General features: G+C 46.3%; 1 protein-coding gene across 1 annotated transcript; it reads right to left on the reverse strand.

Moving 5' to 3' along the window:
* Positions 1 to 23,503: 23,503 nt before the first annotated feature.
* Positions 23,504 to 210,077, reverse strand: CHRNA5 (cholinergic receptor nicotinic alpha 5 subunit). Its single transcript, XM_069222044.1, has 6 exons — positions 209,603 to 210,077; positions 119,561 to 119,712; positions 103,089 to 103,133; positions 101,589 to 101,698; positions 36,017 to 36,845; positions 23,504 to 23,674 (listed from the first exon to the last, which is right to left on the reverse strand). Exons 1-6 carry the CDS (start codon positions 209,721 to 209,723, stop codon positions 23,504 to 23,506), a joined length of 1,428 nt encoding a protein of 475 aa, XP_069078145.1. The 5' UTR covers positions 209,724 to 210,077.
* Between the last annotated feature and the right edge of the window lie 78,281 nt (positions 210,078 to 288,358).

Consider the following 288,358-nt stretch of genomic DNA (forward strand, 5'->3'; position numbering starts at 1 on the left):
GTACCCTGAAGTAAGATCAAACGTACTCAGGAACTTGGCAGCGCCTAGCCTGTCCACGAGCTCATCAGCTCGGGGAATGGGGTGAGCATCAGTCCGTGTGACTGAGTTGAGACCCCGGTAGTCCACACAGAACCGGAGTTCTGGCTTCGCACCTGGGGCAGTAGCCTTAGGGACCAACACCACTGGGCTGGCCCAGGGACTACTGGATTTCTCAATAACCCCTAGAGTCAACATCTTGGAGACCTCCTCCTTGATGCTGGCCTTCACCTTATCCGACAACCTGTACATTTTGTTTTTCACAGGGAGACTGTCACCAGTGTCAATATCATGAACACAGAGGTGGGTCAGTCCAGGAGTAAGGGAGAACAGGGGGGAGAACTGCTCCAACAGCTCATAGCAGTCTCCTTTCTGATTTAGAGTCAGGGAGTCAGACAGAATGACCCCGCTTACTGACCCATCACCTTCTTGGGCAGAGAGGAGGTCGGGGAGAGGTTCACTCTCCTCTTCCGTTCCTTCATCTGTGACCAGAAGCATGTTGATCTCCGACCTCTCAAAATGAGCTTTTAGTCGGTTCACATGGAGCACCCTTAGAGGATTCCTAGGGGTTTGGAGGTCCACTAGGTAAGTGGCCTCCCCTTTCCGCTCCTTTATTTCAAATGGGCCAGACCAGCGGTCCTGGAGAGCTCTGGGCTCTACTGGCTCCATTACCCACACTTTGTCTCCAGGTTGAAACTCTACCAGGGTGGCCTTCTGGTCATACCATTGTTTCATCACCTCTTGACTGGCCTCAAGGTTATCTTGGGCTTCTTTCCAGAAGCGGGTCATCTGGTTGCGGAGGGCCAACATATAGCTGACCACATCCTGAGGGGGTGTCTTTGGAGCTTTCTCCAATCCCTCCTGGACAATGCTTAAGGGTCCCCTGACAGGGTACCCGTAGAGAAGTTCAAAGGGACTGAACCCTACCCCCCTCTGGGGGACCTCTCTGTAAGCAAAGAGAAGGCATGGTAAGAGGACGTCCCACTTACGCCTCATGGCCTCAGGGAGGCCACCAATCATGCCTTTCAGGGTCTTGTTGAATCTCTCCACAAGACCATTAGACTGGGGCTGATAGGGTGTGGTGAACTTGTAAGTTACACCACACGCATCCCACAGCGACTTCATGTATGCAGACATGAAGTTAGTGCCTCTGTCAGACACTATTTCCTTGGGGAATCCCACACGGGTAAATATCCCCATCAGGGTTCTGGCCACCACCTGTGCAGTTACGGTCCTCAGAGGGATTGCCTCTGGGTAACGGGTGGCATGGTCCACCAAAACCAGGATGAACCTGTTGCCTAAGGCAGTTTTGGGGTCCAAGGGACCAACAATGTCGATGCCCACCCTTTCAAAGGGGGTGCCAACGACAGGAAGTGGAATCAGGGGGGTTTTAACCCTTTTTCCTGCTTTACCACTGGCCTGGCAGGTAGGACAGGATCTGCAGAACTTATCTGAGTGTGTCCTCATTTTGGGCCAATAAAAGTGGGTGACAAGCCTGTTAAAGGTCTTGCCCTGCCCCAAATGTCCTGCCAGGGGAATGTCGTGAGCCAGACCCAGTAGGAAGGTTCGGTAACATTGGGGGACCACCAGCATACGTGCTGCCCCAAAGCCCGGAACCTTGGGCTCACTGTAGAGGAGATCATTCTCCCAATATAGGTGGTGATCGCCAGAGGAGTCACCTGCTGCCTGGTTTGAGGCTTGTTTCCTCAAACCTTCCAGAGTGGGACATTCTTTCTGCGCCTTGCAGAATTCCTCCCTGGTGGGTCCACCTTCAACTTGCCAGCCAGCAAGCTCAGGTAAGTCACCTAGGGCGGCAATGTCTTCCCCAGTTGGCTCGGGAGCCTCCTCCTCAGGAGCCCCGTCAGCCACTGTGGGAACTTCTGGGGCCGGTTTCCCGCACCCCTGGTCCCTCCTCCTGGCAGCTCTCTGGGCCATCGTTCCAGGCTCCAGATGCCCTTGACTTCCCTCTCGGTCAGCCATGGACCGTGTGGTCATGCAGACCCACTCAGGTAACCCTAACATCTCCAGGTGAGACCTGAGCTCCACTTCTTTCCAAGCAGTGTGCTCAAGATCATTGCCTAACAGACAATCTACAGGCATGGCAGGACTCACAGCTACTCTCAGAGCACCAGAGACACCCCCACTCAAAGGGAACCAGAGCCACCGGTAGGTGACTCTCACGATTGTCAGCGACTCTGACCTGGTGGAATGTATTAGGTACTATCTGCTCTGTTGACACCAGCTGACTCTTGATAGTAGTCATACTGGCTCCTGTGTCACGCAGAGCCTCCACCTTCTGCCCATCAATGGTGACCCACTGCCGGTACTTGGAAGTGTTTCTGGGCATGTGGGCCTTGGGCACCATTTCTCCTTCTCCCAGGGACACTAGGGAAATCTCTACCTGCTCCCCAATGCTATTTGGGTCCATCTCCCCCCCGAGCGCTACACTAGTCAACCCAGGTGCCTGTCCGGTAGTGGACGGTGCCCTCTTGGGGCACTGTGGATCGCCTTTGTAGTGACCATACTGGTAACACTCCATGCATTTGGGGCTAGATTTCCCTGACTTGTCATATGTCCCTGGCTTTTTCCCAAATTTGGAAAAGGAAGGGTTGCCACCCCCTCCCTGGGAATTCTTTTGGGGGCCTTTAGAGAGTTCCTTATCTGCAAGTTTATCTCCCCCCTCTTTCTTCTGTTGGGAACCCTGACCACCTTTGTGGGAGTCCCCCCCAGGTACCTTCTTGGACACTCTGGTGCTAACCCAGAGGTCCGCCTCCTCAGCAAGCTTCCTGGGATCAGTCAGCTTACTATCCACTAGGTGCTGGCGCAAATCTGTATAAGTAACATTAAGTATATGCTCTCTCAGAATCAAGTCATATAAACCTTTATAATCTGCTACTTTGTTGCCCCGCACCCATCCATTCAGTGCCTTACTGGAGAAATCAAAGAAATCTACCCATGTTTGTGTGGTTTGTTTGGTGCTGTCCCTGAACCTCTGACGGTATCCCTCAGGGGTCAGCCCAAACTTGGCAAGTAAAATGGCTTTCTGAAGTGGGTATGTGTTTTGATCAGGTTGATCCAATGTGAGAAGTGTGTCCCTCCCCAATGGCGGCACATAACCCCACATAGCTACCCCCCAGTGCCCCTCAGGAACCTCATGAGCCCTTAGTGCAACTTCATAAGCAGCTAACCATTTATCTATGTCATCTCCCACCACAAAACTGGGCACCACATTTTTGGGTATACGAACCTTCTTTTCTCCAGCAGGTCCTGTCTGTATGCTGCCACCATTATTGCTGGATTCAGACTGTCTCGCCTTGATCTCCAGCTCCTTGAGACTCAGTTCATGAGCCAACAATAGTTTCTTTTCAGCCAAAGCTCTTTCAGCTTCCACTTGTTTGGCTGCTCTTTCAGCTTCCGCTTGTTTGGCTGCCCTTTCAGCTTCAATCTGTTTGGCTGCTCTTTCAGCCTCAGCTTGTTTGGCTTCTCTTTCTGCCCTCTTCTCCTCCTGTTGAGCCTCAATTTTCAGTTTTGCCATTTGCAATTGGAACTCCCTTTCCTCTCTCCTTTCCTCTGCGGTCAGGCTTTGCATAGAGACACTGCTCCCTGGTCTGGAAGGGGGCACAATTGCAGTGGTAACACCATCCATAGATAGTGAAAATTCCTCTGAGGGGCCATGTTCTGGCTCCTCTTCCTCATCATCCTCTAAATGGGCTTCTGCCCAGGCCCTCAGCGCCACTTGAAAGTCCTCCTTTCTGGAGGCCCCTTGGGTGGGTACCCTCTTAGTTGTTTGACTGTATATGCATCCAACTGGACTAGGTCAAAGTCTCCTGTCTGAGACCCAGTCAGAGACATGTTGAGTGAGGATTTAGTTTTTGAAAATTGTCAGGAAAAAAAATCAGGTTTTCAAAAAGAGATAAAAACCAAGTTGACCTTCAACTGTGGGTAGGTAGTGAAATACTTAGCTACTGTATGTCACTGCACAAATACAAGTCCTATCCCACCGCTGCCACCAATGTTAGAAATGGGGTTATTGGTTGGCAGTCAGGTTACCCTCTGTCCAAGCAAAAGCCCTCACTCTAGTCAGGGTAAGTCACACACTATCCAAGATTATCCTGTGCCCACCCTATGGTAGCTTGGCACGAGCAGTCAGGCTTAACTCAGAAGGCAATGTGTAAAGTATTTGTGCAATAAATCATACAATACCACCATATAGCACCACAAAAATACACCACACAGTGTTTAGAAAAATATATAATATTTATCGGGATAATTGTAGGTCAAAAAGAAATAAAGTTGCAATGGAAAATTGTAGAAATATCACAGGGAGGTGATATAAAGTGTCTTAAGTCTTTAGAATATAAACAAAGTCTCTTTCAAGCACAAGTACCTGGTTGGGAGTGGAAAAATCTCCTCAGAGGGCCACAAGCGAAGAGGTGCGTGGAAAAAGGGTGTGTGCGTCGATTTCTCCCCAGCACACACGGACTTGCGTCGTTATTTTTCACGCGGGGAAGTCGCGTCGTTTTCCGGCGCGCGGACAGTCTCTTTCTGTGGATCGCGGGGATTACCAGATGTCCCGGGTCTGTGTGTGGATTTTCCTGCTTGTTCTCCGGCTGCGCGTCGGTCTGCGGGGCTGCGCGTCGAAATTACGATCTCACGGCAGGCGTCGCGTCGATTTCTCCTCTAGACTTCGATCTGCGGGGCTGCGCGTTGAAATTACGATCTCACGGCAGGCGTCGCGTCGATTTCTCCTCTAGAGGTCGGGCGGCGTTGTCCTTGCGAGGCCGTGAGTCAGATCTTCGATCGTCCCAAGAGCGTCGCGTCGATCAGCGTCGGAGTGCGGCGTTTTTCTCGCCGCGAAACAAGCTGTGCGTCGAAATTTTCAGCGCACGGAGCGTCCAAGTAAAAGAGGGAAGTCTTTTTGGTCCTGAGACTTCAAGGAACAGGAGGCAAGCTCTATCCAAGCCCTTGGAGAGCACTTTCACAGCCAGACAAGAGTTCAGCAAGGCAGCAGGGCAACAGCAAGGCAGCAAACCTTTGTAGAAAGCAGGCAGGTGAGTCCTTTGAGCAGCCAGGCAGTTCTTCTTGGCAGGATGTAGGTTCTGGTTCAGGTTTCTTCTCCAGCAAGTGTCTCTTGAGGTAGGGCAGAGGCCCTGTTTTATACCCAAATGTGCCTTTGAAGTGGGGGAGACTTCAAAGAGTGGCTAAGAAGTGCACCAGGTCCCCTTTCAGTTCAATCCTGTCTGCCAGGGTCCCAGTAGGGGGTGTGGCAGTCCTTTGTGTGAGAGCAGGCCCTCCACCCTCCCAGCCCAGGAAGACCCATTCAAAATGCAGATGTATGCAAGTGAGGCTGAGTACCCTGTGTTTGGGGTGTGTCTGAGTGAATGCACAAGGAGCTGTCAACCAAGCCCAGCCAGACGTGGATTGTAAGGCACAGAAGGATTTAAGTGCAAAGAAATGCTCACTTTCTAAAAGTGGCATTTCTAGAATAGTAATATTAAATCCGACTTCACCAGTCAGTAGGACTTTGTATTACCATTCTGGCCATACTAAATATGACCTTCCTGCTCCTTTCAGATCAGCAGCTGCCACTTCAACAGTGTATGAGGGCAGCCCCAATGTTAGCCTATGAAGGGAGCAGGCCTCACAGTAGTGTGAAAACGAATTTAGGAGTTTTACACTACCAGGACATATAACTACACAGGTACATGTCCTGCCTTTTACCTACACAGCACCTTGCCCTAGGGGTTACCTAGGGCACACATTAAGGGTGTCCTATATGTAGAAAAAGGGGAGTTCTAGGCTTGGCAAGAACTTTTAAACGCCAAGTCGATGTGGCAGTGAAACTGCACACACAGGCCTTGCAATGGCAAGCCTGAGACAAGGAGAAGGGGCTAATTAAGTGGGTGGCACAACCAGTGCTGCTGGCCCACTAGTAGCATTTAATTTACCAGCCCTATGCACATAGAGTGCACCTTACTAGGGACTTATAGGTAAACTAATAGTCCAATCAGGTATGATTCCAGGTTACCATGTTTTAGGGGAGAGAGCATATGCACTTTAGCCCTGGTTAGCAGAGGTAAAGTGCGCAGAGTCTATAAACCAGCAAAAACAGTGTCCAAAAAGCGGAGGGAGGCAGGCAAAAAGTTAGGGGTGACTACCCTAAGGCTGTCAGGTCTAACATATATATATATCAATTTGAAGCAATGTCCTCAATCCAGGAAAAGAAAACCGGACACCATGACAGTGCAATCTTATTTTATTGACGCGTTTCGGCCGTAGCCTTGCTCACACTATTTATTATCCTGGATTGAGGAAATTGCTTCAAATTTAGATTTTTGGGTTCCTGGGACCCGCACCGGACCGCTTAAGAATCTGCCTCAGCACTCTACCAGGACAATGTCTGTTTGTTTGGATATATATATATGGAAAATGTCACTTACCCAGTGTACATCTGTTCGTGGCATGTTGCGCTGCAGATTCACATGCTGTGCACTGTTCCTGCCATCTAGTGTTGGGCTCGGAGTGTTACAAGTTGTTTTTCTTTGAAGAAGTCTTTTCGAGTCACGGGACTGAGTGACTCCTCCCTTTCGGCTCCATTGCGCATGGGCATTGACTCCATCTTAGATTGTTTTCCCCGCATAGGGTGAGGTAGGAGTGGTAGAATGAGGATACTAAAGATGTCCATGCAATGGAATAGATATGTATGTACATAGTTTGTGGTAAAGGAATATTTATTTACATATATACAATTTAAATGCAACTTAAACGGCTACAGGCTCCCGAGGAGGTGGGAGGGCGCATGTGAATCTGCAGCGCAACATGCCACGAACAGATGTACACTGGGTAAGTGACAGTTTCCGTTCGATGGCATGTGTAGCTGCAGATACACATGCTGTGCATAGACTACAAAGCAGTAATCCTCCCGAAAGCGGCGGTCAGCCTGTAGGAGTTGAAGTTGTTTGAAATAATGTTCTTAATACAGCCTGTCCTACTTTGGCTTGTTGTGTTGCTAACACATCTACACAGTAATGTTTAGTAAAGGTATGATTTGTAGACCAAGTGGCTGCTTTACAAATTTCTGTCATTGGTATATTACCTAGAAAAGCCATTGTTGCTCCTTTCTTTCTAGTGGAGTGTGCCCTTGGTGTAATGGGTAAGTCTCTTTTAGCTTTGAGGTAACAGGTCTGAATACATTAGACTATCCATCTGTCTATGCCCTGTTTGGATATAGGGTTACCAGCATGGGGTTTTTGGAAAGCAACGAACAATTGCTTAGTTTTACGAAATGATTTTGTTCTGTCTATGTAATACATTAGCGCTCTTTTGATGTCTAATGTATGCAGTGCTCTTTCTGCTACCGAGTCTGGTTGTGGGAAGAAGACTGGGAGCTCTACTGTTTGGTTTAGATGAAATGGTGAAATTACTTTTGGTTAAAAAAATTGATTTGTACAGAGAACTACTTTATGTTTGTGTATTTGTATAAAGGGTTCTTCAATAGTAAACGCCTGTATTTCGCTAACTCTTCGTAGTGAAGTGATGGCTATTAGAAAAGCTACCTTCCAAGTTAAGAATTGGATCTGGCAAGAATGCATGGGTTCAAAAGGTGGGCCCATGAGTTGTGTAAGTACAATATTAAGATTATACGAGGGTACTGGTGGGGTTCTTGGAGGTATGATTCTTTTTGGTCCTTCCATAAGGGCTTTAATAACTGGGATTCTAAAAAGTGACTTTGTGCGTTTAATCTGCAGGTAAGCAGAGATTGCGGTGAGATGAATTTTGATGGAAGAAAAAGAGAGATTCGCTTTTTGTAGGTATAGTAAGTAATTCACAATGTTTTGTATTGAGGCTTCTAACGGTGTGATTTGGTTTGCTTGGCAGTAGAAAACAAACTTTTTCCATTTATTAGCATAACAATGCCTTGTTGTCGGTTTTCTTGCCTGTTTAATGACTTCCATACACTCATTTGAAAGGTTTAGATAGCCAAATTCTAAGACTTCAGGAGCCAGATTGCTAGGTTGAGCGATGCTGGATTGGGGTGTCTGATCTGTTGTTTGTGTTGTGTTAACAGATCTGGTCTGTTTGGAAGTTTGATGTGAGGTACTACTGAGAAGTCCAACAGTGTGGTGTACCACGGTTGGTGAGCCCACGTTGTGCTATGAGTATTAGTTTGAGTTTGTTTTGACCCAGTTTGTTGACTAGGAAAGGAATGAGTGGGAGAGGGGGAAAAGCGTAAGCAAATATCCCTGACCAACTGATCCATAGAGCATTGCCCTTGGACTGAGGGTGTAGGTACCTGGATGCAAAGTTTGGGCATTTTGCGTTTTGTTTTGTTGCAAACAGATCTATGTCTGGTGTCCCCTAGCCTTAGAAGTAATTTTGTAGAATCTGGGGATGTATTTCCCACTCGTGAGTTTGCTGGTGATCTCGACTGAGATTGTCAGCTAACTGATTGTGAATGCCTGGTATATATTGCGCTATCAGGCGAATGTTGTTGTGAATTGCCCAATGCCAAATTTTTTGTGCTAGGAGGCACAGTTGTGACGAGTGTCCCCCCCCTGCTTGTTTAGATAGTACATCGTTGTCATATTGTTTGTTTTGACAAGAATGTGTTTGTGGACTAGAAGGGGTTGAAAAGCTTTTAGTGCTAGAGAGACTGCTAGTAGTTCTAAGTGATTTATGTGAAGTTGTTTTTGTTGATTGTCCCATTGACCTTGTATATTGTGATTGTTGAGGTGTGCTCCCCACCCAATCATGGAAGTGTCTGCTGTAATAATGGCGTGAGGCACTGGGTTTTGAAATGGCCGCCCTTTGTTTAAATTTACAGGGTTCCACCACTGAAGCGAAGAGTGTGTTTGGCGGTCTATCAATACTAGATCTTGAAGTTGACCCTGTGCCTGCGTCCATTGTTTTGCTACGCACTGTTGTAAGGGCCGCATGTGTAGCCGTGCGTTTGGGACACTAGCGATGCATGAGGACATCATGCCTAGTAGTTTAATTACAAACCTGACTGTGTACTGTTGGTTTGGTTGTATGCTTGACACTATATTTTGAAACGATTGAACAATTTGTGGACTTGGAGTGGCAATGCTTTTTGCGTGTTGAGTGTGGGTCCCAAGTATTGTTGTATTTGGGATGGTTGCAAGGGAGATTTTTGGTAACTTATAGAAAACCCTAGTTTGTGTGGAGTATCTATTACATATTGCGTGTGACTTTGACACCGGTGTTGAGTGTTGGCTTTTATTAGCCAATCGTCTAGATATGGGAATACATGCATGTGATGTCTCCTTATATGAGCTGCTACTACAGCGAGACATTTTCTAAATACTCTAGGTGCTGTTGTTATCCCGAAGGGCAATACTTTGAATTGGTAATGTTTGCCCTGTATGACAAATCTGAGGTATTTCCTGTGAGATGGATGGATGGGTATGTGGAAATATGCATCCTTTAAATCCAGTGTTGCCATGTATTCTCCCTGTTTTAGCAAGGGAACTACGTCTTGTAGTGTGACCATGTGGAAATGATCTGATTTGATGAAGAGGTTTAACGTCCTTTGTCTTTTTAGTGAATAAGGGAATATAGGGAGTAAACCCCTGTTCCTTTTTGATGGTGTGGTACTAGTTCTATGGCTTGTTTTGTTAATAGTGCTTGCACCTCATTTTATAGTAGGTCTTGATGTTGTGCTGACAGTTTGTGCGTCTTTGGGGGAACATCTGGAGGGAAATGCATGAATTCTATGCAGTAACCATGTTGGATAATTGATAGAACTCATGTGTCTGTGGTTATGTCTCACCAATGTTTGTGGTATTTTGTTAATCTTCCCCCCACTGGTGATGTGTGTTGTGGAAGTGTGACATTGAAGTCACTGCTTGTTACTAGGGGTCTGCTTGGCAGGCTGAAATTTTCCCCTTGCTCTTGGGTATTGTCCCCTGTATGAACCACGAAACCCCCCTCTCTGGTACTGAGACTGGTTAGTGGGTTTTGTTTGGGAGGTGGATGGCTCTGAGGGTTGCTGTCTAAACCCTCCTCTAAACTGTGGCTTCCTAAATGTTCCCCTATACTGGGAAGAGTAGAGTGCGCCCATGGCTTTGGCCGTGTCTGTGTCCTTCTTCATTTTTTCTATCGCAGTGTCCACCTCCGGCCCAAATAGTTGCTGCTGGTTGAACGGCATGTTTAACACTGCTTGCTGTATTTCTGGTTTAAAACCAGAACTGCGTAACCATGCATGCCTCCTGATGGTAACTGCTGTGTTGACAGTTCGTGCTGCTGTATCGGCAGAGTCCAGTGCAGAGCGGATTTGGTTATTGGAGATCTCCTGTCCCTCCTCCACCACCTGTTGAGCCTGTTTTTGATGTATTTTTTACTGAATAATATCCTGCATTTCGTCCCAATGTGCTCTGTCGTAACGGGCGAGGAGGGCCTGTGAATTGGCGATTCGCCACTGGTTGGCCGCTTGCGCCGCCACTCTTTTTCCTGCCACGTCGAATTTACGGTTTTCTTTATCAGGGGGTGGCGCATCCCCTGACGATTGAGAATGTGCCCGCTTTCTTGCGGCTCACACTACAACAGAGTCCGGAGGGTGCTGCTGTGTAATAAACACAGGGTCTGACGGGGGAGGTTTATATTTTTTCTCTACCCTCGGTGTAATGGCCCTTCCCTTGTCCAGTTCCTGAAAGACCTGTTGTGCATGCTTAAGCATGCCTGGTAACATTGGCAGGCTTTGATATGATGCATGCGTGGATGCCAGTGTATTAAAAAGAAAGTCATCCTCCAGTGGTTCTGAGTGCATAGTGACATTATGGAATGTCGCTGCCCTAGCCAGTACTTGCATGTAGGATGTGCTATCCTCTCGAGGAGAAGGCTTTGAAGGATAACACTCAGGACTGTTGTCTGAAACTGGTGGGTCGTATAGGTCCCAGGGGTCTGCATCGTCCTGCGTCTGCACAGTATTTGTAGGTGACTGTGCAGTTGGTGTGCCAACTGGTGACCTTGTCTGTTGTGGCGAGTGAGGTGGCGACATTTCTGGTGAGAAATATGGGATTGGTGACCTTTCTCTAACCACCTTTGCTCTTGGCTGCTCAGTTTCAGTCTCTGCATGAAAAGCCAATTTTCTTTTAAACTTGAGCGGAGGGATGGTTTGAATTTTTCCTGTGTCTTTTTGGATTTGTAACCTTGGTTGAGTTTGGTCAAGCTCTTCCAAATCCAGCTCCTGCTCAAACCTGTGCCTCTCTTTAAGTTGTTGGGAGTGCCCATGTTCTTCTGTATAAGAAGTCTTTTTCGGCTCCGAAGCCGTTTTTTTTGGTACCGAAACATCCATGGATACGGTCGGTCTCGGCTCCGATATGCTCTTATGAGGCTTATTCGATTCGACCAGCCGATGTCGACTCTTTTCAATGCCAGTTTCTCGACCCAAGTCGGAAGACTTTGGCACGATCTTGGCCTTTTTCGGTGCCGAAGATGTTATTTGGTCACCGCTTTTCTTGTGGGTCGAGCCATGGCCTTCCGGCAGTGGCGTCCCCGAGGCCTTCTGTTTTTTCGCCGGACTTTGGGGCTTGGTCGGGGCAGGTGTACTCACTTTTTGTCCTGCCATTGGTGGCCGGTCTCCGTCGGAGTCGTCCGATTCCGAACCCTGAATCGAGATAGACATTTCTTCCTCCTCGATGTCGAGATGTTGTGTCGACTTCGATGCCATCTGCAAATGCCTTGCTCATCGGTCTCTCAAGGTCTTCTTCGACCGAAAAGCCTTGCAGGCCTCACAGGTATCCTCTCTATGTTCTGGCGACAAACACAGATTACAGACCCGATGCTGGTCTGTATAAGGATACTTGGCGTGGCACGTCGGACAGAAACGGAAGGGGGTCCGGTCCATGTGTCTTCGAAGACGGGTGTGGTTGGGCCGACCAGGCCTCGTTGAGTGCGGAAGCCCCAAAGGGCCGCCGAAGCGGTTGTGTCGTCGGTGCCGATGTATCTATAGAAACCCGGTACCGAATGCAACAATACCGACGGATTTAGATGATTTTCTAAACTTTCCAGATTCGAATTACGGAGCGAAGAGGAACACGTCCGAACCCGATGGCGGAAAGAAAACAATCTAAGATGGAGTCGATTCCCATGCGCAATGGAGCCGAAAGGGAGGAGTCACTCAGTCCCGTGACTCGAAAAGACTTCTTCGAAGAAAAACAACTTGTAACACTCCGAGCCCAACACTAGATGGCAGGAACAGTGCACAGCATGTGTATCTGCAGCTACACATGCCATCGAACTTATATATATATATATAAATATATGTGTGTGTGTGTTGTTATATTTGGAAAATCTTTATAAAGAAGGAATCATGTAGACAAAATTGTAATTGATAAAATACTTTTAAAGACAAATATTTTCATTGTGAAATATTACATCACTTAAAAAGTATTACTATATTTAGGGAGCTACACATTTGCAGAGGGCAAATGGAATCTTATATTTATCATATAGGAGGTTGATTTTTGGTAAAGTACATTTTTTTAAAGAAACAAATATTAACTCACAATAAATATGAAGGCTGTTCTGAATGAGAAAATCAGTGACAAAGTCAACCAATTTATACATTTAAACAGTATCATGTTCCTTGAAATAGAAAATCATTGAAACTGTTGTTGTGGGCATCTTGGGAAGTGGCGTCTAGTCTTGAAAGTGTACTTTTATGTGGCTTGCAATCAGCAAGCCAATCACCAATTCACTGCAACCACAAATGTGTGTCCTTGACTGCTCCTGCAAGTTCTTGTTCGGGCTCACATATCTTTGTATTCCTTCAAGTGTGTCCAAAAGTGGCTTCACTTCAGGGACAATGCTCTCCTACGCCTGCATGCACAATTCAAAGCTGAAAGATGGATATTTGGATCCAAGATTAATAAGTGGATCTTTTTTCTTCTGGAAGATGGTGTGCAAGCTATTTTTTCATATATGGTGCCAATTTCCCACTTAGCCATCATGTGTAATTAGCGAGTTAGGATAATCCATAGAAGTGAACTAACCTTCTTAGCATTGTTACTGGAGTTTATGCATACTAGGATACTCATATAAGGTCCACCTTCAATGTCCTTGGTGGTTACATCCCGTGGCCTATGACTTGCATATTTGTTATTTCTTATTGATACACAGTAAGGCAAGCGAGTGGGTTTCATTAGGATTACCCCTACGCCGCCCTTTCACAAGATGGATTGTGAGGACTGTGATCCGTGCGGGTAGAGGAGCATTGCACTTTACTGTTATTTTGTGAGTTATGTGTTACGCACGGAGATGGGGAATTACGGTTTTGAGCACCAACATTTTTGGGATGTTAGAGTTCTGTAGAGTTAAGGTGTTACCACAACTAGTCCAGTTTGGGGCAAAAGGTGATATGTACCCAGCAGCAAATGGTAGTGTGCAGAAGAGAGCCCATAGTGGTGTGCAGCAGGGGCACTCGGAGATGTGAATGAGGTATCAAAGAATGACTTTTTAAAGTTGAGAAGAGAGTAGTGTGTACCAAGTGAGCACAACACAGGTTAATATGTAACATGGGGCATATGGTGATGTACAAAAATAGAACACAGAGTGATGGGCCTATGGTGGGCACTGCATTTCAGGTGAGCTACAAATGACATGCATCAGGGCAGAGAGTCCACTGCATCAGAGCAGCTTTGAGGGCTGTACATTGGGAAAGCAGTGGTGGGTGTGCAGTTCAGTGGCCTTGATTCTGTTCATTAAGGCAGGAACGGTAAGGTGCTGTATGAGGCATATTCCCTGTGTGATATCATAAAGGAAGGAAATCTACAGGCTGTGTCAGATCCTCCAGCAGCTAACTGCACTTGCAATTTGCAAATTGTGCTTTAAAGGAGTTCAATTTTCCACAAAAAAACACACATATGTTGAACATGCTATTCTCAAGGTCACTGTTCTTTCTTTTCTTGTTCTCATCGAAATTGCTTATTTGTTCTACTAGCATTTTCAGCAACATAGATGAAAAACACGCCTGATATGTGATACTTTTAAGGAAACATTTGAAAGTTGCCTCAAAAATTTTCCTCACTCTTTGGTCATACTTCCCTGTGGACAAAAAGGCTCCCTTGACATAAATCTTGGTGATGGGATATGCGGGAGATATGACGATAAAACAGTTAGTCAGAGTGGGAGATACAATCCTACAGATACGAACATAGGATAATAAAGCAAATTACTATGTCAAAAAATAGTTTAACTGAAGATAATATTCAATTTTATCATCACTAATAATGAACACAGAAAATACTGCATTAGCATGGTCCAGAAGCTGAAGAATGGCAATTGCATATTTCTATTGGTTAACCAACCAGTCAGATTACAATCCCTCATTGCACACCCTAATTCCTAATTCTCATATTTACTGACCATTTGTCATGACGGAACCACTTCATCAAGAGAACCCTAAAGAAGTAGGAAAGAAAACAATTCTTTTGTTTTACCTGGTCATCTGTATCACATTTACTTACACATATAAAAAACACGGCACAGAGAAGATGAAGTTTGTAATTCGTTTTTTTAATTTGAGCTACATCAAAAACATTTGTCATAGCAGACTGAAAAGGCCAAAAGTAAAAGGCACTGTTATCCAGGGAGAACAATTGAAGTGAAAAGGAGTAATGCATTAATACCTTCTTTGAAATACAGAAGGAGCAATATAAACATATCTGTGAGAGTGGATTGTTGACATGGGGGTTGAAGCAGCCATATCATGGGGACACTGTATCACACTAAGAAACTGACTGGTATTTGACGAGAATAACTGTGAACATGATGCAATTTGCTGTCATGTATTTACTTAATATGTAAGAATCATTACAGTTGTGTGCAGAATAAATATATGTATTGAAATCCTAAAGCAAAAGTAGTATATATTTTGAAAGAGACTATATAATGTATAAGAACAATTTAGTTTATCAATCAAAACGGAAAGCTTGAACTTGGATAGAAATGGATCAGAAAATTCTAAATTAGGGGAACAGCCGAAGTTATGAGGTCATTTGTTTGATGGCAGAATTTATTTCCGCTATGATGATTATTTCAAAACACATCTGGCGTCAATGTTGATACCCATTTCTGGCTAATTATCACTCCACATATCTGCTATCTCAGGCTTGAACTTATATGATGAGGACAAACTTGCTCTATTGTCTGAGCTGGAGTTTTTACATTTGTCTAACCTTATAGAAAACTCTTCCTTTTACAGCAATTTCGATTCCCAATCATGGAACAGAAAATCTGAGAGGGATGCACATATTCTTTGAAAAATTATGTGACCAGATCAAACTGGATGACAACATTGTTTGGAGAATGCTTTATAGCAACTTCATGAGAAAATGTTATTTTTCCAAATGTTTTCTTGACTGCATGTTGTTACCTCAAGGTCCATTTTATGAAGGTGCCACTACTTTGACCCCCATTAAGCATACTCTACAAATATGTTTACTTTTTAAATTAAAGTAAACTTATTGTATTTAAATTGCTATGGCTTATGTGGTTAACTTAATTATAGCAGTAATTGTAGTCTTCAACCAATTTTAAATAAAAGCCTTAATGAAACTTATGTACCAAATTTAGCTCATTGCTTAAGGTACATTATTTGAAATTAAATCATTTTGTTTAACCAAATTCTAATAGTAAGGCCCTGATTATGAGTTTGCCAGACGGGAACACCCGTCTGCAAAACTCCCGACAGGGTGGCCTCCACTGTAGTGGTGACTTCCCCGCCGGACCCGCTGGGCTGACGGGCAGAAACTGTCTGCCCACCTGGAAAGTGGCAGCAGCATTGTCGCCGGCTCGTATTCGAGCCGGCTGCAATGCTGCCGCAGCAGGGGGCACCAACTCCCTTGAAATGTGTTTTGTCTGCACAGTAGACAGTGGGCATTCCGAGGGTGCTGGTTAGGGGGACCCCTGCACTGCCCATCCAATGGGCAGATCAGGACCCCCTCGTAACCCTGTGCAACTCTTCTCCGCCGGCTTTTTCATGGCGGTGCAACCAGGATGTAATCAGCAGGGTGGAGCTGCATGCTGCGCCGCACTGGCTGATTACAACCTGCACCCACCGTCAGCCCGTTGGATCATTGATTCCAGCTGAGACACTGGAACCCTGGCGGTCAGACCACAAGAGTCCTAATGTGGCGGTTGGACCGCCACAGCAGCGGCGGTCCAGACGCCACCGCAAATCTGGCAGTCGCTCGTAATTAGGCCCTATCTCTAATTCTTAAATAACTTAAATTGAATTGCAATAAATAAATAAAACATTCCTAATCTAACACTATCACTAGCCCTTAATTGATGTAAAATAAGCTACAAATATTTGTAAACTAACTCTAATAAGAAAATTTAAATTACAATAAAGAACTTATCCTAACCTAACTCTTACTCTTTTTAATTTAAAATAAGATAAATTTAATAACCATACACTAAAATTGTTACGACTCGGTCGTCCCATTTCCAGGGGGCGCTGTAAGGGGACTGTCAGAAGCCTGGGAATCACCTTGAACACCTATCTAGAGTCCCTTGCTGACTCCTGTTTGTTTCTCTTTTCTCCATGGTACACTTGTGTAGGACTACATTTGCTTCTTGGGACTGCAAATCCCATAATGCACAGCTTGGTAGTCAGGAAAACCCGGATTCTGTTTCCCATTGTCTTCTATGGGAGAAGTCCAGTTGCTCCTTTTCACTGGATCCTCTCCTCCAGGACTTGCAAGTGTCCGAAACCACACACACCTGAAACCTCTCCTGTGCAGCCCAGCTTGGAACTGCTTATAAGCAGCCATTTCCTCAAGCTCCCCGTCGTGCATCGGACTTCAATTCCTTTGTGTTACAGACCCCTTGTCGGATGGTGTTCCAGTTTTGTTCCTGTTCTGTTCCAGCCTGATCCTGTTTCCTGTTTCTCTGCCCTGCTCCTGATTGTTCCAGCCAGAGTCTGCTCCCTACTTCTTAGCCTTGTACCTGTTTGTTTCTTCCAAAGCCTGCTCCCTGTTTCTCTGCCCTGCTCCTGCCTTGTTTCAGCCTGAACCTTCTCTCTGTTTCCCAGTCCTGTTTACTGCTCATTTCCTACTCCCTGTATTCCAGTCCTGTCCTTGCCTGTTCCAGCCAGAGCCTGTTCTCAGTTTCCCAGTCCTGTCTCTGTCTGTCCCAGCCAGAAGTTTGCGCCCTGTTTTCAAGTCCTAGTCCCGCCTTTGCTTCAGCCTGAGCCTGTTCCTAGTTCTTGCCTCTGCCTCTTTGTTTGTTCCCTTCTGTTTCTGTTTCTTCTTGGTTCTTTGTGTCTGGTAAGTGTTCTATCAGTCTTCACCAGTGTATACGTGTCCTCCTGTGTACTGGGGTTGGCTCCTGGTTTCCAGGAGGCAATTCCAGCCCCCATCCTTGTCCAGTGTTATACGTTGTATTTCGTGCCTAACAGTGACAGTGTGCTATTGCTGTTTTCTCAGGAATCGCCACTGTGTTTCCAGCTGGACCCACAAGAGCGTGTCCTGTGTATGTAAGTACTATCCTTGTTTGTGCTCTAGGGTCCAGAGACAGAATCACTTCTGCTGCCTCCTTTCTATGGGGCTGGCAGGGTGACTATCTGTAAGAGAAAACTGCACAGAGGCATTGAGATTCCCTGTCACTGTGGGAGGTTCTGCGCCTTACTCTGTGTACAACCCCAGCGTGTTTGTCCACTGGTAATCCGTTTCCTGTTTGTTCACACAAGGGTTGCTCTGCTTTTACTTTCCTGTTTCCTGTGCCTATCCATAGCTGTCCTTTCCGTGTATGCCTTTAGCTGCTCTTCTGCCCCAGTATACTACCTCTGTAGGATATTCGGTGACCTCAAGGGGTGTCCCAACCAAAGTCCTGATCAGCCCTGCCCGAAACCGTGACAGAATGCACGACCCAAACATTTCAAGCTCCCCTGGCAGTAAAGGCACACACAAACCTAAAATGCTTTCCTATCATGTTAAGACACCCCTTTCTAAACCTAGACTTTCTCAGAAGACCTCTAAAAAAGGCCTTAGTTTAAAGGATAGACTTGTTAAAGAAAATCAAAGATTGCAAATGCAGTACTACATTGCGTGGCTTGCTGATTCCTCAATGTTCAGCTATTATAATATATGTGATTATGACCCCCAATCCCTGTCTGTAGAAGAATTACAAAGTAATAATGAGTTTTTGGAGGTTCTATTACCTCAAACAGGGGAGAATGTTCCTAACAGTGAAAGTGCTTTTGCTACTTCTGCACAAGACATTTACTCTCAAGAAAACCTGGTTAATTCCTTGCCTCATGCTAGTGCATCCCAGATTCACTTCCAGCACTCTGCCAAAACAAAGAACCCTGACACTGTTCAAGAAGCCACACTACCGATTCCCTTGTTTTCTGTTGAGTGCTTCAGCCCATCTAGGCCAGTTTCTCAGAATTCAAAGTGCAGTGCTGACTCTTATAAAGACCTATCAGTCCCTCAGAGTTTTCAAGTCAGCAGGCTAGACCCTGTATCTAAGGGATCAGTAAAAACTGTGGGATTCCTTAGTTCAACTCAAAGGGCTTGTGCTCCTCCCAAATTGGATGAAAGTACATCAGTCTCAATTCCTAAGTGTTGTGCTGACTCGTGTAAAGATCTACCAGTCCCTCAGTGCTTTCAAGTGAGCAGGATAGAACCTGTATCAAAGGGATCAGTAAAGACTGTGGGATTCCTTAGTTCAATTCAAAAAGCTTGTGCTCTTCCCAAACTGGATGATAATATACCAGTCTCAATCCCTAAAAGCTCTGCTAAACCCTTTTCTATTCTGAGTGGGTTTGATAACAATATGAACATACACACACTAAAAGAGCAGTTTTGGCAGATTAAAAGGCAGATATCAGACTTCTATGATGAATATGTTGTAACATACACAAGAAATCTTGCACATGGGCTCTTTTCATCAATGCATATTTCACTGTTGGCAGAACCAGACATTCTGTTTATCTGTAAGGTAGAAGAAGTAACAGAGCAGCTGATGGAAACTACTGCAAGGCAATTTGAAAACCTGAAAAAAGAAAATGATCACCAGCTTTGGCTTAAAGAACAGTATGCTACTTTGTGTGCCTCTCCAAAGACTTCTATCGAGCAGATTGTCCCTTCTATTTATGACAGTCAAAAGACAGCTCCAGTTATAAATATATCAGCCTCTTCCTCAGACTCTCTCTCAGCCTGTAGTTCTCCAGTGAAAATTCCTGTACAGTTGACTGAATCTCTGAGAGATTTGACACCTCTTGATTCAAAGGATGGATCAGAGTCTTCAGAAGGAAGTGTCTCAGCCCCTCTATCAGAACAAATAAAGCCAAAGGAAGAAGAGAGTTCTGATACAGACTACAATAGCTGCACCTTAAGAAACCAAGATATGACTTTTCTGGAGATTAATGGCAAGTTGTGCAACAGTGTTGAAGAATCTGAATCTAGTGATGACAGTGGTTCCTGCCTTGCCGTGAACAAACCTGCAGATAGTGCTGTTCAAATGATGCACACACCAGAATTTTCAGATTGTGGGGATACTCCTGCCCTTTCAAACAATATCATAGAATTTTCAGATAATGAAGAGACAGTTTCTGTTTCAAGTGAATTAATGGATTTTTCTGACCGTGAAGAAATACCCGCAATTACTAAGAATGTAATGGACTTCTCAGAAAGTTTAAAAATCTCTTCTGTGTCAAAGCAAACCGTGGAGATTTCAGACAAGGAAGAAAGCCAGCAATCTGAAACTGAACAGCCTGCCATAAGAAATGAGAGCCTTCTCCTAGAACTGGACACAGTTGCAGCCTCAACCACTGATTCTGAGTTGCTGTTCCTTGCCACTGCGTTTCCTGTTTCCAGTTCAACGGTTAGTGAAGAACAGACCTCTGAGCTACCGGTATCTGATTTTGATGTAAAATCAGCCACACCAATGCCACCTGCTGTGTCTCTGAAATTAAAGACTCCTGAAAACCAGCAATCTGAAACCGAAGCTCAAGTACTGAAAGATATAATATGTCCCACTAAAACTAAAGACTTGAATTTGAATCTTGTATTCGAAGATCTGATGATAAGTACTGTTCTTAGTGTTTTATTGCAAGAAACCATCATCAATTCAAAGGCTAGAGCTGAAAATGTAGGTAACAGTGTAAAGGTGATTTCTGAAGAGACTCCAGTTCTATTTCTTTCCAAAGAACAACCTTTCAATGTTAACAGAGTTGAAGATCAACTACCTGTAGTAGAAACACCTTGCAAAGAAACCATTTATGATACCACAAACACACCACAGAGCACTTGCAATGAAGAAATCCCAGTCTTGTCTGAAGATCACCCTAAAGAATTAGCTTGTGGAACTTCTACATTTTCAGATGTTAATCCAGTTTCTAAAGACTTAAAAACTCTTGTTGATCCTGTGATTGATACTCCGAAGTCATCCAAAACTAAAGAAAATTCGGACTTTTACATGTTTACCTTGAGACCACCAGTTACCCATGTCTCCCCAGTCTCTATGCTTTGCAAGCCTCAGACCACAATCAATGCAAATACTGCTGCAGAAACAGACATATCCTGCTTGTCGGAAGGAGTTATAGACCTTACAGTTACTAATACGCCAATTATCTCCTCCAAAGAAGACAGTACTGAACAGGGAACTAATGTCCTAAAGAATACTGCCCATAATGCCATTCCAGATCTCCTTGCTCCTGAATCCACTTCACCAGAAACCAACTCCATGCACTCCTCCCGTATCAATCGAACAATAAAGAGGAAAGACATCAGAGCCCATATGGGTATTAATACATGCCTTGCTCATTGGAATATTCACCTATGGCAGGACTGTAAACTTATCAACCAAGGTTGGTGTTGGATTTTCTTGCTGCGGCTTTTCCTCTTCAACTTTTTTCAGCCAAAGGATCACCTTCTCTTCTTGAGCAGACTGGTGGGAGGGGGTATACTGTTACGACTCGGTCGTCCCATTTCCAGGGGGCGCTGTAAGGGGACTGTCAGAAGCCTGGGAATCACCTTGAACACCTATCTAGAGTCCCTTGCTGACTCCTGTTTGTTTCTCTTTTCTCCATGGTACACTTGTGTAGGACTACATTTGCTTCTTGGGACTGCAAATCCCATAATGCACAGCTTGGTAGTCAGGAAAACCCGGATTCTGTTTCCCATTGTCTTCTATGGGAGAAGTCCAGTTGCTCCTTTTCACTGGATCCTCTCCTCCAGGACTTGCAAGTGTCCGAAACCACACACACCTGAAACCTCTCCTGTGCAGCCCAGCTTGGAACTGCTTATAAGCAGCCATTTCCTCAAGCTCCCCGTCGTGCATCGGACTTCAATTCCTTTGTGTTACAGACCCCTTGTCGGATGGTGTTCCAGTTTTGTTCCTGTTATGTTCCAGCCTGATCCTGTTTCCTGTTTCTCTGCCCTGCTCCTGATTGTTCCAGCCAGAGTCTGCTCCCTACTTCTTAGCCTTGTACCTGTTTGTTTCTTCCAAAGCCTGCTCCCTGTTTCTCTGCCCTGCTCCTGCCTTGTTTCAGCCTGAACCTTCTCTCTGTTTCCCAGTCCTGTTTACTGCTCATTTCCTACTCCCTGTATTCCAGTCCTGTCCTTGCCTGTTCCAGCCAGAGCCTGTTCTCAGTTTCCCAGTCCTGTGTCTGTCTGTCCCAGCCAGAAGTTTGCGCCCTGTTTTCAAGTCCTAGTCCCGCCTTTGCTTCAGCCTGAGCCTGTTCCTAGTTCTTGCCTCTGCCTCTTTGTTTGTTCCCTTCTGTTTCTGTTTCTTCTTGGTTCTTTGTGTCTGGTAAGTGTTCTATCAGTCTTCACCAGTGTATACGTGTCCTCCTGTGTACTGGGGTTGGCTCCTGGTTTCCAGGAGGCAATTCCAGCCCCCATCCTTGTCCAGTGTTATACGTTGTATTTCGTGCCTAACAGTGACAGTGTGCTATTGCTGTTTTCTCAGGAATCGCCACTGTGTTTCCAGCTGGACCCACAAGAGCGTGTCCTGTGTATGTAAGTACTATCCTTGTTTGTGCTCTAGGGTCCAGAGACAGAATCACTTCTGCTGCCTCCTTTCTATGGGGCTGGCAGGGTGACTATCTGTAAGAGAAAACTGCACAGAGGCATTGAGATTCCCTGTCACTGTGGGAGGTTCTGCGCCTTACTCTGTGTACAACCCCAGCGTGTTTGTCCACTGGTAATCCGTTTCCTGTTTGTTCACACAAGGGTTGCTCTGCTTTTACTTTCCTGTTTCCTGTGCCTATCCATAGCTGTCCTTTCCGTGTATGCCTTTAGCTGCTCTTCTGCCCCAGTATACTACCTCTGTAGGATATTCGGTGACCTCAAGGGGTGTCCCAACCAAAGTCCTGATCAGCCCTGCCCGAAACCGTGACAAAAATGTACTTAACTCTTAATTTACTTAAATTACATTTAATGTATTTAGCATTGCCTTTTATAAACTAACTTTTTATTGATTAATTCACCATAACCATAATATTAACTAGTTTAAATTAGGGTAAATAATATATTTAACCAGAATCATTTTTATTTGAATAATTAACATTAATTTAATTAAATAGTATCGCAAATAAATTAAATACTATTGTACTTACCTACCATGATGTAGTGCCAGAGAGTGGTACTCTCTGCAGTGGTTACATTGAAGTGAACTATTGATATGTAGTGCACAACTTTCATAGGGGTTGGCAGGAGACTACCCGAACACTACTGTGGTCTCACTTAATATGCACCAAGCCCTGAAGTCATTTAATATTTCATGAGTAACTTTTTCAAACAGCCTGTAAAACCTATGAGATTCCAGACACTTTTTCTTAAATATTGTGCAGCAAAATAGACCATTTGGGCAAGTTTTTTTTCATAATTTTGTCAGTGGCTAACTCTCTCAAAGCACCATTCTCACTCTCTACACGAGCTTTATGTGATCTTGAAATGGATATTAACAACCCGGATGACTGAAAGTTCACTAGCCTCCACTGACTGCTTTAGATGGAAAATTACCTACGGTGTCCCAGGCATATGTTATATATGGGCTGACAAACTGATACATGAGAAAGAAAGAAATATGGCACTCATGGAAGAAAGGCTGATGGGCAGATGTGCATAGGCACAACAGCATATACAATACAAGCCAATATTCTGGATGGTGATGTCAAGGGGTGTAGCTCTGTGTGTGTGAAAAAACAGGAATCTGGAGAGAAGGTTTCAAGCTCTAACACTCTGTTGAAGGAACATTAAGAGAACACACCTATATGTATTATCAATCATTTCAACTTTGAATAGAAACGTTGACTTATTATGCATATTTTCCAACAATCATATGATCAATATTCATGTTCCTACAAGTAAAAGTATATTATATTCAAAATATTATATATGTACAGTGTTTACAACCAAACATGCTATGATTTGAAGATCCATAACAAGATATTACAATCATGGCGTACAGATAGATTTTACAAGTTGGTATGGTTCTATGGTCTTTCTCCAAAAGTGCTTCCCATGTGTAAAGGCACAATGATATTTGCCCATTTATATATCACAGGGATGAAGAGAAAGAAAGATCCAATTATTGAAACAAGTAAAAATGCCCACAGGAACATCCGGTCCAGAACTTGAGCCACAAATTTCCAATCTTCAACAACCTATAAAACAAGAGATATTTTGAAGAAGCTTCTTGTGTTAGTTCTCCAGTTACATGCCTAATATATTACATTATGACAACATTAAACATTCATTGGGTGTTTTCTTGCTAGTTTTGCAATACTGCAGCACCATATAATTTGTGGTCTCAATATTACATGTGTTTTCCAACAACATGATTGCAGAACCCAGTCTTTAGCATAGCAGAGCTAGCAGATAAACAATTGAGAAATGCCTGGAACCATCAGTTCGATAGAACACCAAGAAAACCACAGTATCATTTGGTTCTGTGATAATAAAGGTTTCAGGTTTTGGGTATCTAGAGCCTGATGCTTATTCCAACAGTATGCAGAAGTATCTGGCGTTTGCCTAATTCACAGTTTTCCAACAACAAATATGATTTTCATGGTTCAAATAGTGTACACCTGCTTATAGATTGCAACAATGGGGCCGCAACATTACCTTTATTACACTTACTAAATCATCTGCACCGGGTTTATTATGTAGTGAGTTTGAAAGTGCAAATAAGTTTGGCAAATGCATTGCAAATGTATATTTTTTGACAGAATAATACCGAAGTACCTAATTACATTAACAAATACATATTTCAACAACCAGTCTCCATATAAGAGAATTTATAGAATCAATATTTCCTTCTGCCCAGGGGCTACCTAATAAAAAAATATAGATATTTTTTTAATTTATGCATTTGTAAGTGACCCCATAAGTAACTGTGTCTTTTGATAGGCTTATCTAAGTTAATCTGTTTCCCACAATTAAAACTATTGAATCTATAATCTCGCGGGTCGCAAAAACTATCTCTAGGTGTACATTACTTTTCCAAATATGTGCACTATGTTGACATGTAATCATTATAGCTACGAAAACAAATCATATGTAGATTTAGCTATGGAGCCCTAACATGATCAAAACAGGATCACAGCTTAATGATATTCCTCCAGCAAGCAGACCGTTATTTAGTACTTGCTCCCAATACTGTCTGAAAACGGGTGAATACTGGGCATCTTGCAAACCTATGTACTCCATCTGCTTCTTGCGCTCTATACCTGGGACAGTAACTTTTTTGCCAGTATTTAGCTTTGCAAGTGTTAACACTAACACCAAAATCAAAAACATACTGATAGTGCTTCAAGCAAAATTTAGCAGTTCTGCTAGCCAAATTCCTCATACTAATACATGCTATGGTCATTTCCAGAAAAATCTCTGTTTCAAACCTTTTTGCCCATTTTTGTTCCCATAGTTTTAATGGATTTTGCCCTGCCTTCAAGAAAATATGGTTGTATTCAGACACCCTTTGTGGGTCACACTATCTATTAGGGCTACACATATTTTGGGTGGATACTCAGGTATCATTTCCTTAGGTTTGTCTGTAAATATGGTAAACAAATTGCTTTGAAGGAATGTTGAACTCTTCCCTAATCACCTGGAAAGCTTTAAATATGTCATTAATCAGTCTGACAGGCATTCTACACAATGCTGCTCAGTAGCGGAATTGGAAATGGGGGCAGTCCAATTCCCCCAGCTACAAGTAATTGTAGGAATCTCATTGTCCTTCTTGATTTCCATTTTGCCCTATAAATGCAGTGATCAGGCCTTCCCATTGTATGAAAAAGGGAGTGGAAGGATATATTGGGAGGGCACTAAATAAATACAAAATCTTGGGGAGGACTAACTACATTTTTTTTTGTCATAACTTACAAAGTCACAAATTTGTGTGTGTTAACCTCATTTGGTCCTTTAGTGTGACCACATCAGTCTATGTCACTAAGAGCCCCTAGCAATTATTGCTATCATGGGTCTTATTGTAAATAAATAATTGGAAACAACCTAGGCTACAGCACCTAGAACCATCAGGTTGTCACAGGAAAACACTGACGTGTAAAAAATGTATGAAATAACATGGATTCTGGTAGCCATCCTATTGCCTATTCTCCTAAATGTTCAATGAAAACATAGGTCTTATCTTGCTATGGAAAACTGTACTGAACATGCACAGACGTCAGCTGTAAATAGCAACTTTGTATCAAACATCCTGTGGACCCAAACTTTGTAGGACTGGATCTGGAATTTGCATGTAGCGAGGCAACATTTTCAGCATGGAAATTACACTTATTAAATTGAAATTATGAATCTGTACCTAAATCCACTGGAGGCTAATTTGCATTAATCGCCAGCTTAAGCCCTCTGAGTGCTTATGCCCTGATGAGGTGGGAAAATGCCCCAGAGCAAAGACAAATGCCTAGGCGTAAAGTGTTTTTTTTGTTCCTCTGTGCCCAGGGATCATTTTGCCTCAAAGAGGCCTCCCTTGTCACATGCTGATGTTCGATGACAACTGGACAGGCCACTTCTTTTATTTTTCAGTCAGATAGGCGCCATATTATGACCATGGTGGTCGTGCCGCTGTCGGACTACCAGCACTGCCAGGATCAGAGATCCCGGCTTTTCTGGTGGTTCCAGTGGTCCTGATCTGCCAGGGCAGTGCTGCCCTGGGGATTACGACCTCACTTTCCATCAGCGATTTCATGGCAGTAGCACCACCATGAAAAGGCTGGCAGAGAATGGGTGCAGGGGGCACCAAGGGGGCCCTTGCACTGCCCATGCACTTGACATGGGCAGTGCAGGGGTCCCCCTGGCCAGCACCCTCACAATATTCACTCATAGTGAATATTGCGAGTGTGCTGGTGCACTCTGCACCCTACAGCATTGCCACCAACCCGATTGTGAGCTGGAGACAATGCTGTAGGGTGTTTGCTACTAGGCCAGCGGGTGGAATCTCAGGTTTCCACCCCATAATCTAGCAGGAAACTCGTAATGGGCCTGGCGGGGAGATAGCCACTAACGTGGCAACCTCCCCGTCTGACGTTTGGCGGACAGTCTAAACCATCCGCCAAACTCGTTATAAAGCCTGAGTGTGAATATAAAAACCTGACCGGGTGAAGGAGTGAAAAGTATCCAGCTGGGGAGAGGTCTTCCCTGGGTGCAAAATTGGAATTTCCTCAGCTCTGAACTTTTCCCACTAAAAACAATGGCTTTCCCAGACTATTCCGACAGCTATCTTACCTTGTGGAGCCCACTGTGGCTCCAGGCATCTGCCTTGGCCTGCTAAAGATTTTGTCTTCCATTTTTTAGACTAACTGAGTTTGAGTTTGGTGGACGGAGTATTGACCATTGCCAGGGCGGAGTACATTACTCCCTCCATGGTGAGGGTGATGTGCCCGCCAAAGTTAGAAATGCCCACAGGCCTTGCGGACATCACTTGCAATTCCAGGAAACGCCGTCATGGCAGTTCCTGTAAATGCATAAAAAATTAGATGGACAGCTTTGTCAACATGATGGTAGCTTGCATCAAACTTTCAACATTTTCTTTTTCAAAAACAAAATGACAAATTAGGATTTTCTTTTTGAAAATTAAAAAAAACAACAATGATCCCCTTGCCAAGGGAGTTTTCTCCCATGGTGTTGGGATCATTTCAAGGTTTTTGTTTTCACATGCTGTCACTTTTTGTTTGGCGGTATGTTAAAGCAAAAACTGTCCATATGATTGCGCACTCTAAATAGGGTGGACAGATACATGGCCAAACCTCTGTCCACCCTTACTCTCTAACAAGTAATAACTTATTGTTTGGTCAACCTAAAATAATTACGATCAATAAGACATAAGCAATTTTAAAATTCCAAGCCAAATGGCTTTCAGAGCTTTTTCCATTTATCATTCAATCAGTACAATCAAAAATCATTCAAAGTGTTAAAATTTAAGTTAAATGGCTTTCAAGGCATTATACGTTACTCAATACTGTTGATACAGGGGGCTGCTCCAATAAATAGGAAAACAAGGTGCGAGCAGGGTGCAGTATATGAGGTAGCAGCAAAACAAGTGCTGAATTCTCCGTGCTTTTCGCCCTGGTACATTGAATCAGACAGTTCATGAACAAGCTCAGCTGTAACCAATAGTCAGATAAGGGACACTGCGATGAAAGCACGCAGGGCGCTTAGGGCCCGATGTATGACCACTACGGATTGAGACTCCCAATTTGCATTTTTTTGCGAGTCGCAAATTGCGAGTCACAATCTGTGATGTACAACAGTGTCAGAGAGAATGTTAGCGATTCCAAAATGTGCTGTAAAAGACCTGCCTCATTAACATTCATGAGCCAGGTCGCAATGTGCGACCCATTTGGGAATGGCCATATTCACAGGGATGGTGGCCTGCTGGGGTCAGCATACCACCGGTTCTGTGACTGCTTTTTCCATAAAAGAAAACAGGCTGCATTTCTAAAATAAAAATTAAAAGGTTCCTTTCATTTTTTCAGAGTAGGCAGTGGCCCATGGGACCACTGCCTGCTCTGAATAAATGTTGGTGCCCCATTCACAAAGGGGAAGGTGTCCCATGGGAACCCCTTCCTGTTTGCGGATGGGTTAGCACCAATTTAAAATTGGTGTTAACTGCGATTGTTTTGCGACTGCATTCACGGTCACAAAACAATCATACATGGGCCTGCAAGCTGCAAATAGGAAGAGGCAACCTTGGCACGCCCCTTCCCAATTCCGAGTCACAATCCCTATTCCTGGGATGGAGGAATGCAATGCTGCCTACCTGAATGCCATTGCAGTCTTCAGTTCCAGATGGAAAGCCCACATGGACCACCTGAGGCAGGTGCTTCAGGGCCTACAGCAGGCAGGTCTGACTATCAAGTCCAGTAAGTGCCAGATAGGACTGGTCTGTTGTGTTTTTGGGCCACCAAGTTGGCAGAGGACACATGCAGCCCCTCCAACCCAAAATTCAGACCATCGCAGCCTGGAAGCCCTTAAGACTCACACCTAGGTGATAGCTTTTGTGGACCTCACTGGATACTACAGGAGGTTTGTGAAAGCATATGGGACCATTGTTGCCTCCCTGACTGAACTCATGTCAAAGAAGCAACTGAAAAATGGGATCTGGACAGAGGCCTGTCAAAAGGCATTTAACACACTTAAGAGGGTGATGTGCTCAGCAGAAGTACACAAGGCACCTGCTTTCCGTAAAAAAGTCTTTATGCAGAGAGACACTTCAGAGCATGGCATTGGGGCAGTTCTTTCACAATTTAATGATGAGAACCTAGACCATAATGTAGCCTTCATCACCAGATGGCAACTACCCAGGGAGCAGAGGCATAGTACCATGGGAAGTTAAGTATTTACAGTGGGCTGGTCTCTGAAGAAACTGAAATCATACCAGTTTGGTACCTTAAAAGTTTGGACGTAACTGTGGAACACTCCCCTAGGACTGACTAGGACAATGCTCCTGGTTTGTCCAGGTTTTTCTGCCTTATTGATGAGCGCTCCAGGTTGGTGGGTAGTTCTCCCCGCCTTCTGTTGGGGATAACTTGTATAGGAAATTGTCATCTTTTGCATGATGTAACCCTTAGAGTTTTGCTCTGTTTTGCTAACTGTAAAACTCTGTGCACTTTACCCCTCCTAGCCAATAGTAAAGAACAAGTTACTTACCTTTGGTAACACCTTATCTGGTACAGACAATATCTAGCTGCAGATTCCTTACCAACGCTCCCATCCTATCCATTGTTGGGACAGATTTCGATGGACAAAGTGGACCCCTTTCAGGACCCTAGTTATTCACACCAGTGGTCAGTGCACTTCATGGCTCCGCGCTTCTGGCTGGGAAAGTCGTGAAAAGAAACTGACGTTGGAACACCCAGGTGGTGCCTATATGGGTGCAGCAACATCACTTCCGGCACAAACGATGACGCAGGCGGAGCTGATCGACACCACTTAACTGCGTGCAGGGGCAATCCTCACAGAAAATCTTCCAGCTCCAGTCTGACGCCGAGGAATTTCAAAAGTAAGGAAACTGCAGCTAGAAATCTCTATCAAATGTGAATGTGCTCCCCCTTTAAATACTGAAGAATACAAAAAAGTAATGAATGGAACTCTTCGTAGATGGAGTCACTAATTACCCTGGCTGCATTCAAGTCCATCGCTATTTTGCACACCATGCCACTTCAGTTTGGACCCAGCCAAATGCAAACCAGTTTCAACCCTGCTCCAATAGGAACAGCCCAGCCTGAACTGCCAAGCCAGGTTCTTCCTGAACCAGAACACAAGTAATCTAGCATCAGTTTCTCCTTGATTAGGGCTCTCAGCCAAGAATAGTTTGGTTCAAGTGGGACAGTGTGTGCAGGACCCACATCCAGGCTCCCCAGAAGTGACTCTAAGGGTCCGTGGGATGACTTTCTGTTTGAGCTACAGAGGCACAACAAGCTTCAACAGGCTTCCCTGCCACGGCCATCAACTTGATCTGCCTGAGACCTGCTGCTGGCCTCTGCCTGAGTGAGTCCTGATCCCCATGAGGTGCCCCACAGGTTCTGCACCCTTGACTGGCACTCCTGAAGAAAAGGTGAAAGTACAGATGTGTTGGGCTCCCCGCAAATGTGAAGTGACCTTTTGTGCCGGGGACCACCCACCACCAACGTGAGGCTCCAGAGAGACCGACCCTTGGCGCCGAAAGAAACCGTCCACGACGACAGCCAACGCGAAGCTCCAGTGAGACCAGCTCTTTGCAGCGAGAGCCCACAGTGAGAGCTAAAGGGAATCTCCAGCGACAACTGGCTCTTCACGCTACAGCAGCAACTGCCTCTTCCCTGCTCTCCCCAGTGTGAAGAGCACTTTTTCGCATAGACTTGAGAAGGTAACCCTTAGGGACAAAACTGGTTTCTGTATCTGACCCACACGCCATTGCTGTCGAAATGAACTTGTGACCTTTTCCCTGGTCCAATTAGACTAGATCACCACGAACAGCACTTTGTGTTTTTGCATACTATTTTCGCCTAAAAACGTACTCGTTCTACTGACTGGATTTTAGTTGTTTTGGTGCCATTTTATTTATTAAATGTTACTCTTTTTCTGGGATTTTGTTTTAGCTGTGTTGTCACTTTGTTACTGCTTGAGTGCTCCATGAATATATTACACGTTGCCTCTAAGTTAAGCCTGACTGCATTGGGCCAGGCTACAAAGGGGTTAAACACAGGTTAATTTGGCGACTTTTGTGGTTCACCATGAAAAGGATTATATTTATTATGTGAGTGGGGATACACTTCCATCCCTCTCAACTAATAACCAAATCTCTTTCAGAAGGGCACTGTGGGATTGTTTTTTTAAATTGGACAGACAGGAACTGCAGCAGAAGTGGGTAGGTTTGCCACCGAGGACTGTTACCCCATTGTTTAAGGAGCGGCAAGGAGTCATCTCTTTCCCTGGACCCTGTTGATGGCATCTGCTGTAGTGGGTCCTGATGCCAAGTGCTGTTCCAGAGGACCTGAGACCTTATGCTGTGTCTGGCTGAACTTCTCCTAACACCCCTGAAAACCTGGGACCTGTAAATTGCTGAAATGTACAAAAGCCAAATTGCATTTACCGAATCACAATTTGCCTTTTGTACACTTCAAAATGTTTTTTTGCAAAGGCAAATGGCCGGATAGTGCAAATAGGGCTGTTTGCAACCTCCATAAAAGATTTGTACATCTGACCCCAGGTCCCAAGGTAACATTTCTGACTTGGTTGATCCTGGTTTCTATATCTGGCCAATGCTTCATGAAGGTCTGCCACAAATCATGCTTAGGTCCTTCTCTACAGCAACTGGCGCATAAGACTTATTGAAGCAATATTTCTTTCAAACTTGAAAAATTCATATCTCCAATTCCTCTTATTGGAGTATTGTTGTTTTGGTATCATTTTATTTATTATGATTTACTCTGTTTTTCTGAATAAGTTTGGAATTTTTATTGTGTTATGTTATATACTTATTACTGTTTTGGCATGGCATAAATGGTTTACACATTACCGTAAGTTAGGGTTGTCTGCTCGATGCCATAGCTACGAGGGGGTTGAGCTCAATTAATTCAGTGATTTTGAGGGTTCATCCTAACAAGGATTGTGATAATTACTGAAGGTGGGTAACCACTCCCTTTACTAATAACTCCATTCCTCCCACATAGTACTACACAGTGCTGCTTGGTTTCAAAGCATGCTGTACAATATCACAATGCTGCCAAATATGATGTAGAATTGCCCACTGTGGATTAATGATAGGTTTCATTGCACTGTGCTGCCCATTATCTCACATTCCCATGCAGTATGACACAGTGGTGCCTAATGTCACAATATGCAGTCTATTGTGACACTTGGCAATGTAGAAAGCATGTTGGACTCACAGTGACTGGGGGTAGAAGTGTAAAGAGAGTATTGTGGGATCTTCACTGGCTGTGTGTCTGTTAATGTGCCTACTACTGTTTTTCTGTAGGGCTCTATGTTTCCTAGTGTTCCCCTGAGAGTCTGTTAGTGTTAACTCTGCAAGTCTGCAACTGCAATAACAGGGTGGGGGTATGTGTGTGTGTGTGTACACAACCACTCTGTGTGTGTGTCTTCAACCTGCATATGAGTGTGGGTATATCTGTATGTGTATGACAACTAGATAGCTTTCATTTAGTTATTTTGTGTACGCAGCCTGTAGGTGATTTCCTTTTCACCATGCATGTGGATGAGTTAACTAATGAATGTTCTTGCACTAATATGTACATTTTAATGAGAAAATGAGAGCTGGCAGAGCCATTTTGGACATCTTCAAAGAGCAAAACTTGGAGGGCACACGGGTCAAAAGTGAAATTGATGTTTTTTCGTTTTTTTTTTGCTTTTCGTACAGTATTTTTATACAGCTCTGGTGACCAGATCACCATATGGTACTTTTTTTTAGGGTGACTCTATGTCATTACAAAACAATACTCCTGTACTAACCTATTGTTTTTGTGATTTATTACATCGAGCCAAACAGGCCAACAATGTCACAAATGCGGGGAGGATAAAAGGTCAGGCCTAGAACAGTGTGCCTTAATTCCAAACTCTTAGCATGTGTGACTCTCAATGTGAACCGTTAAGATTATGACTATAGGCCTGATTACGACTTCGGCGGAGGGGATTACTCTGTCCCAAATGTGACGGATATCCCGCCCGCTGTACTACGGGTTCCATAGGATATAATGGACTCGTAATTCAGCGGGCGGGATATCTGTCACATTTGGGATGGAGTAATCCCCTCCGCCGAAGACGTAATCAGGCACTATGGGGGTCATTCTGACTCCCGCCGACCGCGGTAACCGCGGTGCCGGCGGGAGCCGCCAGAATACCGCTGCGCGGTCAGAAGACCGCCGCGGTTATTCTGTGTTTCCCGCTGGGCGGTGAAGGAAGCCGGCTCCGAATGGAGCCGGCGGAGTGGGAAGGGTGCGACGGGTGCAGTAGCACCCGTCGCGATTTTCAGTGTCTGCATGGCAGACACTGAAAATCTTTTAGGGGCCCTCTTACGGGGGCCCCTGCAGTGCCCATGCCATTGGCATGGGCACTGCAGGGGCCCCCAGGGGCCCCACGACACCCCTCACCGCCATCCTGTTCCTGGCGGTCAAAACCAATTCTTGGTCGTCAGGAGCATGGTAGCTCACCCCAGAGGTGTGGCGAACTAAGGGTTATACGCTCATGGGAAAACCGGTTCTGAAACTGTTTTTTCCCTCTCTTTCCCTGTCTCCAACCTGTCTACAGGAACAAAAGGCAGCCTGCTTGGGACTGTTATCACCATTAGCCCTTCAAAGGCGGCTTCCCGTTTGAAGCTTGCCTTGTGGGCTACTACCCAAATGGCTATCTTTGGGGAAGAGGCCACACCCCACTCTGCGACTATTGTCTGTGTTCCTGAGCCATGGGAGTCGTTCACACGTCTCTCCACGTGGCCAAAACGTTGTCTGTGTACCAAGGCCTTTGTGAGGCTCCGGAACTAGCTGAGGCACAAAGTGTCATCTTTCTAAAAGTTACTTAACTTTAAAAGTATCATAAATGTCGACTTGACCATCAAGTCGAAGTTAATGCCATTTAATTTGATACCTTACATGACTCAGTTAGGTTTTCCCATTAAGGCCTTAGCCAAGTTGGGATGCCGTATGGGTACCCTGTGTTAGCCAATGGCGCTACTAACTTGATCCACAGCAAAAAGAAAATTTGGAAGTGTTGCTGCTAAGACATATGAAAAGTATATGTCCTAATTAACAAAACACGGCTATTTGCCATAGGACTCTATAGACCTTCCTTAGGGTAGACTTATTTATATTTTTGAGGGATAAGGTGGCTTTGCAATTAATGGTAAGGGCAAAGTCAAACTTAGCAATGTGACACTGCCATTCAAGTCTACTATGGCAGACTGAGGGCCATGTTTTCACACATAGTGCTGCAGCCCTGTGGGGTCACTCTGCCTTACATACCCTGAGTACGGTGTTAACAACTGGGGACACCCATTTCAGCATAACTTTTGTAAAGAGACTGAACACTATCACTGGTTTGAATAGCAGGCCTCAGTGCACTCTCAGAGTCGAAAAACCAGCAGCTAGTAGTCCAAATGTGGGCAAAAGTAGGGGGTATCCTGCAAAAAGCATGTTTCATTACACACACACCTATGCTAGACATGAAGCAGACCCCTTTGCAATATGGTGCAAAGGTGTTTGCATGGCTACAAGCAGCCTGATTGTGCTCCAGTGCTATGGAGCAAAAAGGATAGTGCCATATCTTAGTAGATATTGCGCTTTCCTGCTCTCTCCCTCTCACACAACGTAGCGCAACACCTTTGGTTGCTAAACTGTGTTGTGTGACACCTTTGTAAATCTGGGCAAGCTGGCAGACTCTGCATGTGGGCAAGAAACTGTGTGCACAATAAATCCTGCAATTGTTAGACTCCCTAGCCACACAAAGATGAACTAGGCACAACATGGTAAGACTCCAACAACATAAAAATGTAAACACAAAAATGAAATGTCAGGTGCAGAGTTCAGGAAGGAAACAGAAGTTATCTGGCTACCTTGAGCTGGAGGGAAGCTTTTGCTCCTGTACTACATGTATGGGGAACAACGAACAGGTCACATGAACCTATGGTATGAGGCTCAGTGCTGCATCCAACAATGCCCAAGTGAAAGGTAGCACCTCTGGCAGGTTTTCCATGAAAAAGAAATAATGAAGAGAACAAGCTCTACAGAACTCTAATGAGGGTTCTTCAAAAGGTCTGATTCAAAGTGCAGTGCTATTCAGGGTTCTAGACTTTCGGATGCCAAGCATCACACCTGCTCTCTCTGAAGCTACACCGCATCAATGGTCACTAATGAGCAGTATCTGTAATGCCACAATCAATAATCTAGTGGCACAGATTTTAACTCTTCTGTCTGACCATAGACACACATTCCAAAATTAAGTTGGTGCTGAAAGGAATGTCTTGGACACAACAAGTAGCCACTAGAAAGAGAACAGCTGATTCCATCTTCTGTTGAATAGGTTGATGAACACTTCGAAGTGATTATATCCCAAATTCAGCACTGCAACTCGAAGGGACTCCCTGTTGAAGTTTCTTCAGTCATATTGTCATCTATGAAAGTGGTGTTTTTAGAAACAAAACAATTCATTGATATTTTCTGGAGAGGCAAAATAATGTGGGTGTGGGGGATGGTGGATGAAAACGTGTCCTGAAGTTCCATTTTTCTGTGCAAACTAAAGAGTGTTTTTTATTGCTGCAAATCAATCATAACAATTTCCAATGCATGCTGATAGTTTGTAGATTAAACACCTCTCAAACAATAACACTTACATCTTTAAAAAGTTGTTTTAAAATTATTCAATCCGACAAGCAAAAACAATAACAACATTGATATTTTTAGAAAATGAAGCATTTTCACCAAATTCAAGAGGGTGAATTTAAATATAGCCCTTCCAATCTAAGATGACAGACTACTATTATGTGTTACCTATTTTTGAAAATAGCAACCACACATAATTGCTGAAAAATATTTTTACAAAATGGTGCCATCATTACAATTTCAATTGAAATATCTAAATTTAGTAGTAGAAGCGTGTGCTTTCAAACAGTCTTTTATCCAATCATATTGCAGAACGTAAAGCAACTATCTCTGAGTTTGATTTACTCAATAGCTTTTTTCAAATGAAAGTGCTGGTTATTCTCTGCTGAGTGGTTCAGTTACAGTGTGTAATAACGTATTTTCCAAACGTGCATAAGATAAAAATATATTAACGCTTTAAATTACAATTTCAATATTCGACCATTAATTTCTAACTTCTATTTAGTTCTGATATTTATCTGGAAAAAGCTCATGGATCATCACTTGCTAAAACATTGTACTAACAGTGTAATAATCATTACTAAAAAAGGAAAAGCTAGAGAAAATTTTATAATATGGACGAAAAATTAGTTTTTTCATAATTTCTGAAATAAAGGTGTGGCAAAGATTGAAACGTACCTCGCGCACCTCATGCTCCTTCATAACATGCCGTGCAATGAAGCGGATTGAATCAAGAGCTATTTCCAAGGCAGACTGATCAGGTCCAAAGCCACTGCCAATTTCCTCCTTTTTGGTAAAGTATCTGTCTACATGGCTTCTCATGCATAGCAGTTTGGGAAGTTTATGCAGAAATATCTTGCGAACCCATGGAGCCATGGCATTGTGCGTTGAGGAGGAACGATGATGAACATTAATTGCAAAGACTGTGATCACAATGGACAATGTCACAAAAATCATAGTAAAGACCAAGTACTCTCCTATGAGTGGTATAACTTTAGATGATGATGGTATTATCTCTTCAATCACTAGCAGAAAGACAGTCAGTGACACAAGAACCAAGGTGCAGAGAGCAATCTTTTCACCTCCACTCGAAGGCAGGTAAAAAACAAGAATAGTTAGAAAAGACAGGCCAATGCATGGAATAATGAGAAACAGTGTATAAAAAAGGGGCAAGCGTTTTATCCTAAAGGAATATGTGATGAATGGGTACCAACAGCAGGCATCAGTTCGGTTTCCTTTGTTTCCTGTTGCAGTTATTATTTCCCATTCTCCATTGTCAAAGAATTCTCTCTTGTCTACTTCATAGTCTTCTAAAATTATATCAACCTGGGATCCATCATAGGTCCAGGATGCAAACTTCATGGAACAGTTCTGAAGATCATATGGAAAGAAGGTAACATCTATAGTGCAGGAGCTTTTGTAGTTTGCTGGCGGATTCCAGGTGACTGTCCCATCGTGCTTTACTACTGATTTTGTAATAATGGAACTTGCAAAGCGTCCATCAGCACTAAAAAAAAACAAGAGTATGTTATTTAAAGCCTGCTTCAAATTCACTAGTGAAGCACAAATTAAGTCATTTCCACAAATCATATTTAGTGCCTTTTCTACTCACTTTTGTTTCGAGTGGCGTACTGCATGTCATCAGGGGAATGTGAGGTTAAATTAGCGGTAGAATCAACTGCTCAATGGCAGTAGTGCCAAATGGTTAGATGGGAATTAGGGCCAAAAGTATGCTTGCACTTCCTGTTTGTTGTGATCTGTACTGTAACTGGCCTATAGTTTTTTCATTACCTTTATATGTTTAATAGAGGGTTGAATGCCACAAATAGCCAGATCAAACTTGAACTGCCGAAATATACATTCCCACTATATTGTGAAGGTAAATGTAAACGAGTAAGTATAGATTTACTATTGTTAAGTCCACGTTTACATACCTCTGAGATTATGTATATATTGAAGGAAGTGCTTAATTTGTAAATAAAGAGGTGCCGGTGACTAAAGCCCTCCTCTTAAACACGCGGCTGCTGCAATTAAATGTGTGAACACGGAATACTTAGGCGCCGTAATCCTGAAGCCATCTCGGGCCTCTTCAATCCATATAAAGCCACTCCCTGCCCCTTCAGCTCACTCCTGCAGCTTTCTACTTTCTTCCTTTGTGACGCTTTTTCATTTTTCCGGTCCTCCGTCTTCCCCATATGTGTCTTTCGCTCGCAGCAAATGCTTGAGGCAGAAGACTAAGCCCCGGCCCTCAAAAATAAGTGCTGGTGCTCAGCACCGGAAACAACAAGCACAAATTAAGCACTGATTGAAGGCAGATAAAAAACGAGAATAGTTAGAAAAGATGGGCTAAAAACATGGAATGATGAGGAACCGCATATAAAAAGGGAATTTATATATTCACAGAAAAAGCAAATAGTTAAAGTGAAGTGATAGTTAGGTGAACATGTAAGTAAAACGTAACATTTGAAACTCAAACAAACACTGAAATTCACCAGTTTTAGTTAACTGAAGTAACTATAACTCATTCCCCTGCCATGCACAATGGGGTAATCAATGATGTAATTTCAGATGTCACACTGACTTTATCAATCATCTCATAGCATATGCCACGAGTGATGTAATATGTGATGACATAAGCATTCCATCAAAATGGCTTCACTTATGTCATAGTCTGGTCATGAATATCGATTGTTAGTGCTCTAGTTGGAAGTAGATGTTTTACGCTTTAGTGTCTCATGCCTGAAAAAGATAGGTGATCTCAAGAAATTGTGCACTCATTTTAGCTTCCGAATTACCTCCAATAACCTCTCTGAGAAAATCATGAGATAAGACAGTTTTCTTTTAACATGTTTCATTAAATCCCAGCAGAGGGTCAGCATTTTTCAGCTGGACATTTTTGACTTTCATAAGTCTTAACCAAGAATCTTCATTGGGGGTTCAAACCAAGGCACCCTGCCTACGACGCTCCTTCCTTGGACACCACCTGCAGCCTTGCCCTGCTGAACATTACTTTCTCAGAACAGATTTTCTCAAAATGTCTTCTAAGTTCGAAAGTAAGTGTGGACCAGGCCTTATTCACTCCTTGTATCTGAACCGTGCTCCATCATAGTTAGCAATATTTTTCGACTTTGACCGGGCGCTTTGATCTTTTGGGTCTTACTTTTTACTAAAAACATACCAAATTCACAACTTCAGGTTCTACTGATTAGATTATTTTTTTGTCATTTGGTGTCAAATAATGTATTAAAATGTACTCTATTTTTCTACATTGGGGTGGGATTTTTCTTGTGTTGAGTTTTCACTTTATTACGGTTTGTGTGCTGCATAAATACTACATTGCAAAAAACACACTGCCTCTAAGTTAAGCCTGACTGTGCCAAGCTACCCAGGGTTAAGATCAGGTTAATTTAGTGACTTTTTATGGTTCACTTTGAAAGGGCCTGTGGCTGTTGCTTGACCAGAGCTCCAACTCCATTTAACCAACAACCCAATTTCTCACACCTCACTTATTACTTATCATCACTCATGACATGTACAAGCACATCATTGATGACTGAAAAAAGAACAGATGATGGATGGAATGCTGAACAATGTTAAACATTCTCCCCCAGTCAGAGATCTGGACCCAAATCCATTGTCGAGAGCAGGGACAAGACTGAATTGCATATGGCTGGGTCCAAACTGGAATGGCGTGGTGTGCAAAAAAACATTGGATTTAGGCTCAGATCTCTGACTGAGGGGTTAATGTTTTACTTTGTTCAGCACTCCATCAATCATTTGTACTTTTTGCATTTGTCTACATAAGTGAAAAGGGTATGCTCAGACGTGGGTCCTGTGTTCACCATGCCAACAGATTCAAGCTAGCCTGGCTGAGGGGTGATACCCCAAAACCAGCCCCAGGATGCTTGTATCTGGTCCAGGGAGGATCTGGCCTGGCAGTTCGGGCTGGACTGTCCCATGGGTTGCAGGGTCAAGACTGATTTACATATGGCTGGGTGAAAACTGGAATGGCCTGGTGAACAAAAAATGATGGATTTGGGTCCAGATCTCTGACTGGGGTGAATGGTTTACATTGTTCAGCATTCTGTTTATCATTTTGCATTTGTTGCTCTAAGTGGGACAGGTATGCTGAGACGTGCGTCCCGTGCTCATCATACCACCGGATTCAGGCTATCCTGGCTGATGAGGGCTGATACCCGAAGTCAGTCCCAGGATGTTGCTCCTTGTCCAGGGAGGACCTGGCCTGGCAGTTCGGGCTAGACTGTTCCCATGAGAAGGAGGGTCAAGACTGATTTGTACATGGCTGGCTCCAAACTGGAATGGTGTAGTGAGCAAAAAAACACAATGGATTTAGGCCCAGAACTGGGGGTGAATGTTTGATATTGTTCTGCATTCCGTACATAGTTTGTTCTTTCTGCAGTCATTGATGACATCACTGTTAACATCTCAAATTACATTGGCCACCCTACTACTCTTCAATTTAGCCTAGAATAGTAGTGTAAAGCTTCTACTATGCACAACCTTCAACCTGGGTGAGCGCCTTCAAGGAAAACCGACTCTCTCCAGACACCAAAGCCCCCTATGTTTTAAACAAGAACACATCCTCTAAGATAAGAAGAGGGAGTGTGGCAGCAATAGTGCAGCAACATCTTCATATTTCTCTAACTACTCTTGAACCTAGTCCCAACATTGATCTAATAGGCCCAAAGATTGATTAAAAAAAACACACCTCTTTGACATGCCTATTGCTATATCAGCCCCCCTGAATACCCAACCCCCATTCCCAGTATTTTTCTTGAATTGGGGAGCTCCCTTATAGCAAATCACTGGTAGTGATTGGGGATTTTAGAATTGGATCAATGACCCCATGATTGGCTCTAATGTCCTTGAGTTCCTAGAATTGATGCTTTCATTAAACACCCAACAACATATTTTGGTCCTCACCCAATGGGTGAATCTAGATGTTCTGTGCAATTTTAAAATGGCTACTGAACCTGAGCATAGTCAGCAAGCTGATGAAGCAGATTCTGTAGTTTAAGCCTGGTTACAAAAGGCTATTTATTAGTCTTTCATGCCCCTAAGGCTATTAATCTTCCAGCCACCTGGTTTACCCCAGAGTTGAAAGTAGCTAGACAAAAGGAGATTTTTAACTTAATGAATGAGTTATCCACCCCTCCTAGAGTTACCTTAGCTTTGGCGCCTTGCCAACCTATCAGGCGCCTTGTGACATCTTGAACTCCTGTTTTATTAACTCTCTTGCCATCTTAGCCTGTTTGGATGCATGTTGTATTCATGAATTGATGGCAAACATTAAATCAGGATCCCCCACTTATGTATGTCGTTCTCAAATGATGAGAAATATAGGAGAAGCAGTAGAAGATGTTTTTTTAAAGCTCCTGAGCACATCTAACGTACAAGGCTTTGTCCCTAAAATGTTTTAAAATGCTAGGGTGATTCCTCTTTTAAAAAAATACAATGGATTTAGGCCCAGAACTGGGGGTGAATGTTTGATATTGTTTAAAAAACACAGGGGCGACCTTAAGATTACCATATCCCTGCTTGCAAACTCAGAAAATTGTTGGTTCAGGAAATTTGTGGCAATTTACACAATTCAGAACAAATGAAGTCAATGCAAGCCGGCTTTCACCCTGGCCAAAGCACAGAGGGGGTAATTACGAAACCCGGCAGTTCAGCCAGCCATGCCAGTGGCAGCTGAAAAGCCCACCACCGCCTTGGCGGGCTGAACCGCCACATAATGAACACCGACCATCCAGGCTGCCTCCGATAGGCAGCCTGACGGTGGACGGCATCATTATCCGACAGGGCAGCGCTGCTGCCACTCGGATAATGATCCCATTTCCTCCAGCCTTTCCTTGGCGGGTTTCCCAGTCCAGGGGAGCACTTGGCATGGGCAGTGCAGGGGCCCCTGTGCAGTGCCCCATCGCGCAGGTCACTGCCCGATTTACAGTGTTAACCGCTGTGTTCATAATGAGGGCCAGAATCGGTGATTGTGACCACAATGGATGATCTTAGGCTTGATGGGTACAATGATCAGATATCTGCACTGGTACTATTGGATCTATCCACTGCCTTTGATATGGTCAAACATAACATTCTTCTTGACTGCTTGGCAGAAACAGAGCATAAAGACATTACCTTGAACTGGATAAAATCTTTCCTCCAAGATAGCACTCAGGCAGTGATGCTGTGTCCATTCATAGACACACCTCCCCCGATTATATGTTGAGATCCTCAAGGATCTTTCCTTTTTGCCCATTTGTTTCATATGTATGCTAGACCTCTAATTAAAGAACCTGTAGTCAGGGGTTGTAGAAAGTAAAATTTTGAGGATGATTCACAATTTCGTATCCGGTAGATAACAACTTGGCTTCAGAGATGGATTTTTTTTTTTAGAACATCATGAGAACATCATGAGATTGATTGCTGTTGGTTGGAAAAGAACCAGCTCAGGCTAAAAGCACACAGAGATCAAGTCCTCCAAGTTGGCAGATTGACGGGCCACAGAGCCCCATCCACTCCCATTCCTAACGACCCACAACAAGTATGCTCTGTAGTTGCAGCTGATCTGTGATCTCAGAGCAGAAATCCATTGAGATGCCCTCTAAAAAAGAAGCCTGATCATATATTTCCACCTTCCTGCCTTTAATGTGCAGGAATCCCTTTGAAAGTACTACTGGAGAGTTGGGCATTAACCCCTCCTTTGTCAACATCTTGGGAATTGAAATGTCCCATAGATATCTGTATGCATTTGTTGGTCAAGTGAGAAAATATAAGAAATAAAGTGGAGGGAAAGTCCTCCTGGCACAAATCATGCCTTGATCTGGCCTCTAACCACTGTCTGCATTTAGGTTTTCCTGGTGAAGCAGATCATGAATGTTACCCCCTGATTTTCAAACTTCTTAGTCTCTGAAAAATCCCATAGCCACGAGGGATAAAAAAAGAGATACGGAATGGGGAGCAGAGCTTCTCAGCAAAAAGAATGCATCACTCTTGTTCCTATCCTCATCTCACTTGCTTCCCTCACTTCCTGAGGGCAGATATGGGGAGCAATGGAGCAATTATTCTCTCCAGTTGATGGTAAATAGTGCAAGGAATCTTTGATTAATTCAAGCCTCTACTAGGGGAGGCCGTCCAGTGCTACATTCTGCTCACCTGGAAAGGGCATATTCATAGTAAAACCCCTAGTCTTCTCCTTAGAGAAGGCAGGCAGACTGATTGCATCCCAAGGGTGTGATCTGATGCTAAGGAGGTCTGCGCCACCCCACTGATTTTAGTGAAAAACCCTGGTGTCTGGTGGGTAATAATCCCCAATATGCCTGTCATGGGGGGGGAGAAACATAGTTTGGGGATTGGAGGTGGACGGTGAGGCCCATTGCCAGTATGAGCCATCTTTCTACGTCATTTCTTTCTATTCCTTTTTTACTTTTTTGCCCAGATGATCTACTGAGGTTCCTGCCCTGACTCCTAGGTGGAGAGCTTGAGGGTGAACCCCTCCAACCTGCCCCTTCTGGGCAGAGAACGACTGTCAAGGGCTCATGGGATGAGGACGACCTGAATCCAGTTCAGGCTATGCCCCATCCCATTCCTATTTCCATGTTTTTCTTGTTGTAGAGTGGAACTTCTGCCACCCTTTCTCTGGGGTAATTCCCCAATCTGTGTTCTGGGGGGGGGGGGGGAGGGGCAGAAAGACTGCCTTCAATCTGGATGGAGGGCAACTATCCATGTCATTGGGTCGTTCCACCCCTTTTAAATTTCCTGGTCAACTAGTGGCATTGAGTCCTGCTCAGGGATTGCCCTCCTCCAGTTAAACCACAGCAGAAATCATTAGGAAGAAGTACTATTGGAATTTACCCTTTCCAAACGTACCTCCCATCTTGAAATTGGGGACTGGTCTATAACCACAAGCATTGGCACTCAAACCTAAAGGATGAAGTTGCTTTCAGATCCACTTGCAATGACGTCAGCATGCGTGGTGTGTTGATCGTCATTGAAAAGTTTCAAAAAAATGCTCAGGCCACTAGAGAAAAATTATTTTACTGAGGAAATCCGTTGGCACTTGCCCTAGGTGCACGTACAAGGTTTTCACATCCTTCGTACTCTAGAGAAATGTGAAAAAACACAATAGTCACGTCCTCCGTTCTAAAGAGTGTAACAAAACTCAAAAATCTCTTAAAACCATGGTTAAAGTAAACTTTTGGTTACAAAATAAAACCAAACCCACCCTGAAAGTATCCATTTATAGTTACCACAAAAACCATAACTTGCACCCCACCATAAAAAGCATGACTTGCCCCCCCAAACAATCAACTCATAACATCAAATAATAATATAGAAAAAATTAATAACAGAACTTTACAAAACAATTTCAATAAATAACACATATCCAAACATACAAATGATGCCATAACCATAGCAAATCCATCAATAACAATTGGTAAGGTTATATGTAATGTCACTAGTGATGACATCGAATAGCCATGTCATTAGTGCCAACAAACTGTAAAACTACATTAGCACCCTGTATCGAATAACAGCAGGTGCCCAGCCAATAAGAATACTTCCCTTGCAAGTAACAGCTGCTGCTATAGGGCCACAAAAGGAAAATTCTCTGGCTGTCAGATCCCTGCCTCTCTGACATGCTCTTTCCTTGATTTTAAACTTTCATGACCTCAACAGTGAATTCAGCTCACCTTGGGCATGGGAATAAATGGCTCCTCTGTACCATTGCAGCGGTAAAGCTCTGGCTCTATTCTATCAGCCATTAAATTAACAAGTAGAAAAAATACAAAATTAGGGCCTCATTACAAGGTTGATGGGCCATCCGTTGGGCCACCAGCCACGTGGAGAGGATACCACCGCGGAGCTGGCGGTCTCCCCCCAGGCCGATTACGAGACTTTCACTGGGCTGAATGGCAGAAACCTCTCAAATCAGAGGTTGCTGCCCGTCAACCCAGTGCAAACTGTGCGGCGGCATTGGCCTCGGCTCCTCACAGAGGGTTCTCCCAGCACTCTCGGAATACGCCATAGCAGAAAGCGTGCATTTCGAGGGTGCCGGGCAGAGGCGCCCTTGCACTGCCCACAATATGATCGTGGGCAGGGCAGGGCCCTCCTCTGTGGACCACAGCACTTGGTTTCTGCCAGTCTTTTCATGGCGGGTCCCCACTTTAAAAAGCCTGGCAGAAACTGAACTTGTTATCAGCACGACGGCGCTGAACTCAGCACACATGTGGCTAAGCATGACTCCGGCCACGCTAACCCGTCGGGGAACCTTGTTCCTGGCTGCAGCAGCAGTCTGACCGCCAGGGTCTTAATGTGGTGGTCAAATCCCCTGGAGTGCAGCAGTCCAATCGCCACTGTGAGGCTGGGGGTCTCAAGACCACCAGTCTTGTGATGAGGCCCTTAGTTTTTAGTTTTAGTTTTCTACTGAGCAGTATACCTGACATTCCCAATAAGCCAAGGAAGGAGTGAACAAGAACAGTTTCTGATAAAAAATCCAGAACTGAGCTGCTGCATTTGCGCCTCTAGGCCATAACTGAGTGAAACGTTTTAAATACTGCTTATTGACTGTAGGTGTAGAGCAATAATGCTGAATTAGAAGAAGATTGAAATGGTGGGAGCTCTATTAAAGATACTGGAGTGCCAGCGGGTAAATGAAGCCTGGCATAGACCTTCTTCTATGCCTGCTATACCGTTTCTACCTGTTTAATTTTGAGCATTTTATTACAATTGCCAGAATGTAGTAACAGCATTATAGACATAATGGCGCCAGCTATACCAGCCATTAAAGGTCCTCTCACTCATTATAGAGCTGGGACACTGTTTGGTAACAGTTGCACTCTTAAATGGCACTCCTTGTTACTTTACATTACTGTCCCCCACTTAGGGTCATAACGTAACTCTGGTATTAGGGCCTTGCAATTGGGCTACAATGCTATCCAAATGGGGTAGCCTTTATTTCACAACCTTTCCAGAATAGTACTTTGTAATGATATGTTATTGTACAATAATATGGGTATGCAAATAAGCTAGAGGTGGGAAATGTTTTGTTTGGCCATTGGCCAGGCCCTGCACACAGCCCGTCACAGGTGGCACCCCCTGGGCAGAAGCGCTGCTCAAAAATCCCTATTGAAATTGCATGGGAAAATTGTGTTTTGGGACTCCCTTTTTCTCTGACCCCACTTGACAGATCACTCTGAAACTTTCCAGGAAGGAGATGAGGTGGATGAACTTTTCTTTTTGAACGTTTTGTAAGGATTAGCCAAATGGTGCCAATGACCTTACATATTACATCACGGGTGACATATGAAATCTATGTCATCATTTTACACTGGTGAGAGTGCCCAGTGGACTGACCATTCTGGGATGGGGTAGCTGGCAAACTGAAGGAAGTACTGGGATAGTCACTTCCCTTTTTCCCTGAGGTGCTGCTCTTTGACTTAAAACCAGATAATTTTTATGCAATGGCCAAGCAGGCGTGGCACATGATGCTGCAGTGCTTAGGAGCTGTTAAACTAATTATTCCATACAGTTAGAAGAAAAGGAATTCAAACCTGTTTCCCAATGGTTGCAGAGTATGGACTATATAAGTGACTGGACACCTCTGCACACACATTATCTACTGGCGGTAGGTAGGTTGTTATAGTTAGCACCTAGTTTCCATAGGAAAAGCGTATTTTGTTTTGCCAATAACTTTGGCGTTGCTAGACAGCCCACTTACAATGCAATATTGGGCTATTGATCTACTAGTGATGCCCATTTCCATTGGATGTGGAGAGGAACTGACTATATGAGGTGGAAGGGCGATAGGGAGAATGAACAATTAGTATGCAGTATACTGTGTCAGTGACTTATAGGTTCAAGTTGCTGGCCTGAAGTGGCCAAAGGGCCTGTGCCTGCCCTCCGAGGTCTGTGGATCATCCCTTTGACGCATGAAGGAGAAAACCGATTCCCAAATGTCTTTGGGGTGGGAGTAGACTGGCATCTGATTCAGTACATAGAGAGTTGTGTTTGGCAGTATGTGACGTCCCGTAGCCAAGAGTGGGAAGTGAGCTCCGGCCTAAGTGCATGTCAACTCTTCGTCTATGGAGCATGGATGTAAGGTGATGGTCCTGGGCAGAAGCATATTTCGTATAACATAGGAGGTCCACTAGTGGGGCGATCCGCAGCGCATAGGGACTCATTACGAGTCTGGTGGTCTACTGACTGCTAGACTTGCGGCGGCAGTCGGACGACTGCCAATGCGGCAGTCCCAGCACCACATTATGACTGCGGCACTCGTGCTGCAGTCAGACCGTCAGCACTCAGGGTTAGTTGTCCCGGTGGTCTGGTGGTTGTGGAGGTCCTAATCTGCCAGGGCAGCGCTGCAAGCAGAGCTGCTCTGGGGATTACGACTTTGTTCTCCGCCAGCAAACACCGCCATGAAAAGGCTGGCAGTGAACGGGTGCAGGAGACCCCTGCACTGCCCATGCACTTGGCATGAATAGTGCAGGGGCCCCCTGGCCAGCACTGTCGCAGTGTTCACTGTCTGCTTTGCAGACAGTGAACATTGTGAGGATGCTGGTGCACCCTGCATCCTACAGCATTGACCTCGACTCGATTACTCAGGTTTTTGCCTGACGACCTAGCGGGAAACTCGTAATGGGCCCGTGGAAAGAAGTAGCCACTATGCCGGCAACCTCGCAGTCGGAAGTTTGGCAGATGGGTAAAACCGCCCACTGAACTCATAATCAGGCCCATAGTCTGTAATAGTGCGTATATGTGTGAAGATTTTCTCCCATAACCGCCCGACACCAGGGCATTCTCAGGAGAGATGCAGAAAGCTGGCTTGTGGTGAGCTACAACGCAGACAGCGGGCTTCCTCCACGAGCCTCATCCGGTGAAGGTGCTGGGGGAAGCAATAGAGGAGTTTTAGGCATTTGAAGTGTATTAGCCTCAGTCTATAGGTAGGTGTTAGACGTTTCATCTGATTGCTGCAATAGGACCCCTGGGCATCCATAATAGTAAGGTCAAGATCTCTATCCCATGATGCGCGTGCTGTGGGGGTTGCAATTGGTGCCATGGATTGCACAGTATTGTACAGCCTGGTCATGAGCTTGCACGTGAGCGGTTTTTGAGTAAATGTTCCAGTGCCTGGAAGGTGACATGTCATACGCAGTTGGTGGTACAGTAATGATTCTAGTGCGGTGGGATGTGCCGCAGTAGTGGTGTCGAAGGGTGGGATGAAATGGGCATCTGGGTAGAGATCGGAGAAAGTCTTAAGGTTCCTCCTACTCGCCCTCACCCTGGTGCCGGGATCAAGTAGGGGGGTAGTTGAGGGTTGTGGCTGATTGGGAAGGAAGGTGCGTACATGTCAGAGAGCCCCAAATGTTTTCATAAATTATCCCAAGTCCAGTGCAAATAGTCGACTGAGTCCGCCGCAGATAGAATGCCCTATAGGGGACATTTAATGCCGTGGTTAAAGGCCAAGGATCATTACGGTCTGTTTCTATGGCCATGTGTGGTTGGAAAGGCATCAGGTGGATCCAATAGTGCAGAAATTATGCCTGGGTGCATATAGCATAAAGTGGCACATCTGGACCTGCCAAGCCACCTTGAGAGAGCAGAACAGTAAGAAGTTCCCATTTGATTCTTGGTTTGCTAGCCCAGGTTAACGCTACCAGATTGGAGCGTGGGCGTCAAAAGAAGTGTACTGTAAGAGGAAGGGGGATGTTGAGGAGTACGTACAGGCACTTCAGTAGGATGGCCATTTTTGCAATCGTGATCCGTCGAGCAATGGACAGCGGAATCCGAGACCAGAGTGGTATCCTGTCCGATAGCCAAAACATAGCACAGCCATAGATAGCTGTCTAGAGTTCTTTTGGGTAGTGGCTGAGCTAGATCCCTAGATAGTGAACCAGCTCTGTAGCCCATTGATATGGATAGTTCAATGGGAACAGCGATGTGCCGTCGGTGAGAGGGAATAGACCACTGCTGCTGCACATCCCACTGCACTAGAATCATTACTGTGAGAGGGAATAGTATGGATTTCAACCAATTGATTTGTGACCCAGAAAAGCTGCCACATTGGATAATCTGTCTTGTGAGTGGAGAAAGATTGTCTTGAGGCTTGAGGACATAGAGTATGATATCGTCCGCATACAGGGAAATTTCAACCCTCTTGTTTTAAAGCCAAGACCAAGGTGTGCGATCCATCGCAATGCAAACAAGATGGGTGACAATGGGCACCCCTGGCGAGTGCTGCGAGTAATTGGGAAGGGTTCGAAGGTCATGCCATTGAGTCTAATGTGGGTGATGGGTGAAGTGTAAAGGAGTTGGATTTGGTGGAGGAAACGATCATCCAGTCCCAGGCGCATGAGTAATGTAAAAAGGTAATACCACTCAAGGGTGTTGAATGCTTTGGTAGCATCCAACACAGCGGCAACTGCCCAGACCTGTGGATGCAGATGATGCATTGCTGCGAATATGGTGTGCTAGTTGTGTGATGTGGCACTGCCAGGTATGAACCCTGATTGGTCTGGTCGTACCGTTGTTGGGAGTAACTGGACGAAACAGCCAGAGTTTTTGCAAAGATCTTGGTGTCTACATTTATCAGGAACAGTGGGTGACACGAGTTACAGTGAGAGGCTGGTTTGTCAGGCTTAAGAAGGGCCACTATTGCCACCTCTAGAAGAGAGGGGGGAAGGGACCCCTTGTCTAGGGATTCCTCAAACATGGACAGCATATGGGGGAGAATAGGGAGGGGGGCATGGCCAAGATGGCTGCCACCTAAGATGTCTTATTGTGAGCTCTGCAACCAGCAAGTAGATCATCCTACCCATCAGTGGAACATCCAGTGCTGTCCCCGCTGGAATACGGACTAGAGCCCCCTCTGCACTGCCCAGCTATGATCCACCATGCCTTTGAGCCGCTGCCTATGATGAAAGGGACTGAGTGCAGCCACAGTCCTGGCATGCGGCCTTGATCCCGTAGCGTGTGAGCCCAATATACCTGCGACAGGGAGGATTGGGGGCCTGGTGGTGAGTGGCAGTGCCTGGGGGTGGGGAAGCAAACTGCCCCCGGACGTCACCATAACACCCAGGCCTTTAGGCCTGTTGGTCTGCATCTGCCACCTCCTGGGCCGAAGCTGGAGTGAACACGCACAGGAGCGGCCCGCCCTTCAACAGCAACCTCGGCTTCCTCAACCAGGTATGCACCACACCAGTGTGCGTCTGCCCCATATTGATCCCCTGAAGGCAGTCCGAAAACGACTGTTGTGGGCCCCATGGGTGGCGAGATTCTGTAGGGGAGTAGTGGAGGCTTGACCATCTGTCAGTGCCAGATTCCTGGCCTCCTGGGCCCGCTCGCTTTCCTGAATAAAAATAAAGGGATCAGCCCTACACCGCATATAGCAGCAGCAAAAAACTTTGCAGGGCCATCTCTCTCAACATCTACCCCCACTAATCACCTAATGCTGTTTGGAGCACCCCATCTCTGCCCTGCAATGACTTCTGGTCACCAGCACTACTGGGTACTGGGGGCCCTGGCCCTTCGCTTCCCATCAACCCGCAGTTGCCTGCAGACGATCACTCCATTTATAACACCCAGACTCCTTGGTTGAGACTGCACGGGGGAACCGCCACTAACTCCTGAACATGGTGCATGCTGCGACCTCCTGGGATGGAACTTGTATCTTCCCCACCTGGCACCCCGACGGGCTCATAGGAGCCCTAAAGAGACACAGGAGTCTGGTGGCCCCAGAAACTGTTGACACCAACCAGAGGAGACCTTTGCCACTCCATTGCACATGTTCCAGCTGTGGGGGCCTTGCAGCGTGACACGATACCTCGCCTGCTGAAACTGAGCCAGGGGGCAACAAGTAACATCTGCACAATCTCAATTAAATACGGTGCCAGGGTGTGGATACGGACCACACCATCACACGGGTGCTTCCGTGCCTGAGTGGGCTCAGCTGTGACGCTGCTCTACAGTCTGGTTAGGGGACGCACAAGGAAGCAGGTCGCGATCGACATGCTTTGGCACCATATGCTGGAGGGGGGTCTTGCAGTCCCGCACCTGGAACTGTACTTTGCTGCAGCTCAACTGCAGTGGCCTATGCGATGGCTAGCAAGGCACAATGGAGGGTGACCTGGTTCGGGTAGACTTGGGAGACATGGACACAGTAGAATGGTTGTTCATCCCGGGGGAGCCGGTTGGAAGACTAGGTAGACTCACCTGGGTGGCCAAACTAGTCTGGAGACGTTACATCCAACCCAGACAAGCATGGACTCCCTAAGCTCCGCAGTTGCCCCTGTGGTGCGTACCAACCATGACATGTCTGCTATCCGCACACAAACCTTCTCAATGGAGGGAAGCTGGGAAGCTTCCAGGGATTGCAGGAGCTCTATGGCATCAGTGCAGGTCTTTTTCTGTCATACACTGCAATTAGGGTGGTGATTGGAAAGGTGTGGGTGTCAGGACAGACCGAAGCCCCAGTGAACCTTGGCCTTCAGTATCTTTTGACACATGGGACGGGACAGGTCCACGAGCAGGTTCACTCCTCCATGTGTCTCTAGAAGGAGGGGACAGTAAACTTTTCATCCGCAGCAAATCCAAATGGGACGCCTGCTTGAACACAGCACTGACTGCCAAGCCGTGGACCATGACACTGGAAAGGGTGAAGTGGATCTCAAGAAATGCCCGACTGAAGTTTACACAATTTAATTACGTACACCAAATTTACCTTTACACCATATCGCCTACACAAGATGTTCTCGACAGCCTTATTGGCATGCCCCAGATGTGGCCACGCCAATGCCAAATTTCTTCATATGGTCTAGGAATGTCCTCTGTTAACGCAAACGTGAGCTGGGTGATGAACATATATCCGAGATCATTGATGTAAGGCTCCACCTGACCACCTCCTCTGCCTGCTGGGGATCACAAAATGAACCAACCACAACAAGTACCACATGAAACTGGCTGATTTGGCGATGGTCCTTCTTAAGAGACTCATCGCCATGGCATGGAAAGCTGCTCAGCCATCCACGCAGTGACTTACAAATAAGCACTAGCGGAAGCACATGCCATGTCACGATATTGCAGGATACGAGGGGAACTGCCAGAATCACACTATGGGACACACAATCATGCTCAAACTGTTCAATAAACTAAAGAGATGGTGGAAATTACATGACTGGCGCAGCGGAGGACTGATTAGCCTCCCTTCCCGAGCGTATAGTGCATGGACATAGGCTCCTCCCTGCCAGACACTCATCTCGATCCAGGGGACCGCCAAGACAGGACAACATGCTCCCCCCTCCTCCCTTTTCTCCCACCTTCATTGGCACCACAATGTCAGTCTGAGACCTATACATATATCAGTACATACATACATATATTCATATATATATATATATGGCTGGTATGGTGGTTAGAGGCCATACAAACACATAGACACAGGTAATTAAGGGCAGTGTTATAGTTCTGTTCTGAATTTACTTGCACAAAACAATAGAAATTCAGCAGTTATAGTTAGAGTTATTTCAAGGTAGCTATGACTCACAACCTCACCATGCACTGATAATTACCCCAGACATTACAGCACTCATGATAACTCTTTTATAAAATGATTAACATTATTAAAAATATCAATGAACCATTAGCAGTCAAATTATTAAAGAGAAAACTGTGCATGGTGGGTATGCAAGTTATAGTTACTTTAGGGCGCGAGTTATAGTTACTTGAAATAACTATAACTGCTGAATGTCTATGGCTTTGTGCAAGTAAATTCAGGATCTAACTATAACGTTCCTGTAACCTTAAGATATATATATATATGTATATATATATATATATATATATACATATATATATATATATATATATGTGCATATATTAACTGGAATTTAGTATATATTGACTGGAATTTACTGAATTTACTCGGGCGACCGCCACTAGGTAGTTTTAGTTAGGACCTATTTATTAAAACAATTTTATTTATTTTTTTACTTGCCTATATCTTTGGTGCCGGTTGATGAATCTTCAAAGGGGGGTGCCAAAAGGAGTTTTCTCCATGTTAATTTCGATAGGGATTTTGAAGAGGAATACTGGCCGAACCGCTGGACGGAATTATGCCACATTTGGCAGAAAGCTAGCTCCTGGTCCAGAAAGAGACCCTTCTCTTATTTGGTGTAAATCCGTTGAGTAGTTTTAGAAATATTTAAGAAAAAACAAATGTGTACATATAGGGACGCGAAGGCTCTACAAACCCTCCTGATTTTGTGCTGAGATATGATTGGCTGCCAACACCTCAACAAGGGAGTGTTGGCAGCCATCTTGGGACTCAGCGTCAGCCAAGTCCCAGAAAAAAAGGTAACAAAATAAGAAAAGGGGCCAGGGTAGGAACACCATGACACCTTAACTCTGGTGCTGGGGTCCTAGAGGGACCCCTCCCCCCCCAAGGAAAAGAAAAATACTTTTTTATTTAAATAAATTGCTGAGAATTTATGACGGGGTCGCGAATCCGTGGTAAAAACATATTTTTTTAAAAGAAGCACGGTCTCCCACGCTTGTTTTAAGAAAGCTCCTAGGTGGGCAGGTCACCTGGGCATGTTAAAAATAAAGGATGGGGTGCACAGGGCTTCCCTCCTGGGCTTATTTATGCTCCAGGGACCACCACCTCCCCAGGGCTTTATTTCCATAGAATGCGGGCTTCCCCTCCCGCGCCCTGGGGACCACCACCTCTCTGGAGCAAAATTAGTAAATTATGTAAGGGAGGGATCCAGCAGCCCCCCTGGGCACCGCTACCTCCCCAGGGCTAATACTTTATTATGTGTGGGAGCTGTGCGGCCTCCCAGCAGCTCTGGGGACTGCCACCTTCCCAGGGCAAAAAGGAAGAATGCATATGGAGGGGAACGTATGGCCTCCACCGCAGTCCTGGGGACAGTCACCTCCCCAGGTCAAACATTTAATGACATCGGGGGTGGGGCCCCCCTGCAGCCCCGGGGACCATCACCTCCCCGGGGCAAACAATTATTTACACGGGGTGCCATACAGCACCCCCCACCTCCCCAGGGACTGCCACCTCCCCGGGACAAACACGGATTTACATGAGGGGTGCGCGGCTCCCCACAGCCCTGGGGACCGCCATCTCCCTGGGGCAAACATCGATTTACCTGGGATGAGGCCCACGCCCCCCGCCCCACAGCACCGGGTACCGCTACCGCCCCAGGGCAAACATTAATTTACATGGAGGGGCGTGCCCTGTTCAATTACATGTGGGCCCTGTGGCCCCCCCCACAGCTCTAGGGACGCCACCTCCCCAGGGCTATTTATTTTAATCAAGGGGGACCGCGTTGCCCCCCTAAACCCTGAACCGCAGCCCAAGGGACCACCACTTCCCTGGGGCTGAAATAAAAGATTGAAGGGGGTCTGTTGTGGACCCCCAGCCCAGGGGACACCATCTACATGGGGTAAATACAAATTTGAGGGGGTCTGCGTGGCCCCCCCAAGTGGAGCCATACATGGCCCTGGTACATAGCTGTTTGCTCTGATTTGGCGGGAGCTTTAACAGCTCCCATCAAGTCAGAGCAAACACTCTGTTTCCAGCAAGTGAGAGCCTTCAAACACCTCTCACTTGCTGGAAGCAGAGGTTTCCTCTGTTTCCCTGCCTGCAGAGATGTGGGCATGGAAACAGAGGAAACAATTACTCTCACAGACAGGGAGCTGCATCTTTAGCAGCTCCCAATCTGTGGCAGCAATGCCAACCCCCGCAGAATGCGGGGAGCCAGCTGGGACAGCGGGACCCTAAGGCTTCCCCCGCAGTCCCCAATGGTGCTGACTGAGTGCCCTGGGAGGGCACCTAGATGACATGGCTGGGCCGAGGTGATGGAGTCCCCGAAGCCAAGATCAGCAAGTTTGGCCAAGGAGGGGGAGAGGTCATGTGGCGCCTTTCCTCCATTTATTGAAGGCTGGGCCCCGAGGATGGGGTCCCAAGGGCCCAGATTGGCTACGGGAGCAGGGCCCCAGGGGCCCACTCCCCCACACTGGCCATTCACCCAACAAGGTAGCACTTACTAATTAACCAGTAGAAAGTGCTCCCTCTTACACCCACTCTCACACCCACATAGAACCTTTCACACCTACTCTCACACCCAGACACTCTCACAGCCACTCTCACACCCAGAGACACCCTCTCACACCTATTCTCATACCCAGAAATACATGCCCTGCAACCAACTCCCACCACACATGGCCAAAGGCCGTGCGCAGAGTGTGGCTGGGTGGTTAGGGGGGTTGGCCTTAACCTAGCCACAGGCCCTCTGGCCAACTCCCACCGAGCACGTCCAAAGGCCGTGAACATTGTGGTTGGATTAACGTATAGTAAGAAAAATTACTTTACGTTAAAAAAAACACATCGAAATCCTCTGAAAAAAACTACAGTTACAGGGATGTTATGGTTAGGAAATAGAATTAAAAAAAACTTAGAAATTCATTTTAAAAACCAAAGGTTACAGGGAAATTATAGTTAGATTCTGAATTTACTCGCACAAAACCATTGAAATTCAACAGTTATAGTTATTTCAAGTAACTATAACTCACGCCCTAAGATATCTATAAATCGAGCCATGGCCATGCACAGTTTCTTCTTCATTAATGACTGTTATTGCTTCATTTATATTTTTAAGAACGTTATAGCAGTCATGAGGGCTGTAATATCTGGAGTGATTAGCAGTGCATGGCAATGGCCCGAGTTATAATTACTTTAGGGCGCGAGGTATAGCTACTTTAAATAACTCTAACAATAACTGCTGAATCTCTATGGTTCTGTGCGAATACATTCAGAACCTAACTATAACGTCGCTGTAAGGTTTGGTTTAATAAGTGACACACACATACACATACACACACAAACACACACACACATATATATACCCACACACACACACACACATATATATATATACATATATATATATACACACACACATACATGCATATATGGTGGTAGCTATAGTTAGAACCTAGTTTTTTTCTTAGAAAAAGAGGTTCTTCTTTTGCTAATAACTTTGGCACCCTTTGATGAATCTTCACAAGCTTTTCCAAAAAAATACGACCATCATTTCAGTTGCTGTCTGGAAAGTTTTGGGGTGATCCTCCATCAAGTGGTAACCGAGAAAAAAAAGGGGGGGCGGCGGTCGCAAAATGCTTTTTCCCCATGCATTTTTCCATAGGGATTTTGAACAGGAATAGCGACAGAACAAGTGGGTGGAATTACATCAAATTTGGCAGAAAGGTAGCTTTTGGTCCAGAAAGTGCCCTTTTATTATTTGGTGTAAATCTATGCAATAGTTTGAGAAACTGAAGAAAAACCTAATTTGTATATATAGGGAAGCGAAGGCTCCATGAACTATCTCATGCTGAGATCTGACTTGGCTGCCAATACTTCAACAAGGAAGTGTCACCTTGGGTCTCGGCTTCAGCCGAGTCCCAGAAGAAAAGATAAAAAAAAGAAAAGGGGCCAGGGTAAGTACACCATGACTCGTTGGCTCTGGTGCTGGGGACCACCCAGAGCAAAATAGCATTAAAATAAAAAAAATGTGGTGGAAGTCGTGGAAGATCCATGGATCTGGCGAATTTCTTTTTTAAATGCGGGCTCCTGCACTTGTTTTAATGGAGTCCCCTGGGTGGGCCAGGTCACGGGGGCATTGAAAAAGGAGGAGGGGCGTATGCCCCCCCCTCCTAGGGCTTAGATTAGCCTGGGCTATAATTTGGTAACATTGAGGAGGGCCACGCAGCCCCCTCACGCCCTCAGAACCGCCACCTCCCCGGGGCTAATATCTAATTAAATGTGTGGGGGGGAGTTAACCGTCCCGCCTCCGCAGCACTGGGAACCACCACCTGGGGCTATCATAGAATTAAATGTGGGGGGGTGTGCTCCCCCCCCCCCGGAGCCCCGGGAACTGCCATCTGCCAGGAGCTATCATGAAATTAAATGGGGGGGCCACCCCCATCCTGCAGCCCCAGGGACTACCACCTTCCCCAGGGCCAAAGATCGAATCAAATGCGAGGGAGCCACCCGGCCTGTCACCTCCCTGGGACTATCACTGAATATACTGTGGGGGGGAGGGTCATCCAACCCTCCCGCAGCTTTAGGGATCTCCACCTATCCAGGGGAAAACTTTAATTAAGATAGGGGGTCTGTTGCGGACCCCGTTACCGTGGGGAACATTACCTCCCCCAGGGCAAATTAAAATGTTGGAGGGGGGCCATGTGGCCCCCCTCATGGAGCCAATAATGGCTCTGGGGACCGCCACCGCCCAGGGCCGGCTCCTGCTATGTCCCGGGGTGCCCACCACTGGGACATAGCTGTTTGCTCTGACTTGGCAGGAGTTTGGCAGCTCCCGCCAAGTCAGAGCAAACACTCCACTTTCTGCAAGTGTGAGCTGTCAAACAACTCCTGCTGGCAGAATGCAAATATGCGGGCAGAGAAACAAATGAAAACATTGCTCCCACAAGCAGGGAGCTGCTATTTAAAGCAGCTCCCTGCTTGTGGGAGCAGGACGTGGGGAGCCGGCTAGGAGTTGGGGGCTTTCAGGCTCCCCCTGCGGTCCTGTCACTCTCTCTCTCTCTCTCTTCCACCCATAATGGGATGGAAGAGAGAGATTGTTATTGCATTGCAATGGTCTCTTCGTACAATGACTTCAAAGAGTCAGACTAGCAAGATGTTTGGTAAGAATGCAATAGTTACGTTTTGATGGACAGCAGACCATGGTCACTTCTGCCTAATGGTGGCGACCTAGGACTGTCATTCGGTAGGTTTAAACCATTGTATGTCAAGGCAGTCTGTCTGTTTTCCAGTGTTTTGACTGTGAAACATTCCTAGTGATGTTACATTGAAGTCTTTTTCTACTCAAAGTCTGTGGGTTCAATGTCATGGATAAGTCTGGACACTACATGCTAAGGAGTCACTTTTGGCCTAGTGGTTAAAGTCTCAGACCAGTACACTGAAGGCTGAGGGTTCAAGTGTATTTGTATCTGTGGGTCCCATGGGATGAAATTGGCCAGGGTAGGGGGGCCAAGTGGCCTCCCTCCCTAAAAAATGTTTTTTACAAGGGTGGGCCCTGGAGGATGGGGTCCCAAGGGCCGAAATCAGCCAGGTTTGGTGGGCCACATGGACAACTTCTTCTACGCATGGCTAAAGACTGCATGCAGCGTGGGATTGGGTGGTTGGGGGGTTAGCTGCAGGGTCTTGCCGCAGGTTGGGTGGTAATAGGGGTCTTGACCACCAGGCCAACCGCTGCGTGCTTGGCCCTTGGACGTGTGCAGTGGTGGTTGGATTAATGTATAGTAATGAAAATTACTTTACATTTTAAAAAAAACACAGAAATTCACTGAAAATCCCAAACGGTTACAGGGGTGATAAAGTTAGGGAATAGAATTTTAAAAAACAGAAATTCACATAAAAAACCAAGGTTACAGGGACGTTATACTGAGGCTCACATTTTAAACATACGAAACCACAGAAATTCCCCTGCTATAGTTAGAGTTATCTCAAGTAACTACAACTCGTGCCCTAAGGTAATTAGGTAATCGCTCCCTTGCCATGCATTGCTAATTACCCCACAAATTACGGCACTCATGACATCTTTGATAACATCATTGATAATATCAATCTAATATTTGCAATTAAATTTTTGATGAAAAACTAAGTCTAATCCACTGCAGGCAGCCAACGTCCACTCCACATGGCCTACGATTTGCACAATGAAGGTTAGCAGCACGGTCTGGCCTATGCCCAGAAAACTTCCATTCTTTATTTTTAAAAATGCCTTATCAGCATTACCTGTGTTCAGGAATTTATATTTTTTATTTTACATTTTGATATCGCCATTCGGCCATGGTGTGCAAACCTTGCTCCCTTATGTGGCCTCTGATTTTTTTTCTGGAATCAAGGAACAAGTCCCCGAGTCCTGCAATAGCTGCCTCAACAATGTTGTCCATTTTGTGGCCAGTCAATCAAGATCCAACCATCTACTTTAAATGGGCAAATTAGAACATACCTGGACACCAACGGTCGATATATATCTCTCATTTTTTACTACTGTTAACCGTTTTATGCCCATCCCAAGCACCTTTTCAAATACTAATTTCTCCAAAATGGCTGAATGGATTTACATCAAATAACAGAAAGGTTCTTAGAAAAGTTCAAAATATTTTGCCAAATTTAGCATAATTCTGTTCAGCTGTTTTTCCAGGTTAGGAAACCAAACTTTCATATAGGAATTAACATCGAAAATTGCACTTTTGGGGCCTTCTTTTTTATGACCCCTCTTCACAGAACAGCGCAAAACTTTCCATGAAGAGTCAAAGTGGAAGAACTTTTGTTTTGTAAATTTTCGAGCATATCTGTCAAATGGATAAAAGTTATTAAAGAAACAAACAATACCTTTCCCTATGTAATTTATAATAGCAGAAGAGTCCTGTGTCAGACTAGCAGGATGTATGAATCTCAAGATATCAACTATGTAAATAAGTTCCATTCACGCGATTTTTTGACAATGTCTTTTATCTTGAAATCCTGATGGTCCTGTACATATGTAGACCTCCTAGACCCATGTTTGCCATCCCTGCTTTAGCATATTAATGTTCAGAACTGGCAAGACTGTAAATAAAACATACTCATGTAATGACGAGTATAATTCTCTACATTAAATTGCTGCGACATGCCACTGGATTTTCCTAATGCCCCTTTTAGAAACTAGCACATTAAGGTGCAAGTAATTTTAAATGGAGGCTGTAAATATATGTTAGTAGCTTAAATTGAAATGCAATATAGAGGTTTGGGGGAAACAGAGAGAGCAGCAATCCTGTTGGAAATCTTTGTAGAGGATCATGGGGTTTCATCAGGATGAACATGAGATCTCTACCATCATGCAAAGGTATTGTTAATCGAATCCTGTCGTTCTTTCTGTTTGTATTAAATGCTGTTATGCTATTTGAGGACTCCGTAAGAAGACAAACGACTCTTGAAGACAACCAACAGTCTCTGTCGATGTCCAGACATTGTCAGGTTCAGATCTCTTCTCCAACACAACAAACAAGCAGCTTTTTTCTTGCCCCAGTGCGCAGTGCCTAATTTGTGCTTGTGGTTTCCGGTGCTGAGCACCAGCACTTATTTTTGAAGGCTGGCGCTTATTCTTCTGCCCCAAGCATTTGCTGAGAGCAAAAGACACATATGGAAAAGATGGAGGAAGAGAAAAACGAAAAAGCGTCACAATGGGAGAAAGCAGAAAGCTGAAAAAGTGAGCTGAAGGGGCAGGGAGTGGCTTTAAATGGATTGAAGAGGTCCAGGATGGCTTCGGGATTACGCTGCCTCAGTATTCCGTGTTCGCACATTTAATTGCAGCAGCGTGTTTAAGAGGAGGGCTTTGAGCACCAGTACGTTTTTATTTACAAATTAAGCACTGCAGTGCGGAAACCGGAGTCGGAACATCTGGGTCCCCACCTTGGAACCTGTCAGTGCCTCATGAATCGGGTACCCCCTATAGCATGGGGTTGTTAGGTGCCCCATGCTATAGGGCATGGCTTCCATAGCCTTTCTGCTGATACCCTACTACTCAGGTGCAACTGTATTTTATGTAGCCCCTTTGCCTTTCCGACTCTTCCTACTCGTGTCCTTTGCTCTGGAGCCTGATCCCCTAAGTAATCTTCCATGCAGATCATTCCTATTCTTCTTCTTGTTGCCCCATTTATTTACTACTCTTGCGTTGCCTGAGGTCACACGGGTTCTTCCCGCTCATCATGCTTTCGCTGCATCATTCCAGGATAAACTCCAAATGTCGCTTCAGTACCTTTCGCACCCAGCCTGCTGTTCCCCCATTATTCCAGTGCACATTCATCGAATGTGACCAAAATGTGTCATTCTCTCATCCCCAACTCGTGGCCCCATAATGCAGTTTCCTGTGATCATGCCATCCTTGTGCTCGTGCTTCTTTACAGGCCCATGCAATTCCTAATGGGTTCCCATTGTACCCTTCCCAATCATCCAGCTGGTACCCCACTACCTAGTGGGCATTCCTCTGTGTGATTCCTTTACCTGGTCAGTGTTCAACCCACCCCGTTGGCATGAAGGTCATGGGCATGAATATATGCCTGCTTTGTGATTTCATGACATGTGTACCATATTCAAGTAATATGAAATGTGAAAGGAATATTGGGCCACATGTAGCAAAGTCCGATTTTCACTCGCAATTTTCGATTCGCAAAATCGGATGCAGTATGGTGTCTCAGACACCGACTGCGAGACGCTATGGGGTCGCAAAGACCCACCTCATTAATATTAATGAGGTGGGTCGCATTTTGTGACCCCATAGCGAGTCCCTGCACTCACAGGGATGGTGGCCTGCTGAAGTCAGCAGACCTCCATGTCTGTGACTGCTTTTTAAATAAAGCAGTTTTTTTTGTTTATTTTGCAGCCCGTTTTCCGTAAAGGAAAACGAGTTGCAAAATAAAAAAAATTACAAAACCATTTGGTTTCGTTTTTTCAGAGTAGGCAGTGGTACATTGGACCACTGCCTGCTCTGAAAAAACCTTGTGGGCAACATTCACAAAGGGGAAGTGGTCCCATGGGGACCCCTTCCCTGTTGCGAATGAGTTACCACCAGTGTGACACTGGTGGTAACTGCGAATTGCGATGCGAGTCGCAAATAGGAAGGGAACACCCCTTCCTATTTGCGAGTCGCATTCACAATTTGCGAGTCGGTACCGACTCGCAAATTGTGAATGTGCATCGCAGAAGGCTGTTTGCATGGCGCAAACTGCGATTTACGCAGTTTGCACCATGCAAACGGCTTACTACATCTGGCCCATTATTTGGTATTTATTGGAAAGACGAGGCCAAGGCTTCCTGAAGGTATTTCACACCAACATGAGCACCTGTTGGCCACAGCATGTGCAAGGAAGGCACTCTAGAATACCTGTTAGACATTTTCCTCAATCCATTCGTAGTGAAAACCTAGAAATATCAAAGATGAGATTTCAGTAGCTCTATACTAATTAGGACACTGGGTACTAGATCCCCAATTCCGAGCAGTGCGGTATCCAAGTGCAATAAATCCCCACCCGAAGATAGTATTAATGAGTGGTAAATCCATATGGAGGACCTACAATTTTGCTCCATTTCTGCTGTATCAGTTATACTGCTTGGAAAATCCTCAAATGATTTTTTCCACTCACACGTTTTCCAAGTGGAAATACAAGCTGGTATAGGTGCACGGACAACTATCACAAAACATCTTTTATTAGAAAATAATATGTAAATGCAGCACAAATGTAATGTTTGGGTGCCAGCTCAGCTCCCACTGCCTCATAGAGTGCAGACTGTGTGTTTCACTGGAAGCAAACACCATTTCACAAAGTCATCCTTCTGCTGAACATTTATGGCTGTCATATTTGGATTTACAATCCAATCAATTCCTTAGAAACAAACAGCCACCCAGACAACAAACTCTATCATCATCCACTGAATCCTTTGAATGTCCCACAAAGGTTAAATTTATTGTGGCAGAGCATCATCTACTTGCAGAAGACTTTGTGAAGAAAGATCCAAAAGCAACATAACATTCAGTATACAGAGCCAGTGACCAGGTGAGACCCCGGCAAGGCACCACATAAATCTAACAAGCATTTCCAATGCAACGGGTCTCCCGTTTGCTCAAGTTACAGCTATTCGCGTTTTAAACTCCTAACCGGACTTTTCTTGCCACATGAACTGAACAGTAAAACAGTTTCACATAAGCGAGCCCACGGCCACCATGAAAAGAGACGGAGACACACAAAAAGAAACAGAAGTTTGCTCGCAGTGAAACGTACGGGCAAAAGTGCAATTTTCCGTGTAACTGGCAAGTGTGCAATTAGCCATGTAACCGGCAAAAGTGCAATTAGGTATGTAACAGGGTTGATGTGATGCAAAGCGCTTTACTACTGCCCAGCCAGATTGCACTGCCTGCGAAATAAAGAGAAAAAAGTCCAGAAACCATACGGAAAACACGGACCCTTGTATGTTTTCAGTGGTTGGCCTGTGTGCTCGAGGAAGGCTAAACACCGGAAAAGGCATGACCTATGCATGCCTTTCACTAATGAAATGACGCGAATTGTAAAAGGCAAGCCTACGAACCAACCAAACTCATGGGCCTGACATTTGCGTGGTTACAAGCCAGTAGAGAGATAACAACAGGGACAGAGCGCTTTGCGCCCAACCCTAAAAAGTGCCTTCACATCCCACAGGGTGAAGGACTGTAAATATTTGTTTCAAGACCTTCAAGGTGGAATGCGGGAATTACTTTCTAAAAACAGACATAAAACTGTGGCCACTGGAGAAAACGCACAACCGCAACTCAGCCTGAGCGCTAGAGAAGAGCACATCAGCAGTATCATCACCAGCATAAATGGAATAGCAGGTGAAGCGGAAGATGTACTTGAAGAACCGTGTAAGTGTCTTACATACACTTCCTATACCTCTACATATGTTCCAAATATACAGTGGTGTTCCACATAGACCTTAGGTAAAGAGGAAATACAGTAATACACGTCCATAACATTGGGCCTTTTCAGTAATCGTGGAGCATTACTTAGGAACCTAGCTGATTGATAATCTATAGCTGTAAAACTCTGCATTTGATCAAACACGTTAGTCAACATAGGTTATGTTCCACATAGGGGAAATAGATATTGAGTTAGAAGGTCCATCTTTTTAAGTAGCAATGAAAGGGGAATGCTAAATTAAATAGCTTTTCATGAAAACCAACAAAACAGGCGATAGTTTGCCAGAGTACACACATAATTATGGGTTTTTGGATGTATCAACTATATTAAACATATCTGTTTTTAATAACTTGAGACGTCAAGCCGGTACATATATAATGCAAATCTTACTTATACAGCTCCTGTACTTGCAGGTAACACAGCACAAGATGACAGGAAAAAACCTTAAACAAGCCATGTACCACCACCTATTAGAAGAAAGCAGAGCACAGCATCCATAAAAACCACATACACCACAACAACAATTACTTCACTTGCTGCAAGAACGTCTACTGTATCCATGGTATCAACTGGTACCACTGCCACTATAACAACCACTATCTCTGTGTCCACACAAGGAAGTCCAGATATTGGAGGATCTGCCTCTGTCACTACAGCATTTGGATTGCCAACTGCCCCATCTATAATTCCACAAGCAACCGTACGTGTACCCAGATGATGGTGAGAAGCTATGCTGATACATGGCATGTGGTCTGATGTTTCTTCCAGGAGACCCAATACATAGGAAGAGTCTCTGTTATCAACCAAAGCACCATGTATAATTGGTGGCATCAGCAGTAACACATGATACAAGCTTTAGGACTAATGTCCCAAAGAATGCCTGCAAGGTAGGTTGATCATGAGCATTTGCTGAACACCACCAGAGTGGCACTCATCTACCAAGTCTGATCTCAGTCAATATTAAAGACTTTGCAATACAGAGAGCAAACACGCATACCATATGCCTCCTGGCACATGCTATAAGAGAATTTACTAGACTGGTACCCAATGATTATGTGTCAATATTAAGAACACAGGAGTCACACACCCTTCCAACAGGGACAATCACGCCATCAGCATAGGTATTTAGATGCATCAACCAGTCACCATTAGTAGCTGCTGTTCTCCACACCCTTCTACCACTTAACCATCTTACTTTTCCCAACTAGTGTCCCCCATTAGGCTTCAAAGGAAGCCTGCCTGTGCAGATGCATGACTGTCGACCTATCCCAGCCAAAACAAAAGCACCTTAGTCTATCAGATTAAGGTTGATATTCTAGTTGTAAAGAAGATAGGATTCACAGTTGCATGGCAACGGTATGGCATAAAGGGGGTAATTCTGACTTTGACGGGCGGCGGAGGCCGCCCGCCAAAGTCCCGCCGGCAGAATACCGCTGCGCCGCCCGCCAGCCCAGCGGGAAACCCCCTTCCATGAGGATGCCGGCTCCGAATGGAGCCGGCGGAGTGGAAGGGGTGCGACGGGTGCAGTTGCACCCGTCGTGATTTTCAGTGTCTGCTTAGCAGACACTGAAAATCTTGGTGGGGCCCTGTTAGGGGGCCCCTGCAGTGCCCATGCCATTGGCATGGGCACTGCAGGGGCCCCCAGGGGCCCCACGACACCCGTTACCGCCAGCCAGGTTCTGGCGGTCAAAACCGCCAGAACCAGGCTGGCGGTAAGGGGGTCGGAATCCCCATGGCGGCGCTGCTTGCAGCGCCGCCATGGAGGATTCCCTTGGGCAGCGGGAAACCGGCGGGACACCGCCGGTTTCCCGTTTCTGACCGCGGCTGTACCGCCGCGGTCAGAATGCCCATGGGAGCACCGCCAGCCTGTTGGCGGTGCTCCAGCGGTCGTTGGCCCTGGCGGTCCATGACCGCCAGGGTCAGAATGACCCCCAAAGTGTTGTGTGGATTGAAGATGACTTGGGCACTGATTGTTGTTTTAATTGTGTTATAGAGATTTTAATAAGTGTGAGGTTTGAGGTACTTGAGGTATTGTTAGTGAATAATAGTAATAAACATCAATCTTTAAAATCAGTGGGACTTTTTGTGAAACGTTTGTTTGTATATTGTACTATGCTGTTGTGCCTGTTTTTATGAGTTTGTTGTTTATGGATGTCGACCAAAGCTCATTATACAGTGTTCGCCAAAATCTTCCACCAGAGCGCGGCCACTTTGGTGGTGCTTCTACCATGGAGCATTGTTACTCCATTCTGTGAGAAGGGAAAACTCTAGTTCTTCTAGTTACGATGAGCGAGTTGAGATTTAATCTTCACAGTGACAATAAGATAAGGGGATAACACTATAGGTAGGAGGCATACTGCATTGTAATTATGAAAAACGTTATCAATTACACAGATTTGTAGCTCCACAAGCCTAGTTCTATAAAAATGGTGCATGTGATTACTCAGAAGGTCAGATCGAACTTTATCAGAAGGCTCCCAGGGACCCTGTGATGCCAGATCTTGAATTAAAGATGTTGATTGTTAAGTGGAGTCTTCTGTTAGTGGCCAACTCCATGCAGGCAGGAGAAGGCGTGTGTCGAGATCAGTGAGTTCCTGAACGGATGTGAACAGAGCTGGCCATTGCACAACATGACAATCAGACTCTCTTTCTGAACATCAACAACTTGTTGATAATAATTTTTGCAGCAGTGGAACATAAGGCTGCCTGTGCTGTGGAGCAGAGGTGTAGGAGACACTAAATTTCTGGGGGGGACAGGGACAGCCTTGGGGACTTTTGATTGACCATATAGAAGTTGCCCGTTGTCTAAGAACAGCAGGCTTTGATAAATGTATACAGTCACTTAGTTCTGAAATGCAATAGCAAGAAAAGAGGGCATGTCATCACAGTCTGTTAATATGCTTTATTGTTAATTAGAACATTGGAACAATGGAGTGCTCTGGGCTTTTACTGGCCGGTAAAAGCCAGGAGCGTCAACATTCCAATGTTTTTTGTTCACGCCAGCAGCTGTGAACAAAAGCCTCAAAATCCCATCGGACTCCGTGAGGACTTTGTTTTATTTATTGGAACATTCTGCCCTCTAGTAGCGGAATTTTCTAATAGCCTTATAGCCCTTCGTAGCTGAGCTATACCGGCAATTAAAGTCCTGCTCCCTTGTTAAAGATCCTCGCCTTCAGCTCGGGCCTTTAACACTGGAGCGGGCCTTTAATGGCCGGTATAGCCCGCTACAGCAGTCTTTAAGGCTATATTACATTCTGGAAATTAACTAGAAAATATGTGAAAAAACATGATCTTTGCTTCTTTATGCACCAAGCAACAAGGGTGGGAGAGAATAAAAGGACAAATAAAAGAAATGTTCTTAGCAACATTCATAAAGCTCAAAATGCAACTGGATTAATCAGAAACCATTCTTTCAGCTGCAGGCAGGTATAATATTGAAATTATGTTTGAAAAAACAAATATTGTCTCATTCCATTCATTGTGGAGGGCAAATTATTTTGCTGTTGTCTGTATGTCAAATGATTTCATCATCTCTTTACACATGTTGCATATGGCATAATGCAGTCTTTTCTGTGACAGAGGGTTAAGCACAGGTTAATTTAGTGACTTCTGTGGTTCACCCTGACCAAGATTGTGGTTGTTGCTTGAGAAGGTATTTTACCCCCACGCAATCAAAAACCTAATTTCTTACAGTATACATCATTCAATAACCACTTTCTACCCCAAGCGCATAGAAGAGGCATGTCAGAGAATTAAAGCACTTAGAAACAGTGCTATTAAAATATCCTTGACCAGACCACCAGTTGGCAATTCACTAGCATTAGCAGTCAGCACCACTCCATTAAATGTGGTCCTATGAGTAAGGCTTAGCCAAAGATCTATAAGATTTCTAATCCCAGCTTCTCCCAAAGGTATTATGTAATAAGCACTGCATTAAAATCTGTATAAGACTCCCAACAGCGGCATTTGTTCACAAGGGCAATCACTGGGAATTTTCCTCCGGACCTACCTCACTATAACTGCATTGCTGTGGGAAATGTGGAACTAGGAAAATTGATTATTATTCCTAGCCTCCCCACTAAACAATAGTGTGTTCATGGTCAATCATATTTTCAACATATAACTCTGCTGCCATTTGCTTTATCATTGCACAGGAGGGTGAGTGAGGATACAACCACAGACAGCTGAAGTGTTTTGTTTGCTCTCCTGTAGCTGCACGGTGGAGACTGAGGCACTGTATGCATTCAATGCAGCAAAAAAGATACAACAAAACAAAAAAAACTTTAAACTTTTGCTGTCAAATCTGCTGGAAGATTTAGTACGTATGGATGCCATAAGTGTACAGTGGTCATGGATACAGCGATAGATGCTTTACAAATTTGAAAAACCTGATGAGAAAGAAAGAGATACATAGGTGGTCATTATGACATTGGCGGTGACTGTTAAAGTGGCGGTAGTACCACCAACAGGCTGGCAGTAATTCCTGCCAAATTATGACCATGGCGGTGATAGCTCCCATAGACAGCCAATGTACGACACCAATCACCAGGATGTTAACACTTCTGACCACGGTGGTAGCCATCAACAGCCAGGCGGAAAACAAGGTATCACCCACCATATTAATACATAGCAAACCGCCACGATTTCTGGGGCGGTACCAACGCCATCAAAAGCCTGGCAGAAACAGAACACAAAAGATGAAAGACTCACCCACAGAGACACAGAGAAGATCAACTCTGCCATGGAACTGGAACTTCAAGTCTTCTCGATGCTCTTCTATGCCATGCTCCACCTGGAACACCAATGGCGACGGTGAGCACAGCCGCCTAGGACACAAGGGAGGGCGGGAGGAAAAGGAGAGTGACACACACACACATGCACAACACACACCAATCACACACACCATACACACAACCAGCTGTAGAGGAAAACCTGTCTCACTGGACACATGTCATAATAATGCAAGGACTACATTTATCCAGAACTGATAGTGTAATTTGATGCTAACAGCCACCATATTTTCCATATGACAAGAAATACATGAGTCACTGTTCCGAAAGGGCCAATGGCCAGTCCAAAGTACAAAAGTCCCACATGGCCACAGGGCACAGTCCAAGATCCAACTAGTTCCCTGACAAAATCCGCACTACACTGTGCAGGGGCATCATGTTGGGAATGGCCAGGCACCTCAGGGGGAAGGGCGTTGGGGGACATCTCAGCTGAAGTGGGGAACTTGCCCACTGGTTCTGGTGGGGGCTCCATGCCCATTTCAATTTGCTGGGGAGTGCAAGGTCACAGTCCCTGAGTTGGAGTACTTGCCCATTGGTTCTGGAGGGTGCTCCATGCCCATTTGAATTTGCTGGGGAGTGCAAGGTCACAGTCCCTGAGTTGGGACACTTGCCCACTGGTTCTGGAGGGGGGTCCATGCCCATTTCAATTTGCTGGGGAGTGCAAGGTCACATTCTCTGAGGTAGGGACTTGCCCACTGGTTCTGGAGGGTGCTCCTTGCCCATTTCCCGTTACTGTGGAGTGCAAGGTCACAGTCTCTGAGGTAGGGAACTTGCCCACTGGTTCTGGAGGGGGCTCCTTGTACAACAGTCCCTGGAGGGTGGCCTACATACCCTCTGCTGGAGGTGAGGGCTGTTGTGTTCCAACTGGAGGTGAGGGCTGTTGTGTCCCAACTGGAGGTGAGGGCTGCTGTGTTCCAGCTGGAGGTGAGGGCTGCTGTGTCCCAGCTGGTGGTGAGGGCTGCTGTGTCCCAGCTGGTGGTGAGGGCTGCTGTGTCCCAACTGGAGGTGAGGGCTCATTGCCCACTGGTGTTGAAGAGGAAACCCTGCCAGCCTCTGCTGGAGGTGAGGGCTTCTTGCCCACTGCTGTTGGAGGGGGCCTCTTGCCTCTCTTAGTTGGTGGAGTGGTAAGCTTCCCTTTCCTGGGCGGTGGAGTGGGATCCTTCCCTCTCTTGGGTGGTGGAGTGGGATCCTTCCCTCTCTTGGGTGGAGGAGTGGGATCCTTCCCCCTCTTGGGTGGTAGAGGGGGATCCGTCCCCATCTTGGGTGGTGGAGTGGGATCCTTTCCTTTCTTGCCTCCACAACTAGGAGGTTCCTCCACTGTCCCCGTGGACTGTTTGGCTGAGGTGCTGGGCTGGGTCGTTGTGACCCTGCTCTTACGGGCAGGACGGGGGTGGAGGTGGAGAGAAGTGGTCAAGTTGGACAATGAAAAGCTTCTTACAGACGGTGTGGCGGGATGAGGGAGGAGGGATGGGAGTGGAGGTTGAGGGAGTGGTTGTTGGAGGTGTATGTCTGTTGGACTTGGGTGCAGGTGCATGGGCAGTGTGCTGATGTGAGGTGGATAGCTGTTGGGTGTCTGAGTGCATGCGTTTGTGTCTCTTAGGAAGGGGGGCAGACAGGGTGGGAGAGGACACAGGGTACGCGTGGATGGATGTTGTGGAGGTGTCTGCAAGTGACGTGTGTGTGCTGCTTGGTGTGGTGATGGTGGTGGTGGCTGCTGATGCAGTGCATGCAGGTGTGAGTGCATATGTGACAGTGAGGGAGGAGGAGGAGGAGGAGGGGGAGACAGCGGAGGCAGTGGCTGTTGTTGTGTGTGCAACTGTCTGTTGTTGTGTGGGTGCTTGTGGCCTGAAGTGTGCTGCCTGTGTTTGTCTGTGCCACTCTTGTGTGATGTTTTGTGTGCATGCTTGTCTGTATGTGTGCATGGGATGGGTTGGGGCTGAGGAGATTGGAACTGGGAAGTGTTAGTTGCAGGGGGGACGGTAGGAACAGGGACAATGACTGCCATCATAGAGGAGGCTAGAGCCTGGAACGATCTCTGTATGGCCGCCAATACACTGTGAAAGCCCTCCAGGAATGAATTGCATTGCTGAATCTGGGATGACAGCCCCTGGATGGCATTCACAATGGTTGACTGCCCTACAGAGATGGATCTCAGGAGGTCAATAGCCTCATCACTGAGGGCAGCAGGACTCACTGGGGCAGGGCCTGAGGTGCCTGGGGCGAAGGAGAGGCCCACCCTCCTGGGTGAGCGGGTACAGGCAACTCGATGAGGGGCTACCCGGAGGTCGGTGTTGGTACAGGGAGTGGTGGCTGTACTTGTAGCTGGGGTGCTCCCAAAGATGTCTGCCACCACTAGGGAGCTTCCATCGGAGGAGGTATCTGAGTCAGTGTTGTCACCTCCTGTCTCTGCAGTGGTGCTCCCTCGCTCTCCATCTCACTGGTCCCCTTGGGGTCAGTGGACTCTGCTTCCTGGGTCTTGTGGGATACAGTTCCCTCTTTCACCGGTGCCCCTGCTCCTCCGCCAGATGATGCTACTGCACACATGGACAGGATGACAGAAGAAAAAAGGTGGGGAGAGAGAAAGGGAACACTGGGTCAATTGCAGCACCAACACCACAGATGGTATACACATTACCGTCACACACAGGGATCAGGATTGAGCACCATGCATTGCACTGGCATTACATTGGCTAGGTGCCAAAGCAAGATGTGAGCCAGCCCCCCGCCAACTGCACCCCTCCTGGGAGTCACTAAGCCCTGTCTGACATGGAATGCAACCTAGCTAGGTTACCAGATTTAGCAACACAACCATTACTCTTGAGCTGAATCACGCTGCGATCTCTGAGCTGGCATTAAGGAGCACCCACTAACTGACATCCACCAACAGGTTCCCATGCCACCTACCAATCATAGTCGTAATGCACACTGTACTCAGCCCCTTGTGGCTGCTGTGATGCCCTCCAGCGCCCATCCAGCTCTGGATAGGGAACCACCAGTATGCTGGCTGTTCCATACTTGAACCTTTCTCACAATTTTGTGACTTATTTTTTAAACCTTTGGTATGGAAGTGTCCCTCCTATGTAAAAGATACGAGAGATATATTTAATCTGATCAATTATATGGATTTTGATCCTAATAAAGACTTCCTAGTAGGACTGGACATTAAATCTTTATATACGAACATTCCCCAGGCAGAAACATGGAGGGTTGTAGAGGATATTCTATACCAACAGAATTGGTGTTATAATACACCTAGGTCGTTTATGCTTAATTTAGCACACTTGGCCTAAAAAAAAACCTTTTTGAATATGAGAACACAATCTATCTCCAGATCCATGGTACGTCAATGGGCAGTACTTTTGCCCCAAGTCTATCCTGTTTGTACGTAGCAGATTTTGAACCGAAATTTCTTTTTAAGGAGGATCAATCATGGCGGAATTCAATTAGACTCTGGCGCCGGTTCATTGATGATGTCCTCTTGATTTGGAGAGGGGACAGACAATCTATTGACCAATTTATTCAATGGCTTAATGAGCGGGATCCACAACTCCTGTTCACTGCTACCATTACTAAGGAATCATTACCATTTCTTGATTTAGAAATTAGACCAGAATGGGGGATTTTGACAACTAAAGTCTATCATAAACCAACAGACAGAAAAGGTTTATTATCATTCAGGAGCTTTCACCCTAAGTCCCTGAGAGAGAATGTACCTTATGGACAATTTCTCCTTATTAAGAGGAATTGTTCAGAACTGAAAGACTTTAAAAAGGAATCTGAGGCCCTTGAACAGAAGCTGCTGGAACGAGATTATCCATTGAGAATAATTCAAAGAGCCCAGAAAAGAGTGCGACATTTGTGTAACGACATTCAATACAGCCTCTAATAAAATCAAGGGTATTATTAATAAGAATTGGAGGATTCTCAACAGTGACTGCCTAAAGATAGAGAAACCAATGTTTTCTTTTTTTTAAAAGCACTAACTTACGCAATCTTTTGGTTCACACTAGACTACAGAATCGTACTTTGATGAAGAGACCTATGAGGGGGGAACTACCACAAGTGAGGGGTCACACGAAGTGTGGCTCGTGCAGTGTATGCCAACTGACAAAGAATACCAAAACAATTGACATAGGTCTAGCGTCAACTTGGGTGCAGATGAAGTATACCAACTGCAACTCGGACAACGTGATATACCTGATATGGTCGTCCCTTGTAAGCTTCCCTATGTGGGTATGACAACTCGTAAAGTGAAAATCCGTATCATGGAACACAGGAGCAACAGTAAATGCAAAACAAATAATACCAAAATGACCGCGCACTTTGTTGAGATGGGCCACAGAGTAGATGAGATGAGTTAGACAGTACTAGCTAAACCAACTCCGCCAACTCACAACACAGACATTGATGATTTATATTCAACCGTGAACAGCGATGGATCTATTGAATCTGGAGTCATATTCAGGGGTTGAATGATGATATCCATTGGCTCCAGTTGAACCCCCCCTGTTTTGTCCACAGGAAGGGACAGAATACTTAGTAATGAGGATACCCATCAGTGGTGAATAGAGCCATATTAGAGGGGGTGACTATTATTGTTTTCTAACAAGGAGCTTTTATCCCTGGTATATGTTAAGAATTCTATCAAGAAAATAACCCCATTTGTCTGGTTTATAGACCCCCGTAGAAGAACCCCTACTATTCTATCCCCACACACACACACAGGTTAGGAAATATAATTGTGGATGTACATAGATGTATTTGTCACCATATTTATAAGTATAGAATTACCTTCCTTTAAGGGTCATGTCGCCCTCTTTTTGGGCGCTGATCCTTGATCAACAATTTGGGATGCCAGTAGTGTGGGTCGAAGATTCAATCAGAATGCATATTATGACCCTGTTTTTCAAAATTTCTTAAATTACCTGTTGGTTCCCTGTTTGTGAATACGTTTCCTTCCAAATTTTATTTTTCCTCACTCAATATGGCCCCCATTTTACCGTGGCCTGTGGTGATGGAGCCTATAACCAGTCTAGTTGACTGCACACAGTAACGGTGTCACGTGGGACGTGACACCGTCATGGAACAGTTTGAAAGATGGTGCTGCGCCGGTCCGTGTCTCATACACAGAGCCGGGCGGCGGAGAGCAAGCAACACTGGTCCCTTGATGAAGTAAGGTGCAGGGGGAGGTTATGAGGAGTGTGAGGATGCTTGTTCACGATACGGGAGGGACCGCTGGGGTCCTTGATCTTGATTTTGGTTGCAGGCATCTCATACAGAATAAACGATGTTCTGGGCTGCAATTACATAATCAGTATCCTTTGCTATTTTGGATAATTTCAAGATGTAAACCCGTGACGAGGATATAAACTATATGTTTTGCTTTTCTTATGTAGTGTGTGACTACAGGGTGGTGCTCCCACCCGGCGCTGACTGAATACAAGTGTCAATGAAAACTCGGTGAGTGACATTTGCTTGCTTTGATAGAACCCACGTGTGGGTGCCTGAGTCTTTGGTGATGGTGATAAGTCACGGAGGAACCATGAGATGTGAAGGACCCTGAGTATAAGTTATGGTTGTAGGATAAAAAGTTGCACACAAATAAAAATTAGCGAATATCTAAGGGTATGGATAAAAATGAATATACTCTTCTCCAAGGTAAATAGAAAATATTTGCCTGTGTGAATTTGTGTTTCTTTATTTCTGTATTACAAATAACCGGCAGTGTGTGTACAGACAGGGAGAACTGCTCCCTGACGTATGAACGGTATAAAACCCTGATCAAAGGACAGGTAGGGGATAACTATAACGGGGCAGTACAAAGGTCCTGATGAAGGCCGAGTGACCCAAAGGGGCAGTGAAAAACGGCCAAAACATGTTGACACATATAACAGAAGCTGGGGTTAACGGGTTATGATTTCCTGAGATCACCACAAGGGGTATTTTTTAATCCTGCCCAGGCGGCACTATAATAAAGATTTGAGAGTGACCGATCTAAGTCTGTGTTCGTCCTTGGTCCCCGTGCTTAATGTTGTGTATTTGTTGTGTGCAATTTTATGTTTCCCTACCCTTTCTGCTCCACTCCGACTTGGGATTTTGTTGGAGTGTGTTAGCAGTAGCCCGATGATGAAGCATGCCACAACTTGTGGGTGAGGGCAGTTTTTTCATAACTGGTGATTACCCCTGTTGGGGTGTATGATGCACTGGTTGTTTCCTGTCCTATAGTGTTACTGACAGGTCACAGCAGCACACAGAGTGTAGGTGTTGTCCTGTGTAAAGTCAGGAATCAAGTGAGGTTATGGACAGAAAATGACGGTCACGTCCGTGGTGATCCCCATTGGACACTGTACTCCACAGAGCCACATGTTATCCAATGAGGAATAGCAAGGCGGTGCAAGACCGCCATCCACCATGACGTGCAACGCCGGTGGAGTTACCTCACTTCCACCTGTCATTTCACAGGGATCCCCCCTCTAGTGCAGGCTCTATCAGTGCTCAATTTCCTGGCCACTGGTTCTTCCCATGTGACGGTGGGCTTGGCAGCAGGAATATCACAGTCAATGTTCTCAATCGTGATGGCAAGAGTTTTGTCTGCCCTGGTGAAACACAAGTGCAGCTGCATTGCTTTCCCCCAGGTGGAAGATTTGGCCACTGTGAAGGAAGGATTGTATGCATTGGGACATATACCCAACATTATTGGGGTGATTGACGGTACACATGTTTCGTTTGCCCCTCCTCCCCACCAGAATGAACATGTGAATCGGAAGAGTTTCCACTCATTCAATGTGCAAATGGTGTGCCTGGCTGACCAGTGTATCTCCCACATCACTGCCAAGTATCCTGGGTTGGTGCATGACACCTTTGTCCTGAGGAATAGCAGCATCCCAAATGTGATGGCACAACTACAGAAGCACAGGGTGTGGCTAATTGGTGAGCTTGACTCCCCACCCAATGTATGTCAGTGTATGCCTTCTGGTGTCAACTCCATACCGTTGTGTAAGGCTAATGTTTGTCCTCAATACTTGCAGGTGACTCTGGCTACCCTGACCCCTGTGAGGAATGCCAGGACAGGGGCTGAGAATCTTATAATGATGCACATGGGCGAACTAGGAGAATTATTGAAAGGACCTTCGGCCTCCTGAAGGGCAGGTCCAGATGCCTCCATCTATCCGGTGGATCCCTGTGCTACTCACCCGAGAAGCTCTGCCAGATAGTAGTAGCATGCTGCATGTTGCACAAACTGGCCCTCAGACGACATGTGCCTTATCTGCAGGAGGAGGAGACTGGAAATGCTACTGTGGCAGCAGTGGACCCTGAGGACCGTGAGGATGAGGAGGCAGAGGATGATGATGTGGACAACAGAACATCAGTTATAGGTCAATACTTCCGATGACACACAGGTGAGACAGTGGAACTGACCCTTCCTCAGATTATTGATGTTTTCTGTGTGGCTGTAGCAGGATGGCATTCACTTCCTTTGCATCTCTACGTACTGTCACCTGTGGCTTCTCATTTTGCAGATGTTGGTGATATGACAACTGTGTACTGATGTGATGACTACAGACAGATACAGGTCATTAAATGTATTCTATCACAGTGTTTCATTTGCATATGATGTTTCCATTTATGCATATTTTCATCACATAAAACACTTTCACTCAGGTTGTGTTCAAGGGTGTTTATTGTAGTGCAAATAATTGACGGAAAAGTGCAATAGAATGGGGTGATGGTTGAGGAAAGTCCAGGGTATTGTTCCAGTCTTTTTGTAGCACGGGTCCAGTATCCAAGGGGCGATAGGAAGGGGAGCAAGGCAGTTCAAAGTGGACAAGGTGGGACACAAAGGGGACATTCAGGAGGGCCTCATTTCCTGGCAGTGGTCTTGGTCTTGGCAAGTGTCTCTGGCTTCTGTCTGGGTTGCAGGAAACGTTTGCGGGGTGGTTCACCTTCTGTAGGAGGAGGGGTGCTGGTGGCCCTTTGGTCCTGTGGCAGGGCCTCCTGCCCACTAGCTGCAGTGGAAGTGGTGGGCTGGTCAGTAGACTGGCTAGTGGTAGGGGCCTGCTGGTGTGCTGTCCATTCCCTCATGATGTTGCCCATATCTGCCAGCACCCCTGCTATGGAGACCATGGTGGTGTTGAGGGCCTGCAAATCCTCCCTGATCTCCTGATGGTGTACCTCCTGCAGCCGCTTGTTCTCCTGCATGTTGGTAAGGATCTGGCCCATCTTGTCCTGGGATTGTTGGTAAGCTCCTAGGACATTAGTGAGTGCCTCCTGGAGAGTCGGTTCCCCAGGTCTGTCCTCCCCCTGGTGCACACAGGTCCTCCCAGTGTCCCTGTTCCCCTGTGCCTCTGTCCCCTGAAAGGTGTGCCCACTGCCACTGACCCCAGGTCCATGATTGTCTTGGTTGTGCTGTGTGGACTGGGGTCGCTGTAGAGGTGGGCACACTACTGATTGACGTGTCCTGGGGACAGAGGTGTGGGGACGTTGGGTGGGTGCTGTGGTGTTGGATACTGATGGGGGAGGCTCGGTGGTGGACTGTGAGTGGGCTGGGGTGGCCGACTGACCAGTGGTCCCTGATAGGCCACATAGTTCATCCAGATCCTGAAGCCCAGGATTACTGTCATCACTGGGGGCATCTTCTGTTGGGGGACTGGTTCGTCGTGGCACCTCCTCGCCACTGAGATTGGCTGGGGCACCTATGGGGATGTATTATACTTCATGTCTGTGACATATTGTACATCCCTTGCTTCCCCTCTATTGTTGCTGCCACCTTTGTTTGTGTATGATGATGGATTGTGTGCTTGGTAGTTCCCCATGCTGTGCATGCTTTGGAGATGGGTGTCCATGCAGGGCTTGGAGGGCTGTCCATGCATTAGTATAGCATGCAGGGCTCGGCATTGAGGTTAGTCAGATGTGTAGGTGCAGTGTGTGGGATGGAGTGGAGTGATGGGAGTGAGGGTGAGGGGGTGGGATGGCATGCTGGTATGGGGGGTGATAAGTAGTAAATATTGACTCACCAGTGTCCAGTCCTCCGGCAACTCCAGTGAGTCCCTCAGGATGCAGTATTGCCAAGACTTGCTCCTCCCATGCTGTGAGCTGTGGGGGAGGAGGTGGGGGTCCACCGCCAGTTCTCTGGATGGCGAGCTGGTGCCTTGCTGCCACGGAATGTAGCTGCCCTCATGGGTCATTCCACCTCTTCCTGATGTCATCCCTTGTTCTTGAATGCTCCCTTAGAAGACCATGAAACCAGCCACAATGAGGAAATTGAGCATCTGCAGGAGGAGGTCATTTGGCTCAGAGACCAACAGATCACTCTACAGGCACAGGCCAAGGATTTAGAAAACAGATCCAGGCACAACAACATACACACTAAAGGATTGCCGGCTAATGAAGAGGGCACAGAGTTGAGAGAATACGTCACAGATTTAATCCAGCACATCCCGGGCACAGAGCTACAACTTGATCGTGTACATAGAGTGGGCCTCCCAAGACCTGATAAGGCTAACCCTGCTGACATAGTGTGTGTACATGACTTTCAGCTCAAGGAACGCGTCCTCCACATGGCCAGAGATAGTCACCTGGTACAGTTTAAGGGGCACGCGCCTATACTATACCAGGACATGGTGGCCATCACATTGCAAAAATGCAGCAACCTCTGCCTAGTGACTGCCTACCTGTAGAGCAAGGGCATCTCTTACTCATGAGGCCACTCGTTTCGGGTCATCTTTTGCTTGGAGGGCAACCTCCACCAACTCCGATCCCTCACAGATGCTTGCCTGCTGCTAGGCATTGAGACGTCCCCTGCTAGTGATCACCAGACTAGCACACATGATTGGTCAGCACGTAAATGTTCCAGTTGGCAGCGGAACAAATCATCATCCAAGGGGTTGCGGCCAGATCAAGAGACTATCGCAGTGGAGAGGCACGCGGTGCTGGAGACGCTGTCTGTAATACTATTGGGACAGATGTTATGTGAGAGCAGTGGCACCACCTCTGAGAGATCCATACTGGGATGTTGGTGGCGGGGTGGTGGATGTCTTGAGCCACCACACATACTACCTGTGGGACTTTTTGACACTTCTTGAGATCACTAGTTAGAAGATTTTGTTGCTTTTGTTAATGTTTACATTCGTTCTTGCTTGTTGTGAGATTTACACGCAAACCATGAGGTTACCCACCCTAGCTGGAATTAGCATCCTCTGGATCTCCGGTAAGAGCAATTAGAATCTGTTTTCCCGGAGCAAGCTGAAGACATTCCTGTTCCCAGCATAGATCTTGTTTGAAGTTTAATCTTCCTCTTAGCACTGGGAAGCCTTCGAGTAGCCATGTGCTCTATAAATCCATTAAACTAAACTATTCATCACCATTGGTTTGGCTACATTCTGATTCAGATGCATCAGAATGAAGACGAGAAATCAACAACAGGGGACTTCCATTGATTTTTTCTTATACCCATGATTTGCACACTGCGCTAAAGATCCTCACCCTCAGTATGAAAGGCCTCAACAACCCTGTTAAACGCTTTGCCATACTGTCCTATTTGAAACATTCAGCTGTGGATATTTGCCTTTTACGTGAGACTCACTTAGTGGCTAATGAATACCACAGATTGCACTCTTGCTATTTCCCCAATCAATGTTTCTTGTCCGCCCTTTCCAAATCTGCAGGAATGGCTATACTAGTGTCTCGCTCCTTCCGAGGTAAAGTGTGGCCCAAATTGGTTGACATCTAAGGCAAGTTCCTAGCGCACTCGGTGAGCTTAGGCCAGTGCACGTTCACACTTGGGACCTTCTATGCTCTAAATGAGGGATAGGAATGTTTCCTGCATCGGACAGTGGCAGAGCTTATGTCTACCCAGGAAAGATTGGTACTTTTCAGAGGAGACCTCAACTTGGTATTCAATAAGAATCTCAAAAGGTCGGCCCAACGCTATGACCAGGCTGGAGCTTTATCTAGGGAGGGTGCACTGTGGCTTCAACCGATGGGCATGAGGGATATACGGCGTGACCTACAACCCCACACTCACAATTACACGTTTTATTCCTCTACTTATAACACATATGACCACCTCGACTACTTCTTAGGCACACAGGAGCTCCAAGCACTAGTCACATCTTCAAAGAGCGAGCCCCGTTCCCTATTAGATCATGCCACAGTATCCCTTACTTTGACCTTCCCTCCTGGGAGATGCCCCTCCCAGACCTGCAGGTTGCGGTAAACTTTGTTGCACAGGCCTGAGGTGGTAAAGAGGGTGAATCAAGCCATTGTAGCCTTCCTCTCTGCGAATGCTACTGATGACACCTCCATTACCACTCTCTGGAAAGCACTAAAAGTAGTCATTTGCGGGAAATTTATCCTGATTTCAGTGGGGGGCAACCAACTCCGCAGTGAAAAGAGGGAGCGCCTCCATCAACAGGTACAGATAAAGAAACTTGAACACATACATAAACGAACTGGCAGGTTTGGCAGCAGTTGGAAGCGGCCTGTACTCAACTGGCAGGTCTGGACTTGGATGGGGCTGAGTATGTCACAGTGAGGCTCCGACACTCCTTTTAAATGAGGGGCACATATGCGGTTGCCTCCTAGCCAATAGATTAAGGCCGCAACGTCAAGTCACTGGCGTCCACTCTCTTCGGGCCGCTGATGGCTCCGAAATTAGCGGAGATGGCCAAATAACCTCTGCCTTCCAAGACTTCTATAGTGAATTTTATGAGGGACAGACCCTACTCTTGGAAAGCCCAGCCCAGTATCGGCAGGAACCCCATACATAAAGGCTGACACTAGATCAGGCAGCTGCCCTAGATGTCCGATCCAGATTAAGGAGGTAATCTCTGCTATTGCCCAACAGAAGCCTCTTAAATCCCCAGGACCTGATGGCTTCCAGGCATTATTTTATAAATTCTTTTGCACTACGTTTGCTATCATATTGATCCGACTCTTCAATTTGCTCACAGGACAGGACAGAGGTCCCCTGACCATGCTGGAGGCCTCTATTGTGGTCATCCCAAAACCGGGTAAGGACAAGCAACATTGCGGCTAATATCACCTGATATCTCTACTTAATGTGGACATCGAGCTATTCACTAGTATCCAGGCCACCCAAATGAGCCCGCTTTTACCAGGACTGATCAACCCAGACCAGGCTGGTTTCATACCCAGTAGACTGTGCAGTGACAACACTAAACACATTATGCTTCTGATAGACAAAGCTCAACATTCCGACTGGGAGAGAACACCCTTGGCCATAGACGCTGAGAAGGCAGGGTATGTGCCTCTACGAATGGGGAACAGAGACAAGGTCTTTCCATTAATATGAACCATCATCCTGGGTTGGCCATAGTTGCTAAGAACCCAAATGCAGAAACGCTCATTGAAGCCAGAGTGTTCTAGAGTGGTCTTGAGATAGGGCTAGTGGACTCAGTCTAATGCTTTCTAAGGGCTGTCCGATTTCACCCCTGTTAATTGCTTTATATGTGGAGCCTATGGTTCAAGGAGTTCGTGACAACCCCAATATCAAGGGCATCCCCTTTGGGGGAGATGAACATACTATCAGTCTCTATGTTGATGACGTCATTGTGGACTTAGAGGACCCAGCTACATCCAGTCTTCTTAGCTCAATTAGAGACCTTGGGAAAAGCAGCAGGGTTCTGCGTCAAAGTCCATAAATAGCAGGCCCTTAACTTCTTGCTGTTGCCGGAAGCGCAGTTAGCCCATCAGTACCCCATCCAATGGGCGGCCATATCCAGCCCTTACCTCGACATGCAATTGGCACCGTTGGCCAAAACAAATGGCACACTAAATTATAGTACCCTACACAAGCAAATCAAGGGGATTTGACTAGGTGGAAGCAATCCCGCCTCCCCTGGCATAGTTGCGTTGCAGCCCAGAAAATGACTGTGCTCCCAAAAATCGAATTCCTGTTTCAGGCGCTCTCGGTGGAACCCCCGCGGAACCAATCCACGTTTTGCAACAAAAAATGATTTTTTTTCTGGGAGGAGGGACGCTCCTGACTGGCTGGAACAGTGTTATTGGCCCCCGGGGGAGGGAGGCTTGAGGGTTCAGAATCTTCTCGTGTGCTTCCATGCGACGCAGCTCCGATACATGGTAGAATGTAACAGAGAAGAATCAGAGAAGCATTGGCTGTTTATGGATCGGGTGGTTGCTGGACAACATTTATGGAAAGTCCTCTTCTGAGACAAGTCGGCTAGAACGAGGAGCTTGTGCTCCTCTCCCATCACTAAAGTTATGATGGGACAGAGTGGGAGCCCCATCCAGCCAACGATTCATCCTCAACCATTGTTAGCCATGCTGGATTTTCTCAACCTTCTACAGGATGACAACGTTACTCTTACCAACTTCTCACCTATTTTGCCGGAGGACATTGTTAAGATACTTCCCACCAATAAATCAGGTTCTCCTTGAGATCCATTCCCTCTGCGTATTTTTATCTCCAGTCTCTATTGCCTTCGTCCCATTTTTACTACTCTTTCCAACACATCTTTATGCTCTTCATCGGTTTATAAACTCTTTCCTTGGGAAGATGTCATGGCTTTAAAGTAGCCATGCATGCTGATGACACAAATAATTCTGACAATTTCAGACAACTCCACCATCACTAAAATTAACCCGCAATCGTCTTGCATGTCTAAAATAGTATCTTGGATTAAATCCAACTGCCTTAAATTGGGGAATCGGGACAAAGCATTGGTCCTCCTGTTTAGTGACCAACCTGGTGGCCACCAAACCAAATCACCCCTAAATGGGAATTACAAATAGTTTAATAATAGAACAACATAGCAAAAGAGAAAATAAAAGATAAAAAGCTCAATATACAATGTATAAATTGAACACTGCATTTCACACTATATAACAGTAGTTAATACACTGGAATGAAATCATGTAAAACTATAGTAACAAATAATGCAAATAGATGGAGACCTTACAAGGAAATAGGCAGCGTCTGTGCGTTTAACATTATAATGTAGAAGGCGTTTTCCAAAGAGTATAGATCTGGGAACTAGCAGATTAAGATATGCAACCAAAATATGATTTAAATCTTTTGTGGCCAACAAAGATAATTTACATGTACGATCTTTAGTAGGTAAGCCTTACCCAGGCCCCAAGGAGAGATCTTGTTGGTAACCCATCTATCCTCATTAAGAAAAAAGTCTGCTTACCGTGTGTTCGTGCATCACACTAATGTAGATCTGTGGTTTTACTTAACATGTTGTCTATTAGTGCTAAATGTGCCTTTAATCCAATACAGTGCTCAATATCTAAATCAAAAGATTGTTTGAATAAACATCTAACACATACTTCTTTTGGTTTACTAGTTAACTGTTCAACCAAACAGTCCATACTTTCTTGCGAGAATGAAATAACCTTTAGCGATGCTTGCAGATTTGAGTGCAGAATCCTTTTTTACCCTAATAGGTATACAATTGTGTTCTTTACTAGTTCTGTCAAATTACCAGGGACAGTCACAGAACCTGGTAGTCTCAATTAATGGCAGCCACCGACCCTAGTCAAACATATGCACTCCACAAGTAAAATTCAAGTATACGTGTCAGTATTGGTATAGATTGCAAAACCTACAAAAGGAACGGGAAAATAATCCCTCCATCCTGTCCAGAAACACTAAAGATTAAACTGAATAAAGAAAGGTGGGAGGGCTTGGGGGATGGCTTTGGCCTTACACACACATTCAGCAGGAGTAAAGGTTGTCTGTGGCCCAGAATTTCCTCCATGTGATATAGCTTTACATCTAAGTGGAGTAGTAATAAAAACAAGCATTTGCAATGCAACGGGTCTCGCGTTTGCTCATGTTAGAGCTGATCGCGTTGTAAACTCCTAACCCGACTTTCCATCTATGGGCAAAAGTGCTTTTATGTACGTAACCCGAAAAAGTGAAATTAACTGTGTAAAGCGCTCGACTTCTGCCAAGCGAAATCGCGCTAGGAAAATAGAGAAAAAGTAGCCAACGATCCGACAGAAAACAGAGAGCATCGCATGTTTTCTGTACTTGGTCGCTGGGCTAACTACCGGAAAAGCCAAGACGTGGACATGCCTTTGACTAATGAAAACAAGCAGATTTTACTAGGCAAGCCCACGAACCAATCAAACACACTGACGTGACGTCGACAGGGCTCGAGCCCTTTTCTAATAACTAAAGCGTCTGGCTGCGATACGCATGCGCGAGCGCATGCAACGCAGCTGAACCCTAAAAATCCTAACATTTTGAGATCTACTCAGACGTTTTGCATTTCTATAGACCTATTGTATGAGATACAAATTTATTACAATGTGTAACATAGCCACTAGATGGCAATTACAGATGATGGTGCATTTTACTCGTAAAAAAAACACACGTTTCACAAATCTTCAAGGGATGTTATTCGATTCACAAACCCGTTTTAGACTGATGACTAGAACAAAAAGTCAGGACACTGAGTGAGACCAAGATGAAGACGAAAAAGAATGGCATTTATGAGTATGAATATGCATTTACATAGCGCTACCACAAAAATATATTGGCGCTATGTTAAACCATTTTAACCACAAATAGACTGCTAAAAACGAGATCAAAAGAAAAAAAGTGTTAAGGTCTATTTTTACATTTAAATGGGTTAGACTGTGAACGAAAATAAAGAGGAAGACTGTACCATAACTTAGAAGCCGTCACTCAGAAGACTCTGTCACTCAACTTAGTTGTCTTAGTACTGGAAATCTGGATCAGGTATTGCCGACTTGAACGCAGGTTGCAGGGTACAGCATGTCATTGAAATCTGAAAGCCAGGAACTCTGGGCAGGTCAAATATTGGGCCTGATGGACTAGAAGCACAGCTTTTAAAGATGTTCTGTCTATTGAGTGGTAGCCAGTCTAGCCTGCATATGTCTGGCGATCTACGGGTACCTCTCTTGGTTCTTTTGAAATCAGACTTGCAGCCGCATTTGAACAACTTGCACTCGGGTCAAGGCTTTCAATGGTGCAAAATAGATAGTATTCCTATAGTCCAGGGATTGTATACTTGCAGATATAACTGGAGAATGGAATTTCTCTTTAAAAAAAAGAAGCAAGATATTTTTATTGCCAATTCCAAAACTGTTTTTGGCTATTTTTGCTTTGTGATTGGTTAAGAGAAAGATTTTAGTCGGTAATAATCCCTAGATTGCACACTGAATTTGCATGCATGGGACAAACTCCAATCTCAGAGGGCCTATTTGAAATTTTTTGATTTGTTGGGGGCTAGCTTGAGTTTGGTATTAGTTGGATTAAGTTTTAAAACAATATCGGCATCCAATATCTTGTGTACTGTAAAATATTTACAATTTCCTGAAACGATTAATCTATATTTCTTGCAATGAAATAGAGCACCAATCAGTGGAGAGCCCTACACCTCAAGCCTTTAGAACCTGCTAAAGTTCCGGTCACATAAGGTGACAATGGCAATTTCATTACAACACAAAACAGCAATATCTTCCTACAAACAGAAACACAAAAAGAGTAAAACAAACAGAAATAGGGCCTGGAAAAGTTACCCAGTGCTGATTTGCAACAGAATGAGTGCCGGTGGGCCGGAGGTCTTAAATGTTAGCGCGTCGTATACAAGGCTGCTACTCTTGAATTCACCCAGTGGTGTAATAGAAAATGATGCCCCACCCCCGTCAGACTGATGAGGGGCCCCTGAGTTTACCATGTCTCATAGACAATCCTTGGTAGTAGACTGAATGAGGGTTTCCCATTACGCTGCAGGGGCCTGTTTTACGCCCCTGAATTCACCCAAGGCCTCTTTAATCCACTACCAAACACTGCTGCCCTTTCATCTCACTGTTGTGGGTTCCTATTTTCTCCCCCTGAGAAAGTTGTTCTGCTTTTTCTCTTCCTTTTAGTGTTGTGCTTTTTTTACCTTTGTTATTCCCAGAAAATGTCTAAAGAGGAGAAATAAGAGCCGGTCCCAAAAAATAAGTTCTGGTGGCTGCCGCCAACAGCCACCGGCTCAAACTAAGCATTATTGAATAGCAAGCTTGCATCACACCATGCCCCAAAATTTGCGCATTTCAGTTAGATTGCCCCTCTCAAATCACCCACCTTTTGCAGGTGATACCATCCAATTTATTTTCCTCATCTGGAAGCCTACCCGCTGTGACAAGACACCACCGGCACGTGGCACTCAATACCAGACCCAATTTGTCGAGTGTGTTACATGCACATCCTCCAGTTCCAAACCGCAGCCAGCCTGCAGGATGAAGCCTGGCGAAGGGCAGCGCTGTCCTGTCGCCACCGCTCCACACAGGACTTGTAGTTCTGGTTTAATAGAGGGGTAAAGAAGACAATAAGTCACACAATACATAAACAAGACTTGCACAGGAACCATTCACAGTCACGCATGGACTTATGAAACTCAGCAGGGTTGAAACACAAATAGGTGGAGGAATAAATTCCCACTATTTTCAGTTGTACATTTCCCTCATCGGCGTCGACGAAGGTTGGTATGTACATACCAATGCAATACTTTTCCATTCGGGGTTTCCCATACTGTACACAGTTATCAGGTGTGTTAAATCCAATGGATGTTAAATATGGACTCTCTTCCTTCAGAACTGTAAGGTCCACAATGGTACTATTACTTACCAGTGATCTCCAATACCCTGAGTCCTAGTCTTCCCTGTCACACCATGGATCGTCATAGTATCCGAGGTGGCCCCAACCCCAGACAGAGACCCTTGTAAAGCACAGGAAAAACCAGGAAAACAGTCTTTATATTCATATTTCTTACGTTTTTCATACCTTAAGCCCTGTCCTTTCCCTATATCCTCTCACATTTCATCCTTGGCCAATCTGCTTCATTCTGTCTAATCGGGAAATGCATCTTCAGCAGTCCTGCTGCTTCATGAGTAATAGCCTTTAGCAGAAGTTACACACAGAGGGGCAGTGATCTTCCTAGAAGAAGTGATAGTAGGTGGAGATGTGTTCTAGGATTGGTTCAGTTCCACAAAGACCGATCTATATTTGTGTGCCACACACAGGGTAATCAGCTAGCAGTGAGGCGATGTTCTAGCTGATCTTCATCTGGGCACCACAGCCATGCATCAACCACTCTTCCTTAGAGCAACATAGGTACGTGAGGCAATGCTTCTTCCTGGCAATATGGCTCTATCGAGTCATCCTGGTTTCCACCAGCAACCGCTTTTGAACAGACTGACAACCTGCTCCACTTGCGTACACATAATGATCTCTGCAGTCGTCCTCCGGAAGTCTCACCTACACCAGTCACATGCTGCACCTCACTCCTCAGGTATAGTCATTCCTCCTGCATGGTTCGTAAGCTTCTTCCTTCTCTCAGCAGACAGGCTTGATTGTTGGAGCTTCCTATCAGGTATACTGCTCTTACAGAAAGGGGTCAGACTCATGACAACTGCTCACTTCTGGAAAGCTGGTTGTCAAGCAGGCACCAGCTGTGGTTGCACAGCAGTACTCTTGACTACGCTGATGAGCACTCCATACCTTGCCCACTGAGGACCTGCAACAAGAAGAGCCCTGGGGTCCCACTTTTATACAGTAAAAGAGGGTAGATGTATAACCATTGTTTGCAAGTTTAGAAACAGTTTGGGGTGGGTCTCCTTCCAAGTATCCTTTCCAAACTACTCTTCAAACACACACTTTGTATAGAGTGATGCTTCTTGGAGAGCATTTTTAAATTGTCGGGAAAAGAATAAGAAAAGACAAATATATTGCAAAGCCAATAATGCTTACAAGGTGAATAAGCACAATAATTGTAGCAGACAATATATATATATTTACACGTGTTAGTCCTGAAATGTTTTAGCACTGGCATGTTATAGTTAACAAAACATAAGGTATAGTGGAGAAGGCACAAGGCCTGATCATGACCTTTTCAAAGACATATTTTTCATAATGAATATTTGTTGTGCAAAAATATTTTCTTTTCGTTTATACAGATAGTTTGACTTCTAAAAAAAACACTGTCAGCTAATGAATAGACTTCTTATTTAGAAGATTAGATATGAAGTTCACACACTGGAATGTAGTCTTGTATGGGAGGATGAATCATAGGAACCAGAGTGAGTTAGTTACACGATAAGACATAATTGAAGTATTAGAAGTTGCTTTCTGAATAATATCGTGTTCCTATGAGAAGGCGGTACTGAATGCGATACATCGACTGACGAAAGAAGAAACCACCTAAATTTGCAACACAGATTCTGTTTTTAATAGTGCGTGTTCCTAGAGTAGGTTGCCTCATTCTTTTGCCACCTTTCTTTGCCTATGCCATACATTGCTTAGAGACTCTACTGAGTTTCTTGAACCTCTCTTCATGAGAAGTTGTACTTTGATTGATTATTGAATTGTTTAGCTGATTTTGATGTTGAAACTCTATGCTTTATGATTTCTCTCACTCAGAACTCTTTATGGGTTTCTGAAACATACATTTACTTACCTCTCATTCCTACAATAGGGATTCTTTCCTTTATGGAAAGCGCCTAATACATTTATTATGATTTATTGATTGTTTTTTTGATTACTGACAAAACTAATGACTCTTATTGATGAATTTACATGATGATGCGAATAAAGATGAAATACTAAATTATTAGATTAATAAAACCGCTTACCTCATACCAAACTTTAACTATTGACTAAAAATAGACTACAGATCGTAATGATAATTTATTGTGATGTACAACTCCTGATTAATCTCAGCCAGAGTCAAAGATCCATCGACCTGAGGAAGCGGGGGTTAGCCTTGATGAACAGTAAAACGAAAACTTAATTTAAACAGTCCCTGCTCCGGCAGAAAAGTTGGTAACAGGAGGACGCTTTCCCTTATGAGAAAGAGGAGCTGTTTTTTTTTTTTATTTTTTTTTTTTTATTAATTAATTGCCCTAGATAGAGAAATGCCATAACCCACAGTCCAAAGCCCGAATTTTGAAGACTGATGAAGTGCAGTTTTGAAGGCGGCTGCAGCTTTGGAATTGTGAGTAATAATAAAATTATGCGGCACAATTATTTCTGTTGTTGTTAAGTTTCTTTATGCCTTAGTGTACATCTGTTGAATTAATTGGTGATTCTTAAGTGATTTATGTTGGAAAAGGTTATAGAACTCCAAACTAGTCTAAGATCTTGAGATAGATAGATTGTTAGATAGATAAGAGTTGATTTATGTTTATTGTCTACTAAAGGCTTGTGGTGCAGATTGTGAGGTAACATGGACTGCACAACTGAAACAGTGACTTTCTCTGAAGAAAAGGAAAGACAAAAGGCTTGGCCTGACCTAAAGGGTGCAGTTGAACTTACAAAAGAGTCTGTTGTGCTACCCCATGCCTCTATCATCCACCAAATAGCAGTGCTACAGGAGGCCTAATCAGCCTCAGCTCCTTGCTGAGCAAAAGGCCTAACTGAATTGCTAAAGGAGCTCTGTTCCTTCTTCCCTCACTTCAGTGTTTATGTCTCCTCCCTCCAGCTTCAGGAATGTCAGCAATACACTTCCACTGTCTTGGAAAAGAACCTCACTTCCATCTTGTGCAAAAAGCCAGGCCGGGTGTATCTAAAATTGGCCACACAGGCATCAATTATTCCGGTTAACTCATGCATGCCATTCATGTACCACACAGGACACACAGAACAAAAAAAACAGAACAAGTAACTGTGATGTTAACATAAGGATCTGGATAAGTGCAGAGAAGAGGAACTTTACATGAATGTAACTGAAGACCTCCACTCGAGTAACACAGATTAATAGGTCTGGTTACTGTAGGAGGCTGGCTCTCTATATAGTGTACCAAAATGATGTGCACTGTGTGGAGAATCCAAGCAACCCCACTTTGGTATGTAGAGGAAAAGAGTAGACCACCTAATGCTCTGTTTTTGTGGTAGTGTGGGCGAGCAGTTAGGCTTATCTTGGAGATGTGCTAAACATTTGTTGTACACACAGTATCAATAAATGTGGACACACACTCTGAAGAATAACTCAAGACCACTTTACAAAAATACTTCAGATTTTAAAAAAATGTTTAAGACTATCAATTTATAACAAGTCTTTCTTTAGTTATGATTCTTAAAAGTTTAGAAAATGTTCTGTTTTCGTGTGTAATTACGCACCATAGGAATCAACGGGAAAAACTTTAAAAATGCATGTAAAATCAGGCAATGCTCTCACAAGTGTTATCTTCTATTTTTAGGTCGAGGTCGTCAAGATGTCCTGTGGGCCAGAGAAGTTCGGGTGGTTCCTGTTTCAAGCAGGAGCAGCGGCTGAAGTCTTGGAGCTGGTGCACAACGGTGAAGGGGACCACTTAGAAAAACACTGTACAGATAGACTTAAAGGTAAGTCCGGTGGGTCCCCTTGGAGGGTAGAGGACGCAAGGGGTAGGGACCCCTAGTACACAGCTAGTTTGTCGATGCAGGGGCCAGGAAGGCCAGGTGCAGCACAAACAGGTCAGCCAAGAGTTGTGCGTCTTAGGGTCCTTGGAGCCACAGCAGGTCACTTTGAGGGTGGTTTACAGGACAGCAGGGCCACTCTGGTGGGTGGTTCTTCGTTGTCCTGAAGTCCCTCAACTGGTGCTTGCTTCTGGCCTTTTTGGATTCCAGAGTGGACTTTGCTTTCGGGTGTCTGGCACTGGGGGTCCAGTACCCGGGTATTGGTACAACTCAGGCCCTGAAAGTCCCAGTGCCACCAAACTTGGCATACTGGTAGGGTTTGTCTGTCGGGTCCGTCGTGTTTATTTTGGTTAGGCTGTTTGGTCCGGTTCATTGGTCAGCAGCTGGTCAGAGATCTGGACTTCACTAGTTCCTTGTCTGCAGGGTGCAGGAGAGAGATACCTTCAGGCTGGAGGTCCTCTGGTGGTTTATAGAGTCCTTCAGGTTTCCAGGCGACAACTCAGCGGCAACGGTTGAGTCCATGGAGCAGCAGGTAGGGTTTGGTGCCTTTTTCTTGGTGGAGCAGGATTTCTGTTCTGTTCTTCGGTCTTCTTTGTTCCTGGTCTCCTTGTGTCTGTCAAATCTGATCCGTTGGTCTAGCGATGCCCACTAAATACTGCATTTAGGGGGCTTTAGGGGGAGTACCTGGTAGTGGACACTGGGCTCCCTAATCCTAATTGGCTATTTTCCTGAAAACCAAGATGGAGGAAAATGGAATGGAGTGGTCACCTTGCCTGCCACACCTGTAGATCTGTGAGGCCCTATTCAGTACCCATACCCTAGGTACCAGAAGTACCATTTACTAGGGACAGCACTTACAGTTTGAAATCAAATCTTTTTCCAGGCAAAAAGTGGCACTTTCTCACAGTCATAGCTATGGATTCACAAAACACGGTATGATGCCACCACTGATCTACATGCTGTAGCCATGCATTAGTCCACTTTCTGACAATGAGGGCATGCTTGGCACACCTCTCAAGGTCACAGTTCTGGTCCGGGACTGTACCCATGTCAAGGGACAGGCCTAGGCCTCTGCACACACACTACATCAATGCAAGGCTAGGGACAAAAACCCGGATACCAGATACTCGCAGACAGCACTCAGGGAAGGGGAACATGACTGTACGCCATGTAGAGGAAATTCTTGTTTCAACAGAATAAATGTTTTGTAAGCAGAGCATGTGTGGGAGTGTGCGTGTGTTGGCATGGGGTCTTGCCATTCACCTAAAGCTGTAGTGAGACCTACACCAATAAAGTCACAAAGCTCAAAAGAGTTTTTCATTGACAAATACAGCAAATGTTCGATTGAACAGAGAACAGTTTACTGATCCTGTGGAGTTCTGACTATGGTATAAAATCTACCAGCTGTATGTACAAATACAATCCTCACTCCTGAGAGAAACAAATGCAGGATTCTCACCACTGACAGTGGACCACCAAGTTATGCAGGGCCTGCAATTGCCAGAAGTACAAAAACGTTGAAAGGCATAACTTTGGACAACCTGGGCACAGGAAATCTTACTCTCATCCCACTCTATTAAACAAGAAGTCTTTGAAGCAGGAAAAAAAGTGTCTCAGAGGATCATCTACATATCTTGCTTACATTCTCTCTCCAATTTATATATTTTCATCTTAGCCACTGGTAAGTAAAATATTATCCTCTCTTAACTTCATACATGAGTGATATAATAAAAAATCTGTTTTCAGATTTGGCAGTTCTCTCTTGAATGCCAAAATACATTGAAATATTAGGGGCAAAGCTTTAGTTTTCTACTAGTGACCCTCAAGCATTCCTCAGAAAAGTCTTTGAAAAATATGCAAACTTTATGAAATTCTCTGTGACTGGGCCTCCACATGAACTTATGGATTTTATTCATGCTTTTAATACAGCCTAGACCTTCTTTCCCATTTGAGATTTGGAGTACTTTTCCCTCTCAATCACTGGTGTTATTGTCAATCAGCAACACTGCACTAAGTTACTAAAGTAAAGTAAGGGACAACAAAACACAAAATGGACAAGAAACAAGAATGGTAGATACAACAAAAAGTTTCACTAGGAAAACCTCTCAAATGTCAGTGGATCAAAAGGAGAAGACAACCAATCAACAGTCTGATAAACTTTTCCATGAACTTTCTTCCCTACAACCGTATTTCAAAGAACAATATGTCCTCTTTGGAACTGAATTCATTAGTTCTGGATTATGATAAGTGCAGATGCAAAATATATATGTGCAAAGTCCTAAATTTTTATGCAAGGGTAGAGGTGAAACTCTTTACAAACTTTGTAAGTTTTCCAGACCATTGGCTAACATCGCTTACACAGAAAAGGCGTGCAAAACTTAGCAAACTTGCCACCAATATCTATCTATCTATCTATCTATCTATCTATCTATCTATCTATCTATCTATCTATCTATCTATCTATCTATCTATCTATTTACAAAATAAAATCAAAGGTTACAAGGATGCTATAGTTAGGTTATGAATTCACTCTCGCAAAACCATAGAAATTCAGCAGTTATAGTCAGAGTTATTTCAAGTAAGTATAACTTGTGCCCTAAGGTAACTATAAACATGCAGTTTTTTCTTCAATAATTTGACTGCTAATGTTTCACTGATATTTTTATTGATGTTATAAAAGTTGTCATGAGTGCTGTAATACCTGGGGTACTTAGCAGTTCATAGTGAGGGCAAAAGTTATACGTTACCTTAGGGCACGAGTTACTTGAAATAACTCTAACTATAACTGCTGAATTTCTACGGTTTTGTGCGAGTAAATTCAGAACCTAACTATAATGTAACTGTAACCTTTGTTTTTTTACGTGAATTTCTATGTTTTTTTAAATCTATTCCCGAACTATAAAGTCCCTATAAGCTTTGTTTCTTTTTCAGTGAATTTCTATGTTTTTTTTATTAACGTAAAATAATTGTAATTACTACAAGTTAATTCAACCACCGCTGCACACGGCTGCCAACGGGCCTGGCCACCTGCAGCCAGGCCCTGCGGCCAACCCCCTGTAACCACCCAACAATGGCACAGGGAGGTGGTGGTCCATGGGGCTTCATAGAAGCCCAGGAGGGGGGTCTACGCGGCCCCCTCCTTCTCTGAGCATGGGTCGGCCCCATGGAGGTGGTGATCCCTGGGGCTGTGTATGGCCCGGGCTGGAGGCCATTTGGTCCTCTCTCCATGATTATACACACAGCCCCATAAGGTGGTGATGAATAGGGCTTCTTAAAAGCCCAGGAGGGGGGTACGCACGACCCCCTTCGATTATTAAAAACTAAGCCCCGGGGAGGTGGTGGTCCTCAGGACTTAGCGGGCTCTGCCAGGGCAATAAAGCAATTTTTTAAACCGCAGAAAATCACAGCAGATCCAGAACTCTGGCAAAAATGAAAAAAACAAGCGCTGGCTCCCGCACTTGTTTTGAAAAAGGCACTGTACAAAAAAAGAGGGGGGTGCACAGGGACCCACTCTTGAGCCCCAGGGACCATCACCTCCCTGGTACTTTATTTATAAAAAAGGAGAGGGGTGCACGGGCCTCCCTCCTGAAGCTCTATAAGCCCCAGGAATCACCATCTCTCCAAGGCTAATGAAACAGTAACGGGGGCGCGCTGACCCCCCTCCCCCCTGAGCCCTGGGGACCACCTCCTCCCCAAGGCTAAATAACGGATAATGGGGGGGGTGTGGACCCCCCTGGAGCCCGGCAGAGACCACCACTTCCCGGTGCCGACCCTGAAAAGTAAAGGAAGAGGGCCAGATGGCCCCCCTCCTGGAGCCAATAATGGCCCTTGGGACCGTCACCCCCCTAAGGCTGGCTAATGCTATGGTCCAGGGTACCCATCCCTGGGACAGAGCTGTCTGCTTTTGCTTGGAGACCAAGCAAAAGCAATCACTCCGGTTCCAGCGGGGGGAGCTGTCAAAGCGCTCCTGCATGCTGGAAGGAGAGGTTTCATCTCTTTCCCTGCTCACAGACATGCATGGGAAAGAGATGAAATAATTGCTCTTGCACACAAGGAGCTGAATGTTTAGCAGCTCCCTGTGTGCAATAGCAATGCCGGCTCCCACAGGTGGCAGGAAGTTAGCTGGGACCGCAGGGGCTTTGAGGCTCCCTAAACAGTTCCCAACGTTCAAACTGAGTGCCCAGGGCACCCAGGTGACATGGCCAGGCCCCAGGGATGCAGCCCCTGGGGCCAAATTCATCCGGGGTGGGGGGGCCGTACAGCCCCATGCCACTATTCAATAAAAGACGGGACCCGGGGGCCTCGGAGCTGAGATTGTGCAGGGGAGGGGGGCAGCAAGGCTCCCCTTTCCTATTAAGTGTGTTTTAACAGCAATTCCATACTGAAAAGCGATCTGAAATTCTTCATGGAGGTGAATGCATTGTTGATCTACTGAAGCGCAAACTGTATGTGACTGTGACAAGTGGGTTCTTTCTTGTCCTCTCCTGGGGAGAGCAGGGTACATGGTTCTCCTTTTAAATTGCTATGAGTATGCAAATGTGCAAATCACCGGGAAGCTCTGCCCTCTTGGTCCCGCACCATCCACCTCAGTAGTATTCAAAGGTCTTCCCACTTTTTGCGAGTATAATGGACAGCTTACCAAAGGGCACCCCAGTGCATTTCCTGCCGATTTTAGTGGCCCGCTTGACGAATATGAGGAAATCTCCACAAAACAAATAAGCACTTACGTCATATAGATAACAGGAAGGACCCTGGTTTGGTAGAGAGTTAAGCCTTTGTAGTCTTGTTGGCTTCTCTGTAGGAGGATTCATGTTATCACAAATTTTCTGGATAAAGACACCAAAGAAACAATCATATTTCCAAAATGCACAGAAGGTCACTGGTGACATTTCCTTCTGCTCCGTTATGTAGTAGCAGTATCGAATAGGTACTGGACATTTATCCAAGGAGGCAGAAAGAACTCCACTATGGTAAATATTTTGCGCAGAACTGTGGACTCTTGTTGGATAAAAGAGCAGGTGAGGTTCCTATGTGGCCGAGTCACTCACACAGCTAGTGACACCCCCACACATCCACTCACATAAGAACTCAGACACTCATGCACCCATTCACAGACCCACTCAGATAACCACTTACCTACTCACAGACCCACTGACATTCATGCTGGCCAGGCTCTGCAGCCAAACCCCACCGTGCACAGCCAAAGGCTGTGCGTGGCACGGAGTTGGGGTTTGGGTGGTTATAGGGGGTTGGCTACATGGACCTGGGCACAAGCCATGCATGGCGCGGGATTGGGTAGATAAAACGGGTTGGCTGCAATTAAAATTACTTTACGTTAACCCTAAAAACCATAGAAATTCACTGAAAAAAACAAAGATTACAGGGACGTTATAGTTAGGCTCTGAATTCACTCGCACAAAACCATAGAACTTCAGCAGTTAGAGTTATTTCAAGAAACTATAACTCGCACCCTAGCGTACCTTTAGCTCGCGTCCTCACCATACACTGCTAATTACCCCAGATATTAAAAACTTTTATGACATCAATAAGAATATCAATGAAACAGCAGTCAAATTATTTAAGAAACAACTGTGTATGGCGGGGCACACGTTATAGCTACCTCAGTACACAAGTTATAGTTACTTGAAATAACTAACTATAACTGCTGAATTTCTATGGTTTTGTGTGACTAAATTCAGAACCTAATTATAATATCCCTGTAAGCTTTGTTTTTTCAAGTATATATACATATATGTATTTTACCTACTGGCAGTTGCCAGTAAGTAGTTTTATTTAGGTCTACTTTTCCACAGACGGAGTGTTTTTTGGATTGTTAATAACATTGGATCAGTTTGACGAATCTTCACAAAACTTTTCAAAAGTACAGTTCATCCACCTCAGCTCCCTCCTGGAAATTTTCGGGGTGATCAGTCAAGAGGAGGCTGAGAAAAAAAGCTGGGTCCCAAAACGTAAAATCCCCATGCATTTTCCATAGACTTCTTTAGACACGTCTACAGCAAAAACATATGAATGGAATTACATCAAATTCCGCAGGAAACTAGATCTTGGTCCGTTGATTATATTTTTTGTGATTTGGTGTAAATCTGTTCAGTAGTTTTTGAAAGATTAAGGGTAAAATATAATTGTATGAATCCCACGAGCCTCCTGCCAGAGACCAAATACAAAAATGGAAGCCAGCGATTAGTAGAAAGGCCTGTTTTAGCCATAAGCCCTCACGCTCTTGTGAGAGTGAGAGCCCTGAGTGGCTGACTATTTGAATGTTAGAAATGAAATGGCTGCCATTATTGTTTGCTGTGAAAAATTCGAGATGCTGCGGAAATGAAGTGAAAAAGTCACATAACAGTGCAGCAGAAAGGCATGCTGTCCCCTGAGATTTAGAGAGGGGGTGTCTAAGGGATAACTACTGTGATAAAAATACATTAATATTGTTTTTAACTGATTTCTATGATCTCACGGGACTCTAGCAGGATCGTAAATAGTAAGAATTGGTAGATGACTTCTGAATACACTCCATCAGCACTTCATTATTAAGGCTTAAGATTGTAAGACTAGTACACATCTGAACAGACTTGGGTGACACTATGTACTTCAAGAAGCATACTGTGTACTGGTTGTTAATATTTAACATGTCCAAATGTTGACCTATAGATCTGGCACAATGTTATGAAAGTCCCACAGAGGGGGCAAAACACTATTTCAGCAGACTATGTAGTGGTGGAGGCTTCTCTGCAGGCTTCAAACTACACCTAGACCAAAAAATGTGGGTGAGATACCCACAGGCAGATGGAACTTGTTACTGTTCCTTACAAGGGCTTTAAAGTGACAGTAGTGAGTCTGAGGACCAAACCTTCTATTCACTGGCACAGCTCAATTGATAAAACGCAGTGACACTCTGCGTGCAGGTTCCACCACAACTAGTCAACTGTGCCAAATCCTTAAGATTCCATGTCAACACACACTAAGCTTCAGAAAATGCATTCTCCCGAAGGACGCAAAACTCATCTCATCAATCTCCACAAGTTGAAAGTTTTTCTCCTCAAAGAGTTCTTCAGGGCAACCGTACAAGCTGTGATCAAAGTCTCTAGAGGGCTGTGTAACAAATGCAACAGCAAACACACAAGACTTGAGACTAGAAACTACAGTAAGGAGAAGACAAGACACCAAACATAGTTTTCTATGCTTCTAGGATCTGGAATTCTCTCCACACCCACCTGCAGCACACTTCCTCTCCAGAAGGACGTGAAGAGCTTCCTCTTCAAGCAACACTGCACCCAGGCATAACCCTCCATGTGATCAACATTATCTGATAATATCCCTTGTTCTACCTGCATCTCCTTCACATTCTCCTCCTCTGCATCCTCCTTTGAACCTATAGGAAGGTACAGCACTCCACTGCTTGGTTAATGCTACATAAATCTACACATGCATATATAAGGTAATTTCCTGCAGTTTTACCTCTGATTTATTAATGAATACCTCATGCAAATTATTGGGTGCTGAATTAGGGTTAATTTATGAAGGACGCCCCTGTTGCCCAGCATCTCACTCTGCTATATGGACTCTGTGGCTTCACACTCCTGTTCTATCCATTTTGGTATAACAGTAAAAAGTCTGAATTTCTGTTCCCAAGTGCTCATTTCTGGTGTGACTCAGGTAACTCTGTTTTCCGCGTAACATTGTCTGTATGCCTTGCTCTTCTTGGTACTCCTATGAGAGGTTAAGTCAAATCTTAAGAGCTGTCTGCTCAGAAAGACATATCCTTGCTTGGATGATTTCAGACTCAGATGTGATGAATGAATGAGATATTTTCATGAATCCTTTTATGATATATAGGGCCTTATTATGACCCTGGCTGTCCTAAGACCCCCAGGGTCGCGGTGGTGGTCAGGCTGCCGGCAATGCGGTGGTCTGACCACAATATTACTTCTGCGGCAGTAGCACCGCGGTCGGACCGCCAGCACTGCCACTTTTCATTTACACAACAGTTTGGCGGTGCTGGCGGTCCTAATCCGCCAGGGCAGTGCTGGAAGCAGCTGCACTCTGAGGATTACGAGTGCATGGGCCCGTCTGGCCAGCCCCGTCGCAATGTTCACTGCCTACTTTGCAGGCAGTGAACATTGCGACAGGTGCTGGTGCACTCTACGTACTACATCCTTGCCGCCGACTCTGTTATGAGCTGGAGACAATGCTGTAGGCACCGTTTCCACCCACTGCCCCAGGGGAAACTTGAAATGGGGCCGCGGGGAAGAGGCCGCACTGGCAGCAACCTGCCCGTCAGGACTTTGGCGAACGGCCTTTTCTGTCCGCCAAAGTCGTAATGACACCCATAGTCTTTGCCTTTTACGTTTTTTCTTTTTTGGTAGACTTGCTGTCTAGCAAGCATATGTGGTGTTCAAGTGTCAAGCAATATCACTGACCTGGTCAGTGAACTGCTCTGCCTCCCGTAGCTCCATCGGTAAGTAGAGTCCTTGTTCCTCTGAACTCCTGACGTCTGTCAGAGTTCGAGGCCATCCTCCACCTGCAGGCCTCTCCCTGCGCCTCATCCATGGTGTCTAGTGGGAGAGCCCTACTGTCCTACTAGGGTGCCCTCTGCCTCTCTCCTCCTTTTTCCTGCTTTGCTCTCTGTGTGCTTTCTCTTCCGTGTCTATCCCTTTTGTGCTCCTTTTGGCTTTCACTTCTGCGTTACACTCTTTCCTCGTTTTTCTCTCCACTAACTCCGTGCTCTCTCTCTCTCTTACTCCTGCTCTCTCCCCTCTCAATCTCCCTCACCGCTGCTGCCCCTGCGGCCCCACCCCCTCCTCTCTCTCTCGCTGTATTCCCACCACTGCTGCCCCCCAGCCCCACCCCCTTTTTTCATGCCATTTTACGCCCCGCTCCCGCCTCCCATCTGTCCTCTTCCCCCCCCTTACTTAATGGAGGCCGCTGCGCGGTAGGACGAGCAATACCACTGACCTGGTCAGTGAACTGCTCTGCCTCCTGTAGCTCCACCGGTAAGTAGAGCCCTCATTCCTCTGAACTCCTGACCTCTGTCAGGAGTTCTAGGCCCTCCTCCATTTTCCCCTTCTGCACCTGGACCGCGCCCAGCGTCGGAACCCCAGGTTCTCCCCTCCCCGACCGCCGGGACACTTGACTCCGCTACAAAGCCACCACCCTCCACGCACTCAACACTGGCCGCTCATCCACCTGCCAGCAAACCACCCCACAGCTCACCGCGGACCCTTCTCCTGCTGGAACATCACATTCACCAGCCTCCACGCCAGCGACCCACCCGCCAAGGCAGGACGCAACCATCTCAGATGCATCCTACTCAACACCCGCTCCGTCCACAAACACGCCATCGAACTCTGGAACATACTCGACTCAGCCTCCCCAGACGTCGCCTTCCTGACTGAGACCTGGATGAACCCCTCTTCAGCACCAGACATCGCCATAGCCATCCCGGACGGCTACAAAATCACCCGTAGGGACCGCACCAACAGACCAGGAGGAGGCATCGCCATCATCCACAGGAATACCCTCAGTATCACGACCAGCACCGAAGACACACTCAGTGCCGCCGAACAACTGCACTACCAGATCCCCACTGATCCAAACACCATCATCAGAGGGACCCTTGTTTACAGACCCCCCGGACCCCGACAGCAGTTCAGCAACTCCATCTCCGACGTCATCAGCACGCACACCCTCGCATCCACAGACTACATACTCCTCGGGGACCTGAACTTCCACCTCGAGAAACACCAAAGACAACAACTCCACCACCCTGCTCGACAACCTTGCCAACCTCGGCCTTAAGCAGCACGTCACAACACCCACCCACTCCGCTGGTCGGATGCTCGGACCCATTTCCACCAGCAAACACATCTCCTTCAGCCACACCACCGAACTCCACTGGACCGATCACCACTTCATCCACTTATCCTTTGAGAAACCCACAACACACCATCACCCGCAGCGGATTCCCCACCGCAGATGTAACAAGGTCACCGAAGACCAGCTGATCACCACTCCCTCCCGGAACCCACCTATCGACACCCCTGATATCGACACAGCAGCCCGCAACCTCAGGCAATGGATCAACGTCTGTGCAAACATTCTCGCCCTGAACAAGAAACCTTCTAACAAACGCACTGAAAGAAAGGCCTTCTGGTTCACCGCTGACCTCCAAGAATCCAAGCAAACATGCCGAAGACTTGAGAAAAAGTGGTGCCAAGAACAGACACTGGACAACCACATAGCCTTCAAGAACGCCATCCGCAGACACCACCAACTCATCCGAACCGCCAAAAGAACTGCCTTCAAAGAACGCATCAACAACAACGCACTCACCTACAACATCGTGAAGGAACTCTCCAACCTCTTTGCCAACATCAATGACATCCTGCCATCACAAGACCTCTGGGACTCCCTAGCCACCTTCTTCTACAGCAAGATCGCAGACATACATGACAGCTTCAATACCCAGACCCCCCGTCAACCACCAACACCACAGACTCACGGCCCCCCAGCCACACCAGCCTCCTGCTCTCCTGGACCCACATCAACGACGACGACACCATCAAAACCATGAACACCATCCACTCCGGCTCACCATCCAACCCCTGCCCTCCCCACATCTTCAACAAAGCGAACTCCATCATTGCATTCCAACCCCGGAAGATCATCAACAGTTTCTTCAAGACCGCTACCTTCCCGGAGAGCTGGAAACACGCCGAGATCAACACCCTCCTCAAGAAACCCAAGGCGGACCCAAAGGACCTCAAGAACTTCCTGCTCCCCTTTCCGGCAAAAGTCACCGAGAAAATTGTCAACAAACAACTGACCCGCTTCCTCGAGGAGAACAACATTCTGGACTCGTCCCAATCCGGATTCTGCAGCAACCACAGCACCGAAACCGCCCTCATTGCCGAAACCAACGATATCAGGACCTTACTTGACAACGGCAAAACCGCGGCCCTCATCCTCCTGGACCTCTCAGCCGCATTAAACACTGTCTGCCACCACACCCTACGCATACGCCTCAACGACGCAGGGATCCTCAACAGAGCCCTGGACTGGATCACCTCTTTCCTCATCGGCAGAATCCAGAGAGTCCGCCTCCCTCCATTCCACTCCGAAGCCACCAAAATCATCTGCGGCGTGCCTGAGGGATCATCCCTCAGCCCGACCCTCTTTAACGTCTACATGGCTCGCAAACATCGTCCGATCTCACAACCTCAACATCGTCTCATATGCCGATGACACCCAGCTGATCCTCTCCCTCACCAAGGACCCCACCACCGCCAAAACCAACCTCCATGAAGGAAGAAAGGCCATCACCGAATGGATGAAGAACAGCTGCCTGAAACTGAATTCTAACAAAACTGAGGTCCTCATCCTTGGCTCCACCCCCTCCACCTTGGATGACTCCTGGTGGCCTACCACACTGGGAACCGCACCAACACCCACCGACCACGCACGCAACCTGGGATTCATCCTGGACTCATCGCTATCAATGACCCAGCAAGTCAACTCTGTCTCCTCCTCCTGCTTCAACACCCTCCGCATGCTTCGGAAGATCTACAAATGGATCCCAACTGGAACCAGAAGGACAGTCACCCAAGCCCACGTAAGCAGCAGACTGGACTACGGCAACACCCTCTACGCAGGAACCAAGTCCAAGCTCCAGAAAAGTCTGCAACGCATACAGAACGCCACCACACGTCTCATCCTGGACATCCCCCGCCACAGCCACATAACAGCCCACCTGAGAGACCTGCACTGGCTCCGTCAACAAGAGAATCACGTTCAAACTCCTCACCCACGCTCACAAGACACTGCACAACACCGGACCAGAATACCTCAACAGACTGCTCTCCTTCTACACCCCGACCAGACAGCTTTGCTCTGCTGACCTTGCCCTCACAACCATCCCACTCATCCCCAGAACGACTGCCAGTGGCAGATCGTTCTCCCACCTCGCCGCCAAGACGTAGAACACTCTTCCCATCCACCTGCGACAGACACAGGATCTAATTACCTTCAGGAGACACCTCAAGACTTGGCTTTCGAGCAGTAGCAGCCTCACCCCCCTTTTTCCCCCCCTCAGCACCTTGAGACCCTCACGGGTGAGTAGTGCGCTTTCCAAATGCTTTGACTGATTGACTGAGTTTGTTGTTGATCATATTAGATAAATAATACTTACCACCAAACTGCACTAAAATCCGCATGATAAGGTAAGTACTTCATACTCCCCCCTGTTAAAATTTGGCAGGTTTGGCCTGCTGAAATGTAATCTCACCCAGTGATTACTGGGTGCGTTAAATAGTACTCAACTCATAATTCTGACCGATGCGCAAACATGAGTTTGCTTTGGTGTAGGAAAATACCGACCCACTCATAAGCTGGGCTTTACACTTCATAGTGACGTTTAAGTATTATGTTATGTACTGAAGTGTTGCATTAATTCATTCACACCCTATTTGTCATTCTTCAGCGGGTTATTATTCAAAATAAATCTTACTTGTCATATAGTACAATATCTGGAATCCAAACTGAACTTGATGGCACACGAATAGAAGATATTCCAGCGTAGTCTTTGGGGTCCCATCTTAAATTTACATCATTCCATTCCTTAAAAAAGTCAATAGACAATTATTGTTAACCTAGATGCCTGGCGATTTTAAGAAGCTATGCATTTCAATGCACAAGGCAGTCACAATTAATGCTTATTTTTCAAAATACAAATCACTTTCAGTCCTTAGCTTACCATGTGTGAAATATGTGAATACTCATAAATCTTTCCAAATCAATATTTCTCTTGTAAAAGATCTGCATGCAATGAAAACTGTTACAGTCCTGGGAAGATAATCAGCATTGTGCTGTAGTTAATAAAATGGTGTGAAAAACTAAGCAGGATTCCGAGAGCTTTTTGGTAATTGGGCAGTGTATGAAGATAACATACCTTGTATCACAGTCCTTTCACACTGTTTATCCTCTATCCCTGACTCCCCCTTACATAGTGATGTAATTTATGAAATTTGTAATCTTCTGATGTCAACAATTTTGCATCCTATCCCCAGCCCCTAAACACACTGGTGAGGGCTTAATGCAGGCCGCTATAGGCTGCACCCCTGCAGTACCATGGGTCCCCATTCAGTTTATACTTTAGGGAAAATCTGTGATAGAAGTGAGTCTTGGGGGGCTTCACCACATTCTTCAGGGGGGCGCCATAATTTTGCATTACACCACCTCAGACTGTCTGGTGAAAATTTACAAAGGCATTTATGAGCAATACAAGAGTGCCACTTCACATAATCATAATGTACTTTGTGGATCAGCCATAAAATGTCCAGCCCCCATGACTAAAAGATCAAACAGTATACAGACCTTACTATTTGTGCTAATTGATTATGAATTTTCCGAGGACAGTCACATTTTATGCCCATCTTTTGGAGAGTTCACAGCATAATTGAAGAGTACATGAATTAGTACTACAGGAGTCCTGCTGCTCATAAACGCCTTTGTGAATCAGCCCGACTGCGTGTAATGTTCTGCTTACAGAAACGTCAGAGAGAGAAATCAAAAATCGCAGGTGAAGCAAATACAATTAAATGTTATGATGCTGTTGCTAAGGGAGGGATCCTGCGCCGCTGACAAAGAAAGAGCAGATCACAGTGAAATCGAATTGCCTGCCCCTTCCCATTACTGTTAACTTTTACACTGTCCGTGGGTTTGTAAGATAATCGATTCAGAACAGGCAACGATGCTGTACAGATGCCACATCTTCTGAAGGTCTGTAACCTGTCAAAGCCTCGTTCTTTGTACGAAGGGATGTTTCAGTCCACGCATGGTGTATTTATGCTCATATGCCATCACCTATGGTACAATAAACTATTTACAATCGTTTGTTTTTGCGATAAATACATTGGCATTTAAAAATATATATCATTTGTTACCCAGTGCTTAAAATATAGATAATTCCAGAGACTCTATCAGTAGATACAACAATTTTCGAGCATACCTGTTTCAACCACACGTTGGTAGTCATTAACTGGTTTTTCTCATCCTATAAAACAAAAATAATTATGGTTGAATAAGATAGGCAATGTTTTCCGACATAACATTGTAGAATAGTGTAACCTATCTAAATTTGTTTAGCATAATTTAAGTCATCTACATTTAACACTCTTTTATTTGACATTTTCATCTGCTTTGCCAGAGTAAAATGTCACAAGTTGTAATTAATTCATCCAGATGTATCATACAATTTCTAAGAAAGGTGACATTTCGGTCATTCAGCTCTTCCATCTGACAGAAGACCACAACATCTTAAACTCATTCTCAGGCGAATAGGACCACATAGTTCAACATGGTAAAGTGGTAGGCGGGACTGTAGCATCGCAGGATTGTGGGGCACTGAGGTTTGCAGACTCTTAAAGGGACCATGCCCTGGATCCAGTCTTGCCTCTGTAACAATAACCATCTAGAACGCTGCTGTTGATGATGCCTGCTTGGACTTTGAAGCTTATTGTGACAACATTTAGCGGATTGTTAACATTTGCAGCAGTTGCTCCTGTTCTGCCACATAGATGGTGCAATGGTGCACTGGCCGAGAGCTTCTTTTCCATGAAACTGCACCCCTTTTAGTCCCCACTGGCTTAAAAGACAATGCCCTATTCTAGAGGTCTGGTGCTACGTAGTAATATCTCACCCACTCCTAAGGCTGGATTATGGAATGGGTGGCTTGTTAACAATGCTGAGCGGGGACTCCTGACAAAAGGAAAGCATCACCTGTGAGAGTTTGCACCAAACGCCACTGTCAGAGGTGAGCGTTAGTATGACAGCATTCGCCTTAGTTGTATCAGTCTGCACACATTTTGAACATGACCAGTGTTCTTTAGAAACCTTTATCGAAGCATAGGACCTGGGACATCCAAGACACTCTGCCAGCCAAACTCCAACATCCCCCAACGTGCTACATAGAAGCTAACACACTCCAACTACCGAACTAGAATCTTAAGAATAAGATTCCATATTGCCAAAAAACGATACACATTCCCCTTCATACAATAATGAAAAAAACAATACCAAAAACAAAATGCAGTTGATATAATGTTACTAAAGTAAATTCAATGATGCACAATTATTAGTAGAATATATAGGACTAATAAACATATGGTAATTTCCTGCATGAGTTTTACACCCAGAAATAACCTTACATTTGTTCTGTGTCTCAAATATATAATAATAACTAAGCAATATAGTTGGCTTACAAAACATTTAAACCCATTTAAAAAAAAAAACAAATCTTATTGCATTTTGTCAAATAAACCTCTGTGCATTGCTCATAACATGTCGTATATGCTTGGTACAACAAGTGAATGAATACTATTCCAATGGTCAGTTCAACACAATATATTCTGTTGTACATCTATATACATTGTGAGTATAACACTACAACTCAACATCAAACTCCTGGTGGTTCCGGTTTGTCGGTTCACTCATAGGGGAGGGCCATTATAAACAGCCCCCCATCGAAGTGGACAGGTGCCCATAAAGGGGGTCTGAGACAGATACGGCTCCAAGGGATGATTCTGGGGACTCCCTCCCCACATTGTAGGCCTGCTCATCGTCATGTCAGTTTTAATGTTCCCACCTCATTGTTAGAAATTGTGACTGTTATACATAAGAGTGTTTATTGGGATGTGGGGTAACGGACCCCAAATCCCTCCAAAAGGGTGCCCCATTCTAAGGTAATGGGTTTTTTGCGAAGTCTGCGATATTCCTTATGCCGAATAGGAGCACTTTTGGCTAATCCCCAGTGTGCCACCTCCTCCCACCACCTGGCGAGCCTAGTTGCCGCCAAAGCCTTCCACTGTCTAGTAATGAGTCTTTTGGCTAATAGTAATGTCAAATCCGCAAATCGCCATCTCTCTCCGTCACCTTGTGTCCTCTGCGTGTATCCGCTGTGTATACTCTTTATAGTCAAAAAGACGGAGCCGCTCCAGCAGCTCAGCATACCTCATGTGGGCTTCATACAACTCTTTAGAGCTTTCAGGTTCATTGGGGGAACGCATGTTCCAGGGCGCCCAGTCTGTCCTCCAACAGTGTAATGCTCCTCACTATCTCCCTTCTGGTGCTCTCTGTCACCAATCGAGGTCCCTCGCACCATCACCTTAAAGGTTTCCCACTCTAACAGTGGGGAGGATGACATGCCTGCGTTTTCAGCAAAATAGGTGTTGATAATTGTTGCGATTTTCTCCCTCTACACCACATCCTCTAGCAAAGATGGCCACATACGCTTCGTAGGTATTAAACATTTTACACCGAATAACTCCTCTTTCATTCGATCGATTCCTTTACCTGAGCCCTCACACAAACATATTGCCCAACACACAATTAATCACTACTAGTACAACTTCTTCCATCATAATAATTTTTCTGTTTTACATGAGTTTCTTTAATCCTACTTTTGATTTATTTTGCCTGATAATGTATGACACAAGATTCAAACAACCAACCAGGATTGAATTTTGCTCAAGGGCATGTACCTCTCATCACCTCAAGCCAATACCATCACTCGTGGTCACTCTGTACATCCAAACCTTCTTGGCAATTTGTGGTTCCCAATCCAGATGACTCCTAACAGCTATTTGAATAATGCCCTTCAAAACACGGTTAACCTGTTCAATAATACTATTTCCACTAGGATTATACAGAGAAGTGGTAAAATAAGTTATGCCCAATTTGCTAAATAATATCTTGCCTTATTGGAAGTAAATTGAACACCATTATCACTGAGCCTTCATGTAAAAATACTTCATCTAAGAAACTCAAGACACTATTAGTGTCCACTGTATCGACAATGCGAACAACAGGAGAGCATAAAAGAGTATCAATTTAGCCAAAACATACATCTAAAATGGACCAATCGGCCCCAAGATATCAATTGAAATACTTTCCTATAAATACTTGGAATAACTCTCTCACACATAAGAACTCTAAGTATCCTCAAAGAGTTGTCAGCCTTGAAACAGTTACTATGTTCTCCTTTACATTTTCCACAATCAATTCCAGGCCACCAGTTCAGTCTCCTTACAGCCTGTTTGGACTTAATCAGTCCTTCATGACTCAGTTCAATGATAGTTGTTCTCAATGTTTACGTTTTCATCTTGCAAAAAAATGTAATTGCTCACAGATAATTCATTGCTAATCTCACAAAACATTTCTCAATTGGTAATTCTGCTGGGGTCAACCCCTTTTTTTATAAACTCCATCACTTTCTATAGGATCTCATCCTTTCTTTACTCTTGTACCGATTCCAGTTGCTTCAGAGCAGTTAACCCACCATCATGCACAATTGCAGTTTTATATTTCTTTCACTCTACCAATTGGGTTGGCATCCTAAATGAGATTTCTGAAACATTTACGGTACCTTCAGCAGATAATATTTTCACAAATGGTTTATAATCATAATGCATAAGGAATGATTTTCTCCAGACAAACTGTCTAAAATGTTATATCGCCCATACTCAAAAGTAACATTTCTCATTCAATAATCGAGTATCGTTCTTCGGTTGGGGATATGAAGTGAGTTGCATATGTAATGATGACTTCACTGCCATCTTCCGCTATTTGAGATAACATGTCACTCATACCAACATTATAATATCACTTAGTAGTGATGACACTATTAAGTTCAGGATCAAATCCCACCAGAGCTGATGCATTAATGGTAGACTCAGAATCCATCTGACAGCATCTGTCTATTCCAACAACATACAGATATTATACGTTGTTCATCAAATTATGGTACACATTTTGTGTCAAATTCAGCAAGCTCAAGAAATGATCGAACATCATCTTTATTCACTAATGCAAGGGCATTTAAAACAGCATCACCAATTATGGTTTAGATTTTATGGTGGTCATTACAACCTCAGCGGTCTTTTAACAAGACCGCCGAGGGACCGCCGTGCGGAAGACCACCAGTAGTGGCGGTTTGCCGCTCGGCGTATTATGACCGTTAGCTGCCCTCCGTCGTTTTTCCAACGGAGAACCGCCAACAGCCATACTTGCGGGCGGCGGGGAAGTGGAGGTTGCTCCACCTCCACCGCCACGCCAACAGAACACCGCCCAGCTAATCACGTCTTGTGATTCTGCGCGGCGGTGTTCTGTTGGCGGTGTGGTGTCGGCGGAGCTGCCCCCATGGCTCCCGTCCCCTCCCGGCGGATCGACGGAACAGGTAAGTCGATGCGGGGGTGTTGTGTGGGTGCATGGGGGTGTGCGTCTGTGTATGTAGAGGGGGGTGTGAGTGCGTGGATGTTTGCGGGTGTGTTGCGTGTGTTGGGAATGAGTGCGTGTATGTCTGTCTGTATGGATGTGTGCGTGTATGTCTGTATATGGGTGTGCATGTCTGACTGAGTGTGTGGATGTAGACATGTATGTTGGTGTGTGTGCGTGTATGTGTGTTGGTGGTGCCTGCGTGCGTGTTGTGTGTGTGTGAGTTATGTGATGTTGGGGGTCGGGGTGGGGAGGGGGGCCCTGCCACCTTTGGGGGGTGGCAGGGGTGGTGGGGGGTGTAGGGGAGGGAGTCGGGGTGGGGGTGGGGGGTGGGGGAGACCCCTATCAGTGCCAGGGAAGGAATTCCCTGGCACTGATAGGGCTTACCGCCATGAATTTCATGGCAGTTCCTACCGCTGGAAATCCACAGCGGTAAGCCAGGTTGAAATACCGGCGGCGGTATTGTGACGGCCGCCGGGCTGGAGACCCAGGTCTCCAGCCCAGCGGGCGGAACGGTGAAGCGGCGGATGTCCATGGTGGTAACCGCCATGGTCATAATACAAAAAAAAAGACCGCCAGCCTGTTGGCGGTCTTACCGCCGCTTTAACACCATCCGCCAGGGTTGTAATGACCCCCTATGTCTTTTGCACTACCCAATACCCTAAGTAGGTCACACTCCTTTCTGAAAAAATACATTTGGAATCCCTCACAGTAAGTCCACATTTTTTTAACATGCTCAAACCTTTGACCAATCTTACAACATGCTCACACTTATTAAAAGGAAGAATTTAATTCACTTCTCTTTACCAACAATTGAAAATGCCAATCCAAATGTAATCCACTTGAACTGAAGGCAGCCAAAAGGCGTAATTAGTACTGTATACCTCTTACTATCGTAATGTATTGAGATTCAGTGGTACTCTCACGATAAGCCCACAGTTAAAAAACAATTAGCCCCTTTAAACAACACTAACAATTCTTCAACCTTAATCAACGGAAATCTCTCCAATAATGTTGTTATTTAGATGGCAAACATCAGCATAAAACCTGATCTTGCCATTGCTGTGATATGCTATCACTAAGGTAGAAATTAATTCTGATGCTTCAATGGGCTTGATATGGCAGCATCTACTAATTTATTTCATTCTTTTGAATCCTCACTGTTGAAAATTGGGTTATTAGTTGTACAAGATGTGAGGCCTGCGCAAATAATAGGTGCTAAATCCCCCTTGATTGGGAAACAAGCACCCTTCTGTAGCTCTTGACTCTCTCAGGGTAACGAAGCACACCAGCGCAAGGCTTACCCTGGGAGGTGTTGTGGGCTACTAATCACCATTCTACGGCACGCAATGTTATCAGTCAATACATGATTGTTCAGCCAGTGTTTTTCTTTAGAAACAGGAAAAACACATTTATCACACCCATCCTAGTAAATAGTATGCGTTAATTTACAAATATATACATATGGCACATCAAAATTATCTTGGATTACGTTATGAAATCATGTTTGACCTCAAAGGATCATGACAGTCAAAGGCACAGCCCTCCTCATACCAAACAATACATCAAAATATAGGGGGTATCACCTTAGATAAAACAGGCCTGTTGGATTTAACAAGTGTTAACCATATTACAAGAACAACAAACCACATATTAATATCATCATCATTTTATGCATAAATGCAATAATAACCATGTGTACATGAAATTAATGTCAAAAAAGCATATCAACCTTGATCACTAACCACAGTCAAAATTATCATATCTTAATTTGAATATGAACAAAACATATATGTGTTCTTATATATTTTCAGGCCACATAAAATGCAGCAATAGAAATAGCCCCTAAAGGGCACTGCACTCCATGTGTCTTCAAACACTTTCAGGCCACATAAAATGCATCCATAGAACCATCCCTCAGAATGTGCTACATTTCCAGCTGTAGAGCAACATCTCAAGTCCTACAATTGCTAAAAAAACAATGAAAATCTTGGAGGGGTCATAATTTCCTTGACCTTACAAACATGGTGTCAGTACCTTAAATTTCCATTTGGGGGTGCTGCTGCACTCCTGTAGCCTCCCTACCCTTTCTCTTTAATGGTGGTGGTGTCCCTGCTGCCCTGGGGCCACCACAAGGTGAGATACATATGGTAATAAAACTCTCCAGAGGCATTATAGGGCGCTACAGCTGGAGGAGCAGTGAATATTTTATTAGCAGCTCTCCTGCTGTGCTGGGGTAGACCAGGGTAGCTTTTCCACTGCTTTCTTTTTCTGGGGTGTGGGTCCCACTGGGACAACCAACCTTCCTTTCTTGTTTGGGAAGCTTGAGGCGTATGCCCCTGGCAGCGCTAACTGGCTCCCAGCCAGCACTCCTCGATGCCAGTGCAGGATCCGGCAGCGTGTTTCTCCTCTGCCTGCTCCATTTGGGCAGGAATTTTGTTATATGGTGACTGGCCCATTCCCCCCCAGATACAGGGAGCAAAGCAGCTACCAGTGGGAACCCATAGATGGGGTCCCAGGCCCCTTTTCTCTTTGTTTGACGGCTGTGACAACACTCCCCCAGTTTCCATCTGCATTAGATCCGGGGGTGATGGGGTTTCCCGGGCCAGAAATGAGCTCAATACACCTTTCCCTTTCTTGGTGAAATAGACCAAAATACTCCTTATGACAAACCCACAGCCCTGGCCCACCCTGGGGGTAATTCTTCCCATGGACGTCGGAGTCCCACGTGCTCTATCCTCGCTGGGGGGTCAAAACTCACCAACTTTAAAACAGTCAGAACTCGGGCCCTATAGGACAGATTCAGACACTCCTTGTCTCATTTTACTCCTGGTCTTTGTCTCTGGGCGCAAAAGTCCAGATCTTTCCTCCAACAGATCCTCAGGGAGTGTAACGGGCCAGTCTTCCTGACCTTTGGAGAGGCCCACTGGTCCCAGGGTCAACCTAGGCAGAGTCCTCCGTCCTTTTAGGACATCAGAGGGTTTCTCCTTCCAATTGAACATGTCAGTCCCAGTCCCAGGATCCAGCAGCAAAAAGCACCAAAACCACATGCAGACCTTTCTCTCCTCTGTGAAAGACAGCGTAAAAGAGGGTGTAAAGTTCTAGAAGCCAGGCATTCCTGGCCAATCTTGGGGTACATCACATCATCTCTCCAACCCCGTAACAACCATATTGCACAGCATGCTGGGCAGTTCAAGATGGCATCATCTATGAGTCACTGTTCACATCTACTCTGGGGCCCCAGCTGTGCCCTTCGCTGACATTACTGCCATGATCTTTCTCACCAAAACTTCAAAGAGAAGCTCCCTTCTGTGTAGGCTCCAGTTACCTGGGCTTCACAGTTTGTTCAGTGGGCCCATGCTTTCCCCAGCTGTGGTACACTGTGGCAGGTAATGAACACATGCAGATTTTCATCCACACCCCTTCCTCCTCAGGAGCTGAGGGAAGCATGGTTGATTACTCCTTTTGTGTGGGTAGCCTGTGTTCCCTCTGCTGGGGGGGGATCTAAATAACTTGGCTCACAAGAGTGCCAACAAGCCTGGGCTCTGCTCCTGAGCTTAGTCAGGGAAATCATAAATTTTTGGATGACACATAAGATGTACAAATGAATGTTTGGCCCATAAGATGCACATTTATGTGTTGGGAACTTGTGTAATCCCTCTTGGTGCACAGGTTTCACCCCATTTTGATATCTTGATGGATGCTGCAAGCCAAAGAGAAGCAAAACTGCAGTCAAAGGCAGATTTCCTTCTCTGTATATAGTAAAATGTCACCGCAGACAAAACAGTAAACCCTACTGACTTTCCCTATGAATGCCTACCCCAGGTCAATATCTAACCTTGCAAAGTCCCCCCTGCACCAGTCTACCTGTGAACAGTTACTGGGCTACTCATGGCTGTTGTCTCATACGCACAGCCCGCACATGTGTGCACATGCAAGTGCCCATGTAACAACATACAGCCAGCTAGGTTCCCCCTACCCTCTGGCATCACAGTAGGCTTATCTTAAAAGGTGGACAGTGGTGGTAAACATGTGGATTCCATTTACCACATGCTTACAGTGGATGAGACATATAGAGAGGCTTACCCACAGTAAAAAGTCTAAAACAGGGTGATCCAAAAAGCAAAAAGACTGTACTTATTAAATGGGCAGAACCCATTTTGCAACACACATCCCTTAGAAGTATGGTTACATTTCTAGCTAATTGGTCTTTCAGGCAAACATTGCTATTCAACAGGATTTCATATTCAAATCAAATAGGGTTTACAATCGTCCCACTAAAAACTGTAGGAAATATCTTAAGCATGCTCTTAAAACTAGTCACCATCATCGACAAAAAACACTTTCTCTTTGCTGCTGAATTTAACACAAAGTGTTGATTCTTTTGACCATACCAACCCAAAACAGGTGCCCCACTTCCTCACCACATATAACTTCCCTACCATTTGTCTCATTTTGACATGAAAAATGAAACAAGGACAAACTAACTTATCCATGCCTTCTCCTCTGTAGTCCTCAGCATAAATGTCAGAAAGTTACACTTTTGACAATCTTCTCTGCAATTTGTTTTCTCCACACTAGCTCATTAGCAATGGCGAGAGTCTGATTCAGCATATAGTTGACGTGAAACATCATTAAGCAGGCTGCATACTGAATTGTTATTATTTTTTATCACAATTCCTGATGTTCAAAACTAAAATGTATTTTATATTTATCACACTCTCCACTTCATCATCTTCTTCACTGCAAGTTAGATCTCTCTGACCTTCTATGCACTTAACTCTATCTTTCCTTTTCTTACACCCGTACAAAATGGCCATGTTCTCCAGAAGAACTGCACTTTTGGTTTAATGGCTGGACATGATCTGCTATATGCTTAATGCTCCTTGCTACTGCATCAATAGCATTTAGGAACATCATTATTAGAAAACGTTTTCACTTACCTTCCAAGAGATATGCCACATATTTCCCTAACCAATTCACACTCCACACCGTAAAACTCCCACTTCACAGCTTTAGCACACCTTCAAGACATTTAAGCTTTATTGACAAAGGCCTATACATCCTTTAACTCTGGGTCACTACTGATCCACAACCTCTCCTGAGTAAAAGGATTACAAGCATGCTTTACTACTTGGTCCCTAAGCAGTTCTTCTTGGAGCTTTCAACTCTGCAATGGATTGCTAGTTTCCTGAGAACAGTTGCAAGATCATCTATAGATTCTCTCTTCTCTAGCAATTTGTATACATACTTTTGGGGAGAAATATTTATCAAAATGAAAGAAAGCTTACTCAAAGTAATCACCCTCTTCTGCAGCACTCTCTTTAGGCATATGGTTATACACTCTGATACGTCAAGTTCCTAGAAAGTGTAATAATATTGTTTTGGGGGAGGGGGGCCTTTCTGCAGACTTCAATAGTTCTGAGCTAACTGATAAATTATTCCTATTCTATCCAGCTCATCCATTGTTCAGCAGCTGCCAGCCAAAGTGTTTGAGACAGACTGACTGTAAAACGGTGTGCTAATGTTTGCATTCAATAATTGAATAGTTCAATTAGACTCGAACAGAACTGGACTAGTCCACTGTCCAAGCATCACCACGATCACAGTAACCATACATCAATCAAAAATGCATTGGATCAAAGATTGAAAAGAACTTACAAAAGTAAGCAATAAAGAAGAAAATAGCCCACTAAATGCAAGGATATAATTAATAATGGTCCCCGCTCCGGGCCCTTAAAGGTGGTGACACCATCCAGGCGATTAACTGCTTGAATAGAGGGTAGATTAAATAAACTAAAATTTTCAGCCATGTAATTTAGGATATTCCTTTGAGTGGAACGTTTAACATGAACCTGTTTCACAGGGAGACCCTCTGTGTGAATCATTTAAAAAACAGCCCCTACATGGGTGTGAATTGAAGCCCCAGGCACAATCATCTCAATCTGGTGAGTGGGAAGAGAGAGGAGGAAAGCTTCTAAAAACTTTCCCACTTTCTCGAGTCTCTGAATTCTCTTTCCCATGAATAGGAGTGTGGATGTCAATGCAATGAATAGTCATCTTGGACTTACAGAACAGACCAAATTTCACAAGTGTGACTAGGGCCCCTGTAGTTCGTCCACCCAGGGATGGAGTTCCTAAAGGACACATATCCATCTAAGTAAAATCCCCATTAGAGTTCCATGTCTCCTGTAGATTAATAATGTCATGGGAATCGAAAAAACATATTATTTCAGGATCCCCTGATTTATCCTGGACCCCCGATTTATTGCAGCTCAAGACCTTAAGCAATCTAAGGGTCCTGCCAACATTTGCACTCGCCACGGTTGTGTCAATCCATTCAGGTCCCAGTCCATCTTGCTATTCAGCTCACTCAATGATTCATATCGATTGCACAGGAGGATGGTTTCACTCTGCGGTTGAGCCAACATGGGACTTGCCACCATCCTGGAGGGCAGAAAATGTTTCCTTCTGGCTATCCCCTCCCTTACCCCTTAAGGGTTTGTAGAAGAAGCCAAGGGTGGGGGAGCACAGAGATTAGGCCAGGGGACGAAGGGAGGGATGAAGATTCTCTCAGAATAGACCCCACTCTCAGAGGACACCATCCATAGCCTTAGGACTATACCCAATCCACCCTGTTCTCCTTATGATTATTTCCTCAAATGGCCACTTTATATGAAGATTGGGAAATCTCCCTACTAGCCAGTGGACCACCGCTTTTAACTTGACTATAGGATTCTGTTTCGCCCTGATTTAATGGAGGTACATTGGTCAAAACGAGTACATAGGGTATGCATGCTGGAGGGAGTTGAATGACCATCTCATTGGGGTTAGGAGCCAGGGAAGTTGTGGCTGAAGTTTCAACATCACTTCTCCGCCTACTGGATTCTTGATGTCTTACACGCGTGTATGAAGAAAAATTACCCCCTGCCCCCAAGAGGATACCTTGGACAGACATTCTGATGGGGAGGGAGAGGGAGCTCTGGGTGACTGGGGGCAATATTACTGACAGCCCCTAAACTGCACCTCTACCCCTGAGATAGGGTATACAATGGATTGGCTGCTGCCTGGCTAGTTACGCTAGAAAGGGAAGTTGGGACAGAAGAAGAGGGTGCTAAAGGTAACACATTTGGTTTAAAGGGTACCAGCTGGGCACGCAGCAACCCAACCTCTTTGCTGAGGCTAACCACCATTCCATCCAAGTTACAAACTCTTTGTGCAAGGGCGTTTAAAAGCTCCATAACATTACTTTCAATTTTTAAGGAAGATTCTTGAAAAATACATTTTTCACATGCTGCTGGCGGGTTACTACTTTTCCAGTTACTACTTTTTCCTCCCTTTCCCCCTAGTTTAGATGGACTATGGACTAATGGACATATACCTCTAGTTTCTTGTTCCCCCACCCCGCCCCCTTTCCTTGTGACCACCATCGAATTACGAAGACCACGACTGGCTGATGAAAAATTGGCCTGAGTTGACGAGTTGGGATAAGGGTAACATAAAACTGGAAACTGTGGCTGGGCCAGCATAGCCACCTCTGCACCGTTAGGAGTGCAGTCTGCTGTAAATGAGGCGGCACTCAATGCCCATTGTCTTTGAACAAGTTGTTCTACATTGGAAATTTCCTCTGTGAGTGCGCCCACTTCATTAGTCAGAAAGGATAAAATAGTGTTATTTGTCCTGGGTCGCTTATCTCAAACATTAGTTGATTTAACTTTCCTTTCACCCATATTTCTTGTCTTGTGTATCTTGAGGGAAAAGGCATGAGAAAGCACTGGTACAAAGGCAATGCGCTCAGAGAGATTCCACTTAAACTGTACAGGAAAAACAATAAGCATCCCCCCCGGACACACACTTTTAAAATCTGCTAAAAACCCCAAAAAGAGAGCTCATCCAAGGCTATCATATAGGGAAAATGTTGTTAGAAACAAGAGCTCAAAAGTCTCTCCAGAATCACAAAAAAGCCAACGCAGCCAGGTAAAAGCAGATAGAGTGTTCAACAAATGTAGATGAACCAGCATCTTAGTGTTTACTGTCCAATCTTCAAGATAGATATGCACCTCTTTTCCACCCAAAGGACAGCCAAGAAGCAGCCATACTTAAATTGCCAATACAAACTTACTTCAGTTGTCCTGTGAAGAGCCAAAGGGGGGAGAGGCCCTGCCTCTTCCTGTCTCTGACGGGCCTGGGACAGACCCGCCCTTCTCCGGGGCTTTGCCCGAGCGCGTCCCTTGTACATCCTGCACTGCAGGATAGCAGGGTGTGCTTTGTAGCATGATGTCAGAGGTCATGCCCCCTCCAAACACGGCTCTTCAGCTGCACCTCATGGTGGAGAGGGTGATGGGACACAAAGTCTCCTGGAGTCTCCTTGGTCTCTGGGAGCCTGTGAGCCCCCTTGCACTGTGTAGCAAAAGGTCATGCTGCCCCTCCAAACATGACTCTGCAGCTGTACCTCCTAGCGCAGGGGGAGACAGGACATGAAGTCCCCTGGGGTGTTCTTGTCTCTGGGAGCCTGGAAGCCCCCTTGTAGCAAATGTCAGTCCCCAGGCAGTGGGACAGCTGGGTGTGCTTTGTAGTGCGATGTCAGAGGCCACTCCCCCTCCAAACACGCTCTACAGCTGTGCCTTCTGGCAGAGGGAGAGATGGGGCTCAAAGTCTTCTGGAGTCTCCTTCGTCTCTGGGTGCCTTTGAGCCCCACTGCAGCAAATGTTAGCCAGTGTCATTTGTTCAAAGGTGGCATGTTAAATTTGCATGTTATTACATCTCTATTAATAAAATAGCATAAACTAATGTTTTTGCTTGCCTGCAAAATTTGTTAAAGGTGCCCTCTAATTTAGCTTAGACTTCCCACTTCGAAGTGATGGAGTTGTGCCCTCTCTGAAAGAAGAGCTTTCTTTGCAGCAAAGGGGCCTACACGTTATGCTCCTGATAAAATGTCTTATAACAAAAGTGTTATTGTTAATACAGTGTTTTGTTTGTACTATATATATGTTCTCAATTTAGTTTGTATTGTTTGATTTTAAACAAATCTAAGAACAGAACTCATAAATTGCAATTCCGTCAGAATTACCTTTTGTGACTGCAAATATTTCCAAGAGGCTTCAGCTTAAACTACACCACCAATTAATCCAGGTACTTCCTGTCAGATGTGTCTAAAGATTTCCTCCCTTGAAGACATCACTTGTTTAACTCCAGCCACCAACAGTTTACAGTTGTAGATGATCCAACGGTATCTAAAACACAATTCTGCTAGAACGGATTTTCGCTGTTTGCACTGGATCATAGCAAAACACCTGTCAAATATTGCCTGGAATCTACACATATCCTTCATTACAAACCTTATTTATAGAGTGTGCTAGAGCTTTAGGTTCTATATGCTTGACGACAACAGGCTGAATATTCAAAGACAGATTCATAATTTAGCTCAAAAACCTCAAATGCAGCCGAGGCTTCTCAGGGTGATCATAATCTTCATGCTAGAATCAGATTTCAGTAATATAGTTCAATCCCTGATATTTGCTAAACTAATATATGGTAGTTCTCTTCTAACAGAAGAGTTGCAGGAAGTAACTAATTCGATTGAATTGCTTTCATGTTCATCATGTTACAATGTTTGTCTCTCAAAGCCAGGTGAATCTTCAAATGTCATGTTTAATCTACCAAGGTCTAACAGTGGAGTTCACTCAGCTATCTCATCCAGAAATTGACATTGTCTGGAGGCTCCTGCTTCCTAGGCAGTATATGATCCATTCTTCTTGAGATACCGTCCGTCATTTAACAGCACACTCTAGCACATTGCTTTCTAAGAGGTTCATCTATGACTTAGAATTCCCTCCCATGCTCTCTAAGCACTACCCCCATCCCACTCAGCTCTCAAAAGATAACTGAAACCCCTAATTACAGAGTGCAATCTTCTGTCCTGAAAATGGACAGTACACATGGACTTTTTTCCACATCCGTTCTCAAGGTAGTACTTTATGATGATGTAAATGCAGGTGAAAGAAATGTTTCTCTTTTGGATTAGCTTTATCTCTATTTATGCTGCTTTTTTTGTTTTTTTTATACTCCTGGAATTCTGATTAGTCTTATACAACCTAAGATTTTAACGTAGGGCCTTATCTAGGGTTAAATGGACATGTTACTCTGCCACAAACATGAAGGATATCCTGTCCGCTTTATTACAAGTGCAGTATATTCTATGGCACTTATCGCAAGGCGGATAGGACTTTGTAACTGAATCCCAGTTAACCAAACTCTAAATTAGGCCCTTAGTCTTGTAGCAGGTATGATATCTATTACTATCTGGTTTCCATGTTATTAATTCTTGCTAATCAAGTTGTTTTGATTTTATACTACAGTTAAATAGTTCCTCATTTTAGCTTGATTCATATTTTTCCATATTGATATACGCTTTTATATGTTTTACCTCACTCTGGTATTTTCTTCTATAAATTACCACCCCAAGGCTTGTTTTGTTTATGTATCGGCTCCACCCCCTCCGCATGGGATGACTCCTAGTGGCCTGCCACTCTCGGAACCACTCTGACTCCCACCGACCACGCACACAACCTAGGATTCATCTTGGACCCCTCACTATCCATGACCCATCAAGTCAATGCCATATCCTCCTCCTGCTTCAACACCCTCTGCATGCTCTGAAAGATCTAGAAATGGATATCCACAAAACCAGAAGAACAGTCACCCAAGCCCTCGTAAGCAGCAAGCTGGACTACGGCAATGCCCTCCATGCAGGAACACGGCCAAACTCCAGAAGAGGCTGCCACGCATCCAGAACGCCTCTGCATGCCTCATCCTGGACATCCCCCACCACTGCCACATCACAGACCACCTGAAAAACCTGCACTTGCTCCCAGTCAACAAGTGAATCACCTTCAAACTCCTCACCCACACTCACAAAGCACTGCACAACACCGGACCAGAATACCTCAACAGACGACTCTCCTTCTACACCCCGACCCAGCACCTCCGCTCCGCTGACCTCGCCCTCGCAACCGTCCCACGCATCCGCAGAACTACAACTGGCGGTAGATCATTCTCGTACCTCGCCGGCAAAACGTGGAACACTCTTCCCACCCACTTCAGGAAACTTCTCAAGTCCTGGCTGTTCGAGCAGTAGCAGCACCCCGCACTCCCTTTCCCCCCTCCCCTCCTCAGCGCCTTGAAAGCCTCACGGGTGAATAGTGCGCTTTACAAATTCCTGATTGATTAATTGATTGAATGATTACTCGCTATGTTATTTCACGTTTAAGTAAAATGTCCTGACGCCGAGTTGGCCTGCTTCACCCTACATAAAATTCCCAAAATAAACACACCCAGCTACTTACTTTCTTCCTCAATGTGGCCCTCATTACGAGTGGCTGGATAATCCTGACCCATTTCTGACGCAAAGGCAATCGGAGTTGCCAGTCCCATAATAAATTTCAGATTCTGCAGGAACTGCAGCCTAGCAGGTAGAGGTGCCCATTTTGTAATCTGGGGACCCAGTGCGAATCCTGACCTCAGAGCTTGACACCATATCGTGTGATTCTGGGAAAATCCCTACCTCTCTCAAAAAAATGTGAAACAAAATGCGTCAATTGTATTTGTGTGTCCCCCCGCTTGATGTACACAATCTTGAAGCTCGGGTCCCATTCCTTTAAGTAATGTACAGCACTTCCTACTTAGCTATAAATGGCAATATATTACATACATTCAGGTACCACAGATCCGTGGTGGTTCACCTGGAGATTTCATCTTACACCAAGATGGGATCTCTGGGTGGAATAAGAGTAGGTTATATGTTGAAATCATCACTGTAAATCCAATTTCCAGCTGTTATTTTGCAAAAATGTTTAATTCCTATGCTGGCGGGAATTCCGGTATGTAGAAATTATTTTCGGCTACTCATACTGTGGGCTACCCCCCCCAGCCCCCCTCCTCGAACAATTTACAGAAAATAGGGCCATATGTACTAAAGCATTTTTCCATAGACAAAGAATGGGTAAAACCTCTTGCTACATCTGGCCCATAGTATCTTAACCCGTCTGCTTTCCTTGTGCTTAAAAGTTTATACTCAGCAGTCTCAGACAAAAGAAATATATCGTTTAAAAACACAAAAGCATGGATGCGATCTCTACACAGCATAGCAGTGTGATTCCAGAAGCATTTAAATCCTAAAACGGAATATGAAAATGAATGTGTTATACATACCACGTCCACCAGCTGCGTGATTGCGAGGCCAAATTTAACTTTCACTGTGTCATTCAGGCTTTCTACCGGCCGAACCCACTTTTGGTAGTCATGAAATAAATACTTGAGTAGACGATCTTCATTTTTTGCAATAAAAGATGGTTCTGACATACCTACATAAGAAACAGAAAATGCTGTTAAATAGTTTCTGTCAACTCCTCAACAATATCGCATATTGCGTGCACCATTCCAAAACGTTTCTTAGTCATTGTAAATAAATACATTTGTTTTTTATAATTAACATTTTTAAGCATATAGTCTATGCGGGTGTACTGCGTGACATACTATACAGATGTCATTCTTCTAGGTGAGTGCACTTCAATGGTGAGTTCAGGGACAAGTCTGGCTCGTGCTGTGCGACATCAACCAATCCCATGGGCCCCATCAGTTCGATAGGCAATCAGTCCTAATGTGTGAATTTTGGGGCATAGCAGAGAGGCAAATAGCAAATCTGAGTAAACATGTCCAGGCTCAGCGGTATGTTGCGGGGGAGCATCCCGGTCGCACACTGGTGAGACTTCTCCGCCCTAATCGCCTTAGTGGATACATAACAACGTTGTATTCCGCTACAGGGCACTACTTTCCGATAACAAGGATGTAATGGCTGAACTTCTGCATTAATATGAAATCGTGATGGTGTCGCTCACTGACGGTCAACAACACTTTTTAAGCTAACCCATCACCAAAGAGGAAATAACGCAGGCCTTCGATGCCCTCTAAGGGTCTAAGGCCCCTGGTCTTGACGGCCTCACTGAAGCTTTCTTTAAAGCATACAAGCACTTTCTAGCACCCCACTTCCTCAAGGTATATGCAGAATCTATTGTAGCGGGTACTCTACCACCCACAATGCGTGAGGCCGTCCTCACACTCCTTCTGAAACCTGGCAAAGACCCCCAGCTTTGTACTTATTATTGCCCACTCTCGCTTCTCATCATATACAATAAAATATTAGGCTAAGTTCTTGCCACATGTTTATCTCTACTAATGGAGCAGATAATCTCCTCCATTCAGACAGGCTTTGTTCCACACCAGTCCACTTCCCTAAATCTGCAGACGATATTTGCTGTCTTGAACTGAATTTCTCCTGAGATCCCTGCAACGGTGGCGTTAATGGGTGATGAAAAAGCATTTGATTCTCTGGAATGGTCCTTTTTGAAAGCAATGCTGGACAAACTGGTCCTTCCTCAGGGGTTTACCTCGCTAGTCATGCTACTCTATTCCAGCACTGTGGCTCGCCTTCGGGGGAATGGCTCCCTGATGGATCCCTTCCCTGTAACCAGGGGGACTAGGCAAGGCTCCCCACTGTCCCGCTTCATTTTATTATTGCAATTAACCCTTTGGCCCACCATCTTAAACAGAAGCATATACATGGAGGTCTCCAATTCATATATGGCCCCCTCCTACTTTCCATGCATGCAGATGATATCTTGCTAAATGTTCGTCACCCATCCGACAGTCTCCCACCCCGATCCGCAAAATAGTGTGATTCAGGGTCCTTTCTGGTCCCCACATAAACTGGGCTAAATATGAGTTCTTCCCTCTCACCGACTGTATGCATCCTGTGACTATAGAGCATCCCCTGATCTGAAGCGCAGAGTCCACTAAATATCTTGGCATTCATCTACACAGGCAACAAAAACAGATCCTTTGCCTCAACTATGGCCCAGCCATCGATAAACTGACCACACAGGTGGAGCGATGGATCATGTTTCCTCTCCCTATGCCAGGACACGTGATTATCATTAAGGTGGTCATCATTCCCTGTTTCCTATACCTCTTCCTTAGCATCTCAATACCCTTGACTGAGCATTTTTTCACCATGCTATGTGGCTTCCTGCTACAGCTTGTTTGGGCTAAGAACAGACCACACATCCATAGGAATACACTGATTCTACCTTATGATCGGGGGTGGGACAGGTTGGGCAGGAGTTCCTGACCCCCAGCTCTACCACCTGGCTGTGCAATGCTAATGTACGCACCATTGCTACACATCCTGATGCCCAGCTCCCTTATCCGAAGCCGGAGCGTGAACAGGCCGGAGACCTTTCGCTGTCCTCCATCTCGCGGAAAGGCATTCCCATGGACCTATTGGACATACAAACCCTCTCGGCCACCAGCTGGGCATGAGGAAAGCTTCACCAGGTGCTTGGGGGAGGCATCCTTTCCTCCCCCATCGCACCCCTGTTCAATAACTCTTGGCTCCACCTTACGCTTGAGAAGCTAGTCCAGCACACCTTGCAACGTCATGATCTACAAACCGTGGGGGATCTCCTCTCTGATGGACATGCCCTAGCACACACTGATAATGTCTACTTCCACAACGCTTCCTACATGGACTATTTTGTGCTTCAACGCCTTCACAGTACATTACTCTCTCTCCTACTACCTACATACACCCTTGTTCTGGATGTCTTCCCCCCCACTGTCACTTATCATTACTGACCCTGGCGGGTGATCTCCAAATTATATCAAGCTTCCATAGCCATGAAGCCAGAGCCCACCCGGCGAGTGCAGGAGGCCTAGGAGCATAAACTGGGCCATCCAGTATCTGACAAGATTTGGTACTACTGCTGCACCCAGACTAAACTCATTTCTATCAACCACAAACACAAGATCCTCCATTGCAAATGTCTACATTGGGCTTATACCACACCGAGGGACTTAGTACGCTTGGACCTCACACGTGCGTCCCACTGCCCTAAATGCCACACTATTGAGGCAGATTTCACCCACCCTGGATCTGTCCACGTATAGGGCAATACTGGGCCAAAACTTTCTCCTTACTCGAGGCCATGATAGGGATCACAATTGTACCCACCCCCCTGCTGGCCCTAATAGGCTATGTTCATGATCCTTCCTAAGAATGCCTGTAGATTCACCGCCATTGTATTACTACTCGCAAAGCCCGGACTGGTGCTTTACCAGGGTAGTAGAATATGCCCCACAGACACTGCTTGGCTGCAAGCATGATTCATTGTGATAAAACAAGTGAGACCTACGCAGGGCTGCAACCCATCGCCTCCAGGGCCAAAGATGTTTGACAACCACTAGGAGACTATTTACTCACCTTGGAACTGAATGAGTCTGACTGATGTGTTGCACCATTGTCCCTACCTCCTGGGTGATCCCCATGAAATCCTACCCACCTCATGTACCTCTTACACTGTCACCACGCCTAGATTCTCACATCATTGTACCACACCAAAACCTTATATGCTCCTTTCTTTTTTCAATCTCCTGCTGCTGTTTTATATGCAACAATGGTTGTCCTCATACCTTTGGGCTTCATGTTAATGTCTATTTTGCTATTTGAAAAACCAATAAAGTGCAGTTTGCAAATACCGAAAAGTAGTAAACATACTCAAAAGGGTAAACGTGCTCAAAACTGTAAGTTACCTTTGTGAATCAGGCCCACTGTATTCATCTTTTTTTGCCAGAGTCCAGCTTGTCCCAGTCAGAATGCTAAGTCTGCTCTGACAGTGTGCTCCCACAGTTTCCCAGAGCATAGGACTAACACAATATCCAAAACATTTACAACAATAATGGGTTGACCACTAACTTTGGGTTATTGCCTGCTAAACAGGTCCCCAGTGCCAGATCTCTTCCCCAAAACTGCAGAGTTGATTTTACAAATTGGCAAACTTTTAGCTACCACTGTAAGTCCCTAGTAAATGGTACCCCTGGTACCTAGGGCCTGGAGTGCTAAAGGAAAGCCCCAGGGGGCTGCAGCATGAATTGTGCCACCCTCAGGGACTCTCTCACTAAGTGCACACAGCTGCTTTTGCAGGCTGCATGTCTTTGTGAAGAACTAAGATGAAAACACAACATGGCACACAGCCTGTGTGGCCTGTCTCCTTTACACTGTATGCAATTTATGTAAGTCACCCCTCTAGCAGGTCTTCCAGCCCTAAAGGCAGGGCGCTTTATATTACATGTGAGGGCTTACCTAAATAGCAGATATGTCCCTGCTATATCCCTGTCAATTGTCAAACATAGTAAGTGAACAGTGAAGCCATTTTAAGTACATGTGCTGGACACTGGTCATAATTGCTTCACTAGCAATAGGAATGCTTGGTATCAAACATCTCATATTAATAAACCCTCACTGTGATGGCTTTATTAATACATGCACTCAGGCACTCCTAGAATGGGCATTGACTGGTCAAAACCAGTACAGGCACCTTAGACAGAGTTCTGGCCTATGAGATGAGAGCCAATTCTCTTGAGGGCTCAGAACAAAGGCCTGCTCTGGGCAGAGGTGTGACCTCCTCTCCCAGGTGTAATGGATATTCCAGGGCAGGGAGCTTCAAAGGCCTTGCCGCCTTTGAAATGCAACTCAGGCCTCCCCAAATGGTAGAGAAGGCCGACCCCCAGTTTCTGACCCCACTTTTGGCGGCAGGACTGGCAGAAAAAATAGTTAAATTAGGAGGAATTCCCACTTCATGCCTGTCCCACCCCTAGGGTGGATGAGCTGAAGTGGACGCTTCTTTTTTAAATTCCTCCATCTTGTTTGAAAGGAATTACACCAAAAGGGCTAGGGCTATGCCCACTTCCCAAAGGAAGTGGTCATTAGAAGGGTGTAGTCACCGTGGGTGAGTAGCCCATGGGCTACCATCTGGCACTCCCTGTAACACCCCTGAATCCAGTATTTAAGGGGCACCATGAACCCTGTAACTCGGATTCCTGTTGACCTATGAAGGGCTGGACACCACTGAAGTCGCACCAGCAGAGAAGATTGAAGACACCAACTGACCTGGTCCCAGCCCTACCAGCCTGTCTGCAGCCCTAGAAGAACCTGCACCCAAAAGATGACTTGTCCTTCAGCCCAGCGACCTCCAAAGTCTGCCTGCCTTCAATAAAGACCAAGAGCTCCGGTGGACAGCAGACCTGTTCAAAAGAAACCAACTCTAAAGAAGAAGTCTGCCTGAGGAACTGCAAAACCGCCTAAGGATCCACCTCTGCACACAACGCCTACAGCCTGATTCCATGTGGCCCATCGGTCCTGTGAAGGTTTCCCAGCACTTCTAAACAGGAGTCCACCATGGGTTGACCCCTGCCGGACTCTACAGCGATGCCTGCAGCTTCAATCCGAGGACTCCGCCTAACCGCAACCTGCCCGGAAAGCAGTTTCCGACACCAAAAGACACCCCTGCACCTGGAGCCCATGGGCCCTGGGGAGTTGGACCGTCAGTGTCCCTATGACCCCTGGCATCTCTACTTACCTGGGCAGGTGTGGGTTGTCCTCACCCGGACTCCTGGCCAGAGCCTGCAGCCTGTTTCTGAAACTGATCTCTTCCATTGGATTACATTAGGTACCCAATGCTGTGTTGGCACTGTGCACCTGGCCGCCTTATGCCACCCCTGTACCACGGAGGGTGTAAGTTTGGTGCTGACTTATGGCCCCTCGTGTGCGTACCTCAGCTCTAGGAGATAGACTCCTGGCTCCACTTTACTCACCTCTGAGCACTTCATCTGTTACCCCTTCTCCATTGGTTAACATTGGGCACTCGACGCTGTGTTGGCACTCTGCATCCGGCTGTCCCTGTGCCGCTGAGGGTGTAAGTTTGATGCTGCCTTGTGGCCCTGCTAGTGCTTACCTCACCCCAGGGTATCAACCTCTGACATCGCTTTTACTTACCTGTGAGCAACACATTTTCATTCACCCTCAGTCTCCATTGGTTAACATTGGGCACCTGACTCTGAATTTGACCTCTGCACCTGGCCGCCCCTGTGCCGCTGTGGGTGCACTCCTGGTACCGATCTGAACCTTACCTGGTTTTGACCTACAACCCCGAAGACTGGATTTGTAAGTCGTGTGCTTACCTGCAAAACTGCATTCTTGTTTTCCTCCCATAGGTCAACATTAAAGACTCTGAAAATTGCACTGTGTCGATTTTTGAAACTGAAAAGTAATTTTAATTTAAAAACTGCTTACGTTGTAATAAAGTTCTTTGGTTCAAAGCATATATAAAAGCAACTGTTATTTTTCTAAATTGCTCTCGGATTTATTCTTTGAGTGTGTGTCACATTTATTGCCTTTGTGAGTACGACAAATGCTTAACACGACTCCTTGATAAGCATACCTGCTCGCGCACACTACCACAGATAGAGCATTAGACCTATCTATTTCTGCCTCTGCAAGCCTTTAGGGATACAGTGTACTTCATTTTAGTGCACTTTATAGAGAGCCAGCTTTCTACATCCACTACAAAATGGGAGGTAGCTAGAGAAAAGTAAAGACGGGCTTAGGGAGGGGCAGGCTACCACAAACAACCACCCACAAAAATTACACTTCTAAAGTTACTACAGACCTAAAGGTATGAAAACAGTAGTGAATGTACTCTAGCCTAGCCTTGGAGTAAGCCAAGCACCAGACTTGGCCACTCATGGTAATGCAGCACACTCACATATAAAATAATGGCGACAGGGATTTAAAACAACACCCACAGGAAATAATATGAATTCGACTTAAAAAATAAATAAATACATGGTTGTATATATATATATATATATATATATATATATACATATATATATATATATATATATATATACATACTAAAAAAACAAAGGTGACAGGGTTAGCGAGGCTCTGAATTTACTCGTACAAAACCATAGAAGTTCAGCAGTTATAGTAAGTTATTTCAAGTAAATAAAACTCACGCCCTAAGGTAACTATAATTTGTGCCCTCGCCATGCGCAGTTTTCTTTTCAATACTTTTGTAGCAAATGTTGCAGTGATAATACCAAAGATGCCATAGAAGGTGACATCATTGATATAATATGTGGAGTAATTAGCTGTGCATGGCAAAGGCGCAAGTTATCGTTACATTAGGGAGTGAGTTATAGTTGCTGGAAATAACTCTAACTATAACTGCTGAGTTTCTATGCTTTTGTATGAGTAAATTGAGAACCTTACTATAATGTCCCTGTAACCTTTGTTTTTTTCAGTGAACATCTTTGTTTTTTTTTAATGTAACGTAATTTGAATTACTATACGTTAATCCAACCACCGCCATGCACAGCCTTTGGCCCAGCAACCAAGCCATTATCACCACCCAAACCTGTGCCTTTGGCTGTGCACAGCGGGGGTTTGCGACACGGCCTGCCTCTATCAGTGGATATGTGAGTGGGTGCGTGAGTGTATGAGTGGGTCTGAAAGTGGGTGTGTGAGTCTGTGAGTGGGTGCATGGATTTCTGAGTGGGTGTGTGAGTGGGCGCATGAGTCTCTGAGTGCATGTAAGAGAGTATGAATTAGTTTATGATTGTGCCTGTGAATGTTTTAAAAATTTTTTTTTTGCTTATTCTCGATTATTCTAGAATATTCGCAACTATTAGTGAATATCGCCCATGGTGAAGAAAAATCATTTTAAACCCATAACTTGACCCTCAAACACCCCTATATCACACGCCTGGAGTCAGGGCACCTCCATCCTGATCCCTTATGCTACTTTTAATTTTGTTTTTCAGCCCTGGGGACTTTGTCCCGGGACCTTAAAATGGCGGCTGCAACTTTCTGTTCAGGTTGTGGATAGCCAATTACAGTGCTTCTATTCTTGCGCGCATTCGCAAACATTCAAGATTATTCGCAAATTATTCACCACCCCAGATATACAAATTTGGATTTTCTTAAATTTCTTGTAAACTAATGAACAGATTTACGCCAAATAACCAAAAGCACAATCTGTGGAACAACATCTAGCTTTCTGCCAAATTTGGTGTAATTCCATACAGCGGTCCGGGCTGTATTCATGTTCAAAACTCCTGTGGGAATTAACAGGGTAAACTTGTTTTTTTGAACCCCCCTCCCCTTTTTCTCAGCCCCCACTTGACGGATCACCCTGAAACTTTCTATGCGCAACAAGAATCACGGGCACACTTTTTTGGGAAAATTTTATGAAGATCCGTCAAACGACACTAAAGATATAGGCAAGTCAAAAAATGCTTTTTCTATGGAAACATGGTCCTAACTATAAATATATATATATATATATATATATATATATATATATATATATATATATATATATATATATATAAAACACCAACGTTGCCAGACATCCGAGGCTGCTAATTCAGTAGCGGTCCAGGCGTGGACCTAGCCATCCACAAATTATTTCCAACAATCCTCCTGTTACATGCAGAGAGTTCCCGGACACCAAATGGAGGTCCAAAAAACTTTTATTCACCAATGCTTCCTCCCAGAACAACGTGTTTCAGCCGTAGGCTTGATCACGTAATCATATACATATATATAGTTTGTTAGAAAATTATATAGCCATATTAAAATACTGTACATTAATTCAACACATAACTTTTAACAAACATGTAACAAGCTTTAATACACATTAAATGAAAAGTAGCAATGTTAATGTGTGTGGGACCTTTAAATTATTCTTTAAGAAACATTATTAATAAATGAAATATATTTAAATTAAATAATTATTTAATACATATTTAATGTAATGTAATAATGGTATGTAGCATTTATTTTATTAGTTCTCTGTTCATAATACATATTTTAAATTATTTTATATATTAAAATATTTTTAATAATTTTCAGGTAGATCCCTGAGAGCCCAAGGCCCTAGACTGTGGAATGTCTTTGAGACCCCTTGAGAGCTAAACTCAGCCACCTTTGTTTAAGGGAAATCCTGAAGCCCGAACTCATCAGACTTATTGACCTACGTATTGCCATATGATTAGGGGTCGCTCTGAAGAACTTCAGATATGGGCTCTGCACTTGAAATCTGATACTTATTGTTGTCACACATCTACAGGGAGTGCAGAATTATTAGGCAAATGAGTATTTTGACCACATCATCCTCTTTATGCATGTTGTCTTACTCCAAGCTGTATAGGCTCGAAAGCCTACTACCAATTAAGCATATTAGGTGATGTGCATCTCTGTAATGAGAAGGGGTGTGGTCTAATGACATCAACACCCTATATCAGGTGTGCATAATTATTAGGCAACTTCCTTTCCTTCGGCAAAATGGGTCAAAAGAAGGACTTGACAGGCTCAGAAAAGTCAAAAATAGTGAGATATCTTGCAGAGGGATGCAGCACTCTTAAAATTGCAAAGCTTCTGAAGCGTGATCATCGAACAATCAAGCGTTGCATTCAAAATAGTCAACAGGGTCGCAAGAAGCGTGTGGAAAAACCAAGGCGCAAAATAACTGCCCATTAACTGAGAAAAGTCAAGCGTGCAGCTGCCACGATGCCACTTGCCACCAGTTTGGCCATATTTCAGAGCTGCAACATCACTGGAGTGCCCAAAAGCACAAGGTGTGCAATACTCAGAGACATGGCCAAGGTAAGAAAGGCTGAAAGACGACCACCACTGAACAAGACACACAAGCTGAAACGTCAAGACTGGGCCAAGAAATATCTCAAGACTGATTTTTCTAAGGTTTTATGGACTGATGAAATGAGAGTGAGGCTTGATGGGCCAGATGGATGGGCCCGTGGCTGGATTGGTAAAGGGCAGAGAGCTCCAGTCCGACTCAGACGCCAGCAAGGTGGAGGTGGAGTACTGGTTTGGGCTGGTATCATCAAAGATGAGCTTGTGGGGCCTTTTCGGGTTGAGGATGGAGTCAAGCTCAACTCCCAGTCCTACTGCCAGTTCCTGGAAGACACCTTCTTCAAGCAGTGGTACAGGAAGAAGTCTGCATCCTTCAAGAAAAACATGATTTTCATGCAGTACAATGCTCCATCACACGCGTCCAAGTACTCCACAGCGTGGCTGGCAAGAAAGGGTATAAAAGAAGGAAATCTAATGACATGGCCTCCTTGTTCACCTGATCTGAACCCCATTGAGAACCTGTGGTCCATCATCAAATGTGAGATTTACAAGGAGGGAAAACAGTACACCTCTCTGAACAGTGTCTGGGAGGCTGTGGTTGCTGCTGCACGCAATGTTGATGGTGAACAGATCAAAACACTGACAGAATCCATGGATGGCAGGCTTTTGAGTGTCCTTGCAAAGAAAGGTGGCTATATTGGTCACTGATTTCTTTTTGTTTTGTTTTTGAATGTCAGAAATGTATATTTGTGAATGTTGAGATGTTATATTGGTTTCACTGGTAATAATAAATAATTGAAATGGGTATATATTTGTTTTTTGTTAAGTTGCCTAATAATTATGCACAGTAATAGTCACCTGCACACACAGATATCCCCCTAACATAGCTAAAACTAAAAACAAACTAAAAACTACTTCCAAAAATGTTCAGCTTTGATATTAATGAGTTTTTTGGGTTCATTGAGAACATGGTTGTTGTTCAATAATAAAATTAATCCTCAAAAATACAACTTGCCTAATAATTCTGCACTCCCTGTATACATATCTAACCCCTCCAGCTATATTGAAGTAACCAAAAGACATTTTGCAGCATTTTATAAAACACCCTGATGGGTAAATACATAAATTCATTTAAACTATAAACCAATCAAAAGCATTACTCTTCAAGCATACCTACGTAAACATATAAGGGCAAACAAGATGCACATAAAATGTACATGCCGCTTGCCTAGAAGCATTACATAATTATACTTGTTTGTATTTCACCTTGACTATCACTACATGCAAGCCACTCCATTGAACTACCTTTACATTGTCTAGGTGTGTATATAATCTAATCACTACATCCTCCCAAGCTAAAAAAAAAAACATCATTACCCCACCCCTGAAATCTGATCCTAACACTTACCCTAGCCTTAACAATTACACTCAACCTCATGATACCCTCAACCTTACCCTAACCCTAAATGTGACCCTAAATCTATACCTTTTCCTAAGCCTAAATGTATTACTAAGGCGAACAATATTCCTAATCTAAATCCTTAACCTAAACTTTACCACACCCTCTCAACCTAAATCTAAATGTATTCTATTCACTAATCCCCATTTTGACTAAAACCCTGACCATAAACATAATCCTACCCTTAACTGTAATTGGAAACCTACTACCACCTCTTACTCTGTCCGTTACCTTCGCCTTAACATTTACTCTAACTCCCTCAGCCTATCAGTGTCATTCTAGTGGTTCTGATGCAATATTATTATACACATGTAGTCATCCTCAATGGCCCAAATATAAGCTTATGCACTTATATTGCACCTGTTAGTTCCAATTCCACATGTTTAATCAGTTATGAAACCCTTAAGTATGTGCATTTTCCATTTTGCTTTACTGCACCCAAAATGTTTTTACAAAGAATCTGCGAGCAGTAACTCTGGAGTTCCACACATGCGCAGTGATTCTGCATCACCTGACAATTATACAAAAAGACAAGAAATATGCAATTTTTGGATGCCAGCTTCTCTGCCAGGGTTAAGGAAAGCCATATGACAACATTCCTAACCCTACAGCTTGTTGCTAGATACGTTCCTCTTTTTCTGAAACCCACTCTCAAGCAGTATAGCTACTGGTAGCCTTCTAAATATTTTGAATATACATAAAGAATTTATAAAGTGAGCTTGTTTCCAAGGTCAGAGAGTGAATAACTCAATGGTTAATATTTTATTCGTTTGGCCTGCATCCTGAGCAATTAACATGTAATGAAAGGTCTTGATGCCCTCTCTGTACCATTTCAGTTTGAAAATGTACTGATGGTGGGGGTTCTCTTGGACTGTAGATAAAAGTGTCACATTTATATTTATAAATTAGTAATAGTTACATTAACACATGATTCCAGCCCTGAAGACCCGAAGGAAGAAGAACCACGTGTTGGCTGAAATTTGTGGACATTTTGAGATCCAACACATCATTCTTTTGGGATTTTTGTTTCAAAACAAAGAATGTATTTCTCTGAAGAAACTAGATGTACACATTTCACTTGGAAAAGAAATTTGATATACACATCTGATCCGAAGGAATATTCTAGTTATAAAATTCATAATACAGATGAGTACCGAATCTGTTGACGGAAAAGCCATTTATCTAAGGGGAGTACATTTCATTATATTTTCTGCTATATTTATTATTGGCAGCAGATGCAAGGACTTAATCCCAGTTGTGTAATTTTGTGTAATGTTAGTGAGACCTATTAGAAGAGTGTGGCTCTTTGCTCCACGGTGGCTATGAATTTAGAATTAAGTACAGGGCCCCTACCAAATGCCACCACCAGATCCTTAGAATCCACTTACCCATCACCTCCACTGCTGGAAGTGTGACTACTGCTATACCCAGCCAAGTCCGACCATCACAGTATCGGCCAAGCCGGCAGCAGCCACCAAACAACACTCAGACTGCCTGTTGCAAGGACCTTTTCACTGCAGTATCATATGTAAGGACCCAGTAGTGGAGATAACCTATGCATTGGTCCAAACCACCTGTTCATTATCCCAACCTGTATCTAATCGCCTTGATCTCCTGATGGAATAGGTAATATCCCCAGCACAATCGTGATTCATCCCCCAGAAGTCTACTGCTGTAAATTTATGAAACTTCTTCTCTATTCTCAACAGGATGTCTACTGATACCACAGCAGTGGTAGCCCTACTAAATGCAGAGGAGATGTTTGATTCTTTAGAATGGCCTTTTCTCCACGCTACCCTCCCTAAGCTATGTATCCCCGTTTCTCTTGTTGAGTAATCTTTACACACTAGCCTTATAGCGCGTATCAGGGACAACGGCTCACTGACCCCTCCCTTCCCCATGGAACTAGTGAAGGCTTCACCCTGTCCAATTGCTTTTTATAATAGCTATGGACCCTCTGGTCCGGCACCTCCAAACGGCTCACATGCATTGCAGCCTGCAGTTTAAAACAGGTCTCCTCATTTCACTTGACGCCAACGATGAGCTGCTGTTTGTATGACATCCAGAGGACAACCTAGCCCCTATCGTGGTCCGCTTTGGATGCCACTCCGGCCTCCAGATCAACTGGTCTAAATCTGAAAATTTTCCTTCACGGCTGCCACTGCACCTTTTCAATGTAAATTCCCACTGCACCTGCACTGGTGGTACGGCCTGGTAAATATTAGGAGTCTTTCTGTATCGGCATAAGGAACAAGCAGTACAATGGAACTATGGCCCTGCTATTGAAACGCAAACTACTCATGTGGATCGGTGAATTCAATTACCACTGTCAATGGTCGGCCGAATTGCAAATATAAAAATGGTGATTCTCACCCGTTTTCTTTATCGTTTTCTGAATATCCCCATACCACTGACAATACATTCTTCACTACACTGCATAGTCTTCTCCTAAAGCTCATTTGGGCCGGCAAGCGCCCTCACATCAGCTGGGACATGTTGGTGCTTCCATACGAGAGACGTGGATTTGGTGTGGCACATCTTCATATGTACCACAACTACGCATGTACTGCCTGGCAGCACAGAGCCAGTATGTGCACCACTGGTTCCGTACAGACGAGAGACTCCCCTACGTCAAACCTGAAATAGATCTAGCTGCACCGACACCCCTGGCTTCCATCCTCCTCGGGGGGATACCCCTAGATCGCAGAGACATACAAACCTTATCCACTACATGCTGGGCGTGGGGGAAACTTCAATGTAAATTGAGGGGGGGCTCAATAATCTACTCACCATCACTAGCATTGTCAGATAACCCTTGGCTTCCCATCACTTCTGAAGCCCTCGTAAAATGCACCATAATGCAATATGATCTCCGCACATTCGGGGATGTTTTCCCAAATTGCCACACCATTGTGCATTCCACTGACGCCCTCTTCGCTAATGCCACCCCTACAGATCGCTTTGTAATGCACTGTATACACGGTCCACTGCAGAGCAACCATTCCATCATACTAGTGTCGTAAAGACTTTCGCTATAGTAATGAGACTGCTGGATTTGGGCGGCAGCACCACCGATTGCAAGGGACTGAGTCTGATCTTGCGCATTGTAACAGCTTCAGCCTAACCTTTCTGGCCAGCTAGCAGCACCTCACCAGTACCCGAGAGTAAAGGTGATTTGTGGCAGCCCTTCCATTGAGATCTGGATTTCTCAAGGAAATTGTAGTGCAACAGATCTTACCCCTTCACATGTGTTTCACACGTACAAAGGCAAAACAGAAGAAGGACTAGGATCAATATGTTTAATTGAATAAACTTCATTCTATGTAAAAAGGCATGTATTGCTGTAGGAAGCTGGCCTGGTGTGTGGTGGGTACCTAATGTACTTTCACCTTATACCAGGTCCAGGTATCCCCTCTTAATGAAGTGTAGGCAATGTCTAGAAGCCAGGCTCTCTAGAGGCAGCTGTGGATGAGCAGCCAAGGCTTATCTAGGAGACATGTAAAGCTCTTGCACAACCACTGTAGGCACACAGGACTTACACATATGAAAGAAACACTCAGCTGTATGAAAATAAAGGTGATTTATTTTTGGAACACAATACCACAAAGTACTAGAAGGGCAACCCTCCAATAGGAGGTAAGTAATACACTAATTATATACACTAGGAAACAGTAATAGGTATAGAAAAGGTTATAAAACAGTGCAATTGTAGATAACCGATAGTGCCCCTAGGGGGAGCCCAAACCATATACTCAGTGGTCACTCCCCTTTCCATTGTCCAGTTTCACGCCAGAGCAGGGGCTGGGGGTCCCTGAACTGGTGTGGACCGCTTTATGAATGAAAGGTACCAAATGTACCCGTCAATGCACACCAATTGATTGGGGAGGCTACCCCTCCCAAGCCAGTCACATCTATTTCCAAAGGCAGAGGGTGTTACTGCCCTCTCCCAAAGGCAATCCTTAGTTCTACCTCTGGGCTTGATCAGATAAAGCAGCAGGAGAGCAGAAACCTGTCTGAGAGGTGGCAGCAGCTTGGGCTGCCCGGAAAACCCTGTAAGACTGGTGGTAGCAATGCTGGGGGTCCTTTAAGGAGCCCCCATAGTGCATGGAATCATACTTCCATTACTTGCAACAGTATTGGGATATGATTCCGGCATGTTTGATACCAAACATGCCTAGGTTCGGCATTACCATTATGAAGCTGGACACAGGTAGTGACCTATGTCCAGTACACGCATAGAATGGAGTTCCCACACTCACGAAGTCCAGGAAAATGGAACTGGAGTTCATGGGGGCACCTCTGCTAGTGCATGGGTGCCCTCACACACAGGTACTTGCATCCTGCCCTCTGGGCTAGGAGGGCCTGCCATAGGGTTGACTTACAGTGACCTGGTAGTGAAAGGGGGCATATGCACCCTTTCACGCAGACTGCAATGACAGGCCCGTGGAACACTTCGTATGGGATCCCTATGTGTGGCATAATACATGCTGCAGCCCATAGGGATTCCATGGTACCCAAATGCCTTGGGTACCTATGTACCATATACTAAGGACTTACATGGGGGTACCAGTATGCAAATTTGTGAGGTGAAAAAGCTTCCAGCTACCAAGTTTAAAAGGAGAGAGCATAATCACTGGGGTCCTGGTTAGCAGGATCCCAGTGAACACAGTCAAACACACTGACAAACAGGCAAAAAGTGAGGGTAACCAAGCTAGAAAGAGGCTACTTTCCTACAATTGCGATTATAAGGATGATAAAACATAATAAAAGCAAGGCAGTGACAAGCAAAGTGAAACATAGGAAAAGTCCTACCGTACTGTCAGAAGAATGGTTCTACAATCCCTACCTGCACTACTAAGATTCTATACAAGAGCATGGCATTGTAAGCCCTAAACTGCCCATCTGGCCGCCTAGGAGAAACCCATACCTGTGACTGTAGGTAAAGAAGAGGTCTGTTGGTCTATTGCGAATCCTCCCACATGGGGGGAGAGACAGCGTCGGAACTCAGCAGAAACTGCAACGGCGACGTGCAGCATACAAAAGCAACTGGTTGGGATTCTCCTTTATTGTGTAGGGGGCAGTGAGGTGTTTTATAATAAAACATCTGGTGTTCTGAGACAACTGCCCTGACGTGACAACACATATATTTCTGTGTATGAGATTTGAAGACATGATGAACGCTTTGTGCCGGCAATAACTCGTACCTTATCATCTTCATTCTTGAATGAAGCACAGAATAAAAATGTTGCGCAGAGAAAAGGATAACAGAATTCTGCGTGAAAGAACAGGCTGAAAAAATAATAAAAACATCTCCACTAAAATAAGGCTTTTGCTAAAATAATAAGAAGCATGCCTCGGAGTGAAAGGGCACAAGCTGCAGGCCTAGTCTAAAATAACGTGCCTGTGTAATAGCTAAAGTAACCTCATGACGGATTCCTTCCCTTGATGAGGTGACAGCGGTGGGGCAAGCTAGTGTCGAAATTGTTGGGTTTATGTTGGAATGTTGTGGATGTAATGTTGCTTGGCAACGTAGTGGGATGGAAGGGAATGTTGAGGGGCTGTTGCCCTGGCAGTGGTCGTTGGTATCTGCCAGGGTTGGTAGTACTTTACTTGTCTGGAATAAAATCTAGAAAAAGAAGATTTGAGTGGCGTCTTTTCAGTGGCGACGAGGATGGGATGCCACGAGTGACCAACCCTGGTGGAGCGACATCCCTACATCACGAAGAACAGAGCATCCAGGTGTGGCTGGTGAGAAACTTGCATAACGTCAGGTGATATTCGACCTGAAGAGATTCTAGAAGATGGTCGGCGATTCGGTATGGGGAAGTGTGCGTTGATGTCAAGTTTGCCGTATAATTGAGGTACGGCTAACTGGCATCGTGTTTGTGCAACCTATCGAAGTGAGCGCTGTACGGAGATTGTGCTCGTCATTCATCTGCCGAAGTTACTCACCTATGTGAGCACCTCACGCTGGATTGTTATTTTTGGAGGCTGGATTGTTAATTTTGGAGGCCTGTTGTTGGGTGCTGGTGCGCGCGGAGTGAATCTGCTCGCGCTTACAGAGGAGCAACGATGGCGCAGCAACGGTGCTAGCGCGCGCAGAGACTTGTGTGTTTCCAAAGGCTGCTACCGCTCGTGCCAGCTCAAGCCGAGGTGGGTGTGGTCGCGCGCTGGTGTCTTCGCGTGTGTGTTGCCATTGGCGTTTCCTAGGCGACACGTTCCACGCTCGATAACAAGGAGGAGAAGGAAAAAAAAAAGTCGATGCTCAGGTTGCTGTTGTGTAGTCCTTCGATAAGAGGAGGACTTTTGCCTGGACCAAAAAGGGTTTGAAAATGAAAAGGAACATTCAGACTACAGAAGAAGAGCAGTAGTCTAATAGAAATAGTAATAAAAAAAAAAAAACGTGTGTTTTGGTGAGTCAGCTGAAAGGAAAAGAATCTGAGGCGAAATACATCATATACTATGCAGTCCATAGCGCCACCACCTGCATTTTTACCGCTCCCTGGTGACCCCCTTGTGCCATGGGAAGATTGGCAGGAGACCTTTGAAACATATTTGGAGGCATTAGGAGGAGCTATTTTCACAGCAAAAAGGAAATTAGCCTTGTTGAAACATAATTTAGGTATTGAAGGCAGGAAAGTATTGAAAACTTTGCCATACAATGCTGTTGTTGTGAATGATGAAGGATCCGATGAAGAAGGGGAAGGTGACGATGTATACGTGAGAGCTATACAAGCGTTAGAAGGTCATTTTAGCAGGAAAGTGAGTATCGTGGTGGAACGCCACAAGTTTTTTTCCAGGGCACAAGCGCATGGTGAATCGATTGACCAATTTGTAAGTGCATTAAGAACTTTGGCTGGTAGCTGCAAATTTAGGGACCTACATGAGGAAATAATCAGAGACCAATTAATTAATCGCACGAGGAATTTGAAGATCCAGGAAAAACTTTTAAGTTTAAAGGACCCATCCTTGGATGAAGCAATACTTATTGCACAGCGTATCGAAGACACGTCACGTTATATAAAAGAATTGAGTAAAAACACGGCAGAGAATGTGACTGTGCGAGAAGTTGACAGAGTTAAAAGCACCAGTAATGACAATAAGTTGGAAGAGAAAAAGAAAAAGTGTTATAGATGTGGTAGTACGAAACATCTACCATTTTCTGGGAATTGTCCAGCAACTAATGTTAAATGTTTTAATTGTAACAGAATGGGTCATTTTGCTAAAGTGTGTAACCAAAAGAAAGGTGTAACGGCAATGAAAAAAAAAAGTGTGAATTGTTTACAGGGCGACTGTAAAAAGGTGGAGAGAACGTCTTCTGATGATGAAGAAGACCACATACAAATATTGATGTTAAGTGATGCCCTTACGGAAGAAACGACAGTTGCGGACAGGGTGATGCAAATAGGGAGTGAGTGTTACAAGCCTCCAAAATGTAGTGTGAGCTTGAATGGTGTGGTAATAGATATGTGGGCAGATTCGTGTTCTCCTCATACACTTATTGACAGTGACACGTGGCACAAGATAGGAAAATTGGAGTTATTTAAATCTAAGATTGATCTAGTGGGTTATGGCGGTACCAAAATACCTGTGGTCGGATGTTTTCAAGGGAAGATTGTTTTCAAACGGAGAGAGACTATTGGGTGTGTGTACGTTGTGGAAAAAGGAAGATGCTTGTTGGGTTGGAGTGAGCAGAGAGCATTAGGTATAGTGTTGAACCCAAACTCAGAGGAACAGGTGCTGACTGTGGTACATGAGGATCCTATGATAGAGAAGTGGAGATCCAAGTTTCCGTTGTTGTTTGGGGAAAAGTTGGGTTGTCTTAAGAAATTTCAACATAGGATCATTTTAAGGGACGGTGCGATACCCAAAGTGCACGAAGTGAGGGCAGTACCATTAGCATTAAGGGATGCATTAAAGGTGGAATTAGCAAGGTTGTTGCAATTGGGCGTAATCGAAGAAGTAGAGTCTTCGGAGTGGTTGAGCCCAGTGGTGTTGGCTCGGAAGTCTAATGGTAAAATTAGAATGTGCGTAGACTTGAGAGACTTAAACGAGAATATATGGATAGACAGACATCCCATACCGAATATAAATGAGTTGCTGGCCAGTATTCATGGGGGGAAGGTGTTTTCCACCCTTGATTTGTCTAATGCATATCACCAGATTTTATTACACCCGGACTCTAAACATCTCACCTCGTTTATCACGCCTGAGGGTGCGTATAGATTTGTGCGAATGCCATTTGGCCTGGCATCTTCTTCTGCAGTTTTCCAAAGAGTGATGCAGTGCTTGTTGGGCAAGGTTAAGAATGTAACGTGTTTCCAGGATGATGTGTTGGTGTGGGCAGAAAATAGTGTGGAACATGATAAGGTGCTGAATAGGGTGTGTTCGATTTTGGAAAGGGCAGGTTTGAGTGTTGAGATGGAAAAGTGCAAATTTGAATGCCAGAGTGTGGAATATTTGGGTCATACGGTGTCTGGGAATGGAATAAAACCCAGGGTAGGATTGATGGAAGCGATTGAGAAAGCGCCTAATCCACGGGATAAGGATCAACTAAGATCATTCTTGGGTTTAGCGGAGTACTATGCGAAATTTGTGAGAAATTTTGCGGACATAGCTCATCCTCTACGCGCATTAATGAAGAAAAACCAGGCGTTTGAGTGGTCGGAGGCATGCCAACAAGCATTTATTGAACTAAAAAAGAACATTATAAATGCTGTGGAACTTAAGCCTTTTGTGACAAGTGATCATACCGTTATTTATACTGATGCTAGCATGTACGGTTTGGGGGCGGTTTTGGTACAAGTGAGGAAGGGCAAGGAAAATGTAATTGCCTTTGCCTCAAGAACACTTAGGGGGGCGGAAACGACCTACTCGGCTATTGAGAAAGAAGCTCTTGCTTGTTGGTGGGGGGTGCAACATTTCAGGAATTATGTATGGGGGAGAAAATTTGACTTGCGGACGGACCACAAACCATTGGTGGATATTTTTACAACCAAGGGAGCCAGCCGTGCATCACCTCGGATAGCAAAATGGTTGTATAGACTTCAGGAATATAATTTTGCTGTTGAATATGTTCCGGGTGTGGCAAACGTGAACGCTGATTGTTTGTCGAGATTACCAATGGAGGGTGTAAAATATGAAGAGGATGGAGATTGGGTTGTGGCTGATATTCACGCAATTGAGACAAAGGCTATAAAGGAGGAGGTATGGAAGACAGAAATGTTGGAGGATGTAGTGATGCAAACAATATTAACCAATTTGAATAAACATTGGGGGGAATTGGGAGAGGATGTGGTGGAGATGTTATCAAATTTTAAATGTGTGTGGTCGGAGTTATCTGAGCAGGGAGGAGTGTTATGAAGGGGCAACAAAGTGCTTGTGCCGCACAAGCTGAGAGAAAATATTTTGGGAATGCTGCATGAGGGCCATGGGGGTATGTCAGGTATGAAAAGGAAGGCGAGGGAGGATTTTTGGTGGCCGGGTATGGATCGGGATGTGGAGAAGTTTGTCAGAAATTGTTTGTGTTGTGCATGCAGTGATAAAACGCATATTGGCAAGAGTACTTCTGTAGTTCCCGTTCCTTTTCCACATAAACCATGGGAAAGGGTAGGTATGGATGTGTGTGGTCCATTTAATTTGGAGGGTGAAGGGAAAACTTTTGCCATTGTGATGATGGATTATCACTCGAAATGGCCTGAGGTCAGTTTAGTCCGTGACGTCAGATCAAGTGTGATCATTGAGTTGTGTGAAGAAATATGGAGGCGTGAAGGTTATCCTGAGGTTTTAGTAACTGACAATGGTCCACAATTCACGTCTAGCGAGTTTGAAAATTATTTAGAGTGTTGTGGGGTTAAACATATTAAGACGGCTATTGCACATCCCAGGGAGAATGGATTGGTAGAAGTGTTAGGAGAAAATATTCAGTTAGCATTGCAAAGTGGGTTGAATTGGAGAAAGGAGATCAAAGATATGTTGTGGAGCTACCGCACCACCCCACATTTCCTTACGATGGAGACCCCTTTCATGTTGTTAAAAGGTAGGAAACCTTGTACCAGAGCAGTTCCAGGTTGGATGGGCAAGGCAGGTAGGAAAAGAGTGGATGAGGGAGGCTTAATTGGTCGTGTGACGGATATGCAGGGAAAGTACGAAGGTAAGGCTATGGGAAGTGTGATGGAGCGAGAGTAGGCAGTTGGTGATTGGGTGCGAACTAAGGTGTGGGACAAAACTAAGAAAGGCGGTTCCAAGTGGTCTATCCCTAAACGTATTGTGAAAGTGAGGAGATATAGGGCCTGATTCCAACTTTGGAGGACGGTGTTAAACCGGCCCAAAAGTGGCGGATATACCACCTACCGTATTACGAGTCCATTATATCCTATGGAACTCGTAATACGGTAGGTGGTATATCCGTCACTTTTGGGACGGTTTAACACCGTCCTCCAAAGTTGGAATCAGGCCCATAGTGTGGAACTGGAGGATGGAAGGAGGTGGAATGTGGAAAGTGTGGTAAAGTGCAATGAGTTAGAGTTGAGGAAATGGAAAAGTGAAATAGAGGATGGTGGTCGGAAAGAGAGCCATGTGGGATTGAGGGGAAGAGAAAAAAGAGTAGTGAAGAGTCCAGAGTATCTTAAAGATTATGTAATTTAAGTGACAATGTGTGATCTGGATTTAGGTATTTACTGAATAGTGTGTAATAGTATCTTAATCTTTACATGGTGTAAATGTAGATGTTGTAGTTTATATTTAGGTAAATTATTAAGTTGTTGTTGGTTATTTTGCAATGTTCATGCTAGAAACTTTTTGTTAGTTTGGGAGGGAGATATGTTGGGTTTATGTTGGAATGTTGTGGATGTAATGTTGCTTGGCAACGTAGTGGGATGGAAGGGAATGTTAAGGGGCTGTTGCCCTGGCAGTGGTCGTTGGTATCTGCCAGGGACGTGCAGCATACAAAAGCAACTGGTTGGGATTCTCCTTTATTGTGTAGGGGGCAGTGAGGTGTTTTATAATAAAACATCTGGTGTTCTGAGACAACTGCCCTGACGTGACAACACATATATTTCTGTGTATGAGAGTTGAAGACATGATGAACGCTTTGTGCCGGCAATAACTCGTACCTTATCATCTTCATTCTTGAATGAAGCACAGAATAAAAATGTTGCGCAGAGAAAAGGATAACAGAATTCTGCGTGAAAGAACAGGCTGAAAAAATAATAAAAACATCTCCACTAAAATAAGGCTTTTGCTAAAATAATAAGAAGCATGCCTCGGAGTGAAAGGGCACAAGCTGCAGGCCTAGTCTAAAATAACGTGCCTGTGTAATAGCTAAAGTAACCTCATGACGGATTCCTTCCCTTGATGAGGTGACAGCGGTGGGGCAAGTTAGTGTCGAAATGATATCAGGCTGGCAGGCACCCTTACAAACTAATTTGAGGGTAATTGGCTTCTACTCAGAGCCAGGTGACGGAATGGGAAGCCATGAAGGCTCTCTTGCGGCGTCGGTGCATGGGCCTCTTCTGCGGCAGGTGTTGTGTACAGAACTCCTCCAGAAGGAGGGAGTTTTGCCCGAGATTCAGCAGCTCCCCCTGGATGATGTGAATGGATCTCAGGATGAGATGGGGATCCAACATTAGGTGGCTTCTGTGACAGACAGATTTGACAGCTACACCCTGAAGTCTTATTGTCAGCTACGGTATAGGGAGAGGGACATCTCTGGGAGGTTCTTCACATGGGTGCGCCATTGGGGGGGCACCCCCTGTCCCTATTTTACACCTATAGATTCCCCAGGAGAGGAACCCTGGAGGAGGTCAAAACAGCCCTGGGGGGAAGGCACCGGGAAGCGATGGCTTCCCTGCCAGGCTTTATCAGGCTTTTACTTAGGTTCTCACACAGCGGTTTCTTGAGATGTACCAGGAGGCCCCTGACAGCGGCATGCTACCCCTCATCTATGAGGGAGAGTTGTATGTCTATGGTTTTGAAACCCAGTGCTGTTACCTAATGATCCTTCCGTCTATTGTCCGCTTACAATGATAAATACGGACATAAAGGTTGTTTGTAAGGTCTTAGTCCTTAGGATGTGTTCGGTGATTTCTCAATTAGTCCAAGAGGATCAGTGTAGTTTTATCCTGGGGCGTAACATTACCATGAAACCTAGATGCAAGTTATGCATGAAGTGGACAGTGAGGATTTTATTACATTTGATGCGACATGGGGGGTCTTTGGATAGAAGAATGAGCAATTTTTAACACATGCCAGCATTGCAGCCATAACTCGGGAAATCTGCCCAACCTTTCCTGCTGCTCCATCCATGTTGTTGCTCTTTTGAGAGCTGTTAGAGTTAGGGGAACCTGCCACTTGGTTTCGCACTTATGTAAAGCCATGACGGCTGATAGACCCTGAGTCCTGTTTCCTGCCAGGGCTGCTTGGGAGGATGAGCTGGGGGTGCCGCTGGAGGATGCGCAGTAGTGTAGGTCATGTTCCCTGGTGCAGAAATTTTCCTGTAATGCACACTTCAAATGAACCCATTCCAATTTCTTGCACCACATGTATATCACACCGGTGCTGCAGCACAGGATAGATACCAGTAAGTCTACTGGTTGCCACTGGAGCCAGGCCAGGTGGCAATTTCCTCACACCTTGCATGGTACTGTCCACTGGTAAAGGCATTGTGGACATCTGTTGTGCTGCGGTATTTAGGGCTCCAATAGTGGTTTGTCCACTGGGAGATGTTCAATGGTGTAAGGAAAACAAATTGAATTTAAATCCCTACATCTGTTGTTGTTACCAGCAAAGAGGCAAGTTGCAATTACCTGGATGGGCAGGTGGGGTGCAGTGTGGACAGATGGGTGAAGGATGTAAAGGAATGGGTGGTCGCGGAGGAAGTACGCCTCAAAAAGTGTTGACTTCATGAGAAGGTGGGAGAGGACCTGTAGGTTTGGGGGTCGCAACTGACTAACTTTGTGGGGCAAGGAGGGTCACAGGACGCTTCATCAGAAGAGGACTTGAGTTGCACTCAATGCTGCAACACCTGCGGTGCCTTGAGAGAAGAATACTGGGACATGATACTTATGTATTATTGTGGGGTTTGAACCGTGAAAAGCTGTCACTCCATGTCAAATGTTTGGGGATGGCTGCAGTATTTTTGTTTGTTTCTTCTTTTTGTATTGTTGCTGTTGGACATTGCCTTGTTAGGGGGAAAGTACGTGCACCCTTCCTACTTAGACCAGGAAGGGGCGCGTACCTGGGCAGTTGAGGTGCTGTACCCAGGAGTGCCCTGTAAAAAAGTACATCACATACCCAGGGCAGGTACAGCCCTGGCTACTGGTGTGGTGCTGCGCTAAGTGTGCCTCCAACCAGAATAGCCTGACCCACACAAATCAGTCCTTACAGTGTAGACCTGTGGAGGCGCAGGTGCATCTGCGCCCAGGGTGACATCTCTCATGCCTTGAACAAACCCTTAACATGCCTACATTAGCCCTAGGGTGCCCCCTGAAGGGCAGCAAGGGTGGTAGGTGTAAGGCAGGGCAGGGACATCCGGGTGTACCCTGCCCAGGCAGCGAAGTGGGTTCTCCCTATGTAGGGGGTTGGCCCTTCTCATAGGTTTTGCTGATTTCCTGGGAGTGGCCTAAGGGCACGGGCACTGTCCCACTGTGAGTACAGTGTGGAAGTGCCAGCGCCCTTTCTACGCATGGTGGGAAGTGGGGCTAACCAGTGTGTACTGGACCTGCCACTGCAGGCCAGAGTGGGCACACTTGCAATGGTATTCTGATCTCTGCCAGTTGAGGGCCTGACTGGATAGATTGGAGGGAGAGGTTCTGACACTTGGCCTCTCGGAGCCAGATCACAGCCCAACTAAAGATAACGATCTGCATTCCATGGGCCCATGGCACACACGCCTGAAATTTAGGGGAGACATCTGCAGTTCAAACCCTTTGAACCACCCCAATTGCAAAGGTACCCTTCAGTATATCTACTGGTGCCACACTTCAGCAACTTAGAGCTACGGTTGCAGGAACATGGGATGGAGATTCTGGACTACATTGTGCACACTGCCAGGGGACTCAGTTGTAAACAAGGAGTATTTACTGCTCCCAGGAAAAGACAGCGCACCATTCCGACATTGTGGTTGGCCTGGGCAAACTGGTTGCTGCAGTATGGCACTCTGAATTGTGCTCTCCAAGGGTATGACAGCATGCACACAGTTCTCTCGTGGAGGTCTCAAGGACATCAACGACCTCCTGTGAAGGACCTACGCATTCTACCGGTGTCATCTAAAGAGAGGTGCCCTCGTAAGTACTCGCCTCGTCAGCTGGACTTCATCGGCCAGCAGCGGTGCAAGAGAAGAAGCAAGTATACTTTCTGGGGGCAGTATTTGCCTGGTGCAGTGCCTTCAAAGTATTGCTCGCATTTCAAAGAGTGTGTCCCTTCACCGTGGGGCCACAACATGTATAAGTGATTGGTTTGTTGTGAGCATATTCACTGGTGCAGGACCCCACGTGGCCCACCTTTGTTGAGTGCATTGCATTTCTCTCATGCGACTCCCAACTGCATGCTCATTGTGTGTGGTGTCCGTGTCATAGGTGACAACCCTCAGAGGTGTGGGCATTCCAGGAGCAGTGCTGTATCCTACCTTGCAAGGCCCCGCTGATCTTGCATCTTTTGTATGAGTAGCTGGATCGTCTGGTGCGACTCAAATCAATGTGCCTCAGGGGCTGTGCCTCATTCCAGGGTGGCACGGAATTGGAATCCTTCGTATGTGTGCTCAAGGATTGTCTGGTGCAGCTCAAGTCATTGCACACCAGACTTTGGGCCTCATTCTGAGGCCGGTGGGCGGCGGTCGCCGCCCGCCTGGCGGGAACCGCCATATGGCCGCTCCGCGGTCGAGAGACCGCGGAGGCCATTCTGGCTTTCCCGCTGGGCTGGCGGGCGACCGCCAGAAGGCCGCCCGCCAGCCCAGCGGGAAACCCCTTCCCACGAGGAAGCCGGCTCCGAATGGAGCCGGCGGAGTGGGAAGGGTGCGACGGGTGCAGTAGCACCCGTCGCGAATTTCAGTGTCTGCTAAGCAGACACTGAAATTCAAAGTGGGGCCCTCTTACGGGGGCCCCTGCAGTGCCCATGCCATTGGCATGGGCACTGCAGGGCCCCCCAGGGGCCCCACGACACCCCTCACCGCCATCCTGTTCCTGGCGGTCGGAACCGCCAGGAACAGGATGGCGGTGAGGGGGTCGGAATCCCCCATGGCGGCGCAGCAAGCTGCGCCACCATGGGGGATTCCTCAGGGCAGCGGAAAACCGGCGGGACACCGCCGGTTTTCCTGTTCTGACCGCGGCCATACCGCCGCGGTCAGAATGCCCTGCGGAGCACCGCCAGCGTATTGGCGGTGCTCCCGCCGCGGGGTCGGAATGACCCCCTTTGTGCCTCATTCCAAGGAGGTACAACAGTGAGCACTTAGTGTTGGCGATCGGGGTTGTCTGGTGTGGTTAAAGTCATTGCTTACCAGACGTTGTGCCTCGTTCCAGGGAGGCACAACATTGAACACATTTTATTTGCGATCAGAAGTGTCCGGTGTGACTCAAGTCATCACGCACCAAACGTCATGCCTCTTTTAAGGGAGGTAGGGGAGTAGAATCTTCTTTGTGTATTTAACTAGTTTGTCTGGTGCTGCTCAATTCATTTTGCACTAGACATTGTGCCTTGTTCCAGGGAGGCATGACATTGAACACTTTGTGTGTGAAATCGGAAGGCACAGTGCGGAGACCTCTCAGTGAACTTCCAGAGTGGTGTCCAAACCTTCATTTGTTGATTATTATCTGCTCTGCTGGTATTGTTCTCTTTCCTCCCATATTGTCCCTGAGTGCCTGAAAAAGTGTGACTTCAGCCATGTGCAGCCTAGCACCCGGAGAAAGGCTGTTCGCATCTCCCGCTAGTGGGAGGTGGGGTAGTAGGGCCAGTTGGAGGGTGGAGGAAGGGTTTGGGGCCCCAGAGGGGGGGGGGGTTCTGTAATCGCAATCAGCTAACCTGCCGGATATAAGTGCACCACATTAGGGTGTTGGGAGCAAGCATAATTTACGAGCTGCCTGATATCCGTGGCACTGCTTGGCGGTGCGGAATGAGTGTGTGGGAGCGATTGTTGGTGATTGTTACACTGCACAACGGTGTTACCAGACACGTTAATGCTTGCCAGAGGACTTACACAGTTGACATTAGATTTTACCTGTGCGCTCCAGGCCTCGGAGCTAATTTAAGTGCTGCATTCTCCTGTATGTACATATTGCTGCTATCGTTGTGAACCGGGGTGCACCCTAGGACTGTGTATATTTGAACTGGGGTAATCGCTAGGGTAGGGCTCGTCTGACAATGTTTGGCATTCCATGTGGGTGCTGGGAGGGAATTTATTATTTTTCTCACGTGTGCATACTGCAAATGTCCATTTAACAAAGTTGGGCCTAGTACTGCTATTGTTGTTTCAAATGGCGATTCCTGCCCAGAGTTACATGTTATTCATGCTGTGTTAATTGATGTATGTGTTGAATACAAAACGTATTTATATACACCTCGTGTGAAGTCTCTTCTGTGACGATCAGCGTAATTGTTGTGTGGTATTGCTGTGTCATTGCTATACACATATACGCAAGGGTGAGCGCAGGTTATGCGGTGAGTGTAATCACCCACCCCTGAACGGAGTGGTGAGCTCTACCTGGCTAGGGCCCAGTCTCAGTCAACCAGAATGTGCCACCTCCAACAGTTGTTTGCCAAATGCTAACAATAAAAGATGTCTTTAAAAAAAATATCGATTTCTCTAGGATTGGCATTTCTGTTGCCAGTATCTTTTCGGCGGCACTAAAGTCCCTGTAATTAAGCTGTTGGTAGCTGGCTGGAGCATGTCTGCTCTGCATTACGCCGTCAGCGGGGTGCAGATACAGCTTCCCTCCTGCTCTATAATTGAATGCCGCACATTTCTGATGCAGACATTTTGCGCTGCTCAGCTGGGTACTGTGTGACTAGAACCAGACTGCTACGTTATTTGCGTGCATAGCAGGTACACTTGTTTAGACCTTTTATGTCAAGCCAAAGGCAGCTTAATCTGGCTGCCAGAGATTTTGTAAGGAAAAAAATAAGTAAAAAGCTGTACAGAAGGAAAGGTGTTGGTTCCACTCATTTGCTGATCTTCTTTACAGACATTTGATTGGTCAGCAGTTGTATTAGCTTGTTTAAGAAATAGCTCGGTTATTCATAGGGGGATGGATAATTTAATGCAGACCCTGTGCCAAATATAGTGTGAAGTGGTTTTGCATAGTGCAACCCCTGGACAAATATATCAGGAAGGGATTTACTTTGTGAACTCTCTCAGAAATGCAAGTGAAAGAGGCTTTACAATGGAACTCTCTGACAAATGCAAAAGGAAAGGTTTTTTTGGTAGTGTAACTGCATGACAAATAAATAGGAATGTGTTTACATTATGAATTTTAGACAAATATAACAGAAATGTGTTTTACATTGTAAATTCTCAGACAAATACAATCGGAAGAAGTTTTTACACTGCACACTCGTTCAAAAATAGAATAGGAATTGTGTTTTCAATATGAAGTGACCACATTTTTTAACACTTAGAGACCTTCTAACATAGATCTCTAGGAGGGTCTAGAGGTTTGGACTTCATTGCATACATTTGTTATTTTTTGTGCAGTATTAATTTGTGTATGAATTAAAGTCAGTTTTCTTTTTTTAAATTATTTTATTCGCTGTTATCAGCAACAAAGACCTTACAATCGTATCACAGAACAAGCCCCAAGCCTTAATTGCAAACGTAGTGGCACATTCAAAAGCAAGCGCATATCACAATATTATAAGCATATTGGCCAACAGAGGGGCCAGAACTAAGCTTGTGAAATGAGTGAGTCTTTTGACGTATGTGGCTTAGCTTCATTCTCCACAAGTGTGTTAGTCATTTCCCAGCATTGTTGTCACCCTGTACCTTTTAATGTCTCGCTATTTTCATCCAAATGTCTTAATCTAGCAGCCATTCACTGTTATCTTTATGCTACAGCTGTAACAAAGGGCCAACTGCAATCCCAATGACACAAATTTATAACAAATTTGCCCTGTCTGTGTTTTGGGTGCAGACCTAATATACAGTGTGTTAAAAAGCAATTTAACCCACACAGTTGTGTGTTGTGGCCCTCATGGTGTTAAGAGCGCCGCATGCAGGTCATTAAAGTGGTAGCATCCTGCCAGAACGCTCTTATCCCTATGAGTGAAATTACCCATCCACAATGGGAGTTGGTACTGGAAATCTGGACGGGCTGAGCCCCCCTTCTTATATGGGTGTTTCAGTGCACTAAGCTTAATTCTGGGTCGTAAGCCTCTCCATAGCAGCACAGTTAGCATGGTGTCAATTCTTTGACCTGCAGAACTAGGCAGCAAACATCAACACCTAGTAAGAAAGATCATTTTATAAGAGCTGCCCTCCCCGTAAGAGACAGTGATAGTTTCCGCCAGAAAGGAAGAGAGTGTTCCATACCTACAGCATCCTTCAAGTATTGAGGACTATACTCTCTGTAAGTGTATAGGACATATTTATTCTCAGGAGCTTCAAGAACCCAGGCTGCCATGTCGTTCCTAAATACGGAAGCTCCTTGGTCGGCCTATGCGCCAGGGGCCCATAGTGAACAAAATATTGATTGTCTGAACTTATCTAGCAGTCGCCATAAGAGTGTAACCATTACTTCCGGATATCTTATATACCCAAGAGTGTCATCATCGTATGACATCACGTGGGTTATAAGGCATATTGTAATACCTCTATCTGCCATTTGTAATCACAGTGAGGACTTTTGTAACAGGCCCCTCTATGAGGCTGCAATGTCCCAGGTCTGTAACCCAAAATACCTGGTTGAATCTTAAGAACTTTAACCCACCACAGTACACTGTATTGTAGCAGCATTAACACAGAATGATCAGCCTCCTAGGGATATTACTTCATCATACAACACTGCATCCTACATTCTCCCACTGCACTGCATTACATTGCATCCTTGGAACACTAACCCACCACACTGGACTGCTTCTTAGGGCACTATGGTGCAGTGTACTGCACCCTATGGGCCCTCACTCATAACATTAGATTGCATCCTAAAGATACTAAGGGCCTGACTTACAGTTTGGCGGAGGGTTTACTCCATCACAAACGTGACAAATAATCTGTCTACTGTATTACAAGTTCCATAGGCTATAACAGAATTATATATGGCAGACAGAATATCCATCACGTTTGTGACTGAGTAACCCCCTCCACCAAACTCTAAATGAGTCCCCACATAACCACTTTACTTGGCATTTTAGAATCTGTAACTCACAATGCACTGCATCCTAAGGGCACCAACACACCACGCGTCACTGCGTCTCAAGGACACTCACCCACCAGACTACATCCTAGGGATACTAACCTACTAGAATCCACTACATCCTGGGAACACCAACCCACCATAATGTACTGCATCCCAGAAACACTAAACAATCACACTCTAATGTTTCCTATGCACAATAAGCCGCTACATTGCAACCAAGTGGTCTAACCCACCACACATGCATGTCTGCAGTAGTAAACCTCGCACCACACACAAGGAAGGCCACACAATACACTGTATTGTAGAAACACTAACTTACCATGCTGGCTTGCACCCTGTGGGCGCTAAGCCACAGCACAGCACCCTTGGGGCACTAATTTATCACACAGCACCCCAGGGACACTAATTCATCACACAGAACCACAGTGACACTAATTCCTTACACAGCACCAAATGGACACTACTTCGGCACCTCGGGAACGCTGATTCATCACACAGCATCCCAGGGACACTAATTCATCACACAGCATCCTAGGGACACTAATTCATCACACAGCATCCTAGGGACACTAACTCAGTACACGGTGCCCCAGGGACGCTAATTCATCACAAAGCACCCCAAGGGTGCTGATTCATCACACAGCACCCCTGAGACACTATTTCATCACACTCTCGTTCATCACATAGCACCCCAGGGGCACTAATTCATCACACTGCACTGCAGCCTTATGACATTGTGCTAACTCCAAATTCACACAGTACTACGGCAAGAAGCTGCATCGTGCAGACACCCCGAAATCCACTCTTGTAAACATCTGGCTGCTTCCAGATGACGCCATCAAAAAGTACTGGTACATAATTACATCAGTAAAAAGGACTTTACATTATTCCCTCACTAAGTAGAGTTCATGGAAATATATAACTTTGCCCCAGATAAGAGCCCACACAAGCATTTAGTATGTAACAGATTAACTATGGCACACAGCCTTGAAGAACAGATCCCCACTGTACCTTGTTTGTAAGGTACTTGTTTTCTCTGTTTCAGGCCCATTGGAAAGTGTGTCCCCTTTACGCCAGCAGCTCGACCTTATTGCAATTTTATTTAAGACATGGAGACTGGGGCAACCCTTTCAGGGAAACCGGTATATATAATTTTTATAACACATATATAGTGTAATGCTGTTTGAGTAGTGAACTCTTCTCTCCAGAACTCTTAGTGATCCTTACTGACAAGACCCACTCTCAGATGATTTTCATGTCGGTAGTTACATCAGTTTAGGTCTCACTGCATCTATTCAGAATCTGGATCCAGGTTTAGGGACGTGCTCTATCTCATGGAGCACTGGATTTGTGAAAAAAACACAAAAAGGTTAGAAAATCAAAGTACCCAGAGTATTTACAACAAATTACTACGACAAATTAGTATTGTACAGACACTTGGGAAAGTAGGAAACTAACAGCTTGAATGAATAAAATTGGAAACTGTTATTCCTGGTCCTCGCAGTCTCAATGAAGAGCCTTTCCTCCCTTACTTTGCAGTCTCCCGGAGGTGCTATTGAACTATGATATCCTAAACCCTTCGTTGAACCACCTATGCGGCAGCGAGAGATGGGTCTGGCAGCATGATGCATATAGGCTAGGAGAATATATGCAAATGCGTATGCTAATGAGAAAAACACAGAGGTTGCCTGTGCTCAGAATAGAGTTCATTCTTGACTTGCCACTTTCATGGCTGTCATACGTGATTAGTTTGAATGCTGGGCCGCCAGAAGTGCATTTCATTGGTTCTGCAGTGGCTGTCCTTCCACCTTTGGTAATGTGTCACCAGTCTGTTGATGCTTTTCATACCATGATTAAATGTGTAAATTGTCTGTCTTTATCACTGTGCTCTGGATAGTGCTCTGGTTTGAGAGCTGAGATCTTCTTAATATAAATATTCAGTTTTTACATAATTATATTTACAGACTAATGTGTGAATTAATTTGATTTTAATATTGTGTAATGAAGATTGTGATCAACCTAATGGACACCATCAAGTGTAAGGCCTATGTTATGTTTTCCATGCTAACTTAAGCTGATGACATCCTTCTGTCTTTTCTTCTTTGCTAAAATAAATGTCAGAAATTAAAACGTGTATTTAGTGGCCTCTGCTGGACTGAAGTAGAAGCAGACGCAAGGTCAATTTACAATGCCAGCTGTATAAAGTGTTTCTTGTGTGTTTTGTTTCCTGTTTATGTTTCCCTAGTCTAACTGATTTAATTGTCTATAGTTATGTTTCTAACTTGTATGTCTTTACTCGAGGGAAAGGAAATCGTGTGGAAACATTTTTGTAATCCTTTTCCTGTGACATCATATTCTGGTGGTGTGAAACAAAGGGTCCACAGATGAAGCAGGAGAAGAGGACAAGCAAGACACAATTGTATTAGTTTAGATTTCGTCAATTAAATAACAGCAAATGGAAGAACTTAGTGCTAACATTTTATATAATTTTGATATATATCTGTTAATGTTCTGATTGGTCATAACTTTCTCACCTCATACTTTATCCAATAATTTTCATTTAACAAGTTTAATTTAATGATCATTCACCATTGATCGTGTGTTCATTTTCTTCATTGGGATTTTCGGGTATACTGAGTTCTAGAGATTCTATTCTTTACGATCTGTCACTTTGAGATTTCATGTTTTGGCATATACTCTATTGACATTCTGGTACTTCATCAGTTTATGTCTCTTCAATACCAAAGTTATGCTTAGATGGTTTGGTGTATCTTGTAGTCCAAATTCTAAACCTTCTCCCCTACTCGTATTCCTGATGCTACCTGTTCCTGTTCTAATGCTGGTGTCTGATGTTTCTGTCCCCTTGATGAAGTAGACGTTGTTGCTGATTACCGTAGTGATTGGGTAGTTGTATGAACTGTGAATTGTTATTTGTCTTTTATTTTTCAGGTACCAACTACAAATGTTTATTACTGCTGCTTATTTTTGTTAGCCCCATAGTTAGATGATTTCCAGATTTATGTTACTAAAACTTTTACATGAAGTCCAACTTGTTGGTGCTAATTAGTGGTTAGTGAGGTGTTACTCTCATACTCATTAATAGCCATTGATACTCTTGTCTTATCGCTGTCAGATGTATTCAATTTCTGTTGCTCAGATTCTGTTGCGATGGTTTTATGTAATAACCATTGAGATAATATGTATTTTGCACTGATTATACTTAGATATATCCATCGTTCAAATCAGCCTTTGTTGTTTCTCTACATGTATGATTTGTGTTTGAGAATTAGAATTATTTTCGTGACTTTTGTGTTGTTAATATAGGGAAATAAATCATTAACTTCTTAATAAACTGGTGTGGTTATTGATGTTGAATCATATGGTTTCTCATGTTTAACTGATTATTATTTGTTTTATGTGATGTCAAAGACGTATTCCAGATGACGGTTTCTTTAAAGCAGATTCGGTTCAGGTCATCAACCTAGTGTGTGAAATCCACTATCTAATCCTTTGTGACTAAAATATAGCTAGGGTTGCTCCGTGTCAACAGTTTTGGTAGCAGAGTTCGGTTACTATCTCTTTAAATTACGTCACTGCTTGCGTCATAGATTGTGAAAATTAATTGGTGTGTTTTGATCATAGTTTTTGAAAATGTTGTTCACATTTGACAAAATTAATTGCTAGATGCTCAAGGTGACTTTCCTTGGTCCTTGGAGACTGCCTAGGTTGAGAGAACATTCCTTATGTTCTCAGCGTATTGTTGTTAGCCTGAATGAAACAGAAAATGCGCTTGCACATCTTTAGCTAATTTGCAGTTGATTGAGTTGTTTGTGAGTTTTTAGGGGAGTTGGCGTACTCCGGAAGAAAATAATGTTAAAAAGAGAGTTGGCGTACTCTGAAGTATGTGAGTAGGCAAGTCGGCGAACATGTGTGTGGCGCTTGGTGCTCTGAAAAATTGTCCACGTGTTTGTTGATAAGATGGACCTGAAAGGATAGGTCTAAGACTCTGGAGTATATTGGAAAGTGTAATGAAACACTTGATATTTTTGTTATAATTTGTCTATTTAGTAGACCAATCGGGCGTGGTTGGTAAGTAGAGTTTGTGACTTAAGTTGAGTGTTTGGAATTTTCCGATGAGATTTGGCGAGTTTTATGTGCACCAGGACAGTATCCATTGATCAGCTGAGAGTGAAATTTGCTGGTCGAATTTTGCTAGCGATTCTGGGGAACTGAGAAAAAAGAATAGCTGCAAAAGTGAAAGCCGACAGCAAAATTTAGAAGGTTCCTGAAGCGATTGTGTTAGCCTACCCATAGTAAATAGACAAATAGTTTTTTCTGGTTTTGATGAGGTGCTCGCAAAACTAATGCAAAATGTATTACGTTTTGAGTGTTTTTGAGTTTAGGAGGACAAGCCGCAAGACTCAGTTTTTGTGCTGCACTGGGAAAGGTTGGTTAGTGAAAAGGGTTGTGCACGGATTGGTGGACAACCGTGAAGGCCAATTGGATGAGAAGGGAATCAAAAAGGATTGTAGTCACTTTCTGATTATCGATTTTTGAAATAAAATTTGGGAAAAATTTAGTTTTTCAAAGCTTTTAAAAATGCTCTTAGAGGAGGTGAGTGTAGTCCAGCTAGGGGAAGAGAAATTTCTCCGCAAGAAGGTACTCCGGCATATATCGTGATTGAAGAGAAAGGCACAGGAGCATGCCTTTGGTTAAAACATTTGATTAACATCACAAAGAAGGAAAGTTGTTTAGCGTTTCCTGAAAATTGTACATTTAATTTGAGAATTTTGGAGAATGTGAGACAGAAGATGTATGGTTTAAGACCTCCACACAGACCAGCTCAGTTCGAAGCCTTAGTGATGTGGGAGCTAGTAGCTAGACAGCAACAATCATTGAAATTTGAGAGGAGAATGAGAAGGGCAGAGAAGTCACTAGCGGAAGCTAGATGAAGACAGTGGAGACTTGATACCTTACAAGGTGTTTGGTTGTTTCCGGCAATGTCTAAAGACAATGAGAAAGAGACAAATAAGATTTCAAAGAAGTCTAAAAATAAATTTTCTTCAGCAGATGAGGAGCAGATGTCAAGGTAACCTAAAAGGGTTTTGTTTAATGATGATGATTGAGTTTATTACACAGATTTTGAGGACTCGTCCACCATCATATGTGGCTCAAGAAGGCTCAAGTACCACAGATACAATTCTTCCTGCACCAATACCAGCTGTCGAGACTCAGAGTTCAGGACAAAGTTTACAGAGCTCAGGACAAACTAGTCCTTTAGTGCAAATACCAATGCAGAGTAGCTTCAATCAGACAATAGACAGTTACCACAGATTAATGTTCCTGCGATTTATCCAGATGTTCTGATTGTGAACACTACTACTAAACTAGCAGTATCTTCAGGACAAAATCCACAAGGGCTGAGATTGGTTCAGACACAGCCTACACCGATGTTATTACCACAAATGCAGTCTCAGAGTGTAGAGACCAGGGGCCCAGATGTAATTTCAGTACCAATTACATTTGGTCAATTACCTGTGCTTTTATATGCTCAGGGCAATAAGAGTGGAGCGAATCAAGAAGTTCAAAGTCATAATGAAAACATTGGGTTAACACTGCCTATAAGACAAACTCTAAACAGGTCAAGGTCTTTAATAGATTTTATTTTAATAAATTCTGAAATAACTGGATCATGCAGTGGCCAGGAGATGAAATTATTGACTCCTCAATGTGTGAGCCCAATGCTGCAGCAGTTACCGAGTGTTCAGCCTGATATAATTTTATTAAAGTGTCTGACTGCACAGGAATTAACGAAATGGTTAAAAGATTTAAGCTCTTCAAACAATTTAGAGAGTCAGTCGAAAAGTGTTCCTGAGTGTCAGTTCAAGGAAAAGGAATACATAAATAAATCAAGGTTGTCAATGGAAGCAGGTGAGCTTCTTGAAGGGGCGATAGGAGTGAACAGACTTGAATCATATATTGAAGCCCAGTTGAGAGATTTGTGTCCATTGATTACAGAGGGGGCAGCTGAAGTACATCAGCAATTACAAGAATTAGCAGATACATATGAAATAGATCTTACAAAAACAAAGAAACTGAAGAGAAATTATATATTACATTTTGAGATTGAAGATTTTGAACACATGAGGTCTGCAGGGATGAAAACACATTTTAGAGAGTTACTTAAAACAGTACAAATCTGAGAGCATTAGAAAAATGGGAAGGCAGATGGGTCAAGAAAAGAGAAAGGCAGAGGAAAGGTACAGATACTCCACCTGTAGATGTAATGCAAATTACAGAACTAGTAAAAATGTTGCTGATGAGAGAGACTCCAGGAGGGAATTTGTACATGTCCCTTGGACCAGAGGTGACATTTTGTCATTTACAAATGACTACCCCAGGTTGTTGGAGAAACCAGTGGAATGGTAAAAACAGACAGGTAGGTTTGCGAAACTAGCAAAATGCCTGTGGAGGATTTGAATAATCTTTTTGAGATAGATGTTCCAGCAGATTTATGGGTCGAATTCAAGAGGAGTGTAGACTGGCCTACAAGTGAACCGCAAAGAGATGAGAAAACAGGTGCACCATCTCCTGTAGTAATGAAATATTATTATAAGGTCACTGAGTTCCTGAAGACAAGAATTTCACTGAAAAACATTGATTGGCAACGCATAGAACAGCTCAGGAAGGGAAAGAATCAATTCATACATACTATGAGAGGTTGTTAAAAACATTTAAATATTACAGTGGTACAGAAACAATCGAGCCGAAAGACATGATTCATTTCGTGTTCAGGTTTGTTGAAGGATTGAGACCAGAGATTAGCCAGATGATTAAGAGTCATTTGATTTGTTGGCAAGCAAAACTGAATGATGTGGTGTTGCAGTATGCAAAATACTGTAGTGATGAGATTGAATTGAAACAAAGAAAGTTGAAAGAGAAAGTGATGGTGATGCAGATTAAAGCACAGACAGGGATTCAAGGAAATTTTCAGTAGCAGCAGCCACAGGAAATGGTATGTTCAAGGCAGAGGTAGAGGTCATGGTGGAATGACACTTCCGATTGTTAATCGAGGTGTAGATTTGAATTCTGTGATGATGCAAGGAGAGCAGCAGGGAAAAATAATGTTACCTTGTCATGTTTGCAGAGCAACTGGACACTGGAAACGGCAGTGCCCAGTGTTAAATCAAGGAGATGTTGTTCAACAGACAAATGGTGTCAATGCTTTTCAGAATATGAGAGGACCAAAAATGAGAAGTCAAATTCAAAATTTCCAGAATACTGTAAATCTGATGCAGGGTTTCCAACCCTTACAACCAATGCAGCATGTGCACAATGTACAACCGCAGGTACAACAAGTACAAATGCCCCAAGTACAGCAGATACAGCCACAGGTGTAGATGGTGCCTGCACAACAAATTCAAATGCCTAGACAATTGCAAATACCACAGAGCCCTATGGATCAGCAACAGGTGATGCTTTCTCAGGTGGTCACAAGTCAGAGGGTAAACCAGAGTAAAAATGCAGTACACCAATATCCTTTACATAGTGAGGATGGAATAAATGATGTATGGCTGTCGGATAGTTCAGATGAGGAGGAGTGTGGGATGGCTGTATCATTAGAAGTGGATCAGAAAGGTCCTTATGTTAAAGGAACAGTGCATGGTCACAAAGTTTCTTTTCAGGTTGATACTGGAGCTACACGCTCAACAGTGAGATCTGCAGAGGTTCCAGATTTGCCCTTGTCAGGAAAAACAGTTCAGATTGTGGGAGTTGCAAATAAACATTTGACATATCATATTACAGAACCAGTTTTGGTTACGATTGGCAATTTTAAAGGTTTGCACAAGTTTGTGGTTTGTGACTCAAGTCCAGTGTCGCTAATGGCAAGGGATTTATTGTGCAAAATGAGATGTTCAATTACCTGTTCAGATAAGGGAAATTAAATTCAGACAAATAGTGATGAAGGTCTGACACTTACTGTCAGCAATGAATCGGTGTCTGAGGAATTTTCTTAGATTAGTTTCGATGAGCCAGAGAATGAAGAAGCACCTTTAATTAGTTTCTTGCCAGTTTTTGAAGTCAAAGATCTTCCAGTTGATGTGCAGAAGACTGTTAAGTCTAAAGTTTGGGATCTTTCAGGAAACGATATTGGATTGATCAAAGGAGTAGAACCAGTCAAAGTCACAGTGAAGCCTAATGTGGTTTTCCTCCAGACTCCACAATACCCAATAACAATTGAAGCAATCAAGGGTGTAAGACCTTTAATAGAGCAGTTTGTGGAGAAAGGAATTTTGAAGGAGGTGTTGAGTAGCCCATGTAATTCACCAATAACGAGTTTGAGAAAACCATGTGGGATAATTTGTCTTGTACAGGATCTGAGAAAAATATATGACATTGTGATCAAGTGTTGTCCAGTTCCAAAACCAGCTGTGATTATCTTTCAGATCCCATGTGATGCCGAATGGTTTACTGTCAAGCATTTTTCTCCGTGCCTCTTCATGAGGACAGTAGATATCTCTTTTGTTTAAATTTTGAGCAAAGTCTACTGTTGGTGTAGAATTCCACAGGGTTTTCAGAGTCACCATCTATTTTCAACCAGATCTTGAAAAAGAATCTAGAATCACTAGTGATGCCTTACCAATCGACATTAGTGCAGTACATTGATGACCTACTGATCGCATCAAAGACAAAGGAAGGGTAAAATATGATACAATTGCTTTGTTGAATTTCCTGGGAGACAATGGACTTAAAGTGTTCCCTGCTAAATTGCAGTATTGTCAAAGAGAGGTGAAATATTTAGGTACACAAAAGGATGTGAGTGATGTTTTTGGGAATGGTTGGTTACTGTTGTCAGTGGATTCTTATTTTTTTTCAATTCTTTCAAAGCCCTTACAGAGATGGACTCAAAGATGTTTCCGGTCCTATAATATTGGATGCAACTTGTATGAAAGCATTTATGGATCTGAAAGAGAGTTTGTGTCAAGCTCCAACTTTAGGTATACCTGACTACACTAAGAGTTTCTTGTTGTTTTGTCATGAACATGATTCGTGTTCTTTGTCGGTTTTGGCTCAGACACATGGAGGTGTCAATCATCCAGTAGCATATTTTTCAGCTACTTTGGATCCGGTCGCAGCAGCCTTACCAGGATGCTTGCGGTCCGTTGCAGCAGTAGAGAAGAGCATCGCTCAAAGCAAAAGTATTGTGATGGGATATCCTCTTACTGTGATGGTTCCCCATTCAATAGAAATCTTACTCACTCGTTCTAAAACTCAGTATCTGACCAGTTCTAGACTGACCAGATATGAGACTGCAATCTTGGGGTCTCCAAATATAATGATCAAGAGATGTACAGTGATCCCAGCAACTTTACTTCCGATTGAAAATGTTGGTTCAGACAAATTAGATGATAAAGAACATGGTTGTTTGGAAATTCCAGAGTTATGCACGAAACTCAGAGCAGATATTAGAGACACCTGCCTGGAAGAGAATGATCACATTATTTTTGTTGATGGTTCCTGCTTGAAAGATAATGTAGGCACTTTGAGAGCAGGATATGCAGTATGTACAATCACTGGCATACTGGAAGCTTCAGGGAGTGTTTTCTGCATAAGTAGCAGAATTGGTAGCTCTTACCAGAGCATGCCATATTTCGAGTCTGATGAGATTTACAATCTACACAGATAGTCAATATGGATTTGGTATTGGGCATAACTTTGGCCAAATATGGTCACAGAGAGGATTTTTAACTTCTTCTGGTTCACCAGTAAGAAATGGTGAGAAAATTCTTAAGTTGTTACAAGCTGTTCAAAAACATGAGAAAATTGCTGTGGTGAAATGCAGTGCACATCAGACATCACAAGATTACGTGTCATTAAGAAATGCATATGCAAATCGAGTTGCTACCTGAAAATGATGAAGTGTATACGAATTTTACCATGCAAATTATTGATACTTTGACGAGCTAAAGGCTCACCAAGATAATGTTTCTAAAGCAGAACGCAGGGATTAGATCAAGCTTAAATGTGTCCAGAGGGAGGAAAATGCCTGGGTGACAGGAGAAGGGAAGGTAGTTCTGCCAAACAGTCTACTGACTCAAATGGCTAGATACTATCATGGGCAGGCACACATAGGGAGAGATGCAATGGTGCAGTGTTTTAAACAACTCTGGTTTAACAGGTTTAACTGAATGTTGGCAAAGGGACAGTTGTCAATATGGGACAGATTGGCATGGCAGGAGGACTATTTAACAGAATGCAAATCGATTTCATTGAGATGCCTGCATGTGCTGGTTTGAAGCATGTGTTGGTGGTTGTGGGCATTTTCACTGGATTGAGGCTTACCCTACATGGAGAAATTACATTCTCACAGTAGCATAATTACTGCTTAGAGAGTTAATTCCACGTTTCAGTGTTCCAGTCTCTTTGGAATCAGATAGAGGAAGCCACTTCAACAATAAAGTGATAAAGTTGCTATGTTCAGCTTTAAACATTGATAAGAAACTCCATCGTAGTTACCGCCCAGAAGCTTCAGGACTCGTAGAGCAGATGAATGGAACTCTAAAGTCCAGATTGGCAAAAATGTGTGCATCCACAAACATGAAATGGCCAGATGCTTTGCCGTTGGTTCTAATGTCAATGAGAAGTACCTCTGACAAGAAAACAGGATTGTCGCCCCATGAAATCCTCATGGGCAGAGCTATGAGACTACCTACTGTACCTGCAAATGCTCTTATAAATATTGCAGATGACATGGTATTAGACTTCTGCAAAGGTCTAGCTGATGTGGTCCGATCTTTTTCTCATCAGGTGGAAGCTACCACACTTCAATAGTCTCAAGGTTCAGGACACAACCTGAAGGCTGGTGACTGGGTCATCATTCTTAAACACATGAGGAAATCGTGCTTGGAGCCAAGGTGGGAAGGTGTCACGGTTTCGGGTGGGTCTGATCAGGACTCTGGTTAGGACACCCCTTGAGGTCACCGAATATCCTAAAGAGGTAGTGTACTGGGGCAGAAGAGCAGCTAAAGGCATACATGGGAAGGACAGTTATGGAAAGGCACAGGAAACAGGAAAGTAAAAGCAGAGCAACCCTCGTGTGAACAAACAGTAAACGGATTACTAATGGACAAACATGCTGGGGTTGTAAACAGAGTAAGGCGCAGAACCTCCCACAGTGACAGGGAATGTCAATGCCTCTGTGTAGTTTGCTCTTACAGATAGTCACCCTGCCAGCCCCATTGAAAGAAGGCAGCAGAAGTGATTCTGTCTCTGGACCCTAGAGCACAAACAAGGATAGTACTTACATACACAAGACAAGCTCTTGTGGGTCCAGCTGGAAACACAGTGGCAATTCCTGAAAAACAGCAATAGCACACTGTCACTGTTAGGCACGAAAGACAACATATAACACTAGTAAAGGATAAAGGAGCCAACCCCAGTACAAAGAAGGACACTTATACACTGGTGAAGACTGATAGAACACTTACCAGACACAAATACTGAGAGGAAACAGAAGGAACAAACTAAGAGGCAGAGGCAGGAACTGGGAACAGGCTCAGGTTGAAGCAAAGGCAGGACTAGGACTTGAAAACGGGGTGCAAACGTCTGGCTGGAACAAACAGAGGTAGGACTGGGAAACTGAGAGCAGGCTCTGGCTGGAACAGGCAAGGACAGGGCTGGAATACAGGGAGTAGGTATAGGCAGTAAACAGGACTGGGAAACAGATAGCAGGTTCAGGCTGAAACAAGGCAGGAGCAGGACAGAGAAACAGGGAGCAGGCTCTGGAAGAAACAAACAGGTACAAGGCTAAGAGATAGGTAGCAGACACTGGCTGGAACAATCAGGAGCAGGGCAGAGAAACAGGAAACAGGTTCAAGCTGGAACAGAACAGGAACAAAACTGGAACACCATCCGATAAGGGGTCTGTAACACAAAGGAATCAAACTCCAATGCACGACGGGGATCTTGAGGAAATGGCTGCTTATAAGCAGTTCCAAGCTGCAGAAAACCCCAGGTGGAATCACATGACTGGGCTGCACAGGAGAGGTCTCAGGTGTGTGTAGTTTCAGACACTTGCAAGTCCTGGAGGAGAGGATCCGGTGAAAAGGAGCAACTGGACTTCTCCCGTAGAAAACAATAGGAAACAGAATCCAGGCCTTCCTGACTACCAGGCTGTGCATTATGGGATTTGCAGTCCCAGGAAGCAAATGTAGTCCTACAAATGTATACCATGGCGAAAAGAGAAACAAACAGGAGTCAGCAAGGGACTCTAGATAAGTGTTCAAGGTAATTCCCAGGTTACCGACAGTTCCCTTACAGCGTCCCCTAGAAATGGGACGACAGAATCATAACAGAAGGACCCTATTGCGTGATATTTATCACAACTACTGCTGTGAAGTGTGCAGGACTTGCGAACTAGATTCATGCAAGTCATACTCGGAAAGTGAACAATCCAACAGAGCAAGAAGAAGAGCAGTTGAGATTACCTGCAGCTAAACATATTCCAGTTCAAGAAAGAGAAAGAGAAGAACTGGAGACCATACCTGGAAACATTCCAATCAATTTACCCAGTCCTGTATCAGACGAAGTGGAGGGTATCCTGGAAGAGGAGGATGAATCATTCTCAAATGAAGCAGAGAAACACTGCTCAGAGAAGGGTGTCCTAGGAAGCAGATCGTCTGACGAACCAGAATGAACCAGTGACTTACCCTAGTGGAAAGGGAGTTGAGACGGATCCAGGCCAAGAGGGTTTGACTCCTCCTGAACCAGCTGCGGAAACGTCAAAGGAGAAGAGTTTGAGTTCTATTCTGAAAACAGCATTAAGAAGAAGATCTTTGAAAGGTAACAGTTGGGCAGAGAAAAGTTCAGAAACAGGGAAGATAAACATGGTTCCACCAATTCAGGAAGAAAACGAATTAAACGGAGGAGAGGATCTCAGTGAAGGAGAAGCTGGTAATAGTCGAAGATTGAAAAGAAAGTGAGTTGCCAATCGAAGATACACTGGTCCTGAATGAGCATATGCAACTATAATAGAATGGCAAGAAGAATTTTTGAATCTTTGTTTTGACAGAGACATTCCCAGTTTATATTTTGGTAGATGAAAGAGAAAAGAAAGAAAGAAAAAGTCTGATGACAATTTTTTGAAAAGATACAATTTTTTAAAACAAAATCAAAATACTTTGATGAGTCGTATCTAAAAGAGACTTTGATAACCTAACTTGACAAGCTGCTAAACTGATTTGACAATTTACCGAACTTTGAAAGAGAATCCTGATAGTGTGAATGAACTTTGAAAAAAAAAAATTAGGAGGGATTGAAAATCGACAATTGAAGATCGAAAATTGAAGATTTTTGACATTTTTGTCTTTTGTTTTGTTTTTATTTTTGCTGCATAGCCAACATTTTTTATTTACTTCTATTTTTGATTCTTTACAGACCATGGGAAACTTAAGTAATCAACACACTAAGAATAGTTGGTGCAAATGCAGAAGTATTGTTTTGGCAATTGTTTGTGGAATAGTATGTTAGTTATTGACTGTGAGTGTGATTGTCTTTCAAACAAATGGAGCCAACCATACTACAGAGATACTTAGTACTGTTAGTCCTTCAGAATTAACTACTACTCTTTCAGCAATAGAAAGAGATGAGAGATATTTACACGAAGAGAAAGAACTTTCTTCTAATGTCTTCTATTAGTTGTTATGTCTGTATGCAGATTCCAACCTCTGTTGAGGAGGGAATTGCTTATCATAGTCTGCTGCTTACTTATGCTATAAGTTGTAGTCTTTTACTAACACAATTGTATAACCAAGAATATATTCAATATTTCTTTTCCAACTATGATGCAGTATTTTCTTTTGTACCTATAATTAGATATTTAAGTAGAGTAACTAAGGATAATGACATAGTTTTAGTAAGAGGTTTCTTTGAACCTGCATTAACCTTTGGGACTGTTTTTGCCCATCGGAATAATCTAACCTGTTTACTTTCACCTGTAGAAAAGAAGTTTCTAGACAACACAGAAGATAGGAGAAGAGCAATCAAAGCTAATATAGATAAGGGAGTAGTTCATTGTAGACCTGGGATTGATCACGCTTACACTGACATCACTAAACAAGGGAAGTTGGAATTAGATGTGCAACATGTAGGAAAACTTTGTATATATACAGGCTGCAAAGTTATTTTGACAGAATATATGTGGGTACGAGTGAATGAAGACGTGTTTTTGTTTCAGAGTAAATGGAATTTCATGTTAAATGGTCAGGATCCTCCAATGCCTGGACTATACTATATTTGTGGGAAGAATGCTTATTACCATCTTCCTAGAGGATGGTATGGCACATGTTATGTGGGAATAGTCTTTCCAAAAATGTGCCAGCTGGAAGATTTTAGTAAGTTTCCTAAATTTACTGAAATACAACCGAGACACAAGCGAGAATCAGTTTCTAGCATTGTGGGAGACATATTTGGAGCTATAATTCCTTCAGTGGGAGTTGTTCTGCATTCAATAAAAATACAAACACTGTCTACAGTTGTGGATAACATGTTAGCGGATTATTCAGGAGCTAGTCTCCTCTTAGATACTGAAATGGCTGCTACAAGAGCTATGGCTCTTCAGAACCGCCTTGCCTTGTCTTAGCAAAAGAGGGCGGAGTTTGCAAATTACTTGGTCCGTGTCACTGTTGTTCATACATACCTGACAGTAGTAAATTAGTTAGAGGTTTGATTAACAATTTAATAAAAGATAAAACAGAACTAAAAGAATTAACTGAAACTACTATTTGGGAAAACGCTGGTAAGGGAATTGCTTCAGTGGAAAATGGGCTTGGCAACCTAGGAAAAGGTGTTATATTAAAATTTGTCAAATGGATTTAGATTATTGTGTTTTGTCTAATTGGAATTTGGGGGGTATATAAAATATTTCAAATGATTAAAAGAAGAAGAAGATTTGAAAAGAAACAGAGGAGGGTATATGTTCAAATGGAAAGATTTTATGGTAAAAATTCAAGGAGAAAGAAAATTTACAAAAAGGTGAATGAATAAAAATTCTGAATTATGAAATAAATACATTTATTTGGGGTTTTTGTGTGATGACATATATAGTCATCAGAGGAGGAATTGTGACAGCTAAGATTTTCTTAATATAAATATTTAGCATTTACGTAATTATATTTACAGACTAATGTGTGAATTAATTTGATTTTAATATTTTGTTTATGAAGATTGTGATCAACTTAATGGCCACCATCAAGTGTAAGGCCTATGTTTTGTTTTCCATGTTACGTAAGCTGATGAAGTTATTCTGTCTTTTCTTCTTTGCTAAAATAAATGTCAGAAATTAAAACGTGTATTTACTGGCCTCTGCTGGACTGAAGTAGAAGCAGATGCAAGGTCACTTTACAATGCAAGCTGTATAAAATGTTTCTTGTGTGTTTTGTTTCCTGATTATATTTCCTCAGTCTAACTGATTTCATTGTCTGTAGTTATGTTTCTAACTTGTATGTCTTTCCTCGAGGTAAAGGAAATGGTTTGGTAACATATTTTGTAATCGTTTTCCTGTGACACCGTACTACGATGGTGTGAAATAAAGAGTCCACAGATGAAGCCGGAGAAGTGGCACACAAGATACCACTGTATTAGTTTAGATTTCGTCAATGAAATAACAGCAAATGGAAGAGCTTAGTGCTAATATTTTATATAATTTTGATATCTGTTAATGTTCTGATTGGTGATTACTTTCTCACCTCATACTTTATCCAATCATTTTCATTTAACAAGTTTAATTTAATGATCAGTCACCACTGATTGTGAGTTCATTTTATTCTTTGGGATTGTGTGGTATACTGAGTTCTAGAGATTCTGGGGGTCATTCTGACCTCGGCGGTAAAAGCCGCTTACCGCCGGTCAGAAGGCCGCCACAATACCGCCGCGGCCGCGGTCAGCCGCCACGGACATTCTGACCCACAACTGCAAAACCCCCGAAAATCCGCCCTCCACTGCAGCCCGCCACATCAGCGGCCAGCGGTAAACTGGAGAAGACCAAACCTCCACCGCCACGCCAACAGAAATACGCCCATCCCATTATGACCCGCAAATCCACGCGGCGGTCATTCAACCGCGGTATTCCATTGGCGGTAGACCCCGCTGCGGTCAAAATACACACACCTTTACAAACCCCTACCACATTGGACAATTTGAAAGGCACACACCTGAAACCCATACACACACCACTCTCACACATCCAATACCATATAAAACACACACCCACATCACCCACAAACCCCTACCAACAAAAACCAGAGACGAACGAGAGAGAGACACACATCAGAGAATAGATAGCCAGACACACAGAGGCACACCGCAACATCACACACACCACATAGAAGCACAAAGCACCACACACCAACACACACATCATCACATACACCACCCCACACCTCATACACCCCACCCCATGGCACCACAAAGGCACCCACGCTTTTCGGACCAAGAACTCCGGGTCATGGTGGAGGAGATCATAAGAGTGGAACCCCAGCTCTTCGGCTCACAGGTCCAGCACACCACCATAGCGAGGAAGGCGGAGCTCTGGCAGCGGATCATGGACAGGGTCAACGCGGTGGGACAGCATCCCAGAAATAGAGAGGACATCCGCAAACGATGGAACGACCTACGGGGGAAGGTGCGCTCGATGGTCTCGCGACACAACATCGCAGTGCAGAAGACTGGCGGGGGACCCCCACCCACTCCACCCGAATTCACAACATGGGAGCAGGAGGTACTCAACATCCTGCATCCTGATGGCCTCGCTGGAGTACACGGAGGAATGGACTCTGGTAAGTACAAGGCCAACCACTTCACCCCACCCCCAGCATGCTAACCCCCACCCTCACCCCCAACCCCCCAGCACACATCCTCCCTGAGAATGTCTCCCCAGCACAACCCACCCAACACCAACCCCTGCATGCCACCCCCAAACTATGGACACCCATCACCTAAGCATGACCACTGCACATACCCATCACCCCCCCCCCCCACAAAACACCCTCACAACACCTCCCCCAAGGGAATGCCAGCACTGGGGGACAAGGGCACCTATAAAACGCAAGCTAATGCACACACAGAAACAATAACCATACCCTCTTACCCCATGCAGGACCCGAACGACAACACACCGGTCAGGAGGGACCAGAAATGTCCATCCCACCCCCGGAACAGGCCACTAGTGATGACAGCAGCTCTGTCGACCTGGAACCTGACGACCAGCCCGGACCATCGGGGACCTCTGGGCAGTCGGTTCCCCTCACCCAGACACAGGCCACTGCAGACCCAACCCCCTCTGGGAACAACCGCACAGCTCCCACCCAGCGGGCCCATGCCTCTGTCTCTAGGACAGGTCAAGCAGCGGTGTGTCTACCACTACAGGGCCCCCAGGGTAACCCACCAACCCAACAACAACAGGGACCTGGGGGCAGTGGGAGTGGGCACACCGTCCAGGGGACAGAGGCCCAGGGAAACAGGGCAACTCGGAGGGCTGCTGTGCGACAGGGGGGGGGAGGAGAGGCCCAGGGAACCCGCTCTCCAAGAGGCCCTCACCACCATCATGGCTGCCTACCACCACTCACAAGAGACGATGGCGACGGTACTGGCCAGGTTCCAGGAGATCCAGGCACAGCAGGAGCAACGCTACATGGGGTTCAGCGACCAACTAACCAACATCTCAACCGCTATGGGGAGCATAGTCCAGGCCCTGAACCGCATAGAGGACACGTTTCGGGACCATGTGGCATCACACAGGGCCCCTGTCACTAGCCAGGAACAGGAACAGCCTACCACCTCCGCCGGCGCTAGTGGACAGGAGGCCCCACCACAACGACAGCCCCCCAGAACCCCACCTCCTGCTGAACAACAACCGCCCCGCAAAAGGAGCCTGAGATCAAAAAAAACGACAGAGTAGGATGTCAAGTCCCCCGCCAGCATCACATACCCCCTGAAGTCCTCCCACTGTCCCACATGGCCACCCTGTCAAACCTTGAACTGCCCCTGCTCCATCCTGCCACAGGCGTATGGACAATGCACCTGTGAGACTGAGAACTGGACTCCGCCATGGACATTACTCCACCCCCACCCATCACTGTTTCACCATCATGTACCAATATCTATGCACTAATAATAAATCACACATTGCACTGAAATCAATCAGGACTCAGTCTTATTTACAAATGTATGACACATTACATATCAATTACGTATTGTGAACATTGTGAATTACACATACCGAGGTAACTTAGCATTAGTCCACGGGCCAACCAAGCCGAGGTCACGCAGTGGCTCATACAGCACAGAAAAGGGAAGGGAAATTCAAACATCATGTCCATAGGTCTGGGGGGAAACCGACAAAGTTGAGATGCAGGAGGCTTTCAGGAAATGTAAAATGGCATGGGTGATCATTACCTGTGTGCTACTGGAAATACTGTGCTATTACTCTGTCCCTGTTGTCTGTGTCGTCCTCTGAGTCTTCCTCCTCTTCACTCTCCGCAGGCTCCACAGCTACTTCAACACCACCATCTGCACCATCCTCCTGCAGGAAAGGGACCTGACGTCGCAATGCCAGATTGTGAAGCATACAGCAGGCCACGATGATGTGGCACACCTTCTTTGGTGAGTACATCAGGGATCCCCCAGTCATATGCAGGCACCTAAACCTGGCCTTCAGGAGGCCAAAGGTCCTTTCGATGATCCTCCTAGTTTGCCCATGGGCCTCATTGTACCGTTCCTCTGCCCTGGTCCGGGGATTCCTTACTGGGGTCAGTAGCCAAGGCAGGTTGGGGTAACCAGAGTCACCTATTAGCCACACATGTTGTCTCTGTAGCTGCTCCATCACATAGGGGATGCTGCTATTTCGCATCACATACGCGTCATGCACTGACCCTGGGAACTTGGCATTTACATGGGAGATGTACTGGTCAGCCAAACAGACCACCTGGACATTCATCGAATGATAACTTTTTCTGTTTCGGTACACCTGCTCATCGTCTTTTGGGGGTACCAAAGCCACATGGGTCCCATCAATGGCACCAATGATGTTGGGGATATGTCCAAGGGCATAGAAATCACCCTTCACTGTAGGCAAGTCACCCTCCTCTGGGAAAATGATGTAGCTCCGCATGAGTTTCATCAGGGCAGACAACACTCTACTCAAAATCTTTGAAAACATAGGCTGAGACATTCCAGATGACATGGCCACTGTGGTCTGGAATGACCCACTTGCCAAAAAATGGAGGACTGACAAAACCTGCACCAGAGGGGGAATCCCTGTGGGTTGGCGGATGGGGGACATTAGGGCTGGCTCCAGCTGGGCACACAGTTCATGGATAGTGGCTCGGTCAAGTCGGTATCGTAGTATGATGTGGCGTTCTTCCATTGTCGACAGGTCCACCAGCGGTCGGTACACGCGAGGATTCCTCCTTCTCATCGCAAGTCCCAGCGGACGGTGCCTAGGAAGGACAACATGGAGCACAGAGTCAGCCAAACCACAGGTACGTACAGACAGCTTGCACAGTTAAAGAATGGCAATGGGTTGAAAGGCGTGTATGTGTGGCAATGCAAGGCCTAGGCCTGTGTGTCGCATTCAAAATTAAGCCATGTAGGCCCTTGAAATGGCGGCTGCCTGACCTGTGAAGTGGGACAATGGGATGTGAGGTCAATGCGCTGGCGGGGCACACTGTGGCGGTAGGCGGTCGAAGACCGCGGCGCAAAGCCGCATTGGTTAACATTGAAGCCTATGGGTTTCAGGAGCCAATGACGAAGTGCGCCGGCGGTCGCGGTACGCACCGCCGCGGTACGCACCGCCGCGGGCGTGACCGCCATTTTCTATCTGCTTAATCACTCGAGACCTGATCATCCACAGGAGAGGACCTATACTGCAAGTGCTGCTGTGACCTCGGTCTGGAAGATACAATGGCTGCTGCGACTGGGGAAAGGGCCCCTGCCTTCACGTCTGAAGAGTTGGAGAAGCTCGTGGATGGGGTCCTCCCCCAGTATGCGGTACTCTACGGTCCTCCAGACCAACAAGTGAGTACACCGGGTGCACATGGAATGGGCTATGCCTGTGTGGATTGGGGTGGATGTAAGTTGGTGGGGTGGGGGGCGAATGAGGAGTGCAACGCCCGACACATGAGAGCATGTGCCATATGGCAAAGTTGGTGGGGGGGGCCAATCACATCTAACATGCAGGTCATTGATGAATTCCTCCTTTCCACCCTGTACATGTCAAATAGGTCAGCGCCCATCAGAAGATCGAGATTTGGCGTGCCATCGCCAAGGAAGTCCGGAACTTGGGGGTCCACAACAGACGGGGCACCCACTGCCGCAAGAGGTGGGAGGACATCCGCCGCGGAACAAGGAAGACCGCAGAAACACTGCTGGGGATGGCCTCCCAACCTAGGAGGGGTGCCAGTCGCACCATGACCCCCCTGATGTCCCGGATCCTGGCGGTGGCTTACCCAGAATTGAATGGGCTCTTTAAGACATCACAGCAGACACAAGGGGGTGAGTATCAGCACATTCTCCTATCTTTCTGCGCAGTGGAGGCGTCTGGGTGGGGGAGGAGGGCTGTGGGTGACATTAGGCCAGGGCGCTTTCTGTAGTGTAGTCCTCTCCCTTAGGCATGGCCCTGTGCCCCCGGCTCCCACCTCGGTAGGGTTACAAGTACAGCCATTGAAGGTCCAGCATCTCCCATGTGCGCGTTTGACGTCTCTTGGCCTGTTGTCCTAGTCAGTAGTACATAGTAGTGTACCCCGAATGCGCGGCTTAGTGCATTAGGCTCCTGTGTCTGTCCTCTCCGCCAACGGTGTTGACATTGCATGCACTCAACCTGGTCTTCTTTTTTCTCCCCCCACCCTTTCTCTTCATCTTCTTGTGCATGTGTGCATTAGCATCATCAGGCGGAGGAGATTTGGCATCGGAGCACGAGGGAGCTGCAGGACACAAGGCCCCGGTGGGCCCAGGAACAGACACCGAGGGCACCAGTGATCCGGAGGGCGAGGGGAGCACCACGACGGGGACCGCTGGTGAGAGCAGCGAAAGCGACACGTCCTCGGACGGGAGCTCCCTAGCGGTGGCGGCAACATCCGTGCCCCCCGCCTCTACAGGTACAGCCGCCACCCAGCGCACCAGCCCCGCCCTCCCAGCAGCCCCTCAGTCTTCGCTCCGTGCCGGTTCGCCCAGGAAGGCGCGCGTCTCCTTCGCCCCAGGCACCTCAGCCCCTGCCCCTGTTGCCCCTGCTGCCCTCAGTGCGGAGCTCATTGACCTGGTAAGGACGCTCATTGTTGGGCAGACGACCCTTTTGAATGCCATCCAGGGTGTGCAAAGGGAGGTGCAACAGAGCAATGCGTACCTGGAGGGCATTCATTCGGGTCAGGCTGCCCATCAACGAGCGTTCACTGCTCTGGCCTCAGCACTGACGGCAGCCATTGTCCCTGTTTCCAGCCTCCCTCTTCTTACTGCCTCCAGCCTTTCTCTGTCTCCTGTCCCTCAGCCTATCCCATCCACACCATCAGACCAGCCTGCACACACCTCAACACCCAAGAGCAGCTCATCCAAACACAAGCACCACAGATCCCACAAACACTCACCCAAGCAACACCCAGATGCAGACATGCCAACAGCCACTGCCACCCCTGTGTCCCCCTCCTCCTCGTCTCCCTCCTCCCTCCCTGTGACGTCTACACTCACACCTGCATGCACCCCAACATCAGCCAGTGCTTCCATCCACCTCACCCTCCAGTACAGTCCACACTCGTGCAGTCACCACCCCCACTGCCATTTACACGTCCCCTGTGTCCTCTCCCACTGTGTCTGTCACCCCCTCTTCCAAGACACACAAACGCAGGCAGCCACCCACCCAACAGCCATCCACCTCACGACAGCCTACAGCACCAGCACCTTCACCCAATGACAGCACACCTGACTCTCCTACAACCACCTCCTCTACCTCCACTTCCATCTCCACTTCTCCTACCTTTTACCTTGGCCCTAAAAAACTTTTCCTGGCTAACCTTGACCTCTTTCCCCCCGATGAGCTCCCCCATCCATCTTCAAAGAGTCCCAAGAGCACCGCAGCCACCACCAGCCCAGCTTCGGGTGTCACGGTTGTGCATGGGCTCTGGAGCCCACCCTTTGCCAGCAGTGACACATCCATCAGCAGCAAGGACACGTCCAGCCCCCCCCCCCAGCAAGAGGACCCGCAAAAACAAGGGCCGCCGTGCGAGGACCGACAGGGCTGCCCCCAAGGAGCAATGTGCGGCCACTTCACCACCCACACCATCTAGGGGAGGCAAGGGCCCGAGAGCCCCATCAAAGGAGCGGAAGGGCAGCAGGAGCGTGGAGAAGGTGGACCCCACATGCCACATCCCAGCTGGGAAGGAGGACACTAAGGAGGCCAGGAGTCCGTCCCCGAAGGGTCCAGAAACGTCACGGTCCGAGGGCGACTGAGCCGGGAGTCCAGGCCAGGTCTGGCTCCCTTGACCTGCTGGATGAGCACCGCTGAACCGGGCCCGCGGGGCAGAAGAGCACCGCTGAACCGGGCCCGCGGGGCAGAAGAGCACCGCTGAACAGGGCCCGCGGGGCAGAAGAGCACCGCTAAACAGGGCCCGCGGTGCAGAAGAGCACCGCTGAACAGGGCCCGCGGGGCAGAAGAGCACCGCTGAACAGGGCCCCGCCGTGGAGATAGGCACCGCTGAACAGGGCCCGCGGTGCAGAAGAGCACCGCTGAACAGGGCCCCGCCGTGGAGATAGGCACCGCTGAACAGGGCCCGCGGTGCAGAAGAGCACCGCTGAACAGGGCCCGCGGGGCAGAAGAGCACCGCTGAACAGGGCCCGCGGGGCAGAAGAGCACCGCTGAACAGGGCCCGCGGGGCAGAAGAGCACAGCTGAACAGGGCCCGCGGTGCAGAAGAGCACCGCTGAACAGGGCCCGCGGGGCAGAAGAGCACCGCTGAACAGGGCCCCGCCGTGGAGATAGGCACCGCTGAACAGGGCCCGCGGTGCAGAAGAGCACCGCTGAACAGGGCCCGCGGGGCAGAAGAGCACCGCTGAACAGGGCCCGCGGTGCAGAAGAGCACCGCTGAACAGGGCCCGCGGGGCAGAAGAGCACCGCTTAACAGGGCCCCGCCGTGGAGATAGGCACCGCTGAACAGGGCCCGCGGTGCAGAAGAGCACCGCTGAACAGGGCCCGCGGGGCAGAAGAGCACCGCTGAACAGGGCCCGCAGTGCAGAAGAGCACCGCTGAACAGGGCCCGCGGGGCAGAAGAGCACCGCTGAACAGGGCCCCGCCGTGGAGATAGGCACCGCTGAACAGGGCCCGCGGTGCAGAAGAGCACCGCTGAACAGGGCCCCGCAGTGGAGATAGGCACCGCTGAACAGGGCCCGCGGTGCAGAAGAGCACCGCAGAACAGGGCCCGCGGGGCAGAAGAGCACCGCTGAACAGGGCCCGCGGTGCAGAAGAGCACCGCTGAACAGGGCCCGCGGGGCAGAAGAGCACCGCTGAACAGGGCCCCGCCGTGGAGATAGGCACCGCTGAACAGGGCCCGCGGTGCAGAAGAGCACCGCTGAACAGGGCCCCGCCGTGGAGATAGGCACCGCTGAATAGGGCCCGCGGTGCAGAAGAGCACCGCTGAACAGGGCCCCGCCGTGGAGATAGGCACCGCTGAACAGGGCACGCGGTGCAGAAGAGCACCGCTGAACAGGGCCCCGCCGTCTCAAGCACCGCTCCGCTGGGCCCTTCATCTCAAGCACCGCTCCGCTGGGCCCTTCATCTCAAGCACCGCTCCGCTGGGCCCTTCCTGTCATGCACCGCTCCGCTGGGCCCTTCATCTCAAGCACCGCTCCGCTGGGCCCTTCATCTCAAGCACCGCTCCGCTGGGCCCTTCATCTCAAGCACCGCTCCGCTGGGCCCTTCCTGTCATGCACCGCTCCGCTGGGCACCGCCGTCTCAAGCACCGCTCCGCTGGGCCCTTCTTCTCAAGCACCGCTCCGCTGGGCACCGCCGTCTCAAGCACTGCTCCGCTGGGCCCTTCATCTCAAGCACCGCTCCGCTGGGCCCTTCATCTCAAGCACCGCTCCGCTGGGCCCTTCATCTCAAGCACCGCTCCGCTGGGCCCTTCCTGTCATGCACCGCTCCGCTGGGCACCGCCGTCTCAAGCACCGCTCCGCTGGGCCCTTCATCTCAAGCACCGCTCCGCTGGGCCCTTCATCTCAAGCACCGCTCCGCTGGGCCCTTCCTGTCATGCACCGCTCCGCTGGGCACCGCCGTCTCAAGCACCGCTCCGCTGGGCCCTTCTTCTCAAGCACCGCTCCGCTGGGCACCGCTGTCTCAATCACTGTTTATGGTTCACTGTGCCCACCATGCCTCCTCCTTGACCAGTGGAGACTGTCATCCACCTGATGGACTGTGGCTTTGCACTCCCCAGGATGGTCCAGTGGGCAGCCCACCCACTGTAGAGACATTGAGAGACTGTGGCTTTGCACTCCCCAGGATGGTACAGTGGGCAGCCCACCCACTGTAGAGACATTGAGAGACTGTGGCTTTGCACTCCCCAGGATGGTACAGTGGGCAGCCCACCCACTGTAGAGACATTGAGAGACTGTGGCTTTGCACTCCCCAGGATGGTACAGTGGGCATGGTGGCTCCTCGTGGATCTGGCGTCGTGGACTCATGTGGCTGTGGTGCCCCCCCTTCCCTTCCCCCTGAGGTGCCTGTAGTTTTTACATCTGATGCCCCTGCAGTGTTCTCTCCAAAGGACTCAGGTCTCCTGTGTGGGCTTTGCCCTTATTTCTCAAGACTTTGGCCCACGGACATGATGAATTCGTAGGATGTGCAGGACTTGGTACTTCAGTTATACACTGATGTGTATGTCATTAGTTTTGTTGTGAATATCTTTCATGGTTGTACGATAATTTTCTGGAGCTTTTTGGTACATAAATATTTATTCCAAATTTGATTATGTCCTAGCATTTTTCAGGGGTGTTTGGGTGGTGTCACTGTGACTTGTTGCTCTGCATTGGTGTGTACATAGTTGGGGGGTGGGGGGTCGCATATGTGTGTGCCCGTAACCTTTCGTCCTCCCACTCCCGTGTGTCGTAGGTGCAGTACTCACCGTTGTCGTCTGCGCCGGACTGCGTACTCGTGGTAGATGAGAAGGTAGACGAGAGCAGGTAGGATGTTTAATTCGGGTTCCATGCTGTCCTCCTTCCTCCTGGAGTGCGTAGTGGTGAGCGTTTTCCCGTCCGTAGTCTGTTTCCGCCGTGTTTTTATGGGCGGTGCTCCCGCCCCGGAAAAGGTGGCGGATTGGTGAGTTGGAATAGTGTGGGCGGTACATTGGCTGCCGCCTGGCTGTTGGCGGTGACCGCCGTGCTGTTTGTTTGTACCGCCGTGGCGGTCGGAGTGTTAAAGTGGCTGTCTGTGTTGGCGGTTCCCGCCAGGGTCAGAATCCCATATTTTTTACCGCCAGCCTGTTGGCGGGTTGGCCGCCGCTTTAACACCGACCGCCAGGGTTAGAATCACCCCCTCTATTCTTTATGATCTGTTTTGCCAGATAATCTATTGACATGCTGGTACTTCATCAGTTTATGTCTGTTCAATACTGAACTTATGCTTAGATGGTTTAGTGTATCTTATAGTCCAACTTCTAAACCATCTCCCCAACCCTTATTCCTGATGGTACTTGTTCCCCGATGTTGCTGTCCACTTGACGAAGTAAACCTTGTTGCTGATTACCGTAGTGATTGGGTAATTGCATGAACTGTGAACTGTTATTTGTCTTTTGTTTTTCAGGTACCAACTACAAATGTTTATTACTGCTGTTTATTGTTGTTAGCACCATAGTTAGATGATTTCCAAATTTATGTTACTAAAACTTTTACATGAAGCCCAACATTTTTATGCTAATTAGTGGTTAGTGAGGTGTTACTCTCATGAATAGTCATTGATACTCTTGGCTTATCGTAGTCTGATGTATTCAATTTCTCTTGCTCAGATTCTGTTGCTATGGTTTTGTGTAATAACTATTGAGATAATTTGTCTTTTGCATTGATTAAACTTGGATATATCCGTTGTTTGAATCAACCTTTGTTGTTTCTCTACATGTATCATTTGTGTTTGAAAAACAAAAACAGGCTATCAGACTTACTCAGCTTTCTGACTGACTGACTTACTCAGTGCCTGGATACCTTCACTGGTGAAAAGCAGCGCTCTACAAATCGACCTTATGTTATGTTACATTAAAATACTCTGGGGGTAACAAACAGGCTTCAGGTAGCAAACAGGCTGATGGCTATCTGCAGTTACTTGTGAGAGGTTGAAAGGATGAAAACATTAAGAAACACGCCAGGACTTTTATCAAAAAATTAATTTGTATTGGTTCCTTTAACTTACCATCATTTTAATGTTTAACTGCTGTAAATATTGAAAGCCTCTTCAAAAGATCTAATATTGCAGACAGCCAGGTGACATTATTCGTCAGCACAGCAAAGTTCATGACAGTGAGGTGTTAGGTCATTGGAAGAATGAATATTTGAGGGCACAGAAAGCGTGTTAATTATTGATTGGCAGCAGTGAAGTGCTCCAGGCACAGTGGGCGTTTTCATTGAAAGCAGCTTGAAAAGATCATGATCCAGACATTGTGAAAAACCCAGTCCATTGTTTTTTTTGTTGCATTGCTGTTGTATGCATTGGCACCTGTCTCACACACCTGCAGTCTTAAGAAAAGGAAACATGCACTTCAAAAGGATTGGAGTTGGTTTTAATGTATGTGGGGTTCTCCCACCTCTCTACATTTTCATAGATCCAAAGGAGCTTGGGGTTCATTGGTGGGTGTATACAGATACAGGGCTGACAGCGAGCATAGTCCATACAGGCAGCAGTTCTCCCACAGCTGCTGTCAGCATGGCACCTGCTCTCTATTCTCACTGTTGGGGAGGAGGAGGGATGCCCTAGAGAGTGGCGAGGGAGGGTGGCAGAATGACATGTTGAAGATGATGGGGGAACGTGACACAAGGCATTTATGTGTTTTTTGGGCCAGGGTTTGGGTTAAGAAGGGTTTATTCCAACAGTGGTGAGAGAGGCATAGCAGGAGGCCGGGTATTTTTCTTGAATATGTTTTTGCAAGGAGGGAGGGATTGGCTGGTGATGGTCGGGGTGGTTGGCAGCAGACCAGGTATAGCTCATTGTTAATGGACAGTTAGGTGGGAGGAAAGCTGAGGGAGGTGAGACCATGCTGTGCATTGATCCCCCTGGTTTCTCTTCTGAGAAGCAGATGAACAGAGGGAGGGGTATTGGCGGGGAACAGGCAATGAAAAATGACAATAAAGTGACATTTTCAACCTTAGGGTATAAGTAACATTATAGATAACTCAAGTTTTTCTGTTGCCAATTTGAGGTCATATGGAGTCCTCCCGTGGAAAATAATCGAATTATTGGAAGGTTACCCACTTATAATACTATGGCCCTCATTATGACTTCGGCGGTCTACAATGTAGACCGCCGAAGTTCCGCCAGCCACAAGACCCCCAGAGATGGCGGTCATCAGACTGCCATATTATGTAGACTGCAGGCACAAGACTGCCATATTATGAGTGCTGGTGGCTCTCCGCCATAAATTGGGCAGAGAGTCACCAGCAGCCAAACTGGTAGTTGGCGGTGCAGTGGGGGTTGCTCCACTGGCACCGCCCGTCAACACAACACCGCCATGCCTATTACGACTTAGCGTGTATGCAGGGGTGGGGGGTGTCGTGTTCGTGTGTGCATGTGTATGTGAATGAGTGTGCGTGTATGTATGTGTGTATGTGTGATGTGTGCCTGCGTGGATGTACGGGGGTGGGAAGGTACGGAATGGGGATCGGGGGGGGGGTTCTGATTGGGGATCGGGGGAGGGGGGTTTGGAATGGGAAATTGGGGGCGGGGTGTTCAGAATAGGGATCAGGGGTGTCACTGCTTGGGGTGTGGGGGGCTTCTGATGAGGTCCGGGGGTGGGGTAAGGGTCCTACATGGAGTAGGTCCTACAATGGCGACAGGAATGAGCATTCCTGTCACCAGTATTGTTACCGCCAGGGATTCCATGGCGGGGCTGCTGCCACGGAATCCCTGGTGGTAAGGATGCTCACAATACCGTGGGCGAGTCAGATGGACCGCCGGGTCAAAGGTGGTCCACCTTTGGCCAGGCGGTCCTACCCCCCTGGCGGTACAGGTGGTGAACTGGCTGCAATACAGACAGTTCACTTCCATTTTCATAATTTGCTGGTCCTGCACCGCCACGCTGTCGGCGGTCTGGCCGCCACCCCCGGCGTGGCGGTATAGGACCGCCAGGGTCATAATGACCCCTTATATTTTCTGAACTTTGCGATTACTTTTCTAACACTGCATTTGCAACTGAAACGTATGTCATCCTTTGGGGCAATTTTGGAGTGATATTCCTCTATACAAGAAACACGCTTAATCACTCAACAAAAATACACTGGTTTGTTAATAAAATGGAGCCATGTGAAAACCTGCACCGTTGAGATGCTGTAGAGGCCTCAAGAAGTGTAGCTCCTCACGACCGCCCCCCACACTTTCCTCCTTTGTGCCATCTGAATCCTGCCTAGCAAATGTGCTGGCAATTGAGTCCATCACATATAAATAGGAGACCAGGTATATCTTAATTTTAAGGCACAGATAAGGCGTGAAGTGCTGAAGAAGGTGATGTCATATTGTGCGTTGATCGCCGTGATCCCTCTATTACTGTTAAGCTGATCCACAGCGTCTACGAAACATTTCTGCTGAAGGTGCTCTTACAAATTCTGCAACCCTCCATCCACAAAACAGGCTATCAGACTTACTCAGCTCTCTGACTGACTGACTTACTCAGCGCCTGGATACCTTCATGGGTGAAAAGCAGCAGTCTACAAATACACCTTATGTTATGTTACATTACAGTACTCTGGGGGTAACAAACTTTGGGTAGCAAACAGGCTGATGGCTATCTGCAGTTACTTGTGAGTGGTTGAAAGGATGAAAACATTAGGAAACACTCACGCCAGGATTTTTATCAAAAAATTAATTAGTATTGGTTCCTTTAACTTACCATCATTTTAATGTTTAACTGCTGTAACTATTGAAAGCCTCTTCAAAAGATCTAATATTGCAGACAGCCAGGTGGCATTATTCGTCAGCACAGCAAAGTTCATGACAGTGAGGTGTTAGGTCATTGGAAGAATGAATATTTGAGGGCACAGAAAGCGTGTTAATTATTGATTGGCAGCAGTGAAGTGCTCCAGGCACAGTGGGCGTTTTCATTGAAAGCAGCTTGAAAAGATCATGATCCAGACATTGTGAAAAACCCAGTCCATTGTTTTTTTTGTTGCATTGCTGTTGTATGCATTGGCACCTATCTCACACACCTGCAGTCTTAAGAAAAGGAAACATGCACTTCAAAAGGATTGGAGTTGGTTTTAATGTTTGTGGGGTTCGCCCACCTCTCTACATTTTCATAGATCCAAAGGAGCTTGGGGTTCATTGGTGGGTGTATACAGATACAGGGCTGACAGCGAGCATAGTCCGTACAGGCAGCAGTTCTCCCACAGCTGCTGTCAGCATGGCACCTGTTCTCTATTCTCACTGTTGGGGAGGAGGAGGGATGCCCTAGAGAGTGGCGAGGGAGGGTGGCAGAATGACATGTTGAAGATGATGGGGGAACGTGACACAAGGCATTTATGTGTTTTTTGGGCCAGGGTTTGGGTTAAGAAGGGTTTAATCCAACAGTGCTGAGAGAGGCATAGCAGGAGGCCGGGTATTTTTCTTGAATATGTTTTTGCAAGGAGGGAGGGTTTGGCTGGTGATGGTCGGGTGGTTGGCAGCAGACCAGGTATAGCTCATTTTTAATGGACAGTTAGGTGGGAGGAAAGCTGAGGGAGGTGAGACCATGCTGTGCATTGATCCCCCTGGTTTCTCTTCTCAGAAGCAGATGAACAGAGGGAGGGGTATTGGCGGGGGAACAGGCAATGAAAAATGACAATAAAGTGACATTTTCAACCTCAGGGTACAAGTAACATTATAGATAACTCAAGTTTTTCTGTTGCCAATTTGATGTCATATGGAGTCCTCCCGTGGAAAATAATCGAATTATTGGAAGGTTACCCACTTATAATACTATGGCCCTCATTATGACTTCGGCGGTCTACAATGTAGACCGCCGAAGTTCCGCCAGCCACAAAACCCCCAGTGATGGCGGTCATCAGACTGCCATATTATGTAGACTGCAGGCACAAGACTGCCATATTATGAGTGCTGGTGGCTCTCCGCCATAAATTGGGCAAAGAGTCACCAGCAGCCAAACTGGCAGTTGGCGGTGCAGTGGAGGTTGCTCCACTGGCACCGCCCGTCAACACAACACCGCCATGCCTATTACGACTTAGCGTGTATGCACGGGTGGGGGGTGTCGTGTTCGTGTGTGCATGTGTATGTGAATGAGTGTGCGTGTATGTATGTGTGTATGTGTGATGTGTGCCTGCGTGGATGTACGGGGGTGGGAAGGTTCGGAATGGGGATCGGGGGAGGGGGTTCTGATTGGGGATCGGGGAAGGGGGGTTCGGAATGGGAAATGAGGGCGGGGGTTTGGAATAGGGATCGGGGTGTCACTGCTTGGGGTGAGGGCGGCTTCTGATGAGGTCCGGGGGTGGGGTAAGGATCCTACATGGAGGAGGTCCTGCAATGGCGACAGGAATGAGCATTCCTGTCACCAGTATTGTTACCGCCAGGGATTCCATGGCGGGGCTGCTGCCACGGAATCCCTGGTAGTAAGGATGCTCACAATACCGTGGGCGAGTCAGATGACTGCCGGGTCAAAGGTGGTCCACCTTTGGCCAGGTGGTCCTACCCCCCTAGCGGTACAGGTGGTGAACTGGCTGCAATACAGCCAGTTCACTTCCATTTTCATAATTTGCTGGTCCTGCACCGCCACGCTGTCGGCGGTCTGGCCGCCACCCCCGGTGTGGCGGTATAGGACCGCCAGGGTCATAATGACCCCCTATATTTTCTGAACTTTGCTATTAGTTTTCTAACACTGCATTTGCAACTGAAACGTATGTCATCCTTTGGGGCAATTTTTGAGTGATATTCCTCTATACAAGAAACACGCTTAATCACTCAACAAAAATACACTGGTTTGTTAATAAAATGGAGCCATGTGAAAACCTGTACCGGTGAGATGCTGTGGAGGCCTCAAGAAGTGTAGCTCCTCACGACCGCCCCCCACACTTTCCTCCTTTGTGCCATCTGAATCCTGCCTAGCAAATGTGCTGGCAATTGAGTCCATCACATATAAATAGGAGACCAGGTATATCTTAATTTTAAGGCACAGATAAGGCGTGAAGTGCTGAAGAAGGTGATGTCATATTGTGCGTTGATCCCTGTGATCCCTCTATTACTGTTTAGCTGATTCACAGCGTCTACGAAACATTTCTGCTGAAGGTGCTCTTACAAATTCTGGAACCCTCCATCCACAAAACAGGCTATCAGACTTACTCATCTCTCTGACTGACTGACTTACTCAGTGCCTGGATACCTTCATGGGTGAAAAGCAGCAGTCTACAAATACACCTTATGTTATGTTACATTACAGTACTCTGGGGGTAACAAACAGGCTTTGGGTAGCAAACAGGCTGATGGCTATCTGCAGTTACTTGTGAGAGGTTGAAAGGATGAAAACATTAAGAAACACTCACGCCAGGATTTTTACCAAAAAATTAATTAGTATTGGTTCCTTTAACTTACCATCATTTTAATGTTTAACTGCTGTAACTATTGAAAGCCTCTTCAAAAGATCTAATATTACAGACAGCCAGGTGGCATTATTTGTCAGCACAGCAAGGTTCATGACAGTGAGGTGTTAGGTCATTGGAAGAATTTATATTTTAGGGCACAGAAAGCGTGTTCATTATTGATTGGCAGCAGTGAAGTGCTCCAGGCACAGCGGGCTTTTTCATTTAAAGCAGCTTGAAAAGATCATGATCCAGTCATTATGCCTACATTGGCATCATGAAAATGTTGGGGACGATGAGTGAATTAATACATTTTAAACATGGGAATAATGGGGACAACCTCAATGTGTTCATAGGGACATCTTAGTAAACCTAGTAAGATATAGCTTTGTTGAAGAAAGCAGAGCTACCAGCGGAACAGGTAATATCATAGGCTGAAAGAGGAAGTGAGCCAGAAGGTCCTAGAGTTGGTTATGTGTGTGGCAGCCAATGTTCCCTCTAATTTTCATCCTATATGTGTGGCAAAAAACGGTGCTCTGTGCACTGCAGCCAATTCTGCATGCATTGGAGACAAGCAGCAACTGGATATATAAGAATGTCATGTCTTCAAGCTACCAAAATCAGTGGTGTAGCAAGGATGCCATGGGTCCTAAAGCAAACCACAAAAATTAACCCACTTGCCTCTGGGTTGGAAATTCAAAGACACTCGTTACAAGGAAGCAGTGAGCTCCTTGCACCCCTGGGCACTGGTGCCACTGCATTGGCTGCCTTAATCATCTTTCCATTTGCTCTCTTCTGGCCTCCCATATCATCTCCTCGCACATTTACTTACCCATGTCCACTTAAACTCCATCTCTCTTGCTTATCTTTATCCCCATCTTCCCTATCCTAGTTGTTGCCTTCTTTGCTCCTTACCCTCCCCCTTTTTCTCTCCCTTTCTCCACTTCTCCCTCATCCTGTCTCATCTCTATTCAATTTGTGTCCTACCCTTCTCTCTCCCCCAACCTCCCTCTAATCTCCCTGTTCTCTCTGATTTCACCCTTACTCAATCAAATCTGCATTTTGACTGTGCTCTTCTCTAACTCACCTCGGTCCTCTCCTTGTAGCCGCCTCCTTGTTTGTCACCTCTTCGTCTCTCTATCCCCTTTTGTTTGTTCGTATTGTCTTTGCCTTCCTCCCATCTTTCCATCCTCTTTTCCTCTCCTTGCTACATTTCACTCCCCTTTATTTCTTATCTCTCCATTTCTTGCTTATTCAGTTCTTTTATTTTTATCTCCCTATCTCATGTCCATAGCTCATCCTCCCCATACATGCCCTCTTTTCTTTCTACTTTCAAATATCTCCTTTCCTTTGCTCCAAATCTTCTTCTTACATCTCCATCTTTCTGTGATTATTTCTGTCCTTCCTACTTTTTCTCCTTTCTTATCATTTACCTTTTCATCCTTTCCATTCCCTGTTCCTATCTTCTTTCAACATTTCTCTACCCTCCCCTATTTCTTTGCATTCGGTATTTCCTATCTCCTTTGTCCACTTTCTCACAATGTCTAGTCTCGTTCTTTATTCTCTTTACTTCAAATCGAATTCTCACCTACTGTTATATATTTATCCTTTCTTTCTCCTCTTAATATTTCACCTGTATAGCTCCCCTCTCACTCCCAACCTCTTTCTACGCATCTCTTTCATGTAACGTTACACCCTTCTGTTTTTCTTCATTTCTGCTGCCTTCTGACCACATTTGTCACCTTCAACCATGTCTTTGCCCTCTTTTCTACCTTATGACGAGCCCTGTGCACAAAACTATTAAATACAACATATGGCCTTTGCTGCAGTTTAGCATCCGTTCTGGGTTTACCAGTGTCTACTGGGAACCCGTCTCATTCTCACTCTCTACTACAATTACTTTTTCACAGCCCCTTTCTAAGGAAGAGACTTGCCAGAGTTAAACCTAGGGAGGTACTCCAAAAACACTTAAAAAAGCCTGTTAAATAAACTGCAGCCAGTGCAGAGCAGTCTGGCCTCTATCTGACAACTTGGCCTTGGTGCCTTTGCACCAGCTGCAGCAAACAAATGCTCCACCACTGACTAGAATTTCATGTTTGGAGCACAGAACAGGAAGACACTCCCTAACACCCATATTGCACCTGTCTAATCTCCACAATCCTCACAAGGTAATGGGGCAGGTGACATCCATCAGTCAGATGCCGCTACTGTTGCTGCCACTAAAAGGGCCTCAACCACACCTCACCACTTATGATAGTTAAAGAAGAGAAACATTGATGAGGCTGTTTGTTTCTGTTGTATTTCTATATAGGGCATGATTTAGATTTTGGTGGACAGGTTACTCCGTCACAATGGTGACGGATATCCTGTCCGCTGAAATATAAATCCCATTATTTCCTATGGAATTTATATTTCGGTGGACAGGATATCCGTCACCGTTGTGATGGAGTAACCCATACACCGAAATCAAAATCAGGCCTATAGCGCTTAAAACTCAGGAGAAAGCCTTAATGTATTATGATTTGCATTGCAATTCTAGCACCCTTGTGGACTATATGGTTGAATAGGATGTTGGTTGTAGTATGGCCGATTTGGAAGGTTTTGGGTGAGGCGCATGAAGTTCAACTACATGATTCAAATATGGTGCTATGAACATTGCTGCAGATAAGTAAGAGGTGCTGCAGAGAATGTGAAAATTGACATAGCATTTAGATAAAAATAGTAATCTGCAATTAGGTGAATTGGCACAACTATATTTTTAGTCACCTCTGACATTTTAGGTGTCTGTACATTTTTAAGATGATGATTTAGCAGTCTGCAAGAACCATGAACAAACAATAGCTGTTAGAGAGGCTTTAGCTTTTCTTAAAAACCTAGAACATGTCTACAGAAATCTAGAATGCTGAATGCCAGACACAAAATCATCATGCTTCAAGAGTAAAAGCAGTGCACAGAATATAGTATGGATGATATGTGGCTTCAACTGAATTTAGAAAAGCTTCAACTCTCCTATTAATTTTTAAATGTTGATTTTATTTTTGTTTTGCAAATTAAATAAAATGTGTTCTCATTTGTGTATGTGTTTGATAGAATGTTTTTTTTCTGTAATTTTTCTGCATTTTTGTGTATTATTTTGTGTTTAAAATCTTCAACAATATATAAGTCCAGTAATAACTCGCTGGGGGATGGGGGTGAGGGAGGGGGGAGGCAGGTGGCACTGGATTTCAATAATGATTCAGTGGGTGTCCGAGTTCCAGTAATGATTAAGGGGGGCTCCAAAGAAGTCAAAAGGTTGGGAACCACTGCTGTGAAATAATTTTGGATTTTCATCATAAGAGAGTTGGTACGCAAACAAACAATTTGTATAATATATACATAACCACCTACTGTGTTTTTTAAAACAATTTTGAACATTTTGAGCACGGCATTTGCCTTTCTCTATATCAGAATTTGGAGCTCATGCCCCGGCATCTATGCTTCAATGCTTCCTGTGCAGTGCTCTATTAACCCCAAATCACTTAAGGCCCGATTACGACCTTGGCGGATGAGATACTCCGTAACAAATGTAACGGATATCCCGCCTGCTGTATTACAAGTTCTGTTATATCCTACAGAACTTGTAAAATGGCGGGGAGGATATCCATCACATTTGTGACAGAGTATCCCATCCACCAAGGTCATATTCAGGCTCATAGTGTCTAGGACAGCCTCAGATTTCACCAGAAATGGAGCAGCACATACACTGCTGCTGGTCGAATGGCCAACAAACCAAGCACAGAGAGCGTGGTGAACACATGGAATGCAGCAAGTGAGATAGACAGTGAAGTGTGAGAGGAGAATGAAGTGTAAGCAAAATGGGAAGCTGACTGCATGACATAACACTCCTCCACTGGGGCTCGTTCTCAATCAGCATCCTATTGTGTTGATGCCAGACATCATAGCAGTAGGGCCTGTTGCTAAAACTCAGGATAGTCTGAGGTGTACAATGGGAAGGAGAGCAAGACAACTTGAAAAGAATTGTTGAAAAGCACACACTTTCTCCAAGCGATATAGACAGGGACATATTCAAGGATTCCCCTTTCCACCCTGCAGATGCTCTCCTGTTGTTATGATAGTATTCCAGCCCTGGGACAGGGGGCTGTGTTATTTTCTAGGTCCCCTGATCCCTGATGAAAGGGTGAATATAGAGCAGTGCCATGCTCATACCCATGTTGAATGCCTCCCTCTCTTCTGAAACCTTCCCAGATGCTTGAAAACATGCAACTGTCTTCCCACTGCTGAAGAAACCTTCAGCAGAGCCTTTAATACCCACCAACTATAGGCTAATCTATCTGCTATCATCCCTGGACAAGGTCTTACAGAAAATCGAGAGACGCCTCACCAAATACTTCAATGACCACCAACTCCTCAAGACCCTTTAGTTTGGTTTCAGACCAAACCACAGCACAGCAACTGCCTTAATTGCCATTAGAGATGACATCCGCATAACTCTGGATGCAAGAGTCACAGCAGCTTGCATCCTCCTGGACCTCTCTGGAGTGTTTGACATGGTTGCCCAACCTATCCTCATCCACAGCCTACACGATATGGAATGGTCAATGCCTGCATGACTGAAATTGTCAACTGATGAAGACCAACCTGAACACCGACAAGACTGAAAACTGTGACCTTCAGGTAGAGCACTTCACCATGGATCTCCTACTGGTGGCCAACTAGGCCTGACACCTGCAGCCCTCCACCACCACCACACATGCCAAGAATCTGAGAATCATTATCAACAGCAAACTCAACATGACTGCCCAAGTCAACACCATCAACCCAACTCCACTGTAGTCTGCCCAACAACACTGTACAACAGTCTACGCCCCACAACTCTACCAAACTATACTCCACTCTATAGTACTACACTTTATATAAATGTACTCCTGTCAATGCCAGTGTACAGCACTCTACAATACATCACTGTACGACACTCTACATAACTCACTCTATGCCACTCCAATCTGCTCTACTCTGAGACACTACTCCACTGTGTTTCACTACTTCAATCCATGCCACTCTACGCGACTCTATCCCACTCCACTACCATACTGTACCGTGCTCAGCTGTACTTCACATCACTCCACTGTACAACACAGTAACCCACTCTGTGGCACTCTACTCTATTACACTCTACAACACTTTCCAACAGTGTACACCACACCAGCCTACACCACTGTACTACACACCACTCCATTCTACAACACTTTACTCCACTGTATGTTATGTTACACCAGTGCACTTTGCTCCACTCCTTGCCACTTTACTTTACAACACTTCTCCATTCTAAGCAACTCCACTGTATGCTATTCCACTCTACCCCACATCCTCTACCCCAGTGGATAAAAGAATTCAGTTTAAGACGTTATGCCATTTTCATAGATCTATATTCAATCAGGGCCCTGAAATGCTCAAAACCCTGGCTTCGATATATACTCCGACCAGACTACTGAGATCCTCTTCAGCTATGTTGCCCACAGTACCCACAATAAAGAAAGTAAGATGGGGAGGAAGATCCTTAGCCTATCAAGGTGCCATTCTTTGGAATAGCCTTCCTTTTAGTATTAGATTGACACCCCAAGAGATCTTGTTAAGGAAGGCCCTGAAAACCTGGCTTTTTAAAGCGTAATCTCGATTTGAACTTAGATGGTGACATTTGCTGTTATGTATGGAAAGCGCTATGAGGCCTTCGGGCAGTTTTTTAGGCGCTATATAAGCTATTATAACATAACATAACACTGTGCACATCTCCAGTTTAGGCCGCTCATCTGTATGCTACTCCACTCTACACTATTCCACTCTACACTACTCTACTGTACACTATTCTATATGCAACTACACTGTAGACTACTCCACGCCACTCCAGTGTATGCCACTCCACAATGCGCTATTCCAGGGGACATCACTCCACTCTGTGCTATTCCACTGTATGCCACTCCACCTACTCTGTAGAATCCATTTTATTTCAGGTACCATTTTGTGATACTCAATAGGAGCAAGCCTGCAGATGGTGCATTGGCCTATTGGCCTTTAAGTGGACTTGAAGTGTCTCTACTTTTGCTGTAACCACAAGGCCTTAAAAAAATTACTAGGGGCCTGAGTTAGATCTCAGTGGAGGTGTTACTCCGTCGCAACAGGAACAGATAACCTGTCTGCCGGAATCTACAATACCACTGTTTTCTATGGTATTTCGATTTCGGTGGACAGGATATCCATCACCATTGCAACTGAGTAACCCCTCCGCCAAGATCTACATCAGGCCCTGAGTCACAAGTGTATGGGACGAGCTCTTGCTCTGCTTCTCTTGGTGATTTCATAAACTAATATATATATATAAGCTAAGGATCTGATTCTAATTAAAGATTGGATAAATGAGTAGAACCTCCTATTGTTTCTTTGAGCAACTGGCTCTTATTGGCTGTGTATCATTTGTGCAATATATGCATTATGTGTTGTAATCTATAAAACCCATGTTAACTTCTGTAAAATGAGCAGCTCCTTGCAGCTCTTGAATAATAAGATGCATTTGAAATGCCTGGTGTCTTTCATTAATTTCAGACTTCCACAGTTCCATTACATGACTGTCAGACTGTCAGAGACATCCCCAAACCTTTTGCCTTCCTCCTCCTATTTTTCTGACCTCTTTATGTTGGCTTTAGGACTCTGAGCACTTTATCATTGCTGATCAGTGCTAAAGTACATGTGCTCTCCCTTCTAAACTTGGTATGATTGGCTTACACCTGAAGGGCTTATTTAATTTATCTGTAAGTCCCTTGTACAATGGTATCTCTTATATCTCTTATACCCAGGGCCTGTAAATTAAATACTACTAGTGGGCCTGTCAGCGCAGCTTTCGCCACCCACAGAAGTAGCCTATTAAACCGGTCTCAGGTCTGCCACCACAGGGCCTGCATGAGCAGTTTACTGCCACAGAGACCTGGCATCTAAATTTACTTGCCAGGCCTGGAACTCCCTTTTTACTACATATAAGTCACTCCTAAGATAGGCCCTAGCTATCCCTATGGGCAGGGTGCTCTGTATGTAACAGGTAGGGCATATATCTGTATGTACTACATTTCCTAGTAGTTCAAACAGCTTACTTAGTTTCTCACTACTGTGAGTCCCAAGAGTACATCTGCATACTGAATGGTCTGTACCCTGGCCTCACACAAAGGGGCCTCACACAAAGGGCTTGTTTACCCCCCTCTGATTTCTGGAGCCAGTGCTAGAGGAGAAAGGGGACATTCCTGGAACTGGTAAGTGCTGGTTGCTACCCCCTCCTCTCTTTTGTGGAAGCTGCGCAAACTGAGTATAAGTACAGGGGGCTGAGTATAAGTACGGACACTGCGTGGGACATGTAAGGAGACACTGCTGGCTCTGCCTACTGCACCAGAGGACTATTGTAGTGCCAGGAGGATCCACCACTTGGACTGCTTGCCCTGTTGGACTGGCCTACTGCTTACTGATTGCAGGAGGCTGGAAGACTGCCACTGAGCCCATGGACTCTGTGCATTGGCCTGCCTGACGACTGTACCCCGAGTGCCCCTACCAGTGTTCTCCAGGGGCTGGGTGGTGTGCCCGCTGGCCTCTGCTGTCTTCTATTTTTGGTGCTGGGAAAGCACCACAACTTCATAGGAACTGGAAGAGCGCTGTACTCTGCTGTCCCTAAGGTGCAAAGCCTGCGATGTGCCTCGTTGCCCCTGCAGCGAGTGAAGGGTGCCTTTTGAGCAAATTTCTATAGACCGAGGGGAGTACTAGGCTCAATTGCTCAAAAGCACGGAGAGCGCTCCATTCCTTCACCACAGCACAGGGCCGGGCGCTTTGCAGTTGTGGTCGACAGAGCATGAGGAGTGTTCAAACTGCTGTGGGTCTGGCGGCGCAGGGAAGCACCCTTGGCATCGTGATTGCAGCCCTCCACTTCCGATGCTGGAGGAGTAGAGCGGAGCCACCGACAACTTCTGTGCGAGCCTAACCAAGGCTCACCCTCTGCAGTGCCCCTGGGGCACTGGCAAGCACGGTCTTGTGTGGATTCACCGCCACGACCCAGGCAACCTTCGCTGCTATCTCCACATTGGCTGCCACCCCAGAGGGAGGGAGCCTCTGGGGGGCGCAGCCCAGTACGCCACTCTGGGAAAGGGATCAGCCGGGCTCCGGGTCGGAGCGGGTGAATGACCGAAAACAGACTGAGCCGCAAGAAAGGCTGGGACAGCTGAACAAGTGCCGGACCCCAGAAAGGTATTGAACATTAGGGTAGAGCACCGTCTGGCAAACCTTAGTTGTGCACACACCCTGCAGCAGTGTTGCACGGCTGCAGGCAGTTACCCCTGTCAGCTGAAGCACACAGGGGACCACAGGTGGTCTCCCCGTCCCCACTGATAGCCAGTAGCCCCCTGTGTATGAGCCTTACCATGGAGTGCTTGTCACCGGATAGGGTGAAGCCTCAGCAGGGGGCTCCCAGCCACTGAGAGGGATCCGCCTGGACTAGGAACACACCATACCTTATTGCATTAATAAACGTGCAGGTACTCCTGTGCCCTATATGGTCCCCAGTATTACTGTAAAACGTCTAATAGGAGGACAGATGAGCTGTATCCTGCGTTCTTGTGGGAATATTGGGTGATTTTAGCATTTATAGAGATGTATGGTGCTTCATGGGTTCTGGCCTCCATACCAGGTTGTGTTACTCGCACTAATGTGGTGATTCATGTGTTTATTTCCTAGTCTGCTATATTTCATGCCCTCATACGCTGATGCAATAATGTTTGTATTTATGACACATGCCATAAGAAGAGCTTTCCTTTTTGGGCACTCACCAGGATATTTTATAGTACAGGTGTTGTTTCTTTTATTGGCATGCAGTATAAGTGCTATAAGGGAATGTTTCACTTTGTGGGCATTCATGGTGTTAATGATGATCCACTTTTTGGGGAATGTGTCATTCTATGTACGTTTACTCTGTTGAGGATGATGATCTGACAACAGTTTATTTTTTTGCTGAATCCTTATAACATACATGGTTACCTGACTACTGCTTGCTTTCGCAGAGTACTAGTAACCTGTGTCATGTTCTGACAACTGCTTGTGTGGCAGGGTATTACTGATACATGTTGTGTTTGGTCTAATGATGTTTTATGCAATACAGTTTATTACTTTTATATAACTTGTTGTGTCTCCTTTGTGGTGGATTTTTTGTGTCACGTGTGTTGTGCAAACGCTTTACGCGTTGCCTCTGGGATAAGCCTGACTGCTCCTGCCAAGCTAACAAAGGGGTGAGCATGGATTATTTTGGGTGTGTAACTTCCTCGCCGTAACTAGAGTGGTGGTCACTGCCTGGCTGAGGTGCCTACCCTAGCCAACCAGAAACCCATTTCTAACAAGGACACTCCACTCTATGCCACTCCATCCTATGCCAATCCACTCTGCTATTCTACTGTAAATTACTCTACACCACTACACTGTATGCCACAACACTCAATGCCACAACACTCTACACCACAATATTCAACACTGCCCTTTACACCACTCAAGTCTATGCCACTCAACTATACTCCATTGCATGACCTTCTCCTCCACTCTATGAAACTCTATTCCCCTTCACTCTACCAAACTCTACTCCACTCTATGCTACTCCACTGTACAACACTGTACTACAGTTTATGTCAATGTACAACACGTTAGTCCACTCTATGCAACTCCCTCTATACCACTCCCACCCACTTTACTGAACTGTACTTTCCTCTTCTCTATGTTACTCTATGCCGCTCAACTGTATGGGACTCTATGCCACTCCACTGTAGAAGACCCTAATCTGCTCCAATCCACAACTCCACACAACTCCACTGTATGACATAGCACTCCACTCATAAACATTTTACTCCACTGTATGATATGTCAGGCTAATTTACTCCACTCTATGCTACTGTACTCTACAACATAACAATCCACTCTATTACACTATATTCTATCCTATGCGACTCCACTCAACTTTACTGCGCTCTACTGTACGATACTCTAATCCACCCTACACCACTGTTTGATACTCCACTCTATGCCACTACACACCACTCTCCCCACTCTATATAACCCTAATCTACAAAGCTTTACTACACTGAATGCCACTCTACTAAACTCTTTCTTCATACACTCCACTGTACTGCACTCTATGACCCATTCCAACACTCTACAACACAGCACTCCACTCTACTGTACAAGATGCCATTCCAATGTATGACACTTTAGTCAAATACATGCTACACCTCTCCTCTCTACTCGACTTTACTCTACAACACATTAATACAATGTTAGAAATGAGGTCTTTGGTTGGCAGTCAGGTTACCCCCTGTCTAAGCAAGGACCCTCACTCTCACACACAATCCAAATTATCCTGTGCCCACCCTCTGGTAGCTTGGCACTGAGCAGTCAGGCTTAACTTAGAAGGCAATGTGTAAAATATTTGTGCAATATCATACAATACCACCATATAGCACCACGAAAATACACCACACAGTGCTTAGAAAAATATATAGGGGGTCATTACAACATCGGCAGTAAAAGCCGCTTACCGACGTGCAGAAGACTGCCAACACACCACCGGGCCGCGGAATTCCGCCACGGTCATTATGACCCACTGCTCGGAATCTGCCAAAATTGAGACACCCACACAAGTCCGCCACACCAAAGGTCAGTGATAAACTGGCGAAAACAAAACCTCCACCTTCACGTCAACAGGAATACACCCACACTATCACGACCCACGAATCCATGCAGCGGTCTTTCAACCGCGGTATTCCATTGGCGGTACACACCGCCGCGCTTAAAATACACACACATATACAAACACTACCACATTGGACAATTCCAAATACACACACCTGATACACATACACACACCACTCCCACACACCCAATACAATATAAAACACCCGCCCACATCACCCACAAACCCCTACTACAAAAAATTTCAAAAGAAGGCCAGAGACAGACACCACAATCTACAAACAAGCATCCACAGGCACTCAACACCATCACTTACACAACATCCACGCACCTCATACAACTCACCACTAAATATCACCCCACACATCACAACACACACCATCCCACACATCACCCACACCACCCCATGGCAAGGCAAAGACACCCCAGGTTCTCTGAGGAGGAGCTCAGGGTCATGGTGGAGGAAATCATCCGGGTAGAGCCACAGCTATTCGGATCACAGGTGCAGCACACCACCATAGCTAGGAAGATGGAGCTATGGCGAAGAATCGTGGACAGGGTCAACGCAGTGGGACAACACCCAAGAAATAGAGATGACATCAGGAAGAGGTGGAATGACCTACGGGGGAAGGTGCGTTCCGTGGTCTCAAGACACCACATCGCGGTTCAGAGGACTGGCGGCGGACCCCACCTCCTCCCCCACAACTAACAACATGGGAGGAGCAAGTCTTGGCTATTCTGCATCCTGAGGGCCCTGCAGGAGTAGCTGGAGGAATGGACTCCGGTAAGTCAAATCTTAACTATTACATCCCCCAACCTACCTGCATGCTATCACATACCCCCACCCTCGCCCTCACCCCCATCACTCCAACTCTTCACATATGCCCCAATATCACAAACCACCCATCCCAACACCAAGCCCTGCATGCAACACCAAAGCATGGACACCCATCACCAAAGCATGGCCACTGCACATACCCATACACCCCCCTAAACCATCATCACATAAGGTCCCACACAGGAATGCAAGCACTGGGGTACATGGTCACCCACCCATTGCACAGCATGGCACATACAGATGCAATAATCATGCTTTTACACCCCTGCAGGACCCCTACCTAACGTGAATGGACAGGAGGGTCCAGACACGTCCACACCACCAACAGAAGAGGCCCAAAGTGATGGCAGCAGCTCTGTCCAACTGGATCTAGACGACCAGCCCGGCCCATCTGGGACCTCGGGACAGTCGGTTCCCCTCACACAGTCACAGCCCACACAGAGCTTCCCCCCTCTGGAAACACCAGCACAGCACCCACCCAGCGGGCCCATACCTCTGTCCCCAGGACACGTCAATCAGCAGTGTGTCCACCAATACAGGGAACCCAGGCTAACCCACCACCCCAACAACAACAGGGACCTGGGGGCAGTGGCAGTGGGCACAAGGTTCAGGGGACAGAGGCCCAGGGAAACAGGGGAACTGGGAAGTCTGCTGTGCGACAGGGGGAGGACAGGCCCAGGGAACCCACTCTCCATGAGGCCCTCTCCAACATCATGGGAGCCTTCCACCATTCCCAGGAGACAATGGCAACGGTTCTGGCCAAGTTTCAGGAGACCCAGTGGCTGTAGGAGGAACAGTATTTGGGCTTCAGGGAGGAACTCAGATCCATCAATTACACCTTGGGCACCATCGTAGGCGTGCTGAAGGAAGTCCTCAACACCAGGAGGGACACTGTGGCACATCAAGGGGCCCCTGACACTAGCCTGGACAATGAACTACCCACCACCTCCGCCGGCGCTAGTGGACAGGAGGCACCGCCACAGGACCACCACACCTGCACCCCATCCCCTGCAGATGGAGAACCACCCCGCAAACGGTCCCTGAGATCCAGGACAAAGACAAAGAACGATGCCAAGACCCCCGCCAAGAAATGAGACCACCCTGATTGTCATCCTTTTGTCCCACCTTGTCACCCTGTCCATCCTCAAACTGCCCCAGCTCCACTTCCTATGCCCCTTTGGACAATGCACCTGTGAGACTAATAGCTTGGACTCTGCCATGGACATTCCTCCACCTCACCATTTAACAACCCCCTCCAATATTGAGCACTTAAATAAACACCCTTAAAGCACAAAACAATCTGGAGTCTGCCTGTGATTTTGAATAAGTGTATTAGCAATTACAGTGACAAAATGCTCTTTCAATGGTAATGTCAACATACCTATGTCACACAGCTATAGTCCATGAGGAAACAAAGCAGATGTCACACAGTGGGACCCACATCTGTGAAACCGTAAGAGAAAGTGACAACTCAGTGACCATACACTGGGTGAAAAGGACAGACAGTAGAGAGGTAGTAGTGTTAAAGTACATGTAGTAGGCAGGTTTGTTTTCTTACCTGTGTCTCACTGGAAGTATTGCAGGATCACAGAGTTCCTGAGGTCGATGTCCTCTTCTTCTGCTTCCTCGTTTTCACTGTCCACAGGCTCCACAGCTGCCACAACAACTCCATCTGGACCATCCTCCTGCAGAAAAGGCACCTGTCGTCGTAAAGCCAAGTTGTGAAGCATACAGCAGGCCACGATGATCTGGCACACCTTCTTTGGTGAGTAGAATAGGGAACCACCTGTCATATGGAGGCACCGGAACCTGGCCTTCAGGAGGCCGAAGGTCCGCTCTATAATCCTCCTAGTTCGCCCATGGGCCTAATTGTAGCGTTCCTATGCCCTTGTCCTGGGATTCCTCACTGGGGTAAGTAGCCATGACAAGTTGGGGTAACCAGAGTCACCTGCAAATGGCGAGGGACAACTGTTAGACACACACTAACTCTTAGGGATATACCCAGACCCAGACAACTATTCCCACTGATTTGGTTCCAGGTGCTCACCTAGTAGCCACACACGGTACCTCTGTAGTTGCCCCATCACATAAGGGATGCTGCTATTCCGCAGGATGTAAGCGTCATGCACTGAGCCAGGGAATTTGGCATTAACATGGGAGATGTACTGGTCTGCCAAACACACCATCTGCACATTCATCGAATGGTAACTCTTCCGGTTTCTGTACACCTGTACACCTGTTCACTCCTGCAGGGGGGCCAAGGCCACATGTGTCCCATTAATGGCACCTATGATGTTGGGGATATGTCCCAGGGCATAGAAGTCACCTTTCACTGTTGGCAAATCCTCCACCTGAGGGAAAACAATGTAGCTCTGCATGTGTTTCAGCAGGGCAGACAACACTCTGGACAACACGTTGGAAAACATATGCTGGGACATCCCTGATGCTATGGCCACTGTTGTTTGAAATGACCCAATTGCAAGGAAATGGAATACTGACAGCACCTGCACTTGAGGGGAGATCCCTGTGGGATGGCGGATAGCTGACATCAGGTCTGGCTCCAACTGGGCACACAGTTCCAGGATTGTGGCACGATCAAGCCTGTAGGTGATGATTACATGGGGAAACATCCTTTTTTACGACTTTTTTTTTCCGAAGGTCGTGTTTAACGAAAGCGCAACAACGCTTTTTTTAACCACGACTTCGTTTTTTTGTGCCTTAACTACGTATGTTCTGAACAACGAACATGCGTGGTTAAGGTACAAAGAAGGGACTTGGCGAAGGTAAGTGTGGGTTTAGGTTTTGGGGAGGGGGTGGGGGGTCAGGGGGTTTTAGGTTTTGGGGTGGGGTTGGGGGGGTGGGGCGTTTTTGGTTTTGGGGAGTGGGTGGGGGGTCAAGGGGTTTTAGGTTTTGGGGTGGGGTTGGGGGGTGGGACGTTTTTGGTTTTGGGGAGTGGGTGGGGGGCCAGGGGGTTTTAGGTTTTAGGGTGGGGTTGGGGGGGTGGGGCGTTTTTGGCTTTGGGGAGTGGGTGGGGGGTCAGGGGGTTTTAGGTTTTGGGGTGGATTTGGGGGTGGGGCGTTTTTGGTTTTGGGGAGTGGGTGGGGGGTCAGGGGGTTTTAGGTTTTGGGGTGGGGTTGGGGGGGTGGGGTGAGGGATGTAGGGTGAATGGTGCCTATTGCTAATGATTTTATCAGGAATGCCTTTACAACGAAATATCGTTGTTAAGGCATTCGTGGTAAAATCATTAGTAGTAGCAACGAGGTCGGTGTTCCGACCTCATTGTTAAGGCAGTAGTTTTTTTTACAGTCGTTGTTTTGGCGTACAGTCGATTACATGTCTTTCCTCCATTGTCGACAGGTCCACCAGAAGTCTGTACACCGGAGGATGCCGCCATCTCCTCACATGTCCCAGCGGACGGTGCCTATGGAGGACAACAGCGAGCACAGAGTTAACTAACTCAGAGGTACGTAAACACAGCTTACTCAGAAAACTATTCATAACCTGAAATTTGCCTGTATGAGTGTTGAGCCAAGGCCTAGGTATGTGTGACGCAGTTAAAAATAAAGCCATGTGGGCCCCTGAAATGGCGGCTGCCTGACCTGTAAAGTGGGACAATGGGATATGAGGTAACTGCGCTGGCGTTGTACACCGTTGCGGTAGGCGGTCGAAGACCGCAGTGCAATTCTGCATTGGCTAACATTGGACACTATGGGTCCCAGGAGCCAATGACGATGTACGCCGGCCGTGACGGTACGCACCGCCGCAGACATGACCACCATTTTCTATCAGCTCAATCACTCGATACCTGATCTTCGACAGGAGAGGACCTACACTGCAAGTGCTGCTGTGACCTCAGTCTGGAGGAGACAATGGCTTGTGCGTCTGGGGAAAGGGCCCCTGCCTTCAGCACGGAGGAGATGGAGAAACTCGTGGATGGGGTCCTCCCCCAATACACGCTACTCTACGGTCCTCCAGACAAACAGGTAAGTACACTGTGAGCATGCTGTATGGGCAATGGCTGTGTGGAGTGGGGTGGATGAAAGATAGGGGGGGAATGAGGCGTGCATGAAATGAGGTGAGTGCATGTGCCACATGGCAAGGGTAGGGATGCGGGCCAATGACTGTGACGGTGCAGTTGGTAATAACTTTTCTTTTTCCCCTGTACAATTCCTGTAGGTCAGCGCCCACCAGAAGAAGGATGTTTGGCGTGCCATCGCCAAGGACGTCCGGACCCTGGGGGTCTACCACAGATGGAGCATCCACTACCGTAAAAGATGGGAGGACATTCGCCACTGGAGCAAGAAGACGGCGGAGGCCCAGCTGGGGATGGCCTCCCAACGTGGGAGGGGTGCCCGTCGCACCATGACCCCCCTGATGTTCAGGATCCTGGCGGTGGGATATATGGAGTTGGATGGGCGCTTGAGGCATCATAGCAGCAACAAGGGGGTGAGTACACTCTCATTCTGCTGATTCAGCACGCAGTGGAGGTGCCTGGGTGGGGGAGGTGGGCTGTGGGTTACCCTAGGCCAGGGCAAGTGTGATAGTTAAGTCCCCTTTTTCAGGCAGACCCTGTGGCACCCCACCCCACCTGGGTACAGTGCCAACTACACCTAGTCAGGCTCCTGTGACATCCATGTGAGCAGATATCGGCCATAGCCTTGTAGGCCATGTCCCAGGGATTGAATAGTGGACCCCAAGTGTGCAGCGTAGTGCAAGGGGCTTCTGTGTGTTTCGGGTAGCGGTAATGCATGTACTCAACATGTCTTTCTTCTGTCCCCCCCCCCTTTTGTGGTCTCCCTGTACTTGTGTGCATTAGCATCATCAGGCGGAGGAGCAGTGGCACCGGGGCAGGAGGGAGCTGCATCCCACATGGCCCTGGAGGGCGAGACTACGGACTCCGATTTCACCAGTGGGTCGGAGGGCGAGGGGAGCTCCACGGCGGGGACAGGAGCTGACATCAGTGATACGGACTTGTCCTCTGATGGGAGCTCCCTTGCGGTGGCGGGCCCATCTGTGCCCCCCGCATCTATAGGTACAGCCGCCACCACCCCTTCCAGCACCGCCCTCCCAGCAGCTCCTCAGCCTTTGCCCGTGCCTGCTCACCAGGGAGGGTGGGCATCACCTTCGCCCCAGGCACCTCAGGCCCTGCCCCAGTCACCCCTGCTGCCCTCAGCGAGCAGGCCATTGACCTCCTCAGGTCCCTCACGGTTGGGCAGTCTACCATTTTGAATGCCATCCAGGGTGTAGAGAGGCAGTTGCAACAGACCAATGCATTCCTGGAGGGCATTCATTCTGGTCAGGCAGCCCTTCAGCAAGCTTTTCAGACTCTGGCCTCAGCACTGATGGCAGCCATTGTCCCTGTCTCTAGCCTCCCCCCTCCAACTCCCTCCACCCAGACCCACACCCCTGTACCTCAGCCTATCCCAAGCACACCATCCGACCAGCATGCACACACCTCAACACACAAAGGAAGCTCTGGCAAACATAACCACCACACATCCCACAGGCACTCACGCAAGCATCACCCACATGCAGACATACCAACATCCACTGCCTCCACTGTGTCCCCCTCCTCATCTCTACCAGTCTCGTCTCCACTCACACCTGCATGCACTACATCTTCAGCCACTACGTCCATCACCAGCACACCCACCACCACACCCCGCTCACGTGCAGTCACCACCCCCACTACCATTCACACATCCCCTGTGTCCTCTCCCAGTGTGTCTGTGAGGCCACCTCCCAAGGTACACAAACACAGCCACACACCCACCCAACAGCCATCCACCTCACGACAGCCTCCAGCCCATGCACTTTCACCCAAACTCAGCAAACGTACACCTCCAACGACCACTACCTCTTCCTCCACTCCCAAACCCCCACTATCTACCCGTCCCAGTGTTCCTAAGAAACTTTTCCTGGCCAGCCTTGACCTCTTTCCCTCACCTCCCCCACCCCGTCAGTCTCCTAGGGCCCGACTCTCCAGGTCCCAACCTAGCACCTCAGCCACAACATCGGCGGGACCAGTGGTGCCAGTAGTCACCAGATTATGGAGTGCACGAGGCAGCAGGGCAGCCAGTGTGGCAAGGAGCCACAGCACGGACAGTCCCCCACCTGTCAAGCATCAAAAGTTGGGCAGTGCCCGGCGGTACAGGAGGAAGACACCAACCACCAAAGCCGCTCCCAGGGGTACAGGTGGAAGTGCGGAGTCAGCTGCGACACCTTCCAAGGTGGGGAAGGGGCACAAGAAAACCGGCAAGTCTGGGAAGATCAGCACGGCGGAGAAGACCGCCATCAGCCCCGCTGCCAAGGAGCCGACCACCAGCAGCCCCACTGCCCCAGACAGGACCGCCAGCAGCAGCCCGCTGCCCAAGACAGGACCGCCAGCAGCAGTCCCGCTACCAAGGAGCCGGCCAGCAGCAGCCCCGCTGCCCAAGACAGGACCGCCAGCAGCAGCCCCGCTGCCCAAGACAGGACCGCCAGCAGCAGCCCCGCTGCCCCAGACAGGACCACCAGCAGCAGCCCTGCTGCCAAGGAGCCGGCCAGCAGCAGCCCCGCTGCCCAAGACAGGTCCGCCAGCAGCAGCCCCGCTGCCAAGGAGCCGGCCAGCAGCAGTCCCGCTGCCCCAGACAGGACCACCAGCAGCAGCCCTGCTGCCAAGGAGCCGGCCAGCAGCAGCCCCGCTGCCCAAGACAGGTCCGCCAGCAGCAGCCCCGCTGCCAAGGAGCCGGCCAGCAGCAGCCCCGCTGCCCAAGACAAGTCTGCCAGCAGCAGCCCCGCTGCCAAGGAGCCGGCCAGCAGCAGCCCCGCTGCCCCAGACAGGACCACCAGCAGCAGCCCTGCTGCCAAGGAGCCGGCCAGCAGCAGCCCCGCTGCCCAAGACAGGTCCGCCAGCAGCAGCCCTGCTGCCAAGGAGCCGGCCAGCAGCAGCCCCGCTGCCCAAGACAGGACCGCCAGCAGCAGCCCCGCTGCCCCAGACAGGACCGCCAGCAGCAGCCTTGCTGCCCAAGACATGACCGCCAGCAGCAGCCCCGCTGCCCAAGACAGGAACGCCAGCAGCAGCCCCGCTGCCCAAGACAGGACCGCCAGCAGCATCCCCGCTGCCCAAGAGAGGACCGCCAGCAGCTGAACGGTTGCCAAAGACACTGCCGCCAAAAGCACCGCTGCCAATGACACCGCCGCCACAAGCACCGCTGCCAATGACCATGAGCGCCAAAAGCTCTGTCGCTACTGAGGCCGCCACGAGCAGGATGAAGCACTCTGGGCACAAGGCCCCCTCCAGAACCAGTGGAGAGATACAACCACTACCTCAGTCCTTGGCAGGATGAAGCACTCTCAGAACCAGTGGAGAGATACATCCACTACCTCAGTCCTTGGCAGGATGAATCACTCTGGGCACAAGGCCCCCTCCAGAACCAGTGGAGAGATACATCCACTATACATCCACTACCTCAGTCCTTGGCAGGATGAAGCACTCTGGGCACAAGGCCCCCTCCAGAACCAGTGGAGAGATACATCCACTACCTCAGTCCTTGGCAGGATGAAGCACTCTGGGCACAAGGCCCCCTCCAGAACCAGTAGAGACTGTTATCCACTTGAGAGACTGTAGCTTTGCACTCCCCAGGATTGAACAGTGGGCAAACCACCCAATGTAGAGACTTGAGAGACTGTGGCTTTGCACTCCCCAGGATTGTACAGTGGGCAAACCACCCACTGTAGAGACTTGAGAGTCTGTGGCTTTGCACTCCCCAAGATTGAACAATGGGCAAACCACCCACTGTAGAGACTTGAGAGACTGTGGCTTTGCACTCCCCAGGATTGAACAGTGGGCATGGGGCCCCCTCGTGGATTTGGCGTCGTGCACTCAACTGGCTCAGGTGCCCACCCTTTCTCTTCCCCCTGAGGTGCCTGTTTTATTTCTATCTGATGCCCCTGCAGTGTCCTCTACGTCTTGTTCGGGTATCTTGTGTGGGCCTCGCCCATGCATTTTGAACCCAGTGGTCCACAGACTTTAATGGTGGAATACCTTGGACTAATATTATTGGTGTATATATTTGTAAATAGTGTATGTATATTTTTTGAATACTGAATTTTAATATATTACAAAGTTCACCTCATTTCCTTTTGTCTTTGCATTCTTCCAGGGGGGTTGAGGGGTGTAACTGTTATGTATCATACTGTATTAGTGTGTGTGTTGTCGTGGGTGAGGGTGGGGGTGTTGCGAGTTGCGTGTGTGTGTCACTGTTTTTTCCCTCCCTCCTCCCCTGTGTCGTAGGTGCAGTACTCACTGTGGTCTTCGCCGCCGGCGTTCGTCCTCCTGGTAGAGGAGCAAGAAGATAATGGCCTGAAAAATGTGGAGCTCTGGTTCCATGGAGTCCTGGTTCCTCGTGGGGTGTGCAGAGGTGAGCGTTTTCCCTTCGAAGTCCTGTTTCCGCCGTGTTTTTGTTTGCGGTGAATCCACCCCGGAAAAGGTGGCGGATTGGTAGGTTGTAATTCTGTGCGCGGTACATTGTGTTCCGCCTGTCTGTTGCCGGTGACCGCCGCTGTGTTTGTTTGTACCGCCATGGCAGTCGGAGTGTTAAAGTGGCTGTCTATGTTGGCGGTTTCCGCCACGGTCGTAATTCCATTTTTTTTACCGCCGCCTTAACACCGACCGCCAGGGTTGTAATGACCACCTTAATATTTATCTGGTTAAATGCAGATCAAAATGATCAAAGATGCAAAAAGTAAATGTAGAGATATCACTGAAAAGTGATATAAAGTGTCTTAAGTCTTTTAAAAGCAAACAAAGTCTCTTTCAAGCACAAAGTAGAAGGTTTGCGTGAAAAATCTCCGCAAAGGGCCGCAGAGGAGGAGAAGCGTGGAAACAAAAGGGTGTGCGTCCATTTCTCGGGCCGCACACGGCAATGCGTTGTTTAGTTTCCATGCAGGGATGGCTGTGCGTCGATTTCAGGTGCTCAGTCGTGGATCCTCTTCGGGTTGCGGGGTTTTCAGACGCCCTGGGGATGGTGTGTTGATTTCTTGCGCAAGCAGAACTAAGTCACAGGAGCTGCATCGATCCGGTGGGAGTTGCATCAAATGTTCTACCGCACGCATGCGCTGCGTCGATTCCTCTCTGGAAGTCGGGCTGTGTCCTTCCAGCTCGGTTATGCGTCGATCCAGTGGGCGGTGCGTCGAATTTCTGGTCACTATGCTGGCGCTGCGTCAATCTTCTCATTGCGCAGATGGGCTGCGTCGTTCCGGTTCGGCATGCAGTGAAATTTTCATTGCGTGCAGGCTGTGCGTCGTTTCTGGCAGGCTGTGTGTCGAATTTCACCTCACAAGGAGTCCTTCTTGAAAAGATGAAGTCTTTTTGGTCCTGAGACTTCAGGGCACAGGAGGCAAGCTCTATCCAAGCCCTTGGAGAGCACTTCTTCACCTCAGCCAGAGAGCAGCAAGACAGCAGGGCAACTGCAAGGCAGCAGTCCTTCACAGAAAGTAGTCAGGTGAGTCCTTTGGGCAGCTTGACAGTTCTTCTTGGCAGGATGCAGGTTCTGGTTACAAGTTTCTTCTCCAGGAAATGTCTGAGTTGGTAGGGGCAGAGGCCCTGTTTATATACCCAAATGTGCCTTTGAAGTGGGGGAGACTTCAAAGAGTGGCTTAGAAGTGCACCAGGTCCCCTTTCAGTTCAATCCTGTCTGCCAGGGTCCTAGTAGGGGGTGTGGCAGTCCTTTGTGTGAGAGCAGGCCCTCCACCCTCCCAGCCCATTCAAAATGCAGATGTATGCAAGTGAGGCTGAGTATCCTGTGTTTGGGGTGTGTCTGAGTAAATGCACAAGGAGCTGTCAACTATCCCAGCCAGACGTGGATTATAAGGCACAGAAAGATTTAAGTTTAGAGAAATGCTCACTTTCTAAAAGCGGCATTTCTAAAATAGTAATATTAAATCCAACTTCACCAGTCAGCAGGATTTTACAACACCATTCTGGCCATACTAAATATGACCTTCCTACCCCTTTCAGATCAGCAGCTACCACTCAAACAATGTAAGAGGGCAGCCCCAATGTGAGCCTATGAAGGGGGCAGGCCTCACTGCAGTGTAAAAACAAATTTAGGAGTTTTACACTACCAGGATATGTAAACTACACCGGTACATGTCCTGCATTTTGCCTACACAGCACCCTGCCCTATGAGTTACCTAGGGCATACCATAGGGGTATCTTATAGGGGAGTTTTAGGCTTGGCCAGTACTTTTAAATGCCAAGTCGAATTGGCAGTGAAACTGCACACGGAGGCCTTGCAATGGCAGGCCTGAGACAAGGTTAAGGGGCCACTTAAGTGGGTGGCACAATCAGTGCTGCAGGCCCACTAGTAGCATTTAATCTACAGGCCCTGGGCACACATAGTGCACTCTACTAGGGACTTATAAGTAAAGTAAATAGTCCAACTGGGTATGATCCAATGTTACCGTGTTTAATGGGAGAGAGCATAAGCACTTTAGCACTGGATAGCAGTGGTAAAGTGTGCAGAGTCTTAAAACCAGCAAAAACAGTGTTCAAAAAGTGGAGGGAGGCAGGCAAAAAGTTAGGGGTGACCACCCTAAGGCTGTCAGGTCTAACATACATTTTAGTATATTTTATACTACATTAAGCCACTCCATTCTACCATACTGTATTGCTCTCTATTGTATTCCACTCCGCTGTACAACATTGTAATACACTCTGTGGTACTCTACTCTGATACACTTGATAACACTTTCCAATACTGTTCACCACACCAGCTTACTCCACTGTGCCACACACCACTCAGTCTACTTCATTTCACAGCACTTTACGTCACTATATGACAATTCACTCTACGCTGCTTCACTGTAGGACACCCTACTATACTCTATGCAACTTCACTCAATATGACTTTTTTTACACTCTATACCACTCAACGAGACTCTACTCCACTCTATGCCCATCCCCTCTATGCCACAGTACCACACTGTATGACACTCTAGGACACGCTACTCCACTCCTCTCCACCACACACCACTCAAATATGACATGGCACTCCACTCTACAAAACTTTACTGTACAAGACTTCACTATACGAGACTCCCTGCCACTCTACTGTAGGACAGTCCACTAGACAACAATGAGCTGTAGGACACCGTATAACACTGTAGTCTACTCTATGCCACTACATTATACAACACTCTACTCCACTCAATGGCATCATATGACAGTCTACTCAACAACACTCCATGACACTACATGACAATGCAGTCAACAACACTGCTGTATGATACTCAACAATACTCAACTATACTGTATGACACGGCATTCCACTATACAACATGCCACTGCACCATGTGACATATCATGCCACTCCACTGTATGCTACACCACTCCACTATACTCTATTCCAGTGTACGACACTACACTCTATGACAGTGTCCACCACTATAATCTACGACACCGCACTTAATAACACTCAAATGAACGACACGCAACACTTTGATTTGAAAAAAATTGTTATTAAAAAATAAAAAACATTTAAAATCAATGAAAAAAAACAAAGGTTGAGGCTAAGGTTATAGTTAGGAAACCTTTATTTATTCTTCCTTTACAAACCTAAGAAACTATGAGATAACTATCCCTGGTGAACTTCAGAGGTTTTGTTAGTTTCAAACATTATGTTTTAACTGACGTTTTCACCTACTTATAAGGCAAACTTAATCTATGTGTTTTTCAGTGAAAATATATATCAGAGTTGTGGTAGTCACAGTGCAGTTATGAGTCCGTTTTTATAGGAAGAAGGGCATGTTTTATTTTGCTAATAACTTTGGTGCCATCTGACGAACCTTCACAAAACTTTGCAAAACTAATGTTCAACCACCTCAGCTACTTTCTGGAAAGTTTCAGGGTGACCTGTCAATGGAGGGCCAAGAAAAAAGGGGGGTCCGAAAACACTTTTTCCCCTGTACAATTTCCATTGGAAAACAATTACACAATTATACAGAAAAAATAGCTAAACAAAATTAAATAATAATAAAAAACATTAAATTGCCTTGTTGCAGTCCCGCTTGACTGTTTTTTGTTTTTTTTAATCTATATTTATATAATTTAATGCAGCATCTCACCACAAACAATTGGCACTTCATATGATTACTACATTGATATTCTGTAGAAATACGGATAATAACCGGCAGTATGATTGCAAACAGGTGAAATAAGTAGAAAAACCCTACCAACATCCCTCTCACACTCCCTACTGCTCCTAGTACTTCTCGGACTTTTGACATAATTATACACACAATATCTATTTTTCGCTCTCCTTTGCATTTCTAGACCCAATAGGCACTTAGCCACTATCAACCCCCTCATGTGCAAGGTTTATTAACAGTTATCCCTCCACCCCGTCATTCATGCTGCACACAGTCACACTAGAGCCAAGCACATGTAATTATTTTAGCCATCCTCTACCGTATCTGGTGGAATATTTGGTGCTCTCAGATCCTGCACCGTCTGTGTCCAAGCCACTATATCATCCGCCAGTTTCGTATATGTGCGAACATATCTCATCTGAACCTCATCCGCCACTGCCCATTCGGAGAAGTCCCATTGCCAGTCCCAGTACCCTGGGGGAACAAGGTACAGCCACTTAATTGCTATGCATCGCTTTGCCGACAGGAGCCCCAACAATATAAATATGTGGCTTACGTTTTTCTCACTAGGTGTAGGAAGCATTTGCAACAGTATCACCCTGTACAAGTATACGTATAAGTTTCCACCTAGTGTCTCCCTCCAAGGTCTTCACTATACTTTTCCAGTATGATTCCAGAGCACTACTTTGCTATACTATATGAAAGAAGTCAGCCCAAGTCCAGCGCAGTGTGGGCAACGAGGGGATCGTGCAGGGTATATACGCTGAAGGATATTTGGGGCTAGATACACCTGGTGGTTGTAGTTATATTGAATGAGTTTGAATCTCGAATTTGAACTGCTAGTCTTAGCCCCGTCATACAGGCGTTTCCACTCTGAGGCTGAAACCTCTTCTTCTAGCACTTCCCCCCACTTACGCTGCGCAGTCAGCGTAATATTCAGGATATCATCTCTTAGGGCTTTATAAATATTAGAAATCAGTCTCCGTCCCCCTCCCAGGGACAACAGTGCAGTCAATGTGGCCAAAGCAAGGGGTTCGTCAGGAAAACTGGGCCGCAGACCACGAGCTGTCGCCGCCATTTTCGCATACTGTAGGAACTGACCTCTCCCCAACTGGAAATCGTCCACAGCATCTTGCTGGGTGATAGATTTCCCCCCAAGAAAAAGATCTCCCGCTACCTCACATCCCCCATCTCTCCATTCCTACATAGTCATGTCCAAGGCAACTCTCGCAAACGCTTGCATATCTTATGTTGGTACATCCCTGGAGTATGGGTTGCATCACAAAACATATGACACCGTTCAGGTCCATACATTACAGACCTATCGCACTATATAAGTGAGCCCATTCCCACACCACCCAGTTCCCCAGCAGCAGGGCTGTTAGGGTATGTTCTTCACACACTCCCTGTAAAAGCTTCTTCTCCCAGTTGCTATCAGGGTCAAGCCAATGCACTGCATGCTGCAGTTGGGAGGCAAAGTAATAAAGTTCCATATGAGGGAGCTCAATTCCGCCGCGTTCCCACGTTTGTTGCAGCTTAGGTAGACCCACTCTCCTCCTCCTATTTGCCCATAACAACTCTAGAATTAGGCTACCTACTTGCGCAAAGTATGATCTAGGCACTTCGTACAGGCTATTCTGCAACTCATATAGGCATCGCTGCAGTATAACCATCTTCGTTATTGGCTGCTCTGCCCATCAATGAAAGCGGCAACTCCTTCCACAATCTAACTGGGGTCCTCAATCCCTCCAGGACCCGCCCATGATTAAGATTATAGTATTTTTCAGCAGTATGTGCCAATCTTATCCCGAGGTAGCGAAGGCCCTCAATTCCCCACTGTAATCCAACCGCCAGGATAGCATCAATCCACTCCCTGGCTATAGCGCCCATCAGAAACAAGTAAGACTTACAAAGACTCACCCAGCACTTAAGAGAACCCTGCAGGACTGTTGCGGGAGCCCGCGCAGCCCCATCCCCATTTGGTCCCAAAAGCTGTGTATTTATGTTTTTAAAGTAAAGTAATTTCTTATTATGATATGTTTGTGGCCATCCATGGCAGGAGAGCTGGCTGCTGGGCCTGGCCTGAGGACAGGCCTTGGGCGCAACCCTCTGCAAGCTGCCAACGCCTATGGATTTACTGAGAAAACCAAAAGGTAAAGTAGAGGTATACGTAAGGAAAATAGTAAGATTTTAACTTTAAAAAACCTTGGAAATTCACTGAAAACCCACTACTGTTTAAAAAAAAAACAATCTCTGAAATTCAACAGTTATTCATAGTTGGCATAACTAAACCTTGCACTCTGTGATGCTCTGCGTAGGATCTTAAATATACGTCTGCGAAGACATCTGAAATCTATGACGGTGCAAGTTAGACTTATGTCAGTACCAGGTCCCACTCTGATCACCTGGCATGTTACACAAAAAGAGGGATGTTACTAGAAAGCTGAAAGTCTCAGCATTCCATCGATGACCCCCTCTTGTAGCACAATTCCCCATGAGCATGGAAAATGGGGATTTTTTGTGCCCACTCCGTGCTCACAGAGAAGACAGGAATTTAGGGCAAGGTGTACCAAAGGGTTTCACCCATTCTGTGTCTATGGGAAAATGTGTTTGTACATATGGCCCTTACTTCCTAGATGCCAGTCCTGCAGCTGATGCAATCACATCAGTTGCAGGACACCACACATCACATCAACTGGAGCAGAAGACTCTTTCCTCTCTAGCCCAGCAGGGTGTGACACGTGGGGAGCACCAAAGTTGCAAACAGCAGCGGCTTCTCCAATGCTGGGTGCTTTCCATTGACTTCCCCACCAACAACGCCTTATGGCTTGCTTCTTTAAGGGGAAGCACAAATAAGCATTGACCGCAGTAATTAAGCTGTAATATGGAGATAACCCCTACATAGCGGTTGTTTATTTGGCGCTGGAAAGGGATGTGTTATTATTTAGACAGCCCTATTTGGTAGTTCACTTTCGTTAATTTGAGGCTTGAGGATAAGTTCATTACAGACGTCTGAGCTTCCGTTCTTACCGTTTTGAGGTCTAGACAAGTGGTGTGGGCCCATATCAGCAGGCCAGATGAAAAGGCGAGGACACTGATGCCTGACAGATGTTCAGACTCTCTTAATATTAGAGATGGATCTCCATGCAGATGAAAAAGAATGCAGTTAATCAGAATGTGGTCCTAGCTAATCTCTCATGAAACAAGAATATGGACCACAATTTGCTGTTCAAGAACTCTTAGAACTCCTATGGTTAATACTGCGGAACTGAATTTATCCTGCTGTAAGAAACTACTACTGTTCATGAGTTACAAATTTTATTATATAAATATATATGTATATATTGACAAAACCAAAGGTTAAGGCTATGCTATAGATACTGAAATGTTATTCTTTCTATAAAAACCCAATTTAAACTATACAAACGTTAGAAATTCTAAAGTTATAGTTGTAACCAATGTATAATTTATGCACTACCTTGGGGCCCCAAAAATTCTTAAGAGTGGCATTGAGAACCGGACCCTTAGCCGATCATTTACTGTAATAACTGCAACGTAAACTTTAATTCACAAGCACTGGATAATGAAAGTCTTTCCAAGGAATCTGATGGGCCTTGGTATTGAATAAGGCACTGGCAATGCATAATGGTAGTCCAAGGGTCTCTGAAAACAACTAACCCGTTTCTGAAGTTCATAAGACAGTACCTTACATCCTCTTGAAATAAACATACTTTCTATTAGCTGTGTGACGAGTTCAGGAAAATGCGGCTTCTTTTGAGGACTGATCCCATAAAACCGCGCGTACACATGTATTTTTGATGGCGACATGAGCGAAATTAGGAACTATGTATTCACTTTCGGTGGGTCTCCTAAATTCCCAAAGAACCATACCACAGCCTGCCGTAACAAACATTGTTTCCAACGCACGCGCCTTATAATCAACAAAACGCAACGGTAACAACCATGCCCTTCTGGTCAGGCAGTCACTCGGTCCTCAATTACAGAACAAATATTTTATTTTTCGGAAAGTTGCGTTTTACCATAGCAGCTTCATTTTATTCTACTGCTTGGGAGCACAATGTGTGCGTTGAAGCCAATGCTTATGCGTTATGGATTCCAGGACAAACACATAGGAAAAGCGTTGAGACAGAGAAAAAAACCCATTATATCACACAGTGCATTTTCTTACATTCTCTAAACGCTCACAATGCATTATGGAGTATGCACATTGTTAATTAATTAAACAAATTTTTTACATCTAATCTCCGTGTGTTGCTTTGCTAGCTGCTAACATCAATTATTTGCCATGAAAAAAAAACCTAAAACAATAGTGACAGTTAACTACGCCACATGTCCATCATAAATTAGTATTTACTTACCAAAAGCTCGCGCCTGTCCGCTTAAACACACGCACAGCAGCATAAACCAGGGTTCACATGTATCCATCTTGCACTGGAAACCGTAAACGCATTTAAAGCGTGACTGCATGTGTAAAAACATCCATTACAGGAGCAGGCAGCAGCTCTGATGGAGGCGCGCGGGCTCAGGCTGCGCTGACATGGAACAGAAGCCCGGGGAGGAGGACAGACGCATCCAGATTGGTTTCAGTACCACGCCACATATTGCTCCTTTGGGAATGCGCGGGTCGTACTCTGCATTGGAACAAGCGCCGGGGTCGGGTTATTAGTGCAGCGGCTGCTCAGACAGTGGGGCAGCGTTGCGAGGGTGTCATCGGCAATGCAGACCCTCCTCCGCGCTCATAACTCTTCTCAAGCAGAGCAGGGAGCGCTGCGCGAGCCGAGGAGGCTGCCTGGTCTGCAGGATGCCTGGTATGCAGGCAGCCCCTGCTGCTATGGTAGCCCGGCGGATACAATTTAAATCATGAAAAATTCAAAACACCTTTGATTTTCGTGCCAGACAGGGTGAGGTCGTGCAAGGCGACCAGTCATTCCGAACTTGAGACAGGCAGCCTCCTAAACTGGCTTTTTGTTTTCTCAGCATCCTACCTCTGCTCGCCTGGCTATTCTCAAATTCACAGCGCTTGGAATAAAATTCATTATAATATCGCATGATATTTTTTTCTTCCATAAGTCTGTAACGTTTATGTTACAAGTTCCATATTTAGCGTCCGCAAATAATTAATACGGATCGATGAGAACGCTCTTGATTGTGCCAAAAAATCAATATATTTGAAATTAAAAAAAGTAACACCAATGTTCCTCAACACTCCGTAAATAGCCGTGTGATAAATGCCTAGTTGCTAATGGGTTTATCAGCTGGAAACCACTTCTCAATTAAAATGCTAATTTAGATTTAGGGCTGTCCGTTGCTCCACAGGCCTTCCACTGTTGTGCCCCTGCGTCATACTTACTCCCACCCCGCTTCTACCCCCATAGACCAATGAGCGACACCTAGGGTGACCAGATCTTGGAACCAAAAGCCGGGACATTTTGCAAAAAATAGAAGAAGGACCACAATTTTACATCCAGGAAGCCGCGGGGATTGACAGCTCTCATCAACATAGGAGCACAGAAGATGCAGTAGGAAGAAAACAATATATCATTTTTTAAAACCAATAACATAACAGCTGCTAAGGAGTATAGCTTTAGAACATCCCCCCAAAAAACTGCCTCTCTCTGTTTTCTGTCGACCCTCCCTCCAAAAACTGGGACATGAGCCAAATTTGCTGAAATCTGCAGGGACAGCTGGTGAAACACCAGGACTGCCCTGGCAAATCCACTCTAGCGATACTGCATACCTACCAATCAAGCCTATCTCTACCCTGCCCTTCAGTCCGAAATAAATGTAGGGACTGATTTAGATCTCAGCGGATGGGTTACTCTGTCACAACGCTGACGGATATCCCGTCCCCAGAAATAAAAATCCCATAGGATACAATGGGATTTATATTTCAGTGGTCGGGATATCTGTCACCATTGTGATGGACTAGCCCGTCCACTGAGATTTTAATCAGGCCCTTAGTCACAAGTAGAGTATCATACTCCATATGAACTCTCCCTAATGCATCTTTCACCACGCAGGGTTCACCAAAAAGATATAGGCTACAATCATCCTTGTCTCGAGTAGAGTATGCAGACAGACCCCACAGAGTGCCCGCTATATCTACCACAAACATTACAACATTAAAGGATGTGAAAGGTGCGACCCTGCAGCTGATTTTGTGTTGGTGTGTGTGATGGAGCACTGGGCCCAATCCTCTCCACTCGGTCACCCGATGGGCCTTTGTGGGTTGACTTAAGAGATGTAGGGAGTTAGCATTGATCAAACAATTTCTAATTAAGTGTTACATCTATGGCTACACAACAATGATCAGGAATCAATAAAACGGTTAAGGAGACTTTATTACAAGTTAAAAGTCAGGTTAATATAAATCAGTCTCGGAAGCATGCTGAAAATATACAGGATTAGGAAAGGATAACCAAACCTCTTGAAGAAGTGTAAGTGCATCATCATAAGGCATACAAGAATGTCAGTTGCAGCAATACAGAACATTAGCAATAGAATCTGGTGCACAGAAAAGTCTTCTATCTTCTCTCTTATGCATAAGCAAAGTCTGAGGCCATCTAGTTTAGGACCTATATCAATCAGAATCTCTAAACCTAGGGAAAATTGAAACAGTTTCTAAGAGAAGGACAAATTATACTCATGTATATAGGGAAGGTGTCAGCCTTTCAGAACCTCAGTCAGGAGTCTCCTTAGAATCCGGAATAAGTGTTAGCCTAAGCCACACAGCAAAGGGACAGAATGCAGGGTGAGATGGAGGTATGCACCTCTCAAAGTCCAGAGGGAGTCTGACTCACAATGGTAAGAGCAAAAGTTATTACCACACAAATCTTCTGAGTGACACCCCTAGTTTACCACATCAGGGGTTCGTTCTATTGTCTTTTCCATTCTCATGTTGTAAGCTGCAAACATTGTGGATTCTCCCAGAGCAGTCCTGAGAATTACATTTTGCTTGAGCACCTGCAACATTACTGAATAGGGACTATCAGCTCACGCTCTGTTTCTCTATGTTCCTCCATCAAGGTCTCTGTCTCAGACTCCCTACTGCTAAGACAGTGTTACATCTATTTCCAAACTAACATTTCTTGTGAACCTTCCTGCAAAGAAAAAGTCATGCAAGCAGAAATGGGAAAACGCTATTCCAAGTCTAAAGAAACTCAGGCCTACTCATGTCAATTTAAACATAAATCAATGGTGCACATTTTAATATGTATCATTTGTACACATGTAACTCACAAATTATATGAAAATGTCAGTACATCAAATGTAAATTAATTCATGTTACAGTTTAAGTAAATGCAATGCAACTTTTGAATGCATGAGCATTAATGCAACTGAGAACTGTGTTTAAATTCAGATGTGGAAACAGTGCACACATTTACATGAAATCTTTCTCATTTCTAAAGTAAATGAATTTCAATACTGTGAGAATGGTTTTCTGCCAATCTTTAAAGAATACACTTCATTTAATAAGGTTAAGGAACACAGGATATATGAATCTCTAGTTCTACAGTGAATGCACTTCAGTATTACTTCCAAGTGCAACATTTTACATTAATAATGTTTACTAACACAGAGAATGTAGTGCTAAATTCACATATATTTTGTGGATTTGTGACAAGTAGGGGGTGGAGTCAAATGTACGCTCCTCCAATTGACTTGGTGTTGGAGTGTGTGAAGGCCAACAATTTTCATTGGCGGCTTTGTGCCTGCATATGCCCAACATCCAAGATTTCCCAACTCTCTTTGGGGTTGGCTCCAGAATTCTCGGTGGCCCCACCTCCACGCGTGACTGTGTTCATGTCTACAGAAGAGAAGCACTGCATAGGCTGAGGAGCCAGAAGATCCTGGGTGGCAGGCGTGCAACGCCCATTGGGCTAAAAGGACTTGAGCCTCCCACCCTCCATAAGCTGATGTAGCTCGGACTGGACCTGCCATCCGGTAGATCAGCTTCAGTCAAAACATCCGGCTCATGTTTCTGGGCCCATGTTCAGCAGAATAACAGGGCCTTTTCTTTTTCTGATTTAAAAGCTATTGCTTAGCCTTCTCGAGCGAGACCCCAGCCTCCAAGTTTTGTCTGCCTAATTAGTTCAAAGATTATTAGCAATTATTTTATGGTCCTGGCTGCTCGGTGTCCTGGAACTGTGTGTGAAAACAGCAGGTATTAACTCTGTTATTGTCACATTAACATTTATTCGCTTTAGCACAATTTTAACTGAGTTGCCTTCCTGGCACACATTTGTTTATCTATTCTTTTTAAAATAGTTTTAGGAGTCTCTTGAAAGGATTAGCAATCTATTTATGTTTACCATGATTAACATTTCCTGTGCAAGAACTCTCTGCAAAACGCTTCTCCCAAGATTATGCCCTTGCTTTTCTCCATACTGATCTGAAGTTTTTTACTAGGCCCCGGGCAACATTTGTATTCTAGCAGTGTAATGTTGTGTTATTTCAGGTTAAACTTGTTACGCAAAATTTCCCAAATAAGGCATATAATGTAATTACACACTGTTTCCTGGGAAATTTTAGCACAAGTGCAGGGACACATGATCGCCCACAATACGAGCATTGCATTTTGCCCTAAAATATAACACAAAATGCTTGTTTTGCATTTTTATTTAATTTTGCTTTAATTTCCGAAATTTAAAGAAATTACACAAAAGCAAATTATGGAATAGCACACCCACATACTTTTTACATACCTCGGACTATATCTGTTAGGTGAAATCATTTACCCTGATGGTGCCCCAGTTAGTCAAGACGGGGAATACGAGTGCAGTCATCATGCACTACTAAAGGAGGATTGCCATTGAATAATTGTGAACATGGGCTCGCAATTATCCTGCCAGAGACCTTTTGAAATAGGCTCAACTTATACACATCAGGATAGATTTACAAATACATTGCGCACCACAATGCAGAAGCGAACTGCTGGCCTTTGCTGCACAGTGGGGAGTAAGCAGAGCAAAGCCATGTTTTCTAAATATGGCCTACTGCTGCTGTCTTACCCTGCACTGATGGTCTTTAAGGCCCCATTGCACCAGGCACACAACATTGCACGACAGTGCAAAGACCTGTGCGTGCTGTCTAGCATAGTTTTTTTTTAAATTAGAAGTATACCATGCCAGTACAAAATACTATACCTAGACAGACTTTAAAACATTTCCCACATGAGATGTGTACTAAACAGTGCAACGTACGAAATGTTAGGAGAAATAAAAACATTTCTTCTTCTTCATGCCTGCCTCAAGGATGGGTTATTATTTGATGCAAACCCCTACCAATTTTAATAGATAGGGCTTTGCATCAAAACCCCATGGGTGGTAGTGCTGGAACATCTAAGTGCTACCCATGGAACACCCTCTTGACACAAGCGAGTGCAAAGCACTACTTGCACTACACTAGGCACCTTTCAGATAAAAAGTTTTGACTGGAAATTAAATACCATATCAAACCTTTATGCCACCTTGCATTAGTATATGTGACTTTACAGAAGTGTGAAGCATTGTTATATCTGCCCAATACAATTTACGCTTAGCATTGATGTGTAAGAAAAGTAGTGACTGTGCAGATTGTTCTTTTGTCAACTATAAGGGGTTGCAAGAATTCCTTGTAGCACAATTTTCCTTAAGGTTGCTTCTTCCATACGTATATGTCCACAAAGGTACTCCCAGCCCTTCCCACATCAAGAAAAAACTTAAGAGCCTTCCCTATTTGGAATACCTACTTTTCATCTTGGGAACAGAGATTCCAAATGGTAAAGAACAAATGGAACATACAGTTGCCTTTCAATCCATATATTCTTTTGGAGCCAATGAAAATATAGTAGAAGACAATAAGTGACTCATTTTATTGAGTGCATTAAATTCCACCTTAATGTTGACTGCAGTATTCCCAAATGCAAATGATTTTTGATTCTCTCATCTCCCTGCAGTCTTTGGAGGCTGACTTGCATCTTGTCACAACTGGGAGTTTCATTTTAAGAGAAGAACCTTAAACTCAGCATTTAAAATGACATAAGACATGTTATCCCTATTTCATGGGAGATGAAGAATTCTACAGAGTTCTGTTTAATATTAAGAAATCCAATGCAATTCTGTTCTTCTGAATGTCCTGGAGCCTCCAAAGGTTCATGTACATATTCATCAAGGGGAGAGAGGACAAATGTATGAGAGAGGCAAATGCCTTTAGTATTATTGTATTTTTTTTACAATATAGATCTAACATGTGGGAGTTGAAATTTAGCAATACCTTTTCATGTATTAGATTTGTCTTCTAAATGCAATGGAGTAGGAGGGGTTTGAGGAGCTATCACTTGATCCTTTAAATTTAAGGGGATAGTAAATGTTTAAATCTTGGTAGTTAGCGGGGGTAAGTTTAGCATGCTGTGGGATGATTGCCTGGTGCAGGAAATACGTTTAGCCACTGCAATAAGGATGGCTTTTAAAGGGGCCTGGTGGATTCTCGGAATGCCAATCAGCAGAGAGTTGCCGTAGTCAAGCATAGAAAGAACTAAGTTTAAAGTCATTGGGAATTATGGCGTGGTTTCCCAATGCAGTATGATTCGGTAAAGTCTGTTTTTTACTATAGTTTTCTAAGGGTTAAATTTAAGATGCTGAGTCATCCTAACTGCAAGTGTTCTAGGGTCTTCACTTGTCTTCGTTTGGGCTATGGCATGAAGACTTTCAAATACTGCTGATTGTTATCAGCATGTAAATGAAATGCTTGATTTTCTCAGGAAAAGCAAAGGAGCCTAATGGATTTAAAGTTAGACAGTTTCACTTATCATTGATTGCAAGCTGTTTTTCATCAATGGGGATTTGTAATTATTTATTGACACACTTTCAGGTTTTATTTGCAGTAGGAAGGGGAAGATTGATGCTGGGTGAAATTGTTGTGGTCCTCTGGACCTGCACCAGGCTTTTTGAATTGAGTATTGATTTTACCAAATTTTAAGAGGTCTGTGATTAGTTCTTGAACAGGAGTGTTAAATGTGGTGGTTAGATAGGGAAAAATGATTCACTTAGGTATTTTACTTTTTTTCCAGAGATAGTATATGAGAACAGAGAGGACAATTCAAGTTCAGAGATTGTATTAATCAGATTAGCAAGCATTATTTTCTTCAAGGATGAGCATTTCTTAGCAGATTTGAAAGTTTGGGCCTCTTGAGGTGGTAACAGAATTTGGGATGGTGAAAGAAGACTTGGGGCCTCATTACAAGTGTGGAACCCAACGGGGTCGGGCTTGTAACGAGCCATGGCAGTGCAGAACTCAGCACCGCCTGGCTGATTACAACCCCACTTTCCTCCAGCCTTTTCATGGTGGGAACCTCACCATGAAAAGGCTGGCGGAAAGCCAGTGCCAGGGGCCATGGAGGGGGGGCCTGCAGTACCCATGACACGGGCAGTGCTGGAGTTCCCCTGCCCAGCATCTTTGGAATGCGTACAAGGGTGCTGGAGTGCTAGGATATTGTCCTTGGCTCCTTTAAAGGAGCAGAGTTCAATATGATAACACTGTTCAGGTAGTAAAATGTTCCCGCAGATCAGCCTTTCAGGAACATTGTAATACACTCGTGGGGGGGACACGTCACCAGCATGGCAGTGGTGTCGTCCTCGCGGCTTTGGCAGTCCTGTGATGGGACCACAAAAGTCATAATCAGGCTCTTGATCTTTTTTAATATTTTATTTTTGCAGAAGTGAAAGGATTTCTCACAGCTATCTATGGTACTCAGGATACCTAGGGCTGGCTCTGGGATTGTAGCACTGTACATGATCTTGAAGAGTTTCCTGGCTGCTACTTCTTTGCCATGTTTACCTCCATTCTGAAGAATACCTCTTTAATTCAAAGTTATGTTTCTGTACCGAAAAGCAATTCCATGTTCTGTCTTGATGGATGTTGCCAAAGAAGGATAATTAGGAGAAGGAAGAGCAGAGGTGAGACAGTGATGGAATAAAGCCAATAGTGATATAGTTTAGTAAATAGAGATAGGCAGCGTGCATCATGAGAATTCCCATACAGAATTTAGGCCATACTTACATGTGGATTTATACTCCTTTATTAAACGTTACAAGCAAACGGTATTTATATCATACGAAGTTGTTACCAGTGATGTAGCAGCCATAGTGTGTTATAAAACCGGATATTCCCACCAAATTTCAGATAATTTGCAGGTTTAGTATCCACATTTTCTTTGGTGGTGATAATTTGCAATGATTTTTGGTTCATGTTTTTGAAATTCAGTGACTCGATCTCCTTTATATTCAAAGGTTTGCCACTCCTTATTGAAAACATATACTATGGGTCTCAGAACATGTCAACATGAGAGGCACTGTAATATCAAGAGAGAGATGCCCAGAGAGAGAGAGCGACAGAGAGAGAGAGAGAGAGAGAGAGAGAGAGAGAGAGAGAGAGAGAGAGAGAGAGAGAGAGAGAGAGAGAGAAAAACGAGTAGTGTTGTGAAATTCACAAAATGTTAACTTATATAATGGGGTGTATTATTATGTGCATTATAAACTACCATAAGCTTACCTCAAAGTAGCGAGGGTCACACTAATGGTGAGGAAAAATTGAAAAGAGGGACCATGAGAAAAGAAATGAGACTAGACACAGGACTGAGGAAAAACCTTTGTGGAAGGAGAGGCCTTTCTCATGACACAGGTATCTAACTGGAGTCACAGTGCTTGCAGGTAGCAGTCTTTAGGTACCTGACCAACAAAGTGGAAAACAAGAGTCTAAAAGAAACTTCATTGAAAGAAATCCATGTATGACAGAGCTAGACATCTCTCTGCATTGGCTGGGACATTCAAATGCAGGCCATAGAGGCACTGTGAGGCAGTAGTCTACTCCAATAAATAGTTGTATCTAAGAAATTAAGGGGGTTCTGGGAGGACACTGACAACTGCAGTAGAGAAGTCACGTCTTTAATCATGCTCAGAAGTCTGGAAGGAAAAGAGACAGGTTAGCAGATTGTCTGTGCTTGAGAATAATATACACAGGCATTTACTGTCTGGTAGTACCTCGTTCTCGCTTGGTAGAGCCAGTACTCTGCCTTTGAAAATGAAATGAGGTTGAGATTAGGACTGCCAGCCATGTTTATTTTTTCCTCTTCCCTGTAATGTGAACACAATAGAGCCTAGTATGTTTGGAACAACAGACACTAGTATTTAAGCCACACATCCAGTGCTCTTGTCCAAACAAAAGATCTTCGAGTTCTGTTTTGGCCTTCTGCAACATTTTGGTATGTTTTTCTTTTGTTATGCTAAGACAAAACGTTCCCCTCCAAAATCTAGTTCATAATTCGTCCACATTGAACAGGATTTCTAGGGAAACACACTCAGCATCCGTCCTGGAAACACACATTTTGTGCTTAGTTTCTTTGCTTAATTTATTTCTCCATGGTACATTTCCCTAGGCGCGGGTTGCATTTCAGTCAAAGGGTAGGTAAATCATTTTAGAAGCAAAACTATTTAATGGGAGCTGGACCTCATGGTTATGCTTTACTACCATGGAATACAGCTTAAAAAACAGTCTATATATTATAGCGCATGGATTTATGATATTCTGCAGCCTGATTCCAATGATATCCTATGCTATAATACTATCCTGCATTTGGATCATAAAAGTATTGTGGTCTGTCAGAACCACATTTTAAATAAAAATGAGGATGATCCTCCTTTTATTTGCTCCCTGTTCCCTCCGAGCCAATAAAAGGAGGGTGAGCAACAGGTCAGCTGGTAGCAGAGGTGTTAAATTCCACTATAGCCGGCCTGTTAACAGCAGTAACAAATGACTAGATAAACAAAAATGCTTAAGCTGCACCAATTTTCAATACTTTCCAAAGCTTTGTGGGTGTAGAAAGTGCTGAAGTAGTCCTACTGGGTTGAGACTAACACAGCTGATCTAGTGTGTTTTATAGTGTAGTAGAATTGTGATCTGGTAAATACAATATGAAAGGAGCAAAATGTAAGAAATATGCCTATAATGCACTCCTATCCAACATGCTTCTAAAGCTTTTCTTTCGGGGGGTAGGAGAAGGTGCCCAAATAATTCTATTAGGCTGGGAACACTGCAACTTGCCTTCTATGTTTCAGAGTACACCACTTGCTGAGAAGTGCATCAGAATCTAGAAGCCACAGTTCTGCACCAAGCCAATATATATTAAAATCCAACATTTATGAGCATGATACAATTTCTCTAGGGAAGATCCTAAAACTGTGCCACTGTAGTTAAGACCTGATTTGCTTTAGGCCATGTTACTGGCCCAGTGTCCTTTACAACACAAAATATTGCACACTGTCTAAAACAATACCCTTCATGTTACTCAGTGAAGGGAGTCCTTACAAGCGCATTTCTACCCCCACCTCCACCCACAAACGCGCCAGGCTAGTTGTACCCTTGCTCGATGGCCCAATTGCTTTACTCCTTCTGCTGCTGTCACCAGAGCAGGGATGGTAGCTACAGGCCTGGCAGCAGTCGGAACAGGTAAACATCTCTTTGCTCAGCTGTACCACCGCCCTGCTGCAAGTGATGCTTCAACATACAGCTTGCTGTTGCTAAAAGCACTGAATTATACCTACCATGCAATTAAACACAAAGTAAGAAATGCAAATGCTGCACTAAAAGGTACGCAACCTCTGTTCTTCTTTATATATGTTAACCATCATTTTAATATCAATGATGTGATATTACGTCCAATGTACTTATTTGTAGTACATCACAGAATGCGTGCCATGGGACACAAGTGCAATTTTACATGTAGGGATCTCAGGAGCATTTGATCATTTTCTGTTTTATTAGCACTCTAACCTCCTTAATGTGATAGTGCTGTTCAAAATAACAAATAAACTAGATATTTCTTTGGGTGTTGCGATAAAGGGTACAGTTTTTTTATGTGCCCATATTTAGGTCCCGCACTCGTGGTGGCACCTCTGCAATGGAAAACTGCTGTATGGAGGTCCTGCCACGTGTGCAGGACCTCCACCGCGACTGCAGAGGCCTTTTGTAAATTAGGTCCATTATCTTCAGGACTGTGGGTAACCAGAGTAAAATGATATATAGTTGCAGATTTTCCACACCTGAATCTATTGCTACAGAGTCAATGCAACCTCATAGCAGAAACAGACAATAATATTTGGTGAGCCCATTTTATTCCCAGATAACCACTTCAAAACTATAATTAAACATAACACAACACATGCTTGCTGCAAAACAAAATCCATCAACAGGAAGCAGATCTTTCTCTGTATGATTGGCTTGCTAGTGGAGCCCTGATATGTCTTCCTGTCCATTAACATTCTTTATAACACACCTTGGGCTCATGCCCTTCAACCCAGTGCTCTGTTGCTTCCCAGCTAACCCTGTCATATGTTAGTATCCGCCATTCATACACAACATTGCCGTCAAAGAGTTTTGTTTTTTTGTATGACATTTCCTAAAAGATGCCATTTTACTTCTGCCTCACTCACACAAAAACATCACTTGGGAAACTGGAACAAAGTATTAGTTCACCATACCTTGAATGTAAGGATAACAGAGGTGTGGATTTAATATAGGGTTGGAGTCTATTTAGTTGTTAAAACAGTAACAACAAAATGAGCAATTGTTATTAAAAAACAAATTGGCAGATTTGAGGGATAGTGTTTTGGACCAATATCAATCCAGGCAATATAGCAAACCAGATATTTTAGGTTCTGCTTTTCCTAACAGAGCTGTTGATGGGGGGAAAACTTATCATTACTGATTGGATGATAAAGGACCAAGATGGAAATTAGGTTTATGTGTATTGCATTGTATTTTAAAAAACTGACATTTTTATTGGGCAATCCTCATACACTGACATGCCAGCAGGACAGGAGAGCTCTGGAATTTCCATAAACATGGCTTGCCTATCGGTTCTGGTCACCACCTGAGAATAATTGATTTTAGATGTTTCTTCAGCAAAATAACCCCAATATGCAAATAAAAGTATAAAAAATATATTTTCACTGAGGATTATGAGTTGTACTCTCAGAGTACCTACCAGTAACATTGATAATCCACACCTCATTCACTTAGGTTATTCCTCATTTACCCCTGGAGTTTCAGTCCAATATTATGGCTGCCAATTAGTAGCCAAACTGTCTACGTGAAACACATCATGAGTTACGGTGGAGCTCCTAATGGAGACCAGTATAAACTGTTGGAATTACCTCAGCACTTGTAAAGAGAGAGTAATTATTTATGACCCTTCCTTCGATTATACTAAACATTTGCCACATTTAGGTCCTGATTATAGTTTATTTTTTGTCTCTTTCTCAACTTTACTTACTTCTTATCATACTGTGATGTAATAAAATGTGCTGCCAACAAGTATGTTTGCTTCTTCCCAATGTTCAAAAACTGTCTTGCCATGTATGGAAGTAAAAACTGCAGTTAGTTCTTACCAAGGTCCCAGGACCAAAGGATCAATTAGTGCCGTATTAATTGCACACAGTCATAACACTGTTCTTGTTCCAATGGTGTGTTATTTTTCAGGTCCAGCACAGGCTACAGAGGAGATTTTGGAGCCACCTTCGGATGGCATCATCATTGACACACTTCACTTGCTTCCTAAGGATAGAAGCGAATGAGAAAGGCTGCAGCCCTGAACCTCTAGAGAGTGCAGTGCACCAGGGAGAGCCAAAGGTGTGTGACACAGAGGTCCAATGCATGGTTTCCGAAGTCCTGCATGAAGCAGGATTGGGTGTGAAGGTGAGTGTGGGAGAGACATTGGTACCTGCAGGAAAAAGCAGACTAGCCAGTGGACTCAACAAAGAAGTTAAAAAACCAATAGAAAAAAAGAGGATTAAAAATGTACGAGCCTGTGGTGGTGACAGCACAGGGACGTAAAGGGTGAGAGAGAAGTCCCCCACACCTGCAAAGGCCTTGTATGATTAGAAGGGCAGGGGCTTCCTCAAAAGTGCTTTAGATATTCCATGGAACTGCCTAGGGTAGCAAATGCCAACTACAAGAGCCCATCACTGTTTTCCTTTTTAGAAGGTTACCAGACCTGCCATCCTTCCGCCTTCCCTAGCAGGATTTTCGATCCAGATGGGCTGAAGGCGGGTGCAGTTTGCAATCGGCCAGGGCAGCGCTGAACGTAGCACTGCTCTGCTAATTATAACCTTGTTCTCCATCAGCCTTTTCATGGCAGTACTACTGCTATGAAAAGGCTGGTAGAGAACCGGTGCAGGGGTCCACAGGGGGGCCCCTGGACTGCCCATGTCTGTGGCATGGGCAGTGCAGGGGTCTCCCTACAAAGCACCCTCAAAATGCATGCTGTCTGCACAGCAGACAGTGCACATTTCCAGGGTGCAAATGCCCCCTGAGTGCAGCAGCATTGCCGCCGGATCAATTATGAGCCGGCGACAATGCTGCTGCCACATTTTTACTGCTGGGCTGACCAACAGAAACCAAGGTTTCTGAGCCCAGCAGAAAAGTCTTAATGGGGCCAGCGGGGAGGTCACCAGCATGGCAGCGACCACCCCATCAGAAGTTTGGCAGATGGGTGTTCCCGTCCACCAAACTCATAATAGGGCCGATAGTCTGATCTAAGTGTTCCTGGGGCTGGACGCTAGGTGTGCCCTAGGAGTCCAGGGGCCCACTGAGTTTCTGAGTCTGACCCAAATACCGTGGTGTAACAATATTGTACCAAAAATATCATAAAATCAGTGTTTTTTAATATTGCTGTACATAATATCATTTACGTTGATATAGTCATATAAAATATTGTTTTTAATTCATCTAGAATATATTAGCTGTTATATTATTTTTAAGTATTACTATTAATGATAATTTTATATGTTTAGTATAGTTTCTAAGTTTTAATGTGTAATTAAAATTATTTTACAATTAAAAAAGTAATTTATAGTTTAGTTGTGGATTGTTGGGTTTGTAGGAAAGTAACCTCTTTTTGGCATGGGTACCCCCACTTTTTGCTTGATGTAGGTGTGTTTTTGACTGTGTTCACTGGGATCCGGCTTATCAGGACCCCAGTAACTGTGCTCTCTCACTCTAAATTTGGTTTCTTAGTACTTAGCACACCCTACAATTGGCATACTGGTGACCCATATAAGTCCATTGTATATGGTACTAAGGTGCTCAGGACACTGGGGCCCATATTTATACCTTTTTAGCGCCGCATTTGCGCCGCTTTTTGACGCAAAAATGGCGCAAACCTACAAAATGCAATTGTATTTTGCAAGTTTGCGCTGCTTTTGCGTAAAAAAATGATGCAAATGCGGCGCTAAAAAAGTATAAATATGGGCTTGGGTCACCAGGGATTCCCCATGGGCTGCAGCATGTACTGTGCCACCCATGGAAGCACATGCAAAAAGTGTTTGCGGGCCTGCCATTGCAGTCTGCGACTCCTGAGCCTGCTGTCTGTGAGTTGCCTGTGGGGGCTGCATCCTCATCTTCCAACTCTCCTCACTGCTGAGGGTCACCTGGGACCTCCCCTCCTTGGGTTGAAACCCTTTGGACCTTGCTAGTCCCTAGCAGCTCTGTAACTCTTCATCTGCGACTTTTGCTTTGCCAAGGCTTGTTGGTGGTTTTACAACACCACTGACTGACTGACTGCAACTCTCCTTCCATCGTTGGACATGACCTGCATCACTTTCAAAACACTTCTTCTGCTTTGGTGCTGTCTATCTGACTCCCCACCGTCAACCTGGTCCTGCATCTCCAGAAGGGTGGATAGTAGCTCCTGCCACAACCGGACACTCCAACTTGAACTGGACATGGTCCCTTTCTTTTGCAGGTCCACTTCTGTCAGGATCTACCTTTAGGTTCTTCCGGTCTTGCCTGGGTCTTGCACAGTCCTTTTCCAAAGTTCTCCGGTGGGTTTGGGGAAAAACTAGATACTCACCTCTTCTCTCCTGGTTGCTAGGGGACACCCTGGTGCTTACCTTTTGGGGTTCCTAGTTCCTCCAGGTCCCCTCTACAGATTCCATTTCCTTGCCTTTCACATTCCACTTACTTAGTATATGGTTTGGTCTCCCCCTATGGCCTACACTGTTTTCTATTGTCTTACTATTTGCTATTACTTTCTATGCTAATCACTGACTTCTAATGTGTATATAATAGTGTGTTTACTCACCTCCTAGTGAAGTATTGCCTATACAGTATTTTAGTATTTGTGTTACCATAATAAAGTATCTTTATTTTTGTAATACTGTGGTTCTTTCATGTGTGTAAGTGTTGTGTGACTGCAGTGGTATTGCATAAGCTTTGCATGTCTCCTAGATAAGTCTTGGCTGCTCATCCACAGCTACATGTAGAGAGCTCCGGCTTCCTAGACACTGTCTACACCTCACTAACAGGGATACCTGGACCTGGTATAAGGTGATAACACCACAGGTTCTCACCACACACCAGGCCAGCTTCCTAAAGGGTTTGAAAAAGAATAACGTGGGGAGTGAATTAAATTTAAACCATTGTCCTCAATCAAATTAAATCTTTACATTATTAAATATTTATTTGGGAATTAGTTCAGTAAATTATGTAACTGATTATATTTTATTCATTTAGGTATATGTTGTGATTGTGTAATTAATTTTTTCTACAGTTTTATTACTAATTTATAATTTAGTAGTGAAATGTTGGATTTATTGGGACATAGAGTGGGAGGGTATTTAAATTGCAAATTGTTGTTTAATTTACATTAATTTTTAATATGAATTAGATATTTAATTGGTAATTATGTTAACCATTTAATTGCTCAATTGTTATTTCCATCGTTTAAGTGTATGTTGTGATTTTGTAAGTGAGATTTTAATTTTCTACAGTTTAATAACTAATTTATATTTTAGTATCAGGTTGTTGTATTTGCTGGACAATAGGGTGGAAAGTTATTTAAATTGTACTTTAATATTTTAAATACATTAACTTAATTAAACATGTAATTGATAATTATGTTATCCATTTAAATGTTTAATTTAATTCAGTGATTTGTGTAATTTTTAATGTGTAATTAAAATTATCTGTGGTCTTTTAATTTTAATACAAAAAGCCCGCCATGACTTCCTCTATCATTTTATTCACTTTCTACTCACCTAGTGGGATTAGAATTCACAGCTAAAACCCTTGGTGTTTATCCATAAATGCCTTAGTAAAGAAATCCTACGGATGAGTGACCACCTGTAGGTATCTGTCACTGTTTAAAATAGTAAATTTTTATTTATTCACAGTGTAATACTACACAATAACAGGGTTACTAGTAACAATTTTAATGGTATCTAAGGAGGAAAGGTGGATTTGGCCTTAGTAGGATTCAAACTTTGTGATGTCAGCAGTGGGCTTGTAACTCAATGTAGATCTTGCTGATGTTGAAATTCTTCATTCATTCCTGCAACCATCCCCTACAAGAAGCCATTGGGTGTGTTAAAAATTAAGAGAGTCAATCAGCACATGCTATAAGTAGTTGAAATAAGTACAAAGAGGGGGGCTCAAAATGTGCATCGCCTGAAGCACCAAAATACCTTGGAAAGTCCCTGTTGGGCACTTTAACCTTTGTCTGAGTTTCAATCTGTTTCTGCTGGTTTAATAAGTATCGGTTGGAAGAAAAATCTCTAGTGCATGATGATGTTAGAAGCTCTCTGAATTTTTCCTCGTCACTGCTACATGTTCTCTTTATGACATTGGTATTGACAACTTCTCCGTTTTATAACTTTAAATTATTCCAAAGAGTGGCAATCTAAAATTAATGAATTTGTGTGTACACTGAGAGGCTCGTCTTGCTGTAATTGGAAATTGAACAACAGCTCAGTTGTATACTTACCAAGGTCCTCAATGGGCCTTCCAATGAAAGGAAAACCACCCTGATGCTCTCCTCACCAGCAAGCTGGACTACGGGACACCTTTTACGCCAGAACACCAAGCAACTCACAAGACTACAAGCCACTCTCAACTTCCCATGCACAACACATATCACACACACACCTCAGTGAGCTCTACTGGCCATCAATACACAAACTCTCAGGAGAAACTCGCACTCTTATGTTAAGGCACTGCAACTCATAGGTCCTGCCTACCCAAACAATTGGATCTCTTTCCACCAACTACCCAGGCACCACTGCTGTGCCAGATTCCTACTCATACACTTCCCACACATTCACAGAAAATGATCCGAGGCCATGCATTCTTGTACATGGCTCTTAAAGCATGGAATGAACTCCCACTATGCATCAGAGCCTCCTCTTATCTTCTTGAGTTCACACTGCTAGCACAATATGTGCCATAATGCTAGAGGCTGCCCTGATTTGTAAGCAGACAATCCACAATGCCTCCTCCTGTGCTGTATTGTTTTCAAATAAATATCTTTGGTTGCAAATAAAGTAATAAAATGCGGAATTTCATGATGATGCTGCTAAATTCTTGGCAGCTCACAAGAACACATGTTTTTACCACATGATGCGACTGACACAGTTGAGGGGCGGAAAGAAGCTAAACGTAACTTCACCCATATTAATCCTCAGATCCTGAGTGAGAATATAGAAAATAATGAAAGCCAAGAGTGACTGACAACACAAACCTAAAAAGACTTGTGGAAGTGGACAAATCTTCTAGAAGGAGAGAGGCGTCTTCAGATGCTAAAATATCTAGCTGCAAGGAAATGAGTGAGAGCTAGAGGACTTCATGCACTTATCAGCGGGACACAGTAGACAGTCATGTGAACTCCAAATGTACTGTAGCACTTTGTGTAGGGGAAAACTTGTCACGTTATTTCATTTTACTCTTCCTTTTCAGGGCATTCTCAAAAGTGCTCCTAGTACTCACGCACTGGGAGCGGGCAGGAGCTAAATCCATTGACATAATATAATATACAAAGGATACAATTTGAATAATAATGCCACAGAACACGTTGTCACAGAGCTATGGTATGGAAGGGGAGGTGGTGGAGATTTAGTGAATGGTGAATTATTACAGCCACAAATATTGTGCACTCTGACTTGTTGGTGAAAGAAACTGAATTCCATTGAATAGTTAAAATGGTAAACTAAATCTTAAAAAAGCTTGGGATGGATTATTCTGTCAATTGAAGGATAATTCAAGTCACGTTGATGCACTTTATTTTTCATGTGTCATACATTAAAATATTTGATTTTAAAAATATGGATATCACATATGATATAATAAGTAGAAGAGGCTTACACATGTACTCCTAGAAAATTGCAATTGACAAACAGATGATATCAATTTACTAATATTTTCTAAATAATGTTCTGCAGCATTTATGTCGAAATATAACTGTTTAAACGTTAACTGTTGCAAAATAAGGCAACAGTTCCACGTGTACAAAAAGTGGAAGTCTGACTGCCCTGATTACATTCACATACTATTAACACATCAATTATGTCATTGCAGTTTTTAAGCCCAATTTTTGTCTTTTCACCGGTGCGCCACTGGTGCCCCATGCTTACATTTCCCTTAGCTGCCATTTTTAGGGAGCACATGGATTCACTGCTGTCCTGGAGTTTTTCTCTGCGAGGAGCAACACAATTTTTGTCTAAAAGGAGCATTTTGCCAAGCATAAATTACAACGCATACTTACAGCGATAATAACTACTCAACAATAGTGTTTGGTAGTAGTGTTTTCAAAGAAATGCCTGTCAGCTCTAAAATCAAAATCACATACCATCTGATGAAAGGGGATCCAAGGGAAGTTGGAGCTATTCTTTTTTTAGTAAACATATAAAACAGTATAAAGTCCAACAATATTATATTTTTTGCTTTCACTGTATGTCTTTGCAATATCAAACCATATTTTCTCTACGCCTTCTTTGCCAAAATCTTCCATAGTCAACAGATGTTTCCAACCTGTTTTTCCTGTGGTCAGGATATATTCTTTATTCTCTGGATACAGACGAACGCTATATTTGCCAATTACGAGCGACTGTACAAATCGACACTTAACCAATAGAAAAAGGGCATCTCTCTCCACCGAATTCGGCGGCAATATACTTTCAAATCCAGCAAGAACATACCCGCCAGCCTTCAGTGGCTCTTGACTTTCGATCATCATGTACATGATTGATATTGCCACTTCAAATACATAATAACCATAGCTCAAGTCGTTAAAGTCCAAAATACCAGAAATCATATAGGTGTCTTGTATTTTGCCAAATGGTTCCTTGCTTGTTTGCTGTAACAATATATTGTAGTTATTCAGAACTCCATGATATGCCTAAAAGTGAGAAATATAATTTTTTTTATTATTGCATATATTTATAATATAATGTGTTCTTAATCAACGACTCGTTGAAAATCAAGCGCAACAAGAAAAACAGCGAAGGGGGAGCGGGGAACCACTTAGGACCTGTCAGCCAGTCAAGGCAAGAAAAGTCTGGGGTAGGCCCAAAACTACATATTCCTTTTGTTAACTGGCCAAAAATAGGTCGGCTGGTTTACTATGAGAAACATAGGTGTCATAGTGAGTTTCTTTCAAAGGTGTCTACTATTGCCTTTGCTCTGAACACAGTTGTGTACAAATCACAACATTATACTGTTGTGTTTGTTCTCTGTTTCCAAATGTACATCTGTGATGCAGCTTTTTGTGTTTTGGTTCTGTCTGGCTCAAACTCATCAAACCATTACCTCTAGTCCCTCCCTCACTTTCCTTTGTAACCAATTAGACCCCTTGCCTCCAATAGACCACTCGCTCCTCTGAATAAAATAACCTTCTATCCACCTCCTCATCTTTCTTATTTGTCTCCATGTGGACTTACCTTCTTTCTCCCTTCACGGCGTGGCCTGCAGGGCTTTGTTGCTTGCATCCTTAGCGTAGCTCTGGGCAGCGATTTCCTGGCTGGGCGGTGTTTTCTGTTTTCATAGTGGCTGCGGACGGAGCGCTGCCTGATGTTGCCGTAACGGACTTCTGCTGTCCTGTTGTGGCTGTGCTTTCGCGTCAGCGCCTTGGCGGGTCTCAGCGCATATCAGATGGTTGGTGACTGGATGGTAGGAACAGGTTTGTGTCTGTTTTTATTTCTTTGTTATGGTGTGTGCTGGCCTGCTGGTCATCCTCAGTCGGCTGCAGGTTCCACTCCTTGTCTTGCAGTGGTCACTTTTGGTCTCCTGCAGAGCTGTAGAAATTTCGGATTGCTATGTGTGACATTTTCATAAATTCAGTGTCCTTATGAGTGTCATTTTCAAGTCTGGGTGTCTCTTTCTCGCCAGCAAGTTCAAGCGATGCGGACGAGGGACCCATAATATTCCCATGCTCTCCCGAGAATCCTCTGCCTCCCATTGTACACAGTGGCTCCACCTTGTGGCCTTTGATTTAACCACTAGTCGGAGATTACCTAGTAATGTGAGCAACTGGAACTAGGTTTTGCCACACTTCAGGACAGTTTTTCCGTCTCAGGCATTACTGTAATGCAGGAAATTGGCTGGATATGCATTTTCTGCCGGAAGATGTGTGACACTTGGCAGAGCTGTGCTAGCACGCCCGGTCCTTAGTAAGTAAATTTACAAGGGGACACGTATAGGGCGATGAACCATTTGAATCGCGTGGAGTATCCTAGTCATGTAGTGATCACTGACCCAATAATCAATATCAAACACTTAAGAAACCAAAAGGAAACCATATCAATCAGAAATAACCATCACTCATGGAAAAGCTTAACAAGTTTTATTTCCTATTGATTACAATTCTAGGTCTTCAGTTAGTTCAAAGTTTATTCAATCAATTATTTATTAATTCATCAGTTAGAAGACATTATTGTCTCTTGAAAAAAAACCATATACGACCAAGCAACAACATAAGCTATGAATATCAGCATTAACAATGTAATTCAGCAATAAAGTTTGTCAGTCATTTGTCACTGTCCACGTCACCCCTAACAGCCTACCTAACCAAGATTAGCATTAGCAGGGGGTCTTCATGCGAAAACAATTTAAAGAAAATCATTAATTTGGAAAAATCTACCTGAGAGAGAATAAAAACAGGGCAGTTGGTATCTAGAAGAAAAGGCACACAATTAGTCAGTCACATTTTCATAGCTACCTATCCAGGATGGATCAGCAACTAGTCAGTCTTCGTCCCCAGGTCATCAGTGGTCAGCCACGGATCAGGCTCACAAAGTATAAGCCCAATAGTCAGCACCTCGGGCTGACGTCATCAACTTTCTCCTTGCAGTTTCTAATTTTACACCCCTTGTCATTACTTTTTATTAGGGTCTCCCAGTCCATCCCACTAATTGCTAATTGGTCAGTCGGAAGTTATGACTCTAACCTATGATTTTTGTTTCTCAAATCTCTAATTTTGCATATGCTTTATGTCCCATAAAACTGATTTCGATGAGAATATCATCCGGCTCTTCAGGTAACAAAATTGTTGCATACGAGTCTTTAGTCAGTGCCTCTATTGTTCAAGTCCTGGGAAAGGACATTTAGCCTACACTACACATAATTGTATCAAATTGTCTTTATCATCTCCTGTCCATTGATACATTGCATAATGTTCCAGCTAAGCCGTCTGAACTCCTAACAGTTCAAGGTTTCTCCTTCCAGTTACCAGTCCTCGCAAAGCATTCCGAAGTCTCCACATTATGAGCAAGCAAGGCACAGGGAAACCAGGCCTTTATTTCAGCTAATTTAAGAATATGAAATAACATAAAACATAGGTTATACACTTGGTTATGACATATTAGTACATTTTGTTATTTCTTTTTCATTGTTTTGCATCTGTTAATACAAATGGCAACCATTCTCCGAGGGCACATTTTCAATTGTACACATTATTTTCTAATATTATTTTTCTATGCATTTTTCTCATTAATAAACACACATTAATCATTAGCAAAAGTATCTGCTCCATCAGCTGCTCATGGTTCAGGTCTCAGTGCCTCACCCTGTAAGTTGTGGTTTCTGGTCCAGGAGCGTCTGATGTTATTTCCTGCTGTGATGTTGTCGCGTAGGCTCTCATTATCCTAATGAGACTACTGGATTTTTTGTGTGGCAAGATCATTCACAGTGTGAGGGACTAAGTCTGACCCACATTTGTCACCCCAAATCCGGGTTATTCTCCGGCTAACTAGCAGTGCATTATCTCTCCTGAAGGGAAGGGACAATTGGGCATGCAAGCGCATGACATCTTATTACTTCCCAGGGAAGTCGTGGTCACTCAGGTCACAACCGGTGCTCCCATACAACGTACGGTCTCATATAAAAATGACAAAGGCAGTTTAAGTTGTAAAGATTGGTTTAATAAAACAACTGAATTTTATATAGTAAGGCATGAGCTGCAATAACCAGAACGAAACAACACAGTAGGATTAAAATAGTAACGAGGAGAGTGAAGCACAAGAATAAAGCTATCATAGTGCAACTATATTAAGTTCTCTCTAAGTTATATTATGAGCACAGCATGGGAAGCTCTAAGCCTGCCTTTCAGGTTCCCCCGGGAGGACATCAACCCTCATACCTGAGCAAAGGCCTGTAAGCTGCATCAGCATCTGCAACGGGGCAGTCAGCATGTAGTTGTAGGCTCCTGGTCGGAATTTCCCTCTCCCTGTACTAGGACTAGAAAGTGATTTTATAACTGACATGCAGACGTTCTAAGAAGAGGTCCCTACGTAAGGATGTGTATCGTCTACGAACACCAGAGACTAAACTTCCACCACGTGTACCGGCAATGTACCAGACTGTAGCCTTGACTGAAGCACAGGGTGAGAAAGAATGCAGTGTCGATGAACACAAAGTTGAACTAGGCTAAACAGTGTGATAGAAAGAATAAAACAAGACCATAAAACTTGTTATTGTAAAATAACAGTGTGAGGCGAAATAAAACATGTCTAGGGTAAAGTGCACAGAGGCCTAATATGTAAACCTAACGTGCATAACGCTACACTAAAAATGGCACTAAAAATGGCCACACTACACCCTCCCCTTGTCAGTAGAAAGTGGTTTAAGCAAAAGCTAAAAAATGCTCTTATGCTAAAATATAAGTAAAACTCTATCCAATTTCAACAAGTTAAGAGGACACATAAGCATAGAATTTTGCAATTTCAAAAAGCAGTATGCGGCCAAATGGCGAATTCAAGGGATAATGTCAATTTAGAATAAGTCTAATTTAAGCTGTGGTCATGGAAAGCAGGAGATTCTCCACTTCGGCAGACGACAAAACTGGAAAATCCACGCCGAAGACTAGCAGGGAGCAGGTGTGTTCCAAAGCCTCAGTAGCCACCCAGGCGGCATCCCGTGCAGTGCCTATAAACGAGCGAACATCAACTTCCTCCAGGAAGGGTATCTCGTATTGATCATCTCTAAGCAAACGCAACCGCAGAGCGCACATCTGGCAATGAGCCCTCATCAGGAACATCAACAGATCAGCATCAACCACCGTGGGGCGTTGCCGCGAGAGACAGACATCCAGTGCATGTTCAAAAAAGCACCAACGGCACTGAAACATGGGCTGCACACAATCCAGAACCGGTCTGAATGACAGAGACCAGTCACACCCCAAATGTTCCAGGAGTGTTGCTCCAAAGTACTATATCATGCGATCCGACACAGCTGCGCTGAGGGGAGCGCCCACATTCGTCCTCGAAGCGGCGGGACAGCCATTGCGTAAAAACAACAGCATCAGTAAAATGCCAGCCAATATAGCCAAAGTTATCAGAAATCCTCCAAAAATGCTTCAGAATATTGAATGCCAAAGGTATTAAACCGAATATGGAGGAAAAGGTATGAATGAAACCAACACCAACAGCTTTGAAAAAATGTGCTAGTCCAGCCGTGCTGGACGCATTAAAGATACGTCCCATGAGTTCACCAAAGTGGCTCGGAAAGTTGGTATTTAACAGGGACTGTATTTCCGTCGATGACCTTGCCACTTGAAGTGCGTAGGTCTCGCATGCAGATGTAAGGGCCACATGCTTCTGAAACAACAAAGCTTTCAGTCTGCTTAACTTGTCAAAATTCACCTTGGAAGTAGCAATGTGAGGCCAAATATCTGCTACCTCCCGGACTCTAGAGGGGGGGAAATAACACGTTCCTGCAGCAAGTAACGACCTTAGTGACTGAAACAACGTAAACTATTCCGGCCTGCATACCACAACAGTCTTCACTATTGAGGAGGACGTAGCTGCCGTTTGAAAGCACCTGGAACGTGCGTTTCATCAAGGGGACTGGAACTCCCGTCAGATAGCAAGCCAAATTCGCAACCGAGGCATTACATGCCCCATGCAAGGACAGCTGCTTACAAATCATCGAATGGCTGACTGAAGTCTCACATTCACTGCTGCTAAGAAAGACCTCTTTCATGCCACTGAGGCATTTGTACAAGAATGGAAGCTCCCACACCTCATGGATGTAACTATCTCAGCATGTTCTGGTGATAGATAACAAGGGTCTGACCTACTCGTTCGGAAACCCCCCGAGGAAGTGACAAAATGTTGATGTATCTATTGCCCATAATAACCACCCGCCTGGACGTGTCAATGAAGTGTTAAATGTACCATTTCGGACCCATTCACTAAGTTCACTAAAAGTTGCATTGGTGTACTTTTGCCAGTTACTAAATTTTGCAGGGACAGGTATACTGGGCATGTTTATATCTCTGATCGTAGCTAAATCCAAGCAGCTGGTCTGCTGTACAGTTTCATTTAAAAAATAATTTGGACGGGAATGAGACATGCTCTAAACAGTGTTTCTCTACCCTTAGTTTGCCAATCCTTTGTTCCCCAAACACTTTTCAAATCAACATTTTCTGACCAATATTCGTATCCTTCAATTGACAACCAGGAAACAAAGGAATCCGAATATATAAATTTTGTGTCGGTCAATAACATCTGTTTATCTTTAGTCGGAGTTAATTTAAAGTAATACGACTCAACATTCTTTAGATGGTGCCCAGAAAAATACGCATATTTATCAAAATAAGTTTTGGAACTCCCATGCGTGGGAGTTGGGCAATGTTCCCATTGCATATAGTCAAATATCGTCTTGGGAATACTCGTTCTATGTATGAAATGGTGCCCATAATAATTATAGCAAAACATGTCACCATAATTGTCTCTAAACTGGTAAACATCTTCATTTTCATAGACAGTGTAATATTGCAATTCTGTCATCATTCAGTCAACTGTTTTCACATCCCAATCATCAGATGCAATGCCTGGTATCGCTGTATCATTCATAGACAATTTTAGTACATACGGTATTTGAATTATCTCAGTGGGACCGTATATATCAAACATTACTTTATCCCACACAATCCCATCAGGAATTGGTACTGCAGAAATGTTCACAAAGGACAAGTCTTTTCGAACCTTATGTGAGGAAAAATGTGGTTTCAACACCTCCTCCACCTGTTCAACCACTGATCTTTCAGGAAGAAAATGACCATGTATCAACAGAAAAAAGATGATGACAAACCCAATCCAAAGACAAAACGCCAGCACAGTCAAGAAAAGCCATAGATAGTTCCATGGAAAAACAAACTACTAATCTTTAAGCCAACGCATCAGCTTACGTGGACCTGACAGGTCAGTAGTCAAAGAGGCAAACGAGTCTGATAGACCATCCTTGTTGTCGGAAAAATAACAAGAGGCATTTCGTGCAAAAGGCATTGCCGCAGTCAATGGAGGAGTTGGTGTTTCTCGCGTCGGTATCGTGTAGACAGCACCATCCGTCATGTCCGTATTCATGGTGACTCGATCAAATGTTTCTAAATTGGTCGTAGTTAATAGAACCAATGCGAGATCATCATCCACCCTCCCCAAGCTCGGAGAGGCAACAGTGTTGGTATAAACAACTTGAAGCGGAACGTCTTCTCCAGTAGTGAGAGGGATTCGGGAACTACTGGAAGTTCCTCTTGGTCGGCTGTGTAGAATCGGCCACATGTTGTAACTTGACATTGTCAATGGAAACAAAGCGATTTTCTTTGGCACCTGGCAACGGTGGCAGAATCACAGTTCTCGTACTGTGTATCCCCAACACAGGGACTGGTGCACGATAAGAAGGGCCAAATTCTTTTTTTACTTCGACCTTTTCACGCTCAAGATCCCCAACCCTGGGAATCCAGCCGGTAGGTGTTACTGGCACATCCTTAATTCCCGTGGAGACAGCACTTTCAGAAGAGTTATCATCACGACACTGCTGTAATTCCTGTAAAACAGTGACCTAAGACTCTGGCTGTTAAGGATTGCTTTAAATCGCGGTTTAATCGCTCTACACCAGAATTTCCCTCGGGATGAAATGGAGACGATTACTGGAGCTGGACCCCCAACTAAGCCATGGTGTCCCTGAATGCCCTTGAGGCGAAAGCAGGGCCCTGGTCCGAATGGAATGTCGCAACTGCATATACACCGACAAAGACTCGCAAATCTTTAATAACAGTCCGAGCGTCAGCCGAGCGTTTTGGTCACACCCACACAAATCTGGAGCAAGAATCAACAGCGACTAGGATATATTTGTATGCACTATCCGGTGTTAATGGACCACAATGATCCAAGTGCACACATTGTAATGGTCTGATTGAGATTAAGAGGGGTGTCTGCGGCGGGCGCTTAGCTGTTGAAACTTTAATTTTTTGACAGATGTCACAACAAAGGACATACTGCTTGGCCTCTTTATAGAGACCAGGCCACCAGTAGCGGGCCCGTAATAGTGAAATTGTAGCTGCCACGCCTGCATGTGCAGATGCCACCCCCTCATGCGCTGCTTTAATCAATCGTGGTCTTACTTTTTTATAAGGGATGTCACGGATGCCTACACCAGGAATTTTAACTTCAGCGTTCAGCATATGTCCCATAAAATATTGATATTTATTTGGAAATCCTTTCAGATAAGGCTTGCCATCAACCGTAGCTCTTATGGCAGCCAAAATCTCCGTGTCTGGTTTGGTACTCGAACGAGTCACTGCAGCTACAGTGGCAACTGCCACTGCCGACTTTGCGGCTTCATCAGCCAAAGTATTACCAGCAACGTGTATTCCAATGCGCTGGTGTCCAAGTGTATGCACAACATGGACTTTTGGTAGCGTCTCTTTCAGGTCTGCTACCTTCCCCCACAGTAGTCTGTGTTTAATGGTGTTGCCTTTTGAATCTCTGAACCCATTCAAGCGCCAGTAATGTAAGTATTCGTTAAAAGACTGGACGCAATAATACGAATCACAAACAATCAGTGTGTACTGCGTCGGATCCGTATGTTCCAGTGCCATTAGTAGAGCTTTTAGCTCAGCCAATTGTGCAGTAGAATCCCCTAAGGTATAAGTATGTTGGGGGCAGAATTTTTCCCCCTCCATATAGCTACTCACTACTGCACACGCAGCAGAATATTGATGTTTTGTTCCTATCGCTGGTTGCGCAGAGCCATTGGTGTACATGACTACCTGATATTGGGCAATAGGCAATGTGTCAGTGGGAACTGGATATTCAACTTCATATTGTAGAAATTCCTGAGTTTGTAACTTTGGGTCAAAAATGTAGTCTACATCAGTGGCTGTCAATGAAGTGGCCCATTGTATCCATCTTGGGTGGAGTGCTTTTGCATTCAAGACGCTAGCTTTTGTAACAGTCTCAAGGGCTGGAACAGGAGAAACAACAATAATGCGTTTTCCCTGGGCCGGAGGTCTTTCTTTAAGAACAGCCATCTGTACAGCAGTGAGAATTTTCTCTGTGGGTGCAAGTCGTTGCTCGGCAGCTGAATACAAGTGTGACTTGTATGCTATGGGGACTGTCTCACCTTCATTAAATGTGACATAAGTAAACCCAATGGCCCCAGCTATCACCCTGATGACCAAATGTGTCCTATTGTCCCGTGTGTAGGTGTTTCGCTGCTAGCATATCTGCTTGTAACTCCTGAAGAGTATGTGTATGTTCCATTGTCCAGAATTTGCTCGAAAAATCAGGACATATTAATTCATATAAAGGTTTTATGCATGTAGCATAATCAGGAATGTATGTTCTGCCAAAATTTAGAAAGCCCAACAATGATTGGAGTTTCTTAATCGTATTTGGTGGTTGCAATTGTGCAAATTTTTCTAACAATTGTGGCGCTAGGCTCTTACCTTCACTCGACAGCTCATACCCCAGGAATATGACGCTGAGGAAGGCAATTTTCGATTTTTTGAAGTTAAATTTGTAGCCGATTTCGGCAAATCCTACAACAATGCGGGCTACCAGTCTTAAATGTTGTAGCAACTCATCATCCATGAGATATAAATCATCCACATATGATAATGCTTTAGAGTCGAGCTCGTGCAAAATTTCAGTCACACGAGCTGTAAACAGTCCTGGGCTGTTCTTATAACCCTAAGGGCAAACAACAGAATTTTTTACTGGGAGCCTAGTGCGCTAAAGCTTGTTAAATCCCTGCTTTCAGGTGCTATATTCTGGCAGAAGAATCCATTTGAGGTATCCAAGGTTGTTTTATATTTCTTCCGCACAATGTTACTCATTAGTTCAGTGCTATGTGAATTTTGTATAGCATATCTGCGTGTATGTCCATTCAGATGTCTGTAGTCTAAGACTATTCTATATGAATGGTCAGGTTTAGCTACAGGGAATAAGGGATTATTCATCGGTGAGACACAGGGTTCAATTACCCCCTGCTATTCTAATTGTGTAAGTATTTCTCTCACCGGTGCCCTTGCTTCATGTTTTATGGGATACTGCGGTTGTGGTTGAGGCTCACCTTTAATAGGAATTACATGATATGAAGAATCCCTATCCCACCCAACGTGATTTCTATATAACGCAGGTGCCTGTGCGAGAGCCCATTTCATAGAATAGGACTCAGTGAGAAGGAAGGTCTAATAACCCCCTCCCCAGCAAGGCAAGTGCGGACAAAATCTGGCGGCCAATCCTGTTCTGCCAACAAAATGTGATAAACCTTAACTACACGATCCCAAAAGATCGCGTGTATAGTGCGTTCAATGTCCCCCTCCAACTGTAAAGTCACTGTATACACCCTGTCGGGTTCGGAGACACGCAAGTCTGCTGTTTCTACCTGGATGAAGTCATCAGTTGCTTTCACCTCCAGATTCTCTAGAAGATTCCGGCGAACTATTGTGACCTCCGCCGCGCTGTCTAGCAGTGCTAGAGCCCATGTCTTGTTCTTCAAGAGAACCCTCTTCCTGAGTGGCATGTCTAACTGAGACTGCTGCCACCTTTTTCTTTTTAAACTGTTGTTTCTGTTGTACTGGTTTCTCTTCCTTCTTGACAGAAACCTCAGAAGAGCATTGTGAGTCCTGTCTCGGTTTCACATACTCTGTTGTCCGCTCTGACCGCCCACCTCTTTCATTTCTCTTTTCCAATGAGTCCTGAAAGGAACGAGATTGGCGCATATCATTATATTGATATCTATCAGGCGTCTTAGTATTATCGCTATTTCTGAGATTATATCTATTCTGCGGGGTCTCCGTATGCGGAGATCCTCCCCTTTCCTTTTTAGGTGTTTGTTGTTTTTTCTCCCAGCGCTTCTTACTACCCTCAGGTTGCTGTTGCGTACTATCTTTGGTATTTTTCCCCTGAATCTGAGGTTTTTCTGGTCTAGCCCCCAGGCTATCTCGACCAATACTGGAATATGTTTCCGCTATTATTTTAGGCAGTTCCCGCTCCTGATCTTGTTGCGGAACGTCACAAAGATGCATGCGCACTGCAAGCGCAACTGCTTCCCCTTTAAGATTGCTTAGGATCATTGAAGAAACCGTGGCAAAATTGCCTAACAGTTGCATACCCAAATCTAAGGCCGGGGCAGCCCCGTATTCATCTTGAATCTGTTTAAGCACTTCCGGTAGGTTAGGCAGTGTAGGTGTACCGTGTGCCGTGGTATAGAGTGCGGCAAACACCGTGCCCTATGTATTACAAAGTTCTACTGTGGGAACCATCCCAAAGGGTAAACACATAGTCAATATCCTATGTTTGTCCTGAGGTCCCGTATGGGGAAATACCGCCTCCAGCGTATTAACTTTCTGTGCCAGCCAAAACGGAGTCTCCTCCCGTTTGGCTGGGACCTTACCCATAATGTAATGTACAGTCCCCGGATTAATACCTGGTGTCACAGCATGTGGTTGCGGTGGAGCAGCACGTGCTGGGTGTGTATTAAGTGTCTGCATCACAAATTGTATTAAGCGTCTATATATTGCCATCAAGTCAGTATATAAGCGTCGAACCTCAACCACCGCCATATTCGCAGCCGCAGGATCCGGTGTATAGGTGGCCAATAAAGGCCAGGTCGGACCGTCATTGCTCAGGGGACCTAACCTTACTGGTAACATTGTATGGGGTAGGGTGCCATCAAGCCAATTATTATGGTCTTGATAAGATAGAGGTATCTCTAAATATGCATACGCCCTGTATTGTCCAGGCGCGTTCGCTACTGTATATGTATTGAATGCATGTGTGTTCCCATCAACTGCTGGAAATGTGACCCAAGAGTAGAAAAGTTCTGTTCTATAGGCTGCGTGGGCATCCACCACAAACGTGACTGGACCACCCTGGGCGGTAAGGCCGTGTGCTAGCAAATGTGCCGTGAACGGTTGTCTCATGTTCAGAGCAATTTGTATTACCTGGGGATTCACCATCAGCAAAGCACCATGAACTCAGAGAAGGCACATCAAAAAAGGGGAATCGTTTATTTCCTTTCTAAGGTTCAAGCTTGAACAACCATCCGCTGAAAGCAGGGTTACCTATGCAACGGTGGCGGAATTCCTCAGTATCACGGACGTCTCCGTATACGGAACTGCAGTATCATTATATTATATGAGACCGAGATATACCAGTGGACCCAAAAATTAGAGCCTGACCAATCGTTGGCGGCGCCATGTCGGGTAGGCTCTCATTATCCTAATGAGACTACTGGATTTTTGGTCGTCAAGATCATTTCACAGTGTGAGGGACTAAGTCTGACCCACGGTGAAGGACCCTTGTCACCCCAAATCCGGGTTATGCTCCGGCTAACTAGCAGTGCCTTATCTCTCCCTAAGGGAAGGGACAATTGGCCAGCTGAGCGCATGACATCTTATTACTTCCCAGGGAAGTCGTGGTCACTCAGGTCACAACCGGTTCTCATACATAGTACGGTCTCATATAAAAATGACAAAGGCAGTTTAAGTTTTAAAGATTGGTCTAATAAAACAACTGCATTTTATATAGTAAAGCATGAGCTGCGATAACTAGAACAAAACAACACAGTAGGATTAAAATAGTGACGGTGAGAGTGAAGCACAAGAATAAGGATATCATAGTGCACCTATATTAAGTTCTCTCTAAGTTATATTATGAGCACAGCATGGGAAGCTCTGTAAGCTGCATCAGCATCTGCAACGGGGCAGTCAGCATCTAGTTGTGGGTTCCTGGTCGTAATCTCCCTCTGCCTGTACTAGGACCAGAAAGTGATTTTATAACTAACACGCAGATGTTCTAAGAAGAGGTCCCTACGTAAGGATGTGTATCGTCTACAAACACCAGAGACTAAACCTCTACCATGTGTACCGGCAATGTACCAGACTGTAGCCTTGACTGAAGTACAGAGTGAGAAAGAATGCAGTGTTAGCGAACACAGAGCTGAGCTAGGCTAAACAGTGTGATAGAAAGAATAAAACAAGACCGTTAAACTGGTTATTATAAAATAACAGTGCGAGGCGACCTAAAAACGTGTCTAGGGTAAAGTGCACAGAGGCCTAATATGAAAACCTAACATGCATAACGCTACACTAAAATAGCACTAAAAATGGCTACACTACACCGTAACTATCAGAGTCTGCAGGAATACAGTTGTTAATGATCGTCTCACAATTATAACCAATCTTCTCTGCCAAAGTGTATTGTCAATAAGAATTACTGTGTCTCCATGTCCAAAAGAGAATTATCTTACAATCTTCAGGGGATCACTTTGAGCTTACATGCTTTGTTCATGCATTTTCTTATTGACTGGCAGATGTCAGTCAGTTTAGCCCAGGCGATGGCCTAGAAATAAATGGAAGTTCTTTAATCTTCATCTCCAAGAGACAATCCTCATTTTCACAGGACTGTTCAACCATTAATTTCAGGGCAATGTTTGAGCAAGATGCTAACAGGATAGCAACTGAAGCACCAGCTCAAAAGACAATCACTATCAACAAGCACAGATATATGAAATATTATGCTCAGCCAGGCAATAGATTATCTCTATATAGTACATGTGCACTGAACAGTAATATACCTGTTAATGCTACCTGTAAATGAACCCTTTATGTCTTTACCTCTTTCTACTTAGTGGCTCTCCATCTTCATACACATTAAGAGATACCCAACATATGACCTCTGTATTTGGTAGCCATTGTCCATTGTACTTGCACAACTTATAGACACTAAAGACACACACTTTATGGCCATCAAAAGGTGGCAAAATAGAAGCTGCTTGTAAGGAAATGCCTCCTTGGCATGGTTACCCCCTGACTTTTTGCTTTTGCTGATGCCAAGTTATGATTTGAAAGTGTGCTGAGGCCTGCTAACCAGGCCCCAGCACCAGTGTTCTTTCCCTAAACTGTACTTTTGTTTCCACAATTGCCACACCCTGGCATCCAGGTAAGTCCCTTGTAACTGGTACCCCTGGTGTCAAGGGCCCTGATGCCAGGGAAGGTCTCTAAGGGCTGCAGCATGTCTTATGCCACCCTGGGGACCCCTCACTCAGCACAGACAAACTGCTTGCCAGCTTGTGTGTGCTGGTGGGGAGAAAATGACTAAGTCGACATGGCACTCCCCTCAGGGTGCCATGCCAACCTCACACTGCCTATAGGTATAGATAAGTCACCCCTCTAGCAGGCCTTGCAGCCCTAAGGCAGGGTGCACTATACCATAGGTGAGGGCATAAGTGCATGAGCACTATGCCCCTACAGTGTCTAAGCAAAACCTTAGACATTGTAAGTGCAGGGTAGCCATAAGAGTATATGGTCTGGGAGTCTGTCATGCACGAACTCCACAGCACCATAATGGCTACACTGAAAACTGGGAAGTTTGGTATCAAACTTCTCAGCACAATAAATGCACACTGATGCCAGTGTACATTTTATTGTACAATACACCCCAGACGGCATCTTAGAGATGCCCCCTGAAACCATACCCGACTACCAGTGTGGGCTGACTCGTTTTAGCAGCCTGCCACACACCAGACATGTTGCTGGCCACATGGGGAGAGTGTCTTTGTCACTCTGTGGCTAGTAACAACGTCTGTACTGGGTGGAGGTGCTTCTCACCTCCCCCTGCAGGAACTGTAACACCTGGCGGTGAGCCTCAAAGGCTCACCCCCTTTGTTACAGCACCCCAGGGCACTCCAGCTAGTGGAGTTGCCCGCCCCCTCCGGCCACGGCCCCACTTTTGGCAGCAAGGCCGGAGGAGATAATGAGAAAAACAAGGAGGAGTCACTGGCCAGTCAGGACAGACCCTAAGGTGTCCTGAGCTGAGGTGACTCTGACTTTTAGAAATCTGCAAGATGGAGGATTCCCCCAGTAGGATTAGGGATGTGCCCCTCTCCCCTCAGGGAGGAGGCACAAAGAGGGTGTAGCCACCCTCAGGGCTAGTAGCCATTGGCTACTAACGCCCCAGACGTAAACACACCCCTAAATTGAGTATTTAGGGGCCCCCAGAACCAAGCAAGATAGATTCCTGCAACCTAAGACGAAGAAGGACTGCTGAGCTGAAAATCCTGCAGAGAAGACGGAGACACCAACTGCTTTGGCCCCAGCTCTACCGGCCTGTCTCTCCACTTCAAGAAAAACTGCAACAGCGACGCGTACCATAGGGTCCAGCGACCTCTGAAGCCTCAGAGGACTACCCTGCATCTAAAAGGACCAAGAACTCCCAAGGACAGCGGCTCTGCTCCAAAGAAGAAACATCTTTGCAACAAAGAAGCAACATCTTTGCAACAAAGAAGCAACTTTGAAAGAACACACGTTTCCCGCCGGAAGCGTGAGACTTTGCACTCTGCACCCGACGCCCCCGGCTCGACTTGTGGAGAAACAACACTACAGGGAGGACTCCCTGGTGACTGCGAGCCCGTGAGTAGCCAGAGTTGACCCCCCTGGCCCCCCACAGCGACGCCTGCAGAGGGATTCCAGAGGCTCCCCCTGACCGCAACTGCCTGCTTCTTAGAACCTGACGCCTGGTAAGGACACTGCACCCGCAACCCCCCAGGACCTGAAGGATCCGACCTCCAGTGCAGGAGCGAACCCCAGGTGGCCCTCTCCCTTTCCCAGGTGGTGGCTACCCCGAGGAGCCCCCCTTGCCTGTCTGCTTCGCTGAAGAGACCCCTGTGTCTCCCATTGAACTACATTGCAAACCCGACACCTGTTTGCACTCTGCACCTGGCCGCCCCCGTGCCGCTGAGGGTGTACTTTTTGTGCTGACTTGTGTCCCCCCGGTGCCCTACAAAACCCCCCTGGTCTGCCCTCTGAAGACACGGGTACTTACCTGCTGGCAGACTGGAACCAGGGCACCCCCTTCTCCATTGAAGCCTATGCGTTTTGGGCACCACTTTGACCTCTGCACCTGACCGGCCCTGAGCTGCTGGTGTGGTAACTTTGGGGTTGCCCTGAACCCCCAACGGTGGGCTACCTTTGACCCAACATTGAACCCTGTAGGTGGTTTACTTACCTGCAAAACTAACAAACACTTACCTCCCCCGGAACTGTTGAAAATTGCAGTGTCCAGTTTTAAAATAGCTTATTGCCATTTGTGTGAAAACTGTAAATGCTATTTTGCTAATTCAAAGTTCCTAAAGTTCCTAAGTGAAATACCTTTCAATTAAAATATTGTTTGTAAATCTTGAACCTGTGGTTCTTAAAATAAACTAAGAAAATATATTTTTCTATATAAAAACCTCTTGGGCTGGAATTGTCTTTGAGTGTGTGTTCCTCCTTTATTGCCTGTGTGTACAACAAATGCTTAACACTACCCTCTGATAAATTTTTTTCTTTTCCTTTTCTCTCAATATCTATATCACGTTACTCCCAGTGGCCCCCCCATCACTCATTCTTGGTATCAACTTCCTCACCTCTCTCATCAATGCAACAACGTAACATCTCAGGGTGCTTCTCCTACGAATATGCTCTTCTGAAATCCACGTCTAGCCTTGCTCATTATTCGAATGACTCCACGCCTCTCTCTACCCCACAACTCATACCTCAATTATGTCCCCATGGCCCCCCATACACAGTAGTTGTATCACCCTCTCTCCTCCCTACCCTCTAATCGGTGTAGCCAGTACCAGCCGCAATACTAGTGTTGATTAGCTGTGACTTTTATTATTTGTCGCTCAGTTTCAAGTTGTATTTTATTTTATTTTTTCTTACACTTCACTGCGCTATTGCGCAGTACAAGCTTATACATGTGTGTAAACAGATTGCAAAATTATCAATAGCAAAATGTGCTGTCATGTGTGCAGAATGATTAATAAACAGATTAAAAAAAATAAAAAATAAAAAAACAAACACTACCCTCTGATAAGCCTACTGCTCGACCACACTACCACAAAATAGAGCATTAGAATGATCTCTTTTTGCCACTATCTTTCCTCTAAGGGGAACCCTTGGACTCTGTGCATGCTATTCCTTACTTTGAAATAGTACATACAGAGCCAACTTCCTACATTGGTGGATCAGCGGTGGGGTACAAGACTTTGCATTTGCTGGACTACTCAGCCAATACCTGATCACACAACTAAATTCCAAAAATTGTCATTAGAAACTGATTTTTGAAATTTGAGCTATTTTTCGAAATTTTTAAAACGCCTGCTAGGGCCTTGTGTTAGTCCCTGTTAGCATTTCTTTTAGAGTTTAAAAGTTTTGTAAAAGTTTGAATTAAGTTCTAGAGATAGTTTTAGATTCTTAAAAAGTATTCCAACTTTTAGAAACTTAGGGGGTCATTACAACATTGGCGGTAATAGGCGCTTGCCGCCGTGCAGAAGACCGCCAATACACCGCCGCAGCCGCGGTAGACCACCACAGCTATTATGACACACATCTCGGAATCCGCCGAAATTCAGACACCCACACAACACCGCCACACCAAAGGTCAGTGATAAACATGCGGAAACAAATCCTCCACCTCCACGCCAACAGAAACACGCCCATGCTATTACGACCCACGAATCCACGCAGGGGTCTTTCAACCGCGGTATTCCATTGGCGGTACACACCGCTGCGCTCAAAATACACACACATATACAAAGCACAGCCACATTGGACAATTACAAATACACACACCTGATACACATACAAACAACACTCCCACACACCCAATACAATATAAAACACACACCCACATCACCCACAAACCCCTACGACCAGAAATTCTGAAAGAAGGCCAGAGAGACAGCACAGCAATTGACAACCCCATCACACAGAGGCACACAACACCATCACCTACACAACATCCACGCACAAAACACCACACACCACTACACTCACCACACTCATCGCCACATACACCACCCCACACCTCACCCACACCACCCCATGGCACGCCAAAGACACCCCCGCTTCTCCGAGGAGGAGCTCAGGGTCATGGTGGAGGAAATCATCCGGGTAGAGCCACAGCTATTTGGCTCACAGGTACAGCACACATCAATAGCCAGGAAGATGGAGTTATGGCGCAGAATAGTGGACAGGGTCAACGCCGTGGGACAGCACCCAAGAAATAGGGAGGACATCAGGAAGAGGTGGAACGACCTACGGGGGAAGGTGCGTTCCACGGTCTCCAGGCACAACATCACAGGTGCAGCGGACTGTCGGCGGACCCCCACCTCCTCCCCCACAACTAACAACATGGGAGGAGCAAGTCTTGACCATCTTGCATCCTGAAGGCATCGGAGGAGTCGGTGGAGGATGGGACACTGGTAAGTCAAATCTTAACTATCATATCCCCCACCCTACCTGCATGCTCTCACACACCCCCACCCACACACCCTCCCCTATCACTCCAACTCCTCACATATGTACCCATAACACAAACCACCCATCCCAACAACAAGCCCTGCATGACACAACTAAGCATGGTCACACCTCACTGAAGCATGCTCACTGCACATACCCAGAACACCCCCCCAACCATCATCACACAAGCCCCCACACAGGAATGCGTGCACTGGGGTTCACGCACACCCACCCATTGCACACCATTACACACACACATGCAATAATCATGCTCTTATGCCCCTGCAGGAACCCGAAGGACCGTTACCACACCAGAGGGTCCAGACAACACCACTCCACCCACAGAAGAGGCCCACAGTGACGAGAGCAGCTCTACCCTACTGGATCTTGATGACCAGTCCGGACCATCGTGGGCCTCAGGACAGTCGGTTCCCCTTGCACAGACACAGCCCAACACCGACCTTCCACCCTCTGGTAACACCAGCACAGCACCCACCCAGCGGGCCCAAACCTCCCTACCCAGGACAGGTCAATCAGCGGTGTGTCCACTACTACAGGGCACCCAGGGTAACCCACCACCCCAACAACAACAGGGACCTGGGGGCAGTGGTAGTGGGCACACAGTCCAGGGGACGGAGGCACAGGAACATAGGGGAACTGGGAGGGCTGCTGTGCGACAGAGGGAGGACAGGCCAAGGGAACCAACTCTCCACGAGGCCCTCTCCTCCATCATGGGAGCATACTACCACTCCCAGGAGACGATGGCGACGGTCCTGGACAAGTTGCAGGAGACCCTGCGCCTGCTGGAGGAGCAGTATTTGGGGTTCAGGGAGGAGCTCAGGACCATCGGCACCGCCCTGGGCACCATCGTAGGGGTGCTGAAGGACATACAGCAGACCTTGAGGGACACCGTGGCACTCCAAGGGGCCCCTGACACTAGCCACGCCGATGAACTGCCCACCACTTCCGCCGGCGCTAGTGGACAGGACGCCCCACCACAGGACCACCACACCAGCACCCCATCCCCTGCAGACGGACAACCACCACGCAAGCGGTCCCTGAGATCCAGGAACAGGACAGAGCAAGATGGCAAGACCACCCTGATTGTCCTCCCACTGTCCCACTTCGTTACCCTGTCCATATTCGAACAGCCCCAGCTCCCCTTCCTATGCCCATGTGGGCAGTGCACCTGTGAGACTAATAGACTGGACTCTGCCATGGACATTCCTCCACCATCCCCCATCGCCATTTTACAACCCCCCTTCATTTTTTTAGCACTTAAATAAACACCCTTGAAACAAAACAATCTGGAGTCTGTCTATGATTTGGTACTTTGTATTATCAATGACAGTGTCATAATGGCTGTACCATTGTGAGGCTAACATACCTATGTCACACATCACAAGCCCATGAAGGATGCAAACAGTTGACACGTTGGTAACCACACCTGTGAAACCGTAATGGAAAGGAACAACTCAGTTACCAAATACTGGTTGATATCGACAGACAGGATAGAGGTAGACGTGTGAAAGTTAATGTAATGGAAAAAATGAAAATGTTCTCACCTGTGTGTCACTGGAAATATTGCTGTATGACTGACTCCCTGTTGTCGTTGTCTTCTTCCTCAGCTTCCTCCTTATCACTGTCCACAGGCTCCACAGCTGCCACAACACCGTCATCTGGACCATCCTCCTGCAGAAAAGGCACCCGGCGTCGCAAAGCCAAATTATGAAGCATGGAGCAGGCGATGATGATCTTGCACACCTTCTTCGGTGAGTAGAATAGGGAACCACCTGTCATATGGAGGCACCTGAACCTGGCCTTCAGGAGGCCGAAGGTGCGTTCGATCACCCTCCTAGTCCGCCCATGGGCCTCATTGTAGTGTTCCTCTGCCCTGGTCCTGGGATTCCTCACTGGGGTCAGTAGCCAGGACAGGTTGGGGTAACCAGAGTCCCCCAATAGCCACACACGGTGCCTCTGGAGTTGACCCATCATATCAGGGATGCTGCTATTCCGCAGGATGTAGGCGTCATGCACTGAGCCAGGGAACATAGCATTTACCTGCAAGATGTACTGGTCTGCCATACAGACCATCTGAACATTCATGGAATGATAACTCTTCCTGATCCTGTACACCTGTTCACTCCTGTGGGGGGGGGGACCAGAGCTACATGGGTCCCATCAATGCCACCTATGACGCTGGGGATATGTCCAAGGGCATAAAAGTCACCTTTCACTGTAGGCAAATCCTCCACCTGAGGGAAAATGATGTATCTCCTTACGTGTTTCAACAGGGCAGACAACACTCTGGACAACACGTTGGAAAACATAGGCTGGGACATCCCTGATGCCATGGCCACAGTAGTCTGAAATGACCCACTTGCAAGGAAATGGAGCACTGACAGCACCTGCATGTCAGGGGGGATTCCAGTCGGATGGTGGATTGGTGACATCAGGTCTGGCTCCAACTGGGTACATAGTTCCTGGATAGTGGCACGGTCAAACCTGTAGGTGACGATGACATGTCTTTCTTCCATTGTCAACAGGTCCACCAGCGGGCAGTACACCGGAGGATTCCGCCATCTTCTCATATTTCCCAGCTGACGGTGCCTACGAAGGAGAACAGCGAAGAACCAGTCACTATTCCTCCAGGTATGTACCCACAGTTACACACAAGACTACACCAGACACAAAACCCTTCCTGTATGTGTGTTGAGTGTAGGCCTAGCTATGTGTGATGCAGTAGTAAATGAAGCCATGTGGGCCCCTGAAATGTCGTCTGCCTGGCCTCTAAAGTGGGACAATGGGATTGTGGGGTAACTGCGCTGGCGTTGCACACTGTCGCGGTAGGCGGTCGTAGACCGCGGCGCAATGCTGCATTGGTTAACATTGGACCCTATGGGTCCCAGGAGCCAATGAACAGGTGCGCCGGCGGTGATGATGCGCACCGCCGCGGACGTCACCGCTGCGGACATCACCGCCATTTTCTATCTGTTCAGTCACTAGATACCTGACCTTCGACAGGAGAGGACCTACACTGCTAGTGCTGCTGTGACCTCGGTCTGAAAGCGACAATGGCTGCTGCGTCTGGGGAAAGGGCCCCTGCCTTCACTGCACAGGAGTTGGAGAAACTTGTGGATGGGGTCCTCCCCCAGTACACGCTACTCTACGGTCCTCCAGACCAACAGGTTAGTACACAGGGAGCACGTTGTATGGGCTATGCCTGGGTGGAGAGGGCTGGGTGGAAGAGGGAAGGGGGCAGAGTTCATAGAACATTAATGCATGGGAATGAATGGGCCACATGGCCAGAGTAGGGAGGGGGCCACTCACATTGACGGTGCAGTTGGTAATGACTGTTCCTCTTCCCTTGTGCATGTCATGTAGGTCAGCGCCCACCAGAAGAGGGACATTTGGTGTGCCATCGCCAAGGAGGTCCGGACCTTGGGGGCCCACCGGAGAGGGGGCACCAACTGCTGGAAGAGATGGGAGGACATTCGCCGCTGCAGCAAGAAGACGGCGGAGGCTCAGCTGTGGATGGCCTCCCAACGTGGGAGGGGTACCCGTCGCACCATGACCCCTCTGATGTTCCGGATCCTGGCGGTGGCCTACCTGGAGTTGGATGGGCGCTTGAGGACATCACAGCAGACACAAGGGGGTGAGTACAACCTAATTCTGCAGACTTTGCATGCAGTGAAGGTGTCTGGGTGGGGGAGGTGGGCTGTGGGTGTCCCTAGGCCAGGGCGAGTTAGGTAGGCAAGGACCCTCCGTAATGTAGGCCATGTGGCACTCAACCCCACCTCAGCAGAGTGCCAAGTCGAGGTATAGTTGCCCCTGTGGCATCCATGTGCGCAGATGTCCACCATTGCCATGTAGGCCACAACCCAGAAATTGCATGTGCAGAGTGCAGGAGCACGGCGTTATGCAGGGGGCTGCTGCGTCTGTCTTGTCCGCCAACGGTAGCAGAATGCCATGCACTAAAACTCTCTTTCTTCTGTCTCCCCCCCCTTTTCCTGCTCTCCCTGTCCTTTTGTACATCAGCATCAACAGGCGGCGGTACAGTGGAACCGGAGCACGAGGGAGCTGCATCCCACATGGCCATGGAGGGCCACACCACGGACTCTGAATGCACCAGTAGGACGGAGGGCGAGGGGAGCTTCACGTCGGCCACCGGATCACCAACCAGCGACACGGACTCGTCCGCCAATGGGAGCTCCCCTGTGGTGGCGGCACCATCTGTGCCCCCCACTTCAACAGCTACAGCCGCCACCTCCCCTACCAGCACCGCCCTCCCAGCAGCCCCTCAGCGTTCGCCCGTGCCCTCTCACCCAGGAGGGTGGGCATCACATTCGCCCCAGGCACCTCAGGCCCTGCCCCAGTCACCCCTGCTGCCCTCAGTGAGGAGGCCATTGACCTCCTCAGGTCATTCACTGTTGGGCAGTCTACCATTGTGAATGCCATCCAGGGTGTAGAACGAGAGTTGCAACACGGTAATGCATTCCTGGAGGGCATTCATTCTGGTCAGGCTGTCCTTCAGCGAACCCTGCAATCTCTGGCCTCAGCACTGATGGCAGCCATTGTCCCTGTGTCTAGCCTCCCCCCTCCAACTTCCTCCACCCAGCCCCAATCCCCTGTACCCCAGCCCATCCCAAGCACACCTACAGACCAGCATGCACACAAGTCAACACATGAAAGTAGCTCAAGCAAACATAGGCACCACACATCCCACAGGCACTCACACAAGCATCACACCCATACAGACACAGCAACATCCACTGTCTCCACTGTGTCCCCCTCCTCCTCTTCTCCCTCCTCCCTCCCAGTCTCGTCTACACACACACCTGCATGCACCACATCTACAGGCACCATGAGTCGCACAAGGAGACCCAGCACCCCATGCCGCTCACCTGCACTCACCACCTCCACTGCCATGTACACGTCCCCTGTGTCCTCTCCCAGTGTGTCTGTGACGCCCCCTCCCAAAGTACACAAACGCCGGCAATCACTCACACAACATCCATCCACCTCACGACAGCCTCCAGTACCTGCACCTGCACCCAAAACAGCTAAAGTGACACCTCCTACAACCACCTCCTCTTCCTCCACTCCCAGACCCCCTCCAGCTACCCATCCCAGTGTTCATCAGAAACTGTCCCTCTGTAAAACTGACCTTTTTGCCCCCACCCCCCCTCCAATTCATCAGTCCCGTCGTAGCGCCTCAGCCAAAAAGCCTCCAATACCAGTGGTGGCTGTTCAAGGCTTATGGAGTGCACTGGCCACTAGGGCAGGCAGTAGGACCCGGAGCCAAGGCACTGGCAGCTCACCCCCTTTAAAGGCTCTAAAATTGGAGAGTGGACGACGGGACCGTGTTAAGACTCCTGGTGGGACAGCAACTGACATGGGTTCGAAGGGGATTGGTGAGTCAGCTGTGACTCCAACAAAGGTGCGGAAGGTCCAGAGGAAGTCTGCCCAGCCTGTTGTGAGTGTCACGGCGGAGAAGTGCGCCATCATTTCCGGCGGTCCAGGCACAACCGTCAGTACCGTCGTCACTGGTCCGGAGACCGCCACCAGAGTCACAGTCCAGGAGGGCACAAGTATCGTCACTGGTCAGGAGACCACCGCCAGAGTCACAGCCCAGGAGGGCACAAGTATCGTCACTGATCCAGAGAGCACCACCAGAGTCACAGCCCAGGAGGGCACAAGTATCGTCACTGGTCAGGAGACCACCGCCGGAGTCACAGCCCAGGAGGGCACAAGTATCGTCACTGGTCAGGAGACCACCGCCGGAGTCACAGCCCAGGAGGGCCCAAGTATCGTCACTGGTCCAGAGACCACCGCCAGAGTCACAGCCCAGGAGGGCCCAAGTATCATCACTGGTCCAGAGCCCACCGCCAGAGTCACAGCCCAGGAGGGCCCAAGTATCGTCACTGGTCAGGAGCCCACCGCCAGAGTCACAGCCCAGGAGGGCACAAGTATCGTCACTGGTCAGGAGACCCCCGCCGGAGTCAAAGCCCAGGAGGGCCCAAGTATCGTCACTGGTCCAGAGACCACGGCCAGAGTCACAGCCCAGGAGGGCCCAAGTATCGTCACTGGTCCAGAGACCACCACCAGAGTCACAGCCCAGGAGGGCACAAGTATCGTCACTGGTCAGGAGACCACTGCCAGAGTTACAGCCCAGGAGGGCATCATCACTGGTCAGGAGACCACCGCCAGAGTCACAGCCCAGGAGGGCACAAGTATCGTCACTGGTCAGGAGACCACCGCCAGAGTCACAGCCCAGGAGGGCCCAAGTATCGTCACTGGTCAGGAGACCACCGCCAGAGTCACAGCCCAGGAGGGCACAAGTATCCTCACTGGTCCGGAGACCACCGCCAGAGTCACAGCCCAGGAGGGCACAAGTATCGTCACTGGTCCAGAGACCACTGCCAGATTCACAGCCCAAGAGGGCCCCGGCTGCCACAGCCCCACAGGGCAATGATGGAACGTCATGCCACACACCAATGCCCAGTGTAGAGAACGTCATGCCACACACCAATGCCCAGTGTAGAGAACGTCAGGCCACACACCAATGCCCAGTGTAGAGATCGTCATGCCACACACCAATGTCCGTATCAGAACCGCCATGGCAAGGCACTGCTGAACAGGGCAAAGCACCACTGAACAGGACAAAGACCGCCATGGCAAAGCACAGCTGAACAGGGCAGAGACCGCTGAACAGGGCAAAGACCGCCATGGCAAAGCACCGCTGAACAGGGCAAAGACCGCTGAACAGGGCAAAGACCGCCATGGCAAAGCACCGCTGAAAAGGGCAAAGACCGCTGAACAGGGCAAAGACCGCCATGGCAAAGCACCGCTGAACAGGGCAAAGCACCGCTGACCAGGGCAAAGACTGCTGAACAGGGCAAAGACCGCCATGGCAAAGCACCGCTGAACAGGGCAAAGCACCGCTGAACAGGGCAAAGCACCGCTGAACAGGGCAAAGACCGCCATGGCAAAGCACCGCTGAACAGGGCAAAGACCGCCATGGGAAAGCACCGCTGAACAGGGCAAAGCACTGCTGAACAGGGCAAAGACCGCCATGGCAAAGCACCGCTGAACAGGGCAAAGCACCGCTGAACAGGGCAAAGACCGCCATGGCAAAGCACCGCTGAACAGGTCAAAGACCGCCATGGTGAAGACCGCTGAACAGTCCTGAACCGCCATGGAAAAGCACCGCTGAACAGGGCAAAGACCGCCATGGTGAAGACCACTGAACAGGGCAAGGACCGCCATGGTGAAGACCGCTGAACAGGGCAAGCACCGTGTAGGAATGAAAAGGCCGCCACATCAGGCATCCTTATCCCATGTGCAGCTGGGACAGTGACAGGACATGAACTTTCACGGGGAGACTCATCCAGTCTGGGCACCAGTCCCACCCAGTACCAGTAGAGAACTGCATCTACTTGAGAGACTGTGGCTTTGCACTCCCCAGGATGGCACAGTGGGCAACCCACCCACTGTAGAGACTTGTGAGACTGTGGCTTTGCACTCCCCAGGATGGCACAGTGGGCAACCCACCCACTGTAGAGACTTGTGAGACTGTGGCTTTGCACTCCCCAGGATGGAACAGTGGGCAACCCACCCACTGTAGAGACTTGTTAGACTGTGGCTTTGCACTCCCCAGGATACATCAATGGGCATGGAGCACCGTCGTGGATCTGGCTTCGCATTCATCTGGCTGAGGTGCCCCCGCTTCCCTTCCCCCTGAGGTGCCTGTAGTATTTCGATCTGATGCCCCGGCAGAGTTCTCTCCGATAGTGGTCAGGTATCGTGTGTGGGCCTCGCCCATGCATTTTTGGACTGTTGGTGCACGGTCATTGTTGTATACATATCTGCACTGCTTCTCGTATTGTATATATAATTATGAGTGATTTTGAAATATATATCTGTATATTTTTGTATGACATGTATATTGGCACATTATAATGTGTGACCGAATTTCGCATTGTCTTTGAATTCTTTCGGGGGGATTGTGGGTTGTTACTGTGATTGTTTGTGAATACATTGGTGTGTATGTTGTAATATGCGAGAATGGGGGTGTTTGGTGGGTGTCCCCCTAACTTTTGCCTCCCCCCTCCCCGTGTCGTAGGTGCAGTACTCACCGGTGTCTTCGGCGCCTACGTAGCTGTTGGTCGCACAGGAGCAGAAAGACAAGGGCAGGGAGTATTTGTAATTCCGGCTCCATGGTGGCCTCCTTCCTCGTGGGATGTGTTCAGGTGAGCGTTTTCCCATAGCAAAAGCTGTTTCCGCCGTGTTTTTATCCACGGTGAATCCGCCCCGGAAAATGTGGCGGATTGGCGGGTTGTAATAGTGTGGGCGGTACATTGTCTCCCGCCTGTCTGTTGGCGGTAATCGCCGCGCTGCTTGTCTGAACCGCCGTGGCTGGCGGTGTGTTAAAGTGGCTGTCTTTGTTGGTGGTTTCCGCCAGGGTCGTAATTCCCTTTTTTGTCCGCCGGCCTGTTTGCGGTATTTCCTCAGCTTTAACACCATCCGCCAGGGTTGTAATGACCACCATAATGTCTAATGCAGAAGAGATAGTGATGCAACTCAACCTCACCCCTTACCTGCATCTTAGGATGTCAAAGTTAAGGTCTCTCTGCAAACTCAAAAAGATTAAAACTGGTTCAAACCCTACCAAAATACAGCTCCAGGAGCTTTTGGCAGAGTTTGCTAAAAACAACCCCTCTGATGATGGCCTTACAGAGGGGGACCCTAGTGACATGGAGGATTTCCCACGTCCAGTCCTAGATAGGGAGCCCAGGGTCCCTCATATACCTTACTCCAAATGTGATAGTTAGAGATGCTGCTTCTCTCACAGGAGAGTCCAGCAACTCTGGAAGCATTGAGGGCAGCCTCAATGAAGATGGCCTCCTGTTAGCCAGGATGGTCAAAAGATTGGCTTTAGAGAGACAGCTCCTAGCCATAGAAAGGGAAAGACAATAGATGGGCCTAGGTCCCATCAATGGTGGCGGCAACATAAATAGGGTCAGAGATCCTCCTGACATGTTGGAAATCCCAAAAGGGATTGTAACTAAATATGAAGATGGTGATGAAATCACCAAATGGTTCACAGCTTTTGAGAGGGCTTGTGTAACCAGAAAAGTAAACAGATCTCACTGGGGTGCTCTCCTTTGGGAAATGTTCACTGGAAACTGTAGGGATAGACTCCTCACACTCTCTGGAAAAGATGCAGAATCCTATGACCTCATGAAGGCTACCCTGAATGAGGGCTTTGGATTCTCCACTGAGGAGTATAGAATTAGGTTCAGGGGGGCTCAAAAATCCTCGAGCCAGACCTGGGTTGGTTTTGTAGACTACTCAGTGAAAACACTGGATGGTTGGATTCATGGCAGTGGTGTAAATGATTATGATGGGCTGTACAATTTATTTGTGAAAGTACACCTATTAAGTAATTGTTTCAATGATAAACTGCATCAGCATCTGGAAGACGTAGGACCAATTTCTCCCCAAGAATTGGGAAAGAAGGCAGACCATTGGGTCAAGACTAGGGTGACCAAGACTTCCACAGGGGGTGACTAAAAGAAAGGGGTCACAAAGACTCCCCAGGGGAAGAGTGTTGAGACATCCAAGGGAAAAGTAAAGAGTTTTCTATAAGGCCCCAAAAACCTGCTCAGGAGGGAGGGTCCAGAGCCTCTTCACAATCCAGTTTTGGGTACAAGGGTAAAAACTTTGATCCCAAAAAGGCCTGGTGTCATAGCTGTAATCAGCAAGGACACCAAACTGGAGACAAGGCCTGTCCCAAGAAAGGTTCTACTTCTAACTCTACTCCAGCAAACACTGGAATGGCCAGTCTCCAAGTGGGATCAACAGTGTGCCCAGAGCAAATCAGGGTTCACACTGAAGCTACATTAGTCTCTGAGGGTGGGGTGGATATAGCCACACTGGCTGCCTGGCCCCCTAATATGCTAAATTACAGGCAGCAACTCTTAATTAATGGGACAAGTGTAGAAGGCCTGAGGGATACAGGTGCCAGTGTCACCATGGTGACAGAGAAACTGGTTTCCCTTTGTCGATACCTGGCTGGATAAACGTATCCAGTCACCAACGCTGACAATCAGACTAAAGTACATCCCATGGCTATGGTAACTTTAGCGTGGGGAGGGGTCAATAGCCTGAAACAGGTGGTGGTCTCCTCAAATATCCCTGTAGACTGTTTGCTTGGAAATGACCTGGAGTCCTCAGCATCGGCTGAGGTAGAACTCAAAACCCATGCAGCCATGCTGGGTATCCCTGAACTGGTGTGTGTCAAGACAAGGGCACAGTGCAAAGCTCAGGGTGAAAAAGTGGCGTTGGAGCCTGGAAAAAGGGCCCAAACCCTCCAATAGAAAAGGAAAGAAGACTGGGGAACCAGCTTCAACACAACAAGAGAAAGAGAACCTCTCTTCCCAGGAAGAAGTTCTGCCCTCTGAGGGAACTGAGCCCATGGAGTTAGAACCTTATCAGGTTGAGCTCCTAGGCCCAGGGGGACCCTCAAGGGAGCAGTTGTGTAAGGGGCAAGAAACCTGTCCCTCTCTTGAAGGCCTTAGGCAGCAAGCTGCTGAAGAGTCCAAAGGAAAAATTAAAGGAACACATAGATTCTATTGGGAAGATGGACTCCTTTATACTGAGGCAAGAGATCCCAAACCTGGTGCCACTAGAAGAGTGGTAGTGCCTCAGGAGTTTAGGGAGTTCATTCTGACCTTAGCTCATGATATTCCTCTTGCTGTGCATTTGGGACAGACCAAGACGTGGGAGAGATTAGTCAACCACTTCTACTGGCCCAACATGTCCCAGAAGGTCAAGAAGTTTTGTGTCTCCTGTGCCACCTGTCAAGCCAGTGGTAAGACAGGTGGACACCTAAAGGCCCCCCTAATTCCACTTTCAGTGGTGGCGGTCCCCTTTGAAAGAGTGGGAGTGGACATAGTGGGTCAACTTGAACCTCCCACAGCCTCAGGGAACCAATACATACTAATAGTAGTGGATCATGCTACTAGATACCCTGAAGCAATTCCTCTTAGGTCGACTACTGCCCCTGCAGTAGCCAAAGCACTCATTGGTATTTTTACCAGAGTGGGATTTCCTAAGGAGGTGGTGTCTGACAGAGGTACCAACTTCATGTCAGCATACCTGAAACATATGTGGAATGAGTGTGGGGTGACTTACAAATTCACCACACCATACCATCCACAAACCAATGGTCTTGTTGAAAGCTTTAAGAAGACATTGAAAGGCATGATCATGGGGCTCCCTGAAAAACTCAAAAGGAGATGGAATGTCCTCTTGCTATGTCTGCTTTTCGCCTACAGAGAGGTGCCTCAGAAGGGAGTAGGGTTTTCCCCCTTTGAACTTCTGTTTGGCCATCCTGTAAGGGGACCACTAACTCTTGTAAAAGAAGACTGGGAGAGACCTCTTCATGAGCCTAAACAAGATATAGTGGACTATGTACTAGGCCTACGTTCAAGGATGGCAGAGTATATGGAAAAGGCAAGTAAAAACCTTGAGGCCAGCCAAAAACTCCAGAAGATGTGGTATGACCAAAAGGCTGCTATGGTTGAGTTCCAGCCAGGGCAGAAAGTCTGGGTTCTGGAGCCTGTGGCTCCCAGGGCACTTCAGGACAGATGGAATGGCCCTTACCCAGTGCTAGAGAGGAAGAGTCAGGTCACCTACCTGGTAGACCTATGCACTAGCAGGACCCCCAAAAGGGTGATCCATGTGCACCGCCTCAAACTCTTCCATGACAGGGCGGATGTGAATCTGTTGATGGTAACAGATGAGGACCAGGAAGCTGAGAGTGAACCTCTCCCTGATCTCCTCTCCACAGACCCAAAAGATGGTTCAGTAGATGGAGTGATCTATTCAGACACCCTCTCTGGCCAACAGCAATCTGACTGTAGGAAGGTCCTGCAACAGTTTGCTGAGCTCTTTTCCCTAACCCCTGGTCAGACACACGTGTGTACCCATGATGTGGACACAGGAGACAGCATGCATGTCAAAAACAACATTTTCAGACAGTCTGACCAAGTTAAAGAAAGCATCAAAGTGGAAGTCCACAAGATGCAGGAATTGGGAGTCATTGAGCACTCTGACAGCCCCTGGGCTAGCCCAGCGGTCTTAGTCCCCAAACCTCACACCAAAGATGGAAAGAGAGCGATGAGGTTTTGTGTGGACTACAGAGGACTTAATTCTGTCACCAAGACAGATGCCCATCCCATTCCAAGGGCAGATGAATTGATAGACAAACTAGGTGCTGCCAGATACTTAAGTACCTTTGACTTGACAGCAGGGTACTGGCAAATCAAAATGGCACCAGGAGCAAAAAAAGAAAAGACAGCATTCTCCACACCTGATGGGCACTATCATTTCACTGTGATGCCCTTTGGTTTAAAGAATGCCCCTGCCACCCTCCAAAGGATGGTGAATCAAGTCCTTGCTGGCTTGGAGTCCGTTAGTGCAGCCTATCTTGACGATATTGCTGTCTTTAGCTCCAGCTGGCAGGCTCACCTGGTCCACCTGAAGAAGGTTTTGAAGGCCCTGCAAGCAGCAGGCCTCTCTATCAAGGCATCCAAATGCCACATAGGGCAGGGAACTGTGGTTTACTTGGGACACCTTGTAGCCCAAGATCCAGACTAATCTGGACTGGGCAGCTCCAAAATCCCAGACTCAAGTCAGGGCATTCCTTGGCTTGACTGGGTACTACAGGAGGTTTGTGAAGGGATATGGATCCATAGTGACACCCCTCACAGAACTTACCTCCAAGAAAATGCCCAAGAAGGTAAACTGGACTGTAGAATGCCAACAGGCCTTTGACACCCTGAAACAAGCAATGTGCACAGCACCAGTTCTCAAAGCTCCAGATTACTCCAATCAGTTCATTGTGCAGACTCATGCCTCTGAACATGGGACAGGGGCAGTTTTGTCCCAAACAAATGATGATGGCCTTGACCAGCCTGTTGCTTTCATTAGCAGGAGGTTACTCCCCAGGGAGCAGCGTTGGAGTGCCATTGAGAGGGATGCCTTTGCTGTGGTTTGGTCCCTGAAGAAGCTGAGACCATACCTCTTTGGTACTCACTTTGTAGTTCAAACTAACCACAGACCTCTCAGATGGCTAATGCAAATGAAAGGTGAAAATCCAAAACTGTTGAGTTGGTCCATCTCCCTACAGGGAATGGACTTCATAGTGGAACACTGACCTGGGACTGCCCATGCCAATGCAGATGGACCTTTCCAGGTTCTTCCACTTAGAAAATGAAGACTCTCTTGGGAAAGGTTAGTCTCATCCTCTTTCGTTTGTGGGGGAGGGGGGTTGTGTAAGGAAATGCCTTCTTGGCATGGTTACCCCCTGACTTTTTGCCTTTGCTGATACCAAGTTATGATTTGAAAGTGTGCTGAGGCCTGCTACCCAGGCCCCAGCACCAGTGTTCTTTCCCTAACCTGTACTTTTGTTTCCACAATTGGCACACCCTGGCATCCAGGTAAGTCCCTTGTAACTGGTACCCCTGGTACCAAGGGCCCTGATGCCAGGCAAGGTCTCTAAAGGCTGCAGCATGTCTTATGCCACCCTGGGGACCCCTCACTCAGCACAGACACACTGCTTGCCAGCTTGTGTGTGCTGGTGGGGAGAAAATGACTAAGTCGACATGGCACTCCCCTCAGGGTGCCATGCCAACCTCACACTGCCTATAGGTATAGATAAGTCACCCCTCTAGCAGGCCTTGCAGCCCTAAGGCAGGGTGCACTATACCATAGGTGAGGGCATAAGTGCATGAGCACTATGCCCCTACAGTGTCTAAGCAAAACCTTAGACATTGTAAGTGCAGGGTAGCCATAAGAGTATATGGTCTGGGAGTCTGTCATGCACGAACTCCACAGCACCATAATGGCTACACTGAAAACTGGGAAGTTTGGTATCTAACTTCTCAGCACAATAAATGCACACTGATGCCAGTGTGCATTTTATTGTAAAATACACCCCAGAGTGCATCTTAGAGATGCCCGCTGAAACCATACCCGACTACCAGTGTGGGCTGACTAGTTTTAGCAGCCTGCCACACACCAGACATGTTGCTGGCCACATGGGGAGAGTGCCTTTGTCACTCTGTGGCTAGTAACAAAGCCTGTACTGGGTGGAGGTGCTTCTCACCTCCCCCTGCAGGAACTGTAACACCTGGCGGTGAGCCTCAAAGGCTCACCCCCTTTGTTACAGCACCCCAGGGCACTCCAGCTAGTGGAGTTGCCCGCCCCCTCCGGCCACGGCCCCACTTTTGGCAGCAAGGCCGGAGGAGATAATGAGAAAAACAAGGAGGAGTCACTGGCCAGTCAGGACAGCCCCTAAGGTGCCCTGAGCTGAGGTGACTCTGACTTTTTGATTCCCCTAATAGGATTAGGGATGTGCCCCCTCCCCTCAGGGAGGAGGCACAAAGAGGGTGTAGCCACCCTCAGGGCTAGTAGCCATTGGCGACTAACCCCCCCAGACCTAAACACACCCCTATCTTGAGTATTTAGGATCCCCCAGAACCAAGCAAGATAGATTCTTGCAACCTAAGACGAAGAAGGACTGCTGAGCTGAAAATCCTGCAGAGAAGACGGAGACACCAACTGCTTTGGCCCCAGCTCTACGGGCCTGTCTCCCCACTTCAAGAAAAACTGCAACAGCGACGCGTTCCACAGGGTCCAGCGACCTCTGAAGCCTCAGAGGACTACCCTGCAACGAAAAGGACCAAGAACTCCAGAGGACAGCGGATCTGCTCCAAAGAAGAAACATCTTTGCAACAAAGAAGCAACTTTGAAAGAACACACGTTTCCCGCCGGAAGCGTGAGACTTTGCACTCTGCACCCGACGCCCCCGGCTCGACTTGTGGAGAAACAACACTACAGGGAGGACTCCCCGGCGACTGCGAGCCCGTGAGTAGCCAGAGTTGACCCCCCTGAGCCCCCACAGCGACGCCTGCAGAGGGATTCCAGAGGCTCCCCCTGACCGCAACCCGCAATCCCCCAGGACCTGAAGGATCCGACCTCCAGTGCAGGAGCGACCCCCAGGTGGCCCTCTCCCTTTCCCGGGTGGTGGCTACCCCGAGGAGCCCCCCCCCCTTGCCTGCCTGCTTCGCTGAAGAGACCCCTGGGTCTCCCATTGAACTACATTGCAAACCAGACGCCTGTTTGCACTATGCACCCGCCCGCCCCGTGCCGCTGAGGGTGTACTTTTTGTGCTGACTTGTGTCCCCCCGGTGCCCTACAAAACCCCCCTGGTCTGCCCTCCGAAGACGCGGGTACTTACCTGCTGGCAGACTGGAACCGGGGCACCCCCTTCTCCATTGAAGCCTATGCGTTTTGGGCACCACTTTGACCTCTGCACCTGACTGGCCCTGAGCTGCTGGTGTGGTAACTGTGGGGTTGCCCTGAACCCCCAACGGTGGGCTACCTTGGACCCAACTTTGAATTCTGTAGGTGGTTTACTTACCTGCAAAACTAACAAACACTTACCTCCCCAGGAACTGTTGAAAATTGCAGTGTCCAGTTTTAAAATAGCTTGTTGCCATTTGTGTGAAAGCTGTATATGCTATTTTGCTAATTCAAAGTTCCTAAAGTTCCTAAGTGAAATACCTTTCATTTAAAGTATTGTTTGTAAATCTTGAACCTGTGGTTCTTAAAATAAACTAAGAAAATATATTTTTCTATATAAAAACCTATTGGCCTGGAATTGTCTTTGAGTGTGTGTTCCTCCTTTATTGCCTGTGTGTGTACAACAAATGCTTAACACTACCCTCTGATAAGCCTACTGCTCGACCACACTACCACAAAATAGAGCATTAGAATTATCTCTTTTTGCCATTATCTTACCTCTAAGGGGAACCCTTGGACTCTGTGCATGCTATTCCTTACTTTGAAATAGTTCATACAGTACCAACTTCCTACATTGGTGGATCAGCAGTGGGGTACAAGACTTTGCATTTGCTGGACTACTCAGCCAAAACCTGATTGTAAAGAAATGGCTCCCTGTTGCAGTTACCCCCCACTTTTTGCCTGATACTGATGCTGACTTGACTGAGAAGTGTGCTGGGACCCTGCTAACCAGGCCCCAGCACCAGTGTTCTTTCACCTAAAATGTACCATTGTTTCCACAATTGGCACACCCTGGCATCCAGATAAGTCCCTGGTAACTGGTACCTCTGGTACCAAGGGCCCTGATGCCAGGGAAGGTCTCTAAGGGCTGTAGCATGTATTATGCCACCCTAGAGACCCCTCACTCAGCACAGACACACTGCTTACAAGCCTGTGTGTGCTGGTGAGAACAACATGAGTAAGTCGACATGGCACTCCCCTCAGGGTGCCATGCCAGCCTCTCACTGCCTATGCAGTATAGGTAAGACACCCCTCTAGCAGGCCTTACAGCCCTAAGGCAGGGTGCACTATACCATAGGTGAGGGTACCAGTGCATGAGCACTGTGCCCCTACAGTGTCTAAGCAAAACCTTAGACATTGTAAGTGCAGGGTAGCCATAAGAGTATATGGTCTGGGAGTCTGTTTTACACGAACTCCACAGCACCATAATGGCTACACTGAAAACTGGGAAGTTTGGTATCAAACTTCTCAGCACAATAAATGCACACTGATGCCAGTGTACATTTTATTGTAAAATACACCACAGAGGGCACCTTAGAGGTGCCCCCTGAAACTTAACCGACTGTCTGTGTAGGCTGACTAGTTCCAGCAGCCTGCCACACCAGAGACATGTTGCTGGCCCCATGGGGAGAGTGCCTTTGTCACTCTGAGGCCAGTAACAAAGCCTGCACTGGGTGGAGATGCTAACACCTCCCCCAGGCAGGAGCTGTGACACCTGGCGGTGAGCCTCAAAGGCTCACCCCTTTGTCACAGCCCAGCAGGGCACTCCAGCTTAGTGGAGTTGCCCGCCCCCTCCGGCCACGGCCCCCACTTTTGGCGGCAAGGCTGGAGGGAACAAAGAAAGCAACAAGGAGGAGTCACTGGCCAGTCAGGACAGCCCCTAAGGTGTCCTGAGCTGAGGTGACTCTGACTTTTAGAAATCCTCCATCTTGCAGATGGAGGATTCCCCCAATAGGGTTAGGATTGTGACCCCCTCCCCTTGGGAGGAGGCACAAAGAGGGTGTACCCACCCTCAGGGCTAGTAGCCATTGGCTACTAACCCCCCAGACCTAAACACGCCCTTAAATTTAGTATTTAAGGGCTACCCTGAACCCTAGAAAATCAGATTCCTGCAACTACAAGAAGAAGGACTGCCTAGCTGAAAACCCCTGCAGAGGAAGACCAGAAGACGACAACTGCCTTGGCTCCAGAAACTCACCGGCCTGTCTCCTGCCTTCCAAAGATCCTGCTCCAGCGACGCCTTCCAAAGGGACCAGCGACCTCGACATCCTCTGAGGACTGCCCCGGCTTCGAAAAGACAAGAAACTCCCGAGGACAGCGGACCTGCTCCAAGAAAAGCTGCAACTTTGTTTCCAGCAGCTTTAAAGAACCCTGCAAGCTCCCCGCAAGAAGCGTGAGACTTGCAACACTGCACCCGGCGACCCCGACTCGGCTGGTGGAGATCCGACGCCTCAGGAGGGACCCCAGGACTACTCTGATACTGTGAGTACCAAAACCTGTCCCCCCTGAGCCCCCACAGCGCCGCCTGCAGAGGGAATCCCGAGGCTTCCCCTGACCGCGACTCTTTGAATCCTAAGTCCCGACACCTGGGAGAGACCCTGCACCCGCAGCCCCCAGGACCTGAAGGACCGGACTTTCACTGGAGAAGTGACCCCCAGGAGTCCCTCTCCCTTGCCCAAGTGGAGGTTTCCCCGAGGAACCCCCCCCTTGCCTGCCTGCAGCGCTGAAGAGATCCCGAGATCTCTCATAGACTAACATTGCGAACCCGACGCTTGTTTCTACACTGCACCCGGCCGCCCCCGCGCCGCTGAGGGTGAAATTTCTGTGTGGACTTGTGTCCCCCCCGGTGCCCTACAAAACCCCCCTGGTCTGCCCTCCGAAGACGCGGGTACTTACCTGCAAGCAGACCGGAACCGGGGCACCCCCTTCTCCCCATTCTAGCCTATGTGTTTTGGGCACCACTTTGAACTCTGCACCTGACCGGCCCTGAGCTGCTGGTGTGGTGACTTTGGGGTTGCTCTGAACCCCCAACGGTGGGCTACCTTGGACCAAGAACTAAGCCCTGTAAGTGTCTTACTTACCTGGTTAACCTAACAAATACTTACCTCCCCTAGGAACTGTGAAAATTGCACTAAGTGTCCACTTTTAAAACAGCTATTTGTGAATAACTTGAAAAGTATACATGCAATTTTGATGATTTGAAGTTCCTAAAGTACTTACCTGCAATACCTTTCGAATGAGATATTACATGTAGAATTTGAACCTGTGGTTCTTAAAATAAACTAAGAAAAGATATTTTTCTATACAAAAACCTATTGGCTGGATTTGTCTCTGAGTGTGTGTACCTCATTTATTGCCTGTGTGTATGTACAACAAATGCTTAACACTACTCCTTGGATAAGCCTACTGCTCGACCACACTACCACAAAATAGAGCATTAGTATTATCTATTTTTTACCACTATTTTACCTCTAAGGGGAACCCTTGGACTCTGTGCATGCTATTCCTTACTTTGGAATAGCACATACAGAGCCAACTTCCTACATTGGTGGATCAGCGGTGGGGTACAAGACTTTGCATTTGCTGGACTACTCAGCCAATACCTGATCACACGACAAATTCCAAAATTGTCATTAGAAATTGATTCTTTGCAATTTGAAAAGTTTTCTAAATTCTTAAAAGACCTGCTAGGGCCTTGTGTTAGATCCTGTTTAGCATTTCTTTTAGAGTTTAAAAGTTTGTAAAAGTTTGAATTAGATTCTAGAACCAGTTGTAGATTCTTAAAAAGTATTCCAACTTTTAGAAGCAAAATGTCTAGCACAGATGTGACTGTGGTGGAACTCGACACCACACCTTACCTCCATCTTAAGATGAGGGAGCTAAGGTCACTCTGTAAAATAAAGAAAATAACAATGGGCCCCAAACCTACCAAAATACAGCTCCAGGAGCTTTTGGCAGAGTTTGAAAAGGCCAACCCCTCTGAGGGTAGCAACTCAGAGGAAGAGGATAGTGACTTGGAGGAAAATTCCCCCCTACCAGTCCTATCTAGGGAGAACAGGGTCCCTCAAACCCTGACTCCAAAAATAATAGTCAGAGATGCTGGTTCCCTCACAGGAGAGACCAACACCTCTGAAATCACTGAGGATAACTCCAGTGAAGATGACCCCCTGTTAGCCAGGATGGTCAAAAGATTGGCTTTGGAAAAGCAGCTCCTAGCCATAGAAAGGGAAAGAAAAGAGATGGGCCTAGGTCCCATCGATGGTGGCAGCAACTTAAATAGGGTCAGAGATTCTCCTGACATCCTAAAAATCCCCAAAGGGATTGTAACAAAATATGAAGATGGTGATGACATCACCAAATGGTTCACAGCTTTTGAGAGGGCTTGTGTAACCAGAAAAGTAAACAGATCTCACTGGGGTGCTCTCCTTTGGGAAATGTTCACTGGAAAGTGTAGGGATAGACTCCTCACACTCTCTGGAAAAGATGCAGAATCTTATGACCTCATGAAGGGTACCCTGATTGAGGGCTTTGGATTCTCCACTGAGGAGTATAGAATTAGATTCAGGGGGGCTCAAAAATCCTCGAGCCAGACCTGGGTTGATTTTGTAGACTACTCAGTAAAAACACTAGATGGTTGGTTAACTGGAAATGAAGTGTGTGACTATGTTGGGCTTTATAATTTGTTTATGAAAGAACACATTCTAAGTAACTGCTTCAATGAAAAGTTGCATCAGTATCTGGTAGACCTAGGTCCAATTTCTCCCCAAGAATTGGGAAAGAAGGCAGACCACTGGGTCAAGACTAGGGTAACCAAAACTTCCACTGGGGGTGACCAAAAGAAAGGGGTTACAAAAACTCCCCAGGAGAAAGTGGGTGACACTAGAAACAAAGAAAAAGAGTCCTCTGTAGGCCCCCAAAAACCAGAACAGGTGGGTGGGCCCCAAGACACAACCCAAAACAAAGGTGGGTACCAGGGTAAGAACTGGGATGCCACTAAGGCATGGTGCCACAACTGTAAACAGTCTGGGCACCACACCAAGGACACTTCTTGTCCCAAAAACAAACCCCAGAACAAAATTCCAGGGGTAACCAGTGTAGCCATTGGAGATGACTCCTCAGATGAGGAGGTCTTCATAGCTTTCAACTGGAAAATGGGCCCAACAGGTGAGTTGGAGATTCCAGAGGGAAGTAGACACTTCCACCACCTACAGGTGAATGGAATCCCAGCCACTGCCCTGAGAGACACTTGTGCCAGTCACACTATTGTGCATGACAGGCTGGTGCTCTCAAACCAGTACATCCCAGGTGAGATGGCCAGAGTAAGAGTTAGCCCAGACAGGGTCACTAATAGGCCTGTGGCTCTTGTGCCCCTAGAAGTGGGTGGAACTTTTAGCTGGAGAAGGGTGGTAGTCAGTACAGACCTCCCCCTTGATTGTCTCCTTGGAAATGACTACCCAGAGGTTAGTCAGAGCCTAAGAGAAGAACTGGTCCAGGGCCAGTCCTCTCCCAAGGATTCTGGAGTGCCTGCCTCTGCAGTAAATGCAAGTAGGCCCCAGAGGAAAAAGAAAAGGAAACAGAGTAGGAAAGGTGGACAACCTTTAGCCAAGGTTCCAGCAAGCCAAGGAGATTCTGCTCCAGTAGGGGAGAACTCCAAAAATGGCTCTGATAAAGTCCAACCTGACCCACAAGAAGTCCTGGCTAGTCAGGCAACTGTTAAGCCTGAGTGGGTGGCTCCTCAGCTAACAGAAGAAAGAGTGGAAGAAGGGTGTTTACTACAAGATGTGGTAACCCCCCACTCTAATACAGCAGACAGGCACCCTGAACCCAAAGAAGCCTGTAACTTAGCCCCTTCCCTTGTAGGTGAAGAGCTAAAGGTGTGGTTCTGGGCACTGACAGCTGTCAGTGGCCTCTGCTGGGTGTTAGCCTTTATGGCTGCACTATCCTTGGCATGGTGGTCTGACCCCATGCCAAATAACAAGTTAGGCCCCCTGACCCTGTTGGTCATGGTGGGGTTACTCCAGCTCTGGGTAACCTCTTTGGGTAAGCTAGGGGTGACCCTGGCTAAGATAAGATTAGCAGAGGTGGATACCTCTGACCTCAAAATAGAGAGAATGGGTGAAGACATAAAAAGCACAGACAAGAGGCAGTTCAGACTAGGTCCTATCACTGTGGAAGTGGGTCAGTTCCCCAGAGGGAATGACCTGAACAGGAGGATGTAAGGCAGAGTAGGCCCTGCAACAAACCAGCCATTTCCTCTACTCTTCCTCGCCTGACAGACTAGGAAGACTCTTCCAGCGTTGGCTGAGTCTCCTGGCCTGTGGGCTGGGGGGGGCTTGTGTAAAGAAATGGCTCCCTGTTGCAGTTACCCCCCACTTTTTGCCTGATACTGATGCTGACTTGACTGAGAAGTGTGCTGGGACCCTGCTAACCAGGCCCCAGCACCAGTGTTCTTTCACCTAAAATGTACCATTGTTTCCACAATTGGCACACCCTGGCATCCAGATAAGTCCCTGGTAACTGGTACCTCTGGTACCAAGGGCCCTGATGCCAGGGAAGGTCTCTAAGGGCTGTAGCATGTATTATGCCACCCTAGAGACCCCTCACTCAGCACAGACACACTGCTTACAAGCCTGTGTGTGCTGGTGAGAACAACATGAGTAAGTCGACATGGCACTCCCCTCAGGGTGCCATGCCAGCCTCTCACTGCCTATGCAGTATAGGTAAGACACCCCTCTAGCAGGCCTTACAGCCCTAAGGCAGGGTGCACTATACCATAGGTGAGGGTACCAGTGCATGAGCACTGTGCCCCTACAGTGTCTAAGCAAAACCTTAGACATTGTAAGTGCAGGGTAGCCATAAGAGTATATGGTCTGGGAGTCTGTTTTACACGAACTCCACAGCACCATAATGGCTACACTGAAAACTGGGAAGTTTGGTATCAAACTTCTCAGCACAATAAATGCACACTGATGCCAGTGTACATTTTATTGTAAAATACACCACAGAGGGCACCTTAGAGGTGCCCCCTGAAACTTAACCGACTGTCTGTGTAGGCTGACTAGTTCCAGCAGCCTGCCACACCAGAGACATGTTGCTGGCCCCATGGGGAGAGTGCCTTTGTCACTCTGAGGCCAGTAACAAAGCCTGCACTGGGTGGAGATGCTAACACCTCCCCCAGGCAGGAGCTGTGACACCTGGCGGTGAGCCTCAAAGGCTCACCCCTTTGTCACAGCCCAGCAGGGCACTCCAGCTTAGTGGAGTTGCCCGCCCCCTCCGGCCACGGCCCCCACTTTTGGCGGCAAGGCTGGAGGGAACAAAGAAAGCAACAAGGAGGAGTCACTGGCCAGTCAGGACAGCCCCTAAGGTGTCCTGAGCTGAGGTGACTCTGACTTTTAGAAATCCTCCATCTTGCAGATGGAGGATTCCCCCAAAAGGGTTAGGATTGTGACCCCCTCCCCTTGGGAGGAGGCACAAAGAGGGTGTACCCACCCTCAGGGCTAGTAGCCATTGGCTACTAACCCCCCAGACCTAAACACGCCCTTAAATTTAGTATTTAAGGGCTACCCTGAACCCTAGAAAATCAGATTCCTGCAACTACAAGAAGAAGGACTGCCTAGCTGAAAACCCCTGCAGAGGAAGACCAGAAGACGACAACTGCCTTGGCTCCAGAAACTCACCGGCCTGTCTCCTGCCTTCCAAAGATCCTGCTCCAGCGACGCCTTCCAAAGGGACCAGCGACCTCGACATCCTCTGAGGACTGCCCCGGCTTCGAAAAGACAAGAAACTCCCGAGGACAGCGGACCTGCTCCAAGAAAAGCTGCAACTTTGTTTCCAGCAGCTTTAAAGAACCCTGCAAGCTCCCCGCAAGAAGCGTGAGACTTGCAACACTGCACCCGGCGACCCCGACTCGGCTGGTGGAGATCCGACGCCTCAGGAGGGACCCCAGGACTACTCTGATACTGTGAGTACCAAAACCTGTCCCCCCTGAGCCCCCACAGCGCCGCCTGCAGAGGGAATCCCGAGGCTTCCCCTGACCGCGACTCTTTGAATCCTAAGTCCCGACACCTGGGAGAGACCCTGCACCCGCAGCCCCCAGGACCTGAAGGACCGGACTTTCACTGGAGAAGTGACCCCCAGGAGTCCCTCTCCCTTGCCCAAGTGGAGGTTTCCCCGAGGAACCCCCCCCTTGCCTGCCTGCAGCGCTGAAGAGATCCCGAGATCTCTCATAGACTAACATTGCGAACCCGACGCTTGTTTCTACACTGCACCCGGCCGCCCCCGCGCCGCTGAGGGTGAAATTTCTGTGTGGACTTGTGTCCCCCCCGGTGCCCTACAAAACCCCCCTGGTCTGCCCTCCGAAGACGCGGGTACTTACCTGCAAGCAGACCGGAACCGGGGCACCCCCTTCTCCCCATTCTAGCCTATGTGTTTTGGGCACCACTTTGAACTCTGCACCTGACCGGCCCTGAGCTGCTGGTGTGGTGACTTTGGGGTTGCTCTGAACCCCCAACGGTGGGCTACCTTGGACCAAGAACTAAGCCCTGTAAGTGTCTTACTTACCTGGTTAACCTAACAAATACTTACCTCCCCTAGGAACTGTGAAAATTGCACTAAGTGTCCACTTTTAAAACAGCTATTTGTGAATAACTTGAAAAGTATACATGCAATTTTGATGATTTGAAGTTCCTAAAGTACTTACCTGCAATACCTTTCGAATGAGATATTACATGTAGAATTTGAACCTGTGGTTCTTAAAATAAACTAAGAAAAGATATTTTTCTATACAAAAACCTATTGGCTGGATTTGTCTCTGAGTGTGTGTACCTCATTTATTGCCTGTGTGTATGTACAACAAATGCTTAACACTACTCCTTGGATAAGCCTACTGCTCGACCACACTACCACAAAATAGAGCATTAGTATTATCTATTTTTTACCACTATTTTACCTCTAAGGGGAACCCTTGGACTCTGTGCATGCTATTCCTTACTTTGGAATAGCACATACAGAGCCAACTTCCTACATTGGTGGATCAGCGGTGGGGTACAAGACTTTGCATTTGCTGGACTACTCAGCCAATACCTGATCACACGACAAATTCCAAAATTGTCATTAGAAATTGATTCTTTGCAATTTGAAAAGTTTTCTAAATTCTTAAAAGACCTGCTAGGGCCTTGTGTTAGATCCTGTTTAGCATTTCTTTTAGAGTTTAAAAGTTTGTAAAAGTTTGAATTAGATTCTAGAACCAGTTGTAGATTCTTAAAAAGTATTCCAACTTTTAGAAGCAAAATGTCTAGCACAGATGTGACTGTGGTGGAACTCGACACCACACCTTACCTCCATCTTAAGATGAGGGAGCTAAGGTCACTCTGTAAAATAAAGAAAATAACAATGGGCCCCAAACCTACCAAAATACAGCTCCAGGAGCTTTTGGCAGAGTTTGAAAAGGCCAACCCCTCTGAGGGTAGCAACTCAGAGGAAGAGGATAGTGACTTGGAGGAAAATTCCCCCCTACCAGTCCTATCTAGGGAGAACAGGGTCCCTCAAACCCTGACTCCAAAAATAATAGTCAGAGATGCTGGTTCCCTCACAGGAGAGACCAACACCTCTGAAATCACTGAGGATAACTCCAGTGAAGATGACCCCCTGTTAGCCAGGATGGTCAAAAGATTGGCTTTGGAAAAGCAGCTCCTAGCCATAGAAAGGGAAAGAAAAGAGATGGGCCTAGGTCCCATCGATGGTGGCAGCAACTTAAATAGGGTCAGAGATTCTCCTGACATCCTAAAAATCCCCAAAGGGATTGTAACAAAATATGAAGATGGTGATGACATCACCAAATGGTTCACAGCTTTTGAGAGGGCTTGTGTAACCAGAAAAGTAAACAGATCTCACTGGGGTGCTCTCCTTTGGGAAATGTTCACTGGAAAGTGTAGGGATAGACTCCTCACACTCTCTGGAAAAGATGCAGAATCTTATGACCTCATGAAGGGTACCCTGATTGAGGGCTTTGGATTCTCCACTGAGGAGTATAGAATTAGATTCAGGGGGGCTCAAAAATCCTCGAGCCAGACCTGGGTTGATTTTGTAGACTACTCAGTAAAAACACTAGATGGTTGGTTAACTGGAAATGAAGTGTGTGACTATGTTGGGCTTTATAATTTGTTTATGAAAGAACACATTCTAAGTAACTGCTTCAATGAAAAGTTGCATCAGTATCTGGTAGACCTAGGTCCAATTTCTCCCCAAGAATTGGGAAAGAAGGCAGACCACTGGGTCAAGACTAGGGTAACCAAAACTTCCACTGGGGGTGACCAAAAGAAAGGGGTTACAAAAACTCCCCAGGAGAAAGTGGGTGACACTAGAAACAAAGAAAAAGAGTCCTCTGTAGGCCCCCAAAAACCAGAACAGGTGGGTGGGCCCCAAGACACAACCCAAAACAAAGGTGGGTACCAGGGTAAGAACTGGGATGCCACTAAGGCATGGTGCCACAACTGTAAACAGTCTGGGCACCACACCAAGGACACTTCTTGTCCCAAAAACAAACCCCAGAACAAAATTCCAGGGGTAACCAGTGTAGCCATTGGAGATGACTCCTCAGATGAGGAGGTCTTCATAGCTTTCAACTGGAAAATGGGCCCAACAGGTGAGTTGGAGATTCCAGAGGGAAGTAGACACTTCCACCACCTACAGGTGAATGGAATCCCAGCCACTGCCCTGAGAGACACTTGTGCCAGTCACACTATTGTGCATGACAGGCTGGTGCTCTCAAACCAGTACATCCCAGGTGAGATGGCCAGAGTAAGAGTTAGCCCAGACAGGGTCACTAATAGGCCTGTGGCTCTTGTGCCCCTAGAAGTGGGTGGAACTTTTAGCTGGAGAAGGGTGGTAGTCAGTACAGACCTCCCCCTTGATTGTCTCCTTGGAAATGACTACCCAGAGGTTAGTCAGAGCCTAAGAGAAGAACTGGTCCAGGGCCAGTCCTCTCCCAAGGATTCTGGAGTGCCTGCCTCTGCAGTAAATGCAAGTAGGCCCCAGAGGAAAAAGAAAAGGAAACAGAGTAGGAAAGGTGGACAACCTTTAGCCAAGGTTCCAGCAAGCCAAGGAGATTCTGCTCCAGTAGGGGAGAACTCCAAAAATGGCTCTGATAAAGTCCAACCTGACCCACAAGAAGTCCTGGCTAGTCAGGCAACTGTTAAGCCTGAGTGGGTGGCTCCTCAGCTAACAGAAGAAAGAGTGGAAGAAGGGTGTTTACTACAAGATGTGGTAACCCCCCACTCTAATACAGCAGACAGGCACCCTGAACCCAAAGAAGCCTGTAACTTAGCCCCTTCCCTTGTAGGTGAAGAGCTAAAGGTGTGGTTCTGGGCACTGACAGCTGTCAGTGGCCTCTGCTGGGTGTTAGCCTTTATGGCTGCACTATCCTTGGCATGGTGGTCTGACCCCATGCCAAATAACAAGTTAGGCCCCCTGACCCTGTTGGTCATGGTGGGGTTACTCCAGCTCTGGGTAACCTCTTTGGGTAAGCTAGGGGTGACCCTGGCTAAGATAAGATTAGCAGAGGTGGATACCTCTGACCTCAAAATAGAGAGAATGGGTGAAGACATAAAAAGCACAGACAAGAGGCAGTTCAGACTAGGTCCTATCACTGTGGAAGTGGGTCAGTTCCCCAGAGGGAATGACCTGAACAGGAGGATGTAAGGCAGAGTAGGCCCTGCAACAAACCAGCCATTTCCTCTACTCTTCCTCGCCTGACAGACTAGGAAGACTCTTCCAGCGTTGGCTGAGTCTCCTGGCCTGTGGGCTGGGGGGGGCTTGTGTAAAGAAATGGCTCCCTGTTGCAGTTACCCCCCACTTTTTGCCTGATACTGATGCTGACTTGACTGAGAAGTGTGCTGGGACCCTGCTAACCAGGCCCCAGCACCAGTGTTCTTTCACCTAAAATGTACCATTGTTTCCACAATTGGCACACCCTGGCATCCAGATAAGTCCCTGGTAACTGGTACCTCTGGTACCAAGGGCCCTGATGCCAGGGAAGGTCTCTAAGGGCTGTAGCATGTATTATGCCACCCTAGAGACCCCTCACTCAGCACAGACACACTGCTTACAAGCCTGTGTGTGCTGGTGAGAACAACATGAGTAAGTCGACATGGCACTCCCCTCAGGGTGCCATGCCAGCCTCTCACTGCCTATGCAGTATAGGTAAGACACCCCTCTAGCAGGCCTTACAGCCCTAAGGCAGGGTGCACTATACCATAGGTGAGGGTACCAGTGCATGAGCACTGTGCCCCTACAGTGTCTAAGCAAAACCTTAGACATTGTAAGTGCAGGGTAGCCATAAGAGTATATGGTCTGGGAGTCTGTTTTACACGAACTCCACAGCACCATAATGGCTACACTGAAAACTGGGAAGTTTGGTATCAAACTTCTCAGCACAATAAATGCACACTGATGCCAGTGTACATTTTATTGTAAAATACACCACAGAGGGCACCTTAGAGGTGCCCCCTGAAACTTAACCGACTGTCTGTGTAGGCTGACTAGTTCCAGCAGCCTGCCACACCAGAGACATGTTGCTGGCCCCATGGGGAGAGTGCCTTTGTCACTCTGAGGCCAGTAACAAAGCCTGCACTGGGTGGAGATGCTAACACCTCCCCCAGGCAGGAGCTGTGACACCTGGCGGTGAGCCTCAAAGGCTCACCCCTTTGTCACAGCCCAGCAGGGCACTCCAGCTTAGTGGAGTTGCCCGCCCCCTCCGGCCACGGCCCCCACTTTTGGCGGCAAGGCTGGAGGGAACAAAGAAAGCAACAAGGAGGAGTCACTGGCCAGTCAGGACAGCCCCTAAGGTGTCCTGAGCTGAGGTGACTCTGACTTTTAGAAATCCTCCATCTTGCAGATGGAGGATTCCCCCAATAGGGTTAGGATTGTGACCCCCTCCCCTTGGGAGGAGGCACAAAGAGGGTGTACCCACCCTCAGGGCTAGTAGCCATTGGCTACTAACCCCCCAGACCTAAACACGCCCTTAAATTTAGTATTTAAGGGCTACCCTGAACCCTAGAAAATCAGATTCCTGCAACTACAAGAAGAAGGACTGCCTAGCTGAAAACCCCTGCAGAGGAAGACCAGAAGACGACAACTGCCTTGGCTCCAGAAACTCACCGGCCTGTCTCCTGCCTTCCAAAGATCCTGCTCCAGCGACGCCTTCCAAAGGGACCAGCGACCTCGACATCCTCTGAGGACTGCCCCGGCTTCGAAAAGACAAGAAACTCCCGAGGACAGCGGACCTGCTCCAAGAAAAGCTGCAACTTTGTTTCCAGCAGCTTTAAAGAACCCTGCAAGCTCCCCGCAAGAAGCGTGAGACTTGCAACACTGCACCCGGCGACCCCGACTCGGCTGGTGGAGATCCGACGCCTCAGGAGGGACCCCAGGACTACTCTGATACTGTGAGTACCAAAACCTGTCCCCCCTGAGCCCCCACAGCGCCGCCTGCAGAGGGAATCCCGAGGCTTCCCCTGACCGCGACTCTTTGAATCCTAAGTCCCGACACCTGGGAGAGACCCTGCACCCGCAGCCCCCAGGACCTGAAGGACCGGACTTTCACTGGAGAAGTGACCCCCAGGAGTCCCTCTCCCTTGCCCAAGTGGAGGTTTCCCCGAGGAACCCCCCCCTTGCCTGCCTGCAGCGCTGAAGAGATCCCGAGATCTCTCATAGACTAACATTGCGAACCCGACGCTTGTTTCTACACTGCACCCGGCCGCCCCCGCGCCGCTGAGGGTGAAATTTCTGTGTGGACTTGTGTCCCCCCCGGTGCCCTACAAAACCCCCCTGGTCTGCCCTCCGAAGACGCGGGTACTTACCTGCAAGCAGACCGGAACCGGGGCACCCCCTTCTCCCCATTCTAGCCTATGTGTTTTGGGCACCACTTTGAACTCTGCACCTGACCGGCCCTGAGCTGCTGGTGTGGTGACTTTGGGGTTGCTCTGAACCCCCAACGGTGGGCTACCTTGGACCAAGAACTAAGCCCTGTAAGTGTCTTACTTACCTGGTTAACCTAACAAATACTTACCTCCCCTAGGAACTGTGAAAATTGCACTAAGTGTCCACTTTTAAAACAGCTATTTGTGAATAACTTGAAAAGTATACATGCAATTTTGATGATTTGAAGTTCCTAAAGTACTTACCTGCAATACCTTTCGAATGAGATATTACATGTAGAATTTGAACCTGTGGTTCTTAAAATAAACTAAGAAAAGATATTTTTCTATACAAAAACCTATTGGCTGGATTTGTCTCTGAGTGTGTGTACCTCATTTATTGCCTGTGTGTATGTACAACAAATGCTTAACACTACTCCTTGGATAAGCCTACTGCTCGACCACACTACCACAAAATAGAGCATTAGTATTATCTATTTTTTACCACTATTTTACCTCTAAGGGGAACCCTTGGACTCTGTGCATGCTATTCCTTACTTTGGAATAGCACATACAGAGCCAACTTCCTACATTGGTGGATCAGCGGTGGGGTACAAGACTTTGCATTTGCTGGACTACTCAGCCAATACCTGATCACACGACAAATTCCAAAATTGTCATTAGAAATTGATTCTTTGCAATTTGAAAAGTTTTCTAAATTCTTAAAAGACCTGCTAGGGCCTTGTGTTAGATCCTGTTTAGCATTTCTTTTAGAGTTTAAAAGTTTGTAAAAGTTTGAATTAGATTCTAGAACCAGTTGTAGATTCTTAAAAAGTATTCCAACTTTTAGAAGCAAAATGTCTAGCACAGATGTGACTGTGGTGGAACTCGACACCACACCTTACCTCCATCTTAAGATGAGGGAGCTAAGGTCACTCTGTAAAATAAAGAAAATAACAATGGGCCCCAAACCTACCAAAATACAGCTCCAGGAGCTTTTGGCAGAGTTTGAAAAGGCCAACCCCTCTGAGGGTAGCAACTCAGAGGAAGAGGATAGTGACTTGGAGGAAAATTCCCCCCTACCAGTCCTATCTAGGGAGAACAGGGTCCCTCAAACCCTGACTCCAAAAATAATAGTCAGAGATGCTGGTTCCCTCACAGGAGAGACCAACACCTCTGAAATCACTGAGGATAACTCCAGTGAAGATGACCCCCTGTTAGCCAGGATGGTCAAAAGATTGGCTTTGGAAAAGCAGCTCCTAGCCATAGAAAGGGAAAGAAAAGAGATGGGCCTAGGTCCCATCGATGGTGGCAGCAACTTAAATAGGGTCAGAGATTCTCCTGACATCCTAAAAATCCCCAAAGGGATTGTAACAAAATATGAAGATGGTGATGACATCACCAAATGGTTCACAGCTTTTGAGAGGGCTTGTGTAACCAGAAAAGTAAACAGATCTCACTGGGGTGCTCTCCTTTGGGAAATGTTCACTGGAAAGTGTAGGGATAGACTCCTCACACTCTCTGGAAAAGATGCAGAATCTTATGACCTCATGAAGGGTACCCTGATTGAGGGCTTTGGATTCTCCACTGAGGAGTATAGAATTAGATTCAGGGGGGCTCAAAAATCCTCGAGCCAGACCTGGGTTGATTTTGTAGACTACTCAGTAAAAACACTAGATGGTTGGTTAACTGGAAATGAAGTGTGTGACTATGTTGGGCTTTATAATTTGTTTATGAAAGAACACATTCTAAGTAACTGCTTCAATGAAAAGTTGCATCAGTATCTGGTAGACCTAGGTCCAATTTCTCCCCAAGAATTGGGAAAGAAGGCAGACCACTGGGTCAAGACTAGGGTAACCAAAACTTCCACTGGGGGTGACCAAAAGAAAGGGGTTACAAAAACTCCCCAGGAGAAAGTGGGTGACACTAGAAACAAAGAAAAAGAGTCCTCTGTAGGCCCCCAAAAACCAGAACAGGTGGGTGGGCCCCAAGACACAACCCAAAACAAAGGTGGGTACCAGGGTAAGAACTGGGATGCCACTAAGGCATGGTGCCACAACTGTAAACAGTCTGGGCACCACACCAAGGACACTTCTTGTCCCAAAAACAAACCCCAGAACAAAATTCCAGGGGTAACCAGTGTAGCCATTGGAGATGACTCCTCAGATGAGGAGGTCTTCATAGCTTTCAACTGGAAAATGGGCCCAACAGGTGAGTTGGAGATTCCAGAGGGAAGTAGACACTTCCACCACCTACAGGTGAATGGAATCCCAGCCACTGCCCTGAGAGACACTTGTGCCAGTCACACTATTGTGCATGACAGGCTGGTGCTCTCAAACCAGTACATCCCAGGTGAGATGGCCAGAGTAAGAGTTAGCCCAGACAGGGTCACTAATAGGCCTGTGGCTCTTGTGCCCCTAGAAGTGGGTGGAACTTTTAGCTGGAGAAGGGTGGTAGTCAGTACAGACCTCCCCCTTGATTGTCTCCTTGGAAATGACTACCCAGAGGTTAGTCAGAGCCTAAGAGAAGAACTGGTCCAGGGCCAGTCCTCTCCCAAGGATTCTGGAGTGCCTGCCTCTGCAGTAAATGCAAGTAGGCCCCAGAGGAAAAAGAAAAGGAAACAGAGTAGGAAAGGTGGACAACCTTTAGCCAAGGTTCCAGCAAGCCAAGGAGATTCTGCTCCAGTAGGGGAGAACTCCAAAAATGGCTCTGATAAAGTCCAACCTGACCCACAAGAAGTCCTGGCTAGTCAGGCAACTGTTAAGCCTGAGTGGGTGGCTCCTCAGCTAACAGAAGAAAGAGTGGAAGAAGGGTGTTTACTACAAGATGTGGTAACCCCCCACTCTAATACAGCAGACAGGCACCCTGAACCCAAAGAAGCCTGTAACTTAGCCCCTTCCCTTGTAGGTGAAGAGCTAAAGGTGTGGTTCTGGGCACTGACAGCTGTCAGTGGCCTCTGCTGGGTGTTAGCCTTTATGGCTGCACTATCCTTGGCATGGTGGTCTGACCCCATGCCAAATAACAAGTTAGGCCCCCTGACCCTGTTGGTCATGGTGGGGTTACTCCAGCTCTGGGTAACCTCTTTGGGTAAGCTAGGGGTGACCCTGGCTAAGATAAGATTAGCAGAGGTGGATACCTCTGACCTCAAAATAGAGAGAATGGGTGAAGACATAAAAAGCACAGACAAGAGGCAGTTCAGACTAGGTCCTATCACTGTGGAAGTGGGTCAGTTCCCCAGAGGGAATGACCTGAACAGGAGGATGTAAGGCAGAGTAGGCCCTGCAACAAACCAGCCATTTCCTCTACTCTTCCTCGCCTGACAGACTAGGAAGACTCTTCCAGCGTTGGCTGAGTCTCCTGGCCTGTGGGCTGGGGGGGGCTTGTGTAAAGAAATGGCTCCCTGTTGCAGTTACCCCCCACTTTTTGCCTGATACTGATGCTGACTTGACTGAGAAGTGTGCTGGGACCCTGCTAACCAGGCCCCAGCACCAGTGTTCTTTCACCTAAAATGTACCATTGTTTCCACAATTGGCACACCCTGGCATCCAGATAAGTCCCTGGTAACTGGTACCTCTGGTACCAAGGGCCCTGATGCCAGGGAAGGTCTCTAAGGGCTGTAGCATGTATTATGCCACCCTAGAGACCCCTCACTCAGCACAGACACACTGCTTACAAGCCTGTGTGTGCTGGTGAGAACAACATGAGTAAGTCGACATGGCACTCCCCTCAGGGTGCCATGCCAGCCTCTCACTGCCTATGCAGTATAGGTAAGACACCCCTCTAGCAGGCCTTACAGCCCTAAGGCAGGGTGCACTATACCATAGGTGAGGGTACCAGTGCATGAGCACTGTGCCCCTACAGTGTCTAAGCAAAACCTTAGACATTGTAAGTGCAGGGTAGCCATAAGAGTATATGGTCTGGGAGTCTGTTTTACACGAACTCCACAGCACCATAATGGCTACACTGAAAACTGGGAAGTTTGGTATCAAACTTCTCAGCACAATAAATGCACACTGATGCCAGTGTACATTTTATTGTAAAATACACCACAGAGGGCACCTTAGAGGTGCCCCCTGAAACTTAACCGACTGTCTGTGTAGGCTGACTAGTTCCAGCAGCCTGCCACACCAGAGACATGTTGCTGGCCCCATGGGGAGAGTGCCTTTGTCACTCTGAGGCCAGTAACAAAGCCTGCACTGGGTGGAGATGCTAACACCTCCCCCAGGCAGGAGCTGTGACACCTGGCGGTGAGCCTCAAAGGCTCACCCCTTTGTCACAGCCCAGCAGGGCACTCCAGCTTAGTGGAGTTGCCCGCCCCCTCCGGCCACGGCCCCCACTTTTGGCGGCAAGGCTGGAGGGAACAAAGAAAGCAACAAGGAGGAGTCACTGGCCAGTCAGGACAGCCCCTAAGGTGTCCTGAGCTGAGGTGACTCTGACTTTTAGAAATCCTCCATCTTGCAGATGGAGGATTCCCCCAATAGGGTTAGGATTGTGACCCCCTCCCCTTGGGAGGAGGCACAAAGAGGGTGTACCCACCCTCAGGGCTAGTAGCCATTGGCTACTAACCCCCCAGACCTAAACACGCCCTTAAATTTAGTATTTAAGGGCTACCCTGAACCCTAGAAAATCAGATTCCTGCAACTACAAGAAGAAGGACTGCCTAGCTGAAAACCCCTGCAGAGGAAGACCAGAAGACGACAACTGCCTTGGCTCCAGAAACTCACCGGCCTGTCTCCTGCCTTCCAAAGATCCTGCTCCAGCGACGCCTTCCAAAGGGACCAGCGACCTCGACATCCTCTGAGGACTGCCCCGGCTTCGAAAAGACAAGAAACTCCCGAGGACAGCGGACCTGCTCCAAGAAAAGCTGCAACTTTGTTTCCAGCAGCTTTAAAGAACCCTGCAAGCTCCCCGCAAGAAGCGTGAGACTTGCAACACTGCACCCGGCGACCCCGACTCGGCTGGTGGAGATCCGACGCCTCAGGAGGGACCCCAGGACTACTCTGATACTGTGAGTACCAAAACCTGTCCCCCCTGAGCCCCCACAGCGCCGCCTGCAGAGGGAATCCCGAGGCTTCCCCTGACCGCGACTCTTTGAATCCTAAGTCCCGACACCTGGGAGAGACCCTGCACCCGCAGCCCCCAGGACCTGAAGGACCGGACTTTCACTGGAGAAGTGACCCCCAGGAGTCCCTCTCCCTTGCCCAAGTGGAGGTTTCCCCGAGGAACCCCCCCCTTGCCTGCCTGCAGCGCTGAAGAGATCCCGAGATCTCTCATAGACTAACATTGCGAACCCGACGCTTGTTTCTACACTGCACCCGGCCGCCCCCGCGCCGCTGAGGGTGAAATTTCTGTGTGGACTTGTGTCCCCCCCGGTGCCCTACAAAACCCCCCTGGTCTGCCCTCCGAAGACGCGGGTACTTACCTGCAAGCAGACCGGAACCGGGGCACCCCCTTCTCCCCATTCTAGCCTATGTGTTTTGGGCACCACTTTGAACTCTGCACCTGACCGGCCCTGAGCTGCTGGTGTGGTGACTTTGGGGTTGCTCTGAACCCCCAACGGTGGGCTACCTTGGACCAAGAACTAAGCCCTGTAAGTGTCTTACTTACCTGGTTAACCTAACAAATACTTACCTCCCCTAGGAACTGTGAAAATTGCACTAAGTGTCCACTTTTAAAACAGCTATTTGTGAATAACTTGAAAAGTATACATGCAATTTTGATGATTTGAAGTTCCTAAAGTACTTACCTGCAATACCTTTCGAATGAGATATTACATGTAGAATTTGAACCTGTGGTTCTTAAAATAAACTAAGAAAAGATATTTTTCTATACAAAAACCTATTGGCTGGATTTGTCTCTGAGTGTGTGTACCTCATTTATTGCCTGTGTGTATGTACAACAAATGCTTAACACTACTCCTTGGATAAGCCTACTGCTCGACCACACTACCACAAAATAGAGCATTAGTATTATCTATTTTTTACCACTATTTTACCTCTAAGGGGAACCCTTGGACTCTGTGCATGCTATTCCTTACTTTGGAATAGCACATACAGAGCCAACTTCCTACACTGATCACACGACTAAATTCCAAAAATTGACATTAGAAACTGATTTTTGAAATTTGAGCTATTTTTCTAAATTTTTAAAAGTCCTGCTAGGGCCTTGTGTTAGTCCCTGTTAGCATTTCTTTTAGAGTTTAAAAGTTTGAATTAAGTTATAGAGATAGTTTTAGGTTCTTAAAATGTATTCCAACTTTTAGAAACATAGGGGGTCATTACAACATTGGCGGTATAAGGCGCTTACCGCCGTGCAGAAGACCGCCAACACACCGCCGCGGCCGCGGAATTCCACCACAGCTATTATGACACACATCACGGAATCCGCCGAAATTCAGACACCCACACAATACCGCCACACCAAAGGTCACCGATAAACTGGCGGAAACAAATCCTCCACCTCCACGCCAACAGAAACACGCCCATGCCATTACGACCCACGAATCCACGCAGTGGTCTTTCAACCGCAGTATTCCATTGGCAGTACACACCGCCACGCTCAAAATACACACACATCTACAAAACACCGCCACATTAGACAATTCCAAATACACACACCTGATACACATACAAACACCACTCCCACACACCCAACACAATATAAAACACACACCCACATCACACACAAACCCCTACGACCAGAATTTCTGAGAGAAGGCCAGAGAGAGATAGCACAGAATAGAGAACCCCATCACACAGAGGCACACTACACCATCACCCACACAACACCCACGCACAAAACACCACATACCACTACACTCACCACACTCATCAACACATACACCACCCAACACCTCACACACACCACCCCATGTCACGCCAAAGACACCCCCGCTTCTCCGAGGAGGAGCTCAGGGTCATGGTGGAGGAAATCATCCGGGTAGAGCCACAGCTATTTGGCTCACAGGTACAGCACACATCCATAGCCAGGAAGATGGAGCTATGGCAAAGAATAGTGGACAGGGTCAACGCTGTGGGACAGCACCCAAGAAAGAGGGAGGACATCAGGAAGAGGTGGAACGACCTACGGGGGAAGGTGCGCCCCACGGTATTCAGGCACCACATCGCGGTACAGCGGACTGGCGGCGGACCCCCACCTCCTCCCCCACAACTAACAACATGGGAGGAGCAAGTCTTGTCTATCTTGCATCCTGAGGGCCTCGCAGGAGTCGTTGGAGGAACGGACACTGGTAAGTCAAATCTTAACTATCATATCCCCCAACCTACCTGCATGCTATCACACACCCCCACCCTCACACCCTCCCCTATCACTCCAAATCCTCACTAATCTACCCATGACACCAACCACCCATCCCAACCCCAAGACCTGCATGACATAACTAAGCATGGACACCCATCACTAAAGCATGCCGACTGCACAGACCCACAACACCCCCCAACCATCATCACACAAGCCCCCACACAGGAATGGCTGCACTGGTGTACACGCACACCCAACCATTGCACACCATGAAACACACACATGCAATAATCATGTACTCATACCCCCGCAGGAACCCGAAGGAACGTCACCACACCAGAGGGTCCAGACAACACCACTCCACCCCCAGAAGAGGCCCACAGTGACGACAGCCGCCCTGCCCTACTGGATCTTGATGACCAGCCCAGACCATCGTGGGCCTCAGGACAGTCAGTTCCCCTTGCCCAGCCACAGGCCAACACCGACCTTCCACCCTCTGGGAACACCAGCACACCACCCACCCAGCGGGCCCAAACCACCCTACCTCAATCAGCGGTGTGTCCACCACTACAGGGCACCCAGGCTAGCCCAACACCCCAACAACAACAGGGACCTGGGGGCAGTGGTAGTGGGCACACGGTCCAGGGGACGGAGGCACAAGAACACAGGGGAACTGGGAGGGCTGCTGTGCGACAGAGGGAGGACAGGCCAAGGGAACCTACTCTCCACAAGGCCCTCTCCTCCATCATGGGAGCATACCACCACTCCCAGGAGACGATGGCAACGGTACTGGGCAAGTTGCAGGAGACCCTGCGTCTGCAGGAGGAGCAGTATTTGGGGTTCAGGGAGGAGCTCAGGACCATCGGCTCCGCCCTGGGCACCATTGTAGGGGTGCTGACGGACATTCAAAAGACCTTGAGGGACACCGTGGCACTCCAAGGGGCCCCTGACACTAGCCAGGACGATGAAATGCCCACCACCTCCGCCGGCGCTAGTGGACAGATGCCCCGCCACAGGACCAACACACCAGCACCCCACCCCCTGCAGATGGACAACCACCACAAAAGCGGTCCCTGAGATCCAGGAACAGGACAGAGCAAGATGGCAAGACCCCCGCCAGGAAATAAGACCACCCTGATTGTCCCCCCACTGTACCACTTTGTTACCCTGTCCAAATCGAAACTGCCCCAGCTCCACTTCCAATGGCCAGATGTGCAATGTACCTGTGAGACTAATAGACTGGACTCTGCCATGGACATTCTTCCACCATAACCCATCCCCATTTCACAACCCCCCTTCATTGTTATGCACTTAAATAAACACCCTTGAAACACTAATAAAACTGGAGTCAGTCAATGATTTTGAACTTTGTATTGTCAATTACAGTGTCAAAAATGGTTACCCATTGGAAGGCCAACATACCAATGTCACACATCACAAGCCTTTCAAGGGTGCAAGCTGTTGACACGTAGGTTACCACATTAGTGAAACTGAAATGGAAGGGGACAACTCAGTTAACAAATAGTGAGTGAAATGTAGGTGCAGGATAGAGGTAGACGTGTGAAAGTGAATATTATGTTAAACCTGAAAATGTACTCACCTGTGTATCACTGAAAATATTGCTGTATGACTGACTCCCTGTTGTCGTTTTCTTCTTCATCAGCTTCATCCTCATCACTGTCCACAGGCTCCACAGGCTCCACAGCTGCTACAACACTGTCATCTTGATCATCCTCCTGCAGAAAAGGCACCTGGCGTCGCAATGGCAAATTATGGAGCATGGAGCAGGCGATGATGATGTCACACACCTTCTTCGGTGAGTAGAATAGGGATCCACCTGTCATATGGAGGCACCTGAACCTGGCCTTCAGGAGGCCGAAGGTGCGTTCGATCACCCTCCTAGTCCGCCCATGGGCCTCATTGTACTGTTCCTCTGCCCTGGTCCTGGGATTCCTCACTAGGGTCAATAGCCAGGACAGGTTGGGGTAACCAGAGTCCCCCAATAGCCATACACGGTGCCTCTGGAGTTGACCCATCATATCAGGGAAGCTGCTATTCCGCAGGATGTAGGCGTCATGCACTGAGCCAGGGAACATAGCATTTACCTTGGAGATGTACTGGTCTGCCAAACAGACCATCTGGACATTCATCAACTGTTCCTGTTCCTGTACACCTGTTCACTCCTGCGGGGGGACCAGAGCTACATGGGTCCCATCAATGGCACCTATGACGTTGGGGATATGTCCAAGGGCATAGAAGTCACCTTTCACTGTAGGCAAATCCTCCACCTCAGGGAAAATGATGTATCTCCTTACGTGTTTCAGCAGGGCAGACAACACTCTGGACAACACGTTGGAAAACATAGGCTGGGACATCCCTGATGCCATGGCCACTGTTGTCTGAAAAGACCCACTTGCAAGGAAATGGAGCACTGACAGCACCTGCACGTCAGGGGGGATTCCAGTCGGATGGCGGATTGGTGACATCAGGTCTGGCTCCAACTGGGTACATAGTTCCTAGATTGTGGCATGGTCAAACCGGTAGGTCACGATCAAAAGTCTCTCTTCCATTGTCAACAGGTCCACCAGCGGTCGGTACACCGGCGGATTCCTCCATCTTCCAATATGTCCCAAATGACGGTGCCTAAGAAGGACAACAGCGAAGAAACTGTCAGCATTCCTCCAGGTATGTACCCACAGTCACACACAAGACTACAACAGACAATTAACCCATCCGGGAAATGTTTTGAGTGTAGGCCTCGGTATGTGTGACGCAGTAGTAAATGAAGCCATGTGGGCCCCTGAAATGGCGGCTGCCTGACCTCTAAACTGGGACAATGGAATTGTGGGGTAACTGCGCTGGCATTGGACACCGTCGCGGTAGGCGGTCGTAGAGCGCGGCGCAATGCTGCATTGGTTAACATTGGACCCTATGGGTCCCAGGAGCCAATGAACAGGTGCGCTGGCGGTGATGATGCGCACCGCCGCGGATGTCACCGCCGCGGACGTCACCACCATTTTCTATCTGTTGAATCACTAGATACCTGACCTTCGACAGGAGAGGACCTACACTGCTAGTGCTGCTGTGACCTCGGTCTGGAAGCAACAATGGCTGCTGCGTCTGGGGAAAGGGCCCCTGCCTTCACTGCACAGGAGTTGGAGAAAGTTGTGGATGGGGTCCTCCCCCAGTACACGCTACTCTACGGTCCTCCAGACCAACAGGTTAGTACACAGGGAGCACGTTGTATGGGCTAGGCCTGGGTGGAGAGGGCTGGGTGGAAGAGGGAAGGAGGCAGAGTAAATAGAACAGTTATGCATGGGGATGAATGGGCCACATGGACAGAGTTGGGAGGGGCCACTCACATTGACGGTGCAGTAGGTAATGACTGTTCCTCTTTCCTTGTGCATGTCATGTAGGTCAGCGCCCACCAGAAGAGGGACATTTGGCGTGCCATCGCCAAGGAAGTCCGGACCCTGGGGGCCCACCAGAGATGGGGCACCCACTGCCGTAAGAGATGGGAGGACATTTGCCGCTGCAGCAAGAAGACGGCGGAGGCTCAGCTGGGGATGGCCTCCCAACGTGGGAGGGGTGCCCGTCGCACCATGACCCCCCTAATGCTCCAGATCCTGGTGGTGGCCTACCCGGAGTTGGATGGGGGCTTAAGGACATCACAGCAGACACAAGGGGGTGAGTACAACCTCATTCTGTGGACTTTGCGTGCAGTGGAGGTGTCTGGGTGGGGGAGGTGGGCTGTGGGTGTCCCTAGGCCAGGGCGAGTTAGGTAGGCAAGGCCCCTCCGTAATGTAGGCCATGTGGGACTCTACCCCAGCTCAGAACAGTGGCAAGTTGATGTATAGTTGCCCCTTTGCCATCCATGTGCGCAGATTTCTACCATTGCCATGTAGGCCATATCCCAGAAATTGCATGTGCAGAGGGCAGGAGCATGGCGTAATGCATGGGGCTGCTGCGTCTGTCTTGTCCGCCAACGGTAGCGGTATGCCATGCACTAAAACTATCTTTCTTCTGTCTCCCCCCTTTTCCTGCTCTCCCTGTCCTTCTGTACATCAGCATCATCAGGCGGAGGTACAGTGGCACCGGAGCACGAGGGAGCTGCATCCCACATGGCCACACCACAGACTCTGAATGCACCAGTGGGACGGAGGGCGAGGGGAGCTTCACGTCGGCCACAGGATCGCCAACCAGCGACACGGACTCGTCCGCCGATGTGAGCTCCCCTGTGGTGGCGGCACCATCTGTGCGCCCCACTTCTACAGGTACAGCCGCCACCTCCCCTAACAGCACCGCCCTCCCAGCCGCCCCTCAGCGTGTGTCCTGTGCCCGCTCACCCAGGAGGGTAGGCATCACTTTCGCCCAGGCACCTCAGGCCCTGCCCCAGTCACCCCTGCTGCCCTCAGTGAGGAGGCCATTGACCTCCTCAGGTCACTCACTGTTGGGCAGTCTACCATTGTGAATGCCATCCAGGGTGTAGAACGAGAGTTGAAACACGGTAATGCATTCCTGGAAGGCATTCATTCTGGTCAGGCTGTCCTTCAGCGAACCCTGCAATCTCTGGCCTCAGCACTGATGGCAGCCATTGTCCCTGTGTCCAGCCTCCCCCCTCCAACTTCCTCCACCCAGACCCAATCCCCTGTACCCCAGCCCATCCCAAGCACACCTACAGACCAGCAGGCACACAAGTCAACACCCAAAAGTAGCTCAAGCAAACATAGGCACCACGCACACCACAGGCACTCACACAAGCATCACACCCATACAGACACAGCAACATCCACTTTCTCCACTGTGTCCCCCTCCTCCTCTTCTCCCTCCCAGTCTCGTCTACACACACACCTGCATACACCACATCTACAGGCATTAGGACTCGCACCAGGACACCCAGCACCACAAGCCGCTCACCTGCACTCACCACCTCCACTACCATTTAAACGTCTCCTGTGTCCTCTCCCAGTGTGTCTGTGACGCCCCCTCTCAAAGTACCCAAACGCCGGCAATCACTCACCCAACATCCATCCACCTCACAACAGCCTCCAGTTCCTGCACCTGCACCCAAAACACCTAAAGTGACACCTCCTACAACCACATCCTCTACCTCCACTCCCAGACCCCCTCCAGCTACCCATCCCAGTGTCCGTCAGAAACTGTCCCTCTGTCAAATTGACCTGTTTGCCTCCACCACCCCCCCTCCAGTTCATCAGTCCCGTCGTAGCACCTCAGCCAAAAAGCCTCCAGTGCCAGTGGTGCGTGTTCCAGGTTTTTGGAGTGCACCGTCCACCAGGGCAGGCAGTAGGACCCGGAGCCAAGGCACTGGCAGCCCACCCCCTGTAAAGGCTCTGAAATTGGAGAGTGGACGACTGGACCGTGACAAGACTCCTGGTGGGACAACAACTGAAATGGGATCGAAGGCGATTGGTGAGTCAGCTGTAACTCCAAAGAAGGTGGGGAAGGTCCTGAGGAAGTCTACCCAGCCTGTTGTGAGTGTCACGGCGGAGAAGTGCCCCATCATTTCCGGCGGTCCAGACACAACCGCCAGCACCGTCGTTACTGGTCAGGAGACCACCGCCAGAGTCAGTGCCCAGGAGGGCCCAAGTATCGTTACTGGTCAGGAGACCACCGCCGGAGTCAGTGCCCAGGAGGGCCCAAGTATCGTTACTGGTCAGAAGACCACCGCCGGAGTCAGTGCCCAGGAGGGCCCAAGTATCGTCACTGGTCAGGAGACCACCGCCGGAGTCAGTGCCCAGGAGGGCCCAAGTATCGTCACTGGTCAGGAGACCACTGCCGGAGTCAGTGCCCAGGAGGAACCAGGATCCCACAGCCCCGCTGGGCGATGATGGAACGTCAAGCCACACACCAATGTCCAGTGTGGAGTTCGTCATGCCACACACCAATGTCCTGTG

This window comes from Pleurodeles waltl, chromosome 3_1 (assembly GCF_031143425.1).
Source record: "Pleurodeles waltl isolate 20211129_DDA chromosome 3_1, aPleWal1.hap1.20221129, whole genome shotgun sequence".
In the NCBI taxonomy this organism is placed as follows: Eukaryota; Metazoa; Chordata; class Amphibia; order Caudata; family Salamandridae; genus Pleurodeles; species Pleurodeles waltl.

What these genes read in the sequence shown, in the direction of transcription:
- CHRNA5 (XM_069222044.1), bottom strand. Translation starts at nt 209,723, where the DNA reads ATGTTTTTACACATGCAGTCACGCTTTAAATGCGTTTACGGTTTCCAG. An exon ending in CGGACAGGCGCGAGCTTTTG is followed by an intron (nt 119,713 to 209,602) that starts GTAAGTAAATAC and finishes TTTCTTATGTAG; the next exon opens with GTATGTCAGAACCATCTTTT. An exon ending in AGGAGCATGAGGTGCGCGAG is followed by an intron (nt 23,675 to 36,016) that starts GTACGTTTCAAT and finishes CTTGTTTTATAG; the next exon opens with GTTGTTGAAGATTGGAAATT.